The 262,178-nt window shown below is 51.3% G+C and overlaps 4 protein-coding genes and 1 long non-coding RNA gene across 12 annotated transcripts; all 5 read left to right on the plus strand.

Moving 5' to 3' along the window:
- The first annotated feature begins 485 nt into the window (after positions 1 to 485).
- CRYBB3 (crystallin beta B3) lies at positions 486 to 4,551 on the plus strand. 4 transcript variants are annotated; one of them, XM_068911703.1, is made up of 6 exons: positions 486 to 971; positions 1,828 to 1,907; positions 3,571 to 3,689; positions 3,802 to 3,934; positions 4,016 to 4,158; positions 4,237 to 4,551. In XM_068911703.1, the coding sequence occupies exons 2-6, from the start codon at positions 1,833 to 1,835 to the stop codon at positions 4,400 to 4,402; spliced, it is 636 nt and encodes a 211-aa protein (XP_068767804.1). In that variant the 5' UTR covers positions 486 to 971; positions 1,828 to 1,832; the 3' UTR covers positions 4,403 to 4,551. The 4 variants fall into 4 exon arrangements, with proteins under 4 accessions (XP_068767804.1, XP_068767802.1, XP_068767803.1 ...); XM_068911702.1 differs by having other exon boundaries at positions 971 to 1,025; XM_068911701.1 differs by having other exon boundaries at positions 3,802 to 4,158.
- A 2,858-nt stretch (positions 4,552 to 7,409) lies between these two features.
- On the plus strand, positions 7,410 to 13,133 carry CRYBB2 (crystallin beta B2). Of its 5 annotated transcripts, none has more exons than XM_068911706.1 (6): positions 7,410 to 7,475; positions 8,406 to 8,482; positions 9,953 to 10,071; positions 11,573 to 11,747; positions 12,301 to 12,443; positions 12,816 to 13,131. In XM_068911706.1, the coding sequence occupies exons 2-6, from the start codon at positions 8,429 to 8,431 to the stop codon at positions 12,982 to 12,984; spliced, it is 660 nt and encodes a 219-aa protein (XP_068767807.1). In that variant the 5' UTR covers positions 7,410 to 7,475; positions 8,406 to 8,428; the 3' UTR covers positions 12,985 to 13,131. The 5 variants fall into 5 exon arrangements, with proteins under 5 accessions (XP_068767807.1, XP_068767811.1, XP_068767808.1 ...); XM_068911710.1 differs by lacking the exon at positions 7,410 to 7,475 and adding an exon at positions 7,755 to 7,927 and having other exon boundaries at positions 11,573 to 11,705; positions 12,816 to 13,132; XM_068911707.1 differs by lacking the exon at positions 7,410 to 7,475 and adding an exon at positions 7,824 to 7,927.
- Positions 13,134 to 22,104: 8,971 nt separating this feature from the next.
- Positions 22,105 to 27,699, plus strand: LOC138061438 (uncharacterized). The gene is made up of 3 exons (XR_011135195.1): positions 22,105 to 22,192; positions 22,996 to 23,179; positions 26,864 to 27,699. It is a non-coding gene; the product is annotated as an uncharacterized lncRNA (long non-coding RNA).
- Positions 27,700 to 45,061: 17,362 nt separating this feature from the next.
- On the plus strand, positions 45,062 to 124,927 carry GRK3 (G protein-coupled receptor kinase 3). The gene is made up of 21 exons (XM_068911687.1): positions 45,062 to 45,255; positions 63,626 to 63,702; positions 85,290 to 85,363; positions 89,912 to 90,013; positions 91,176 to 91,250; positions 92,972 to 93,033; positions 94,150 to 94,201; positions 94,846 to 94,937; positions 98,040 to 98,139; positions 104,650 to 104,728; positions 105,997 to 106,127; positions 107,021 to 107,115; positions 108,312 to 108,419; positions 110,660 to 110,726; positions 110,961 to 111,061; positions 111,373 to 111,439; positions 111,929 to 112,024; positions 115,224 to 115,386; positions 115,989 to 116,125; positions 117,138 to 117,251; positions 117,809 to 124,927. Exons 1-21 carry the CDS (start codon positions 45,143 to 45,145, stop codon positions 117,968 to 117,970), a joined length of 2,067 nt encoding a protein of 688 aa, XP_068767788.1. The 5' UTR covers positions 45,062 to 45,142; the 3' UTR covers positions 117,971 to 124,927.
- Positions 121,280 to 224,515, plus strand: MYO18B (myosin XVIIIB). The gene is made up of 47 exons (XM_068911514.1): positions 121,280 to 121,365; positions 122,821 to 122,831; positions 123,404 to 123,562; positions 125,065 to 125,121; positions 126,440 to 126,573; positions 130,209 to 130,364; positions 130,957 to 131,595; positions 131,855 to 131,921; positions 132,135 to 132,247; positions 132,371 to 132,547; positions 133,086 to 133,284; positions 133,848 to 133,990; positions 135,409 to 135,509; positions 137,450 to 137,513; positions 142,478 to 142,622; positions 154,685 to 154,855; positions 156,663 to 156,753; positions 159,592 to 159,784; positions 161,408 to 161,488; positions 162,740 to 162,887; positions 163,427 to 163,586; positions 165,120 to 165,303; positions 166,135 to 166,327; positions 166,943 to 167,052; positions 172,219 to 172,284; positions 173,916 to 174,044; positions 174,411 to 174,554; positions 175,754 to 175,843; positions 179,141 to 179,260; positions 179,360 to 179,468; positions 179,714 to 179,838; positions 180,792 to 180,946; positions 182,784 to 182,907; positions 183,636 to 183,836; positions 183,947 to 184,057; positions 186,653 to 186,757; positions 190,296 to 190,448; positions 197,237 to 197,350; positions 197,840 to 197,956; positions 198,694 to 198,777; positions 200,101 to 200,238; positions 201,193 to 201,378; positions 210,922 to 211,055; positions 212,055 to 212,096; positions 212,483 to 212,644; positions 221,411 to 222,726; positions 224,290 to 224,515. Exons 1-46 carry the CDS (start codon positions 121,280 to 121,282, stop codon positions 222,723 to 222,725), a joined length of 7,506 nt encoding a protein of 2,501 aa, XP_068767615.1. The 3' UTR covers position 222,726; positions 224,290 to 224,515.
- The last annotated feature ends 37,663 nt before the right edge of the window (positions 224,516 to 262,178 follow it).

A 262,178-nucleotide genomic window follows, 5' to 3' on the forward strand; every position in this document is an offset into this window, starting at 1 on the left:
CTGCCGCTTTCCACTCAGCCTTCGGTTCCCAGTGAAGCAGCACAGGCAATACTGTGGGCTCAAACTTAAGCCTGCGATTGCGCTTTGCTGAATTGGGTCCTTGTACCTGGTCTGTGAATTCCTCTAATCCAGGGGTGAGGCCTGTTGACTGCAGCTCTTTGGAGATTTGTGTAAGGTTGAACTTAGCTTAGTTTTGCCTGTAGAACAGTGAATTAAGCCTGCTACAAGCAAAGCGAAATGCTATCTCACACTGGAAGGGCTGCCCTTGCTTTATCAGATTGTATATTTTGCCTCTAAAGACAGATCCATCCACGTACGAGGTACTTAGCCCCTGAAAGACACAGTCTCCTTGAACCCAGAGGAACACGCATGGAGGGGTGCTTCCAGCTGAACGCACCAGGGAGGAAGATGACCCGAAGTACCAAGAAGGAAAAGGGGCTCGGTGAGGATGGTGCTCCTGGTAAGGGTCAAAGCTGAGACGAGACCCCAGTCCCCGAGGTGCCCGTCTTGAGCGCTTGCTGTGCCTGAGCCCACCCTGCAGAGCTGCCAGGCAGCTGAGGACAGCCCTGCGTCTCGTGTTGTGTGTTAGCCCAAACAAGCTGTAAATATTTTGCACGGTTTTTTGCTTTGCAGTGTGCTTGGTTTCTAGGTTAAACCCTCCCATTAACTGCTGATGGGAGAGTTTTCCAGAGAATCTGGCAAGAAGTGACGTGAACATGCTGATGTGAATTTTGACGCTAATCTTCTGTAAATCGAGTGGCACATTTTTAAGGGACAGCCGGGAGAAATTTGAATAACATTTCCATAGTACACTGCGAACCCACGCTATTGAAATGAAATCTCATGGATGGAATTCAGTAGACGCAGCTGCTGTATCAGCGTCCAAATAATGTGCTGTTCTGTTCAGAAGCAACCCATAAATAGCACGGACTCCTAAAGCCGGCTATCAGAGCGCAACCACTCCAGACGAGGTAGCAGCAGCGTTGCTGTTCGGGCTGGAAGGGGCTTTAAAGAAGAATTAGCCTGTGTGTCTGAGTTGAGGTCTCTTGCTGTAGTGAATGTTTTGCTAATGTTTTGCAAGAAGTGATGCTGCAGGGTTTTAATTAACATTTTCAAGGATTCTAGTCAAACTCAATTTCTTTATTCGTCTCTTACTAACCTCTTGACAGCCCATTAAATTAGCATGGTGAGAGGCGAAGGGAGGAGGCGCGTTAGCCTGTGGTTTTCTATTCAATTAGGAAAGTGCTTTTATGAGATGCTCTTTGAGAGCAAAGCAGCGGATCTCACCGGTCATCCTAAGATATAAGTGGAGAGTGGTGGAAGGGGCCAGGCATCTCGTGCCACGAGGGGACGGGGGTTGCAGGGGCACGGGAGTGCGGTCGGCCTTTTAAACTCGGGCCGAAAGATGTCAGCAGCTGGAAGCTGAAGCCGGACAAATTCCTGTTGGAAACAAAAGGGCAGGCTTTCAGAAATGAGTTCATTAAACTACTGGGACAGCTTCCCAGCATTAGAGAGGGATCCCTTGTCTCTTGGAAGACGACTTGGTTCAGTCAGAGGCTATTTGGCCCAGCACTGTAAAGACTGGGTGAGGATACAGGGCCCAAAAGGAGGAGGGAGAGGATGAATAGGGGAACGCTTGCTTCTAGCCTAGAAATCCCTGTGGATTTACAGAGCAGAAAACAGCTGTGTTCAGGAAGAGCTGGGCTAACTTTTGCTACCTGTTTTCGTGAAAGCTCGATCACTCTTTTTTTATTAAACATCTTATAATTTAATGACTTCCTCATGTGAAAGTGATGCTGTGCTAACCTACAATTTGGGGTTTTTCAGGCACAATGACTGAGCAGCAAAGTCCCCCCGAGCAGATGGCGACCGGGGAGGGTGCTGGCGAGCGAGGTGGCAATTACAAGGTATCCTGGCAAGGGCCAGTTACGGACCAGCTTTGTGTGTTGTCGTAGGTCACCTTGCACTGGAGCGAATACGTGTAAATCCGTTACTTGTGTCAAACTGCTGCAGTCAGTGTTTGCAAAGGAAGCAGCCTTCAGCTCCGCTGCTGCAGCAGCGCACTAGTGTCACTGCTGTGATAAATGTAGTCCTTGTCCACCCAGCTGAACTTCGTGGTGTCCCTGGGCTGGGGAGAGGCGCTCTGTTGGCGTGATTTACTGCTGCCTGAGAGGAGGAGAAGCTTCTCTGTGCGTCTGTTGCTTCCAAATGATTTTGCCTGGCAGTGCGTAACATGTGCAGCTGCACAGCTTTTTTTAATCCAGGAGATAAAGTATTCTGTCACAGCAGAGACGGACTGCAGGTTAGAGCAGTGATTTTCCCCAAGCAAGCTGCGTTTCCAGGCCCCTTTGTGCTGGGGGTCGCTCCTCTCCCCCGGCAGGGCAGGAAGCTTTCCTGGCCGGCGTTGGACGGAGGGCAACACCTCCTCCGTGCTTTGCGCTCAGTTTGATGCTGCGTTTGCGTTTCCGCGTTGCCCTCCCCGAAGGAGCAGAGCAGCGGTGCTGACCCCGCGGGCGCGGGGCTGGCCGGGAGCGCCGCTGGCGCTCAGCCTGCCGCGCCGCACCGGGGGCTCGTCCAGCGGCTCTGCGGGGCCGTGCTGCACCGCCGCAGGCAAAACGCTACGTGCGCTAGCTTAGAGGCCAGCCCTCTAACGCAGGTCTTAAAGCAGTTATGTATTGTATTTAAAGGCAGTGCTGTTTGCCATGTGACAGCTCTCAGTATGAAATACTGAGCGCCTGGGAGAGCGGGAAATCAGCTATGAGTTTTGCAATGGCCACAGCCCTTCCCGCAGCTGGGAAATGGGGACAAAGCTGCCGGCTCTGGTCTTGGCCAGGGAAGGCTGGAGTGCAGAGCGGATCCTGCAGCCTGGGATACAGAGAGCTTGGTCTGCTCGTTGCTTTGGGCTGCAGAGAAGCTCCCGAGGAGCACGGGTGTCGTCTCCTACCTTTGCTACCCCGGGATGGGGTGACGGTATGTGCAGGAGAGTCCGGCTGTTGTCCTGGGCGCAGGGCTTTCCGGCTGGGTCCCTGGGGCGGGGGCAGGCGAGCTCCCTGGCCGCAGCTGCCCGCGCGGTGCCCGCTCGCCGTGCGCCGGCTCCGCGGAGAGCGGGGCGGCTCTGGGCAACGTTTTGCGGGTGCTGCGCCTGGCCGCCTCTGGGGGGACGTACCGGGGAGCGAGCTTGTTGCACGGGCCAGGCCGGGCCGAGGCGCTGACGGATCTAGAGGGAGCGATGAGGAGGAGACGATCGGCTGCGAACGGGTCCCCGGGGGCCTCTTGGCGCCAACCCTGCCCAGTCTGGATGCTGCTGTTGAACTGGTGAATTCGCTTTCAGCCTCTCGCCGATGAAATATCGGCCGGTTTCACAGAGCGGATGTTCTTTGGTCGACGCGTGGCCGCGAAGCAAAGCGCGGGAGCCGTCCGTGCGGGCGCTGGGCCGCGGCGGTGGCGTGGGGCGGCCGAGCTGGGGGGCGCGGGCGTCCCGAAGCGCCCCCCCCCCCCTCGCCGAGCCTCTGCGCCCCGGGGAGGGGGGGCCGCGTCGGCCGCCCTGCGACGCCGCCTCTCCCCCCTCAGCTCACCATCTACGAGCTGGAGAACTTCCAGGGCAAGCGGTGCGAGCTGACCGAGGAGCTCCCCAACATCGCCGAGAAAGCGCTGGAGAAAGTCGGCTCCATCCAGGTGGAGTCTGGCCCGTAAGTGCGGGGCCGGGCGGCCGCGGGACGAGGCCGGGCGCGGGGCGGCCACCCCGGTGCCACGGGGCTCGTCCGCGCCCCCCCCGTCCGCCCGCCTCGCCTCTCCCCGCAGGTGGCTGGGCTTCGAGCGGCAGGCCTTCGCCGGCGAGCAGTTCGTGCTGGAAAAGGGCGACTACCCGCGCTGGGACTCCTGGTCCAGCAGCCGCAGCAGCGACAGCCTCATGTCCATCCGCCCCCTGCAGATCGTGAGTAGCCCCCCGCCCGGGGCGGGGAGCGGGGCTCGGGGACGCCCCCGCCGCCGCCCCCTGACCCCCGCCTCCCCGCAGGACGGCCCCGACCACAAGATCCACCTCTTTGAGAACGCGGGCTACGCGGGGCGCAAGATGGAGATCGTGGACGACGACGTGCCCAGCCTCTGGGCCCACGGCTTCCAGGACCGGGTGGCCAGCGTCAAGGCCCTCAACGGAACGTAAGGGCGGCCGTCCCCGTCCCGCTCCCCGTCCCCGGCGCGGGCTGCGGCGCCCACGGCCCTCTCTGTCCCGCGCAGGTGGGTGGGCTACGAGTACCCCGGGTACCGGGGCCGCCAGTACGTCTTCGAGAAGGGCGAGTACCGGCACTGGAACGAGTGGGACGCCAGCCAGCCCCTGATCCAGTCCATGCGCCGCATCCGCGACCAGCAGTGGCACCAGCGGGGCACCTTCGGCAACAGCTGAGGGAGGCCCGCGGCCCCCGCCTGCCGCCCGCCGCGGCCAGGAAGCTGCAGTGACCTCGCAGGCTGACACCGTGACCGTGATTTTTTTTTTTCTTTTTTTTTTTTTTTGTGGAAAACCTCAATAAAGCTCTGAGCTAGAGGCTGCCTGGGGCCGTCCTGGTGCTGGGGCCGTGCATGGGTGCGCGGCGGGCCGCCCTGCGGCCCGGGGGCGAGCGCGAAGCCTCCTGGCCTCCCCGTGTCTCCCGCTGAGACGTGAGCAGGGCTGAGACGAGGGTTTAACCCCCGGGGTCTGGGCATCCCGAGCAGGAAAGCGCCTCGGCAGCGGGGCCGCGAGGGGCCGTGCCCCTGCCCCGCGCGGGCGAGGAGGGGTGCCGCGTCGGACCCCCCTCTCTCTGTGCACAGCGTCCCCCGTGCAGAGCAAAGCCCCGCACCCAGCAAGCGCTATGGAAAGGCTGTGTCCGTTAAACCCCCCCCCCCGTGCCTTTGCCTGCTGCGGCTCGGCGCCCCCCCCCCCCCCCCCCCCACCCCGGGCCGCCTGCGCTCCGAGCAGCGGGGAGCCAGGCACCCCGCTGCGGCCGCCCTGCCGGAGGGCGAGTGCTGCGGCAAGCCCTGCAAGGCGGCGGGGGGGGCTGCTTTCCCGAGGCCGCGGACTCCCAGGGCGCAGCACAGCAGTGAGCCGGGCGCTGCTGGGGCTCGGCCTCCGCAACGGGGCAGCGGCAGCGCGGCTCTGCCTGGAGCTGTGGCCCCGTGCGAGACCAGGCCGGCAGCTGGAGGCACCGGGCAGCCGTTCGGCTCCGTCCTGGGATCAGGCCCTCTGCCCAGCGGGGCCGGGCTGTGCCTGGCAGAGCCTTTAAGCAGGAGGCCTGGCTGCTTGGGTGGGTGCTACGTGGCCCGAAACACGTTCCCCCGAGTGCTACGTGGCCCGAAACACGTTCTCTGGAGCGTTTAACCGCTTCCTGCCCGCAGCCACTTTCGCTCGCTCCCTGGGGGCCGCCTGCTCTCCGACGTGCTGGGGTGGCGTTGTGGTTGCAGTCGCGGTGGTTAGAGCAGCCTTGGGGTGGCTCTCGCAGGGACCTGCCACCTGCGCTCGGCCCCCCGAGGCTGCAAAGGCAGCGGCTGCTGCGCCCCAGGGGCAGTGGGGCACGTGCATCGCGCGACCCAGGGCACCGCCGGCACGGGGAGCCCTTGCAGGCTCTTGCTTGCAAACTAAAACTACAAAGAAATGGAAAATTGAGTCTGTAAAATGCTTTCCCCTGGAGCCACGCGCTGGCCTGCAGCGCTGCCAGGCCCCCGTGCGCCGCACCGGCGGACGGCGGCTGGCTGCAAAGCCCTGCCCCGCTGCGCGCCGCCGCCCTCGGGCCCGGCGAGAGAGGCTCCCGTTGGAACAGAGCGGGGCCCGCCGAAATGCGGGCCGCCACGGGGGTCCCCCGCGGCAGGGACCCCGCGCTGCGCCCGGGGCGGAGAAGCAGCCGAAGCCGCCGACCGGCAGCCGGGCTCCCCGGGGCGCTCGCGCCTGCGGCGCCATCCCCAAGCGCGTTGTGTGCCGAAGGAGGCTGGTTTGCGGCGCGTTGCTGCTGTGCGACGCTGGGGCGACAAGCGAGGGCCCCGCTCCGCCGGGGGGGGCGCAGCAGGGGCGTCTCGCGGCCGCCGCCGCTGCCCCCGGGGGGAGTCGCTTTGCTGGGGCAGAAAGGAGGCGCCTGCCGCGCGGAGCAGGCAGCAAGGCGCGAGCGAAGGGGCTGAGGCGCCGCGCTGCGTTTTCAGCGTCTCCCTGGAGCGAGGGTGCTGCTGCCGGCCGGGGAGCGACCCCGGGGGCGCTCGGTGGCCGCCGCGCGCTCCTCGCCTGCGTCCCCTTCGCGGCGGCGCTGGGGCAGGGAGGGGATTGAGCCCCGGACTGCCAACTCCCCGCCCCGGCGAGTCCCCACAGTCTCCGCTTCTTGGCTCGGGGCGCCGCGTCTCCCCTAAGAGCCGGCGTTGGCACCGCGGCGCCTGCCAGGCCCCCGGGGCCGGGAGCCGGACACGCCGCTGTTGATCTTGGCTTTCGTCGCGGCGCTGGCGGGGCCGTCGTGGGGCTCTTTCCCACGGCCGCTGCCTGCGCGGGCGGGCGCTGGGCTCTGCCCCTCTCCAGCCGGACCCCGAGAGGGTGGGGGGCCGCGTGGAGGAGGCGACCGTCACCCGGCGCCTGTCTGGGGACGCTGGGCCCGTGCTGCCGGGCCTGGGCGGTGCCGCGGTGCCGCCGCGCTCCCCGGGCAGGGGCAGCCCCCCAAGCGGGGGCCGAGGCACCCTCCGCCGCGCGGTCCCTCCTCGCCCGGCTCTGCGGCCGGGGAGCCGCGGGGCGGCTGCGGCACGCTTAGCGCAGCCGGGGTCAGGGTCTGCCCTTGCCCTTCCCGACGCCCGGGGCTGGCTGAAGGAAAGCGGAGCGGGACGGGGCTGTGTGTGTTCGTCTGCTCCTTTCTTTCTCCTCGCACCCGGGACCCTTGCAAGCACCCTCGGGTCCTCGCTGCCTCGCGTGCCGGGCAGAGGCGCAGCCGCGCTTGGGCCACGCAGGGTGCGTGTGGCTTCTCTTGCTGTTGGAAGAAAAGACCGGTGTAAACAGACGTTGACCGGGTATTTGAAAGCTCCAGTTTTAATGTGTGCAAAAACAGCCCACTTCAGCAGTTTTTTGTGCATCTAACTGTGGGGCAGTTCGTCAGTTTGTTAGAGGGATAAAGTCTTTGGCTCCAAAAATCCTGAAGCAGGGCTGGCTGGTGCTTTGTTTGAAAGAGATGGTCTGGGTCTTGGCATGCATTCGGCTGATGCATGCAAACTCCAAATCTCCTTGCCAACAAACCCGACAAAGCGGGCAACGCGAATGTGAAAGCTAATGAAATAATTCTACGACTTGGTGTTTAGGGAGACAATGGCTGCTGCAGATCAGCTGACCTTGGTTTTCATTGAGTTTTAATCCAGCATTCTCACTTTGAATCATGCGTTAACTATTTTGTAAATAGTTTTGGCACCGTGCTTCTGCAGCTCAGTATAAATTCTACCTCTCAGCCCCAGCGCTTCACTGGCTCAAGCGGGTACTGGTATTACTGGTAAGAATTTTCTATTTGTTGTCCTCTTTTTTTGGTTTTGGTTTCCACTCCAACCCAGAGCTGAGTAGCTCCCACCCACAGCACAACAAAGAGAAGCGGAGGTGGTATGTAGGTGCGTACGTACAGTAAGGTGAACCAGAGGGGCCCTTGCGTCCTGCAGCTGAAACCTCAGGGCCAACTCCAAAGTGGCTGCCAGCCTGGCCACCGCTTGCTTTTGTTTCCTCAGGAATGACCCATTTTTGCCTGCTCGGGCACCGTGGGTCCGGGGGGCTCGGGGGCGTGCGTGCTGACCGGCGGAGCGGGGCCACCGGCACCCGGGCTCGCTCCCGCTCCGCTGGTGCCGGGCGCGCGCCGGCAGCCAGGCAGGCTCGCGCTGGCCGGGAGCTCCTCTCCCTGGCACGCCGAACGCGCTGCCTGCCCGGGACCGGACACCTCGGGGAGTAACGTCCCGGGTAGGAGCAGTGGGAAAAGTCTCAAACTTCACGGCTTCGGACTGCCGCAGACATCTAGGGGTCTCCCCTGGGCTCGCACGTCCCCTGTGCTGGAGACCCTTGGCTGGTCCCATCCCCTCGCCTCCCCGGCACGAAGCCACCTGACGCCGCAGCCCCCTGCCCGGCCGCTGGGCGTACTGTGCCGGCCTGCAGATGAGTCACAGCGCCGTGTAATCCCGAGTTAGCCCAGACCCAGCACCGGCCGCTCTTCCCCCGGCAGGGGCCGGGCTCGGCCGGTGGGGCCGGCCCCCGGGAAGGGAGAGGTGCCGGTGGCCCGCGCCGCTCCGTGCACCCTTCAGCAAGGAGGGAGCAGAGGGAGCTACCGAGTGCCGGGCGAGGGGTGCGGACACGGGCGCGACCCACGCGCTGCGGGAGCGCGAGCAGGGTCCGCGGTGCCGTCCCCAAAGGCAACTGTTAACCTTCTCAATTTTCTTCCCAGAGAAACAGACCTTCCATCTTACCATGGCCTCCGAACACCAAATGCCAGCCTCGAAGCAGCAGCAAGCCAGCTCCAAGGTGAGCGCGCGGTTTCCGCCCCGGGGCTGCGGGGGCCGGGGGCGGCCGTGCCGGGCTCGCGGCCGGGGGCTCGGCAGCTCCCTCGCGGTCCCCCGCGGCTGTGGCCAGACGTCCCCTCCCCGGAGCATCTCCCCGCGGTGCTGCAGCCTGGACTGCTCCTGTCCTCTAGGCGCTGAAAATACCCCGCGGGACACATAGGGTATTTGGCACTGACTCCTTTTGGGGAAGGGGACGGGCGGGAGGAGGGCGCAGGCAGACCCTGGAAATCGCCCTGGTGTCAGCCAGGTGAGGACGGGCTTAGCAGCGAGCGGGAAAGCGCTTCCCGGGGCTGGGTCTGCGCAGGGGGCCGAGCGGCCGCCCAGAGCGGGGCCGGGCAGCCAGCGCCCGGCCGTGCCGTCGGCAGCCCCGGCCGTGCTGTCCGGTGGGCGGGCGGGCGAGGGACGTCTGGAGGTGAGGAGCAGGGTCAGGGCAGGAAACTCGCAGGAGTTTAGCAGCACTGCCCTGAGCCCTTTCCCGAGGCCGCGGTGCGGAGACCGGGCCAGCCTGCCACACCAGTGCCGGGGCTCTGCTCACCAGGGTCCTGGCCGGCTGTGGGGAGACCGGGGAGAGAAAAACCCTCCGTATCAGGCTCTGACGCCTGGCTGGAGAGCAGGGCTTGCCCGTGCAGCTGCTTCACCCGGCAGGTCCCCTCCGGCCGGGGCTGCCCTTCCCTCAGCCCGAGCTGTTGGTGCCACCCCTTGCCGGGGGTGTCCCAGCGACCTCGTGGGAACAGATCGACTCCTGGATCGACTCCTAATCTCCACAGACACAACACGTTTGCCTCCCACAGCTCTGCTGACCCATGAAATGTGTGCTGAGCTGACAGAGCCCAGCCCTCTGAAGATGCACTAATGCCTTCTGACCACAGCTAAACCCCTGCTTATCTTGCTGGACTTGCAAGGAGCCGGAGTCAGGCTCCTAGCCAACGTGACCAAGAGCTGGGTCTCAAGCAAACAGCCCGGGTTGCTCAGCCACGTTTTGAACCTGTCCTTTGTTCAGGCAGCTCTTTGTGAGTGGCCCCGGGGTGCTGGGCAGGCACTGGGAGGAAAGGCAGAGCAAGTCAGGACTGCGAGCTGATGCCGGCGAGCGGTAAGGGGAGTGGTGGCTGGAAGAAGGACCGTAACATTGGGGCTGGTGCTTACAGTCTGGTTAACAGTGACCGAAGCAGCAGTGCCTGTTTAGGAGGGAGGTGCAAGAGCTGGACCGTAGAAAAGGGAACCTGTGAAGCTCCCAGAGAGGGTGCAGGGACCCACACCAGGCCGAGCGGGCATCTGCAGAGCGCTAGCCTGGACGGCCATCCTGTGGCGGGACGTAGCGTTGGACGCCCATCCCCTCTGGCTTCTCTGCAGAGGAATGGCTGCAAACCCTCCTTTTTTGGCTCTCACCTAGTTGAATCCAACGTGCTGCTCTTCCATCTCTCCTGTGTTTCAGATTGCCATCTTCGAGCAGGAGAATTTCCAAGGCCGTTGCCATGAACTTAACGGTGCCTGCCCCAACCTGAAGGAAGCCGGAGTGGAGAAAGTGGGCTCCATCCTCGTGCACTCGGGACCGTAAGTGTCGGCATTGAGGAAGCCGGGAGGAAGGGGACTGTGTGTGTATGTGGGGCATCATGTGGGAGGGCTGAGCCGAGGCTGGGCAGGCAGGGTCCAAGCTGCTGAAGTGACCCTGCCCCGCTCCCCAGCACCAGCACCCGCACCCCGGATTTCACATGGCTGCTTTCCTGGGTGAGGACAGCCCCCTGCAACAACCCTTAGCCCTTTCAGACAGCGTGAGGCTTCACTCCCCCAACCCCCTGGCTGTGACACGAATCCTTGCTCTAGGGGTGGAGGCTATTTTCCTGCCAATCTCAGGACCGGGGGAAGCACTTGCCTTGCAGGCATTAACAGCTCAGCTGTTTGGAGGCCGGAGGCGGCTGGCTCTCTGCTCCGCCGGGCTGGCTTCAGCCCTGCTGCAGCCATGTGAAGATTGCTCCGTGCTGGGGCTGGCCACCTCTCTGCCCAGCCAGCCCCGCTGCAGCGCTCGTTTCTCACTTCACTCTGTGCCAGGTGCCCCAGTTGTCCCAAATGTGATGTGTGGTGCCACCAGATGTGCAAGTGCAAGCACAGTTTAACTAGGTCTCCTGAGGTCAGCCTGCATCTTCCCAAGCTTTGGGTAGCCTAAGCTAATAAAAACCCCAGTCCCGGTGTTCAGCCCTTCTGGATGCTTTCTGCTGTGACAGTAAGGCCAGTCGTAGCTTGGAAGTTCAGCTTGTCGTGTCCAGGATTTCCTGCGCTGCAGAGTGAATCCTGTGGTGCTCCTACCTCCCCCTTCTTGGTGGAAGAGGAATAGGAAGGCTCTAGCACTAGTGCTATTAATTGTCTCCCCCTCCACCCCCAGTCTGACTTCCTTCCTTTTCCGAGTAGGGATAGGCACAGGCAGTTCCTGCTGCTCCACCGTGCCCAGCTCTGCAGGCGTTGCCTCCTTTCGCTGTTTATCGTTTGACCCCTCTGTGTGCACTCCCAGCAAGGGAATTTGCTCCCTAGAATCGGAGGGTGGCTCTGTGCAGTGAGGAATTCCTTAAAAACAACTCCCAAAGCCCCGGAGCTGATTCCCTCCCCTTGTGACAAGCAGCACTCACCATCCCAAGGAAAGCAGTGGAGCAGCTGCAGGGCATCTCTGGCAGGAGCACAGTGCCCGTCCAGGCTGCGTGGGTGCGGACAGTTGTTCTTCTCGCTATCTTTGCCGATAGACGCCTGGGCCTGGCTGCGTCAGCACGGCTGTCAAACAGGCCCATGTGCGCTGCCGAAGAGGCACTGCTGTGCAGGCAGAGCTGCCAGCTCTCACCTTGGCACCCCTCCAGGCCTCTTGCCAGGGCCACCAGAATGCTCGTTTCCACTTTATAATAGAGAGCAGGGGGCCTGCATGCTGCCAGAAAGGCATGCTCACGGGGCTAACAGCAAGGGCCAGAGGCGAGCGTGTTTCCTGGCCTCCCTGCTGGGAAGCGCAGTGGTTGGGGGTGCTGGTTTCTGCTCCTCTGCCCACATCTGAAGTTCAGTCTCTGTTCTCTTCCAGCTGGGTGGGCTATGAGCAGGCAAGCTGCAAAGGAGAGCAGTTTGTGTTTGAGAAGGGGGAGTACCCCCGCTGGGATTCCTGGACCAACAGCCGGAGAAGCGACAGCATCACTTCCCTGAGACCCATCAAAGTGGTGAGAGCACCCAGACAGCCACTACCCACCGGTCAGGCCAAGGTCTGCAATGAGAAGTCTTCCCCAGCCTTCCCCAGCCTTCCCCAGCCTCACAGGTGGAGGAGCACCAACTCCTTTGCACCATTTGTTTGAGTTCTCCACGGGCTCCCTGCCAGTATCATCCAGGGCACAGATGCGGGCACAGGTCTCCATCGGAGCAACACACATAGCCAGGAGCCTTGGCTTACTGGGGGAACGCACGGGGCAACATCTAGGCTGGGGAAAAGTCTCTGGGTGTAGCTTTCAGAGGGAACTGCAGGGACAGTGGGCAGTGACAGGACAACCTGACAGCAGAGGATGTTTGCTGGTAAGTCTAACAGTGCCCACAGTACCTGTGCACACAGCCAGGTCTTGGAGCTAGAAGGAAGCAGAGTGCCTCTGGCACCAGCAAGAGTCACTGCATGCAGTCCCAGCCTGCCAGGGCCTGCTCTGGGTCCAGTTCCTCACCTCAGTTTCCCCATAACACTAGGCTCGCTGTAAAGTGCTTTGCCTCCCCTCTGCCCAGTCCTAGGTCGTTGCAACCACTGACCCTCTGTTTCTGGTCTCACATCTGCAGGACAGCCAGGAGCACAAGATTGTTCTATATGAAAACCCTGGTTTCACTGGCAAGAAAATTGAAATAATAGATGATGATGTGCCCAGCTTTCACGCTCATGGCTACCAGGAGAAAGTATCATCCGCGCGGGTGCAGAGTGGAACGTAAGCACTTCGGGGTTGAGTCTGCCCTGTGTATTAGGACCTGGGCAACGCGTCTGCTGCTCCCTGCCCCTGTGAGGAGAAAACCTAGGGCAAAACCACAGCTCCACCGGAGGCTAAACAGTCTCAGCTACCTGGTATCCCTGCAGCGGCATCCCTGCTCGGTGGCCAGGCTGCTTCAGGTGGAGCATGAAAGCAGGTAGCTCACCACAGGGAGCCCAGGGACTGCGGTGCCCAGGCGGGTGGCCCTGGGGCCCTGCCATGCTTCGCTGGCTCATTGAAGCCTGGGCCCTGGCTCGGGTTGGTCCTGTAGCAGGGGTTTCTCTGCTGCGCGGTGCCTGCTGGTGTCCAACTCTGCTGTGCTTGCCTTGGCAGGTGGGTGGGCTACCAGTACCCAGGCTACAGAGGTTACCAGTACCTGTTTGAGAAGGGGGATTACAAAGACAGCTCAGAGTTTGGTGCCCAGCACCCCCAGGTCCAGTCGGTCAGGCGCATCCGGGACATGCAGTGGCATCAGCGCGGTGCCTACCACCCCATCAACTAGAGCCGGCCGGACCCCGTGCCCTGCTGAGGAAGGAAGCTGGAATAAGCTTTGGCATCACCTGCTGCTGTTTTCCAATGGCCCCGCGCTCCCACTGTGTGATTAACGCTGCCGCTGAAGCAACTGAATAAAGCTTTGAGTTTCAAACTCTCTGCTCTGGCCCCTTTCTTCCCTGTGGGGAGGGGGAGGAGGGCAGACGCACCGGGCCGCGCTAGCAGGGCGGAGGAGCCGGCAGCCTTTCCCGACCCGCTCTGAGCCCCCCCGCTCCCGGGAGCACAACATTAGCACATGGGGAAGGGCCTTGTCATTGCATCCCCCCGGCCAACGCACCTCGCGCTGACCACCAGCCTCCCTGCAAAACACTCAGCGTCAGCAGCATCCCGGTAGTCACTAGCCACCGCTGACAAAATACGAAACTGCAATGCAAAGAGCTTCTCCCTCGGGAGGGAGCTGAACTGCTGAGGTCAACAGGAGGGGCAAAAGCTGTTCACCTCCTTCACGACCGCTGCACCCTGCCCCCAGGACTGGTGTCCGGCGGGAGGAAGAGGCAGCACGGGGCAAACGCCTCCTCTCCAGCCCGGCGTCCTGCTGCCAGGGCAGGAGGCTCTTTGCAGACGGTGATGGCGTTTGGGGAGCTGGCAAAGATGTCCCCAAACTGCCGTGATGTCTGGGCAGGCGCACTTGCAAGGGCTGGTGGTTTCGCCCTCACAGCCAGGAAGCCTTTCAGTTAAATGAATAATTGCTTTAATTATTATCTGTAAGTTGAGCAAATGAAGCTGTTCCATACCAGCTCTAGCAGAAAAAAGCTCAGCTATTTCCTGAGTTCTTGTGCTTTGTGTAAGACTCATGTTTGCTTATGTCCTGCTGGTATAACAGGCAAGATGAGGCCTTGGTACCCCTTATCTATCTACCACTATGAATTATTTTTACAGCTCTGTCAGGATTTTCAGAGACAGCAGCAACCACCGCGAAGCGGTGCCAGAGCGGGGCGCAGCGCCTCGGGGGCGTAGACGGGCTCCCGTCCCGATGCGGACCTCGGCCGGCTGCAGGATGCTCGCTGCGCTGGCCACCTGCGACGCGCACGTAAGCACGCGGCAGGGGCCGGGAGCGGCCGGGGCGAGCGCGCGGCGGTCGCCCTGAGGGCTGGGCCAGGCTGCCCAGCGGCGCAGGCGGTGGGGCGCCAGTCCCCCCCGCCATGGGTGCAGCCCAGGCGGTGCGTGGCGGCCAGCTCTGCCCGCGCGCGCCGGATCACAGGCAGCCACTGTGTGTCACTGCAGCTTTGCCCAACGCGCGCGGGGAAGCTGCAGCGACGCTTTGCAGCTGCGCGTGGCCGGCGATGCCGGTTGCGGGGGGCAGCGTGGCTCCGCCGGGGGCTCGACCGATGGGAAACGTGGCTGTGGAGGAGGGCAGAGGGTGCTGCTTCCCATCCCCTCCGGGGGGCATACGTTTGCCTTGGGGGATAGGAGGAAGAGGGGGGATGGCACCGCCAGTCGTCCCGCAGCTGTCCCACTGCCGCCCCCCAGCAGCCCGTGTGCAAGGCAGACATGGCGACACGGGGATGGGTGCTGGGGCAGTTACCCGCTGCACATCGCGGCGGCGCTCTCTGTGCCAGCCCGGGTGGTTCCCCTGCACCTCTACATGCCCGCTCGTGGCAAGCGCCCCGGTCACCCACGCCGAGGCCTCGGCTGCAACCTCCCATAAGGGAAGGGCTCGGGTACGTGCCGCTCGCGGGATTTCACCCAGAGCCAGGTGCTGGGGAGGGCAAACCCCCCCCCTCTAGCCGCAAGCCTCAGCGCTTGCCCTGGGGGCCTGTTTTTCTCCGACTGCGTCAGCACATCATTTTCATGAGTGAAAACAAAAGTGCGCTGTAACAGCAGCGGGAGAGCCCCGCTGGGCCTGCTTACTCCCGAACGTCCCGGGGCGGCCGGCAGGAGGCGGGTGGGCAGAGGGTGCGAATGGCGCCCAGCTGCCTGACGCTCGGCTCGGCCCAGACTGGGTGGCTGCCAGGAGCAGACGCAGCCAGCCTGAGGCGAGCTGGCAGCCTTCGGGACATGGGCGAAGGGGGCAGACGTGCCCTCATGCCGGCCCTGGGCCTGTCAGCAGCGGGACAAGATGGCGGCCAGGCAGTTGCCATGGAGACGAGCCCCTGGAGCCAGGCTGTGGGGACAAGATGGCGGCTGGGAGAGCAGCCCAGGTTTGCGAGGGAGGGAGCGCGCGGCCTGCGGCCGGCCGCCGCCGGCAACGGTCCCAAATGCCCGGCTTTTTGCCCCGTGAATTGGCCGCCTTTCGCGGCCCGTGTTCAGAATGACTCTCCCCTGCATAAGTCACCCGTTTTGGGAAGGCCTAACTCGACTGGGTGATGTTCTGAATTAATCATTTGCCAAACGTTATGCTGAAGTGTTAGCTGTTCTTCGAGTCGTGCTTTGGCAGTCCTTTATCGCGCCGGCTTAATGGGACCGGTTTCCGGTGAAAATCTGTCCGTTTTTCTCAAAGGGAAAAAATTCAAAATGCTCTCAGACCTGAAAATCTCTGCCCAAGAATGGCTGTGAAAAATGGGGTTTTAACAAAAATAGCGACACAGCCCTCTCTGCAGATTATAGGAGAACACTACCTCGTCTTGGCTTTTGGGTTGGGATTGGTAGAAAACAGTCTTCTGTGGATGCAAACTGATAAAATAAGAAATATGCCAGAGAGCAGAGACCTGTTGATCTGGAGACTGAAGCAGCTACCAGGAAGACAGGCATGAAGAGCCCTTGTTCGTTATCAGAATAAGAGGATATGAGGGTGAAAAGCAACCAAAGCAGAAGAGGACAATGTCAATGAGCTTAGAGGCAATTCATCTGTACGCTGTCAAAGGCATTTCCTTATCTGCAGGCTCCTTCGCATCCAGGTCGATGCCCTTAGGTCACTTGGAGGTGATGGCAACTGAGACTGGCCCCATGGATGCAACTTGTACTCCGCTGAGTTTGGTTTTTTTCACTGTCCCCTGCTCTCATCCACCCCAACGTGGAGATGAGCCTGTTTTGACATGGCTTCTCTTGGGGCTGAGTGCTTGACCAGCTCGCCGCAGCTACCGTGTGTGCTGTCACAGCCGCCTCTCCCTGCTCCTCCTGAATTATTGAATTGATGACAGTGCTGAGGCACAGCTAATTAGTTGCTAGTTTTTCTGCTGCCAAATGGACCAGGAGTAGTTTGTAATCACAGCAGGTGTCCTTGTTTTTTATTTTTCATTCCAAGCAACGCTTTCTGGGTAGAGTATTCCCCTCCGCCTGGGCGCCCTGGTGCTGATTCCCATTGGCTCCTGTGGGCCTTGCATGTGCTGTCTGCACAGGGTGCTGTTGGGTCAAGCCCAGGCTCTTCATTTCAGCTTGCTACCTCTCCAGCCTGGGCCAGGTGACACCACCTGGGTCAGCCTGCCAGAGTGAAGCTAACAAGTCTCATTCCTGACCCCAGGGAGCTGGGGCAGCAGGGATGGAGAGCTTGAGCAGGGGTGAAGCGATGGATCTCGTTGCAGGCAGCTCCTGGGGCCTTCTCGCAGACATCAGGAATCACCCAAGGTGGGCTGGGATGAGCTATCCCAAGGCACACCAGCAGGCAAGGGGAGTCAGCTATGCCCTGACCCTACCTTGGGACTGAGGGAGGTGTCCTGACTTGTGCCATGCCAAAGCTGGGACTTGGGGATGTACCATCACCTTTTCTGACTGTGAGTCCTGGTCACCGGCCATGAGTTCTTCTGGCCTGAGCCAGAGACAGGAGGAAATGGACCCACTGTGGTGATGGCAGGAGCTCAGCTTCCTTGCCTACTCACAGTGTGGTCCTGCTCTGACCATATCGTATGCTGTTTTGCATCAAGAGGGTGGGCTGTCCTCCACTCGCAGCAGAGTAGAGGGTGGGTACGTCAGTGCTGCAGAGCTGATGGTTTCTGCAGGGGCTGATGTAGGAGGAGATGTGTTTTCCTGACTCTAATTGTAATGCGCTGAGCAAGTGTTTCTGTTATTTTGAAGTTGCTCCTGTTTCGACTCACATTTGCTCATCAGTAACCCTAATCCTTAAACCTGTATTTGCCAAAGGAAGTAAAATGCCATTCTGAGAATCGTGCTGGTGTGTTGTCATCCCTGGCACAGCCCGGCAGGCATGTGCAATGTGGGTGGGGAACCCCCTCTCTCACTGACAATGCCTTTTCTGCTTCCCTGGGCTACATGCCACAGCCTTCCCCTTCCCTGCCTGCACAAAGCCACTCAGATGCACACCTAAGAGCCAGCTGTGCTTGTACCTTCCTCTTCAAGTTTAGAGAATTCAAGTACATTGACTCTACAGCTGTATTTGTGACAGTGGTGGTCTGGCCACGCATCGGTCTGTGGTTTGTAATTGTGTGTTTCTCCCAACACTCAAGGTAACAGATCAAGTCTTTCATTCCCAGCTTGGTCCCTCCAGCCTGTGTTTAATTCTGAATTGCTGCCTTCCAGTTACCTGGTTGCAAGTGAACTTTGAAGAGGAGCAGAAAGACAGGGTATGTTTAAAGTGAGGATAACACCCCAGTAATGAAATCCTCCCTGCTGAGCCGGTTTTTGTGAGATGCGGCATGGTCTCACCACTCTTGACCAGTCTCGCTAGAAAGGATGGGCAGGCGGGCCCCTGCTGCCAAGAAAAGTGCTATGCAGGTACTAGAGCACCATTTTTTTCCCGCTTCCCTGCCTTGTTCCCCTGGAGAAGGCTCAATCTCTGCGGATTGTAGCCAACCTTCTCTCTGTGACTCTCACTTGCCTCACCAGTCACTTCCCCATATCCATGCTGGTGTCAGGTGTTCCAGCTGCCTCTGGAGCAAAGGATGAGGAGCAAAGCCAAGATGTACTGCTCCTTCCAACAAGTCCCCAGCTCTCTTTTCAGGTGGGACTGCCATTATTCCCTGGTCAGTCTTATAGTATCACTGCTGTTTTTGACTTTTATGAGTAAGAATAGCTCCAGAGAGATCCACTTCATCCATCTGGTTGGATTTTTGAGCGGACAAAGATAACAAATGTTAAGCCATCTGCCCTGTAATGCAAGAAACCCAGGCAGAATGGGCAGATCTCCCAGTCTTCCCAGAGGCATAGACTCAGCTGAAAGAGGTAAAATCCAGATCTTCTTGGCTCTGAGAGAGTGGAAAAGGATTCACTACTCTGTGACACTCCTGTCTCTGCACTCTGCAGGTCAGTGGATGACTCCCTAGGGTACCACTGGGCATCCCTCCTCCCTGCCTGCTAATGGTGTCTCTCAGGTATGGACATTTTGCCCATCAGCAACCAGAGTCTCTGACCAACAGCAGAGCCCTGTGATGCAAGAGACTGCAGACAGTCAGGAAGAGGAAATTCCTGTCATCACTGCGGACAGGCTGAATAGAGAAAAGGCACCTGTTTTTTCTCTAGCACTGAAACAAGTCTCTCCCATGAAAACTGGCTGTTCCTTTTTTTCTTTCCATAAAGTACATTACAAAGGTTTCACAGCACACATCTCTGAGGTCCTTTGACCACTCCATCTGTGTTTCCTTTGCAGGGGACAAGTCTGGGCTGAGGAGGAAGGGGAAGGAGGAACAAAATAGCTGTTTTGCTCTGTGGCCCTGTAGCGGTGCACGTTCTCTGGAACCTGGGATTTACAATGTCGCTCTGACTACAGTGCCAGGAGCAAAAAAGACAGTGAGCTTTCTGATCCAGGCTGAAATGAATGCAGACCTCATTTTGTATTGAAGAGATGCATGGAATGCTTTGTGTGGGTCCTGGGGTTGAAGGAGAAGGGTTGGGTAGCACAGGCACCATCTCCATCCTGGATCATCCCTGGGGCAGACCTGAAGGAAGACATGCCAGTGCATGCACTGGAAGTACTGGGACAGTATCTCATTGCCTGAGTCTTCTGCGTAATGTGAAAAACTCGAATGGTTACTAATGATACCCACTTCTTATCAACAGTCCTACGCATGAGCTCACATGAAACCAGTGTCCTTGGAAAGCAAAGAAAGATGCAGTTTTCCAACACTGAACACTCCTCCAGAGTGTATGACGGTGCCTCTCCCAAATTTCTGCTACAGATGGTTCCCTGGATGTCTCTTTGGTGAGCTGTTTTTAAATGTTTTATTTCTGAAGACTATTCTGTGGGTTGTTTGTTAGCTTCTCTCCTTCCCACTTCACATGATGTCCAATCTTTTTACTTCTGCTTGGCAGGGCTGGTCCTGTTGGTTCATTGAGGCCCCACCTTGTTTTTTTGTGCTGTCTGGAGGTTTCTCTTCTGAAGTAGATCACAGGCTTAAAAGGAGATAGTGATCTTTCTTGTTAAAGGCACTAACTGAAAAGGAGCCTCCCTCTCTCGCTGCAGTGTGGTGGCTCCAGCCGGTATGTCTTCTGTCCTGCTGCAAAATGACATTGTTCACAGCCCAGGGCTCCCCTTCTTGGCTCACTGCAGGCTACTAGCTCCTGTTTAGCCGGTGTGCACAACTTGTTTGAATCAAAGGTGCTAGGAACTCATAAAGCACTGGGGGCTGTGTACTGCCTGCGGATGTGTCCAGCACAGGATGGGGCAACTGGATGACTGCATAGGGTTTTTACATCTTTTTTGCTGTTAAGTGCAAAGAAAGGAGTTGTTACAAGTGGATGACTGGTCAGGATCTGTTGGGGCTCTAGCTGTGACCCGGCATGTTCCACTCCTGCTGGAACTAGTCAAAAAACACAGGAGGTGATGGCATGAACAATCACAGCATCCTCTGTGAGCAGTCCCCGGGCTACAGCACCCACCCTCTCCTTCCCCCTCATGGCCAGTAAGAGTTGAAGGGTCCAGAGGACAGACCAGCCCACTAGTCCCTGCCCCCAGCTATAGGGTAGCTGTGCAGTGGGAGCAGGAGATGCCAGGATTCAGCTCTCAAATTAACACTATTGCGGGAAATGCTATTAGCTGCAGAGATCTCCTGCCACTCCTCTTACAACGATTGTTTTTCAGCTGCTTATAACTTTCCCAAACTTTTTGGTCTACTATACAAAGAGCATGGGGATGGAAAAGTAAGCGTGGGCTGTATGTTCTAGTCCTATCTTCCTCTGGGATGCTTTCTCCCTTTGCTCCTCCAGATTCCTGCGTCTCTTTTTCTTTCCGTGAAACTGTAGAAATTTTAGAATCCAGATGGGGAAGAGAAACATGAGACTAGAAGGCTTTTTAATTCAGCAGATGACAAAACAGCAAGAGCCACTGACTGGCAGTTGAAGCTAAACAAACTGAGATGAGAAATAGGTGCTGGGTTTGAATAGTAAAGGTAATTCTTTGGAAAAAAACACCCTCAGCTTCCGATGGATTGCCACCATTGGAACCTTTAGCATCAAACTGAGTGTTTCTCTAAATGGTCTGCTCAAATCCAGCATGACTCACATCAGACAAGCCTATGGACCAGCCTTGCTGATAACTGAACTGTTGCATCTGTACCTTCCGGCCAGAATTGCTGTGTATGAGCATGTGGAAACTAGAAACCTTTCCTATGGCTGGTCCCATTTCCAACACTGAACAAGCTGGAAGGGGATGAGGGGAGCATTGGCATTACTCAACCTATGGGCTCTACGTTAGCTCATTTGGGAGAGTCACGAGGAAGTGACAGGGCAAACCAGCAACTAGGTGGCTGGAGAAGAAATATGTTTCAAACTATGGTCTCCTAGTTGTCAGCTGAAGAAGATGGACAGCACCCCAGGCCACGTAGACAAAAGGTTTGAGGCTGGCAGCTGTCCCATACTATCTGCTTTCGCTTTCACAGCATGGTTAAGTTCCTGTTATTTAGATGTTCTAGAAGCATGGGGAGATGTAGTTATTTGAAAGGAGCAGCTCCTCAGAGCACAGCTGAACAGACACTGTCATTGGGTTGGAGGGAAATGCGTAGGGTTTTTTTGTTTTGAGGGCTTTTTTGGAATTTTTTTCAAAAGCACAAGATCGCCTCCATCCCACACTAGCTGCGAAGGTGCCATCTGGCGCTTTGTTCTCCCTGCCGCTTGCTTCCTGCCTCTCCTCCCCCAGCAAGGATGCCTGCCTTGCAATGGCTTGGGCTAAGATTCTGCTCCATGGATTCTCCAAACTGTGTCTTTTTGACCTTCAACCCTTTCCTCTGCCTATCAGAACATTGCTGACCACCAGCCCCATAGAGCTGTCGTGAGAATAACAAGTGCTCGTCAGTGGTAGTAGCTGGTGATATTTCAGCAATCTCACAGCTCTCCCTGCCAGTGGGTGTTTTTGCTAGTATGCCAATAGACTAGAGAGCTAAAGCTGTTCTCCAGACTGTCAAACTATTCTTTTTACAAGGCAAATAGTATAGGGAGCTACAAACCCAATTGCCATCATCCACAGTTGGTTTCTTCCCCCTCAGACGGCAGCTTCCTCTTCATCTAGCCTTTAAGACTCTTGTGGTCATTTAGGCATGTTCAGTGCTTGCAGAAGCTGCAGATGCTTGTGATGGTGTCATCTCGAGCCGGTGATCCTCCTGTGACCTGCTTCTCCTCTGCAGATTAATTCCAGCTAAATGCCAGGATCCCAGAGTTGTGCCTGAGGGCTGGGATGCAGGAATGGATACTATCAGCCAAAGAAGAAAAGTGCAGCAGTGATTAATCGCAGAGAAATTCATGTAAGAATAAAAATAATGCAAAGCCATGGCTAAATCACATCTGAGATTTAGATGCCTTTTCCTACGGCAGTCGCTCTGTGCCAGAACATCTCTTTTATGTGTCTCAGAGCACTAGGAATCCAATTCTATAAAGAACATTGCCTTGGAGAGCTAGCAGGCCCTGAAATGTGCCTGAAACTAGTGCAACTTTCACTGATACAGAAATCACAATTCTTGAGCTGTAGCACAAAAGGCGAGAAGATGTAACAAAGCCACGCACAGCAAAGTGGAACACATTGCAGCTGCATGTGGAAGAACCCAGTTCCCTGCTTTTCCTATTTTCCCTTACTTGTCAACCTGAGCCCTGGCCATTGCCTGTCCTTGAAATGTGCACGCATGTGGGATAGTATCTGATACAGAGTTGGTTGGCTGTTGGTGAAGGAGCGAGGGTAATGAATAGAAATATGAAAATACCACTGTATTCACATTAGCTTTCATTTGCCTTTCTTTTGTCTCCCACAAACGCAGTGCTGTGCCTACTGAGCCTCAACAAGTGCAGCTGTATGAATCTTCCTTTGTGCCATATTGTGTTAAGGATCTGGGAGACATGCCAAGGTCAGAAAAATAATTGGCTAAAAAACAGTAGTCTTGGAAATATGAAATGTTTACTCTTAACCATAGCGAGGTGATTTTTATCTTATCTGCTGTCTGGATACTTTGGGTATTGAACCTTGCCAACTTTTGGGGTTTTATTACAGGTTGTACAGATTTTGTCTTTTTAAAATTATTTTTATTATTTTTAATTGTCCACCTTCTGGAGCCAAGTGATTACATGAGATTCTTAGCTTTGATTTTTTAAAAAATAATTTGAGCTTCTAGCCTCATGTTTGTGTCTACAAAAGCCCCCAAACCCTAAAGACTTAAGAAACAAACGTACAATAAGAAGAAACACAGCATATATTATTAAAAGCTTGTGACTTGCCAGCCAGCCAGATTTTTGATTTTTTTCAATGCTCAGCTTTGGCAGTATTGGATTAGGTATGTGGAATGGGAAATGTTGTCTCTCACTTCTAATTAATATAAAATCTAGGACAAAAATGAAATAATCTGGTTTTATTTCTCCGGCTCAGGAAGGACCCTCTGTCCACTTCTGAGAGCCTCTGGATTCAAGACGGCACAGGGACTGACATGGAAAAGGTGCTCTGACTGCATGGTGTGGCTCTGAAAAGTGTATTGCCTGTCTGTGCCATGACACCCTCAGAGCTGCAGGCCAATATTTCCAAGATGAAAGAGATGCTTGCTTCCAGGTTATCATCCAAGCGAGATGACGAAACAATTGAGCTGTCTGCTGCCTCCTGAGAACAGAGCAGAGCTGCTTCCTGACTGTTTATTTGCTTGTTTTTCCCTCTGTTGGTTAGAGTAAACAGCTGGGAAGAAAAAGCAACCCCTGAGAACACGGGGGAGAACCTGCTGTGTCGAAGTTCCTGAACAAACAGTCTGACACTATCAGTCAAATGCAACGCTGGTGTTCATGGAAGAATGGAAAGGCAGAAGGAGTGCTGGACATTTGTGACAACCATGACAGAGGACCATGCAGCCCTGGTGAGCAGAAATTCATGTTGGTTTATTTTTATAAAATCATCTTTGTTTATAGCTATAGGTTTTTAATACTCATATGTGAAAAGTGTTTTTTTCAAATAATTTTACCATTTCAGGCTTTGAATGCTGCAGCCAAAACATAAGATTAAAAATGAAAAGGAAATAAGCCGTGACTAATCACTGCTAGACATTGGTACAGAACCTATTAGCTTCTTTGGATTTAGTGCCAGCCCAAAGTATAATTTCTCCTGTCTTACAGGGGGCTGTGCAGGTCATCAGAGGATATCTCTTGTATTTATAGACTGAGGTATTACTAAGTCCTGGCCAGCAGCAGAACTGGTGAGACAAACATGTCTTGACCACACCTTGATACCCATGGCTTTGCTGCTGTGGCAGGAGAGCAGATTACTGGAATTGATGCGTGCTGTAGTCCAGAACGTCAGGCTTTCCTGTGCTTTCTTTCTGCTCATTTTTACTCCTAATATTAGTACAAAGAGGGGGGAAAAAGGAAGAAAAAAATCTTTACTGCTTCCTAGCCTTTTCTTAGCAAATAAAAAAATCCTGTCCAGTTGAAATGCTAATTAAGAAACAACATTTCTTCAAAGGCCAGAATTGGAAACAGCCACATGGAGACATAATGGGATTAAAACGTATCAGGGGATTATAACAGTAGTAAGGATTTAGCAAAGTTGTTCCTGCCCCATGCGCTATCGTCAGTCTTTCAGTATGTTTTTCCCAGGGCTTGATTATACAACAGTCAGGACAAAACCAAAGTGCTTTAGTAGTCTTATAGGCAGTAACCACAAGTAACCACATGGCAACATGGGGTATGCACTGGGAAATAATGAATAGGCTGCGCCCAAACACCTAGCAGTGAAGAGCCTCCTGTGCATGACCTGCAACTGGATGTGCTCAGTCTGCCAAAGAAGGTCACCAGTGCAGCAGCATGCAGAGCCAGGAGCTCCTGTCCCCGCTCAGTCACTGTGGCAGCATGAGGGCCATGCAAAACACACCTCATTCACTGAAGTTCGTGAGGGCCATGGCTGCTGTCAAATGTGACCCTGTCTTTATGCAATGTTGCCAAGGTGTGAATTCATAGGTGTGAATGCAAGGCAGAAAACATCTGCTGCGAGTGGTTGCCTCTAAGGTGTGTCTGCAGTTATGCATGGGGAAGAACCCATTGTGTGAAACTGCCTCCCCTTAGCAGCAAGGAAAAGTGATGCAAAGTTCAATGCTGAAACTTTAGCTGATAAAGGCCTCGTGAGAGCCAGCAGCTGGGAATGCAGCAAAAAAAATCTTCTTCAGTGACAGTAACTGCATGAGGAGTTTAGGAGCACCTGTGGGGCCAACCAACAGATGAAGCCAGTGGGACTGGCTTTGGAGCTGCCCTAGCTGGAAGTGGTGGCTTTGATGCTGGGAGATGAGGAGGAATGCTGCCATTCCCATAAACTTTCTGCAGCTCAGTCCCCATTCCTGGGCTGGCCAGGAGCAGTGGGCATGGTTCCATGGCGCTCCTGACTGGCCTTACCTGTGACATGCTGGGCTGCCTTTGCGTGGCTCAAGGAGCCCAGGTCAGCTGCTGAGAGCTACCCCGGCCTTGTTGTCTGAGTCAAGCTCACGCCAGAGGCCCAGGGACCTGTTGTCCTGTCAGTCCAAGTTCTGGAGGTAGCAGATGGGAATTAAGTCAGGCTGAAGGGCAGGAGTTGTGTCTGAGCTCCCTTGTTGGAAAACTGTTGTTTGTAGCTCACTCTGGGTTTTCAGAGAACCTGGGGATCCAGAGATCAAAACCCAGGAACAGTGGCAGCAAAGTCCTTTAGACTCCTTTGAACAAGGCCACCTTCTGCTGCTGGATGAGGCTTTACATCAAACACCTTTACTCAAACATAAGTGAAAAAAGAAAACATCATCTTTCTCTCTGGGCAAGTAGCCAGGGCAGCATGGATTGCTTCCTTATCCTTCCACGGCAGGCAATTAAACCCTAACTGTCGCCAGCACACTCTGAATGACCTATCCATTGTGCTAAAGCACTCTGACCTGATATTAGCACTGCTGCCTTTGTAGAGAAAATAGTTCGAGGTGGGTAATTGGAATATGAGCAGCCAATACCATTACATAATTTTAGGCTGTAAAAACGAATAGCAGGGTCTCACTTTGAATGTCAGCATGAAAGGCAAAGAAACTATTTTCAGTGATGTAAACTCCTGGGCAGCAGAAGTGCCCATTAAGAAACATCTGTTCCTCATAGTCCAGGAGGACTATAAGTAACCACATGGCAACATAATGGGATTAAAATATATCACTGGATTATGTTAGCACTGCAAAGATCAGCTGCTGTGGATGTTCTTATGAAATCAGTGAGAAAATGAAAAACAAATTTCTCTCTTCAGGATGGACACAGCCCTTTTTTATTTCTTAATTTGTATCTTATGTAACATGCAGAAGCTGGTGCCATACCTTTTCTCCACATGGTTCAATTCCTCTAGAAAGATGGTATGTGCTGAGTTGAATTTAGACAATTTTAGATGAAATTGCCAGGTAAAAAGCTAGCCCCTTCCATACCTTGGGTGCTGTTTGCACAGCCTGTGGTTGAGCAGTAGGCGGTTGCAGCCCTTATAAACTGGCTTTATCTGGGTGTCTGGAGGGTAGTGAAGTGGTGGCTGTCCACCCTGTGCCACATCTGTGCTGCCTCTGCTCATGTTAGTGGGTTTGGAAGGTGCAGCGTGAGCGGAATTTGGGTTGCTGGGGTAAAGCAGTGCCTTTTCCTTCAAGTCGTTAGTCAAACAACCGTGGGGAAGTCTGTGCAGACATACAGGAGGAGGAGGATGTATCTGTGAGTATCAATTCTGTACAGTTTCTCTGGGGGTGGAGTGAGAGCTTTTCTCGCAGGTATTTGTCCTCCATTCTTAAAATTTGGCCTGTAGAAAAGCATTGAGTAAAGCATTAAGAAAGAGGAACTACAAGGCAGGTAGACAAAAATTATCAGAGCAAGAGAGAAACCTGCTTTGTTCAGTCTCCAAATCCCATTTCCCCTGCAAGGCTTTTCTACAGCTCATAATGAGATCATGAGCCAGCCCATCCTGTCCCTCTATGTGGCACTGCCAGCCTGGGACGCTCCTGGGAGTGAGAACTGCCACGAGAGCAGCTTGGCTGATTAATGGTTCTCAGACTGTCCCACACTGCAGCTGACCCACCACAAAATAGTTTTGCACAGCGACAAGCAAAGATTTCTAGTCATCGCATACTGTGAACTGAACAGACAATAGGGACATTCTTCAGAAAACCATACAAACAAAACAGAAATGCACCCTATTTTGGGATGCTCATATGCTCTAAGGCAAATGTCATTTATATGTAACATCCATTTTGGGAGTCTAGTAATGAAGTCGTGCATCATAAGAACGGAACCGTTCGCTTAGCAACCTCCCCATCACATGATGCGTTCCATCTGAGGGACAGGATTTCTCCTCAGACATGCATGAAAACAGAATGCTACTCACTGCTGTCTTAAAAGAAATCCTTAACACATAAGCTCCCACTGCAATCAAATTCTTGATTCTGGCTTGTGCCCTGAGTTAGATCCTACATAACAGACTGGCTACAAGAGCCAGTCTGAGTCCTTATAGCTTCTGATTCACACCAGGAAATATATATACTACCTACTTAAATATTTCCTCTGCTCTTTTACAGATAAAAAGAAGTTGAGGCATAGAGTGCTTTGCATGAGCCCTGGTGTGAAGAAAGAAATGGAGCCCATGCTGACTGACCTCATCTTTCCCCTGCACAATAGTTTGGTTTGTGGCTGCAGTGCCATTTCCCTAGCTTGTAGCTATGCTTTGTCCTGTCATTAACCCTTTCTTAAATGTTTAAATGGCCTTTGATGCCCTAAGCTGACAGAGCTATTGCAAACCACTCTCCCACTGCTCCAGTTCATCCACTAGAAGGGTGCAGAGGGGGCAGAGCAGATGCTAGCAGTCAGGCTAGAGGTGCTGCAGGAGAGCTGCAGCAATTGCCTGAGCCTAGAATAGCACAAGGGGCTTGAGGGCAGTCATGCCGTCAGAAAGGTGGATCAGGGCAAGGTGGATGTAACCAAGGCTTCTCCAGGTCAGGATTTCGGTTCCCTGGTAGAGCTGTGAATGCGCATGTGCATACAGCAGGCCTGGAAGAAAAAAAAGGCCATTGCAGGTCACGCTGGAGGTGCTTTACCTGAGGCTTAGGTTATGTGAATATTGCAGGTTCATGGGCGGTGAGGCCTCAGGTGCTGGCGTGGATTGGGGGCATTGCTCCATATGCTTACACGGACGTGTCCTCGCCCAGATGAAGTGCCCAGCTTCTCATGCTTTGCATTCAGGTAATATTTACAGAAACCAGCTGCTTTGAACTAGAAGAAAGAAAGAAAATGCAAAAGCAATCTCATTTATGTTTCCTGCCTCACATTGTGTTTTCAGCAGGCTCCCACAGTCTGCTTGAAGTAAGTAATGCTTACTTCAAAACTTAAAAATGATTCTGAAAGGTTATTAGAAAAACAGCACTGTGGTGTCAGGGCTCTTCAGGAGAGTATCCCAAGGAGCACAGGAAGCACCACATGTTGGCCATTTGCTACAGAATCTCTATTTGTTTTGGGAACGCTACAAGACTGACAGGGAGAGATGCAATTTCAGTTTATGTTGAGAATCACTAAGACTTTAGTGCAGCTGTCTGACAACATTAAAACAGCTAATGGCAAACTCAACAGCATTGTTGATGGGAAACGCAGCTATAAAATCCTCTTGGCATTTTGTTCATGAAAGAGTCTTCAGAGAAACAGCTTGAAAACTGACCCCTGCTTTCTGGTGACTGTCACTTCTGCAGCTGCATCTTTCAGACGTCTCTGCTAAGCGCTGAGTCCCAGTCCTTGCCTTCTGCCTCCAGCAGTGGCTGCGAGGGTGAGGACGGCAGCTCCTGGAGCGTGCGCAGAGGTGCAGTTGGGTGTGTGCTGGCTGCAGAACCATGGCACAGCTGGCTGAGGACAGTCCTATCACATGAGGAGAGAAGTATTTCTCCTGGCTTACCCTGAAGTTTCCGGATGATAAGCAGTTAAGAGAGAGAGATTTGCAGAAGATGACTAAGTCAGAAGACAAAGTCCATTATCTGACTAGAAGAGCTCCGAAGGAAGAGCCTATACCAAACTGGGGAAGTACGACGTTTTAACTATTAAACTCCCTTTTGAAACAGATCACTGTCTTTGAAGGACGGTGCTCTCCTCCCGCTTGGATGGTGACCCCTGCAAAAACTTCTGCACAGGGACTGTAGCAGGTCTCTGCACTCTCTCTTTTCCCCTTGGCCCCACTACCCTTGCTTGCTCCACTGCCCACAGAGCCGTGAAGCTTGGCATCGCGATAACTCTGCTTTCCCTTCCAGGTTTCTGAGCACGCTGAGGGCCCACCCCACTGGAGGGAAGCAGTAGATGAGGATCACAGACTGACTGGCAGCCAGGCTAAAAAGGGAATTCTCAGTGGTTTGGTTCATTCCTGACTGGTGGGACACGCAGACCCCTCAGGCTAAGCACCAGGACCAGGCACCTTTTCTGCTACTATTTCTGCTATGTATGATGTATCTGGGAGCAGTTCACATTGATTGGAGACCTCTTAAAGCGCCTGAGATTTGCTCCATAATCTGCACCAGAGAATTAGGCAGTTTGCAGTAGTGCTGAGATATCTGGAGGACAGCAGTGGCATTAGGGGAAAGGAATATGAGAGGGCCATGGGAATAGCTTCAGTCTAAGTCTCTGGTTCTGCAAAGTAGGCGACATTACCTTGCCGCTAATTGACATCGTGCAAACATACATGATATAAATGGTGTAACTTCTTGCTGCTGTATCTGAAGACATTTTTAACTTTATCAGCTTCCTTCACAGAGGTCTCAGTCTTCTTTCATCCTGGATCATGCTCCATTCTTTGAACTATGCAGTATTGGCTTTCTTGTACCTGACTTAGGCCTCATTCAGCAAGTCTCATATAACGAACACCCTTGTTGCATGAGAAATGTAAGCATATGTGAGTCAAATGCTTTGTTTAAGACTCTGTGCACCTGTTGTGTGCAGTGTACGCACCACACTGTAGATCTCACACAGAGAAAGCAATACGAAAGGTGTTATGCGTTGAGTTCGTGGCGCATGTGCCTACACAACAGCAGTAATTAATGCCTTGCATTCTCCTGTGTGTGGTTTAGAGGCATTTAGTCCTCCTCTGCCCTACACAACCAGAAAGGAGCATGTTGCTTTTAGTGTTTAATTGAAACAAATACCTTTTCAACAGCCTATCTGGTTTTGATTTGCTCTTAGGATAGTGCGTGGTAATGGTTGCTTCTTTTAGAGGACAAACTATTCCAAATTGTAAAGGAGGTGCTTTTCAACAGCGCCATGGATCAAGTTGAGCTAAAGATGCTAAATCCACATCATGCTCAGTCTGGTCTCAGTATGAGAAGATGCCAAACGCATTTGAGAAGAAAGATGCTTTTGGGGCCAGTGATGGCTTATTCTCTGTGTTTTTTGGAAATGTAAATCTTTCTGTGAATTGTCCCTTTTCTCACAGAGAAGGCTCTCTTTGGGATGCTGCAGCTATCTGTCAGAACGCTCCAAATTAAACCCCATCCACATGATGAGTCCCGCCACTGACTTCCTGTGTGCCCTTGGGCAAGTTGATCTCTTTGGAACTGAGTTTCCTCAGCTGTGAAATGAAGATAATTTACTGGTTTGCTTTACAAGGACACTGTGAGGGTAGATTAATTGTTTGGCATATGGGGAGCCACAGATAGGATTGGTTACGTTCATGTAAATCCTTCTGCTTCATTATTATTCATATTGCAGTAGTAGCACTTCTTACTCCATGGAGATCGCAGGGGCTCCTTACTCCACGTAAGGCCCTGTGTCCTTTAGGTACCTTTTTTGCAATCTCACTACTGCTGAGTGCAGTGTCGTGGATTCAGGTGCCCATCCTGAGTGCCACAGGGGTGACCCCTTAATCCAGATGTGACCTCCTCATGCCAGTATAATTCCTCCCATGACTTCTGACTCTTGACCGTGCATGTTGGAGACAGCTCAGGTGCTGCTCAGCTTTGGAGGCGATCCATTTGAGCAGTACAGCACAGCTGTGGGCTCACAGGGTGGAATCTTCTTGGAGAGGAGATGGTTTAGTTTAGCTACTGAGATTGTTTTTTAAAGAAAGCTCAGGACTGATTTAACTCTCTTCAACATGCTGAAAGACAAGAAACAGAAACAGCATCTCAGGGATGGCACATTAAGTGGATGTGGCTACCTCACAGCTCACCCACAAAGAGGAACACAGCCTCTGGTGTCAGTGTGTGGACTTGTGATGCAGCTGTCACTACCTTGTGGAGGAAGCAGCTGCCAAATATACCTTTGGTGTCTGGATTAAACCTTGCACCTAGACACTGAAAATCTTCTTAAAGGAAAGCTGACATAATTCCGTATGTTTCCAGGACACAAGCTGCAGAGAGCATTCGGATCCCTTAGTGCTGTCTTGGTAAACCAGGCGTGGGTGTCAAGGGCTGTCGACCTGTAAGCTACACGCAGCTAATGAAGAGGGATGCCTCTTAGTACCATCCTATAGCAGATGAGAGAAAATCCTCACTTATGAGATGATTTCAGGAGTCTGCAGACAGGTGACAGATGACCCTGAAATGTCAGCAGGCCAGACTATTTGCAGCCACCGGCCCCTTCTCCCCCTTAGCAGGGAGGTCCCTGGGTGGCTTTGCCTTATTAGTCCCTGATGGATGTGGAAGGGAAAGCCACACCGCAAAATATTTTCACTCCCTGTCAGCTCTTTTTCTTTGATATGCACAATTTCCTAAGCATCCTTTTGCCCCATGAGCAGCATCAGTCCCTTGCCATGCAGAGGCTTGCCTGCAAGGAGTGCCTCCCCTTCACCCTGCCCCTCAGCTTGCTGTTGCACTCCTTCCCCTCACTTCTGGTTAATTCTGGGGATGTTTATTCTAAGATCAGGAAGTCTGGGAGGAAGGAAGCACCTGCCCAAGCGCTGGTGGCTCTCCAGGCATAATGGTACTGTGCATCTCTTCTTGGACCTGGCTGCTACTGACACAGAAGTAAGTTATCACTGTCATCTAACACCAAACTGGAAAAGGCAGTAATTAAGGCTGCTGAGCACACACTTCTTCCCAAATTACCTCATTTATTCAAAGAATCAGATGCCGCAGTCTTTCATGGCTTCTTGCAAGGCTTAGATCTTGTGGGATGTGAGGCTATTAATAGGAACCAATCTTCCCTCTTCTTCTCCTCTAGGCTAAAGGGAGAAGAATTCAAACAAGGGCCCCTTTGATGTAATGAAAATACAAATAAACTAGATGCCATTTTGTTCCCAAGCTGCCAGTGAATTCCTGCAGTCTTTACTCTGTGTTTCTTGCAGGGTTTGCCTGTACAGAGGCGAGGATCCCCGGCACCTGGTGTGCCCTGGAGAATGGGTAATGCAACGGAAGGGGCAGACCTCTGTAACCAGGACATTGCAGCACTTTGAAATGACATGGAAAGCACCAAGTTACATTTCAGAGAGAGAATTAATTTCTTTCACTGAAATAGAGAGTGATGCAGCCAAGTAGAAAAATTATCAGTGTAGTGGCTGGCTCTCTGGCAGACAGAATAGCTTGACTTTCCTCCTTGCTTTGCGAGCAGTTGCAGAGAAAGAACTTTTCCTATGGAAATAACTTTTTAAATACAAAGCCCAGGTAGGAGGAAAGGAAGGCTGTGAAATAGGCAATGAGGGGCAGGAGGCTGTGATAGCGTGGCTTTCCTCCTCTCGTCTTGCTGCCTCTGTCCTCAGTTATTGGAAGTGAGCCTCCTTTCACACCTCTTCAGTTTCTGCAAGCGGTGGCTGGTGCTGAAGTGAAAAGCATTCCCTTTAATTTGACAGGAGGCTCTTTTCTCCAGCAAGACGTCAGTGGTAAAGCAGCGACCAGCTGCTGAGCAGGGACAAGCCAGCATCATCCCGTGGCTGCCTGCGCTCACAGAGGCACCCGGGGATGATGATATACTTCTAACGTCAGCTCTGTCCAGACCAAGACTAAGCTGCCAGGCTAGAGAAAAGATGACATTATTACTGCAGCTCTTAGTGCCACTTTCACTGTGGCACTATAAAAGCCATGAAAAGCATGGAGGCCTAAGGCAGGAGATTCCTCTTTGCAAGTAGCAAAGCCCTGGTAGCAAAACGTGCTGTGACAAAGACCTGCCATAAATCTGCGTGCTGTTTGTACCAACTGGAGTCAGTGCTCCACAGATAAACACCGAGGGCCTGGCTCTTGGTACTTCATTAATTTCTGGATTTCAGAGCTCAGCAGTCCTGCCCAGGTCTCCCCTTAGCACACGAGAGACGCGTCTGCAGGGACAGCTCTGCAGTGGTCTGCCACTGAGCACTGCAATACGCTCTGCATTGCCCTCAGCCTGGACTTTGGCTTCATCTGCTATTTATCTTCTAGCTAATATTGCTCTCATCGGTGGGTCGTATCAGGCATCTAGGGACAGTTCTGGGACCAGATGTGGAATATTGGATTCAGGTGAATAATCAGCCAGGGTGATAAATGCCTATTTGTGTGCAAATAGACTTTGAGTATAAAAAGCCAGGGAAGAGAAATAACTGGAAAGCATGTCACATATAACTGGAATTGTTTCCAAGGAGCATATTTTAAAGGTTTTCTAGTAGGCTGGCTTGGTTGCTGCTGTGCCTCTGAATCCAGGCTTGTCAGAGACAGACGTGCTGGCACTCTGGGAGAATTTCAGTGAACCAGTCCTGGAGCCATGCAGCTGGCTGCCAGCCTGCTCTCCCTGCTCTCCTGGTGTATCCTGCAACTCCTCCAGGCTCTCTTGCCGAGAGAAAGCCCTGTGCCCTCCCACCCGCTGCCCAAGTTAATTGTATCCTTATGATATACTCTTGCAATGGGCAGTAAAATCACCCTAGAGATAATGTCTTTTATTTTCAGCATTGCATGATTTACTGCTCATGAGATGTTGTGACAGAATAGAAATTAACTTGTGCCATTTCAATATCTGCACAATTGTCAGTTTTTCTTCTTCTAACCCTCCAAATTTATAGCTAAATTAGTCAATTATTGATTTTCTTTCTTTATCAAGTTACATTCAAGCCAGACTGTGGAACAGTGAATGCTCTATGGTTCCCTCTTGACATCTGTTTGTCTAATCAGTCTGTACAGTGAAAAAGCTTCTTTAATGCCAGCTGAGGTTAGCTCTCTCATATAGTGCTTAAGGGAGATTTTTTTTTTAGGGTTTTAAGCTTTTGCTGTTAGGGCCCTCGTTGGTTTTATTTGCTTTAAATTGTAACAACATTTTCTGTTGTTTTTAAGTCACACAGTTCTTGAGGGCAGGTCAGTTCTGAGATGAGTAAAGAAATGTAAGAGTGGAGAGGGGACAGCAAGGTTGGTCCTCTGCAACCCCGGCAGGGAGTTTTCTATGACGTGCATTATCACCTCTCTCCTGGCTCTCTTCAGACATGTTTAATGCTGTGGACAGTGGCGTTAAGAAGCCCCCCAGCAAGATCTGAGCAAGATGGTATGTCCGTGCTGTCACAGTGCTGTACAGAGAATGTGGGTGAAGATTTAGGTGTAAAATTGGCTTGAAGTTCTCCCAGGTCTTCTCCTGCCCTGTGATAGTTGGTGCTGGGCAGTCCATCTTGCAGAGGAGCCCAGGGTGGGTGTAACCGGTGCCAGGTGATGCTGCTCAGAGAGCAGAAAGCATGGCTGGGTGTTAACAGAGCAAACAAATTCCTGTGCCAGCCTTTCTCCTGCAGCAGGAACAGTAAGTATTTGTAGGCAGTCGCTGTCATGCCTGTGTCTCAGCTGGTTGCCCTCAGGCCGGGCAGAAGCTCTTTGACGAGGTTAGGCTAGCTCTGCAGACCACATTTGTTCATAGCTGCACCGCACCGGAGACTCCGCTCCTGCTTTTTCCTTTCAAGCTTCCACTGGCCAGGTCAGAGGCGTGTTTCTTTTTTTAGATTTGTGTATGGTGGAGAAGAAAGCTGATTCATCACCATGGTCAGTTTTAGTAACATTCCTGTGTGTATTGCTAAGAGGTTACGTTCAGCTCAGCCTACACGCAGTGAACAGTGTGAGAGCATTGGGCTATGGACTGTAAGGAAACAAAGCAAGACCCAACCTATGGGAAAGAAATGATGGCTTTACACAGCAGTGGGTGCATGTCACAGCTGGGAGGGATTGTCTGGCCTTCATTTTTTTCAAGGAAAACTCTATTTTCTTTGCCATGCATGTGGAGCTGGCAATGGTCATTCAGGTACCAAGAGTGTTTTTACATTTGAACTCTGGGCGGCCTCAACTGAGGGCACCTTTCAGGGCACAAATGTCTGTTAACTCTCATTTTACAATTCAGTTATAAATAAATAGTCTTTAATTACTGTTCTTCCCACTAAATTATGTGGCTTAGCCCATAATGCTTGGATTTTGAACTGATGCTCTTAAACTCTGCACCAGGACTTCTGGTTCTAAATATAGGCAAAGAATCGTGATCTATCGCTGAGGAGAAGGTGGCACATGGAAGTGCTGGGGGCATTAGTCCCTGCGAGTCAGTTTGGCTCCTGGCTCAGATCACGTCACATCCTTTCACTAACAGGTCAATGCCAACCTGCCTCACGACCAGCATCGCATCTTGGGGAAAGCAGAGCCTTCTGTGTTTTTAGAGACAAACCAGAGCTAGCTTTCCCATCCCTTAGACTTTTTAAGATGTTTGATTTTTTTTTCCCCCCATTCAGCTGGAGGACCAAACCAGAATGTGTTGAAGTTATTCACAAAAAAAAAAATCCAAGAGGTATACATACTAGGTTACTAGCTGCTCAGATGTGCCTGGTGTTTTGGTGTTTCTCTGTGTCGTGTTGGAGCTGTTCCACTCTATTTGTTAAGTGGAGGAAGGGCAATTTCATTACTTGGTAACTGAGATACTTGTGTGCGCTGTGGGAAATTGCGTTCTAGTTCCTGATCAGAATTAAATGGAGGAGGAAGCTGAAGTAAAGGCAGGCAAGTAACGATGAGACCAGGTTCCCTCTGTACCACTTTGCTACTGATTTGCACCTGAGCCTGCACAACCCTTCCCGCTCAGTTGGTATACTCCTGCAGGAAAGTTCAGTGTCAAAGAACAGCCATTTCCCATCAATTTTTTTTTGCCTTTAAAAACTCTATATTTTCTTCACAACATTCAGTGTTTGCATTCATGTCTGTGTTCATTCCTTCACTGAAAGGAAGTCAAGAGAAATAAATAGTAGAGATTGTCTTAAAAATCTAGAGTCGTTCCAAAGGAAGGAACAGTATGCTTATTTAAAGAGAGAAAGAGAGAGCCCTTTTTTTTTTTTTTTAAAGTCTCTTTGTAAGTTTGTACTGCTTAAATTTGGCCATTTTGTGTTCAGCCATTTTTCAAAATATCTTAATAATGCAGGAATTCCTGTGTCACATGACAATTTATTTGTGCTTTTCAGAAACCACTGTATGGAGTAAAAGATGGCTGAAAACTTAATTCACTAGGTGTTTTACCTCTTGCCAGCCCTGAGTTGCCCACCAGCTTACTCTGAGATTGGAATTGTTTTATCATTCAAAATTAAGAAATAATTTGCGTACATAGTTTTGGACATGCAGAATAACTACGTGAAATTAATTGTTCAAGGTTCCAACATGTAAGGCTTGAGCTGTAACATTTAGGTGGTTTAGTCCAATTGCCCGGTTAGCCAAAAGCCTGGGCAAAAGTTTCAGCGTGCAATAATTTGAAAGAGAAATTTGCTCTTTATGAAGAGTCCTGAAAACACTGTTTCTGTGAATATCCCTCAAAGCAAAAGTTTTCCCTAAGACGGGGATCACAAAACAACCACAAAAGGCTCACCTCAGCTGTTAAGAGCGTGCAGGATGGTTTCAGTTTGTTTCTATCAAGCTGGGAGAGACTAGACAGAGATGGATGTGAGCGGGATTCCTCGTGGTGTGGGGCGGTTGTGATACGCCTTTGCCTGACAGGCACAGTATGTTACAGTTTTCTAGGGCTCCAGGTACATGCTGAGGAGCCGCAGGTTGTGATAAACGCTGGCACACAAACCGTCAGTGCGGCAGCTTGTCTCCTGTGGGGTGTTTAGACTCAGTCACAAAATAAATGCTTACTGCTGCTAGTAATGACCATTAGTAACTATGACCGACACCAACAGGACCAAACTGTCAGCTCGGCTCATGGGAAGTGACCAGCTCCTTGGCTGCAATTGGGTGGGCTGGGTCTATAGGACACAAATACACTACGAATACACGACATGGGAGAAAGCATCTGGGATTGTGGGAGGCTGGGAGGCCTGAATGTTATGCAGAAATAGCAGGTACTGTCTTTGGGGAGGGTAATAAACATAGGGCCAATGATTTATGAGCAAGCATCGGTTCCCTCTTTAGTGAGAGTGTAAGATTTTAGGAGGCGGCGGTAGTGAAATGAAGAAAGACGGAAGGAGTTTGGAAGAAAAGCCCTTGTTCCTCTGGCATGGGGTTCACCTCGCGGGCTTCGCTGCGGGTAGCTGGGCTAGGGCTGCAGGGTGCACGGGGTGGGCTAACTCCCCCTGCGGCCTCGTCCGCGGGGAGAACGGTCCAACCCACGCAAAGGGCCCAGGATGGCTGACTCGTGTCACCTCTGCGTAATGCCACCGACCGCAGGAGACTTAAGCTTGCATCTTCCTCACACTGAAGAGGGGAATCAAGCTGATGGGTTCAGTGTTGGAGCCTGAAAAGGACTTTCCTTCAGATGTACTAATATTCTCATGCTTACAGTAGTAATAATTCAACGCAACTTTTTTCTGCTTACTAGCAGAGTCTAAATTGTAGCATTTATTACTGTTGGTCTTCCCCGGCTCAAAAGCCAGGCTATCCATCTACAACAGATGTAGAATCTAATACCGTCTTGGACCCTGGACAGTATATGACATTAGTAGCTGGCAGCCTGTTACAGAAGATTATTACTGTAATTAGTGCAGATGGACATAGACCATTCTTTTCAGTGAAAAAAAGAAATTTGCAGGTGATCCTTTCCTGCTCCATTTTATTCCCCAGTGGCTATGCACAGCAATAAATCTGAGCGGTTGTCCCTGGCGTCCAGCTGTGCGTTAGTGTAAGGGCACCCACGAGGGCCCAGCAGAACGCGTGCTGTGCTGGCTGCCTGGAGGAACACACGCCGTTGGCAGCCGCAGAGATGGGCAGTTCAGCAGTTTCAGAAGATATCTTTTACTTTCTGCTGTGTCACTTCATAATTTGGACAAACATGATATATTTGTCTTTTTAGTCCAGTGTTGCACAGAAAATGCTTGCAAGAAACAAAAGCCCTCTGGGGTGGAGCTTAGGTAGGGCAGGGACCTATGTTACTCATGTGAACACAATTTTGGTAAGCCCATGAAAGCCGGGTTGGAGGCTCCCACAGATTTCGAGTCAGATCGGGCCCACAGTAAATCCAGCACAACCCGTCGGATCCTGGACAAGAGTGTTCTTTGCCGTTGGTAGCAAGCCCACTCAAACGGAGCGGCAGGAGCCCCAGGAGGACTGCTAGGGCCAGCTGCCTGGGAGGCGCGCATCGGTATCGGCCCACTAACGCCGACGTAGCTGTATAAATCAACATCTGCTCGGGATTTGGGCCCCAGTTCTTGTAACATGATTTGTACTGGAGAATGTCCTGTGTGGTTGGCAATCTAATTAGCTAGGGGCCAGAAGAATACGTTCTGATGTTGCCATCGTCTGAACTAGATTCATTATTTCTTTAGAGTTTATTTTGATAAAAAAGACTGCTTAAATCATTTCAATCAATTTCAAAAGAACAAATATTTCCTCCTGGAATACTGAGCAAAGCCAGGAGCCCAGCCAGGCGTTGCCACTAAATAAAGCAGGAGGGACTAGATTTCCTGCTGTCCTCAGCAGAGCCTCCATGATTTGCTGCTCCAGGAGGAGACTATTAGACTCTCTTAAATTGCCCCAGTGGGAGTGTTTTGGAGTTTAAAGACCAGACAGCCCAACCACAGGAGAATCCTGGAACGCACCGAGACGCACCTGCCCGGCTGGTGGCAGTGGCTCACCTCCACGTTTCTTCTTGGAGAAAATATCGGCCTCGGCTAACAACCAGCAGCCTGACAGAATTGACTGAGGAAAGATAAAGACAGAAAACAGGACATTTTTATGTGGCATGTCAGTTTAAGAAAATCTGGAGGGGAAAATGTCTGAAAGATGCTTTTATTATAGTAGCAAGAGAAGTGATGTGAAACAGCTGAAAACTGAAGGACCCTTACCTCTCTCCCTTGTGTTTTCTCCCGCAAGATTTCAGAAATTGCATGACTTTCGACTCTGTTCTCATCTCTGTCCCCAGAGGACGTTATTACTAGTCAGACTATTAAAGTACGAATGTTTGATGGTGTATAATATTCTTGATGATTTAATTACCCTTTATTTCCTAATTAAAACTTAGCCTCATCATAATGTCAGCTAGTTTAAGAACAAAAAAAGGAATGTGATGATGATAAATTACATTAAGTGCTTTACCTACGAGAAGTGGTTGAAGTACCTTCATTAAGAGTATTGAGGAGAAAGTTGGATGAATTTGCAGAGATGCAGAGGCGCCCAGTGCCTCTCGAGGAGGACAGACCTGCAGTGCTCATCCCCTCCCGAGATTCAGGGTGCCCAGTGCAACGGCACTGCGACGGCAGAGGCTGTCGTCTGCAGAATTGCTCCTTTTGGAGCAGTCGGTGAATAAAGGCAGCAGCAGCAATGTCCATTAATTATTCTATTTGTTTTCAGTATTGCCTCTCACTACCTATTAGCGTAGCTTGATGAAGTGCATTAAGGGGACTGGATGCAGCCTCGACCTCGGTGCAGACGCTGCTCAGGAACGCCGTTTGCTTGGCCTGGCCGCGCCTCTCGCGCTGGTCCGTGCTCCGTGTGTGTGCGGCGCGGGTGGGGAGAGAGCCACCTCGGCACCCCAGGAAACCCGCCTCCGCTCCTGAAGAGGTGTGGGAAGCTGTTACAAAGTCCTTTTCTCCCAATGGCAAAAAGAATGATCAGAGTTTTGTGCTTATTTAATTCCTAAACAATATCTTCTAGCACACTTTCTAAGCTATACAAGCTGTAATTATTATTAGAAACAACATTACTGAACTGTGTTCACTAAGTTCGTTCCATTAGTGGAACAGAAAAACAAGATGTTCTGTGAGCTGCTAACAAAACTTTTGGTCTTTTGAATCTGTGTCTGATGTCCCCTAAATACTGCTGTCACCCCCTGAGCTGCTTCCTGCTTTCTCAGCCCCGTTTCCCCATTTTCTCGCCACCTGGAGCTCCCCAGCCCTGCCTCCGCAGGGCTGCTGGGCGGCAGCTCTGAGAGGTCTGCAGCAGTGTCGAGCTGGGGCCGATGCTGGCCAGTACGTTAAAAAGGGGTGGTGGGCCAAGGCAAGAGCTTGGAGCAGCCGTGATTCCCTGAGCGCGTTCCCGGAGGAGCCAGGCTGGAAGCGCCCCTCTGCCCGCCGAGCTGGAGGTGCCCTTCTTACCTTTGCTGCAAAGGTCAGAGAAACGTGTTAAACTACAGAGGGCTAATGTTGCCGTACCTCTCTGGTTTGCTAGTGGTGAGCGCGGGGAGAACGCCTTTGTCTTCTAAGTTTCCTATTTTTAGGAAAATTTTAGGATAATTATAAAAATTTATTTTAGGATAAATTATAAATATATATATATAAATATATATATAAATTATTTTAGGATAATTATAAAAACAGTTTGCACTTATTTAGCTCTTACTGTCCTCTGGGCACTTCACCAATGTTAACTAATGAATCCTCCCCCAAACTCACCAAGGAGTGACAACTGCTCTCGTTTTTTCTCAGGGTAATCCCTCGGTAGGAACCGCTTTGAAACACTTTGGAGCGCAGAGCTCGATAAATGTTGTGTGGCGAAAGCAATTCTCCTAGACCACTTTCAGTCATGCGAGCAATTGCACTCCAGATAAGATAATGCTGTCAGAAGTAGAGAGAGCAGCAAAAGGCAAGCTCTTTGCTTGGCTATTACACTGACAAACTGCTGAGAATCAGCACCCATCTGGATCCATCAGGTTTAAATGTATTTTACCTTAACAGCACTGCTGAAAAGAGCCAGGGCTCAAGCAGGTTGCTGGCCATTTGCTTGCTCTCTCTGCAGACAGCAGCACCACATGGAGGTAATCGCTGCCTAATATTCGTAATATTCTAAATCTCAAAACTATGTGTATCTCTGGTAATATTAATATTAGAAATATTTTTAAAAAATTTTAAAATAAAAATATTTTTTAAATATTTATTAATTTTTAACATGACCTTTCCCCTCAAGTGGAATATTGCTAACATCAGGCATACACCGCAGCACAGATTGTGTTTAATATCAGTTTCTCCACAAGTGTAAAGACAGCAGAAAGAATATGTCTCAGTCCTGCTTTGCATCACTATCTTGATGTGACGGTAGTAGTATAGGAAGCACCTACAAATCTACTTTTGACTTGTTACTCTCTGTAAAATCATCTGCAACTCTGTGAAGCAGAGCACCTCCAGTGCAAAATTAAACACTGACATCTTATTCAAATGGTAGGAGAAACTCGTGCTTCCGAAGGCAGGCATACCAGATAGTATTCAGGACTTTTTGGCTCCTACATCGGGTCCGTGCGAAATCCTGCGCTCAAGCCCAGATAGGCGTTGTGACACTTTTTAAATGATTGAACAGTATCGGTCTGCATTCACGGACATGTTGGAAGATGCTTTACTGGATTCTGGCTGTGCAGGAGCGTATCATATTCTAACCACACGCACACAGAGCACCATTTATAACCACAGGCACAGAGAGCACATAGATACTACACACACATACTAAAACCAACATACCATACAAAAAACAACACAAAAATACAGAAACCAACACACAGTGCACACAAACGCTGAAACCAGGATACATATAAATACTACAAAAGACAACAGACTCGTGCTTAGGGAATCTAAGCGCACTGTGGTGGGCTCTAGCACTGCTTTTTATTTCAGCTTTAGAAATATTCAGCTTTATTTCCACTACGTAACAAAAAATGCCCATCCAAGTGACCTTCAAAACCTCTTAATATAAAACTGGTAAAATACACGAGTGTGTTAGCTGCCCTCTAGCAGAAACTTAAAAAGACTTTCCCTGCCTCTTCCCTCCCCCTGCTCTTGAGCAGCATTTCTCCAACTAGTTTAAAAAAGTGTCGTTTGAATTCCGCTAACCAGAAGTGTACTTACCTCACCAGCTGAGGAAGTTGCAAGGTTAAACTACAGATGCTTTTGAAAGAGAGCTAACGGTAATCAGAGATAAGAAATGGATGCAAAATAATAATAAAGGGCTGGTGATGCCCTTGCCTACTTTTTCACCTACAAGAAGGTCTGCATTTATTTCAACGGCCGGGGAAGGGAGCCGCGCGGGCAGGCGCAGCTCGAGCCCACGCGGGGCTCTGCACCGCTGCGAGGCCGCTCCCACGTCGCGCGACGACGCATGGGCACGCCGGGCTCTGCTAATGACATTAATAATACAGAAATGCATGTGAAATCGAAATCATAATTTGCATATTTGGTGCTGTCCTCAACAGAAATAATGTTTATTTACTATTAACCTGCACAAAAATTATTAATTCAATGATGTTCTCAGACTAAATCTTTTTTTTTTTTAAAGCTCAGTATTTAAAAAATATATTCTTCAGAACACAGGCTGAAAAATAACACATTTTGATTTATTGGTCAATTACTGCAAACATCCTTCTACAGTTCTGTTTTTTTATTTTTTCTTAACGTAGATTTTGCTTTGGGGAAATATTTTTGGAGAACAGCATAGGTGCTTTGGGCAAAATATTAACAACTTTGCTCGTGCTACTTCTGTCATCACCGTAACGTCATGGTGTTTGCCCCCTTACCACTGCGCTTCTTTCAACCACAGCTGCTAGTTTCCATGCACCCGCTTAAACGCAGTTCTTGTTAGCTGTGCGTGGTCAGTCTGTATTAGATTAGCCAAGAGGTTTAGGTGATAAGCAGGGTAATTATAACAGTATATAAAGAAAACATTCTCCCTTTCTGTAATCATAAAAGAAAAGCTTTCTTTTTTCTTACTGACCTCTGATAGCATCACAAATACACTTTTTCATCAAAAACCGTGACAAGAACACCATTTCTTGTCACTCAGCACCAGTATTTTGGTCCTAGCTGCTGCTACGTCTGGGCTAGCATCAATAAAAAGCCAAAAGCGTTAAGAAGAGAACAAACTTTTAAAACTAGGTTTTAGTATTAGCCATTATCAAACGTGACTTGCTAGAAAATGTCACTAAGAATCTCTTTGAAGTGTACATTACAATAATATCCAGACGATAATGGTAAAGACCTGGTCCAGAAATAAAAGGTGAACTTATGAATCCGTAGTGGCATTTTCTTGGCCATTATTGCAATCATCGTCATTGTAAAGTCATTTAAATATTTTAGAAAACAAAAGGGCCTTCTTCAAAGAGGCAGTGCTAGGCAGGCATTAATGGGTTTCTGTTTGTTTTTTCCTCCCTCCATGCGATTGCATCGATTGCATCGATTGCATCGTGATTTTGGTGTTTAGCAACACTATCAAGTCAGGTCAGCTATGACAACCACATTGCAGTTCTGTTGCTTCTTTCGCTGACCCCATTTCAGGAAAAGAAATGTTTCTTTCCGTAAAATATCTTTGTGTTTCTTTCTAAATGAACGGTGAACGAGAACAACGGGATTGCAACAGCTACAACTTCAGTATCCCCTCGAAAGAAACAGCAAAATGCATGTGGCTAGTCAAGTAAACAGGTTAAAGAGGTGGTAAGGGTGACGAATGTTTAATCCTGAGTGAAAAAAACCCAGAATATTCCTTACAACAGTGGATCCAGATAGTTTTGGACCCATCATTTGACCATACCAGCCTTTCTCATCAAAACTTAAAAAAAATGCTAAAACTATAAAATAATGGGATTCCATAGATGAGGCACAGACCATTTATTTTTGCCTTAGTCAATAGATTAGTGCTCTGCAGTGAAGCATATCATATATGCTTATATATTTACAAACAGTTAGACAATAATTCTGCAAGCGTGGATGTACACGTGTAACTTTACGTGCATTAATAATTTCATAGAAAACACTAGGACAACAGGAGAACAAGAGGTTAAGTGTCCATCCAGGCTGGGGGAAGAGTGTTCAGCATCTCTCTGGACTGAGCCTTACGGCATACAGATACCGTTAAAAAAATATGGAATAACCATATCCAGGTGTAATGTCTGTCTCATTTTAAGAACTCCAAAAAGGAGAACCACTGTTAAGGACACTGAAATAAACTTTAGACTAGGAGAACTCGGTCTGGACTGAGCTTTGAGCCTGAGGATTTATGGAAACCAGGTTGCAGCCTGCAAGCCAGAGCCCGTTTTCACCGCCAGCTCGATGAATTTATCAACACAACAATTCAGCTTGTGATGTTTTATCTAGATTTAGCGGATCCTTTGAGCAGGAGTGTGTGGGAAACTTTACAGGTTGCTTCCAGCTCTGGATTGCGAGGACTCCAGAGGGGGACGAGGGAAAGACCCTGCCTGGTCTCGCGCGCGGCCAGCGGGACAGACTCGGCCGCGTCCCGCCGCGCGCCCAAGCCGGGCGCTGCGCTGCTCGCGGCGAGCGCTGACTTCACCCTGCAGGTGGGAAGCCTTTCTCAGTTGATACCTTCTGGTGAAAAGTGTTGGTTTCAGCTGACATTTCCAACAAAAAGCAGGTTCCCAGACAGTTCATAATGAGCCTTACAGCAAAATCCTCCCAGCTGTATACTTTACCGAGCTTTAATCAGATCATTAACTTTCACAAAGAAGTAGGAAGGAGGAGTGGCGGCACTTGAAGGGAGCTCAAAACAAGCTGAGTTTGAAACTCCAGACTTGTCACTGACTTAGCCTTTCATTGAGCCAATTATTTATGACATATTTGAAGAAATTCGGGAAAAGACAGACGTTCAAACCCGCGTATCGTCTGCTGGAGCGCAGCGAGGCGGCTGCTGCGCTTCCAACGCCCAACGGGCGCGCGGAGCCCCGCGCAGGCGGCGGCGGGGGCCGGCGCGCGCCAACCGACAGCCCCGCTCTGCGCCGCCCCGCGCAGGCGGGAGGCTCCCCCCCCCCCCCCCCCCGCCAACACCGCGGGAGCCGGCTGATTCCCTCCCCGTTTCTCCCCGCCGCCCCGATCCAAGCCAGGAGGGAGTTAACGGCCAGCAGCCGGCGCCGCTGGGCGCGGAGGGGCCGCGCCGGGTCTCGGGGCAGCGGCGAGGGGGGCGAGTGGCGCCCGCCGCCCCCTCCGCGGCTCCCCCCCCCCCCCAACCGCGGCCCGCTCCGCCCGGCGCGGCGCATCCAGGTCCGGCTTGTCGCGGGAGCCGCGGCCGCTGCCACGGGGGCCGCGCCGGGGCCGCCATGGGCTCGGCGGCGGCGGTGGCCGGGCGCTGAGCGGCGCGGCGCGGCCCCAGGCGCCTCCAGGGCCCCGCGCCGGCAGCGGCGGCGGCGGCGGCGGCCCCGGGGCGGGGGGCGGAGCGGGCGGGCGGCCGGGGGGAGCTGCGGCTCGGCGGAGGCGGCGCTCGGCCGCGCTCGGCCGCGGGGGGGGGGTTTCCCGCCCTCCCGCGCTCCCGCCCGGCGCGGCGCGGCGCGGCGGCCGCGGGGCTGAGGGCGCGCAGGGGCCGGCGGCTGCCGCCAGCCGCGGGCGCTGCGGGCGGGAGGCGGCCGCTGAGCCGGCGCCGCGCCGGGCCGGGCCGGGTCGGGCCAGGCCGGGCCGGGCCGGGCTGGGCCGGGCCGGGCGGCAGCCGGCGGAGGGGGAGCCGCCGGCCGCGCTCGGGGGCGGCTGCCCCCGGCCGAGCCTCCATCTGCAGCCCGGCGGCGGCGGCGGCGGCGGGAACATGGCGGACCTGGAGGCGGTGCTGGCCGATGTCAGCTACCTGATGGCGATGGAGAAGAGCAAGAGCACCCCGGCGGCCAGGGCCAGCAAGAAGATCACCCTGCCCGAGCCCAGGTACCGCCCGCCGCCCCGCGCGGCCGCCGGTAACGCTCCGAGGGGGGCGCGGAGCGGGGCGCGGGGGCAGCCGGCGGCGGCCGGAGCCGGGGGGCCCCCGGGAAGGGGGCCGGCGGCGCCCGTCGAGCGCGGCCTTTGGGCGCGGAGCGGGCGCGTTGTGCTGGGGGCAGGTTGCGCGGGCGTTTTTCGGCGGCGGGGCGCGGGGAGCCGCTCTCGCCCGGCGGAGAGCCCGGCTGCCTGGTTGCTCTGAGGCGCATCCTTCCCCCCAGCGGGTGAGAAACCCGGGTGAGCTTCGCGGTGCAAATGGCAGAAACAAGTTGAGCCGTTCTCAGACTGTGGTGTTCTGCAGAGCTGCTTCTTTTTTTTTTTTTTTTTTTTCCTTTTTCCCTCCCCCCCTCAGTTTATTTATTTATTTTTTTCATGCTTCATGAGATCTGACAGGAGAGCGGTGAGGTTTGGGAAGGGAGGACAGGTTCACCGGAGCGATTCCCGCGAGGAAGCGGCTCGCTGGGCAGAGGTGCTGTGCTGCGATGGAGCGATGCGGCTCCCGGCTGCGCCCGCCGAGGACCACCCGTCACCTGGGCCGGGGCGCTGCCCTTGCTGGAGCCCACCGCTTTGGGCTCAGTGGCAATGCCAGGTTCCCCCCCCTCCCCCCCAGGCGACAGTCCCTCGTTATGCATGCGTTATAAAATGATTTGAGAATTACCCACTCTTCTTATTTATTCCTGAACGGAAAAGTAAGCTTTTCCTCTCTGTTCATGGTGCATGCATATATATATATATATATATATATATATATATACACACACACACATATACGTGTAAAATCAAGATGTAGCCAGCAAACATTGCGTGTGTTGCATTTACAGCAAAATGCATGTAGGTAGTTTGCAAGTCTAATGGTGGCCTAGCTGTCTGCCCTGAATGAAGGATTACTGAAACGTCTGCTCACTCGTTCGCTCCTTTTTCTGTCCTTACCCTTTCCGTTCTCAGCGGCGGCAGGGGAATGCAAAGCAGGGGAAAGCCCGGAGGCGCAGCCAGCCCTGCGCTAACGCCACCGTGCTCGCCGGGGCATTGAAACCTCCGAGTTTGGCTGTGGTGTTGGAAGTCCAGTTAAAGACGGTGTGCTGGGGAGGTGAAAGGGATTCTTTTTATCGTTGTAAGCGTTTACACGTACCAGCTACTCTGTATCCGCAACGTTTAGCCTATGCTTTTACCCCAGACTGCAACGTGCTTTACTCGAGATGCTCGTAGTTGCGTTCGTCTGTGCGTTGGTTCCGTACGGCGTTCTCCGTAGCGTCGGCGATGGGCAGCGGTGCCCCGCGCTCGTAATGCTGACCCGACGCGTCTGGGGACAGGGGAACGTCGGGACGGAGGGTTCCTTGTAACGCCGCTAGAAATCCTGGCAGCGTCGGGGATGGTGGCGGAGCTCGGAAGCGGCCGCCTGGGCCGACGGCCCCTCGCGGGAAGCGCAGCGCAGGCTCGCGCGGAGCGCCAGGCCTCGGCTGCGGCGGCACGTTTCGCCGGGAGCGGGAGGAAGGGCTGGGGGTCGCGTTGCCGAAACACCGCGCTCGCAGAGCGCCGGGCGGGGGAGAAGCGGCTTGCAAATTACGTCAAATATTAAAACGCAGCGAATCGGGCGCGAGCCCCAGCGGAGCATCGTGCTCTGAAGAAGGTGAGACGGGGTAAGCGGGGAGGGAGGCGGCGAGGAGCGGGCTCGGCCGAGCAGGGGAGGAAGCCCGGGCACGGGGGAGAGCAGCCTCACCTAAGCCCGGGACCGCAAACGGCTCTGCGGCGCTCGAAATGACTGCACTTTTGAGTTTTTAACTGAAACCAGGGATTTCCTCACACAGTAGGAAATTGTGACCGTTATTCTGGTGTCAGATGTCTTCGTGTTCGTTTCTGGGGTTTTTTGTTTTTTTTTTTTTCTTCTTCTTCTTTCCTTCCAACCCCTGTCATTAAAACAGGCAGCGGTGCGTTGGGTGTGCTTATACATTGTGTACCACGGGCAAGCTGATTTGTCCAAAAGTGCATAAATCAGCTAGTTAAACATAGGTGGATAGCGCTAATATGACGGTATAGTAACAAATTTAAAAAAAAAAAAAGAAAAAAGAAAAAAAAGGACAGTCTTTCCTCACGTAGTTGTGAGCTCCCGCGCCGGCGAGCGCGGGTCTGCGTCGCCCGGCGTCGCCCCCGCCGCTGCTACACCTGTTGTCGCAACTTTATCTTTCTGAGATAAGTCTGACACCAAACGAAGTAAATGAGTTTGCTGTAATGAACATTGGAGGGGGCTTCCTGTTTATAAGGAAATAACTGTAGTGGAGGCAGAATAAATTCCAAGGCCGCGGGCCAAGGCTTAGCAGCAAATAAACCCTGCGGGTGAAGAGTTTATTGGCCGAGGGTCTGATTATTGCTGAGTTTACATGAAGCGCCCTCAGCCTGCTTTTGTGCTGAAATTGTTAAATATTACAATCTGGAAAGAAGGAGGACAGAAAACACTAAGGAGACAAGTGCTTAAGGAAAAAGCTTGGGGCGTTTTTAAAAGACCAAAACAAAACAACCCTTTCTCCAGCGCCTGTCATCTGCTGGGGCTTCCCTTCTGTTGCCTCCTCTCCTTCCAGAGCGCCTTACTGAGAAGTAGGAAAGCTGCAGTGTTTTTTCACGTTATGTTGTTTCTTGAAAAACTGTTCTGCCCTTAAATTTGTACGGCTGGAGAGGAGTAGGACTCTGGCTGGACAGAAGGACTCACAAAGGCAGAGTGACCTGCAGATTTGGGGCCTAAAATGGGAAGGCAGCCATGCATATATTGAAATATGAACAAACGTGAAACCTTAATCTTTTCTGCAGAGTTACTTTCAAATACTTTAGAGATTTGGGAGAAAGGGAGCAAATCAACCACGCTCTTAACTTTTTAGGCTATTCTGCAGCATTTTGAAGCTTTTCTCTTTTCCTTGTAAATTTTAACTTTCCTTATTTTGGTCAAAGGGAATGAAAAAAAAACAATTACCAACTTTTTTTTATTTGCAAACAGCTACTCAGTTCTGAGTAAAGGATTTGCATAATAAAAGCTGAGAAAATAACTGTGCAAGTGGTCCAAGAAATTGGATAGCTGGAATCAAAAAGGGTACAGGGCTTGCACAGCGCTTCCATGGCGCTGATGTCCTTACATTGGCTGTAACTGTTCCCGTCAGGATAGTTAACATTAAAAGCTTCCTTACTATAAACATCATGTAAGCTTAGGGTGTTGTTGGTGTACAGATACGAAGGGCATGGTAACAAAACATAGCATGCCTCTGTCCAGGGCTTCTTTTTCACATCTCTTGCCACAGTTGTAGATGTTTCTCATCTCATTTTTCCTCCCCAGCCTGCTTATTTCAGTAATTACATCTCTTTCACATTAGTTCTCATTTTTCTCCTAACTCTTCTCCTTGATCTCCTGCCTTCCTCCGAATCCTTCTGCTCAGGGGGGAGAGGAGCATGTTGTAGTCTCTTCTTTCTTAAAGTCACACTTTTGTCATGACGTTTTTGTTCAGGTATCGTCCCATCTCCATTTTATCTCTGGAGGTGTTTTCCACGCTGAAGACCAGTGCAGGGATGCCCCAGGTGCTCCTTGCCTGTGATGCGCTCTGTGCTCTTGTAGCTGATGTTCAAACTCGCTTGGTTAAGGCTCTCAGCACTCCGCTGCCGATCTGAGGCTTGTTGGCTGGTTGAAGTATGTTTTTTCTTTTTTCTTTTCTAATTTCATCCTGAGCTCTTTGCGATTTCCTTTTTTCCTGTTAGGGTGCTGAATACTGCTGAAACCCAAGTGCCATCTCCCACTAAGAGTTGTTACTCTTCCCATTCCTCCTCGATATCTGCTGCATTTTACTCAATTGCTTGTGCTTTTCTTTTTCAATTTTATTCCCTTGGCATTATTATATTCTTTCTCTGATTTTTTTGTTTTTAAGTTGTTTCTCAGCTGCGTCCTTCAGAGTATTTTTCTCATATCTCTTCAAACTTCTGCAACATCTCTAAGTTAGAGGCTAAAACTCTTCTCTGGTCTCTCCATTGTTAATCTTTGACGTGATTTTCTTTGGCTTTGTTAATGCCTTCTGCTGCTGCTTATTCATTTAGCGTGCTGTCTGAAAGAAAATTATCCTGATGCTTGTTGATGTCATTTTGCTGATACTCGCTGCCGTTGTGCCCATGTCAGCCCTTCGTTTGCGTCGTTCTAGCTACTCCTCCTTCTCTGTCACATCCAGGCTAGGATGCCCGTGCCTGGCTTTCAGGGCTCTGCAGGTAGCACTCAGCTTGTCTCACTTCTTACTATCAGGGTATCAGACGCTCCTCCAGCTGACTGCCGAGGCCAGCTTCTGTCATGCACCCGCTTAGTTTAAACCAGGTGCTCCTTACCGCTCTCCATGCTTTTGATCCATCTCCTGAAGGCTCCGGCTTCGAATCCCTCCTTAGAACGTTATTTTGCCTGCAAAATCTGGCAACGATGAATTCGCCTGTGCTTGGTGTGTGGATACTGCTGTTGGGTTTACCGGTGTTGTTTCCGGTCTGTCGCTGTCCATTGGCGCTCTCTTGTCGTAGACGGCGAGCGTGGGACGCGGAGCGTCTCTGCCCTGCTTGGGCTCCGCTGCACAGCGCGGTCTCAGCAGCGACTGAGGGTTGCTGATACCAAAACTCCCGCTTTGTATGCGGTTTGTTTAGAGAATATATTCGTTCCAGGAAGCCATGTGCTTTGCTGTACTTCTTCCTCATTATACAAGGGAAAAAAAAAAACCTTCAAAAACACTATTTCAGAAGAAAGTAGGCCCAGATTTTGCAAAGGTTTGTGCGTTTCCTGAATTTACACAAAAATAGCGCCATTGAATGCAAAATTAAACACGAGATTATGTGGAGGATTAAGGATCTAAAGGCTAATTCCGGTGAATTTGTGTCGCAATAACTTTGCTTGTGTAATGTGGTGTTATTTTACTGAAGCTTGTTCCATCTGCTTATATCAATAACGACTGCAAATCAGTTTAACGTCTTGTATCACAAACTCTATTTAAAGCAGCAGTGGATCCATTGACCCCCTTTTAACATAAGTTTAGTTCTCTAGAATTTTAAAACAGTTCAGATTGTTGTTTAATGTTTACTTTTTTAGTGTAAAATGAGTTTTTTTTCCCTTGGTATTTGTATATCATTTTCATTTGCTTACTAAGCATTGAAAATTTGAAACTGGAGTCAGGAATTAAAAATAGAATTCTGTACACTTGAACTGTTCAAAATAGTTTAATCCACTTCAGCTATAAGCTGATTTATTATTATGAAACTGTATTATATGCCACTGTTTGAATTGAACGTTTACACAAGAAATAAAGGAAAGGGAATGTTGTGAAAGCTGAAGATCTCTGAATAAGTAGCGTATACGAGACAGAAGTATCCTGAGAACTAGGACTAGCTTTGTTTAACCTTAAGTAGGTGTGTACCTGAGGCAAGGAGTACAGATTTGTACTTTTGAAGGTCAGAGTGTCCCAGCTAAACCAAGAGCTCATTTGAGGGTTTCCTGAAACTCATAGTTCACTGCTTAAATGGACACGTTCCATGTCATTGTGCTTTCTAAAGCATCAGATAGATGCAACTAATATTTCTGAAGTGGCGAATGTTGTCTCGCTGCAATCGGGCGGCAATACCTGTGAGAGCGTGAGCGTGTGCCCAGGGGACAGTGCCCTCTCGCTGCTCAGGAGGTACCGGAGAGCGGGTGCAGCGTGGGTGCCGGGATGCTTTCTGCTTGCCCGTTATGCCTGGGTCATATCCCAGCCCATCCCGGTATTTTTCCCTCCTTACTTTCTTAAGGTATTAAATTATTGCCAGCCAAAATCACGATGTTGTGTATTTAGTTCAGTGCAATTCAAAACAGTTGACATGTTTCAAAGATCAGCTCATACATTCGGAAAACAATGAAGCGTGTAGACTGAAGCTTATCTTTCAGCTTATATGGCTTGGGTGAAAAGGCATGCTTGAACCTTCATATAGTAACCCCTTTGAGGAGGGGGGGAAAAACTAATGTTTTTGCTGAACTGGCATTACAAGGAAGATTGAACATTGGTGTTTTTATAGTGGGATAGCTTTTAATCCTGGCTCAGAGTGAGTATAGATGACAGAGCAGTTAAAAACTCAATTTTGTTAACTTTACAAATTCTGCTTCCTTCTAACTTTGCTCTTAGTAGAAGTGATGATGGAGAAGGTAGTAAAAAGATAGCTTTCTTGAAATAGTATATGTAGGGGAAGCTAGAGATGCTAACAAAGCATATTCCCTTTTTATCTGGAGTTAGCTTTGGACTGTAATGCTTTCTTAACGGGAAAAAGCGTGCTTCGGAGTGGGGATGAGCTCTCATGTTATAGCAGCCTGTGCAGAAAGGCGGATTACGACCTCGCTGCATGTCCTGCCCCTGCCGGCGGGACCAGCTGGGTGACACCTCACGCGGGGATTCAGATCACTGCTCGTTACAGCTACGGAGTCTGATATGTTAATAAAAGATGGGGCCTTGCTCTGTGCAATGCAGAAATGCATAGGAAGAAAAAGGTCCTGTTGCAAAGCGCTTGCAGCTTTAATAGACAAGAAATCAGTGTCTAGAAGAAGGGCGCTATTTTTATTTATATTTTGTAGGTCCAAAGCTAAACTGATAAGAAAATAAGTGATGTATTTTTGTTCACATATGGCATGTCTGGCAGATGTAAGAACTGCAGCTTGAATTTCTGAGGTTTAGGTGAATGGTGGAGGCCCTAGACTGTCTTAGTCTGCAGCGTGCAGTATTGGAGTCTCTCTGGGCCTAGGAAAGCATGATCTGGCCTTAAGAGACAAGTCCCAATTAGTACTCCTGTGTGGAGGTTAAAAGGCTGAAGCTTATGGTTTTAAATGTAGACCTTCCCTAGGGCCTTGCTGCCTTAATTAAGAATAAAGGTAAAACCCAAGCGTGAGGATGAGCTGGGAAGAGACCAGTGTTCAGTCTTCTGTTACTGCGCTAAAAACAGAGGAACGGTTATAGAATCCCTTTTCCCAAAATGTCCCTGTAGCATGATCTTATGTTCTCGGTGTAATACATGTGTATGATACTGCGCCTGGGCCGGGCAGGCTGCTGGTGCCCCTGCGCTGTCGGGAACGGGCAGGAGGTGCGACGTGGAGGGGCTGGAGGGAGCTAACCTGGCATGCGGCGCGCCCCAGAAACTGGGTATTGCTAGTGAGAAATATGTGTGGGCAGATTGGTTTTTCAGTGTAATTAACGAACATGATAGGTATAATTACTTTTCAGTGTCTGCGACCTTCCAATATGAGATGCTTTCAACAAAACTGGAACTATGACATCAGGAAATGAACGCATACAGCTCTTGGTTTCTGTTCTGGTGAAGTCATGTGGAATGGTCTACTTTAATCTTCTTTTCCATAATAATGTTGTTTTTTGTAATTAATAAAATTAGAAAAAAGCCTATCAGAAGCAGTCAGATGCAGGTGCCTAAAATGAATCACATAATTTAATTGAACTAAATTGACATAAAAGCAGCAGTTTCTAGCTTTAGAAAATACAGCTGTTTTCCACATAAAGAGCTTTACCCCCTGCTTAACAGTTTTTCCAAGAAAATTGTTCCCGTACTGAATAAACACATAGGCCTTGCATAAATAAATGAATAACACGTTCTAGGAGTGTTGGGAGAAACTGCTTCCATATAGTAGCCCTGCAGTGATGCAGGAATTTGTCCTTTCAGTATCATGTATCATGTCCTGCTGAGAAGGAAACTGGGGAAGGGACAGATCTTTCGGGATCTGGTGGAGAGCTCTGCAAATCGAAGCATTAGTGAAACACTAGTAGTAACATAGTAAAGTTGATGCAGCTTGTATGTGATCCACTGCAGAAGATAAGCACCAGCTGGCAAATCATCAGCTGCCTTTGGACCTCTCTGACCTCTCGCGTTGCCTTGGGTGCTGCTCTGGAGATGGATGGGGTTCTGTACTTGGGAGGAGCTGCTGCCTCTGCCCAAGGGGCAGATAGGGAAAGAGCTTCCAGAGCTGCTGCTACTTCCGAGAAAATTGAAAAGCCTGGGGAAATCCAATAAAGCGCTCGTGCTGCAGCCCTTGCAGGGAGACACCCCTTTTGCAGGGATGGAGAGCCGCCTCCGCGGTGACAGTCCTGTGGATGCTGCCTGGCTGCTCTTCTGTTTGTTGCAGTTCAGTCTTTAAATTAAGAGGTGAGGGCAAGCTCTGTGAAACGCAAGTCTCAGTTACACTGAACTTGAGCTGAAAAGAAGGCAAATGAAAACCTTGATGGGAACTTTACTCTTGAGGTCTGAAGAGCCTGGTAAGACAAGCCTAGCTGCAACAGAAGGCAAGCTGCCCAGCAGGAATGCGGTCCAAGCCGCTCGGGGTTGCCGTCTCGAGCGGCTCGCAGAGCTGCGGGGCGGCGTGGGAGCAGCGTCCCCTGCTCGGGGCCAGCGGTCGGGGCCCGCGGGCTCTTCCCCGCTTGCTTGGTGCCAACCTGCTCCGACCCTGCAGTAAGGACCCTAGCATCTCGTGCGCTCGGTGCTGACTGCCCCGGTGCCTGGTATGCGTCTCCCCGGGGATCACCCCGTGTGATCTGGCCCATTTGCCTGTAGGCCTTCTTAACATCTTTAAAAAAAAAATTACCTCCTTTTCTAATCTTTTGCTTTCCTTCAGTGATAAAGCTTCCTAGAAGTCTTGTTGATACCTTGTAGTTTGGCATAGTGAGTCTGTAACTTTTCAGGCTGTTGGAGTTTTCCACTGCTCTCTGTCCCGCACCCGTTCCACAGTTATTTAGTTATTGTTCCTTCCCCAGCTTCATCCTCTTGGTGCTGCTTTCTTCTGTGTGGCCTCTGAGGTGGTGAGCCTTGGTGCTCCTTCCTGCCTCTCTTTCCTCGTCTTCAGCATTTGCGCTCTCTTGACTCCATTTCCCAGCCCTCAGTATGTTGGGAGGATGTGTGAGTTCGTGCTTCTGAGATAATTTTCCTTTCCGAGCCTTCGCAGTGTTTTCTGTTTTCTTAAACCTCCAGGCTGATTCCTTGCATCTTCCACTTCAAATTCTGTTTTCACATTTAAACCATTCTGTATCTCTCTGCATTGGTTCCCCCCCCCCCCCCCATTTACCCTAGATTTTCCCAATCTTTCCTAATTGTTCAGTTTATCAATTTTCAGTGTTCCTTTATTCACACTGCCCTTATTTTTGGAATCTTAGAATTAATTTCAAGTTTAAAACACACAGTGAAGAGCAAAAAATCAATGGAGTCAGTTTTACACTTTACATACTTGCTGCTGCAGTGTTTTGGATGCAAGGCTATAGAGGGATGCTTATTTGTTTAAAGAGGATTGTTTCCTCTAGAATAAAAAAAAATCTTGGGAACGTTTCTGTTAGTTTTAAAATTAGATTCTCAAAACTTTTTTAAACAAAAGTTAGGACAGATATTTCTTGACAGTTTTCATTTTTTGACATTTGCATGGCTACACCTTTAAAATACACTTCTCTAAGAAATATTATGACTATAACGACTATGCGCCATTCTGCCATTTTTCTGAATTATATTGTGTTGACTCTATTATGCTTTTAGTTTGAAGGCCATTGAGGCAGGATCTTTGGTGCAATTTTAGCAACTTTATGATGGATTTGGCTAGTGCAGGTAAACATTTAAGTCTCTGTAAAATTGCATGCTGAGATTAAAAAAACAAAAAAACAAAACTCCAGTGTAGTATGTTTCAGTGTTTCAGTCAATATTGGCCTTCTTAATTCTTGGTTTCTCAATTAATGTTTATGTTAGCACAATAGCTTTCAAGAATATTCAAGCTGCCCCAATAATTTTCTCTCTCTGTATCTATGGAATGTTTAGAACAATCTTACTTGTTTTTAAAAAAAAAAACCATGGTTGATGAATGACTTATTTGCAGCACGAGTAAAGAAATGTGATTTTTTTTTTCCCTCTCCCTCCCTCTCCCTCCCTCTCCCTCCCTCTCCCTCCCTCTCCCTCCCTCTCCCTCCCTCTCCCTCCCTCTCCCTCCCTCTCCCTCCCTCTCCCTCCCTCTCCCTCCCTCTCCCTCCCTCTCCCTCCCTCTCCCTCCCTCTCCCTCCCTCTCCCTCCCTCTCCCTCCCTCTCCCTCCCTCTCCCTCCCTCTCCCTCCCTCTCCCCTCCTCTTGTAATTTCTCCGTAGTAGCGTTCCAGTGGAAGGGCAAGTCCCTAACATTGCAATTCAGGGTAATTATTCTTGAAAAATTCATGTGCTTAGAAGCTTTTATATTAGTTTCAAGTTTCAGCAATGATAACGCAAGTGATACTCCAGGAACATCAGGGTGATGCATATATTGCAACCAACGTAGCTAGTGCTTTTGGCTCCCTTGTCATAAACTTTCTCCATTAATACTGTTTGCATAAGTGAAGCTGCATGGTCTCTGAGATCAGATACACACGTCAGAGGGGCTTATGGGAAGTGTTGCTATGCTTTAATCCCTTACATTGCAAGCAGGGTTCTTGGATAAAAAAATATATTAATCATCCTTGACACTGGTAAGGGCATTTAGTTCACTGCAGTTTAAATGGGTCAGGAGAAACGTGCTTAGCATAAACTTTAAAAACGAGAGGGTATGTGAAGATGGGATAGAAATGGGGAAAACTGGGACAGAAGATGGCAGAGCCCCATTCTTGTCCTCTGCAACATCTAGTGTGAGCTTAGCTCAGGGTCATTGCATAGGCACATTCTCACCCTAAGTACAGGTAACGTGTGCAGTTTGGGGTATATATGTATGGATATGTACATGAATGTACAATGTGTATCAAAGCAAAATCTAAGTTTAGTTTCACTCATAGCAGTTTTATTTACCAGCTGATGAGAATAAGAGTAAAATGAAGGGGTACGTTAATTTAGTATTAGTGATCACTTTTATTTTTCTATTAAAATAACGAAGTCAACTGGATATTGCATTGCTGTCAGGGTTGCTCTAGTAATAGAGGATGCTCAGAAGTAGCAGAATAAAAGGAACATATACATTTTTTCCATGTTTAGGTATAGTGTTATTTCAGTGGTGTCCAAAAATGTCCCCCTCCCCACCTTTTTTTTTTCCCCCCAAATAAAGAAGTTTACAAATAATAGATAAATAGATCAGACTAGATGGTCTGATGGTCATTTCTGGCTTTATACTCCATTAATTTTCTTTGCCCTATGCATTGCTTGAACAAAAGTCACCATGTAAAATCTTTTGCGGTCTCTAAGAACAAAATCATTTGGAGGAGCATTAACTTGTGCTGATCTTTGAACGAGATAAAAGGTTGAGTGGAAGCAAAGTGAAATGCACTGAGCATTTCTGATATGTCCTCTATTTCTTTTTTGCCCAGTGTCTGCAAGGGAGGATAATTCTTTTTTTTATTGGTTGCATCTAGTGTCTGCCCTTTGCTTTCATCCCCAAGCCGAGCGTTTGGCTGACCTGGGGTTGTGATCTGTGACTCGTTGCAGCTTACAGTGTCGTTCAAGGGGAGTCGTAGTCTTTTGTCCGCCTGGAGAGGTACTTCTTGCCAGTGATGAATATATGACAAGAAAATAATGGAATAAATAGAAATCTATGTGAATGGTTAGTAATAATACTAATAGACTTGGATTTGCTCTTTATATCAGGAAAAGTTTCTTTTCTTCTCCCTGTTTTCTTCTGTCATGTATCTTTTTTCTTTCCTTCTCTGCAAAAACTTGGTAGAAAAATACTTCTAAGGATGAACTGTATCACTGATGACATATGGATAGTACTATACTTCAGACTTTCAGACTTCAGACTTTTCTTGTCACTTGAAATTAGATCTTGGAGGGTTTAGACTGTAAGCAAGCTCAGCTCTTGGTTAGTTTTCTGAGTTACGCTGGCATTTGTGCAGGATGAGAAAGCACAGGAGAAAGTAGAAATGAAAGCTGAATGGGAAGAGGGGACATCATAAATACAGTGAGGAAAGCAGGGTGAGAAAAATATCAGATATATTTGAAAAAGAGAAATAGGTTTTGATCAAGACAAAGAAGGAAGAGGAGAAAGCAGACAAGAAGAAGTGGGAAGTGACTGCGCAGCGTAGGAGGGGAGGCGTGGAAGTGCCGCCAGTGGGAAGGTGTAGGAGACGGTGCAAAGGGCTGGCGTTCAAAGGCAGCAGTTGCTTAGCTCCTTTCCGAATATCTAGCATTTTTTTGAAGTAAATATTAGCATTTTAGTAGTTCCTATGCATGCCATCAGCAATCAGGACCTTTGAGCGCTGGGTACAGGGCACACACGTGGCAGAAAGACAGTACTTGCCCTGAAGAATTCATGTTCTGAACTCACAAAGGGCAGGAAGAAAAGGAAATATTATTTTAATTTACAGACTGGGGAAGTGAGGTAGATAATGGTTGTGACTAGCCCAAGACGATGCAGGAAGTGTTGGTAGATACCAAACTCTACTCTCCTCCGGCTGGTGTCTGCAAAGCTGCCATTTCATTCTTGTTTTGTTTTTCTGTTCTTCTTTTTCCGTTTCAGCTTGTCAGTGAATATATGACTGAGAATAACTGTTCATTCTTAATGTATTTGTGATCCTTTAATGCTGGCAATAAGGCCAAACAGTCAAACCAAATCATTTTATTTTTTTCAAGCTCTGGTGTGCATGTGCGCATCTGTACAATAAATAACCCACAAACGTGAGCTCTTTATGAAAAAATAATGTGCTTCTATCATAAATAATTAAAAACTCCTTTAAGATACAGTAGTAATAAGGCCAACAGTAAGTAGCTGTTTGATCTGGTTCCAGTAGTAGCAGTATGTATGCATTTATATGCATACCATCAAATCTTTCTTTACCCTTTCCATTTCCTAGGTGAGAGATGCTTTCAAGAGAACTACTCTATAATTCAGTATAAAAAATCTACTGGGACAAAATCCATGTCTCGTTGAAATTAATAGCAAAACTTTTAGGAAATGTCAAGACGAATATCGTTTGTTGCAGTCTCCTCCGTAACTTTCAGTTTCTGGATAAGCCGGTGTCGCTGCCGTCATGTCCTGGGCTGTCTCCCTAGCTGCTGCTACCACTGCTGGCAGTCCCGTGGCTTATGCCCTTACAAATACAGAGCCAGCAAGTCACTGTCCTATGGCTTATGCAGTTATACATACAGATGCAGCAGAAGTTGAATTTCTTCTGATAGGCGTGCTTGTATCTGGGGTCACAGAATATAACTGATCTGCCATCGGGGTCCCAAGCAGGAAAAGCTGCTGCTGAGCGCAGTCTGTCCGCAGCCGGGCTCTGCCTCGGAGGCAAACCCCCTCTCCAAAGGGCCTAGGGCTTGGTTTCTTCTGGTGGAGCTGATCTGAGGGGGAGCTTTATGGACATGTGGCACTTTTGCAGTGCACACATTCTTTTTCGTGTTAAAAAGAACTTTTTTTTTTTTTAGTTTTCTGCAATATGTGTCTAAGTAGGTATTTTCCCCTTGTTTCGCTACACTGGCACTGTAATTACTGTCTTTGTGTCTTGTCAAACTGCATGCCATTTTGCATACTTATTGGAAGTGAAAGCTCTTTAATTATAGAAAATATTTTAACCTTGAAGGTTGCTTTTCAGTAGTTTTCTTTGATCAAGTTTGAAAGGCTGGGATGGTGCTCGTTGTCACTAGAGCCCTAAGCTGCAATTTAAAGCTCCTTGCAACAGATTCTGCAGTTTAGTCTTGTTGCCAGTGTGTGGACTGGGGAGGCGAAGATGCTAACCTGGTTAGATTGATGTGTGCACCAAGCTTATAGTTTGGTGCAAAAAGTCCTCTTCCAGCCTGTGTCTGTGATTTACGCCAGCAGAGGTGGTGGTGGTGCACTTGCTGCTGCAAGGCTGGGCAGGTCCTTCACCTTCCTGCCTGCCTGGTCGCTGGGGCAGAGGATCTGTGACTTGTGCTCCAAGGTACCCATTAAATTGGGACAGCTAAAACGATGAAGAAAACTGTAGTTTTCAGTCCTGGATGTTGCAAGGAGGTGTCCAGAGTTCAAGTTGTGTTTTTGCATTTCTCACAGAATTTTAAGCCTGACTTGTGATTTCCCCAAAATACACACATCCTTTTATTTCAGCAATTTGGACAGCAGTCTGAGGATTTCTGAAACGTTTATTGCTTGCTGTTTTCTTCCTCTCCATAATATAAAATATATGGACAAAAGGTTTTGATGCAGTACAGTCGGATATGCTTTTGTTTCTGAAGTCTCCCTGGATTTCATTTTTAGCCGGCTTTTGTTTCTGTTTATTTTGAGAATGGCTATTAAGGTAGATCATGCTGTGAACTGAGATGAACTTATGCAAAAAGTCCGCTTCTAACATGAGCGCATTGTTTGCTCTGAAAGCGTATTTGGATATGGAAAGTAGCTATAAGACTTTTAAGTATTTTTTTTATCTTGTTTTTTAGAAATTGCTAATTTCCTTTGAAATGCAGCCTTTAATCCGGGATTGTTTACATGTTTGGCAAATAATGATTCAATATACAAAAGCAGAGAAAGAACCTTCTTTCCTGTTTGTGGAATGTGCTGGGCTCTATATTAAGATTTTCCATCCATATGAGGACTATATGGAGTCTGCTTCACTTCTCTTGAACTCTGTAGGATTTTTACCTTTAACTGCTGCATAAGAATTGAAAGGCCATTATTTTGGATCGTCGTAATCTGTTCTGCTTAATTTATTCATATTCATTCATGTGGCTAAACAGAAATGATTTTGAGGAGATGATGCCTGTTGTTTACAGCTTGAATACAGCTTGGACTTCTGTCGCCTGTGATCGTTTTACACTTACAAACTTGTTCAGAGTCTTTAGTTGAGAAACCGTTTATTCCCTTTGACGTGTCACCTGTTAGACCAAAAGCAGTTGATAGCAAAGGAGCGAAGGAAGCATTCGGAAGAGTTTTGTTGTTATGCAGATCTTCTTGGTCACTTCAGCAATTTGTTAAACTTTTTCATTTCCTTCTCTAATTGTCTAGACTAAGTTGTTTTTATGTAATTTCTTGGAGTATACTTGCTATAGCAGAGGAAAGCTTCCTTGATGTCACTATTCTTAAAAAGACTTACTACGTTAATAATGATGTGAGGATCAATCGGGCATAGGGCATTGCTGTCGGGTGCCCCGAGTGACCGCGCTATGATAGAAGATGGCCCCGGTGAGTCCCTGCGTCCCGCGGGGAAGGCAGAGGAGAGGCCTGGTCTTCGCTGGGGTGAACCTCACGCTCGTTCCTCCCGCCGCGAGCTGGTGGTCCCGCGGTGCGGGAGGCAGAGGGCCGCTCCGTCAGGGAGCAGGGGCTTGCCTGGAAAGCCGAGGGGAAGGCAGCAGGGAGGAGCACGGAGGGGTGTGGGGACCGGGCAGCGGGGTGGCCGGAAGGGAAGGATGCAGGTGGAGAAGAGGGGAAGAGGCTGTGCCAGCTGGAGGGGACACCTGACGAGTGCGGGGCGGTTAACGAGAGCGCGGAGCGGTTGGTGGTCAGGCAGAGCTGCAGGAATGCACTCGTGTTTCTGGGGACCAAAGGCACGCTTACGGCGGGCGCTGTACGGCGTCCTTAGGGGCGCCTGTTCCTGCGGGTCCTACAGCTCTGCCCTACAACGGTGTGGCTCCAGGAGAAGCTGTATTGCTTTTATCGCCTGTGCTCGCCAGTACATAAAACTGCTGGTACAAGTGGAGGATTTTGCCGCCGTTGTGCTATCGTTTGATGGATTTATGAGAAGAATTAAGTTTTGTGATCACCATTTTTATAAAAGGAGTTAAGTTAGGATGAATGTTAAAAAAAACCTACCCATAGAACAGGCAAAACTTTGTAGTTGTACCAATGAAATTATAAATTTCCTTGTATTACTTTGCTTTTCCTGAGTTCCTCAGGATGTGAACAGGACTTGTTTTCACTTCTTCCTCGTCATTCAAAGTTGCTCTTTCCTTGTGCTGTTAGAGCACCCGGTGGGTAGGCCTAGCTTTTGATGAGCAAACGGAAAGGCTAGTAAAGCCTTCAGCGAATAACTTATGGTCTCAAACCTGATTAACAATGTTTAGCCCTCCCAATTCTGGTGCTTATTAGCTTCTGTAGTTCTTGCTTTGGATCAGAGTTCATGGATTTGTATGTCCTGCAAGGCTTTGAGATGTGCATAAAAAACATTAACAGAAGAATTTCCTACATGGGGGTTTAGGTTCATTTGAGTTCATTGAGTTTCATTGAGTTCATTTCTTGGCTTTTGTTATTGACTTTTTTCTCATCCTTGGTCATGTCACTTAGTCTTCGGGCCTCAGATCCTCATTTGAAGAGGAATACAAATATTTCCCTTCCTCAAAGATGACGGGAAGATGTGTCTGTTGATATTGGTCAGGTTTTTCAGACATGGTGGTGGTGGGGCCTCGTAAGTCATGGCAGAGGATGGTCTCTCCCTTTGCAGAGTCGTGTGTTACATGTGAAACCTTTCCCAGCAGTGTGCTGTTGTGATCGTCGAGCCGAGAGGAGCTCACGTAGTCCTGAAGGCAGGGACCTCAGAGGAGTAGCCACAGATATCTAGTATTTCTCCAGAAAAGGTCCATTAAAATTTCTCCACCAGCATTGGCTTGTTCCACTGCATTGCAGAAGTCAGGGTCTGAGTTTTTTCTTGACACTACATGGTTTAGAGTCTGCATCTTGCAAGGATTAGGTGCTCAGTCTTTCGTCTGCAGGGAGTCAGTGAGTGAGTTTTGACAATCTTGTTTAGGACGTGAGTACTTTATACAAAATATTTGCAGTTATCTTTATATAAATGAATAGTATTTTTTTTTTTTGGTTTGGAAAGAAAGAAAAATTTAGGGTAATTTTGACTTAATACTATGACTTGTTTTAACAAAGCGCAATACTTCTGTGCTGCTGCTTTGATTTTAAAATGTATATACTTACATTGTTGCCTATATGAAATCTTTGAGGGCATTGTTTTAAAATGAATATTGAGGTTACTTGGTAAATAAACAAATTTAATCTTTGTTAAGGCAGTTAAATGAGTGATTCTGCCATTATAAGTTAAGCAAAGGAGATTTTAAGTATACGGCAGCCAAGCTAGTGGCCTAAATGTAGCTTACTTTGTCTAATTTTCTAAATAACATAGTAATTGCAGTTTGAACTGGCTAATATAGCTTTGATATGCTTCTACGTTTGTTTTTTATCTTACATTATATAAGTATTTTGCATTTCATAGCTTTTCTTGAGGAAAAATTGTTCAAAAATCAACTAAAACAATGTAAGAAAGAAGAAATGACGTGAGACTGTCCGCTTGGACAGGGCTCTGGCCTCCCGGACTCGGCTCATTTTCAAGCGAGGGCCAGTTGACGCGTGCTGCCTGATGTGTCCTGCGCGCTTCTCCCTGCGGTCTCATATCTCTGTTTTCAGGGAAGACCACCCAGCGCGTTGGGTGCCGCGGCCCCGATGGCGTTCCAGCGCTGCCGTTCGTTTCGGCTCACCCTGCGCTAACGCCTGCGTGTAGCTTGCAGAGGTGGAGAGAACTGAGAATCGACTCGGCAATCTTATTATAGCACATAAAGAAAAACTGCCCTTATGGCAACGTTCAAATATCTTGCTGGGATAAAAACCTAGTTGGGCAAACCTGGGAAAAGCCTGATAACTTTATCTTGAAACTGCTGTAGTCCCGCTTCTGTAGCGGCACGCAGCAAAAGGAGCCATATGCAGCGACTGATGTTTTTTATTTCCCCCTATGTATGCTCAGTTATGGTATTTTCAAACCTTACTAGAAAAGCATAGATCCTTAAATGGGATTTTTAGCAATCATACTGTTTAGTGTGGGCTGTTGATATGTTAAGCTTGAAGTGTAAAAATATAGTCTCTTCCAGACTGAAAAGGTACCGGTGTTAGTATTTACAGTAAGAAAAGAGATTTTTCGTTTTTGAGTGAGCTCAAACCCCAGGTGCATTTGAAGAGCCTTTAAAGAAGTCCTCGTATTAAGACCATTCATGGCTAATTCCAGGCTGGGAAGGTGGGGCTTAGAATTCATAGATGAGATTAAAATTTCATAAAATCATTTGCAGTGTTGAAATCTGTGAGTTAATAGAGTGAAGTTAGTTTAGTTTCTTCACTGGTCGGTCATCTAAGGAATTCTTTTGTTTCTGATATCCTTTACAATGTTAAGACTGATTGTGGCTGGACTAAAAGCCTGTTCAGTTGATTGCTGCAGTTCTCTGAACTCTCCTGGGCTTTTGCTAAGACCATGGACTTTGCCTGCTGTGGTTTGAGTTGATGGAAGTAAATGGGTAGTGGTATCTCTTTGTGCAGGAATCTGTTACATTGATGTTTCATCGCAGTGATCCTTTTCTCCAAAGTAATCTTTTTTTAAAAAAAATCATTTTCAAGGTTTTGAAGTAATTTTTCTTTCTTTCTTTCAGTATCCGCAGTGTTATGCAGAAATACCTTGAGGAAAGGGGTGAATTAACCTTTGACAAGATTTTCCATCAGAAAATCGGTAAGTCATATTTGAAAAAAATGTTACTCATGTATGTATTTTTAAGATTGGCTTGCCTGCTACTTCTCAGTAAAAGGTGCTGAAGAGCAATATTGTAGGTGGTCTTAAGAGTACTGTAATGTAGGCAGGACTTAATAAAACAAAGGCCTTGAGTAAAATGAAATGTGAAAGGGAAGAAGGAGAAGCCATACAATCTGTCAATTTAACTTCATGTTTTGGAAAACTCTTGGAAAAAATACATTTTTTGGAAACAACTAGGAAAAATTTTATTACTCGGCATGGATTTGTCAACAATAAAACATGTCAGACCAGTCTAATTTCTTCTTTCACAGGGTAATAAGCCTGGTTGATAAGGGAGCAGTAGTGGAAAAGAAACCACATGTGTTGTCTTCACTATCTCACATTGTGTTCTTGCTAGCAACCTAGGGAAACGCGGCCTGGGGGAACCGCTGTATGCAGCGGGCAAAACTGTTTGGAAAATGGATGTGAGGAACAGTTCTCAGGGCTTCAGTGTCAGACATGGAAGGCTGTATCCATTGGGATTCTGCAACAGTGGGCCCAGAGATCAGTCGCTGTGCTGTGTTTTAATTAACAGTGTGGCTATGGGAATGGAGAATGCACACATGCAGCTTGTGTGCTGAGACAGGCTGTAAGCACGCTGAGGGTGAGGTTAGAGTTGCAAAGGATCACGATGAAGTAGAGAAGGGGATGTGAAAAAAATGAGATGGGATGTTCTCAGTAAGAACAAGCACTGTCTTCTACACCTGTGCAGGAGTAATTACTAAAGCAGGAATAATTAGTTACACAAATACAGGATGAAGAACCACTAATCAGATAGGCATTTTTAACAGACTTGGATATTATAGTGAGTTGTAAGCTGTGATGTGTCAACTATTCACATAACTATAGTATAAAGTCAGGATTGTAGCCTGTGAGGCATGTGAAATAATCCTCCTTTGGCAGAATGCTGTGTCCAGTTCTGGCACTGGACTACAAAATATACATGGACCTGCTGGAAACAGTCCAGGAGAGAGCAGCAAGAGCGAGCAGACCTTATTTAGCAGTCTGCTAAATATGACCTACGAGGAAGGATTGAAATAGGGTATTACGTAGGCTATGAAAGAGAAAAGTGAGGTTGAACAGTCTTCAAAAAAGTAAAAAGCTGTTGTGAAAATCATGAAGTTAATCACAAGTCAAGCCTCTGGGAAACAGACGGAAAAAAAAAAAAAAGGTCAAAATAATAGGATGGGTAGCAAAGCAGCCGAACAGTTTTCATGAGGGGGTTGTGAAATCTCTGTCCAGTGGACCTTTAAGAGGGGATCGCCTTATATCTCTTAGGATAGTACAGCTGCTGCTTTCTTGAGACCTGGGGACAAAATCATAAAACAAGGGTTGGAAAGACTTCAAGATGTTGGTGGATCTATTTCTGCCTGAAACATAGAGAGATCATAATTACAGTGGAGCAAACACTCGGGAGTGAAGTGCCCGCTGCGCCCTGACTCCTGGGGATGCTGGTGAAGTGGCAGCATCCCTGGCGGGTTTGCTGGAGGGCCGGTCCCCGCTGCCACCTGCGGCTGGGCTCAGCGTTCCCGGCGGCCGAGAAATGTGCGACCGGGGAGGCGTGAGAATACTGTGTGGTGAGGGATTTGAGTATTGCCTAACTCAATTTAATAATGTTGTTAATTTACAGTATCATAGGTTGCCATTAATAGGATTTGTAGTGTTTTACAAAGGAGGTTGTGGAAACAATGGTCTAAAGTACGTGTACATAAGTCTCATGAAGCTTTCCATTATATTATGGTGATTGAAGAGTAGCCTGTGTCTTTGTGCATAAAAACTGTGCCTTCTTTTATTCTGGCCAAAAGCTTTATACTGTATATTGCATAGATATTTCCTTTGTGCTGACATCTTTTGGTATTTGCCTCAGTTTAGCTCTTTATGCTGAATATTAATATATTGCTACTGCATAGGAGTAACAAAATAAGTAAGTGGAATTCTAAGCAACCAAATAAAGGCTGACTTTAATTGCTTGATTCTGTGTGATGGCAATAAAATGAAGCTTTTTTTTTTTTTTAAAGTCAAACGGACTAGCTTTCATGTAAGGGATGTTTCTATTTATATAATTGAATACTTTTCATTAAGAGTTTGTTCCAAAGAACAGTGAAATATGTTGCAGTTATTTTGATAAGTTACAGCAGTTACAGTTAGGTAACTGTAGTCATGGAAGAAATGAAGGATTTAACCTGTCTCTTCCCCTGCCCTTGTTCACTACCAATATCAGAACCTAGTATTAATTTCATTAGAAGATTGGTCTTTTCCCCAGATCTTGAGATGCATAGTCCAGATGTGCAGAGAGTATTTACTTTGCTTTTTTCTTCTGCGCTTAGCATATTCCTAGCTACAAAAGCTCTTGGTTCCAGGGATATGAGGAGGTTTTCTGTAATCGCTTTGCTGGAGTTTGGCTACTTTTGAAGCTATCTTCTTCTGAAGGAGGCTTTAGAGTGGAGGAAAAAAGATTAAAGATAAATGTGGCTGTTTTTAACAGAAGACTTTCCATTGCATTGAAGATATCGTATTTCCTTACTGTGGTTGTTCATTTAAATTTTATTGCGTTTTCTAGCTTGTTCTTTGCCATTAAGTTAGTTCTGTTTCCAGACATTAGCATAATTGCTTGTGGTAAAGTACCTTCAATTTTAGGCAGGCATTATGCAAAATGCTGTGAAAATAAATACAGTGTGGTAATTAAAAAAAAGTCTAATCACCTTTTTACTCTTATTATCTTTTTGTATCCCAGGGATAGGTAGAGGTTTCATCTAATGTTGGACTTTAACATGCAGGTCTATGGCCAACATATAGAGCAAGATGATAGTTCCTATTTGAAAAAGTTAATCAATTCTTAGTCAAAAGTGTGTCGTCTTATTAGCTGTAAACATTGAGTTCATCTACTCGCTACTGGCTCTTCCTATGCCTTTATTTTATCAGTTAAAGAGCCTTCTAGTACAATACTTTTTCCCTGTATAGTCATTATAAAACTTGATGAAGCTATGTCTTTTGTTCTCTTTGGTAAGTGATGTAGATAAGGACTGTTAATTTTTTTTACAGACCACAAATCTTTCTTACAGCTCCATTTCATTATTTCTCCTGTTTTTCAGTATCCCTCTTTCAAATGTGAAAAACAGGGCTTTGATTAGTTGTCTGATACATGTCTTTCTGAGATCATGTAATGAAGTAACTTTTTTCATTCCTGTTGGATGTTTTTCTCTTAAAGTATCTAGTTACGATGCTAGTCCTTTCAGCTGTTTTTATCCACAGTGAACTGTTAAATCCCTGCAGGATCAGTGCTTTCCAGCTCTGGTCGGCCTTTCCACCGCAACCCTACCCCAGGTACGCCACTGCAGAGGATCTCGAGGGCTTGCAAACCGAAACCTTCAAAACCTTCGTTCTTTCCTTTGGGCTGGAAACAGTGCAGGAAACTCCTTCAGGCTGCAGCATGGCAGTACCCCCGTGGGGGCGATAATGGTCTTGAGACTTCATAGTATTTGCATAAACAACTCTTTGTCCTCTTATTTACGTTTTCTTCGTGAAGGCAAATAAGTTGCTCTCTGCGCTTGAACATAGCATGAATGTTTGCAGGAGCGATTCTCCAGGATGATCCTCCACTCCATTAGAGTCACCTAATGAGTTACAGAGGACGTGGAGACGATGCAGCCAGCCAGAAAGCTGCCATGCCAGCATTTATACCGTAGCCAGCCTGTTGTTCCCAGCATCAGTTGCTTCCTCTGCAGCACTAACTTCATGGGGAAGTACAGCATGTGTCTGAGCGGAATGTGTAACCACCTTAACTAGTTTTCTTTTTACCACATCCTGTTTGCTACAGCACCAGATTATGTGTTTGCTTTAGAAAAAGGACATTTTCTAGCATTCCAATATTTGTTTAGGTATAATTTATATATGGAATCCACTCAGCCACTTACCTCAGTACTGGCTTAAAATTGTATTTGAAGTTCTTTGTGCATTATGTTGCACTGCAGGGAGGGCACGCTTGTAAAAACACTGCTTTTGGAGGGCAGTTTTGTGACCTGTGGCAGTCCGTGGGTGCAGTGGGAGCTGTGCTCGTGTAAGCCCAGCGCAGCCGACGGGGTGTGGGTGGTACCTCTGGGCAGCCAGGGGAGGGTCAGGGTCTTCTGCAGCAAGTATAATTTGTAAGCATTCAAGATAGTGAACTAGATCACAATATTGCTTTAAAATAGGATTACTATAATTATTACAGTTGAATCCTTTGGAGCAAACTTCTTGTCAATTATAGTTCAGTGAGTCTTACGGACTTTCAGGCAAATTGCACCTACCCTGTAGGTGATGAACAATATAACGTTGGCTGAGAACTTCTGGCATTTGATGGTAAAGAATCTTATAACGTCAGGTCATGGCTCCTGTTTGCCCCAGGTTCTCTGGCGACTCGTCAGAAGCTGATGGGACGCGGCAGTTTGTCTGCGCTGTTCTCCGTCTCTTGTTTGTTATAGGGAATTTTGTGTTTGGGCCTTGGTGAAAAGGCCCTGGGTATTTTTTTAGCTGTTTTGGCAACTGGAGGTACTGCTATATATATTTTTCACCTAGTTTAGTAAATAACTTACATTTCTCTCCCCCTCCCTGCAAACCAGATATAATTTCTGTTTTATGTTCTTGAAATGAAATGCTTGTTTAAAAAATGTCATAACAAGTTGTAAACATATATTTTTTTTCCTATTTACTTCATCAACTTTGGTATAGTGAGGAATGTTCTTTCTTGGATGATTCATTTAACTTTCTTTTATATCATCTTAAATCAGCAAACGCCAAGTTGGAGGTCTTCCCAACCCAGGGTGAGCACTTTGCCATCTGTATCTGAGCTTCTTCCTACACACTGATGCCTTGTTAAGGGTTCTCTTGCATTCTAGCTGCTGCCTCTACGCCACTGCAGCTAAGTATAGTTCCTCTGGGTTTTGGTAGCTTTTTAACTGAGTTTTCAGAGCAGATAAGCATTTGATCTGCTTTGTAGTTACTTCTGCACAGAGGGCCTACAGCTGGGGGGAGGGACTTTCCTGTCTGCTCTGCAGTCAGTGGGAAACATGCTCCTGACAGTTTGGGCTGTTGTTTCCTCTAGCTTTGTCAGCGAGCGTTTTCTGCTGAAAAACTAGGGTGAGAACAGCTAAACATTTTTTTTTTTAGGGCAACGTATCATACTTTTTTTGGCTTGTTTTTGTAGTATGGACCCATCATATTTCATTATTTCAAAATCTTGCTGCTAATGGTTAGATAGATCTTGAGTTAAAAATCTATTGAGAAAAACATTCTTGCTCTTCCTCTTTCTGTTGTGCAGTATGGCAGCACAACGCACTGCACTCCCCTAGATACCTAAAAATAACAGCCTTGGAAAAGTACCTCCCTAACACATTATTTAAGCTATTGTTTAATTTAAGCATAAGATCTGTGTGCTATTGGCATTTGAACTAATTAAATAGTCCTCTGAGGAAATAACAGTGAAAGCACTAAAACTTGGTTGGGAGTCAAGAAAAGCACCTGAATTTTTTAGCTATTAAATGAACAGGGAATGACATAAAATTTGTATTAATAGATCTTGTTTCTAGTCATTTCTAGCCACTGGTGATGATTGTGAAGCCAAATGCATGCGTGCATGCGCAACAGGAGAAAGACATGCAAGAAGAGGGAGGGAGCTGGGCAGCCAGTGGTCTCCCCTCCCGTGGTCCAGCTTAGCCTTGTAGGGAGGTCGGGGGCTGCAAGGAGCCGGCGGAGAAGGGCTGGTCCCGGTGTGAGCATGCCTGGAGGGAGACGAGCTGGGGGGCTCTTCTCTTCTGGGAGGGAGAAGGCCAAGAGTGGGAGGGCTGCACAAAACCTGTTCTGAAAAGCATCTTTAAAAACTGAGAGTATTTTTAGAGCAAAAAGTCATTTAGGGGCATGGCATACATTAGCTACTGGTGTAAGACTTGAACGATTGAAAACATCGTGGTCTTGGGAGTTCTTTCTCGACGGTATATGTGAGACTTGTCTCAATGATTGGACTCTATTCCATTTATTGATATTAAATAAGCGTGCAGCCATGTAAGAGGGAAAATAAAAATTTGCTTTGTGAGGTTTTCTCTAAGAGCAAGAAGATTGTTTATTCAGGCGAGTTTATTCTGGGGTTCCGTTTCTGACCTGGAGAAGACAGCCACCACAGAGAAGTAAGACACCATCAGAATTAGGAAGTAACTGCAGTAACGAAAAATGATATTTAAAATACTGTGTTAAGGCTGATCTTCTTCTTTCTCTTCTTACTTCTTATTTTTAGTTCGAGTTCAGACTAAAACCTGGATTGCGGATGGTTTGCAGGAGTCTTTTCTGAATCTGATGGACCCATGCTTCCTTGCACATCTTTAAAGCACGTTTCTTATCAATTAAAAAGCAACACAGAATCCAAACCACAAGTAAATGTCAGAAACTATGTGATTGTAAACTGAAACAGAAACTGTTAATGTAAGACATTTTACCGTGGAGCTGTTCTTTTAAAGTGATTCTCCACTTGTATCGGACTGAAGTATGTACACTGGCAGAGAGAAAATCGGAATACACTTGGAGCTTTCTTACACAAATCAGTCCTTTTACTGTATGCATTTTTTCACAGAATTAGTTTTAAAAACTAGTTTTCATCTCATAATTGTATTGGAAGCTACCTTTCTCACAGCATAATTTTTATTTTGTTCAGAAATAAATGTGATACTTGCATGCATTATATTGCAGATCATTTAAAGAGTTACTGAGAAAGCTGCCTGCTGTAGACTTTATGTGCATTTTACCTGCGGGCAATTTTTAGGTGTCTGTCTGTGTCAGAGGCAAATAGTGTCCAAAGCCAGTATAAAAAAATGTATGCATTCATTTTGGTTTTTCTAATCATGAATAATGGAGTATTTCTTTGTTGGGATACAGTCTGCTATGCTCCCATGCCTTTTTTTTTTTCCCCCTAGAGGAGCTGAAGATATTCCATTGTCTAGTTTCCCAATGGAGTTGCAGATTTTTGTCTAAGCTATAAAATAGGCAAAACATATATCCTGTCACCTAACTTCACATAATGGATAATGTGCACATGCTGATATATATTAGCATTTTTATACAATATAGTTCTTTGAAAATTTTAAATCATAGGGAGAAAATAGTCTTTATCTCAGCAGAGCAGTGTAATTTCACAATTTTTGGGTTAGATACTCAAGAATTCTAAGCAGACTGCAAGCTTTGAACTGCAGAAGTAGGTTATTGTAGGAGAGAAAAGAGCAAGTATAGGTAAGGAATTATAAATTATCTGAAACAATTTCACTTGGATGTTTCTGCTTTTAAATTTTCAGTAAAAAATATGTATTAGACAGTAAAATGCAACCCGGTTGTCTCAGCCTGCAGTACTTTGTATACTTTCCCCCAGGAAGCATAAATGTAAATTCATTCCTTTCAGATTAGTTGGATGCCTAATTATTTGTTCAGTCTTGCAGCTGTCCACCTTATGGCTCCTGTAGCTTCAGCCATGGTCCTCTGCAGCAGAGGGTCTCTTGGCGTTTCCTCCTGGGCCCCTGGGGTGTGGGACGGTTTTTGGGGGCAGCGTGCATGCGAGATTGCCACCTAGCTGTGCTCAGGTACACGGAGCTGAGCTGAGGGGCGATGGCAGTCAGCTACTGGCTCTCTGCCAGTACGGTTCACGGTGAGGGACACAAACAGTTCAGATCGCCAGTAGGCTCACATGCCCTCGGAAAGGTCTTTTTGCAGAGACTGTAAATGGGAGAAGGGTAAAAACGTAGATGCCTAAGTTAGGTGAGCTCTTAGACCTTTGTGACTTGCCAGATCCTGAGACCATCAAAGAGGGTTTATCAGTTTAGAAGGCTTTGAACTCTGTTATAAGCACACCCTGAGTGTATTGCAAAATGATTTCCATACCAAGCATAACGTTTTCTAAATGCCTTGTTTTCTATCTGCTTGCACTTGCTTGAACTCCCGGAGGCCGTCTCTGCTGGAATATCCTCCTTGAGTATACAGGAGTGATACTGTACCGTCTTGATTTTTCCCTCTGTCCTTTCTTAGTCAATCAGAAACAGTTGCACTCCCATGGAGTTTTTCATCTGTGTGTCTTGAAACAATTCACAGATTAACTGAGCATCTGAACACCACTGTGAAACAGGTAAATATTAGTTTTTCACATCTGTAACTTGGCACAATAATAGTTGTAATGAGTACTACTAATAAAACAGACTCTCTAGTCCTGCCAGTGCTACTCATTCATCTCAGCCGGATAACTCAGTAGTAGCAGGAGAAAACCTCAGATCTTTGTGTTACTAAGGAGAATGAGTATAGACTCTGAACTACTGAAGCTCTAAGTCCTTCTAACTTTCAACAGTGGTCTTAAAAGGTACAGCAGGTCATAGAAATTTGCAGAGCTGACAAGCTGGAGAGCTCTAGCTGTCCATTACCTGCAATTACACAAGTTAGCGATGCGGATATTTGCTATGAGCCTTTCAGATGTGTTATGGCACTGTAGGAGTATCGGCCTATGAAGGAGCAATGCACGACTGCGCCTGCAGCCCCCCGAGGACTCGTGCAGCTCTGCCAGGCTCTTGCTGCAGAGCGCCATTCGGTGCACTGGCAGGAGGAGAGTAATGTACAGCACGAGACCTCCGGGCCCTCAGTCTCTGTAGGGGAGCAGAGCAGTGACCTTATAGGGTAGTTGCTTCGCAGTTTCCTGGCCTGTTTCCACTGACAGTGTGCTGTCCAGCCGGTGCCTTTGCAATATTCTGCTCCCAGATGTGTGCGTGTCTGGGCGGTGCTCGGACAGGTAGGGTCCGAAGTATGGAAAACGGTTTATCAATGTTTCTAGATGCTTCACGGACTTCTACTGATAACCTCTTTGAACAGAGGGGAGTGTTTGAAGAGCGCTGGCTGTTTCTGAATCTACAGCCCTCAGCACATAGCAGGCCAGAGAGAGGCTTTAAAATTCACGTGGGAGAATCATCTCTGCCCTATCAGTGCCCTTTCAGTGGTTTTGCTCTTCTTTACCTGACTAAATACTATGTGCATTTACTAACTAAATACTATTGGTTTTGTGTTTCGATATTAGCCACAGTATAACCGTCTGTCTAGGTGCTATTTTAGAACAGTTTGATTCTGCATGGTCGTTATGATACTAAACAGTACTTGCCAAGGGGAGGGCTGACATGAAAGAGCTGTTTAAAATACCCTCCTGTCGTAAACGTGTCCCACGTCAGCATTAAACTATCCTCTCGTCCAGCCTTGCCCCTGTTTCGAAGAAGTCCTTTCTAAGCGGTGGTTGCAGCTTTTGTGTATGTTTTGTTGCCGTGTGCCTGTTCTGCCTTTTTTTCCTTCCTTCTTCCTCCCAGGGTACTGCACTTACGTATTAAATAATTCATAGCAATGATCTGTGCATAGCCTAGAACGCTTCAAAAGAAGTGGCGTGTTTTCCTTTATTAAGGGATATTGACCTACCTCTTCCAAGTCATTTTTAGAAATTATATCCTGAAGAATATTGATTAAGGGGAGAAAAAAAAAGCTCATGTCCTTCGTAGGGACTGAATATTCTTGTGATGTGGGGAAAGAGCGGTTACAACAGCTAACAAAACACTAATGGCATTTTCAGCTGCTGCTATGTGTGTGGTTTGGAGTTTCTTGTATTTCCTTGTGAAGAAAGAATAAAAACTCCAAGTTTTATGTATTTCTTGATGACCTCTAGTGAAAGAATTTAATCATATTCTTTATAGTAACTGGTTGAAACGAAATGCTTCAGATCTAAATATGTAGTTGTTCTTTTAAAAGTTAGCATATTTTTACGTATCTTCGTGTAGCGCTATTAGTCCTAAGCCTTTCAGAGATACTTTTTTCAGTGTAGAACCCCTTTTTCGTTCACCTTTGATATGCTGAATGCCTTTGATATTCAACTGTCGATGTATGTGTAATCTGCTCTAGTCAACTGGAATTCTGCACGTTATGGAGACCAAAGTACGAAAGATGTGCGCTACATGTGGTGCAGAGATAAGCTTTCCCCGTTCTATTCTCTTCATGGCTTTAAAAGGTGATTTATTGTATGTTCAATATTCAGAAGTGCAATTCATGAGGATCTCATTAAGATGATATGTGTTTTTGCACTGAGGCAAAGGCCCAGTGGCAACTGCAGTGGGTGAAGCACAGACATCAAAAAAAATTTTTTAATGATTTACAGCTGCATGTTAAAAATAGAGCACGTTTTCCTTTTCTTTAGAAATCCTTTTATCATTGGAACTGGTATGCCACCATTTGACATCTTGACAGCTGCTGGTCCTGCCCTTTGACAGTGCTAAACTCTCGGCTGCTGTCAGTGGATGTGGAAGGTGGTTTACAGCGTGCCCACATCTGAAATGTGGATTGTGTAATTTACCTTGAGTATTTTGCTCTGAACTGCTCGTCCGGGGTTGAAGTGGAATAAAAATTGAACGCTCTCCATGAGTTGGGTATTAGCTCCTTAAAAGTCTCTGCCTTGCAAGCCAATATTGAAATAGGTTTGACAGGGTCTCAGGATGCTCCTTGGTGTCTGAAGCACGTATTTGGGTTGGATAGAGCCTCTCCAGTGCAGCTTTGTGCTGTTCTCGCGCAGGATTTTTGAAGGCTTGTACAAGTCTAACAATTAGAAAAATGGCTGGCAAAAACGGTTTTAATGAGTGGTTAGTGATTCCATTGTGTGAAAAGCATACTGGACAACATGGTTGGAAATCAGGATTTTCTTTAAAGAAGCTAGAACCTTTCTCTATGTCCATGGTTTATTTTCACGTAATGATTTACGGGAATCACTGAGCGCGCTACCTGGCTCCTTACGGACTCATCTGTGTTCAGTTTGCTTCTGTCCTGGGGAGGTTGTTCTCCTGCAGTCACCAGCGCTTTCTTGTCAAATATATTTCATTCTTTTCCTCTGTTCTTTCTGCACAGGGTTATGTTTTAATTTGTTACGATATAGAATTTTAAGGAAAGGTGAATACGTGTGTGAGGCCCTATTGGAACAATAGGTTAAAGACAAATAACGCATACTGGAAAGAGAAGTAGTGAAATCTGTGGTGCCTTTGGTGCTGCGAGGCTTTTCCTGGCTTTGTGCGCAGACGAAGCTCCGATTCCTATGCAGATGAGTTTCCCTGGTAGTAGCAAGTCTCTTTGTTCCTGAAAAATGAAATTGTTCGTTCTCTTAATTCTGGAGCTTTAGGTGGTCTTAATTACCCTGTGCTATGGCAACTGAGTGCATGTGTGGATACAGAATGAGATTTTGAACTTGACTGGATATTCTGTAACGACTAGAGGCTGGTTTGAATGACTATTTTTATGTGATTTAATAATAATAGACCTTTATTCCTAATTTTATGGATCAAAACCCCAGATCTGTTACTGATATTCATGGTGGGCTTGTTATGTTATTTGAGACAAATGAAATGAAAAGGGATGAAACACTAGATGGTGTATTGGGAGGAATAGTCCTGTAATTTTCCAGCAGAAAAGACAAAGATGATCCCTGTTTTTTATGATGCAGGCTCTCTATTGTGCAAAGGCTACAAACTGCACTGCAGAAGACCTTAAAGTTATTAAACAGCACATCCATATTGTTTCACTGAGATGTTTCACGTGCTTCCAGTTGAAGGTGTTTTCCGATGGTGCAATTCAGTTTAAACATAAATTTATAGTAATTTCTCTATAATACAGTTTTGCTGTTATTACACGCTTAGAGTGGTGCAGTTTCCTTGGGGGCTCGGCACCAGAGCTTGCCGGGGGCCGGGGGCAGGTGCTGGCGCTGCCTGCGTGTCTGCCGGCTCGCCTTCCGCCCGCTCCTTGGTTCTGTTGTCCGAATCCAGCCAGGGAAGAAAGATCAGGGCCCGCGGCCTTAGAGGGAGTCAGGAGAGAGACCTGTCAGCGCTCTGAAGGAGGACGCGGGGCTGCGTTAGGCGGTGGGAAGACGCAGGGGGTCCGTGAGAGGAGCGGCCTGAGCGGCAGTGCCCCCCGCGCGCGCTTCGGCGGATGCTGCTGCGCCGAGAGCCGGAGCCTCTAGCCCTAATCCATAGGGAGCAAGCTCTATCGATTCCCGTGCTGATGTAACTGCTTATTTGTTCTTCGCTCTTCTGTGTTTATGTACAGCACGTTTTGTCAGGGCTTGGAAACAGCTTGATATTTTTGTTTTCTAATTTGCTATTTTGCCTACTAGAAAGAGTCTGCATCAGCATTTTGGACCGAGTTCAGGTCTGCTGTAAATAGACGCAGCTTCCTTTCCATCAGTGCCATTGTGAGTACTTACATCAGGGCTAAACGTGTCTTTTTTTATAGCTGTGCTGTGTCACCTAGTGACTTCTGTTCATCTCTGCTTTAATAAGGTTTTTATTTATTCCTCTTAAAAAGCTATTTGAATCCAATACTCATAAAATCTCATTTGGGAGCGGAGTAGTTTTCTCCGAGATCTGTTTTGTTATCGAATTCCTCATTAAAATATTTTTTGACTGTTCTCTGCCATTAACTAATTGCCGTTCTACTGAAGACCGTGATACGGCAGCATGAATGAAGAGGTAAGCTTGAAGACGTCGGGAGGACAGAATCGGCCCCTGGGGATTAGCGGCGGTTTTACACGCCGACGCAGGAGCACGCCGGAGCTCCCTCCCGGCCCGACGCCCTCCGTCGCCCCCAAACTCTGCTCGCGTCTCCCAAGAGCGTCTAGGAGTAGCGCTCGCTGGCTCTGCCTTCCCCCTTTTCATCTTCCACGTAACAGATGCTTTTCAGCATGTTAAAAATACGTCCTGCTTTAAAAACACTAATAATAGGGCAGGGAAATTATAACTAACTTTGAAACTTCTGAGACTTGTGTAAAACTGGTGTTTGCGGAGGTTTGAATTCAGGACTTTGGAGAGGCAGATGCGTCGCGTTAAATGTATAAATGCGGCTGGCGGGGGCGGCTGGGCAGAGGTCCGCGCCGGTGGGACCAGGCGTAACGGCGGCCGCCCCGGGCCCGCAGGCGCCCGCCGGGAGACCGGCAAGGGCCCCCCATGCCGAGCCACATGGGCTTGTTTGCCTTGCTATAATACAATAATGTCAGCCGTAATCAGCTTGTAAACAGAGCGTCACTGGCCAGGTCAGGTTTAATAGAATTGCACAGGGGAGTTACTAGCTGAATTTCTGTTCTTGGCCCCAGCTACCGATGCCCAGAGCCCGGCAGTAAGAAATACCGAAGGAAATAAAATCCAGGCCTTATTAAATTTAGGGGGAGTCTTGGCATTGACTTAAGAGTCAGGATTTCATGCAAAACTTTGAAATCAAGTTAGAAAAATTTAATTATTTGAGATAAAAATTAAAGTAATTCCTTTATTTATTTATTTACTTTGGTTTTGTTTTTGTTCAGCAGAGATGGATTAACTTTATTCCCTTCCCCTGCCTCCTGCCAGGCTTGCGAAGCTGCCCAGGTCTGGTGGGGGGGACACCATCTGGGAATGGCCCTCTTGAATAGTCCTAGGCTCTCTGCTGGGTCTTCTGGCGCTTAGCTCATCTGGGATAGCTCCTCATCTCTTCTCGAGTGTCCAGTTGAGACTGAGCTACAAAGTTCTAGCTTCTTTCCATATCCCTCCTTGAAAGACATTTTGTCTTGGTTATTGGATTTATGGCAGTTAATGGCATTTGACAAACTAAGCTGTTTAGGATTGTCCAGAAAAACAAAATAGGAAAAAATGATTGTCCAGAGGCTGGAGTATGAGAAGATTATTTTGAAAGTGGAGGCGTGGAGCTAGCTGTTCTCTCACACCCACATGTATTATTGATATGATCCATCACTTTAGTGTTACCAGAAAAAGCTTATAAAAATATATCTTTTTTTTTCTTAACTACTATAGATCCAGTTATTGTATAAATGATATAGAATAGAAGAAGAAATCTTTAAAGCAAAAAGCTGTCAACATCTTTATTTCATAAATAATTGCTGGTTCCTTTTATCTGTTACTTAACGCTATCATTTTTTAAATTCCTGCTTTCTGTTCTTTGTCTTATTTTTCAGGGTGTAGTTAACTGTGCTCTATTGTGCTTTTCATCTGTTCTACCTGAACTTCTCAAAACTACTGTCACTTACTCAATGCTACTTCTGTCAATTAGTTTTGCTATTATCTGAGAGCTGCAGTTCCTGGCTGGTAATTTTTCACTCTATCTAGAGCACCTGTAAGAGAAGAGCTATCCTTAATGCTGCAATAGAAATGCAAAATCCTGTGTTACAACAAAACAGAAATGTTTTTAATACTGAGAGCATTATGGTCTAATTGGAATTGTTGTTTGAATTTAGGGCACGGTGGGAAAAAAGAAGTTTAAGCGTGCTGGTAGCTGATGACATTGATTCTATAAGCAGACCAGCTGTAAATGCAAGAAGAGGAATGAGTAGTATGTTTGCATTTGAAGTTATGCTGTAAAAGAATAATTGGTTTAAGGTTATCATTCAAAATTGATTAAAAAAAAAAAAAAAGCAGGGAAAAAGACTTCTTAAATGAAGAATTCACCCACCAAGTCTTTTGAATTTTTCTTAGTATTTCGATTTTTTAGATTCTTTTGAACCCTACTCTTGATTATACAGTGTCACTTCTGATTCTGTTTTCCTGTATCGTATATTTTTATTGAATTAATTACATGTCACTACAAGCTGTTGATAAACTCATCACTTGGCAATCTGTTTTTGTCTCTCAGCTTCCTCAGTGATTTTTTTTTTTTTTCCTTAACATCACTGTTCTCCAGGCTCCACAGGAGTCATCCTGCCTTTATCAGATATGCCTTTTACAGCCCCCACATCCTTCTTCATTCCTTGTCCCTAAACATCAACCATGTTTCCCAAATCTCTGTTAGCCTCAGATCAGTCCCCCCTTGCGATACATCCTTCCTGCAAACCTCCCCTCTTCCTGGCACCGTCGCAGTAATTTCCCCCACCCCAGCCCTTGGACAGTGTTTGCTGTTGGTCCAGGTCCTGCCGGCACCACCAGCTTCCTGCAGTGTCCCGTTTCCTCTTGCCACCCTGCGTATATCCTGCGCAAACGGTACTTGGCAGCTCCGCACCCAGGCAGGATGAGGGGCTGGCCTCAAGAGAAAATGTCTCAGTTGACACCTTTTCCCCTTGTTTCCATGAAACAGGTTACAAAAAATACGTTAATCCCAAGAGTCCCAATTAATTATAAGGAATTCCAACACTCAGCTTCCCAAAGTACAACCTGTTGAAGAGAAAGATTGAACTGGACTCCCACTGAATTGTTCACAATACGCATGTTGCTAATACCTTTAAAAATGGCAGTCAGGGTTGGGTGATGCTAACCAAGCATTAGGATGCATGTAGAAGCTCTGAAAGAGTATGATTTGTGTCAATCAAATGCAAAATGATCTGTTGTACTCTGGAAGAAGTGAATTTCCCCAGCCGTAATGTAATAAAAAGGCTATCTAAATTCAGACTCTAGCACCTGATCTCACTTTACTGAAGGCAGTTGGCCAAACTCCCATGCAGTATGAGCAATTATGTTGTTAATTTGCGCTACAGAAGTATTAATGAACTCTGCAGCTGCCTATCTAGTTTCGGTTTTAGTGTATTTTTCCAGTGTTGAAGCCACCAGATGGTATTTCTGCCCCTAGTACAGATGCTGTCATATAATAGCAAGAAATGCAATCTTGAAGGTATGCAAAATATGTACTTTCCAGTGGTAAGGTGTGGGTCTTAACTAAAAGTTGCATGGAGAACCTGTGGGGTGAAATAACCTGGTATTTGATTTCAGGGCAGTGCATATGTCTAGTTTTCTAAGCTGTCACTTAGAAAGCTTATGATATACAGTCATATATATATAAAAGATATCCATACCTATATATGATATACAGGATATACTGTCTATATATATGATATACAGCTTATGATAAACTCCTTATGATTTTATTATAATAAATCATTTTTTAAAGAAAGTAGAAACCTTTCTTTCAAAGGAAGTTGGTTTGTGTGAAATGCACCACTTAGGTTCTGGAACAAGATGCCGTGCCTGTTACGTTATCGTCGTACATCCTTGGGAGTTACTGTATTTGGATTAGCAAGTTTGATGCAGTAAAATTCAGCAACCCTCAGTTAGTAAAAATTGTGTCTTAAGGGATACTTTTTTTAATGATTATATAAATTGCATGTTTGTATACAATGACGTGTTTTAATATACGTATATGAATACTCCTAGTCAATAGGTCTTCGGGGGAAGCTTGAAAGGTCTGTTTTTATATCAGCCCAGCTGGTATTAAAGAACATTTCTTATTAGGGGATGTACTCCTCCCCTCCTCCCCCCAAGAAAATAGTGAATGGCTGATACAAGCTGATGCTCTAATTTATGAGTTAAACATTCCCCAAGTATTAGAATATTCTTCTTTTAGGTACTTGGATGTTACTGTCTTTTTTTAAGTGTTTTCAAGTGTTTTTCCATCAGAACCCTTAAAAAAGTGGTCTTAATTATTTCTCTCGCTCTGCAGTGATTTCCATGAGATCTCCTGTGGCAAACACAACTGCGCCCACGTTGGGGAGAGCAGCAGAGCTCGCCCTCGGGGGCCCGAGGCCGAGGCGCTCTCGCCTCCCGTTGTTTCCCCTCCTGCCCCTGTGCTCTTGAAGGTGGTGCTGAGCCTAAAGAATCATCATGTCTTTTTTTCTGCGATAGATTCTCGGATGTCTTATGTATCCTAACAGTGAATAATTCATTAGTGCCTTCACAGAGAAAAGGTGTTGCATGCTGTCGTTGGCTTTACTGCTGTGGTTTTCTCTTTTAAACTATTTTACGTTGCTCTAATATTTCTGCCCGTCTTTAATGGAAACTGTAAAGAATCTGTAAGACTATCTTGCTTCTCCTTGTTTTAGATGTCTCCTGTTTTTGCATAGCAATACAAAAAAAAAAAGACTCAGAAAAGCTCTATATAAAATAGACAGCACAAGGCTATTATTCTTCCTTGTTCACTCTTCTTGTGAACCTTTTCTTCTTCTATGGTAATTAAAAAGCTTGGAAAATTATTATATTGGAATATTAAAGAGGGCTAAAATGTTTGGAATGGCATTGTTAAAAATTTGTGTTGCTATGTTTTCACACTCCTCCCACACTTGCCTTTTGGGGGGGGGGGTTGCGTGTTTTTTGTTGTTGTTGGTAAACAGCCAGTAGCTGGGAATATGCCAGGGATTTTTCTTTGCCTGCATTCGTTTCTGTTTGTGCCACTCTTTAGTCTCTTAATTACACGTCTGCAATCTTTTTTGGTTCATTGTCCAAACAAAAGTTCAGTTAATTCAGCATTATTTTGCTCTGTATTGTTGATGTTTTCGATCCTGTGTAAAATAAGAGTTAACAAATTACTTTTAGTTCCATAAAGGGCGTTGTTGGGCATTTCAGAAGGATGCATTCAAAAGAATTGTTGTTGTTTTTCAGATTCACACCAAAACCTGGTGTCTGCCGTATTTACCAAGCAGACACGTGAATGGAGGAGTTTGCGCTCTCTAGAAATGGTAGTTTACGTGCGTTGCAGGAACGGATTTGGTCGTTCTCTGCAGATAGATGAGGTGTAGCGTTATCGGCTAAGTTTCCAAAGAAGCAACTTCATGCTAGCTGGTGACTTGCCGGGTGTACTTGCTGAAGGTGACTGCTCGTTTCCCCCGCTGCTGTAAGTGGCCGAGTGCTGCGCTGCCGCGCGGCGCCCGGGTGCGAGGCTGCTCGCGCCGCGTGCCGTACCGAGCACGGAGCTTCTCCTGGTAGCTGCTCCTCTCTGCTCCCTAACGACGGGCGGCTTTATTAAGAACATTTTCAGCAAAATATGATCTAATGCAAGCCTTTAAGAAGAAAAAAATCACCATACTTGCAAATTACTTTTAAGGATTGGAGAACACACATATTTTTAAAATACTTGTTTACAGAATATTTCACAGGTGATTTTTTTTGAGAATAGCTGCAAAACTTGGAGAATCTCATAAGAGGAAAAAACCCTTTTGATCTAATTAGATTTCTGTCCTCCTTGGAGAACAAAAGCAGTTTGCATAGTCTTTAGAATATCATCCTAATCAGCTAAAGTAATCAAGCAGAGTATTGAAGATCTCTGGTCAGAATCCCATTTTTTTGCATCCTGATTATGACCAAATAAATCAAAGGGGCCCCAGTGAAACATAGCTCTTACATTAGGAAATTTAACTTGGGATCCAGATGAAGCTATAGAGAGACTCTATCAAGAGGCTGATAAATCACTTCCAGTCACCTGTGAATTAACAGTTTTGTTTGCCTGATTAGTGATGCTTCATCCACTATAGTTAATGGTTTTGCTCGTGAGTAGTTTGCTTTTTTTTTTTTTTCTGTAGGTCTTTGATAAAATAAGACAATAGGGAGTTGAAGGACATGATTTTCATAACTGACAATTAAATGCTTTTCTGTACGCACTACTTCATCTTTTTTAACGTTACACTTGTGGTGTCCTCTGTATCGACCCTTACTCATACTGAAAACATGCGGATCAGTTTGGTATGTTTACTTGATGGTAAATGAGGCAGTATGCGAGAACAGTTTTTCTTCCAAGAAGCATTTCAATCAGTAAACAAAGGAAAATTAAAAAAAAAGTTTTTCCTGTATGTTATGAAGTTGAGATGATTATTTGTAAAAACACAGGATTTTATTTACCTAGGTATAATTTCCTTCCTCCTCTGCAGCATCACAAATGCAACATCCAGTGGGCACTTCAGTTTTTGAAGTATCCTAGCTAGTTGATGAAAGACAATAGAGATGTAAAATATTTACAGAAATATTTTTAATTTCCAAGCAAACAAAGCCACCTTTGCTTGTAGATCCCTGGTATAGATGGCACTTTGCCTTTTGGCTGAAGAAAACTACTGCAATGTAATAGTTTCTGAGTCTATTCCAAAGATTATACTATGTTATAGCAATTCCCAAACTTTTTATATGAGGAACCACATCTTTTATGGACTGAGCTTAAACTATTTCCTTCCTCATCTCTGATTTGCCTGGACATGTTCCTATCCCAAAACGTCATTATGATAGCTGTGTTGTTTACTTACCTAGGCGCGTAAGGTTAGGGAAGTGTTTGCTGTGACAGGGAAGGAGAGTGGGCTGTCCTGCGTGTCACAGAGGCTGGCCATGCTTGGGTTTGTAGGGGCAACAGAGAGTTCCTTGTGCACTGCAAAGGTTTTTAGGAGAAAAGTAATGTAATAATGGAGATATGTGATGGTCATAGAATTTTGTGATGCGTTTACTAGTGATTGAGCACTTATGGAATTACAAGCAGCAGCATATTTAAATGTGAAGGTGTTCTTATTTTTCTGTGCCACTAAAAATTAAATTCAAAGCTGCTAAGACTTGGTGTGCTTGCCAGCTGAATGTCTACGAAGAGGGCAAACCTGGCTTTGCCCTGCAGTGGTGGCTGCAGGTGGAGATACTGGGGCCGCCCTGGCCCCCGGAGGATCCCTGCTGCTTCCCCGTGCACCTTCCCTGGAGCATCCCCACTTTCGCGTTATTGCAGGTGCATGTCACTTGCTTTATTGGATATTTTTTGGTCTACAGATTTTTTTTCCTTCTCAGAATGATGTTATATGGACCATTTAAGTTGAAATTTGACATATCAGAAATTGTAGCTGCTTTATCAATGGTAACGTAAATTGATCGCTTTACGAAATGTGAAAATGCAAAGCTTTTGCATTTTCAGAAGCAGCCAAATTATATTGTCTTAGTTTTTACTTTTCTTGCCTTCTCACAAATAGACATTTTTGTTTGATGCTCTAGCTCATTGACTGTAATACATGGACATCCAATCCATTTGAACACTTTGACATACAAATGTGAAATGTGGGTTACACGTTTATCAGTCAGAGGATAAACTTTCCTCAACACTATTGTTGTAGTTTGATAGCAGAAGCCTAGTATTTGATCTCACTGGAAAATCAGGCTTCTGAGTGTTTTCTGCCTCTTTCAGAAGTATCTCCTTTCTTCTCTGTTGCCCCTTTCTTCCTGGACTAAGGGGAAAATCTGAATATATTAACAGAACTGCAGTTTGATTTTGCTCAGAGTAGGGTGAACCTCGGTAGTGTTTTAGCAGCATTGTTAATTGAATTGCTTGGGCCTTCGGTTCTCAGTGCTACTGTGGATGGTTTTGTTCCATTGAGCTTCATGGGCACAAGAGCTCTTTGGCTTTCATTGGAGTCTTGCACCACAGCAGATTTTCAGTGACAGTAGCTGCTGTGTTTGCCTGTTTGTTGACTCATCTTTTCTTTGAGATATTTTGAACACCCCCCCCACCCAAATTTGCCAAAGAAAGGCAGACAACCAAAGGCCTGATTTGTTTTCTTTTTAATGTTGTGTTTTTATATCTCTTGCATTCTAGTCCTCCTGATAGGCAGGAGGGAGGAGGACATTTGACCCCTTCCAAAGTTGTACCTGGCGTGCAAGGTGAAGTAACGGAGTCCACTGTGCTGTAGAAAGGACTGTTGTTAGCGTGGCCGCCCCGACGTGCGCTGGCCCCGAGTGCACCGGGGCGGCGAGCACAGCACCGCCGGCGCCTGCCTTGTCGTCCGCCTGCTCCCGGCGAGGGCTGCGGCTGATGTGGCGGTGGAGTTGTACCCTCAGCAGCTGAAGGCCTGGCACAACCGCTCCGTCCTCCCCGCGGCAGAGGAGGAGAATGGTTCAGAGCCAGCTCTCCAGAGCCCTGGGATTAACTGCACTGTCTTTTCTTGCTCACTTTGTTATTTTAGTTTACATTTTTATGGTCTTACCTACAAAAGTTGGGTGTGCTTTCAGTAAGTACATAGTAAGCCTAAATAAGGAAACGTATTGCCTGCCAAAATGAGCTGAAAGCGTGTTCATTTACAGCTTTAGAGGACTTGCAGATAACCCAAACAATTAGCTGTGACAACAGACACCCATGTTAAGTAAAGTAAAAGGATGGTTGGGGTTGCAGATAGCAGCTCAGGCATAGGCAAAGGCCCGCTGCCCACGGGAGCAGGCCTGGGCAGAGCGCGGAGCTTAAATGACTTGCAAAGGACCCATAAAGATTGTAATGTAACGTGTCACGCTATAAAAGATATTGGGGGTAACATTAACCAGCACATCTAAAAATCAAAGTGTAAAGGCACTAAGAAAAAAACGTTCTTATCACTAAAAAATGAAGGTAAGTCTATTTCAAATAACAAAATATATGAATTTCTGTGGATATCTATTTTTTACTGTGAAAAAAAACCCTCCAAAACTGGTCAGTGAAGAGAAGTGGAAAATTTCAGTGCATGATGTGAGCATCTTGTAAAGCTTCCAGCAGGTAGAAGTTGGGATATGCTTAACATACCTATAGGAGATGAGTTACGTTTATAATCTTTTTCTGCTGAGAATGCTATAGAGCCGCTCACCATTGTCGTTAAACTTTGGCGACCGAGAACGCTGGCACAGCTGTGAAGTCGGCCAAGCTGCCCGTTTCCTCGTGTCCTTTGTTACAAGTTATTGTCTCAAGGATGCGTTTTTCCTCCTGACAAACGTTTGATTTTGTTTGTTTGTTTGTTTTTTCAGGATTTTTGCTTTTTAAAGACTATTGCCTGAACGAAATCGATGAAGCTGTCCCTCAACTGAAGTTTTACGAAGAGGTAGGGGCCTCGCGGCGGCCGTTGGGGCCGGGGCCGGGGCCGGGGCGGCCGGCGCGCGGGCAGGGGAGGCCCGAGGGAGAGGAGGGACGCGCGAGGCTGCCTTTTGTTCTGGGGCGTTTCGGCTTCCAGTCCTGAACGGTTGATTCATAGGATAAAGTATTTTATGCAGTAGTAATTGCAGCTCAAAGGAAAAAAACTTACCATTTAAACATGTTCGAGAGATTTTTAAAAATGGTCGTATAACTGTGTAATCGAGTTGGTGATTTGGTACAGTACTCTAATAGTGTATATTAGCAGAATTGTATAGATGATATTTTAATCTTATTGGTAATGACTATATATTATAGATTTAGAAAATGGATTAGCAGCAGAAATCTACTTAGCTCAAATTCTAATAGTGCTTTTATTTGCATGTACTGAAACAATGTCTTTTTATTAAACATGAGTTAACAAAGCACTTCAAAAGCTACTGCTACAGTTTTTGCCCTTGAAGAGTGAAGTGTGTTTCATTTTGAGGTATGTATTGGGAAAAAAAAAAAAACAACACTGGAAGAAAGTTCCCCAGGGAAACGCTTAACGCTGTGCTCGTTCGCCACGTTCTCGCATCCAGAGGTAACTTGAACAATGCCCAGAGGACGGTGGGAGAGGGAGAAGCCTAATAGAGATTACAGTATGTTTAGGCTTATTAGTGCTTTGTATCATGTGGTGCGCTCCTTGACTATGGGTCACTTGCAATACTCATAAGAAAGGAGCTCTCAATTAGGCTGATCTCAAGTCTCCGTTTGCTAAATGTCTCTGGTACCTTACAGTTAGGCCAAGATACGTTCTTGAGAAATGGGACGTGTTTTTGGTCTTCACTTGCAAAGATGGTGATAAATCTTATATTCAGCTGCAAATATAGAGATGAAGCTATAGAAAAGTAATTAGCATTTGCTAGCTTTTACTAAACTTGCAGCAGTGGATTCCTTCTTTCAGAAAGACCTGAAAGCAAAACCAGTGGTTTTTTGTTAGAGCCGATGTTTGGCCTGTATTGTCTGTTACGCGTAGTGAAGATCTTTCCTTAAAGGCAGAAAGCCTAAAATAAGGCAAACCCAGCGGACAAACCCATGTCGCCCTGTCCCAAAGCACATAAGCAGAAAACGCAGCGCAGGCGGCTTGTTTGTCACGGGCGTCGCGGATGGCGGTTGCCATGGAAATCGCTGGCAGCTCCGGCTGGGCTCCGTCCTGCGCGGAGGCAGAGGTGTCGCTCCCGTCCCTCCCCTCGCACCCTGCAGGCACCTGGTGATGCTCAGAGCTCCGCTCCTCGCTCTTGCGTGCGTGACACTAAATATAAAATGGTATTTAATCCTATCCGAGGTGTTGCGGTGGCTTAAGACGTCTATAAGCACTTATGCAAGGCAGCCGGGGCTGTTCGGTATCGATGAGAAAAGCCGCCCGAGACCCTTTTGTTTTGCTCCCTGAGCTGGTGACTTCGAAATCTTGTCACTAGCGGGCTAAAAGAACAGAACAGCCTCAGCTGGCGTCAGTCGGAAGGTAAATTCTTAGGAATATACAATTCCCCCACTCACATTAGATGCTCCCTTTTCATAGAGAGGAATCTTTTTCCGTCACTTCCGTCTTTTTCTATATTGAAGGTATCACTGTCATCAATAATCAAAAACGCAAGTTGTAACAGATTGTTTAGCAAGGTATTTATAGCTACCTCGCTACCTCTTTATCTCTGAAACAATTCAAAATTGTATTTTTAGGTTATTAGCAAAGTGTTGCGTAAAAAGATTTTAAATGCTTCGTCATGCACTTTTAGAAAAATCCCATTAAACACATTTAAAGAGCAGTTCATTGCATTTTCTTCTGTGACATACTGGATTCAGAAGGCTTTTTTTTAATATTTGATTTACTTACTGCATTCATTACATGTAGAATAATTTGAGTACACGGTTACATTAAAAATCACTTGATGTAGAAGGGCTCCATACTCCAGGGATTTCATATTATTGCAGCTTAAGTCACGATCAAGCATTTAGCTGGATGAGTGATTCATCCAAATCTGTTTAAAAAAAAAAAAAGGAAAAAAGAAAAAAAAACCTTCTAGCTGCTTGAAAACTAATGCATTCCACTTTCAATTTTTGAAAAGACACTTTGTCAGACACTTTTTAAAGGTGAGCTAAGTTTGCCAGGGAAGTGTTGAAATACCAGATGACATAGTACATTACCTCTGGGTCAGGAGTAGTGCTGAGGAAACTGCTGCTAGCAGAGACAAGTTACATGATAAATGGTGACACTTCCTTAGCTCTGCCCATCGTTGTATTTTCTGGCATGGTACAGTAATGTTCTATTTAATGAATGTGTAAAATTAGTCCATGAATATGTCAGGCATGCATGTTAAATATAATCACAGTAGAGCGTCTCATCGCACCATCTCATAGCCTGCAGTGGGCAAGTGTATTTGAGGGGGTGCGCTACTGGAAAAGGGGGAGGTGAGCGGCGTGGCGCGGCTCGTGGGTTTGCCATGGGGGCCTCTTTGGGCCTTCTGTGGAGGATGGGGTAATTTGGCCAGGTAGGAGAGACTTCAAGTGTCTACTGTCCTTTTCCCCAGACCTTTAGAAAATCTTGACTTGGTTTTAGAGAGTGTTTGAAAGTGCAGAGGACAAAGGGACTTTGCAGTGGTTGAAAAGACAACCGTAAAGGCAGGTTGGAGAGACGCTGACTTGGCGGCAGCGTGGCTGTGGGGAGGTTGCTTCAGGAGACCTCTCACTGCTTTGGGTGCTGGAGTTACGTGGTGTCTGCTCAAAAAATGAAGGAGAGGAGGCTGTGTTCAAGTAAGACGACCATTTTTGAGACACTGCGTTAATTTAAAAAAAGGCTTCTTTGGTGAGATGTTTTGAATCTTTTTAATGAGAAATTGCTAGAAATGGGGAAGTAATCACAGATGGCAAACCATGGTGGAACTGTTGCGTTACTGTAGTCAGCAAGCAAGGGGACTGCAGCTGGAAAGCTCCCCAGTTGGAGAGCGTGGTTAGTTGTGGTGTTCCAGCCCCGTCTGGGTTTGTCACTTCAAGAGGCCTGTTCAAGAGTTATAAAGCACAGCTCGTCCTGCGAAAGGAGCAGCTTCTGAGGGGGGAAGAAGAAAAAGTTATTGTGAAAGGGAGGCAAAACACAAGCTTTTTTCTGCTGTTTATTTTTAAAAGTCTTGAACAACCTGGTTTCTGCTAACCCTCTTGTTGCTCTTGTGGCTTGCTAGGTGGGGTGGCAGGAGCAGGGGGCCATGCCTGTGGTCCCTCGAGGCCCGTCACCGTGATTGCTCTGCTTTAGAAGGAGATGCTCTGCTGCATCGCGCGTGCAGTTTGTCCTGTAGGCTGAGAGTACAGGCAGCTCCAGTACGGCCTGTTCCTTCCTAGGCAGGCGCGGATGAAATCCAGCTGAGCCTCAGCATGCTTTGATTTCCCTGACTTGGTGCAGGGAGGCAGAGCGTGTCTGCATGCTTCAGGTGCCCCTTGGATCCCGGGAGGTCACAGCCTGGCGCCCGCGCGTGCATCAGAACCAAGACTCTGCTCCAAAGCGCTTGTGCTTTTCGCTTTCTTCTTCCTCCTGTCTGTCCTAGAAGAACTTTTTCCCTAAATGCAGTCGAAAGGACTCTTGAACTGATGTTTTTTTTTCCCAGGAAGGCTACCGTTGTGAGAAGTGTGACAGTCTTCCAGTAGTTTTATTCTGTAACGTTAACCATGTGGGTTGACTGTTAACTCACGTGGAACATGCTGACTTCCTATATCAAACCTGCAGAAACCCGATAGATTGTATGAAGCTGTCTTTCTAGCGGCATCTAGGACTTAAAACCAACATTTACCTGAGCTGTGTGAACATTTTGAAGAACGCCTCACATTCTTACGTGACCTTCTTTACCCAGTGTGCTGTACGTGCTCCTAATCAGGACGCTCCAGTTGTGTGCTCAGAGCTGGGGCCGGTCACTGAGTGATGCTCGTGCCATGTGCATAATGCCGCAACCCTTGCGCGGGGAGCGCTGAGGACGCTGGGGCACTGCCTGTGTCCCAGGGTGTCCAGTGAGAGCAGGGATTGACGTTCCTGCCTGCGGCAGGAACAGCGTCCGTGTTCTCCGTCTCTGAACAGAGCAGAGAGGAGAAAACCTCCAAACACCTTGTGTGGGTCGGCTTGCCCGGCTTTCCCTGCCTGGTCTGGTCCCAGCACTCAGTTACCTTCCAGCTTCCTATGGAGATCCGTAGCATGGCAAATGGTAAAACAATCAAAACACGCCTCTTTTGCGCAGTCCTTTTTCAAAATTTTAGGAAAAAAAACTTGGTAGCCATGTTAAGCAAATAAATGGGTTTCTTTGCATAAAAATTCTAATATAGAAGGAAAATCTAATGTCGACTTTAGGTGTGGAATTGCAGGCAGCTCTTCTTTAAGAGTCTTGAGTAAGAGAATAATAAAGCAAAACAGAACTTCAGCCAAAGCAAAGTCCTGTTTTTACCTAATGAGTGAAAAGTATTAAAAATGGCTTGGTCTGAGTGATCCTTCTCTTTTATGTTGCAGATAAAAGAATATGAGAAACTGGATTCTGAGGATGAGCGTCTTAGCAGAAGTCGGCAGATTTATGACACATATATAATGAAAGAACTCCTGTCTTGTTCACATGTGTGTATCATCTGAATGTCACCCTCTTCTTTTCATTACTTTGAGTAGCTTGGAAGCTGTGGTAATTTAAAATAAGTGATATTTATTCAGAGAGCAATTAAAACTACTGCTGAAGAAATTGTTTCTGCAAATATTTGCAGTGCTGTGGATTTCAATGTGAAATCCATGGGACTGGGTTTGTCTGAATTCAGCTCTTTTTTCCAGGAATAAAGTGTAAAGATCCAATTTTTATTAAATTTGGTGATATGCAAAGGAAATATTTGGAGAATTTATCTATTTGATATGATTTCTTTAAACTAAGTCTATATTTGAAGATGAGATAAAATGAGTGCAGACACTTTGTGTATCTAATTTGTGCGTGCGTGTGCATGCACACAAATATGTACGTATGTCAATAAATAAGTAGAAAACCCAGCTGTCCCCCTTCCCAAACCCTGCAGTAGCCCTGCCCTGTCCCCCTAAAGGCACCCTGAAAGCTTAGAGTAAAAGTTGAGAGTTTTGTCTAAAGCTTGTCCCATAAAGATTTTTTTTTTGGAATTTATTTGCTAGCAAGCAATCTTTCTTACTGTGCTAGAGATAATAGGCTTTTTAGCTGCGATATGATAACTTGAAGATGTGAGACTGCATCATGGCAGATACAACTTTGTTAAAGTCAACGAAAGCACACATTTCCTGCAGCTGAAGTTTTGGCTCCTTGATGTACAGTTAACACTGTTTAATTTGATTTTTGTTTTGTTTTAAGAACAATTTGCAGAGTGTTTTACCCTGGTTGTATCAATTCTTTTGAGGGAGGAGTTGAGCAATTCTTTAAGCATGCATTATTGTCTCTTTAACGGTAAAAAGTCCATGTCCACTTCTGTATCTGTAGTTGTCCCCATGCATGGTTCTTTTCACAAATTGGATGAAGGAGCATTGTCTTGCCCTTTTATCTTCACCTTTTTCCTCCTCTTCTTCCTCTCTCCCTGCCTTCCAGCTTTAGAATAATGGGATTGATATTGCATTCAGCACACTTTACAGTAATATACTTAGTGAAGGCTTTATTGCATTCATTCTGAAATACGTTTATTTTTCATATGATTAAAAGCATGACAGTGCTGGGGACCTTAAATGAAACTTTTAACATTTCCAAATGCTTGAAGTGTTTCTTTTTGTTTTTCAAAAGCCTTTCTCAAAACAAGCTGTAGATCACGTGCAAACGCATTTAGCCAAGAAACAAGTGCCAGCCAGCCTTTTTCAGGTAGGTTTCCCTCACTTATTTGACCATGAGTGACTTTGTACATATTATTTAAGGAGATAGAAATAAAAAAATTGGTAAATATTCCTCTAGGTAATAAAAAACATTCCAATGTCATTGTCTTAAGTTGAATACAAATGATAAATTACTGTTTTTCTTTTCCAGATCATTTTTAAACATATTTAAGAAAAAAATTCATACCTATTTCTATTCATACCTTGGTATATGAATAGAAATAGTTTTTCAATTTATGTAATTTTAAGCCTTTAAATGGTTTAGAATAAATAACTTTACATCAGGAAGTTGCACTTCCTGTCAGCATAAACCAAATCACAACGTGGAGAATTTGCCTTAGCGTTTAAGTAATGTTAAATCTTTGAAAGCAGTGAGAATTAACGTAACTACAGGTCATGTACTTTTTCTTCTTTCTTTTAATTCTCAGGTATATTAATTCGTAGTTGATGATGTTGAGGAATTTGTCATTTGTACCATTTTATGTGTTTTTCTACCTGTCCAAGAGGCAAAATCCAGTCCAGACGTTACCTTTTGAAATAGCAGTTTCTGCCCCATTGAAATTTGAGTGCTTTTTTTTTGTAACTTTCTTTTAAACAATTAGAATTTTAGAAACTATAGGCTTTGCATATGCTCCATTTAAATAGAAAAATAAATAACATCCTTCCTCATTTACTGAATTATTCATCTTTTAATTTTCTTTAGAAAATAAAGAAATGAGAAATTAAATATTTATTGTATTGCTGCAGTTCTAATACAGCTTGATATAAGATTAGAAATTCAGATTCATGCGAACTTTTACAGTTCAGATGCATTAAACTGGTGTGTTTTTGCAGATATGAACCTCATCAGTCATGGGAGTGTCTACAGGCTTAAATTCCTTTGCAATACATTTTAAGTATTTGTATACATTGTAAAAATGTGAATATTGCCCCTGCTTGATTTTTCTTACTGTTCAGTGAACTGTGTTTAACGTTGCAATTAGGAGAACTGACAAACTGATAACAACATTGCTTGAGTTGGATCTCACTGCTAATTGGGTTGGGATTTGAAATCACTGCATGCCATAACACATCAAGAAAAACTATTTCTCTATCGAATAAGTCACTTATGGGTTGAAGGTACTGATACCTTACTAGGGACAGAGAGGAGAGAAGCGCAAACAAGATTAAATGTAGCGGCAGCTCTGGGATGTATAGACTCCAAAAGAGTGAACGTGTATTAATTCACATTAAATACATGTGAAAGAAAAGAAACTTCCAGTTGGGTGCTGTGATTCTTCACTATTTGCTTCCTCTTGCTGTCCACAGATAGGTATAATACACAGGTTTTATACAACCCCCACAAGGAAAACATTTAAGGTTTTCTAGCTCATGAAAGCACTGTATGTTTCAGCGGAACTGCTCGGGTTCCAAAAGCTAAATGAAGCTTAAATGCTTCAATGAGCCTAATTCAAGGAAATCACAGTAAATACTATGGTTACATAGGGCTAATGTACAGTGTGCGGAGTGAATTCTCAACGCCTTGCAGAATTAGGGTCATTGCAGATTTTCAAATGACTGGACATTGGCTTGTAATATTTAATGGTAGCCTGAGCTTCTAATGGCTGCAAATTCTGGAACCTTAACACGTGAATTATATTTAATGGATTGTATTGCGTAACAAGTTTATTATGTGCTTAAATGTTAAATGTGTTTCTTATTCCTTTTTAGCCATATATAGAAGAAATTTGTGATAGTCTCCGAGGAAAAATATTTCAAAAATTTATGGAAAGGTATGAACATAATGTATTGCATGAACTTTCTTCCTCATCTAGGAGGTAGTCAGGTCCCTTAAGTGTTGCTGTAAAATAAGGCTAAAAATGTGTAGTAAACTTCATTTAATGATTCATTAGTATATTATGAGCAAGCTTCTCCGAATGACTAGCTTTGTATATATCATGATAAATGTCTGGCTGTATCAGTGACAAAATTCCAAGGGTAAGAGGAGTTCGTTCTTTGCTCCGGGAAGCAGTAAAAACGGGCTGCTTACAATTTGATCTTAAAAGTTTTAAAAATCTCAGACTATATTTTTGTGGGATATTCTCATGAATAACCATCACTTCTGTGTGGCTGACACCTTTCAGTAGAGCAGAAAAGGCCTGGTAAAGAATATAAGGCAAGGAACTAGTTCAAATGAATAGCCCTCTTAACCTAAATGGAGCTATTCTTGTGTGCAGGGTCAGTAAAATTTGGCCCTGTCCACCTACTGCCAACTCTACCGTATAAAATGGTATGGTGGTGTTCTACGGAGAAATTGAAATAGTTGTAAAAAATATCTCCATAGAGCTATTATTTCTTACTTTGAAAACAAATATTTAGTAATTTATTTTGAAATAGGAAAACATTTTTTGTCAACAGCTTCTCATAATGCGGATGTTCTTCCTATTTTGAGATAAAATGAGTTTAAAATGTTCCTTCAGGTATACTATGGTTCGTTAACATACATTGATCTGCCTCTGTTTTCTTAAAATTTTCTTTTTCTTCATGTAAATTAAATATTTATTAGTTCCAAAGTTAGTTTGTTAGTTGCTTTAAAAAAATTAAAAACAGAGTCTGAAAGAAGTAAGGTAATGTCAAGCACTTACAGTTGCAGGGATAATCACATCTGATATCTTTCTCTTAAAAGGATGTGAAGTATTAAGTATACACTATTGAGTGTATACTCAATAATTAATTGAATAATTAACTCAATTAAGGGGAGAGATTACAGTTGTTTAAAAAGAAAGTTATTGATTACTAAACATCACAATCACCCTATGGTCAATGTTATTTTCAGTACCAGATTGTTTACATTTCCTATAAACTTGAAATAGTAGTCTCAGATAACTTTCAAACTTTTTTTCCTGCAGTGACAAGTTTACTAGATTTTGTCAATGGAAAAATGTAGAACTAAATATTCATGTAAGTACTTACAAGCATATTTATCTTGTCAAAGGCTGATACGGGAAAGAAAACGTTCAATTTTGAATACTGCTTCTTAAAAGGCCTTATTAAGAAGCACAGTGAATGTTGCTGATCTGCTGTTCTATTCTTAGATGTTCAGTTTTAACAGTTCCTTTCTGGACATCCTTTCTGCCTGTCTTGAGTTAATAGCCTTGTGATTTTATGATAGCTGAAAGAAATTGAAGTGCTAGAAGTGCTTCTCTTTAGCAACCCCACACCATCCTCTCTTCTTTTTGCCATTACAGTTCAGATGTTGTCTCCAGTATTCTTAAACTTCGCTTCTGCTTTTGTCCCTACGTACACCTCTCGTGCAGCTTCTTTGTATGTAAAAATAGCCATCCTCTTCTGCAGACTTCATAGTGAATGAGACTGTGTCATTGACTTTGCTAACAACAGTCTCACTTTTGTCTTACTGTTTTTTGTTACTCATTAGTGCTTGCAAGTACATTGAAAAATAAACATTACGGTTCTCCTTTTTCCAAAACAATGAATACTATATGAATCACAATAGCTAAGCTTCTTAATACGTTCGTAGACGTAAAGATTTTTCACAGTGAAGTTTTGTAATATTGAAAAATCAAGTCTATTTTTTGCACTTACAGCTGACCATGAATGATTTTAGTGTACATAGAATAATTGGAAGAGGGGGATTTGGTGAAGTGTATGGCTGCAGAAAAGCGGATACTGGAAAAATGTGAGTATATATATGCACTATATTTTAAAGATAATTGTAAACGCTGAACTATGTAAGAAATCCTTCCAGTAATTCCTTAACAAAATCACTGCAAAGCAGTGTTACATTACTGTTTACTTCATTGGAATTAAATTTTATGCCAAGAGGTTGTGATTTCTGGATCATCTTTAAGTTTCATTTGATATTTGATCCTGTTATGTGCCAGGCAGTGAGGCTCCAATCTAGCAGAACTCTGGAGCACGTCCTTCGTTTAAATGGTCTTGTCCAGATTAATGGAGACTGCATGTGTTTAAAATTAAGTATGTGCTTAAATGATTTTCTGGATCAGAGCCTAACAGTGCAGAACAAGGTTCTTTTGGAAACTGGTGACTCTGTGAGGTGTTATCCCTCATCTGCTGAAGGTTGCTGTTCTCACCATGAGAAGTATCGCATAGCTGGTGCTTCCCCTTCTCCTTGGGGTGAAGTTTTCCAGCTCAATTTGAACTGCCTCCGTTGAGGAGGTAGATGGTAACCTCGCAGAACGGAGGTGCTGAGCAGGTAGGAAAAGAGCCATCATCAGGTAGGCTTAAAAGATGATCTGGAATATATGACCCCAGTGCTTTTCAATTTGTAGGAGCGTGCCTGGGCAGATTCTGAATAGAGCATTCTAGATTTGTGTAAATTAATAAGTTTTTGCCCTCATGAACACACGTTTCGGTGGCACAAGTAGTGATGCTTGCTTCCATTCGGAAGAATGTAGTTCCAGTGTTGAACTTACGTTAAATAGAGCTCTCAGGGGGAACTCAAGATCAACCCCTGCTTGTATTTTGTTTTCTGTTTTCTCCTGGTGTCATCATTCACAAACCTCTCCTAATCAACAGATTTCAAGTTTTAGGCATAGTTGTCCCACTGTGTTGTTTTTTGAACATCTAGGCACTGATTTGCCAAACTGTTCTTGATGGGGTTTTTTTTTTCCATCTTGCTTTTCTCCTAACAATTTTAGTCCAAGGACCATCCTTACGTGTGTCTCTTCTGTATGAGCACAGCCTGTTTGAAGAGCCGAGTCTCTGCAGTTACAGCTGGCTTCACTGGCAATTGTGTGTGCTTATCGTTCTTGATAATAATAAAATTCTGAGCTATTAATAAGTGGAAGACCTCTTAAAGTTACTTTCATTCTCAATATTTTTGCAGTGACCTCAAGAATACATCCTACTACTACTACTAACAATGCTGTCTTTATTCTTGCTTTGATATTTTTGTCCATGTGCAGTTCATTAGTTTGTCCATGTACAAAACCAAACATTTTATTTAGCTTGAGCAACACTAAATAGACTTCTGCCCTGAAGAGGTAGCTCTAAGCTTCCCAGTCATTCTGATGTCTGACTTTTGCCGTGGCAGGAGGTGGATAACCTTGGGACTAGGAGGGCAAGCAAAGGACAGTTTTTCTCAGGTATAAATAGAGTAAAGGGAAGTGAAATGCAGGAAAGCCAAATTTTTCAAACTTGAAGTGAAACTTTAGATTAGGCTCAGTTTCTGGGTAGAGGTTTGGTTTATTTCTTTCTTAATCCAAACCTGTTTACCCATCCCTAATCCAGATCCCGTCCACTCTAGATGGCTGCCTCTGCTGCACTTACTGTCTGCAAGGAGCTTGGGAAGCCGCCCCTCTAAGGTAAATGCCATCGGTGTTGCACTAACCCACAAAAATACACCTGAGGCTTCTTTCACATTACCTCCTTCAAGGACATATAAATAGGGGCAAGAAATGCAATTCAGAAAGCAGTCTAAAGGGAGAGGGATAGAGTGCATTTTTCAGCACATAATTTGATATAAGAATGACTGAGATACTTGATTTCGATCAGCCTTAAATATCCCCAGTCATTCACTTTGATCAGTAACGTCAGCATAAGTAAAGGCTAGCTTGTAAAATGCTATTTATAGTTGTTGTTTACAGACTTCTCGGCAAGAAGCCATGATGTGACTATATTCCTGGTTTTTGGAAACTTATAATTCCATATGTTCACTCTAACTTTTCCCCTGCTCACAGCACATGCACGGCAAGCAATGCCGTTGCTCACGTAGGGAGCGCTAGTGGTGACGTGCAAAGAGAAGGCGACACGAGGCCTTGTTTCTGTGCAGAGCTGCCACGGTGTGCAGTCAGTGTGCACCGATGTCGTGCTGTAACGTAGTGTTTTCCACCGAATATTTTGAAATGAATGGCCCTGTCCTAAAAATCCATGGCTGCCCACGTCTAAAAGTCTCCTGTGGAAGGAAGTAGATGTCATTCTCTGCTGTTGCCTAACAGTAGGCTCACGTCCCCTTTTGAAAAAATATCCGCAGACCATGTTATATCCTACTCTTGTTGATGATCGTTAGGCTAACGTTCTTTTTCAAGCAAAGCTTTATTACTTTGTAAACCTATACCTTTATTATTCCAACTACAGTACTTTACTTAAAAATTTGATGTACAAAATTCCTGTAATCTTTGGCCTCGCCTCTGTGGAGCGGGCAGCCCCTGGCTGTCTGCGAGGAAGGTATCAAAAGCAGTGAGGCACTGATGATTATTCTTGTGGATCTCCTCAAAGGTATTTTGTAATAGCCACTCATTCATTTTGTGTAATACAGAGGGTAGAAGAAGATTAAAAAGCTTTCTTGAGTATATCTGACTGTCTTTTGGGAGTAGAACGCAAACTTCAGGCAAAAATTAAAAAACTTAGTGTGTGCTCAGGGTACTACTTTCCTGGTAGGGTGGAAAGTATTAGAATTAAATGGAATTATAATGGGATCTGTATTAATTCAAACTGCAAATCCTTGCTTAAAGGTATTGAAGAATGGACCTATGGTACATAATTCCCATATCGCTAGGGTATATTTCTGCTGGACTCGGAACTATTTGTTTAAGCATCTTTCTTTGTTGGGAGGCTTCTGCTGAAAATTGTTTTCTGTCTGTGAGATTTTTGGAGGCTTTTTTGTTCAGTCATGTAATGATATTTCTGATATCATGTATAAGTCTTTAAAGAGGCTGCGTAGGGCTACTGTAAGTATACATTGCATTACTGCTTGTAAAAAGTACTGCACATATGAGGAAACTTGCCGATGCTTTTTCTAAATGGTTAATATTTTCAGGTATGCAATGAAATGTTTAGATAAGAAGAGAATCAAGATGAAGCAAGGAGAAACATTAGCCTTAAATGAAAGAATTATGCTGTCTCTTGTCAGTACAGGAGTAAGTATCATTGATTTGTTTTTCTTCATTTGTTTGCATATAATATAAAAATGGTTAGATATGCAACATATTCCATTAATTCAGTTGTGTGATATGCAAAAATACTCCCCCCCCCCCCCCCCCCCCCAACAGGTTCTAGCAATATGTCTAAAGTAAGGATGGAAAAATAAGCTTTTCAGGTTGGGTGATTGTAGAAATTAGCATCTCGGATAAAAAGGCTTGAAGAGGTACCCGTTCCTTAGCCAGTTCTCTTCTTTTTTTTACCATCTGAATTTAAAAAAAATTCCTTTTAAACGTATCTGTATTTGAAACTTTTCAAAAATGTTATTCTGTCTGGAAAAGAAAATTTTATTTTCTGGTATAGTTATGTAACATTCTTGTAGGGTTTTTTCTGAAATAGCATCTTATATTCTTAAAGTTACTGGTTCTTCCACCTCCTCCTATGACCGTGACATTAGCTTATCTAATTTTTCCTTTTTTTTAATGCTTTTAATCTACTTTGACCGAGTAGCTATCAGTATGTACAAAGTGAGCATGTCTAGGTACCATGCAAGTTAGAAGCATCACAGACATGCGTAAAAAGCAACCCAGCTGTCTCGGTTCCACCAGACGGTGTCTTGTTGCGTATAAAAGAGAAGTTCAGTGGTGTCCACAACATGTTACTCTCAGACAGCTTCGAAGCAGACTTTGAGTGCCGGAACCTGCTGGGTACGCTGACCTCATTAAACAAAACTTGAAATTAGCTCTTATCACCATGGTTACATGGGAGGCTGGTAAAAAGGTTAATTTTGCTCATGACTGTTATGGTATTCAAATGAAATGTTGCTTTTGCCACCCAGGGTAAGCACGTCCCCTTATCCCAGCCCAGTTAAAGCGTGGGAAGGAATTGCTCACGGTGTTGTGGTAGACCGTTATTGTAGCAAGCGTGCGGGCACCATCTACCTCTTCTGCAGGAATGCAGCTGGTTTTGCTTGCAAGACTGCAGGGAGTAACTATTGTGCTTTTCTCTCAAAGACGAGAGCCGTTACCTTGTGCAGACTACAGAAATCCGAACTTTGGTTCTGCGTTGTCCAGATGGATTAGTAAATGCTAATTTCTTTTTTTGGAAATTTCATTTGTCATGTATTTAGTGTCATTTTGGCCTTTAAGTGCATGCTCAGCGTCCTTGCTGTCTTCTGTTGATCAGGGGACCCATCAATCATGTGGCTTTGAGATGGGCCGCTTTCCTCCAGCAGATAGTCTGAAACTTGGCACTGTGTTGCTCCCAGGCCTCCTTACAGAGTGAGCTTCCCACGGTGCGGCAGCCCCTTGTCTTCTGAGATGGAGCCGTGTTTCTCTGGGCTTACATATAAGTACAGAATTTCAATTGCTAAGTAATGCCCTTTTATTGACAAACAAAACCATTATGGATCTGAGCACACTTGTTACTTTCTAGCCTCATTGTAGGCATGCGTTTTTGTGCAAATTGACAGAACAATGAAGCTGTTTGCAGTTTGTCCCTCTTTGAGCAGCTCTTGAGCTTCTGCTCTGTTCTGCTCAGATGAGGTGTTTTTTCTCTGTTGTCGGAAATACCCCGGTAAGGTAAATTCTACAACAGAAGTTAGGGAAGCCATGCATCAAGGTTTCACCATAAGGTTTAATTTTTTTCTTATTGGAAAGCCTCTAAGGAAGGAGGCACTTTCAAAGACAAGGCAGTTGGTGTGTTTCTTGTGCCTTTCTTTAGAAACTGTCACACCCCTCCTCTGCCGCAGCCTTTCTCTGGAGAGAGGTAGGCCTGCACTGGTGTTAAAAGTCAATATATTTCCTTTAACACAGAATTGCATCCACATTTAGCTTGAAAATGAAACTGGAAAAATGATGGAAAAATATTCCGTTGTTCTTTTATCTGTGAATTTAGCAGTTGGAACAGTTTAGCAAGAGTTGTATTGGATTTATCAATTAGCCTTTTGAATCAAGTTTTTTTTTTTTTTTTCTTCCAGCAAATATAAGTTCTAGCTTATCCAGAAGTGTCAGGATACGTGAAGGGCAATTGGGTAAAAATTGCAGACGAGGCAAGAAATCAGACAAATTAGTGATAATTGTCTGTTTAATTTGTGATTCTTCGTTCAGTTCTGAACATGAATTGTCATGTCTAATGGTTCAAAAAAAATTCTTTTCAAGGCTGCTAGTGATTGGAGCTAGTGTTCTGATATGGCAGAGCATAGCTAGTTATTTAGCAGCAGATAAAGCAAACCTTTCTTCCCTTGGTTTTTGTTTTGTGTTGTTTTGTTAAGGGCTATCAGCTCATTATGGTGTCGCTTCTGTTAGGTTCTCAGAAGTCTGAAAAAGAGTTTGAAAAAGACAGACTGCCCGTCCCTGCCATTTCCTCCCAGTTTCCTCCTTAATTTTTCTGATGTGAAAAGAGATTTTGTACAAAATGCTAGTAATTCAGGTTGGATGCACCTGTCGTCGCATCATAGTCTGGAGTATTTTGCATATGCAGAATTAAACGGATTTTGAAAATGGTAGAATAAGGTAATTCATTTCAGAGTTGTGACTATGAGCTATCAGAGCTGCGTGGCGCTGGCCTTCCCCGGCAGCAGGACTCACGTGCTAGGCAGAGCAGCAGCGGACCTGGGAGGTTCATCTTGGTACGCTTAGTCATCTAACTGGGAATCCAGCTGTCTTTACAAAACACGTAATAGCAGCTGTGCAGATTACGCAGACGTTTGTGTAATCATTTTTGGTTAACCCACCTAACATTTTGGCGTTCGCAAGTGCTTCTTGAATAGGGAGCTCCCGCATCTGAGTACGTTGGGGTGGCTTTACCGGAGCAGCTTTTTCCCAGCGGCGCTGGGGCTCGGCACCGCTCGGGAGCGGGACCCGGCGGCTCGAAGCCCCGGAGGCGGCCGGGCCGGCGTGGCCGCGCGGGCCCAGGGTGGCTGTGCCTGGCGGGGCCCGGCGCAGGCGCTGGCTTGTGCTGCCACGTGGACAAACCGCTCCCCAGGTGCGTGGATCCCCTTCTGTAGGACACAGACCCCGTCTTCCTGCGTGGGAGAGGTGTTCAGGCTGGAAGCGCCTTTTGAAACTCACAGAAGATAGGATAGCAAGGAAAATATTTTATTTCTGTTAAAAAAATATTTATTTTCTCCAATGCACAATATTTGCCCTATCTCTCAGAACCGGTAACGTTGAAATCAACCAGAAGGTCACTGCTGATGGACTGTACAAAATCAGTCTGCCAAAATGTACGGTTTGAAGATGGTCGTTATTAAATAACAACCTTTCCTAGAGGGTAGCGGGTGGTCGGGCAGCCCGCGCGGGGGCCGGATCAGCAGCCTTGCGGGGCTGTGGCTCCACGCTGCTCTCTCTCCTTGTTTTCTGGTTCTGAGAAAAGTAGACGGTTAAGCCATTCATCTCTTTCAGAAAATTTGCCTAAAGGGAGACTGGATTCAAGTTTCCCCCAGGGGAGGATCAGGTACTACTAGCAAAAGTGGACAAACTGAACAATAAAACATCTGAGATCAGTGGTCAAATGCAGTTTTCGTGTTGGGTTGGTGGGATTTTTTTTCTGTTTTCTGGGAAGAACAGGCACTTTGTTTTCGTATGTGCCAAGATTTGTAGGAGTCTTGAGTTCAAAGGAAAAATGGAATCTACCCCCAGATTTTTGTAGTGACTTCAGGGACCATCTGTTGAAATGGTGGATAAAATCTCCACATTGTAGAAGCATCAACTTCCCCATCTTTCTAAAAAAAGACTTGTCAGGACAGAGCTACTGTTAAGTTAAGGATGGTACGCAGGTGCTTTACACTGTGAACATGGGTTTTGCCTGGTTTTGCTGTCCTTTCTGCAGTCATGCTCTGAAGTTGGATGTTTAGGTATTTACAAGAAAAGTCAGAATCAAAAGGTTTCCGTCTGAAGTCTTTTTTAATACAGCAACATCTTTAAAACATTACACTCCTACAGTTTATGACAGATACTCTCATTTTTCTCCTTCCACATGGTGTATTACTAAAAACTTGGGTTCTACCATTTATTTTGGATTTAATGCAGAATTGTTTAGATGTAATGAACTGCAGGAGCTTAACTAAAACATAGTATTAGAAATATTATTGTCCTGGGAAATTTGCTTTATTGCCTTATCTTTCATTTAAAATATATGTACTTCATTTAAGGTAAATGCGTTTTGTATTTTTTTATTTTGATGCTGGAAAATACTCTCTTTTTGACATACAAGCCACTGCAAAATATGTTACGGAACCATTACAAATCTCTTCTCTCTGTTAAACAATGAAGAGGTAATGATTACATTAGGGAGGTTTACAGTAAAATGAATTGTTCATCACGTTTACGCTTGCAGATTTCTTTTCTTTGAAAAATTGAATTCCATTAAAATCTAGGCACTTTGTGTTCTGGGATGGAAACACTATTTTATTTTTCTGTGTTACGATGTTTAAATTCTAATCCTTCTAGATGATTTGATTGCTCCGAGGTTTTAGGATGCTTGCTTGGGAGATTTTTGAATTATCCAGTTGATTCAGAAAATCAACTTAAATAGTCCTACTGGAGCTTTCGTTCTGAAGTTGAGTGGTAACCATGATGGCTTGCAGTTATTAGCAATACAAAGTTTATAGGGAAAGTAATGTATCTTATTAGATCCCATATTGCCTTGTCTATATATTGCATATAGTCTTGTCTTTGCTTATTTCCAGGACATTCAGCAGCTAGGCATTTATCTCACACATGTTTTTACAGAGCGTTTCAAACGTGTGCCTACGTTCTGTCGCGTTTCCTCGGAACTCGTATTTGCACAATAAACAATCGGAAACCAGTTAGGTGTGAACAGTACTGCAGGATCAGTCCAAGAAATCCGAGAATCATCTATAATTAAAGATGAGCATTTCAAGCTTTATGTATGAGCCTTACTTGATTTTTTTTCCTTATGGAAGGATGAACTGAATTGAACCGACCTGGACTGGCAGTGAATATTATGTGACCATTTCCTTCTATTTCCTATTTTGTTGAAAATCAGTGAGCTGCCAGCCCCAGGACCGGGGAGGGGTCCTGCAGACCTTGCTGCATAGCTGCTGTCATCTTGTCCAAGGTCATCGTGTTTTGCTGTTTCTAAATTGGGAAGGAAACGAGTTCCTGTTGCAGATTCCCAGAGCTTTCACTATCAATACTATAATAATTAAGACATTGTTTAAATTATGTTAGGTCGTATTCTTGCTTCCTGCATGGCATACTGGCTTGTCAGCAATTAAGCTTCTCTTCCTGTCAGCTTCTGAGGTTTTGGTTCAGGCCTTCGCATATCAGTATTTACAGTTCAGGCAAACGTGTTTTGATAGCGCAACCGTTCTTTAAGTTCTTGTTGTGGACTAACAGAACAGCCGGAGTTTCCTGCGGCTCCAGAGCCGGGCTCGGTGGTGCAATAGCCACCTCCTGCTAACGGGCCGCTTGCATCAAGTGCAGGCCGAAGGAAGAGGAGACCTAGCAAAGGTCTGCTGTCTTTCCCTCATGGCTTTCTTTAATATATGTGCGTTATAGATGTATCAGCACAATGAACAGGTGATAAGCATTAAAGAGCTGTTCTCCCAGCTGTATTTTTTTTTTTCTTTACAGCTACTTGTCATAAACATCTCTGTAAATTAAGGTTAACTGTATTAAGAGGCAGAAACATAATCCATCCCGGGGAGTGGCTTCTCCTCAGTGACGTCCTTAAATCTGCAACTGAGCCTCGCTTTATTTCTAGGTTTTGCATCATCCAGCCCTTACTGTTCTTGCTTCCCACGCGTCATATAGGGGATAGGCTTGTGGTTTCCTTTCTGGTGCATATATGTTCCTCCTAAACATCTACTGCAAATGCTGCTAGAGAGCTGAAACGTGGGGTTAAGTGAGCGGCGGAGGATGGCAGAACTCTTGGCTGTCACGTTTGTATAGCTTTGTAAGCAAAGTGCAGCTGAGTGGGCAGTGTGTTATCAGTGTACCTGTGTTAAATGTGTAGACAAGGATAGAAATGCCTTCCCTTTGGCACTGCCTTTGGAATTTCCTATATTACATGACTCAGATTCTTGATCAGTGTTCCAACAGCTGAACGTTTTCCCTGCAATTGGGGAAATCATGCGTATCCTTTACGCTTCATGGGAACAGGATTCTTTTTTCTGAGCTGACACAAAGCTTGCTGTTTTTCTGTATCTTTCACTTAAGTCTAGTACAAACTCAGGTAAATATTTATAGAATATCTTATCTTCTGCAGTTGGAAATCTTTAGAAGATAGTTACGCTACCTGCGTTTAATTTTTTAGTCTTTGATTTCTTGTTTTTTATTTTCAAACTTAAACCTCATAGCAAATTTAAGATCTCTAAACTGTACGTGAAACATCGAGCATGTAGCTTAGTAAAAAGCTTGTTTTAATGAATTATTATGAATATTGGCAAATATCATAGGAAAAATATAACATATGTTTTTAGGTTCTGTAAATAGTACTCTGTTTATCATTTGGTATAAACTGTTTGCTCATTCCCTTCCTAGGACTGTCCTTTTATAGTGTGTATGACCTATGCCTTCCACACCCCAGACAAACTCTGCTTCATTCTGGACCTGATGAATGGTAAGCAAGGCTAGTGAAAGGAAGGTGATGATAGCGTTACAGAAACCATGGCAAGAGGACTTGCTGAGTTCAGGAGCAGAATTGGGGGGGGGGGGGGGGGAACTGAGGCATCCGAAAACGCCCACCTGAGAGCAGGAGAGGGAAATGGACCTAAACAAAGGAATGTTTAGAACGGGCTGAAAAATCTCCATTTCTGTATAACATTAGCATATCAAAATGAAGATGAGAGGGTCTATTAGGCTAGAAGCTTAAGGAAACAACGGTCACGTGGAAAAAAGTATGAGGAGATTGGGTAGTAGAATTTTCAGAAACAAAAGTGAAGGGCTCATATAAAGAGCCTGCAAAGATAGATGAGGGAAGCATTCCTCAAAGGAAAGAACTGATTTCCAGAAGCCTTAGCATAACTCTTCGGAGAAGGCACAGAAAGAGTTTTGGGCAGTGCCGAGAGAGGGATCCTGCAGCTCTGTTGCTGCAGGGGATGCTCAGTGCTTGTGGGACTCTGGCTTGAACCCTGACTGTGGTCCTGCAGTGAGCACCTAAGGATGTTGGAGTACATTTACACATCCCATGTTGCAAAGCGAGAAATTTGACGGAGAAATAGGGCTCAGATCCTGTAAGTAATTGAGACTGGCTTTGATGTTTTGCACGTGAGGAATTCATTAAAATCTAAACAGTAGGTCAAATTCAAATAATTGGTTGATCATTTTAAATTCCTAGCTTGATCAGAAACTGTGTTCCTGGAATATTCACTATTCATTGTGTTGATGGTTTGGATTAGCTGGTAGAGTGACATTGTATTGTGTCTATACTTTGATTTTAAAAGTGTGAAAACATCCCCAGCATGAATATTTGTATATGCTAATTTATTCAGTTCTACAGAAACTTGTATATATGACTGCAGTTTTCTTGCTGTGAAAATCCCTTCCATTAAGACTCAGTTGCTGGTTCGTTCACTGAATACAAACGTGGACGAAGTAAACGTACTTTTTAAGTGGAGTCCCAAATTGTTTTCATCTTTTCTTTATTAACTTCCTCAGATATTTTGTCAGCATGTATACTTGCAGAGCGTACTTGCCCACGGTTGAGTGTGCAAGTACTTGAATCCAACACTGGAATCCCCTCCTGCTCAGTTATTAGAACCTGTAGTTGCTACGCTTCCCCTACCCCACACCTGCCCCTTCCTGTCCCCCCCCCCACTATCTTGCCATCTCTCAATGCAGTAAGATTTTATTCTTCTTTTAATTGTGTCCCAATTCTTCTAATTTTAGGAGGAGATTTGCACTACCACCTCTCCCAGCATGGAGTGTTTTCTGAAAAAGAAATGCGGTTTTATGCTACTGAAATCATCCTGGGCTTAGAACACATGCACAATCGCTTTGTTGTGTACAGAGACTTAAAGGTAATCATTAACATAGGGGCTGCATTTGCATAGATTGTTATTAGATAGCAACAAACAATGCAGAAATACTGATAAATTAAAGGAAGTTCTTATATACACCCAGTATCTTAGCTGAAACCTGTTCTTGGGAAGGATATATAGATTGATTGTTTACCTTTCTGTCTGAATTTCTAGTAATTGTTCAACGTAGTTCTGATTTGTTATTACCCAGTTAAACAGGCCTGGGAGATGCTTCATTGGTTGTTTTACAATAAATCCCGTTCAGTACATTCACTGCATTGAATGTCCTATCCTTGACCATCCTAATGATGTTGTTAATTTAAAGAGTGTACTAGACTTTGAAAACGCTGAGAGGGGAGTGTGTTTGATGGGAGACTGACAGGACGGCAGTAGCCCAAGAGCGTGTTTCACTGGCAGTTGGGAAGTTGAGAACTGTCCTAAGGCAGGAGGACGTGAGGCAGATGACCAACAAAGGGGGAAAAGACTCTGCATGGAGAAAGCGAGCAAGGGGTGTAAGCTGCACATGCAGAGCCCACTGTGAAAGAGCCGCAAGGAGTGGGGACCTGAGGCCAGATTGGTTGGGTTCTTCCGTGTGCCTCAAGTTTCAAGCCTTGTCTGTTTTTCTTTTCTGTTACTTTTCAGATTTTCATTATCTTTGCATGGAATTGAATGGTATCGCTCTGCTAAAATGTTGTAGATATTATCTATAAAGTATCTGTTGTATTGACTTTGAAAGTTGTGATTTTGTTGTTGTTGTTGTGTTTTTTTTTTTAATAAAAGTAGCAAGCCAGAGGGTACTGATGTTTGAGACTGTTACTATGCTTTGGGGATTTGTACCATCAATCAGCTGAAAAATACTGAGCAGTACTCTTTCTCTGTTTACGCACCGCTAGCCTGCAAATATCCTGTTGGATGAACATGGGCATGTAAGAATATCGGATCTTGGGCTGGCCTGTGATTTTTCCAAAAAGAAGCCACACGCTAGCGTGTAAGTATTATGTGAGCCCTGTTGCACGTATAATTATTGCTAAATACATTCTTTACATGGTTGTTAATATTTAACTTTGCCTAAAGAAAAATAATGCTTGTGTGGCATAGACTTTCTCTGTAATAGGGCTCTGGTGGATACACTAATAAGGTTTGTCCGTCTCCCTTTTCTGTTTTCCTGCACAGTTGTAGCAGCTGCTGTGTAGGCATGGCTGGAAGATGACACGTTATTTCAAGATGATTCATTGTTCAGAGAAGATAAGAACTTGACTAAGTTAAAGTTCACGTTTATTTTAATTGTCCTAAATGGATAATTAAATATTCTGAAACTGACTGAAAAATGGGATTTATTGTATCTTTCTTTTTCTGGATTTTTCTGGAACTTCAGGCAAATTGTGTTCTTTTTCTGTCTCTCGACATCAGATTGTAACTGGAACTGAGTTTTGTGTATCGCGTGTGGATTCCATAGCTTATCTGGCATGTTATATTCTTAGGTCCTCATTTGCCCCGATTTAGTCTCAGAATGTATGCAGTAAGGAAAGCTTGAGCCTGTCATATTTTAAAAGATTTGCAATACAGTAGCTTCTGGAAAAAGTTTAAACTTTCAGAATAAGTAGAGGGTAAAAGCAATACATGGTAACTTCATTCCTGTGGGTGGCCAGCGCTCGAGGAGATGTTCTCTCGGCTACTTCTGTTTGTTAAAACTGGTATATAGGCTGAAAGAGATGCGTGTGAAATAGGTGTCAGAGAGCATAAGCCAGGCCTGCTAGCCCTGTGTCTGGGGTTGTGGATAAGAGCAGGTCTTAGTCTCACAGGGCCCAGGGCTGGAGCAGTTTAGCCTAAAAGGTCAGGAGCCCTGGCTGCCTCCTACTGTCTGTCTTTCCCGTAAGCCCGGTGGACAGGATATACCATTTTTCTAGCCCTTGCCTAGTCCACTCTCAGATAGAAGGTTACTTACTGACTTTTCTTCCAGTTCTGTTAAATCTCACTGTACGTGCTACAGTTTGTCTAATTTTTCCTCTTGTTTCTGTTTTAAGGGATTGCATTGCCTCTGTAGATTTATAGGAACAGAAAACGTAAATAAGCACGTGTGGCCAAAGTAAAAGCAAAAGAACAATGTCATTTTAAGAAGATACAGGATTTTTTTACGATGATAACTTTGATCGTAATCAAGGTTTATTGCTTTTCACTTGGCAGAGGTACCCACGGATACATGGCTCCAGAGGTGCTCCAGAAGGGAACGGCGTACGACAGCAGTGCCGACTGGTTCTCTTTGGGCTGCATGCTTTTCAAACTGCTGAGAGGGTGAGTCAAGTCTCGTCACCTGCTTTGTTTGTTAGTTTTTAACATATGCCTGAAACTCATATCACATCTGCACATGAGACAAAAATAAGCTTGTTTTGCTTCCAAAACAAACAATTAAACAAAGCCCGAGCCCTGCTTCCTTTAGTAGGCACACGTACGGGGCAGTGAGGAAGGCTGAAGCTCCCGTCCACTCTTTAGGCATGTTATTTCTCATGACTTCTACTGATAGGCAATCCGCTCATCTTTTGGCAATAGTTCAGTGTTTTAGATGATGTGATGTGATTCATTGCTTAAATGTACTAGCAGCCCTTTTAAATTATAGACTTCATTTTATACTTGGGACCTTTTCTTATGGTGCAAAGACTTTGCTGCATTATTCCCTTTTTAGCATGATACTTGGTCTTTCCTTCCATAGTTTTTGGGTAAATTGTAACGTGTGGATGCTTCCAGTTACAGAATTTGGCCTGTAAACATATTGCTGTGCAAAAGTATAATAACCACAGCTCTGTCAACTGTTATCTCGTCAATAAACTTACAAGCCTATGTAGAATTTACTAAGACTAACAGATTTATCTGAACAGTCAATACATGGTGGTTGGCAAGCGTTTCTTGAAAATAGCTTCCTCAGTGTTACTGGCAAAACAGAAATAATCTTTTAAGCTTTTCAGAGTGTTTCTCTGTGCATATTGGTCATCAGTTAGATTTTCCCGTGTCCTTAGCAGTGAAACTTGGACTTGCGGGAAAGGGAGGTTGCAGACTGCTTCTTCCTGACAGAGGTGTGTGGGGAGGGTAGAAGGCAGAGCGTTATTCGTTGTGGATAGCCTTCCTAGTCTGTTTGGAAGTCGATTGAACAACTGGGATTGCAAAACAAGGTTAGGGCACATAGTGCCCTTTCTTGGTGTTTAATAAATTTAGATGGTCGTAAAATCCTGTCAGTAAGTCTGCAGTCAATCATTTGGCTTTCCTGATCTACTCGGAGCCTCATTGTCAAAGTATCTGAGACCATATTTTAGTAGTTTACTCTTGCCTCTGTACCTATCGTGCTTTCAAACAGAAAAATTAAGTCCTGATCTGTCCATCGGATCTATTCTGCAGAAGCAATTTGAGGATAAATAGGAAATAACTCCAGAGTAGCCGGTCACCAGTAAAACAGGCCAGTACATACTGCCATGTGATAACACAAAATGCATTATAATAGGTAATTAGTGCACTAATAGATAAAAAACACTTTAATTTCGAAAAATAGCGTTCCTTCAAGGTTTTGAAGATGATAGGAAACAGGGAATACATCTTAAATTTAATTTAAAAACCCCACTTCATAATACAAAGTTTCCACTTTATTTTATGCTGCTGTTTAAATATTGCATGGTAAATCTGTAATATTCAAAGGTCTTCTGTAGTTAAAAGAAAAAAATCAAACTCACAGAAACAGAAATATTAAGCAGGAAAGGGATAGAAGATGCAAATTAACCAGATGTCATCAGATACCTTCCTGGTCACTAATCCTGTGGTGTCCATGAGGATGTTATGTTTCCTCTGTGTACTTTAAGATCTTGCTTCATTCTTCCTGTATAGATGAGTGGTAAGTTCTGAAGGATGTTTTCAGTTTCTATGTACAGATCAATGTTTTTACATATTTATTGCAATTGCTGTTGAGAATTCTCTTGTTAGATGGAGCTATTTATTTTAGAGGAGATGTAGATGTAATTGGTAAGGAGCTTGCAGTGCAGTGTTTCAGTACTGGTCCGGGTCATTTAAGAATACACTGACCCACTGCAGGCCTTTGCATGGAGTAACTAGATCAGGTTTCCCTGAGTTTAGATTTCTCTGTGAGGATTGTTATAGGTTGTCTGTAAAGGAGTTGAAAGGCTGCTTTTCTCGGTGTTTGTTTTTCATGTCCACCATATGCAATCATGCTGAAAACGGGAAGGATGTACTTTTTTGCAAAGTGGCACAGCTTTCTGTAATAAGAAAATGAAGTGCTAAGAACTCAAATATTGGTATTTTTAAGGTGTGACTAGCAGTCACAGTGTTTAACTGTATGCTAATGTGAAAAGTCTAATTTTTCATTGTAAATGCTAAGTGTTTCACTACTTGTGTTAATGTTCTGCAGGACAGGATTGATGAGGTGGAAGAAGGGGACTAAAAGGATGCTACACTCTTTCCTGGGGTTGCCACCGCTGAAATAACTTGATATGTTATGGCTTTACATTTATTAGTGCATTTTCTTATTTCTACAGTCACAGTCCTTTCAGACAGCACAAAACCAAAGATAAGCATGAGATCGACCGGATGACGCTCACCGTGGTAAGGATCTTGGTGACAGTTGCAGTCCCATTCTTCTGGCTTACTAAACTGCATTTTCTCTAAAAAGTACATCAACTAATTCATAACCTGCTTTCTGAGAAAGAGCTGTATTTACACATGCAACAGTAATATTTACAAACACTCTGAAAGAAAAGCTACTTTCCTATGTGGTGAAAGCAGATCAAACTACGTTTATAATGTAATGCCTTTTTTGATACCGCTTTTTTTTCACAGAACGTGGAGTTACCAGATTCATTTTCTCCTGAACTAAAGTCCCTTTTGGAAGGGCTTCTGCAGAGGGATGTTAGCAAGAGACTTGGCTGCCAAGGGAGAAGGTAGATGTTGTCATCTCCTTGGTCCTAGGACTTCAAAAACTTCCACTTTTTCTTTTTAAAATGAATGACTTGTTATTTGAGGTAATGGTTTATCATAGAAAAACAAGCGTGATTGTTTCCCAGACCTACAGCACTATTTAGAGTCTTTCCATAGTCTTTTCTTCTGCTGTTTATGTCAATTTTTTTTGAAAAACAAAGCATTTTACTGGTGTTTTGGGCATGTAAATGCTTGACCTTTGAAAGCTTTAAGTTTCTCAAATGTATTTGAAAAGTCCCTTCCTTTTGTTGACTTCACTTAATTTATTTTGCAGTGCACAAGAAGTAAAAGAGCATCCTTTCTTCAAAGGGATTGATTGGCAGCAAGTCTATTTGCAAAAGGTAAAGGATTAAAATAATAACTTTAGCTCCCATGGTAAAGCAGTAAAAATAAAGAAGTCTGGATAAATAGCAGATAGAAAACTTGGGGGTTCCTGTCCCCAGCACAGGTACTCACTTGCACCAGTAAATGGAAGATGGTTGATTAAAAACTGCTCTCTCTTTATTAGTACAAGTCTTCTTCTTCTATAGCACTGAATTCTTTCCTTTTTTTTTTTTTTTTTCCCCCCAACATCAAGTGACTGCATGGTTTCTTCTGCATGACTGTCTATAAACTAGGGTTTCTTCCCTTTAAAAAAAAAGAAAAAAAAAAAAGGAATACCTTTTACTAAAAGAATGGAGACCTTTTTGTACTGAAATTTAATTTCAAGTGCCATACTGTTATACAGTCATGTGTAATGTGTACAAAAATTAGAAGGCCATATGTATCTACAGAATGGATTTAAATAACGTACATTAATTTGTCTGTAACTATGCTACCTTTATTTCCAGTATCCTCCACCATTGATTCCTCCCCGGGGAGAAGTAAATGCAGCAGATGCTTTTGATATTGGGTCCTTTGATGAAGAGGACACTAAAGGCATTAAGGTACACAACTTTAAATGCTAGGTAAAGGATGATATTTTGACTGCTATGCTCAACTTTCACGTGTGCATGCCATTTCTTTGCTTTGGGGGCTACTGAGAAGGATCAATTAAATGCCCAAGGGATTGTTTTTGAGTTTGGAACCTTAATCATAACTAATCTAGAGCATGCTGTTGTGAAATGGTAGCTTGGGCTGGTTTGTTGGTTTGTTTTTTTTGCTTGCCAAGTCTGTATCTCTTGTTTATGTTTTAGACTGACTGAAATCTACCTTCCTATCAAGAGATTTATATGATAAAGCAAATATATCAGATGATCAGGCAACTTTAGGGAAATCTTCAGGTTTTCAAGAATAATTAATGTTTTGCAGTTTTAAAAATTGTAATTAGTTCCTGCCATGTGGGGGCAAAAAACATTTACATTCCTAAAACATTGATTGATTTAAATGCACATTTCAGTACTAATCTTTAAAAAAAAAAATTGCTATTTCTTACATATTTAGGATGGAATCTTTTTGGCTTTGGTAATCACAGTAACATTTTCGTTGTCAGTGCAGTTCTTCACTGGGTTAGCTACATGTACATCCCGGATATCAGTGACAAACAAGTGTAGCAAATGAAGGCAGAATGGGCAGCACAGACCTCCTGCCGTGGTTTAAGGAAAACAATTATTCTTCTCATCCATGTTACAGTTTAACCCTCCTGTTGCTTATTTCAACTACAGAGCATGTAAGCAACATGAATGGTTTTGATGTTGCTAAGGAGCTCATTACACCACCTCCCCACAGGGGAAAATGCGGTGGATAATTTTAGAATCGTCTAAGATTTTGTATAAATTATTTTCAGAAAAGGAGTTTACCTTTCATTCTGTAAATACAATGTTTTGAACAGGTTCCTGTAAGGACTGCAGTGAAACCTTGTACGTTAGTATCTGCAGTACTGTGTGCTGTAAGGACGCTCAGTCGTCTGAGAACCTATTCTGGAGAACGAATACAGGCTCGTGAAAGCTTGGATAAATTGAACTCAGCCTTATTTTAATAGTATTACCTCATGCTCAGAGATAGGTTGGAAAAGTGATATAAGTAGCTTTCAGGTTCTGATACTTCAATCTTGTGAAAACAGCTTAAAGGAAAAAATTCTGGAGTTGAAGCTGCTGGCCCATTCTGTCTTGCGTGCAGCTAGCGTGACATACCCTGCGTCTGTTCTGAATTGTCTTTGGTACTTGGAGGCAATAGGTGAATCAATGATTGTCTTGGGTATATCCCGTTCGTTATTTTTGTCATACCTTTCTTCAATAGATCCAACTTTATTCTTGTTACTAGAGAAATGAGTCAGGAGAGAAAGTAACTGCTCCAAGCTTTATAAGCGAAAACATATTAACTCCTCACTGTGCGTAAAAAAAGGAACTTATCTGTCAGTGTCACCTGCTGTGATTACAGAAGTTGGCATAAAAAAGTTTTACGTGTTCAAAGAGAAATGCAAAGAACCCAAGATGTTCTTTGTCCCAGGAAACTCTGCCGCTTCAGTGTTAGCCTAACCAGATTTCAGTGTCTGCAGTGCTGGAACGCTCTAATTCCGAGGACCGTTTTGCCAGGAGAAGCTAGGTTTGCCTTTCATGTATTTAGGGGGTCATAGATTCTCAGCAAGGCACAGACCCATAAATCATATAGCCAAATTGCCTCTGGGTATTCTTTGTTCAGGCTGCCTGTAAGATTTATTCATAGTCATGAGTCAATGCGGGATGTCACGTACCGCTGCTTTGCTTTACTCTTTGGCTGCGACATCATAGTCCTGTAGAAGGGACTGAGTAATGCCTGAGCTCCGGTTAACCGCAGCGGGAGTGCGCGCTCGCGTGGCGGTAGCTGTCTCAGCTGGTGAGCTGTCAGCTGTGAGCGCCGTGCTCTCAACTCCGCTGCCTCGCGGGAACATATTTATCCTGCTGTGTATCCCAGGACGCCTAGAGGAAACATGTTTTTTGAGGTTGCGAACTAAGAAGACAACAGCCGGCACCCCTGACTGTCGCTGGTTACGGTGTAAATGTCTCACCCTGTGTACGGAGTCCTCGAAAGCCGTTTTCTTAGAATTTCAACAGTCCCCTGGCTCCAGCTCCCATGAACCCAAAGAGCGTGTTCCTGGTGTGGTCTGGCCCTGGTTCGTCGAAAGCGATGAGGATATTTGCTCGGGGCCGAGGCGAGAATACCTGCGCCGCGGGCCGGAGGGACTCTGGCCTGGCCCTGCCGTGCTCTGCTTTGCCCGGGGTCTCCCCGAGCAGCCCCGTCCCTGGTCGGACAGTGCAGTCTAGCGGGCTCGCCGTGTACTTCAGGAGGCAAAATGCGCAATTCGTCTTGCTTCTCTCAAAAATCATGTTTCTCTACTGATTAACCAACGTGGCAGCAATTGAGGAAAGGCTGTGGAGAATTTGAAGTCATCCCCAGATTAAAACCTCTGATAATCTTACAGGGAAAACACTGGTCGCTTTTTGTAGTGCATCAAAGTGCCCGATGGCTAAACCCAAAATATGGCTGTATAACAGCACAAACAGCCCTTACTGGGGATCCAGTAACTCTAGGTACCTTCAGTGCAGTTCAGGTACTGTAGCTAAATGTGGGAGGAGAAGAGAAGCCATCTAACACAGAAATTTTGAGATCTGCAGGATGCATTGGTGAATTTTGAAGGTGAATTTTTAATGGGGTAAAATTAAGCTGGGGAAGCATGGAAAGTTTCTTTGTGTAAAAGATCCCTTTTCATGTTAGAGTACTAGTACCATAATCGCTATTTTTACTTATTTTTTTCATATTGTAGTTTTTCTGCTGAAGAAGTTTTTAACACAGTTTGGCATTCTGTTAACACTGATTATGCAACAAAGTTAAGAATGCAACAGTTAGAAATGTAGCTGTTTACATTTTGAATAATTATTTAAACGTAATGACTGCAGAACAGGATGGGACAATGTTGGGTAAGGCTTTTAAAGCTATTACACCAAGCAATTTTTGAACAGGTGGCCTATTCTCTGTGTATAAATTAATATCTTTGTTTAAGTTAATATCTCTGCTTTCTAATGGTTGCACCTATTTGTTCTGGTAAGATTACGGTTCAATGCATCTTTTAAAACAGTACTGTTATATGGGAAACCATTGACTGTTGTGGTTAAGAGTAGTTGAACTTACTAAAATGTTGTTTTTTTCTGTTGTTTTTTCTATTACAAGTTGCTTGATAGCGACCAGGAATTATACAAGAACTTTCCTCTGGTAATATCGGAGCGCTGGCAGCAAGAAGTAGCAGAAACGGTTTATGATGCAGTAAATGCAGACACAGATAAAATTGAGGCCAGAAAAAGGGCTAAAAATAAGCAGCTCGGCCATGAGGAAGGTAATCTGTCAAATACACTTCTTTTCATCTTTTACTGCTGGATAATAATTCATGTATTTGAAATTCCAAACGACAGACTCTCGTATTACTCTCATTCAGCAGCAATAGAATTCATTTAGTCCGTATCATGTTTCTTAATGTTTTGAAACGTTATATGATGACATAACGTTTTGGAAAATCCATAGCACAGTCTTTAAAGATTATTGTGTACAGCCCTTGATTGCTTTTGTGCATGACACATGCTCAGAAAAGAGTATTCAGGGTTTGATTTCATGGCAAAGAGGACTGGAAAACTTTATGGAAAACTTCCCGTCTTTGCATGAGGATGCCACATAGCAGATTCTGACCTTTGGATAGCACTGTACAACTCTTTTGACAGTAAATCAGATACTTTTTTTAAAGAACCAAGTTCTGTTTGTGGTTACTCCATTGCAGTTTCACTAACTGAGGCAGAATTGGCTCTGTTGCCCGTGGAAGCAGTATTGAAAATCTAGTGGTAGCACCTTGGACCCATTATATTGCAGAGTACATCCTCTCTGAATATCTGCGGAATGCTTGAGGCGGTCCTGTATTTTGCATACTGATGTTTCCTGTTGTTGTAGATTATGCCCTTGGGAAGGACTGCATTATGCACGGATACATGCTGAAATTGGGGAATCCGTTCCTGACTCAGTGGCAGCGTCGTTACTTTTACCTCTTCCCAAACCGACTTGAATGGCGAGGAGAAGGGGAATCACGGGTAAGTGAGGTTGCTTCTTCAGGCCAACAGGCCTGAAAGAGAGGTGGGTGTTGAGGCAGAGCTGAGCTCCCATACTCAAACATCTCTCCCATGAGAATGAGGGAATTCTCCCATGAGAATTTGGCCTGAGTAAATGACCAGTGGAATTGAGTAACTAGTCAAGGTAACCTATCCTGAGTTTTGCTTTAGTTGATGGGAAGTTACATTGCACTGAAGAATCATAAAGTTGACTTGAGAAATCTGTTACTTTTGTTTTGTTTGTGTTTTTAAAGGAATTTGGTAGTTCATGGTGTTGTTTTTCATTTAGGACTTCTGGACTATTTATACAAAAAAACATAAGCTGGTAAGGTAATAAATGCTATAGCATTTTCTTTGAAATAAAATGCTATAGCAACTTTAGTTTAGTCCAGCTGTGATCATGTGCTAGGCGGATCGTTTGTATATTTAGTTATGTAAAGTTTGGGGATTTTCAGAATGTTGTTTTAATGTTGCAGTGTATGGGGAAAGCTTTTCTGCGAACTGTTTTCTATGTTTTCTTCTTTGTAAGTATATAGTGCTCAAGTATTCACTTTCAGCCCTTGGATACGGTTAGGAGGATTGTCCAGTTGTTGTTGTTGTTGTTGTTGTTTTTTGCAGCAGTGATACTTGGAAAATACATACAATTATACACAACTCTCTTGAGGGAAAATAGTGCATATTTTGTTTGCAGACACACCCATTTGTAGATTCCTATTTCATACTGTCATTACTGTCTCTTCTGGCTTATATTTCATTTTTTCTGTTTAACCAACCAAGCCCCTTGCTAAATATCTCTCTTACCTTATAATCTATTTTTAGTTCGTGAATCAGTCTGCAGAAACAAAGAAACGTTTGTGTAATGCTCGTTCACGTTCATAACCTCATTCGTGTGTAGTCCGAAAAAATGAGATATTCGCTTCATTTGATGAGCAGCGGTATTCCTCCCCCCGAATCATATCTCTGCTGTCTGTTTGTTTCTTTGCAAATACTATAGCAAAATCTACTGACAATGGAACAAATAGTATCTGTTGAAGAAACGCAAATTAAAGATAAGAAATGCATCTTACTGAGAATTAAAGGAGGAAAACAGTTTGTCCTGCAGTGTGAGGTGAGATACTTGTTTTTTAGTAATTGCGGATCAGATGTTTTGCATGTGATGAAATGATAAAAAGCAGTTTTTGCGGTCCTCCCATTATATATTGACTATGTAGCAAATCTAAGTCTAAGCAAAACTAGGGAAGTTCTTACCATGCTTTATTTTGAAAGTAGGAAACCTGCAGCTATATCAGTTTGTCATCGCTAAAAATACAGATTTCAGCATTGCTTGCACCAAAATGGATTTAGTTTTTGAAGCTTTTAGCTATTTATTACTTTTCACCTTGGCAGGCTTCTAAGTCACCGTGTTGACACAGGTGACTAATTGCAGTTAGTTTATGGCAACTAACGTGTCTGTAAGGGATAAAGTAGGCAAGTCTTGAAACGTTTTGACCAGCTTTGGTTGCTGCTGACTTGCCTTGACAGAAGCAAACGGCTGTGTATTTTCAATATCCAAAGGTACTCACTTCCTCCAAAAATTAGAATAAGTTGCTTGAAGCGCTATACAAAAGAGAAGACAGTATTGGCAGTTTATTACGAAGTGCCAAACTACTTCTGTATCTCTTTCAGAGTGACCCAGAGTTTGTTCAGTGGAAAAAAGAGCTGACAGAAGCTTTTACTGAGGCACAGAGGTTGCTGCGTCGGGCTCCAAAGTTTCTCAATAAATCTCGCTCAACTGTTGTAGAGCTTTCAAAACCACCCCTCAGCCACAGGAATAGCAATGGTCTGTAGAAGAAGTAGAGAACAAAGTTCACATAGGGAAAGCTACTTTGTGAACGTGTCGAGTTTCCCTCGACGTCATTGTTAATGAATTACTTTGTACAATCCTGGAAGCAGGATGTACTTAGGAGACGAAGAATTAGATGTTTACAGCATGGGATAATGTCAGAACTCGGTACCTGGCGGCTGTGAAGACGGAAACGATGGCAAGTGAGTTCGTACCCCGGCAGTGGTGGGAGTTCCCAGAGGTAGAGGCTGCATGTTGCTCCCATGCGTTCCTGCACCCCGGTGGTGTTTAAAAATGGTCCGTTACTCTTGAACTACTGATGGAAGGACAATACCGTTTTCTCTGCAATACCTTTGTTTGGTTTATACCAAGCCTGGAAGCTGAAATGGTTACTGCTGGTTAGGATGTTCACTTCTGTGTCTGATACCGACAAATCCCTCAACTCTGGAAGGAGCTGCAGACTTGCCGTGTTGGAGAGCATTTAATCTGTCGTGTTGCCATGTTCTTTCCAACCGTTACTGCTGACTTTACTATAACTTTTCTCCATACTGCTGATAATCAACAGTGTGACTCTTATGCACTTCAAAGTACTGAATTCTAACTGTCCTGTGGTTTAAGTGTTATTGCTACTTCATGGAAACATTGAAGTCAAATTATTCACTTGGTTTGTTGTACTCACTAATAGTAGCTACCACCGTTTTGCTTCTTCTACGTATATGCAGTACTATAACTGACACAATAGAGTAATAATTGGTGAAGAGGAATTTATGGTAGCTTCATCTAGTGCTCTGTTGTATACATTGACTATTTTAGCACAGTTTTTAAAGAGCAGATTCCTTTTGACAAGTTTACAGTGAACATAAAGACAGTTCTTTTCCATTTCAGGTCAACTGCACTTTTTAAAAATTAAAAAGAAATTATTCAAATCCAATGCATTCTAGTGCATGTCCTGGGTTAAAAAGTATGGGTACCTTGGTACGTATTCTGGATCACTCTTCAGTTACGGGACTTGTGGATTCTTCTGTTTTACACAAAAACATAAGCGAGTGTGTTCTCATAGCATAACTATCCCAGCCTTTCATGGTAGCCGAGCTCAGAAGAGTCGTGTGTACATCATAGGGCTCGGCTTGCAGGAGGATTTTTAATTTTCTTTTCTAGAGAATTCAAAATGTCCACATTGAAAACAGTCGGAGAATACTAAGAATGGAACTGACAGAATCAGCTGATCAAATGCCAGAGCTATATTAACTTTACTTAAGACATCAGTCATGTCACGTGGAAACTGTTATTTTGCAAAAGAAAAGATATACTCTCTAGTTGTTAGACAGCTTTACGCATGTCACGTCAGCCTTTCCCTGGTTGTTGCGATGTTTTATGAGAGAGAAAAGTCAGGGCTGAGTTTAAGCGTTCTTCTGACTCTGTAGACACCTTCAGAACGTTTTCTGCCCGGTTGCAGTGGTACAGGTCTCTTAGTCCCTCAGTGTAGCGGGAATTGCGTCTCTGTAAATGGGAGCAGGAGTTAACACCGACAACCTACCCTGTTTGTCTCTTCTGCACAGTTTATGTCCAGCTTGTGCTGCTAGCAGGTCACCAGGGAGTTTCAGACCGTTTCCTTCAAAATATAAATTGGCAAAAATACAAGATTTATCTTGGAAGGATTTGCTTATCCTGAACACACTTGTAATAAAATTAGATATATTTGCTTTTAAAAGTGGGAGTGGCCAAACTCTTTGCATAGTGCTTTGACAGCTGTGCAAATTCTTTGTTATAATCTGGCGGAGCATAAGAGTTGAAAAATGCCTTTTAGAAAATACCCCGTGTCTATTGGATAACATTTTTAATGATATTCTCCGTTTATTTTTTAATTACTTGGTAAAAAGAGTACCAAGCTATGTGTCCTTCTCACCGGTAAGTGATGTTTAGTGTCTAAGCATCCTCTGTAAGGAATAGTTGTGGTGTTTACTGAAGTTTGGAATAGACAATATCTCATTTTATTGGCACTGACTGTGTATTGGATATTTTAAAGTTTTTTCTACAATGCCATGCGACGCTCTTGTTTGTGTTGATTGGAAAAGAAAACTCAGATTTTGATAAAACCCGCTCTTAGTTCTCATGTAACTTGTTATTTTGCTCATGTTTTCTGAGTTCAATATCTGCTCCATGTTTCTCTTCTAGTTATTTTCCGTAGCTGCTTTTTATGGTAAAATCATTTGGAACAGTTGCTGGGTTCCAGATACACCGTACCATAGATTGGGGCTGCTGCTATCTGTGAGTAGGGGAGAGAGATGTCTGCTATTGAGAAACTGTGCCTCAAAAATACAGGTGTCATATGAAACCAAGGCTGTGTATTGACTTACAGAAGTATGTTTATTTTGAAGTGCAATGGAGTTGGGATGGCCCTAGAACATGTTCGTTACTTTGACCTTTATCGCCTCATTTGTTTAAGTGGCGATTTGAAGCGGAGCTGTGCTGTCAGTCAGCTCTCTGCAGGATAATGTCAGGTGACAGTGGACTAGTAAGAGAAATGTAACATTTGTTTTTCTTTAGTAATCTGACTTATGACAATTTATAAAAAGTTTCTTACTTATGACTCACGTACAACTGTGCTTTTGTAAGAGAGAGAGAGAGAGAGAGAGAGAGAGAGAGAGGTTACCTTGGCAAAAAACTCAGGTATACATTGGTAAAATTACTCTCCCAGTAACAAGTGGATTTCTTTGTGGAAAGAATTGGATCCTCCGATGTAGAGAGAGCTTTGAAATTCAGCCATTCAAAAGAGAATATTTGATACTGCTTTTAACTAGTAGTTCCTATTTTAGATACCAAATTCTGTAAAGTTATTTTTTTCTTTTTTTTCCCCCTTTCTTTCACTTAGACAAACATTCCTGGTAATGTTATTTTTCACGAGGGTCATGAGCGTTGCCTCTTGCGTTCCGCAGGCAAAGTTGTAGCTGTGGCGCCGTGCCGGGTTGGGGTGCGCGTGGTCGCTGCGGTGCAGCTTTCCCTGCCCGCCGCGAGCGGGCTGCCCTGTCCCATCACTGCAGGCATCAGTTAGGCCCGTTTTCTTATTTAAATTCGTGCAGTACTTGTGTTGCAAGTCCACGAAACTGTTACAGGAACATTTGTTAATGTTTCCTCAAATCCTTCCTCTAAGTACAAGCTATTCACATTTCTAAATTGAAAGGCTTCTTCATATAAGTGTGCTCTACCTTTATGTTGCTGTCACTGGTCCAGTAACATCTAAGGCTACAATTTCATAAGTTACTTCTCATAATACTGCTTTGAAATAAGTCCTGTTGTTGTAAATCCTGGAGTCGATGCCGCTGTCATTGACGTTACTGGCATTACACCACCCTGTTAGACTTCGAAACCAGACTCTGAGCATGCTAGCTACAGTTGGATGGTGAATGGGGAGGTCTGGCATGTACGGACAATACTGCGCTCTCCTGTGCGAGATTGGCTCTGCACACAGATCCCTGCAATATACCTCAATTCAGTCAGGTTTAATTTTTCTTTAATTTCAACAGCTGTCCTTTAGCGAAGTGGCGGAAGTTTTGCTTCTCCTACTTTTGCTGGAAAGAAAAGTAAATAGGATCATCAGATTGGTTTTGTTTAATATAAGTGCAGGTGTTTGCAGTCCAGTAAGTAGGTAATAGGAAATATTGTGTATTTGGTGCTAAAAAAAAAAAAAATGTTTTGTCTAAGTTGTGAGCCTGTAAAAATGGATGCTGTTAATGTCCAAAAGAACTGCTTCGGGTGTTAATCCTGTGCTGCTGGAGTCAACGGGAGCATTGCCATCAACTTAAGCAAAAGTAGGATGAAGCCTTGTATGCATATGGTTACTTGTGTACTAATATTTTTTAGGTTTACAATCTGAGATGATAGAAAATTTGCTCATGAGAAGAGAACTCACACTGGAGCTCTGTGAGTGTTGCTGTTGCTCTTTTCCTGGCAGCTGATCAGTTTAAGTACTAAATTCTTCTTTAATATCACTTACATATTTACATACTGTAGATGTTCACAAATTTCATACTTCTTTTACTGTTCCCTACACAGCAAATGTCAATGATGCGGTTACTTTAACTATGAAATGTTCACGCTCTAAATATATATGGAGGAAGGACTATTTTGAACTGTACAGTAGAAAGTAAATAGTACTAGTTATGTTGATTCATAAAAGAAATGAGTCAAATCTACAAATTAAAAAATCTGAAAAACATATTTTGAAAGAGCATAGTATTAATTTTAATATTGTAAAAAATGGAAAAATATCTAAAATATACAGAGAACATATGTATATCCAAACGTCTGAGGAATTTCAAGATGATCTACTTCTGTTTTCTGTTCATTTCTATTCCATGGTGTACATATTGTGTGGACTGAACATTGGCTGTTTTAATACTATTGTTAAATTGAATTTTTATTTTGTGTTAAACTAATCATCACAGACTCAGCTTTATTTTGTTTATGTAAAGGTTGCTATGCTATGTAGGTATAAAACCAAGAATTCTATTTTAACAAAAAAAAAAAAACATTTTATATTATTTATTAAATACATGTTTCTCCAACTTCTGACATTCCATAGAATTTCTGCTCCTTATATGTATAGCATATTTGAAGAAATGGCAGTTCCTTTCAAATAGGATCAGTCAGCTTTATTCTGTTTTTCGTAATAAGGTCAAACTAGTTTCAGTCAGTCTGTCCAGTTTACCATTTCATTATAAGCACATTGACTTTAATGCATTATTAAGACCATCTCTAAGTGCAATGGCCTATGAATGCAGAAATATCTAAAAAGTTATTGCTAATAAAACCCACTGTTTGGCTGATACTTATAAATTTCCCCTTTATTCCTCAGCATTCCAGCAAGTGAGTTTTTATTGACAAGATGTTCTCTGAGTCTGTGCTGGACTGAATGGGAAGTAATGACCTTAAACTGGGGCAAGGAAAAGTCAGCTCAGATATTTAAAAGAAGCTCTTTAGTTAGAAGGATAATGCAGTAATGGAACAGATTTGCCTAGAGAGGTGGTAGAGTTTCCTACACTGGAGCAGACCAGGTGAACGTCAGTTTGGAGCAGTTTAGGGAGAGCTCCTCCTGCTTCAGGGCAGAGCCCTGGACTAGCTGGCCTCTGCCACAGATGAGCACAAACGTGCGTTTCTACTGGAAATGATCTTTGCCCCTTTAGACTAATTACTTTTTCACAGAAAAGAGATGAATAGTCCTTAAAAATAAAAATTACGGTTTGTGAAGACAGGAGGCTGTCCGGCAGGCGACGTCTGGGGTCATCTCACCTAACTAGATGTCCGGCAGCCGCGCCAGACTGAGCTCGTCCCGCTCCTTCCCCCCGTGGTTAAGGAGGGCGAAGAGGCACCTGCTCCCGCCTTGCACAGCGGTTCCTGTCCAAACGCGGGTGTCCGAAATGTCTCTTCCTCTAAAGTAGCCGAATCCCTGGAAACAGTGTCCCGAGCCGGACATCGGTGCAGCGAGTGGCCGGTGCCCTCTCAGGGCCGCGAGTTTAACTCGCTGCCGTCCTCGTGGGAGCGGGGTCTGCGGCGCTCGCCCCGGGAGCCGGTCCGTCCGCGGCACGCACTTAGCCCAAGTACCGACCAGCCTGTGCCTGCAAAAAGCCTTTGCTGGCGGGCTCGCCGCTACCAGGCGGGTCTGTAGATGACACCGAGACCTCCTGCCCAAGCAAGGTACGAAAATAGCATTAAATTCATCAGATAACTCATTTGCTAAAAATAATTCCAGCGCTACTCACGGCCTCTGCAACTGGAGGAATACACCAAAGCGTTAAGTATGTGCTTTCAGCTCCCCCGTTGTGGAGCCTCAAGCATGCACTCTTTAGGATTTCACTAAGTGACATCTTAAGGGTGAAATGTCGTTTTGCCGGCCGTGCTGATTACGCCGCCTCCTCTTGTTGACGTGCTGCCCGCGATGCCCCGGAGCAGACCGGGGACAGCCCCGCAGGAGGAGGGCGGCTCGCTTCTGCCTGCGGCAGTTCTTTCCTTGTTTGCCGTTTCCCCGTTCTTATACTTGCCTGCCCCTATTTTATTTCTGTGGTGGAAAAGTGAACTGTAGCGTTGACCCGTTCTGCCCAAGAGCACCCAGAGAGCGGCAGAGAGGAGACCGAAATAAAACAGAGCTGTTGCCAAAGACTGGAGAGTCACTGGCAAAACGTTGCCGTGAGCTGGGCGACGGTGCTGGTTCCAGTGTTGCTAACCCGCTTCCCTAGCGCCTCTGGGACCGGAGCGCAGAAAGCGGGTTTTATGCCTAAAATTAGGATTTGCTCTATTCGCTTGCAGTATGGCTAGGCGGAGGCAGGAGGCAGATGCAGGCTGCAGCTCGGGGCTCCCCCGGGTCCCGCGCAAGGCGTCGCCTTGTTCAGGGACGGGAGAGGTCGGCGAGCAGCTGAGATGAAGTGGGACAAATAAAAAAATGAGTCTGAAAAACAGAATAAAGTAAGAATATCCTTGGAGAGGCATTTTTATGAGCACTGTTTAAGTGACTAAATATGGTCCTTCAAAAAAAAAAAAAAAAAAAAACTTGGGAGGAGCAGATTCACATGAATAGCTACTAGTGATTTTAAAAAAATATATATTGAAAGAGAACCTGTTTTCAATGTGTAATTTAATGGTAAGAAAAGCCAGTATCTGTAAATAACTTTAGATATTGTATCTATGAGAGTCATTATTTGTTTTATGTACTTTGCTCTTTTCATATTTATTGTGCAGAAGAGGGGTTTGTTCCTTGCCAATATATACTACTGCACGTTGGAGGTAGTACTTTTCACAGAGACTATGTTCAGAGTTTACAGTCCTCAGCAATTTGTGATGTGCCACACTTAGTTAATTCTGCCATTATTTTTTTAAAGAATTATTTTGGAAGAGCTAAGCTGCTTCTGTGTGTTGGTCAACTGCTCTCATACCAAGAGAATTCCAATAAAAAAAATCATTTGAGTGTGCGATGCCGTTTGGTTCTTTCCAGCCGCACGTCCCCGCCGCCCCTTTTCCATAGCCGAGACGGCTCTGGCTCTCCTGGTGCCGTTGCTGCCTTGCGGGGGACAGGTAAGCTGAACTAAGGCCATCTCGATTCTTCCAGACAAATGCTTTGTGGGGCAGAAAAAGATGGAAGAACTTTGGAAGCAAAAAATCTTTGGTGAGAACCTTTGGCAAAAAGTTGGGAACTGAAGTGAAATGAAGTTTCTTTCTGCTTTGGGTCGATGGCTGCCGTAGCCGCCCGGGCGTCGCTTCCTCCCTTCTCGCTCCCGTGCCGGGGGCCGTACGGTAGCTCCCTGCGCGCCTTGCCGGGGGCGAGAGGAGCCGGGCGCGCGCCCGGGCCAGGCGAGCGCTGCCCTCCGCCGCGGAGCCGGCCCCCGCTCGCCGCCTCTGCTGCCGCCTTCCCGACGGAGGGATTCACGTGCCCGAGTCGACGGCCGCAGAAGCTCGGCTCGCGCCACGGGCGGCTCCGGGGCCGGGGCGCTTCCATCTCCCGCCGCGTTTCCTCGTCCCCTGCCTGGTGCCGGTAAGTCGGGTCCCTTCCTGGCCCCGCTGCCGCGGCCTCGGGAAGGGCCGGGGGCCGGCAGGGGAGCAGAGGGCCCGGCCTGGCGCTCGGGGCGCTGCTCGGGGCTGCTGCCGCTTTCTGCTCGCCGGGGGAGTCGGGACGGGGGACGCCCTCGCTCGGGTGCTGCCCGCGGGGGACGCGGGCTCCCGGCGCTGCTGCGCGCCGGCTGTCTGCGCCGGGGGACGCCGCTGTGGGGAAGCAGCAGAAGAGTCACAGTGGATGCAACGAGCTCTCTGCAGCCTCAGCCCTTCTCCCGGGGCTGCTGCGCGCCCGAGCTGCCGGAGCGACCGGCTGCAACCGCGGCCGTCATCACCGCTGCGGTCGCAGGGGGCTTCCTCCTCCGTGTGCCGCGGCCTGCGGGGCGCCCCCGGGCCGAGCGCCAGCCTTTGGCTCTGCGTCCTCGCGGGCGCTGCCCCGTTGGTTCCTCCCGCGGGAAAGGGGCTCGGCTGCCGCTCGGCCGCGATGCCCCGGCCCCGCGGGCGCCCGTCGGGGCCAGCTCGGTCGTGCCGCAGCTCAGCGGCCCCCGGCTCAGCGCCGCCTGAACGCGTTCCCTCGCCTTGTCCGTTCTGCAGGTGCGAAGCGGAAGAGGCGCCTGGGCTGAGGGGAGCGACCGCGGACGCGGGGGGCTCCTGGCCGGGGGGTCCCGCGGCGCCGGGGTGGAGAGGGCAGCCGGGTGCACCGAGCCCCGGAGCGCAGCCCCGCGGCACCTGGGTGCATGCGGCAAATCCAGCTGCCCGCTCGCCGGCCGCCGGCACCCCGGGCCGGGGCTCTTCTGGAATCGCGCGTCCTCGGGCCGCTCTCCTCGAGTGGAAACGGGATGTATTTTTATCAAGTGTCGGTGAGATGCTCTGAGTAACCGTCAGTCCCATATTAGGTAACTCGAGCCTAATATTCCCATCTCCTTTTTTAACAGAGCTTTTCGAACGGTTGGCGCTGGCGTCCTGGGACCCGGAGGAGCGCTTTGCAGCGGGATTTCACGCGGCAGCAGGTAGGTTTCGTTTCTGCGGGTGCGCTTGGCTGAATCCAGTATCCCGCAGCCCTGGTGCGGTACGTGACGCACTCGTGCGCGGGGCTGGAAACACGCAGGCCGTTCCCGCACCTGGCGCCGACCGCACGGGGAAAACGCCGGCGAGGAAGGGCCGGAGCAGGAGGGGTGCGGGAGGGACGCGGGGCCTGCTGGTTCCTGGGGAGCAAAGCCGGCGGCTCCTCCTCCTTCCGCCCCGTCCCGGCTGGGCCGGCTGCCCCCAGGGCCGCGAAACGCTTTGGCGTCAGAGCCGAGGTGACTTTTTCTTTCCGTTGGTGAGAGGCTATTTTGGGCGCTGCTCTCAGGTCACTTCCCCGGCTCGGCGGCTGATCTCACGGCTGCGCGGGGGCCGTTGGCGGGAGAGGATGGGGAGGACTGCGGCGGGCTCGGGCCTGGCCCGGGGTCCCCGCTCGCAGCAGGCCTGGCTCTCGTGGGACCCCAGCGGGTCCCACCTGCTGCTGCGCCGGGGCTGGAGGCCTCCCCAGGGGTTGGATGACTCCCTGGGGTTTGGTATCTCCCCATGGTTTGATATCTCCCTGGGGGTTGGATGACTCCCAAGGGTTGGACATCTCCCCAGGGTTTGATATCTCCCAGGGGTTTGACGTCTCCCCAGGGCTGGACATCTCCCCATGGTTTGATGTCTCCCCATGGTTTGATGTCTCCCCAGGGTTTGGCGTTTCCCTGGGGGTTGGATGTCTCCCCAAGGTTTGGTGTCTCCTCGGGGTTGGACATCTCCCCGAGGTTGGACATCCCTCGGCCTCCTGGGACACCGGAGCTGCCCACGGTGGGGACAGCGCAGTCCTAAAACAGCCCCTTGGGCCTCCGCACGGCCGCGGGCGGCGCGCAGCAAGCAGCCCCCTGGTCGCCGCCGCTGCTCTTGCTGCGCGCTCTCCCGGCGCTGCCCCGAGGAGGAGGCCGGGTGGGCGACGCGGGGCGCGAGCGCGACGTGGGGCGGCGCAGGCCTGCGCCGGGCCGCGCCGCCCTCCCTCGCCGAGGCCCCGCGCCGCCGGCCGCCTCGCGGGGCCGCGGGTATTTTTAGCAGTGACATGTGTCACCTCAGCTGCCGCGGTGGCAGGGCAGGGGAGGGAGGGCGCTCGGCCGCCTGCCGCCTTCGCCGCCGCTGTCCCTGCTCCGGAGGGTCCCTTCGCCGGCGCTCGGCCGCGGGCGCCGACCCCCTGCGCCCGCCCAGGTACCTGCCCACGCTGCCGGGCCCTGGGGCGCGCGTTGGGGTGGGGGTCCCGCACGGGGTCCGCAGGGGCCCTTTTGGGTGCGCTGGCGGCCAGGCCGGGGGCTCCTCGGCAGCGAGGGCTATTTTTAGGCGGGGACGACGGGCTCCTGGTTTTGCAGAGCGTTTCCAGCGGCCGGTTTCTCCCTGGCGGGGAGGGCTGGCGGGTGCCGGGAGCTCCCGGCGCATCCCGCGCTCCCGGGGAGCGAGGTGCGGGCAGGACGGCGTTCCCGGCCCGGTGCCGGCAGGGAGCAGGCGGGGGGCCGGGGCCGGGGCCGGGGCTGGGGCCTGGGGGGGCCCAACCCGCTGGTGCTGCTCCCTTCTCCTCCGCCCTCGCCGGGGATCGAGCAGGGCGGATGGACGGCTGGAGCACCGGGACACCCCCCCTTCCCGCACTGGGTGCTCGGTCGAGGTGTGTCCCCCTCCGTGCCTCAGTTTCCCCTTGCGCGGAGCAGGGCAGGCGACCCGCTGTGCCTCGCTCCTGAGCTCGGCGGCTCGAGGGCGAGGGTTCGGGCGCCGGTAGGGCGCCGCGGCCCCCGGGTCTGTGCGCTGGGGCCGGCTGCCCCCCACGGCCGCGCTCGCCGGGGCCGGCAGACCCCGCTCGGGGGGGGGCCCGAGCGCCGGCAGGGCCCCGTAGGGCAGGTGAGAGCCAGGGCACGCGGCGCCCGGGGCCTTCGCCCAAGAAGGCAAGTGACATTCGTCAGCTGGGGCTCCGGGGCCGTTCCCGGCACTCCTGCCCTTTACTGTACATGGAAATACCGTGCGCTTCGCTGCTGCGGTACCGGGCCAAAGCGACGGCTGCGCAGAGGCCGGGAGCGATGAGCCCCGACCTGCTCGGCGCATGAATGATCTGGACAGGTGAATCGGGGGCAGGCCAGGCGCCACCCGCCCGGCCTGCCCCGAGCTCCCTGCCGGGGGCCGCCGGCTCCCAGCGCGCCTGGAGCTGAGCCGCCCCGGCCACCGCCGCCTCCAGCTGCGCCGTCCCCTCCCCGGCGCTGTAAAACGACCCGTCCGGCTGCCGCCGCGGCGCCAGCCGTGAGCTCAGCTGGCCGAGAGGGCAGCCCGCGGCATCGCCCCGGCCCCCAGGGCTGCAGGGCCCCGCTCCGGGAGGAGCCGCGGGGGCTCCCTCCCTCCCTCGCCCTGCCCCGGGCGCTGCGTCCGCAGGGATGGACGCCGGCACGGCGCGGCGGAGGCCCCCCCAGGCCCCCCGGCGCGCTAACGCTGTCCTCTCTCTTCTCTCCCTCTCTGCGGACCCGCGCGCGCACGGTGCCCGTCTCTCCCTTGTCTCCGCCAGCGCCCCTCGTGCCGCCCCGAGGCATCGCCGTCCCGCCACGCTGCCCGCCGCCGGCATGGCCATCTCCTCGCGCCTCGCGCTCTGGGAGCAGAAGGGAAGTGTCTGTCGGCGCCGGCGCGGCGGGAGGGGGGCCGGGGGGCCGCTCCGGTGCCGCCGGCGAGCCTGCCTCGCGCCTCCGGGCCCGCGCGCGCCCCGCCGGCTCGGCGTCGCCCCTCGCCGCCCTGCCTGCTCCTCCTTCCCCCGCGTCCCTCCCGCCGCTTCCGTGCCGCCTGGCTCTGGGCCACAGCGGGGCCCTCCGGCTCTCGCGCTTTGCTTTTGAGCGATTTCTGCGCTCTCGGGGGCGGGCAAAGGCTCGGTCCCTGCCGCTGGCGTCGGTCGGCGCATCAGGACAGCAAACGGCCTGAAAAGCGCCTTGCTGGGAGATTTTGGGGGATCGAGCTCCGCAGCCTGGAGGAAGGAGGGGAGAGGGGCTGCGAAGGCCCTGTGTCTTCCCTGGGACGCGGCCCGGGGCCGGCCCAGCGCCCGGGCGCGGGATGGACCTCACCAGCCCTTGGCAGCGCCTGCGCGCGACTTGGAGCAAAGGCACGAGCGGCTCCTTAACCAGCTGCAGCGGACGGTTCCTCCCGCTCCCCCGGGGCGGCCGGCCCCACGCCGCGGCCCGCGGGAAGCTGTCGGGTGCAGAGGGGCCCCGAGCGCTGCGCCCCTCCGGCCGGCTGCCCGGGACCTGGCAGCACCGTGGGCTCCCCTGCAGCCCCGCGCGAGCTTGCAGGAACCTCCCGTGCTTCTCTATAGGGCGTTTTTTCTTAATGCTTTTCCTCCTTGCGCTCGCGGAGGCATCCTCGTGCCAGCCTGGTTGCCGCGAGTGGCCAGCGGCTTGCTCCCGCTGCGCCTGCGCGGGGCTGGCCGTGCCCGGCCCGCTGCAGCCTCTGCGTGCCGCTGGCCTTGCCGTCCCGCCGGGCGCTTGGCAGAGCTGGGGCCTCGGCGGGGGCGCGGGGCTCAGCCTTGGGGCACGCGCGGCCAGCGTCTCCGCGGGCTCGTTTTGCAGAGGTGCTGGCGGGCTCGGGACAGGGGTCCGCCTGGGTCGTGGCGGCATCGCTGCGTCCTGCCCCCCGTAACGCCGCTTCTGCTCCTGCGAACAGATCCGGGAAGAGGACCGGAGCCCGCCCCCGTCCTCCCCCCCACTGCTTTTCTCTGTCATTCCCGGAGGGTTCATCAAGCAGCTCGTCCGGGAGACCGAGAAGGAATCCAAGGAAGCAAAACTGAAAAAGAAACCTAAGGAGAACGTGAAAGAGGACGTAAGTAGCAAATAAATCACACCTGAGCCCTGCGCTGCCATACGCGGCGGCGCTCGTGCGCCCGGGCCGGTCCGGACGGCGTCGCGGCCTGGGCGCTGACGAAGCTGCTGCTTTCGCCTGGGGCGTCCCCTCCGTCCCCAGCTCCTTGAACCGGGGCCGCGTCTGATCGTGCTAACCGAAAGGCCCCGGGGGCGCCAGGGGCCGGCAGCAAGGCAGGGTTAGACCTAAGGGGCCGTGTTTGCAGCGTGTCGCGCGCTGCGGCAGACTCCAGGCCCCTCCGCTGACCCGGTGAGCTGCCAGGCTTAAACGCTTGGGAGCTTGTGGCTTCATTAGCACGTGTTGCCACTCTTGATTTGCTTAATTGCAAGGCTAGTAATTAAGCGGAGTGAAACGTTCTCCGGTTCACTTCATTAGACAAGAGAGGTGAGTGCGTGGGGCTTCCCCGGTCAGGGCACCGAGGCAGCGAACCCGCCGTGCGGCAGGAGGGCGACGCGCGCCGCCTCCCTGGGTGGTGTGCCAAGGGGCCGCGGTCCTTCGCGGTGCCCCAGCCCGCTGCGCCGCCGGGCTCAGGCTCCTCTGCTGTGCTCGGCAGCCTCCGGGGACGGACAGCGCGGCCCGGGACGGGGCCGTGCCGCGTGCCGAGCTCCTGCAGAACGGCCTGAGCGCAGAGAAGCAGGGAGGCGCCGCCGCCGCCCAGGCCCCTCCGCGGCAGCCGCTGCCGGCCAGGCGGGCCGCCCCGAGGACCGTCCCCAGCAAAGCCGCGGCCCCGGCAGCGGCAGCCCCCGAGCCAGCAGATACCCCTCGCCCGGAGGCGCCCAAGGCTGCCGAGCGCCCCTGCCCCGAGAGGAGCCCCGAGGGCCCCCCGGCACCCGGCCAGGGGCCCCCGCGCTCCAGCCAAGGCCAGGAGGTGAAGGAGGGAGACGCGCCCAAGAGAAGAGGCCCTGAAAGCGCCAAGAAGGAGAAAGCGGCACCCAAGAGCCACAAGGAGCCCCCAGCCAAGGCCAGGGCCAAGAAGGAGCCGGAGAAAATGAAGAAAGAAGTAGGAGGAGGCAAGAAGGAGCCAGGGGAAGTCAAAGAGCCCGGAAAAGCTAAGAACGAGTCGGAGGGATCCAAGGGGAAGCCAGGAGGGATCCAGGAAAAGCCAGGAGACGTGGTGAAGGAGGCGGGGAAGGTTAAGGAAGAGGCTGGAGAAAGGAAAGAGGAGCCTGGAGAAAGCACAGACCAAGACCAGGTAACGGTGGCCGCAGAAGCGCCCTGCTGCTCTCTCGTGTGGGTGCTGATAAATTTTTTCCGGTATCATGCAGCTCTTCACATCTGCATGCCCTCGCCTGGCATTTCTGGGCCAGCTTTCCTGCCAGGGCAGGCCTGGAGGGGCAGAGTACAGGGTGTTCGGGTGGCTGGAGGCATTTCTGCAGCTGGGTGTTTTCCCAGACCGCGGTATGGGGCTCTGCCGCCTCTTTCTGCCAGACTCCGCTCTGCTCTCTCCGCAGGCTCCGAGCGACACGTGGTACGAAGCTGAGAAAGTCTGGCTCGTCCAGCAAGACGGATTTACGCTTGGTAACTTCCCTTCCTCCGCCTTCGCTCGCCGGTGCCTGGGATAAGGGGCGTCTTCGGCCTGGTTTGTGGGCTGTCGGGCTGCCGCAAGGCCGAAACGCCGGGAACGGCCGAGCTGATACCGGCGCGAGCCGGGAGCCTCTCCGCCAGCCTGGGAGCCGGGGGCCGCGGCGGGCCGCCCCCCGGGCCGGGGCTCACCCCGCGCTTCCCTTGCAGCCACGCAGCTGAAGCCGGACGTGGGGACGCCCGAGCTGCCGGCCGGCCGGGTGAGAGTCCGCCTGGAAGCGGACGGCAGCGTCACCGAGGTGGACGAGGACAGCGTGCACCGGGTGAGCGCCCCGCCGCCGAGGGGAGCGCGGGTCCCAGCGGCCGGGGGGGGGCCCTCCGGGGCCCCCCTGCCTGCCCTGCGGGCGGGCGGCTCTTGGAGGGTGCCCTCCTGCTCTGCCCCGCAGACCAACCCGCCCAGCCTGGACTACGCCGAGGACCTCGCCGCGCTGATCAGCCTCAACGAGTCCAGCGCCGTGAACACGCTGCAGCACCGCTACCGCGCCCGGCTCCGCTGCACCTACGCCGGGCCCAGCCTGGTGGCCATCCGGGCCAGCGCCGCTGCCGGCGGCCCCTCGGCGAAGGTGAGCCGTGGGCTCGGCGGTTGCCCAGCGTCCTCCGGCGCGAGCGGGGCCGAGGAGGGACCCCCTTCCCCCCAGCCTCGCAGGTCTTGCTCTGGGCCCCGCAGCCTGCGCCGGGCCCGGCGGCCATGCCGGGGAGGGGGGGCGGTTGCCGGCCTTCCCCGGCTCGGGGGGCCGCGGAGGGCTCCTCGGCGCTCCTGGCGCCGGCAGGTGGCACCCTGCGACTGTCACAGCGGCGCGACGTGGCCGGGGACGCTGGTGGCGGGAGATGCCCGCGGCCGGGGACGCGGGGGCTCCCCCGGCCCACGCGGTGGCCCGAGCGCGGCGGCCCCCGGCAGCATCCCCCGCGCGGGTCTGACTTCGCCGTGGCCAAACCACCCCCGTGCCCTCGGCCGTCTAGCAGAAAGCGCGCGCTTAAAAATCCTGCAAGCGCAGGCGTTTCCAGGGTTTTGCCCGCGAGAAGCCTTGGCGGGGCGGCCGGGCGGGGAGTCGGGTCTCGGTTCGGTGACGGCGGCCCGTCCGGCCCTCTCCCTGGCTGCAGGCCTTCCAGGGGAAGCGGGACGGCGCGCCGCCCCACGTCTGCGCGGTGGCGCACCGAGCCTACAGGACCCTGCTGCTGCAGCGGCAGGACCAGGCCGTCGTGGCCCTGGGGCGCGCCGGCGCCGGGAAGACCGCCTGCTGCCGCAGCGCGCTGGAGTACCTGGCGGCCACGGCCGGCAGCGTGGACGGCGCCGTCTCAGGTACGGGCCCGCGCGGTGAGGCCGGCGGAGCCGGGAGGGCGCGCAGGGGCTGCGGCGATGCTGTTCCCCGTCTGCCAGCCCCGCCTGGCCCCTTCCAGGGCAGGTCCCTGACGCCTTTGGGCCGTCCTGATGGCTGGGCCCGGTGGGGCAGTGCAGGCGCGGGGGGCTGCGAGGTGCCCTTCGCGCCCTGCCCGGCCCAGCCCGGACTCGCCTTTTGGATTAATACCAAAGCCATCACCGAAAGGAAGTTACTTGCCCACCTTCGCTCATCCGAGCGAGTTCAGTGATGTGCAAGAGCACGCTGTTAAGCAAGCAGGAGTTTAGAGGTCAGGTTTGCGTTTTGGAGGACTGGGCGAATTTTGGGTTTTGCGAAGGGCTGATGAGCCGCCTGGAGGCGGGTGAGCAGGTCGGCTGGCACACCCCGTCTCCTGGCAGAGCGCTAGCGCTCTCGTGGTGGGGACGAGCGACGGGGCAGCGCTGGGCGCAGCCGCCGCGGCGAGCGGCGCGGGGCTGCATCCGCTGCAAGCCTGGCGGCACACGGTCTGTTTGTGCTGGTTTTGCAGTGGAGAAGATCCAGGCCATGTTTACGGTCCTCGGAGCCTTTGGGTCGGTGACCACCAGCCACAGCAGCAGCTCCACGCGTTTCTCCATGGTCCTGTCATTGGATTTCAGCGCCACTGGCCGAATAACTGCTGCTCACCTCCAGGTACCCCCGAGGTGCCGTGACTGGCGAGACGGGAGGGCTGCAGCCGAAACCTGCTGTGGGTCTTTGCTGACGGGGGCACAAAGATCCCCTGCCCTGCACCCACGCCCCATGGCAAGCCCAGGCTGAAGAGCTGCACCGGGTGCTGTGGAGGGCAAGAGGAGCAGCATCCTCTGCTTTGCAATGAAACAGGCTACATGCCTGCCTGGATGCATGCAGGGAAGGATTGGTTATAACCGAGAACCAGGGTGTACAGCAATGCTTACAGATTTCCCAGTGGAGAGTCCAGATCGCCAATCATTTTCTGCACCCTTCAGTGGGTGGGCACAGGAACCCTTTTTTCCTAGGAGAAAACAGATTTTACTCATCTGTCTCCCATCCTTCCTGCTGGACCAAAGTCCACCAAATTGCAGCTGAGCAGAAGCTCTGTTAGTGGTGTAGCTGGGTCCCCCAGCAGCCAGTCAGTGGCCACCCCTCCACTGGAAGGGAGTGCAGAACAGCACTAAAATGAAATATTTATGAGGAAATGCATAATTCAGCATTTCATTAGCAGCACCTTGCATGTCAGCCTTGGAATTAAACAGAAGCCTCTGGGGGCTTTTGTCACCATCACCACACAATTATACAAAGGCATTTTAATCGAAGACCTGCCCATGCTACCTGGGCCTGAGTTAGAGGAGCGGGAGGCTTGAGCCAGTGTCTGCTAGTGGAGAACCTCAAGGATTTCCCATTTCTGCCCCATATTCACCCCATTCCTTGGCAAGGAGAAGCTTGAAGGCCTTGCTCAGGAGTGGGAATGTGCCCTGGGAGTCTTTGCCAGGTCCCTCTCCTCGCCATTGGCAGCTTCCTGGGATGCTCCTGGGAGGACAGGACAGCCAGGGAGCTTGCAGCTCATTCCTTGGGTCGGGGCCAGCAGCGAGCTAGCCTGAGGCAGGAGGAGTCTGATCTAAGGCTTGCCTCAAGCCCTGGCAATGGTTTATCCATTGCAGGGACACAGACCACGTAGCCTCTTTATTGTCGACCTCATATTGCCCAGCGCTCCTTCGGGGTGGAGGAACTATGGGATACTGCATGTGTGTGGCTGAAATTTTACCCCGTGATGCATGCCTGGGGCAGATTCTGCTCTTGCTTGTGTGATCTGCCGGGTGCAGATCCGACTGCCCTAATGCAAGAGGAGCAGTCTCCAGACATGACTCCTCCAAAGTTTGGTCTTGGCCGTGCAAGTTAAAATCCAGGTCCCTCCTCAACAGCTCCCGCTGTTGTCCCCTTGTTTGTGGGTGCTGCTGTCCCCTCTTGTCCCTGGGTGTGTGACTCTGCTTGGCTGCCACAGCCAGCCCACCACCCTCCCCACGCCGTGGGGATGGCGCTCACACCCACAGCGCGGGGCCTCTGCTCACGCCTGTCTCTGCTCCTTCCACCAGACCATGCTGCTGGAGAGGGTTCGTGTTGCCCAGCAGCCCCAGGGTGAGAGCAACTTCAACGTCTTTCCGCTGATGCTGGCAGGTCTGGACGTGGCTCAGAGGTAAGCGTATGGCCGCGGGGGACAGGTGCACCTGGCACCCTCCAGCGGGGCTGTGGGAGATGCTGGGTGCAGGCAGCCATCCAGGAACAGCCAAAGAGCTGCTTACAGCCCTGGGCTCCTCACTTCATCGCATGGCTACAGGGTCCCCCACCGCCAAGGGCGTTCCCTCATTATTTACATTCAGAAACGTGGGGTCTGAATCTTCTGTGATAAGAAAGGAGTACAGAGCAAAATGGATTGGTGCACAGGGCACAGATCACTGGGGTACGACTTCACACATACATCGCTTCTGTGCTGATAAGGAAGGTAGAAGAAAAAAATCAGCTGAGGCCGAGAAGCCTATTGTTCACAAGGATATTTAAGACAGCTGCTGTGGCCTTGGTGGGCCAGGGCTGTGCTGGGTGAGGTGGGACCGGCGGCAGGGATGAGCAGAGGAGGTGGTGATGTTTGGGGATGGCTGGATGAGGGTCCTTCCCGGCTGGGGAAGTGGGGTGTCTCCGGGAGCAGCACCAGTTTTGGAGTGGGATTCTGGCTCAGCCGGGGAATTTGGGCTTGGGGTGCCCAGAGAACAGGAACAGGGCCCTGCATGGCCGGCAGGCTGCATCTGCCTCTCTTAATCGGTGGTGAAGGGGCAGATTTCAGAGGGTTTTTGTTTTAGATCCCCAAAGGATCGCTAATTGCCAAGGTAATCACTTTAGTGACATGGCAGGTATTTTAGACGTTCATATTTTAGAGATTTTTTCCAAAAAATGAGTATTTTCTGATGCTTTTTTTTCCTCTTCACTAAAACCAAAATTGGGCTAATCAGCAAAAATCAGACATAAACGTAGTTTAAAAATAGGAACACGGTAAGCGCATATACATTCACAGAACTCCTTTGGACGCCGGCACTGGTGGCGTCTCGTGTTATGTGGTTTCCCCTGGGATCCTGGGCTAATTTGTGCTGCAGCTCTGCCGTCGCAATGCCCGCTACAGAAATAGCCTGTCAGCTGCGGGCTCAGCTGGCAGGGACCAGCTCCCCTCCAGCCTCTGAGCTCCCGGCCCGCTCTTTGCAGTACAGCAGTGACGACTGCCCTGAAACCAGCAGGCCAGACTGAGTCTCTGTTTATTCTGGCTTTGCCCCCAAGCCACGTGTCCCTGGACTGCCCTGGGCGAAAGGTCCTGGACTGTTTCTGGTGCCAGGCTCTGTCTCTTGCTGCTGCGCAGAACTGTGGGAGCTTTTTGCAGGAAGGAAATGAATGCTTCCCCTGAAAGCTGCAGTTGTGATAAAGAGTTTGGTGTTGGACCGATCCTTGCGCTCCTGTAGTAAATGCACAGGGTGGTGAAGTGGCTTGCTAAGGCACAGAGAGCGCTGTGTTGTCTCCTGGGGTAAGGCCTGAGGGATAAGTCAGCTTGTGCTTTGGGGCATTTACTGACTGCCTCCTTCCCCCAATCGGCCCCTCACTATAAAGGCGAAGGGGTTCTGCAGGCTTTAGGGCCCAGAGAGGATGTAAGAGGTGTCCCCGAGGACAGGGCAGATGGAATTTGGGGAGTGCTGGGGTGCAGGAGGGGAGGGAAATCCCTTTAGCTGATGGTCTGGGAGCTACTGCCAGAGAGGTGCTTTTCTGAGCATTACCTGACATTCCCTTTGGCTCAGCAAGCTCTGAGGCCTGAGAGGCCGTGTTTTGAAGCGTGGTGCTTTGGAGAGGTTTTGGGAGTCCTTTTGGGAGCCTTAAGCAAAGAAAAAAATTCAAATCCTTCCGAATGGTGGTGGTGTGGGTGCCTCTCCTGGCAAAGAAACTGCTTTATCGAAGCTCCTTTGCTGGTGCTGAACTCCACGCGGTGCTGTGGATTTTGGTATCGTTTTCAGGCACCAGCGCCTCTTCCCTTTCAAAAGCAATAAGCCCTATCATGTTGCAGTGAGGTGTAGCTTCATTTTCATTTTTCATAACTACTTTCAGGACAATGCTGCATTTGCACCAGATGGCTGAGAGCAACTCCTTTGGAATCAAGCCGTTTGCAAAGGTAGGGATAGACAAACCCGCTGCATTAACTCCTGCTTCGCTTGTTTGATTTCCTCTGTGCTGAGCAGCCTTATTCAGCGTGCACGCTCTGTCTGCACATGCCAGTTGGCAAGGGCCCTGCAGTTTTCCTATGGCTTCCTTCGGCAACATATCAGCTGTGGAACAGCCTGAAAATAGCTTTTGGCTGAAATATTAGCCCAACCTTACCAAATCCTTCCTGCAGAGTTTCTCAGAGGCTTAGCTGTATGAGTCCCAGGTCATAAGCAGAGCGCATGGGACTTGGGTCTTCCTTGCGCTGGCTGAAGGTGAAGTGACTGCACATTAAAACTCTGTGAATGTTGAGGACGGATCTGTCCAAAACCTGCTGAATTACACCTGTAATTTCCCTCTTGTTGACCTTGGGATGGGCAGTTTCCTCTGAAGCCCTGCTGCTGGCTGTGGGATGCTCGGTGCCGAGGTGAGCAGGGTGTGCGAAAGGCCTGGCTCCCGCAGAGGTGCAGAGGCTCTGCGCCGCACGTCCCGGCTGCCCAGCCTCGCAGCCCGAGCCCTGTGCCAGCGCTGCCGGGAGCTGAGCAGGCAGCCGAGCTGCTGCTGCCTGGCGTCTGCGTTAGATTAATCCACTTCCCTCCTGGAAGTGAGTTTGTCTTACAGCATTTCAGAACGAGACACACAGAGCTGCTCACCAGGGGAAACGCATGGGTTTCTAATATCACCCTTTCAGCTCAGAGACAGAACGTACTGCTCTAAGTGTGAATAATTTCTGATATTTCCCTGCGACAGTGGCTCTTGGAGAGGTGAGCGCCTACTTCAGAGAGTACAGAATGCTATTTTTAGGGACTGAAAATACTGCATTTGATTTCCAGCAACAGCTCCTTATTAGTCTGAGCCGTTTGCAAGGATTAGGCAGATTGCCAATGAGCCAAAGCACTGGAATGAATTGCAGCAATTTGCAGTTACATCACCTTTTGGTGAATTCAATATTCAATCTTCATTACGTAGCCACTGCTCAAAGCTAACGGCCAAACAAATTTAGCTGTTTGAACAGTTGCTCCCATGCCCGTGGCCTGGATGAGGTTTCCAGTTATTGCTCCCTGCTCCCAGCTGATGCCTGGTGCCGCCAGGCTCGCTGCAGAGCTGATCCGCTCCCCCAGGACGCGGCGCTGCTCCGCGGCAGTGACTGTCCCCCGTGCCGCACATGCTCCAGGCAGAAGAGAGGGACCTGATGCTCAGGTGACTCTGCCTGGTGGCGGAGGCAAGTGGCATGACGGGCTGGGTCTGCACACTGCGGGAGCCTGCGAGCAAGGCAATGCCGTGGTTGTTGTGAGAATGACCTGCTTGGAGGCAGCCTGCTTAATGTCGTGGCTGCCCCCCCGGTGCGTGCCTGGGCACCCATGTGTGGGCCTGGGCGCCCACCTTTCTCTATTCTTACTCTGGCAGCAAGGTGACTAGGCAGGAGCAGGGGGGAGCTCCCTGGAGGTGCAGGCAGAGTTTTGCCAGCCCCTGGCACAACGTTTCCATGGAGCCCGTTGGCCTCTGGAGAGTCTGAATGCAACCAGTGTGTTTGCCAGCTTGTGCTCTTGGGACGTTTAATCCATGGATTAAAGGCTTCCTAGTGATCAAAGACGCACCTGGGTCTAACCTGGGCACTGCATATCTGAGCAGTGTCTTGGTCCGCTGTGCGCCTCAGCAGGAAAAGCAGCAGACAGGTTTCCCCGTCTCGAATGCGCAGGGTTAGCCCTGCCTGGGGAACACCATCCCTTCCTGCATGGGTCTAATCTCCGCCAGCGGCGCAGCTCTGACCACCACCCAGGGGCTGCCGGGGGCATAAGTAGGTGCTGAAAGTGCAGAGCTGCGGCTGGGGTGGTTTGGGGCTTTGATGCTCTCCACAGCCAGTCAGCCATGCTGGGAGAGGGTCAGGAGGAACAGAACAAATGGTTCCAAAGTTGGCAAGAAGCAAATTGCTGTTTCTGCTCCATCAATCCAAGTTTCCTGGAAAGAGGTGAGGTGGAGATCCTGGGTCTGTTGCCAGCAGCCTGATGGGACCCGCTAATGGGGATGACAGTCTCATTTTGCAACAAGCAAAGGGCGGGGAAGAGGGTCCCTTGACTCCCACCACCATGCAGCATGGGAGGGAGGTGTTTCAGCTCGTCTTGTGCGGCTCTGTGGGGTTGTTAAGCACCTCGGGGTACCAGCCTGCCCTTGCAGAGGTGTTGAGGTGCTGGAGTTGAAGCTGAGGGGGACTGTGCAAACAGCAGGCATGCTCAGGGCCTCGGGTTGGAGCTGCAGCAGTGACCTCCACACTGCCGGCTGCCTGACAGCCATGCCACAGCGTCCTGTGGCCGTCCTGGCACCTCTGCAGCCGTGGAGGCAGAGCACGGCGCTGTGTGTGGCTCTCTGCTTGTAAGGGTGCCTGCAAAAGGGCTGGCGTGCCTTTCCGAAGGACGTGAGCCAGGCACCTCTTGAATCCAGGAAACGTTTCCCCCTTCCTCCCCATTATGATCCCTGTGCTTGGCTGGATGCATCATTGCTATGGTTACAGCTGGGATTTATTTTATTTAGTCTCTTTATGTAGCACCACAGGTACGTGCGGTGAGCGTGGGTGTCCTCTGCCAGGCACAAGGCATTGGCGGACTGTTGGGTCCAGCAGGAAATGCGATTCTGGGCCGGACAGGCGCAGGGCATTAATCCAGGCTGGCAGAAGTGACCACAGGATGAGCACAGCTCTCCTCTGCCCGTCTGTCCGTGCTACAGGAGCATTAATATTGTCTGCGATCTCCACTAACTGGCAGATGGGTTGGAACAAGGACCCGTCCTCAGAAATGGGTGTCACCGCCATGATTTTTTCGTCCTTCCCAGTGGTGCCAGGGATGTTCCCTGCACACACAAGTGTCCCTTGAAAGCCCGATTCAAACGTTCAGCTTGGAGAGGGCTCCAAGAGCATCCCACGCCAAGCATTAGCAGATGGCCCATTTGATCCGCCTGGTTGAGAGCTGTGTGTCTTCCTAAGGCAATGTCACCTGGCGTGTGCCAGTGAGGCCATGCATCCTCTCCCTGCTGCCGAAGGGGTCATCTGGGGACTGCACCAGGACTCAATGGGGAAAAAGGAACATGAGAGGTCAAAAAGCTGTTTCCCTGCCAGAGATGAACATGTTCTTGGCACTGGAAAGGCACTGTTACTGCAAGCTCTTATTCCAGGGATGCTCCTCGTTGGGATGAAACCGTGCATGGCCTTTCTGGACATAAGGGTGACACCTTGATAACACAGCCACTTGTATGTATTTAAAGTAGCTGAGGAGGAAAGCAAAAATGTGCAAAATTGTGTTGTGCTTTGTTTTGTTTTAATTTAGGAATCTGGGGAAATTTATTGTTTTTTTTTTTTTTTTTGACACAAAACCTGGGATATTTCCCTTTCAGTATAACGCTCCGGGTTTTCAGACTGAAATTCTAATTGGTGGCTTCCTAGTCTTGGACCTGCTAGTGTGTGCGAATGACTCCCCACTGCCTGATCGCCTGCTGTGACACTGCAGTCACAAATGTTTGGGGTGCTTGAGTCTGGAGAAATTGCAGATTTCAGCTGTGTTTTCTCATTAGTAGCTGCCTCGTAGGCCTTTGTAGGAGCAGAAATCCTTTAGATCATGCAGGCTGTTTGCTGCCAAGACAAGGATGCCGCCTGTCGAAGCCCCGTGTGCCATGTCTAGCCTCAGGGCTGCATGTGTCTGGATTGAAAATCCTCAGTTCAGGAGAAAAACTAATCTTGCTGTGGGGCTGCATTTGCAAAAAAAATTCCAGGGCTCATCGGATGGGATGAGGGAGCTCCTCAGCCCTGCCCGGAGGCAGATCCTGGGTTTAATGGGCTTTCCTTGACTTGCCCTGCTTTGGGACCACATACTTCACTGCTTGGATGGTGGGACCACATACTTCACTGCTTGGATGGTGGAATGGGCTTAAAAGAAGGGAGAGTAGACCATGATTTCTGAAAAGGACTGGCCAGCCCTGCCTTCCTATTGCACTTGGACTCTTTGCTGGTGTTTGATTTTGATTTCTTCCCCCTTTCTCCCTGGGGAAGGAGCACTCCCGGGAGCATGGAGCTGGCACGTCTGGCTCTTCTGTTTGTGTAGCAGAAACCAGCTCTTCTAAAACTTGCTGGGAACTGCCTGTTCATCCTACCAAAGCAGCCAGGGTAGGTTTCTTCAGCAGGTGCTATTTTTCTGTAATCTAGCCAGAATAACTCGATGACGGATGAGAACAAGCTAAATTTCCCTTTCCTGTCCTGGTCCTGGCATGCAGCTCACACAGACACAGCCACAAGCTGTGCTTTTCCTTACAGTGCACTGTGGGGCACTTGAGTTTTTGCTATTTATTATGTCAGAAGTATAAAAACGCAACTTTTCCTGGGGTTCTGACATTTGGCTGTTCCCTAGTGCATGACACAGACGGCTCCTGCTAGGATTAAGCTCCTGGAATAGCAAATGGCAAGTGAGAGTTGTTATTTGGTACTATCACACCACATATGTGTTACTGCTTTTGAGGTCTGCAAGGCACATAGCATATTGAAGGTGACTAGACAAGGTCCTGATGGATGGCTTGCAGTTGTTTAGCTATCCCTAATGTGCCTGTAGGCTAGTGTATTTAGCAAGAAGTGGAAAAAAATCTAAAATGTCTAACTTTAGTAGCTACTATTTAACATCCTTTGCAGACACTTCTGAAGTGAGAAGTATGCCTTGTCGTAAGATAAGAAGGGATAGCCAGGCCTGCTGCTACTACCAGGCTCTTGATGAACTTGTCAGTGGATTCTCCCATTGCAACCTAAACTATTCTTAGGGTCCCTTTGTCTTTCTCCTTCTTGGCCATGTTTTTCATTTGCCCTTTTGCTTTCCCTTTGTGTGCCCTCTCCCCCTTCAAAGAGCCCCGTAACGCTCCCAGGGAGACAGTTATATTCATCCTGATGCGTCTTTCTTCTTCCAGCCCGAAGAGAAGCAGAAGGCCTCTGCAACGTTTGCCCAGCTCCAGGCTGCCATGGGCACACTGGGAATCACAGCGGAGGAGCAGCAAGCCATCTGGCGAGTGTTAGCAGGCATCTACCACCTTGGCGCTGCTGGGGCTTGTAAAGGTAAACGAGAGCTCGTGTCCCTCATTTTCTTATAACTGTTATTTGCTGCCACTGGGGCCAGGGCTTAAAGAGGAGGAGAGAGAGAAAGCACATCGGCAGCAATGTTGGGTGAAGGAGGCAGAACATCCCTGCGCCGTCTCCCGTGTGTTGCCATACCGGGGAAGTGTTTTGAGGAGTGATGTCGGCCTGGAGGTGGCTGCTGTGGTTTGTCAATCCGAGTCCTTCACCTAGCACGTGGGAGCTGTGCTTTGAGCTGCAGGTGACGGGTGCAAGCGTGCGTGTCCGTCCACCAGCCGTGGGCCGAGACAGGGAGCGTGGACCCAGGCAGCCATGGCCAGGTGGGGAGGGCTCAGCGGTGTGGCTGTTCCCACGGGTGCAGGGACCCCCGCGTGGGCTGTCCTCTGAGCGTGGCCTCGCTGGTGCAGTGGCACCTCACTGCTCACTCCTGCCTCTGCAGTGCTTGGCATCGTACTGGCTTATTCAAAAGGACCAGGAAGGGCAGCTCATTTGTTACCGCTTTTGGTTTACACTCCTGGTTTACAGCATCCCCAGTGACTGTGCAAAGGCGCAGTTTCAGGTAGCAATAATTTTCTCTTCTCTTGAGTGTCTCATACAGTAACTGAATTATAATAGGATGAGTCTGGGTAAAGATTGTATTTATAAAGACCTTATTAATACAGGCATGTCGAAATTGCCTTATCCCTTATAAATTATTTTAAGATGTGCTCTCACCCTTTTTAGAGACAGCCACATTGATTTACACCCTTCAATTTATGAGGGCTACATAAAGCCTGCTATAAACTAAGGCACAGACATTTATAAATGTCTCTGCAACATGTCATAACACATCTTATGGTAATTTATGCCATTAATCATTTATTAATTATTTTAAAAGGATGAATGCTATCCTCACTTGAAGTGTGTTCCCTCTTTCTCCCTCTGTCTGGCTTTTTTTTCCTCCATCCCTATCTCCCCTAATGCCCTTCCAACTGTTTAAAAGAAGTTCCTGCTATCTCACATTCAAGCGTTGTGAGAAGGTTCTTGTTTAAAAAAAAGGAAGTCGTTCTGCCTCAAGAATTTTTAGGAGAGCGAATTTGGGAGCCATTTCTTTTAAAATTAAGTAACCTATGCACAGGGATGCATGCGCAGGAAGTTGCTGTGTTGGCCGAGGAAGGGTTCCCGGCTGCACCCTCCCACGGCATCACCTGGCCGGCGGCTGCCCAGCCCCAGGAAGCGCGGGGTCCCGCACCAGCCCGGGCCGCCCAGGGTGAGCTCAGCCTGTCGTGGCCTCGCGTCGTGGCAGCGCAAGGCAGGGGAGCGTCGCTGTTTGCTCGCAGTTGCAAAGGCCCTCTCCGGCCTGGCCGTATTAGGATGCTCTCAACTTGGCACAAACCCAGAGTGGCTTTTTCTCCCCTGTCCCTGAGCACATGCACTCTCTGTGCATGGTAGCCAGGCTGTGCAGAGCAGACCTACTTTATTAAAGATGAGGAAGGCTTTTAAATTTACTCGTATAATAACCTGAGCTGATTTACTCAAACTTACTGAACTTTCAGCAGGGCCTTTCTGTCCCAAGCACCCTGTAAGTCAGTCTAAGGTCAATTGACTGCTATATTCGAAAAGTCTTGTAGCAATTATTTCAGCATGAATAGGAATATTAAGTAATGGGCCCAAGCAGGGCTTGTGACTTCAGAGCTGACTTGGGTGCAGGATTAACAATCAGAGCATGTCTCGGCAGCGCTCACTCGCGTATTGATTCCCCCATCATGTGTCAACAAAAGGGGAGAAATGAAAGGAAGTGCAGATGAAAAATGGATCAAAGGTGGATGGAGCAAAAGTCCTGGTGGGGGCGATGACTCTTTTAATGTGGTTAAACCTATCTCCCGATAGCCATCTCTTCCCTTCCCCTTTTATAAACTTTGAAGTTCAAAATTCTCTCCTTGAAATCTCACCAAAGAAAGCTTCCGCACTATTTTTTTCACTTGCATTCAAGAGCACAGCCAGAGCCTGCAGCCAGCATCTCAGCCACCGCCGCTGTAATCCGAGCAACAAAGGCACCCAGCCCATGGCACGCTCTGGCTTTGGAGGCCCCGAGTGCAATTTAAATGTATATTTTTTTCTTCTGCTGATTGCTATCATCTTGTCACATACTCTGTTTGCCTCGGAATAAAGCAGGAGGGACTTGCACCATCTCTCTCTGGCTGAGCATCGAAAACAAGTTTGTAGTGAGAAAAACAAGAAAAAAAGGTTGAATTTCAAAAGCCTGCTCTGTTCTGGTGTCAGCATTTCTCCTTGCCTTTGAAATGTGTTAAAGCAGTTCTTTTTGTGAGAAAGCAGCCTGACGTCCAGAGGCCAGCAGGGCATCTTAGGTACCCATTCACCTAAGTGCTTTCAGTCCTTTTGTGTGCTGCAGAATATTACATATTTTCATTTACTCATTAGCTCTTTAACTGGGAAGGAGGTTTCAGGCACAGCCGGAGGTCAGCATTCAGCTCACTCTCAAGCTGTCTGTTTTGCTGACTGTTACAAAAATAAAGCGCCGCAGCTCCATGCTTTCTCTCGGCTTCCCACCGCGCAGCTTTAATAGAGGTGACGGTGTTTCTAGTGGCTGCAAGTCACTGAAATGTTCCTGCTGCGGCCGGCTGGCATACGCGGCCGGCTCCCCGAGCAGCCCGGCTGCCGCCGCCGTCCCTCTCCCGGGAGGCAGAGTTGCCCTGCGAGCGGTGCCGCTCCGCGGGGCCCGTCCCTGTGCACCGGCACAGCCTGGGGCAGCATCGTGCCGAGCTAGCCAGCACGCCAGCAGCGGTCTGGTTGCATTACTGGATCGTAATGCTGGTTGCATGCCTTGTATTTAGCCCTGCATTGACAGGGAATGAGAGGCAGGGCTTACCACTCGGGCGCTGGAGCTGCTGTTGGTGATGAGGTGCGTGGTTAGTTTTTCGTTGCAATATTTTTGCCTTTGAAGGGTCACAAAGCTTCAAACTCTTTCAGAGCCATATCGGGGGGACGAAGCTGGGGGACCCTGCATCCCTCGCTCCCCTCTCCCACATCGGTAGTGCTATGCCTTGCCGTTCTCCTACTCAGGGCAGGAGCCTGGTGGGGCCAGGCCTGCCCGGGGCATGCTCCCATTCGGGGGGTGTCTGTCCCAGCAGTGAAGCATCCTCCAGGCGCTGCAGGGTGATGCGGGTTTGGCTGCCTGTCCAGCTGGTTCAGTATTTCAGAGGCTGCTATAAGGTCAGTGGCCAGAACCTTTTGGATGGAGGAAAATGGGGAAAGCAGAAGAGCAAAACATGCAGCAGAGACGGAGCTCCTGCTGCTGGTCAGAGTGAGAGACCCTGAGCACCTCACAGGACCCCTCTGGGCAGCATCCTGCTTCTGCTCGCCCTCCCTGCGTCATGGCATGGCTGATCCTCTGCTGAGGAGCTGGGAGAACTCCAGTCCCAGCTTCAAGTGGAGAGACTGAGGCATGGAGCAGGAGCACCGCACTGGCACAGCCTGGGATCACACAGGGAGCCGGAGGTGGGGGCTGGCCCTGGCGCTCCCGAGGGTCTTGCTGTGCCAGTGCGCAGCGGCATGACGCTGCTTCTCTGCTGCCCATAGGCAGATGTGGCTGGTGGGGGACGTGAGAGATGAAACCCTCTTGAACATCCCTTTAGCTTTCTAAACTGGAAAGTTTCCAGAAGGGCTAGAAGCCGTTTAGCCAAGTACAGTAATGGGGACATCCATCAAAATGTAAAAGGGAGAGCACCTGGCAGGATCCGGCAGGCACTAATTACCCAGGTCCTGCGAGCATAGGTGCCAGTCAAGAATGGGCCGCAGTGACTTACTGCATCCTCAGTGGAGCTGAGAAAAATCCGTAAGCCCGCATTAAAGCTGCTGTTTTACAGCCTCTGAGATGTAGTGACCTTTCAGTAACTGATATGGAAATGACACTTTGTTCTTAATTCCACCAGAGCTCAGTGCCCAAATTTATTCTAATTTTTTCATTAAAGCCTGTTGCTAAAAGGATGAGGGAACGGCGTATCCATAATTAGCACTGACTCAGAGTTTCCCTTTTATGACAAATATATCTGTCCCTGGGGTGGTCACTGTTGCAGGGGGAAAAATAACCTGATACACTTCGGCGTGGTATGTAGGATGTAACTGCATTATTATTTTCAGTGCAGCCCAGGCCTGGTGCAGTCTGGCACGGGTGCGTGGGCTGCGAACCCTGACAGCAGAGAGGAGCACAGGGGATGACAGGCGGAAGGCCTTCAGCTTAAAGTAACACCACGGAGCTTCATGCAGGGATCGTTCCTCTCCCTTTTCCTCCTCCCTCCCGTCCTCCCCCAGCACCTTCACCTTGCAATGTTTTGAAATGCATGCTTGCGTAATTTAACTCTTTAGAGTTTGCTTATAGACGTATCTGTGCTTGGGGAGGCCAATAGCAGGCCCCTCCTCTCCCCTGGGATTCAGTAGGAGAAAAAGTCACAGATTTGCAAGGAAATCTTGGTAGTAATCTCTCGTGTTTGCTGGGACTTGGAACCACTTGCATGTTCCTCAGCACCAGCTGCTAGAGCTGCTCTGGGGTCCGAGGTGAATAGGGCAGATGTTGGTTTAGGTCTGGGGAGCCCAATCTGCAGCTTCGGTTCTTCGTCAGATCCAGGCACAGATGATGGCAGAAAGTTTGTGATCAGATAGCTGATAGATGACTTTTGCCATGCGGAGCCCAGATCTGTTCTAAAAGACACCTTTAAGGCTCCTCCATCCCTGCCCGCAGCGGCTCACGCCAGTCCCGGCTCTGAGCCTCTGGCCGGCTGCCAGGAGGAGGGCGGGCGGCAGCGTTGCAGTCCCCGCCATGGTCGTGGCCACGCTGCAGGCTCGGGCAGGTGTCCCAGCCCGTCCTCGGCTGAGCAAACGCCCCAGCGGTGGAAACACAGGGCTTGTCATGCAGACAGAGAGGGGGTTGTTAGTGAGACAGACAAGCTTGCGTGTGCATGCCTGCTTGTGTTTCTTCTTTTAAAGGGGCTTATATGAGGATACCCCGTATCCCCATGCGTTCCCACCTGGGTGTCATGAGCGTGCCAGGAGCAGGGCGTGAGGGAGAGGTGGGTCCCCGTGGGAGCAGAGCAGTGCCCTGCTGACATCTGCTAATGGCACCAGAGCAGCTCCTGTGACATGTGCAAAGTGTTTTCTCTTACCCAAGTGTGAGGGTTTGCACTCCTCATTAATCCCTCGTAAAAACAATGCTACGGCTGCAAACTGCTCTTTGCACAAGCTGGCGGCGTAAAGGCCTGCCAGGGCCCAACCCCGGCTCTGCTGCTGCTGCGCTGCCCACGGTGCCGTGCTCTGCCTCGGCGGCCGGCGAGGGACTGAGCTGCGGATCTATTCACGGCTGGTGACTGTAAGGAGAGTGCATAACTGTGGGCTTTCTGGTGTGTGTAGCTGCCATCTGTGCAGACCTGTCTGAGCAGCCAGGAGCTGGAAGGGAGCCTACGAAAGGGACCCTTCCGACAGTCCTGGACAACGGAGGGGGAGAGGGCTGTGTTCTCCCTTGCTTGCACCAGTCTGGCACTGGCCTTATTCAGATTGCGCTCTGGCGTAAGGAACCGCATTTCCTGATGCAGAGAGCCTCTGCCTCCTGTTTTAGGAGATTTCTTTTTCCTTTGTAGAGCTGGCCATCCTGGGGCAGATAGCAGAATGGTAACATTTGGATTCACTAAATCACAGGCTTTTCTGTACCTCTGTACCACTGCAGACACAGTGAAAGGCTATCTAGCTCTCCTGCTGGGGAGGGCTCCCCTGCTTCCTTGCGCCATTCATCAAAATGAGTCTAGGAGAAGACTGCATGAGGCCTTGGCCTCTGAATCTCTTGCTATTTGTTCTCTCTGTGTTAAAGCCTTTTGCACTTCAGCACCCAGTTTTCTTGCTGCACAGGGACGTGCAGCTGATTTTGCGCCTTCTGTTTTGAGTACTCTGTATTTATTTCATGAGTTGCAGCCATCAAGGGCAATAATTGTGCCATGATGGAACCATGCAGGCTTCAAGGGAAAGGTCTTAAAGAAGGTGATATAGTCTCCAGGGGATGAGCGTTAGTGTAGTAGCCACCCTGCTGCAAGCCTGGAGGAGGTGTCTCTTGGCTGTCTCCCAGCAGAACAGAGAGTGTGGCCACTACTGCTAGAGCTGGAGATGTTTCATGCGGTCGTGCGTACCAGCACTGAGGTTGGAGCTGCCTCCTAGCAGGGTTTACCAAAGGGTACTTGCTCTGTGAGGGCATTTTGCAGACATCTGGTCAGGCCCTGCTGCGTTGGTTGGAGTGGTAGAAGCTGATGTGCCGCCCACAGGCTCAGGGCAGCCTTTTTATCCTTGGAGAATCACAGTTGGGCTTAATGAAGTCATGAACAAGATGTTATGTTTTTGTCCTCTTTTGCTAACAGGTATTTGTCTGTCTTAGAAAGGCCAGGAGACTAGGAAAAGCCTGCAGCGTGGGGCAGAGACTGCCGGGTGGTTTGGCAGAGATGTCCTAGGCTATGTCCGAGCGGAGCGAGCCCTGTGCTCCCTGAGGCAGGAGGACTCTGGGTTCGAGCGCAGACCAGGCAGAGCTCTGCGATCTGCTGTCTGGGTCCATGAAACAATCAGAAATGAGGAGTTTTGTTGGAATTTGTGCTTTGAGCAACTTAATCGCCCGGGGCGGGAAGTGGAAGGAATTCCAGCCCCAAGAGTGGGAGCCGTGGGGAGAGCCACAGGTGCTGCGTGGTGCTGTGCTGGGAACGGGCTGTTGTGCAGATCAGCGGCTCTGCACCCCGGTTCCCACCTCGCCTCGGCATGGGAGTTAGTTTTCCTCCGCGTCCTGGGGTTTTGACCCAGGAGAGCAGCGGCCTGCCTGCTCTTGCTGCTGACTTATGGGTGGCATGAGGGGTCCAGCTCTGGGGGCCTGTTACGGCTGACATTGATTCTCCTTCACATGGATTTTTATTATTGTTGCCACGGCTCCTCAGGCTGGACGGGCTGTCTCCACGCGCATGGAGTTATGGCGCTCTCTGTTCAGCGCTCTGACATCTTTATTACAGACAGTTGGGGAAATGCAGCCAGAATGGCAGATTTCTTTAATCATGCTATTACACAGCTCTTCGCTTTGTTATATATAGGCTTTAATATGTCATACATCAGACAATGGGTCAACAGAGAATAGACTGGAGAATTTAGTGCAAGACAAATAAATTAACCATTCAAGCCAGAGGGAACCTCCTCTCTTTCCCCTTCCCCACCCAGGGTAATAAAGAGGGACAAATGGCTTTTTTATTTGTCCCATTAGCAGTGAAAAGGCTTTAATGACAAAAGAAGTGAAAGAAAAAGGACGAGCCAGGTGCCCAGAGCTGGGGGACTGGGACGGCAGGTAAGCAGGGGCAGGTGGACTGCGTGAGCATCACGCGCAGGGGTCCGAATGGGATGGCTGCTGGTGACAGAGGTCCATAAAAGATTAATTAGTTCCCATCCCCGGTGGCCAGCTCCTCTTCTTCCCGTTTAGCTGGTAAAATGTCTCCCCATCAGCATGGGGCAGAGCAGGGCCAGATTCCTCCGGGGTCTGGTCCCACCGGCAGCAGATGGAACCGCTCCGGGCAGTTCCCTTAGCAGGGGGCCGAGGTCCCCCGGGCTCTCTGAGCGTCGGGGCTTGCTCACCCGCGCTGCGTCTCTCCTCCTAGGCAAGCCAGGTGGTGGGTTTCCATGGCACGTTCAGCCTCCCGTAATTGCCTCCCCCGTGCACTGACGAGAGTGGAAACATGAGGCACATCCGCAACGAGCATCGCATGTCTCGGGGCTCCTAATTAACGGTTGTTAAGTCAGTACGGTGTTGTAAGCGAGCGGCGCAGGTGCGGGGGCGGCGAGGCTGGCGGGCCGCGGTGGTGGGGAGCTGCGCGGCCTCCCTGAGCCGGCCCGCTCCTGCGCTTGTCCTCTGCTGCCTGGGCTGCACCGCTTACGGCTTGGAAATGCCGGTGCGTGGCTGGTGGGGCAGTCTGGCCCCGCGGGAGCCTCGGGGCCTCCCTGCTGCCCCCCGTTTTCTCGGGGGTGTCCCGATCCCGTGGCACGCTGAATCGAGATCCTCCAGCTGCAAGGGCAGAGTGTGAGAAAGCCTCGTGCTGACACTGTATTTTCATACTGCTTCTCTTAAATATTAAATGTGCCAAAGTAATTACCTTTTAGGTGTTAAAGTTGGCATGTTTTACAATGGTCAGATTACGCCCTGGATGGCTGCACACTGCTGCTGCTATTTATATTTTATGAAGTGTGAAATGCTGCTTGGCCTCTCTCCTGCCGGCTGGGGTGGGAGGACAGTGGCAGATGCCGCATCTGGGAGAGTCACGAGCAAGTGAGGAGGTCCCGGAGACGGGTCCGCGCCTGTCCCTGGGCTGATTCTGTGCACACCAGCAGTTTACAGCTGAGGTGCAACTCAAGGAATGTCTAAGTGCAAAACCCACAGCACGATGAGCATTTCAGAACTATTTACCGCTCAGTTAGATACGCTCAAATAGAGAATTCAGTGTGCAGAGCCAAGCAGCTGGGATATATCGATACGCTAAGCATGCTGCCATGCTAGCTGCAGACAACACGTGCCTGGTTCAATAGCCGCTCTTCTTCTGAAGCTCTGAAACGTAACGTTATAGCCCTTTGCTAGGGGTAGCCAGAAGGTCTTCCATGATGAAGTAGAGAAAGTCAGGAAGTAGGAAGATCTTGCTGTGCTCCTTGGAAACGTCTGTGTCGAGGGAGGCAGATTGTGCTGATGTGCCCCCTCGCCCCGGGCCGTCAGAGCGGGCGGCGTGGGAGGCTCGGTAGGACCCGTCCCGCCGGGGCCGGGGCAGGCTGGGCTGCCGTGGGGGGCTCGGGGCAGCACCGCTGCACGCGGGCAGAGGGCTCGGAGCCGCGCCGGGCCGGGCCCGCCGCAGGGTCTCCCCAGATCCCCTCTGGCCTTCGGGCAGGGCTGTGCTGTGCTGTGAAGCCGCGTGCAGAGGTCTTTGCGTTGGTGAAGAAGCCACTGTCCAACAAGTAGAGTAAAACTAAAACAAGTGAAAACAAAACAAACCAAAGCCTTGATTGCTGAGGCAGTTTCTCTGTCTGCTCCAGCACAGCTCTTGATGTTCAAGGCTTTCAGTCAGAATAAAGAATAATGGGAAAAGATCAAAGGGGAGAGGAAAGGAGGGGGTGATTCCCCCGAGGGCGCAGACAAGCGAGACACCAGGTCTGCAGGCAGCCCTTGCAGCGGGGACGAGACCTGGCCGCCCTCGCCCGTACCCGCCGCCTGGCAGCGGGCTCCCGAGAGCATCTCCTGTGCGCGAACGGGAGCCCGGGCGCAGCACCTCACCCGAAAAGGGTGCCCAGGGGTCCAGCGCTGGTAGCTAGCAAGCACCGAGGGTGCAGCACGTGGCTGTCTCCCGCTCTCCCGCACAAACACTTTCCTTCGCTGGCGGCTACTTGCTTTATTTTAAGGGCTCGTCTTCGTTGTAAGATCCAGGGCTGACTCCTCATTAATCACCGTCTAAAAACGCTATCCAGAGGTCTCTGGACGACTTTGCTTGTCTGCTCCCATTTCTGCTCACTGCACTCCCATGTTTCTGATTTCGTGCCAGCTGGCTGGCTCCGCAGCATCTTTCATTCCTAGAACTGTAAGAGGATTTATCCTGCAGGTTGTCTCCCTATTGATTTTAATCATTAAGCTGGAATAACTATGCTGGATATAAATAATTTCCTTTGAAAGTGCATGTCAGCTCTGTTTGCTGATGGAGCTGAGAGGAGTGCTGCTCTCTGGGCTACAGGGACCGCAAACATTGTTGGCTGTGAGTAAGGTGATCCTGGATTTTGAGGGATTGAGTCATAATCCCATCAGCTTCCATAAACACACCTGCTAGTTCGGTCCACTGAAGCTTTTAAAATACTCAGAAAAAGTTATTCATGCCTTCTAACAGCAGCAGACTAGGTAGGGTTCCCCTATCCACCTGGTTTCTCACTCACTCCCAGTTTCCTCAAAATGAGTCCCTGGAGCCAGTCGTGGCCTCTGCTGGGGCTCGCTGCGCCGGGGCGGCCTGGGGGGGCTGAGCCCGCGGTGAACGCCGGGCACGGGGAGCCCCCGGGACCTGCGCGCCGGCAAGGAGCCACCGCGCGCCTGGGAGCGGGGAGCAAGCGCAGCGCTCTCCTGGGGGGAGAAGCTGTTGTAGGAGGGCTGAAAGCACTGGTCTGAGATCCTTAACATTTGCCACCATCTCCTGACAAAAAAAAAGAAAGAAAGAAAGAAAGAAAGAAAGAGTCCTTCTACACCAAACAATTGCCCAAGGGCCAAATCTGTCAACCTTGCTTGAATCATCCAGCCTTCCATTAATACAACAGATACCTTGCAAAGCTGAGAACGTTGCTACGGCCCTTGTGAGTGATGGCATTTGTGTGCAGAGGTCTAAGCCAAAAGCATCTCTTTCTGACACGTTGTGAGCCACGGGGAGAGGGGGCCGGTGCGGCCGGAGCCCGGCAGGGCAGGGCTGGCTGCCGCCGCCTGCGCAGCGCTGGGGAGATTGCCCCCCGGGAGGAGGATTTCGGGCAGAGGTGGACGGACTTTAAGAAGGAAAGCGCTTTTCAGTTCAGTTAGAGCTGTTACTCAGAAGGGGAGTCTGAGCCCTCCGAGTGAGGTAAGCATCCAGCCACATCCGCTTTAATTGAAAATTAGAAGGGCAGACAATAATGAACTGCATAAAGCAGTAATACCGCAATAAAGGGAATTAGAAAGACGTATATGGTTGCTGACTTACTAGTGCACATGGGCTGCCGTCACGGATAGCTGTTAAACCGGCCGTAGGTGTTAGAAGAGCAAACCGGAGTTTTCACGAGCGTGCGTATTGCTGGAGGTTACGTTTAGCAGCCGCAGACCCGGGCTCTCCCGCGCGGCGCTGGGAGCTGCGCTCGCAGCCGGCTGGGACGCCGCGGCCGCTGGCCCGCGGTGGGCGCCCAGGCCGTGCGGGAGCCGAGCGCCCCGCGCCCGCCGCCTCTCCCGGCTCCTCCGGGTCTGCGCCCGCGGCCGCCCGGCCTCCGCGAGCGCTCCCCTGAGCTGAGCCCTCCCTTAGTTGTTCGCGAGCTCTGACGGTTTATTTGCCGTTAACAAGCGTCAGCGCGCGCGCTGTGATTTCTGATCAAGGGTGATGTGATTAAAACCGTCCGAACGAGCCGGTAGTTGATAGCTCCGCTCTGGGCAGGGTCTCCCCGGCTAGCGGCCTGCCACGGCGCCCGGGGCGGCCCCGCTCCCCGGCAGCGTCTCCGGAGCCGCGGGAAGCCCAGGCCGGAGGGCTGGGAGCGGGCTGCGAGCCGCGGGGCGCACCGCGGCGGGGAGGCTCGCTGTGCTCTCCGCGAAAGGGCTCTGCCCTGTCCTAACCGTTGAGCTCTGCACATCGCGGGCGCCGCTACCTCGGGGTCACGAGGAAAATCCCTAGAGCTGCTGTCGGCAAGCGGTGCCTGCCGCTGTGGCATCTGTGCCGGTCTCTCTGCTGGAGACAGGGAATATAAGGCAGCATAAATGCTAAAATTCTTAGCAGGAACTGGGCTTTCTGGGTAGAAACCGTATTTTGATACTGGTTGCCTTGCTGCCCTTTTTCGTGTCCTTGTCTGTGCCAGGGGTCCCAAGTGGTGCTGGGAGGCAGCAGGCTCTGCTCCGCTGCCCGCCGCTGCCGCTCCGGCCCGGTTTTGCCCCAGCTGATTCATCTTTCCAGGGGCACGTTTAGGCTGTGGTCATGTAGGCTTTTTGCTCCGAGGAGGTCAGCAAGCGTGTGGTTTGAAAACTGCCCGTTAAGGATGTGAAGGCAGGTCTGATCCAGCAGCCTTTCCTCGGCAGAGGGAAAGCAGCTGGGGTTCGCTGGTGCAAGGCTCCCTCCCACCCCATCCCACGCTGCAAGCAGCAGTCATCTTTGTTTTGCTTATTTTGTTTTTCGTTCCGGGCTGGATGTGGCAGCGGGGCAGGGAAGCGTGCCGGCGGCGGCGAGCGCGTGCCTGCTGCGCTCAGGCGTGCTTGCGGGATCCCGTCTGTACGTGCTACCTCCTCTCTCCCCTCTCGGCAGTTGGCAGGAAGCAGTTCATGAAGTTCGAGTGGGCAAATAAAGCTGCAGATGTTCTGGGCTGCGACTTCGAGGAGCTCACCACTGCCGTCTTCAAACACCACCTCAAGCAGATCATAGAGCAGGTTGCGGCTCGGGGCAGTCGGCTGCCCTTGGAAGAGGAGACTCCTTCAGGTATCAGAGTTTTATAGTCCATTTTTCTTTATTTATAGTTGATGCAGAAGTACTGTGCTCTGCACTGTTCCTGACTGGGCACTGGGAGAAGATGGATGGAGTGCTTGGTGCTGTAGGGAAAGGCAATGCACCCTTCTCTTTTCAGGCAGTAAGATCCATTTCAATACATTCATATTAAATGGACTGTTAAATGTGCTCAGTCAGGTGGCGATCCTGAGCTTTCCAGCAAACCTGAGCTTTAAAGTTGACTCCACCTGTTGCCTCTTAAGGACACCTGAAGGTCCAGTGACTTCCGATAGTGTCAGCGGAAGATAAGCGATATGGCATAAAGATCAGGTTATTTGCCAAGAGACCTCACGGTTTCTGAGAGGCCCATCGCCAAGTGAGGTCTTGTAGAAATACAGACAGCACAAGCGTTGCAGCCTCTTCTCTCCCCTTGTAAACTGGAGTGGTGCTTGTCCCTCTGCCCATGCTGCCGGAGGGCTGGATGCTGCCAGGCAGCAGCGACCTTGGGCCCGGACAGCCAAACCTTGCCTAGCGCTGTCGTTTCAGCCCCTTGCGTTTAGAAATATGGGCTTCCGAGTGCTCATCTTGGTTTCAGTACAACACAGAACTGCTACAAAATGCTTCGCTTGTCCCATGAACAACAAGAGAAGCAGCAAAGATGCGGCAGCTTGCTGCTCTCAGGGAGGCTGTCAGTCCACCGGGGAGCACGGATCCCTCTGACAGGACTCCTCTGCTCCGTCCTGTTCAGGAGGTGAGGTTTGCAGCGTAGAAAAGAAAGTGCGAGTGCTACATGCCTGTGGAAACTGCGGAGAGGGAGGGAAAGGGCAAGCAGCATCAACAAGCAGCTATGTTAACTGTAAATATCAGACACTTTTAAGTGGAAAGCAGAGGTAATTTGGTTTAGGCCACAAGAGCCTGCTGACATCTGGGCACTGAGAAAAATTCACAGTCAGCACCAACCTAATTCCAATGCGCATGTGGTTTTTTTTCCTCTTTCACGCAAATTCTTCTTCCCCTCCCCGTGTTTATAGCCAGGGCTTGTGGCTCTCCAACAATTGCTGCAAAAAGGACTATTGTGTTTGCCGAGGTGCAAGGAGGTTGCCTGTTCCCTAGCAACCAGCTGGATTCCAGGGTTAAAGAAAGACCATGAAATGCTTTAAGAGCTCCCCCAGAAAAGGAAGAGGAAGAGATAAAAGAAAAAAAATAGCAAAAGGGCAGCTGGCAGGGAGCTTCCTTCCGCCATGCTCAAAAATGAAGCAGCGCTGGTGCTTTGCTGCATGTGCCTGTATGGTTCAAGGAGAGCTGGATAGTGTGCAGTACAATATGCCACTGCTTAACAAACCATTGCTGAACTAGTATAAACTTCAAATTAATGCATAGACCTAATTTGCAGAGGCAGATCCAGCACACACATGTGGGGGAGTATGAGATATCGCCCAGCTTTAAGGTCAGCCTTTCCCTGCCAGACTAGTCTTCAGTGACTGAATTACAGCCAGGCTGCTGCAGGCTGTGCCGATAGAAGCAAGAACTTGCAGCGCTGGCCCTTAATATGGTGATGGTTTTATTTCTTAAATATAAATTAGACTAGAAGCACTAGAGGAACCGAAAGTACACACCTGGATATTTATTGCTGGTGTAACCGGAGTTATGTAGTGTCTGCCAGACAGAAATTAGGAGCGACACAGGTTATCTTACCCAGAGAGCAAGGGAAATGCCTGCTACTGGTTGTGTCTCATGCAGGTTGGACTCAGCAGGAACTAAATGATGTGTCTCTGCCTGCTCTCCTCTTTGTGTGCACTAGGGCCGAAGATGACTGGTGTGGAGTGCGTGGAGGGGATGGCTGCGGGTCTCTACGAGGAGCTCTTTGCTGCTGTCGTCTCCCTAATCAACAGGTATGGGTGCTGCCAGGGCCTGTGCCAGTGAAGCTTCCGTGCACCCGGAAACAAGGCACGTTCATGACATTCGCTGCTAACATGTCCTCCTGGCACTAGTGAAGAGCAGCCTTTACTGGGAGCTCTCTGGAGAGCTGCATGTAGTAGGCAACCGTTGCCTGCTGCAGAAAGGTTATCGGAAAATATCTGTATCAGAGAGTCTGTTGGCAGATTGGGATTTTCTGTGGGCTCCTGGCCCCTGGTCCTGACAATGTGAACCAGAAGTCCTCAGAGAACAGCAGTTAGGTGCTCAGCCCATCCAGGTGTTGCATGGGTGGTTGTGTGCCTCCTGTCTCTCCTCCTTGCTCTTTGCCTTCTGGCTCTGGCAAGGGTTGCCCACATGCCAGGCTCTTTCTTCTCTCCTGAGTGCCTTTGTGGTGGGAAGAAGTGTTGAACCATTAGTAGTGTGTGGAGCTGGGCCCAGCGCTCTGATGCCTGTCTCTTGATGCAGTGGTATGGCACTGCGTCCCGGACCACCAGCCACTTTCAGCTACCCTGCTTCGCTCCCAAGTGCAGGTCCGACGTTTCTGAAGGTGGAGGCTTATGCTGCAGCAAGGCATTTCTTCTGCTGGTGGTGTGCAACCACAGCAACCTTACTGCCTTGCTCGTGCCTGCTCTTGGCTCAGAGCCTTCCCGGCACCTCGGGAGCTGAAACCTCCCTGGCCATGGGATGCCAATGGCATTGGCAGCCGATTAGCACATTTTCTACTGCAGCACACACCCCTATCAGATGCTCCTGTTCTGGAGACACTTCCACTAATCTCATTTCCCAGTAGGCAGCACAGTAAGTGTAAATACCGAGCAGCTAAAATCAGAGCATTGCAGCGCTGAGAGATGCAGCTTGTTTACTTATTAATAATAGATGTGACTTTGCAGATTGAAATCAAGGTTGCCAGTATGTACAGAGCAATAAACCGGTCGGGGAATCCCACAGTGAGCCATGCAGATGCTTGCTAGGAATTGCTTCTTAGTAAAAGCTTGATTGCAAGAGAGGATCAAAATATCAAAAATTAGAAGGTCTGGCACCAGAGGTGCTTCATCAGTCCATGTTTCATCTGTGCCCTGTTGTCTGGGGACTGGTAAAGCTAAGCAAGTCCCCTGTTTCCCTGGGATCACAGCAGCGTGTCCTTAGTCTCCTTTCCATCTCAAGAGCCAGGACGGGAAGGATATCCTCTGCGGTCTGATATCTACTTCTTCAACTGGTGTAAATCTGAAATGATCTACACAAATGCAGTAATCTAATAGTGGGGTACGAGCAGAATCAGGCCCCCAAACCATTTAGATTTCTTAACTCTGTTTTGCAACTCAATTCCTCAACGTCAGCATCCACATCAAATCTGATAATTGAAAATACTCTGTATCGTTGTCACAGGTTTATTTTAACCTGCAGTTGAATATTTTTATTTTAACTTATAGCAACCAAATTTCAAAGGGAAACTGCTGAAAGGTCTTAGCATCGGCGGCAGCATCAGAAGAGCAAAATATTGCTGATTTTCTTGAATAACAGCATTAGCTCAGATGTGTCCCAAGTCCTGTCTTCCCTTTAAAGCTAGCTTTGCTTTTCCTAATTTTATTTTCCAAACCAGCCTACCAAATCCTTTTAAACTGTTGCAACAAAGATCGAGGTCCAAGTGAAAACATATGTCTCAGTGCAGTCAGGAAAATGTTGTTTTCCTCAGTGAGCTGATAAAAATTGTGAACATGAATCCTTTTCAAGTTCTGCAGGGCCAGAACATAGCACACGCTGGTGTTGCTGCAGGAAGGTGCTGACATGAAATTCTTTAAGCAGTTCCTAAATATATTTTTGTTTCTTCATTCAACCTTGTACTTTCATCGAGGTGCAGGAACCCTCAGTGGCCTGTGTCATGTAGAAGTGCATCTTCTTAAATGTCACTCAAGCGCACCACAGAGGGCTGCCTGCCGGTGAGCTGCCTGCAGGAGGAGGTGATGGGAAAGGCCGTGAAGCTCTGCAGCCAGTGAAGTGCAGAGTAACACAATGTGATGGCTTTTTCAGAAGTGTGCGTTAAAAACAATCCCAGAGGTTTCTCAGCAGCTCCCCTGCTGTTCTCATCTGAAACGTTGGGAAAGGCTGCGAGCAACATTTTAAGAAGTTGTAAACAGTGTCTCTCTTTCTCCCAAGAGCCAACTTGATGCCTGTTCCTCAGATCATGCATGTTACTGCCTGCATTTCCAATTATAGATTTCATCAAGAACTAAAAATTCAGTCTTCTCCTGTACAAACACCATATACGTCATGGTCCTACAATCCGTGTTTTGGAAACTCACCTTGTCATCAATGTTGGCTTCACGTGTCAGTTTAGCCATTTTTCAAATCATCTGTGTCATCAAATCTAATATATTTGAATTCAGACTTAGTACTTTAAATAAGTAGAGTGTCAGGACAGGAACAAGTGTGGAAGGGGACGCATCTCATCCTGTCATTAACAAAGCCAGGTCGTTAAGCCAGGTCAGGAATAGCCCATGCCAGATGGCTGCATCTAGGCTGGGAGAAGCTACTCTGCTTGAATAGATCAAAGGAGATGTGGGTGAAACTCAGGCTGTAAGGGACAAGAAAAGAAAATGTGCTGTGTTGCTGTTAGTGCTCCCTGACCTGAGACGCAGGCAGTGGTGTCTGACCGGGCGGCTGGACAGCAGAAAGTGCTGGTACTTGAGTGTTGCTTGGAGCAGTGCTAATGAAGGGATACACATGCTGGGGAGGAAAGGGTGTCTCTATGAAAGCCAGCCTCAGGTGTGCGTCTGTGTGTAAAACCCCCGTGCTGTGTACGACTGTTTCCCCAGGTCCTTTTCGTCCCACCACCTCTCCATGGCATCAATCGCAGTGGTGGACACGCCTGGCTTTCACAACCCGCGGCATCAGAGGAGAGAGCGAGCGGCCACTTTTGAAGAACTTTGTCACAACTACGTGCACGAGCGGCTGCAGGCCCTCTTCTACGAGAAAACGTTCCTCTCTGAAATGGAGAGGTACAAAGAGGTGAGACCCGAGGGATAGGTTGCCCTAGGAGTTGAGGTCGCGCTCCCGGCTGCACGTCAGCCAGAGAGCCCCTCTTAGCCCCGGGGGCATGAGCTTTGCACTTGGCTCCATGGGTCCTTGTCCCCTGCTGTGGTGTGGCTCAGTAACTCCATTAAGCGGCTTGAATGGGAGGCGTTTTGCAGAGGTGTTGGGGGTCTGAACGGGACGGGGGGGGGGGGGGGGTACGCCTGGAGCCAAGTGTTTCTCATTCCCTTGCTGCCCCAGGCCTCTTAGATCATCATGTATTTCTTACCTGCTAGAAATGCCAGACTGTCTTGGGCATCTATTTGGGCAAGTTTTTTCCAGCTGAGAAAGCTCTGAACCGTTCTATTGATGCAACTGTGTTTTTGCTAAATTTCCTCAGGTGCTGGATAGAGAATAAAAAGGAAAATGGTAAATTAATGCAGAAATAAACTGCTGTAAAAATCTGTAAGCAGAGGTGAACGTATTAGGCATTATTAGGCATACTTTAAAACCTCTAGCTTTGGAAAAATAGTTGAATTCCCATGGCTTAATACTCACACATCACTTGAGCCAAGTAAGTATATACATATATATATGCTCTTCAGTAGCAATGAATATGTAGTCACTGACCAAGCTTGAAATGAAAGCGGGTTCCACAAGGCTGCATTGCCTTGCATTTGTTGTTGGCTGAGGACGGCTGCCCAGGCTGCTGCAATGAGTTTATCTGTCAGCCATGCTAGTGCGGCTTTGAGCCTGAGCCCCAAATGACCTGCGTTACTCACAGAGCTAAGTCACAAATGGAGGTGATAAAGGCATGTGCCCTTGGTAGAAGTGAAATTCAGGTCTAGCTGCTGATTTCTGCTTCACCTGTGTGTACAGGCTGCAGATATGAATCCCTGAGCAAAACCTCTCTATGTTACTGCGGAAAGAGATTAAAGCTTTGGATTTTGCTGCACATCCCCCGTTTGTATGTGAGCAAGGATCCACTTACCTCGCCGCTGCCCTTGGCAAAGGTGGATCCGTTATCTGCATGTGGGGAGAGCGTGGTTGTGGAAGGATGCTCTCCGAGGAGCTGTGCCTCTTGTCGAGAGCAGCGAATGCTCGGGGCCAGGCACAGGGACCAGCACCAGGAGCGAGGGCAAGATTTAACGTCACTCGTGGGGAAGGTGTGGTGAACACCTGCAGCACCTAGAGCTGGGCAGCATGGGGCTCAACCTGAAGTTCTCCATTTAGAAAGGGAAATTTAATAAAAACAGTGGTGAGCCTCCAAGCTGCAAATTAAATAATTGATTATTTTCTTGATGCTTTCTTGTTAAGTCTTCAACTTTTTTTTCATATGCATTATTTATGCAACTTGTCTGACGCTCACAGAAGTGCTGCAGAAGCTCTTTGAGCGCAGTGGTCCTGACAGCCCATCCCGTGATGGCAAGCGCAGCTGTGCCACTGCCATCACTTCAAAGATGTCTCACCAGGAGTGCTGCTCAGCCAGCATCAGATCGCGCAAAGCAGAGCGAGACGGGAGCAGGCACCTTCTTCTTTCCGCTTCTTGCAAGTGCATCTCCTCTTGGATTTCAAATGTCAAATCATGACTGAAATGAACTTTTAAATAATGTTTTCCAGGAAAATGTTGAGGTGTCTTTTGATCTTCCAGAGCTCTCTCCAAAGGCCACGCTATCCATCATCGATCTGAACCCGTCACAGGTAATCTGTCCCAATAACCAGAGTGGTAATTTATTGCTCTGTCCATGCTTGAAGCTGGCTGCCGGTCTGGCACTAACACAAACCCCTGTCTGCCTCCCAGAGGAGTGAGGATTTCCTGAGGCAGAGGGAGACGTCATGATGTCTCGTGATCCCTCGTGATATGGTTGGCACAAGTAGAACAGCTCCTAGGGTGTTACAGGGAAGGGTACAGCGTTGGTATCTTTTTGGTGTTTGAAAACACACATTTTAGTGCTGGTGGAGGCACAGTGATAGTCCCTGGAATGAGGTCTATTTGTCCTGGTGTGTACAGCCAAGTCACCCCAGTGGCTGCTGCCCCAGCCCGTTTCTCCTGCACACCGTTCAGCCTGGCAGGAGATAGTGGGCTTGCGGCACAGTCCAGCACCTCTTCTCCTTGCTGCCTGGGCCAGTGCTCAGTGCCAGGGAGATGTCAACGATGTTTGATGTGATGGGTTTCAGCTGGCTACCCTGTCCCGACTTGTCTTCTATAGGTGGCTAAACAGCCATTGCTGAATTGTTATATACGCACCTGGGTCAGGCTCGAATTGATGACCTGGAAATGAACAATTCTGTATCTCAGTCACCGATGCCCTGATTCAGCAGCTCCCCATGCCTCGGGAGCTGGCTGTTAGTTGTCGTGCGCAGTTCTGGGACAAGGCTCAGCGTGCATAATGGTGACCATGCCAGCAGAGCGCAGGCCACATCTGTTGGCCAGGACCAAGAGAGAGGAAGGGGCTGCTCATATGCAGGGCCCCTCACAGGTGTGCTTTAGCAATAGGCTTCCCAAGAGGTCAGCCCTGCAAGTGGACTGCAGCTGGTGGTTAGTCTGCTGGTCATAGGGTCAATTGTCTGTCAGGAAGGCAGTTTGGCCTGTCTCACTGCTTCTGCAAGGTGCTCTCTGTTGCTTATTTATATGCCCTTTTTGGTCAAACCCAGGCAGGCAGTCCTCCATCCTGGGCACCCTTTCCAGCCTGGCTGCAGAGCTGGGGCTGACTTGGCTCTGCAAGAAACAGCGTTCTGCAGAGGGTTTCATGGGTGATGTCCAGAGCTGGAGCAGGCCAGGAGGCTTTCCTGAGCCTGGTCTGGCTTGTCTGAGGCAGGAGAGACACCTGGGCAGAGGCTGCTTCCCTTCCTGCACTGGGCAGAGCTGGCATGCGCGTGGGCTGGAGTTGCCTGCTGCTGGCTGCCCTCCGGCGTCTTTCTCCGAGCCCTGAGGGGCTTTTTCTTTGCTAGCCGCAGGCGCTGCCCGGAGGCTCGGCGGCTGGTCCCCGGGGGCTGCTGTGGATCCTGGACGAGGAGGTGCTGATTCAGGGCTCTGGGGACGGTGCTGCCTTTGACCGCCTGTGCTCCTACTTTGCCAAGACAGGAGCTGACCAGGACGGTAAGGAACACGCGCGGCGGTTTGGCAGCTCCCCAGGCCTCCTGGCTGCCTTGACTTTGGCATCACCATGCAGCTTTGGAAATTTAAGAAATTATCCAGTAAATTAAATGCCTCACTGGGCTTTTTCCTCTTGGGTGATTCTGATTTCCTAAGAAACACAGCCCTGAGCTTTCACCAACCAGCAAGATATGCGTGGGCTTCCCATACTCACTCCTGGGACTTTGCCTCGACTGGGGCTGACAGGCCTTTCTGCCTCTGCGGCTGCTCGGGTGGCAGCTGCCAATGGAAACTCCTGGTCGGGATCCTGGCTTGTACATGAGGGAGCTGACGCCTCGGTGCACGGTGCTGCAGGGTGATCACTGCACCTTCAACTGGCCGAGGCTGCAGGAGCTGTTCCCAGATGAGGTCACCTTGGAGCAGGGCCAGGAGAACCAAGCCCAGGAAACCCCTTTTCATGCAACCTCTGCAGACCTTTCTGAGCATGCAGCCACGTGGCTACTGCCTAATAACCTCCCCTTGCTGTTGTGTTGCTCTTACAGAGGAACGCTACATGCGCAAGTGTGAGCAGGTGCTGCAGTTCGAGATCTTCCACCAGCTGGGCACAGACCCTGTTCGCTACGACCTCACGGGTTGGGTCAGCAAAGCCAAGCTCAACTTGTCAGCGCAAAACGCCATCCAGGTCCTGCAGCAGTCCAAGATGTAAGTATTAGGGTGGGCACCAGGCTCGAGGATGTTTAAAACACGCTATGAGGCTTGAGGGTCTCGCTCACTGCTGCACCAGTGATGATCACCTTGCCAAGGAGAGTGGCTTGGGGAATAACCTCCCATAGTGAGATAAAGAGCTTTAGCTGCGTCTGGAACTTGCAAAACCTTCCGCAGGTCTGCAAGGAAGTTAATGGTGGGGAAAGTGGGGGGGTTTTGCGGGACAGCCCAAAGCAGAGGAGAGGACCTGGAGCCTGGCCAAAGTCAAAGGAGCTGCAAAGAGCTAGGGCAGGCGGTCCCACTGTGAGGCACTTCTTGCCAAGGGGGTTTTCTCCAGCTAGCATCGGCCAGTGTGGGGAAGGCGTGTGCTGTTGCTCCCTTTGGGCTTATCAGGGACAGCAACAGAGAAGTGTCGCTGCTACACCTCATGGCTGGAATCCAGCTCAACTCTGGAAAAAAAAAAAAAGAAAAAAAAAAGAAAACCAGAAAAGAAAGGCCCCTTTTCACCTCAGCTTTGCAGAAATCCTAGGAGTTTAGTTAAGGTGGTGGAAGCAGATGCCAAGTGATTTGAGTTTCAGCCGTCTTTTGTTTGCAGTAACTTCAACCCCTCCAGCCTGGTTGACAGCCAGATCTACACATTTTGATTGCGGCAGGCACTAAACAGAGAGCTGGTGAATAATGCCACAATTGCACAGCTTTCCATCAAAACTGTCTGATTTCTTCCAATCAGCAGATCCATTCCATTGACATTTTCAATGGAAACTCCCCTTCCTGGCACGCTGCGTCAGCGTGAGAGGCAGAGCGGTGGTGCGTGCTTGTGCCCTGCGGCTGCTGGGGCCATTGCTGGGGCAATGCTGCGGCAGCCTCGGTGCCTGCTGTGAGCTAAGGGAAACCCCCTTTGGCTGCGGGAGCACATTCTCACTGCCTCTTCCCGAGCCAGAGGGGCCAACATCAGGGTTGGCCTGAGCCACGCAGGGTCTGGCCTGTGCCCGGCCAGGGAACACGGGCATCAGCACGCAGCTTCATCCGGCAGCGAGACAACACCTAACAAGGCTGACTTCCCTGCAGCAACCACTCGAGTTTTCATTGCTGCATCTAGATACCTTGTAAACTAAATTGGAATTGAAATGTAATCAAGCTGTTACAGATGTTTCCACATACATGATAAATTTAACCTTCTGTTTAAAGATGTTCAGCTCATTTTGTTTGGGCTTCAATTCAGGAAGGTTTTAATAGCTGTGAACAGCTCAGTACCCGAGCCAGGGATAAACGACAGATGGAAAGGTGCCTCCGCTCCCTCCTCTCTTCCTCGTCACTGGCTCTCAGCAAACCCTCGCAGGAGCGTTAGTGCAGGGGGGCACTGCCAGGCCCTGCTGCCAGCGTTGCATGGAGCGAGATAATGCACAGTCGCCCTTTCTCTTCCCCTTCCAGAAGGGGAAGAGAACTCATTGCAAAGGCAGTTTCCCCTGCGCCGTAGGCCAGCATCTCTGCAGCTCTGTCATCCTTGTCTCACTGCTTCACTCCCGACAGAAGTGCTCTGAAGGACCTGTTCCTGCCTCGCTCCAAAATGCCCCTGATTTGCCGCTCTGTGGCAGGTCTGGAGGGATATTCCCAACCAGTTTTGCAGCGAATTGGCTGCGTGAGGAAGACCTTCACCAACAGCTTTGCTGCCGTGAAGAGGAAATCCGTGTGTGCTCAGCTCAAGCTGCAGACGGTGAGTGTGGGCACGGGGACACGGGTGCTGTGCTGGGCCTTCAGGGCAGGCGTCAGCGCGTTTGTGATGCTCCGCATTCAGCGCAGGGGCAGCGGCAGCCCCTGGCTCTCCGGGACGCTCGGGGCAGGTATCTCCCACTTCAGCAGGCGCCGGACTACGGCCGCTGGTGCTGCTCTACCTGCTGTCAGTCCCACGTCCCCGAGATGCTGCTCTGGCAGCCGGTGGCCAAAGAGCCTCTTGGAAACCTCTGTCGCTATGCGAAAGCGTTCCAGGAAAACAGACCACAAAGCAGATTACATGTGCACCTGGCTGTGCCGGTGTTTAATCCTCTTAAGCACTCAGAAGACTAGCCCACCGTGCTAGTTATGTGCCAAACTCCTGTTGATCTTAATGGCAATTAGGTGCCTAAATTCTCTTGAGGAGACGAGCCTTAGTCTCTGTAGACTCGTCTGCCAGCGCTCCTTGTGATCTTGGATCTCGCTGGCAGAGCTCATGGGCAAATGCCTGCCTAGCAAGTCTAAACCTCTGCAGGAATAAGCCCATTTGTTAGCTTTTTCTAACCCACTGACCTGTCAACGGAAAGCCTAGGACATCTGGAGAAAAGGTACTGCTCAGCATTTGTGACTTGCATCTCAGCCCCACACGTGGGGCAGAAGCTGCTGTTCCTAATTACACTGACGAATTTCCAGAGCTCTGAGAATAACTCCTTTAAGTGCCCATTAAACCCCGAGGTGGGTGGAAAGGGAGTATTTGCCCATCCTACCTCATGTGCTACCCCATTCCCTGCTCCCTCCAGCCCTGATGCCTTTGCTATCTCTGGTTATTTGGCAGGACGCGCTCACAAACCTGCTCAAAAGATCCCAGCTGCACTTCATCCACTGCCTTGTTCCACGAGCGGGCGCGGACGGCACGGGCTCTCAGCCCCCCGCGCCACCCGAGGGAGACCTGCAGCTGGACGTGCCGGTCCTGCGAGCCCAACTGGCGGGTGCCCAGCTCCTGGACGCCGTGCGCCTCTACCGCACTGGTGAGCCTCCTGCGCGCCGAGGCGGGTGGGCTCACCGGTGTGGGTCCATGTGCGAGCAGCGCGGTCCTGCCAGTGGCTCAGCCATTCCTGCACTCGCTGGCCGTTTGCCTCTCGGCAGTCCCACCTTCGCTGAAGCCCCCAGTGCATTTTTGCCATTGTGGGCTTGCAGGGGCTCCCGGCTCCCCTCCCGCCACAGCCCGTGGTGCTCCTGGGACTGCTACGTCCGTGCAGCCTAAGCTTGGCTTCTTACGCCCCGTCTGGCCGCCCCAGGAGGGGACTGACATGTTGTGCACGGTCAGGCAGGACTCGACATTGACCTGCAGTCACGGGGCTCCCGGGCTGTTTGGAAGGAGAGGGACCTCGTGCAGGAGGCTCCCCAGCGTTTCCTACCCAAAGCAAGGCAGGGAGCAGCGTCCTGCCTTCCTGGGCATGTCCATGCCTAGTGCTTCTCCAGCTGCTCTCTGCTTGTGCTCTTTGCAGGGGTCCTCTCCCCGTAAGGGGTAGCACCTGTGTTCCCTGCTAACCGCATGACTTCCCAGTATTTCCACACAAGGCCTGGGCCCCCGGGGCGTGCAGCCCCTCTGAATCGTGCCTGTCCTCCTCCCTGTCCCCCAGGTTATGCGGATCGCCTGCCCCTGACACAGTTCCGGCGCCGCTTCCAGGTGCTGGCTCCGGAGGTGATGAAGAAATACACGTCTGCCTACGAGGTGCCGGACGAGAGCAAGGTGCGTCCAGGGCAGGGGCCGGCACAGCGCGGCAGCACAGCGCTGGCCTCGAGAAGGCGTGCTGTGAGCTAAGAGCCCCTCTGGGGCTCTGCCAGCCTCTGAGCTTTTTGTGCCCTGCCTATACAATCAAGACTTTCAGTGCAATTAGGAGCAATTACTGGAGCTCCCTTGTGACAGACAGTCCCTGCTCTGGCAGTCATTGCAGCCCACATGTGCATGACGCAGGTTGTCCTCTCTCTCCAAACGGCTGGGCTGGGCCAGCATCTGCCTGCGCTGCTGGTTAGGAACTGCTTCCCCCCTCCCAGTCTTATCTATTCATTTGGTGAGATAAAAGTAGAGAGGTCGATATTGTTCCTTACATGACTGGTGGGGCTTAGAGCCCATGCCTGGGGGTCTGTGAGCCCGTGGAGCTCGGTGTCTCCTGACAGCTGTGGACAATGCTCCCTACCTCCGAGCCCGCCTGGGCTGCAGGGCTGCTGTGGGTAAGGGCACACATCTGGACAGCTGTGGATGAGGGTGCCCACCTGCAGAGCTGTGGCAACAGCGTTAGGCATGCAGGCCCCAGGGGTTCTTAAGTGCATGACTGTTTTCAGGAACTGGGAGTGAAGGAGAAAAAATACGTTCAGTGAGGCTCGGGCTAGCTTGCCAGAATTGGCAGGGCTACAGAGAAATGACAATTAGGTCCAGAAATGTGCAGAGTCAGCCTATCCGTAAAGGCACTGAGCTGTCAGCGCTCAGTGGTAATGAACAGGAGCTTCAGATCTTATGGGGCCAGCAATGGGCCTCTCACTGCATTGCTACTGACTTTGAAACGCAGTGGGCTCAGCCATGTAGCAACCATGATGTATCTTTGATTTTCCCTCTGAGGTCATGCAATACAGCCATTTAATTCATTGCCAATGTATAAAGTGTCCTCACTTCCTCCCTGTAGATCTCATCTAAAGTAAGGGATTAATCACTAGGAGAAGAGTGACTCGGTGGGTGCTGCTTTAACGCACCTTCCTCCAGATGCTCTGCTGGAGTCGCGGTCAAGGTGCGCTTGACAAGCCCCAGCGCACAGCTGAGGGAGGCTCTGGGTTGCAGGGGGACCTTTACATCCTGCTCATCCTCACCTGTCCCGTGTGGGACTGAAAACAGAGTCCTCTAGCAAGCTGCTAGGCTGTTCCTGGAATAGTAGCAAAGCTCTGCTTTTAGTCTCCCTCAGGACTGTGTTTTTGCAAATGCAGTAAACGTTCCTAGCGTGGGCTGCATTTGCCAGTGTTATTGCACCATGGAGAGGACTTTGAGAAATCAGCCTGGAAATGAAGCCTGCTATTACTTCTTTTTAATATTCAAGAACAAACTGCTTTGAAGTTTGTGCTTGCTCAGAACTGGCTGGTGGCACGGCTCTTTGGTGCTCTGGCCACCAGCCTTGCAGGGTTGATTTTGCAGGGCAGAGTTACACGCGCCGTGGCATAAAGACACATGTGGAGAGGAAAATGTGCTTTCCTTTTGCCAGCGTGGCCAGGCCCGTCGCTCGCCCTGGCAGAGCGCAGCCAGCACCGACTGCCCCAGTGCTTCCACTCCTGGAGTCGGGGTTCCTCCCCATGGCTGGGCTTTTGGGCTCCCCCAAAAGCAGATGGCTGCAGACAGGCCAAGCACTGTTTGCAGAAGACGATGGGGATAATTTAAACATTGGCTTTGGTTTTAATCTGTTTCCCTCTGCGCCCCTGGCGGATCCCATGATCGTTAGGTGTTTGAGGGCTGCTCCAGGATGGAGCAGAGCTCTCCATGGCTAGGGCTGGAGCGAAGTGGAAGAGCTGCGGTAGAGGCGGTCCGGGATGGCATGTGCCACAGGGGCAGGATCCCCAGGGAGCCAACAGAGCCAGGATTGCTCAGTGATTCCTGCAGATCAGCCCTCACGTGTCCGCAGGGGCCTGCAGAGACAGCGGCCCGAGGTGGCTCCTTGTCTCATGCTAAGCCTGCAAGTTGATGGAGCTCAGGAATGAGGGCGAAGATTTTATTTACTTGCCAGTTTTGTTTATTTCATAATAAGTTTGTAGTGAAAACTGGGGAGGCCTGCCCCCGTCCCCTGGAACGACCTCTGAAGAAGCTGCTGAGCGTTCAGGGTAGGAAGAGCCGAGAGGAGATGAATTAAACATGAACACGTGTGCTGTTGTGCAAACTGCCAGAGAATGTGTGCAAATTCAGTTAAGACCTCAGGATTTAATAAGACAAGTTTGGCAGTTGGAAAAGGTCAATATTGTTATTAAACGTGGTAAGAAGGCAGAGGGTGCCTTGTCAGCAGCGTGTAAGCAGGAGATTTGAAAAATCCCATCCTCCCTGGAGCTTGTTGTCATGAGATGTTGTTAGCAGAAGAATGCTTTTCCGTAAGCCGCATTAACCCAGCGGCTGGAGCACACGGCGGGTTTGTCTTTAGCGTGAGCGTCGCAGGGTGGTGATGAAGGCTCAGGCATGGGGTGCCCGGCTCAGTCCGGCAGCGCCCGCAGGGGTCCATGCACCAAGGAGTCGCGCCCCCGGGGGCTCACGCGTGCCGTCCTCCCCTCGCCCCGTGCGTGCGGCTCGCGGGGCCGTGGGTGCTGCTGGTCCTGCAGGCTGGGATGCTCCCACGCTGGTGGGAGCGCATGCTGGGAATGTCTCCCTTGGCTGCTTCATGTGCGTGAAAAGCGATGGCACTTACAGGAGCCTGTGATACGTCTGACAGGTCTCTTCCTAATTATTGCTCAGAGGTTTTTCAGTGATGCAAGAGAATCTTTTTCCCTTTCTTTTTCGCTGCCCACCAGGTTGGAGAAGCGCCAGGGAGCCACGGCACGTGTTCACCAGGGCCGCGGGCAGTGACGCGGCAGAGTGCTCCTAGGGAGAGTCTGGGAGCTGGAAAAGCCCCCACATAGGGTTATCCCAGGGCTCTGCTTTTCTGAGCTCTTTGGCTTTGTGAATATCCATGGGTGCTAGAGTGTTTATATTTCAGATTAACTGCATCCATTAAGGTCCAGCTCCTAGTATAAGATTTTATCTTCCTTCTAGCCCAAGCTGAACGCCCACCTTTGGTAGGTGCCATCGCTTGTACTCTGAAGTATCCAAGAAGTGCTTTTTTGCTAGTTTTAACGCCAGATGCATGTGCCAGCAGCCCCTGCTTGCATCACTCAGAGCCAAGTGCCTTGGAAATGTTTCCCAGGCGGGTTGGGCCTTTGGGAAAGGGTGGCATGAGCGGGAAGTGCAAGGCAACCTGGGGACTTTGTGCGAAGTGAAGCATTAGTGGAGGATTTTTGTTACGGTTTCTGTAGCTATAGGGTTTTCAAAACCTCTATTTGCCCAGAGAGCGTTCAGTGCCTTGAGGAAATGTGCGATATTTCTGGCTGTTGCTTCTACCACTGCTTTCACATGTTGGTCCAAAGCTCAAGGTAATTGAATTCAAGCTTCTCCTAAGATTCAGGAATAATCTTACATTTACCTCCCTGCTGGAGGGCTTGGCTCTGCACTAGCAGGCTGCTTCCTTGGACAGGATTTGGGATAAAAGCGCAGCTTTCCTTCCTGCCTCTCTCTCCAAGAATGGAGGCTTTCAGTAATGTAGCGGGACGGAAGCATCCTTGGGGCTTCTGGCTCCGAGGTGTGCTGAGATCCACTGGTGCGGCTGCACCCTCCAGGCTGTGGCCGCCTGGAGCTGGCGGCCGGCACGCGGTATCTGTCCAGACTGGAGGCGGCTGGGACGGGCGAGGGGAGCTTTCCTACAGCTGCAGGTCCCCTGCCTCATCCCCTCCAAAGCCCGCTCAGCAGACAGCCCTTTCCGACTGGCATTGCTGCTGAGAAGCTGTTTCGGAGGCTCCTCTTCTGCGCTGGGCTCCTGGCCTGCATGTAAGCCACGGATGCAACCAGCCATTTATTTTCATTTTGTGCTCTAAAAATCTTTGATTTGGAGAAGTCGTCTACAACAGCTTGCTGGGAACTGAATTGTGTCCTTTTATTCCACATTTAGGTAACAACTGTCTTGGGAATGTATGAAGTAGTCGGATGTACTTGTCAGTGTAACATTTTTTGAAAAAAATGGTAGCTTCTGGATGCTGGTTTAATATTTTGTTTACTAGCGTGTCTCATGAGATCTACCAATATCTTTTAAGGGTTCTCGATGATATTTCTGTAAAAAAAAATCCCAGACTGGAGAAATGCACATGGACTGAGGTTTCATTGCAAACCTGAACAAGAGCAAGTTTAATGAAAGACTTTTTTAGGTGCAGGATCCTGAGCAAATTTGGGGCCTGTTTTTTAAGAAATAATAAGCCCATATAGATAGAGCTGCAGTTACTGTTGTTGGAAATCAAGTCAGTAGAGTCTGAGCTGAAAGCAGTGAAGGATATTTTTGGTTGGTCTGTATTTTCTGTAGGGATGATATAGTTGCTCACACTCCCAAATTAAATAGAAACTTAGAACAAAGTTTCTTTTGAAATTTCCCTAATCTAATCTGTGCTGTTTGGCAAGTATCACCTTCCGTGCATTTTTGCTGGCTGCGCAGCGCGGCGAGGGCTGGAGGGGGAGAGGCAAGCGCACGAGAGTTACAGCGGGGCCGGGGGGCCCCAATGTGCCTACGATGCCCAGGGAATATTGCTAATGAACGTGCTTGACGTGTCTCGTGAGCAAACTCACAGTGGGGCTGACAGGCTGAAATCTGTCTGCTGGGAGATCATGCTGCGTTTTTTCTCCAGGAACTAACAATTATTTTTCTGCCTGCTTCGATTTTAAAAGAAAAGTAATGTTAAATGTTTAATAGAGACCGAGGGGAGGGTGTCCTTTTGCATGGGGGGAGGAGACGAGGGTGCAGGTATGAAGAATCACTGCAGACTCCAGAAGTGAGGTGGTCTTTGCTGCTGATGTGCTTTGGTGCGTGGGGGTGCTGGGCATGGCGAGGGACCTCTTTGGTCGCTAGGACAGGATGTTACCCCACTGCGGACAGCGGACACCGAAGCAAGCTGCTGGTGGTGCTGAGCCTGGGGGCAGCTCTGCATGTGGGTTTCAAGCGGGGTGCACCCTGGCCTGGTTCCCGTACGCACCAGCGGGTCCCTATCCCTGCGTGTCTGCAGGCTCTGCCTTGGCTCTGGCACGCACAGACCACGTCTGAGCCCCGCGCACGAGTGGAGGGTCTGGGTAACGCCTTGATGTGCTCCTTCTCCACAGGCGATAGAAGAGCTCTTCCAGGTGCTCGACCTAGAGAAGAAAAGTGTCGCAGTAGGGCGCAGCCAGGTATGGTGGCTAAAATCTCTGTTTCTCCCCGGGTATCGATGTGTATGAGCATTCCCATTTCCAGCCAGGCACTGTCAGTTATCCTGAGCTTTCCAAAATGAGGAAAAGCATCTCCTCTACTTCTTGCTGCAAAGCTTCCCAGAGTGCCTGGCTGGGTGATGGACCAAAGCCTCTGTGAAAACTGAGGAGGAAGGCTCCCAATTCCCATTTGAAAGCATTACCCCAGGTAAACAAGGTACCTAATCATTGAAATCCAGCTCCTAGTGGCATTTAAGTACCTAATTACCTTTGATTTCCCACTGAAATAAATGGGGCTTAGGAAGCTCGTGGTCTGTGAGGGATTGAGGTTAAAAGGCTGCTGAATTGGGCAGCTGCAGATGCAATAGTTGTCACAGCAACAAAATCTGAACTTGAAGCTGATAATCTCAAAGACAAATTAATTTTGTATGCAGGCTTTTAGCCCTCGGAGTCTATAAAGAAAGAATTCATGGAGCAGTTCTGTGAAGCAACATAACTTTCTTTCATCCTGCGTACTGCAGTTTGCAATTATCTCTTCTGTGAAACTCTTGTACTTAATCAATAGCGTGATAGCAGCTGCAGTCACATCTTGTTATATAGGAGTTAGTTTTGCCGTCACTTTGAGCATTGATTTTGTACTAGCTTCTAAAACTCACTGGCTTGTGAAGTTAATACAGACATTAATGAGACAATCAAATAGGTGGTGAAGCAATCATAGCATTATCTCAAGAAAGTGAGTTTCCTTGGAATTGTGCTTTGATTCAATTTGCCATCTTTAAAATGCAGCTCTTTAAGTATGCCACGAGGTTCACAAATGTAGCTGATTTTTTATTAAAATGGAATTATGCAAATGGTGCACAGTATTTGGAAGCCATTGGTCCACATCCCAACAGCTTCAGCAGACAGTGGCTGAGAGATATCTTATATTCTGAAAGATCAATAGTGGGTTAAATTCAACGGCATTAGCAGATCTGTATTGTTTTTGACATCTTTATGGCAAGTTCAGATGAAGAAGATGATGTGGCTAATTTTGTTTTTCCCATTGTAAACTAGCATCTATTTTCTGTTGCTATTATCAGTGTGTGGTCAGTGTGTGTGTGTGTGTGTGTTATTGGAAATGCCTTTTCCAGCAGAGGTGCCAACATTGTCTTTGCAGAGGGCAGGAAATGTGCAGTGACCCATGGAAAAAGTTCTAAGGATTTACAACTTCTTGTAAATGGTTGATGCTTATGTCAAAAAGGAAGAAGAGAGAGGAGGACAGTGAAGTGCCTGGGGAGGGTGTTTAGCACTGAAGTCGCTGTGAAACTGAGGGAGACAGGGCAGCTGGCACCTCTACGGGGCCGCGTTTGACCCTGTGATAGTGACTCAGGGTGTTGGAGAGGGCTGGAGGTGGAGGAGGGGGTGTGAGGGAGACACAGTTGGCCAGGGGGCTCGGCAGGAGGCGGATGGAGCCTGTCTGAGGACCTTGGGTATCTGACAGAGCTTGGGGAGGCTGCCTTACGCTGGCCAGCAATATGGACCATCGGTAGTGGGCAGGTTTCGTTTCTTGGCTGGATGGATGCTGGTGATAGACCCTATTCTAGGGGAGAGTAACTGCCTCTGCTTGCTGCCAGGTTTTCCTGAAGCCGGGGGTCATCTCCAGGCTGGAGAAGCAGCGCAACAAGCTGATATCCCAGAAAATGATCCTCCTTCAGGCGGCTTGCAAGGGCTTCCTCAGCCGGCAGAAATTCAAGAGGTTGAAGGTACCTTGGTCATGAATACCCTGTGTACACCACAGCATGGGGTTGGGCCACTGCAGAGGGTTCAGAGCTGCTGTGACATGGCCAAGTGCCCCTCATGGGACTGGGTACAGCCCCTCTGGGCTGAGCGCGCTGCTCCTTTGAACAGTAGTGCAGAGCCCCATGCACCACCGGGAGTGGCCTGCTGGTGGCTGCGGCGTGTCGTGCTGCCTGTCCCCTCCTAAGCTGAGCTGCTCCGTCTGCTTGCTGCTCGGTCCAGCACATCCCTTCCCCACCCGGTGCCGGCTGAGCGGCCCAGCCCGGCCCTTCCTGGCAGCAGACCCAGGTCGTGGCTGGACGGGTGCCACTGCAGGCCATGTCTCCTTGCAGATTCAGCACCTCGCCATTCGGTGCATCCAGAAGAACCTGGTGGTCTTCCAGGCTGTGAGGCACTGGCCCTGGTGGCAGCTGATGAGCCGTGTGCGGCCCTTGCTCAGCATCAATGTTGCAGAAGATCAGCTCCGTGCCAAAGAAGTATGTACCATGCAAAGGGACAGGATGGCGTGGGATGGGATGAGATGTTTTAGGGGTACTGCTTAGTGGGCTTGTCGAATTGGAGGTACCTTCTGCCATGGAGACAGGTTATGATGGCTATCCAGAAGTGTTTATGTTCTTAGCACTGCATTTTTTGCCCTGAGTAATGTGTCACGTAGAGCTATGGAAGAAGAAATAACCCTCCTCCTTCCTTGGAGGGACAGTTGCAGGTGCACAGATGTCCCACAGTCCAAACCCTGTTCCAGGCGCATGGCTGTCCATGTGCCCTCCCGACTCGCCAGGGCTATGCCGGGTCCCTCGAGCTCTGGACCCTGAGCCCCTTGCCAGCTGGCACCCCACATCAGTCTCTGGGATGACAGAGGAGATGAGAGATGAGCAAGCAAAATCCATCCTTGACATAAGGGACTCTGCTCTGTAATGTCACTAGAGTTGTGCTTGCTTCCACCAGAGCTGAAATTGGTGGTGGGAGACTATTTAATAGATATTTGCTGACCCAGGAAAGCCACCTTTCAGCCTTTCTCACAGTGTGCAACCTGTGCTAAATTCCTAGTCTGGCTTTCCTGCTCCTCTTCTTGCCTTAGTGAAGTTTTAACAAGATGTTTTTAGGCTGGGTCAGACGAAATAAAAGCTGGCCAAGTGTGCGTTTCCCTCTCAAGACTTGCCTGGGTTCCACCAGGCCCCACCACCCATTGGCCTCTATTTTTATCACATTTCTGCACATTTCTGCCTCTGTTCACCACTGGACATCAAAGCAGGACAACCCTGCAACCAGAAGCTCTTTTTGCAGTTATAGTGAGCCTGCCTGAAAGAGAATCACACAAACCCATGTTCCTTTGCAGCTGCTCTCTGATAGCCTGCCAGGTTTGCAAGGAACACTTGATGAGCAAAATTCAGACGTTTGGATGCTCATCCCAAGCTTTTGAGGTTTGCTTCTTTCTCATAAAATGTGCTCTGTGCATACGCCAAAGCTGACATTCCCTCCAACAAAATTCACGTCAGGAGTTATAGTGCTAGCAATTTGCAGTGAGCGGCCTTCAAATTTGGCTGGTAAATTTTCTTAATAAGGCAGTTATGTCTCTCCCAGTTATTTTTAACAGAAAACAGTGTATTCATAAATAAACTGGGGATGTTGGAGCTCTCAAAATCATTTTTTTTCTTTTTTTTGTAATTTTACCTAGAAGGAGCTGGCAGCACTAAGAAGAAAGCTGGAAAAATCAGAGCAGTCATGCAACGAGCTCAGGCAGAACTCAGAAAAGCTGGAAAGTAAGGTAAAGCCTGAGAAATGTCTCTGTGCACACCCGTGGATCCTCACGTGGGTCCCATTAGAAATTGAGCTGCATCATGGTAATTATGGACAGCAATACAAGGAGTCGAATGGGAATGTCGCCTTGTCACATGCTGGGTGCAAGAAGGACTGGGCTAAGGCCGTTTGCACCCATGTCACTGCCTTGCAATCTGTATAGAGCAAATGCTGCAGTTTGGGTTTTCTAGCACCGGGTTTCTACCAGTGCCTCCCCAGCCTTGACTGGTGTCAGACCAGCGAGGCTGGGGAGCTGTTGCTGTGCTAGTATTTGCACATGCCTCCACACTCCTTGAAGAGCTGGGTTTTTTTGTTTTTAATTGCCCAAGAAGGTTACCTAGTGATTAATTTTAACAGGTCACAGGCATGAAATGTTCCGCTTTGTCTCTGTGTGGGAAGCCAGCAGCTCTTTACTGCTATCTGCCTGGAGATCTGAGCTGAGAGGGCTGTTTCTCGGGGAGCAATCATTGTTTGCTGCTTGCTGCTGTTTAAGTTGCTCAGCAGTTGTTTCTTTTTAAGGCCTTTTATGTCAAGGTCCTGCAGCCAGTGCCTGATGAGAGATCTCGCGCCTGCTGTACTGTGTGATTGTGCTCGGAGGAAGCAGTGATTAGCAAAGGGGTGGGAAAGAGGGAGCTGCAGGAGTCTGAGTTGCCGGCTAAATCAGTGCAGCTAGAGGTTGATTCTGCAGGACCCAGGTGGGCTGCGAGGCCTGACCCCCCGGGGCCAGCATCCCTGCACGGCACCCGATGGGGCCCTGGCTTGCCAGAGCAGAGGACCACGGCAAGCGAGTTGGCGTCTCCAGAGAGAACCTCATCTCTCGTCTCCACAAATCTCCTCTGGCTTTGACACTCCATGCATCTGCCCTTGTTCCCCGGCCGTGGTCCCCTCGGCTGTCCCCGGTCCCGGCCCCGTGCTCCTGGCCGCGTCCCCGGGCAGGGCTGCTGCCGCGTCCCGGCTAGTGCTCTCCCGACGCAGCGAGGAGGTGCGGGGAGGGAGCGCTGTCGCCTCGCGCTGCCATGGCTTGCCACGGACGCAGAGCATTAGAGTGCTGAAAAATGGCAGTGCAAATGTAATCCGTTCTCCTGACAAAGACTATAATGAGAATAGGAAATTATATACAAATGTATCATATTCTCATTACACTCTCCAGATTGCAATCTTGGCGACCTCCGCAGACACCAGCAGTAGCTTAGTTTAATGTAACGAATGTAATAATGAGGAGAAAGCACGTAGTGAAAATACCCTGCCTTTCCCCGGCTTTCCGCGTGACCCGCGTGAGCGGCGGTAGCGCAACAGCAGCCGCGTTGGGTTCCTCTCCGGGAGGCAGCTGCTCTGCTGCCTAATTGCTCGCTGTCAGCAAGGCAGGCACGGAGGCTTGTGCGGGGCCGCCGTGCCCGTGCTCGGGGCCACCCTCAGATGCCCGGGCTTGTGCGTGACCCCGGGGAAGGAAAACCAAGAGACGGTTTCGGTTAGCAGCAGGAGGAGAGGCTCTGAGGCTGCGGTGAGCACCCTGGGGTGTGAGGCTGTTGCCCCACCAGGAGCAGCCGAGCCAGGTGGTGGCACCGTGCCCCGGCTGGGGTCGGACACCCTTGTCCCGCAGCCTCCTCTGAGATTACACGGCAGCGAGCGGTAGTGCCTGGGATGCCTCGGCGTTAGCCGTCGTCAGGCGTGCTGGCTTCTCTGGTCCTGCATGGAGCGCTCGGCGTCTGTCCTTGTGCTACACTACTGCTCTGGTTAACAATATCCTCCATCCGCCCGCCTCCGTTGGAGATGGGATCGCGCCGTGAGCTTGGCGGCTACGAAGGGCTAACATGGCTACAGAGGGCTGATGCTTTACGACAGAGCTAGAATACCTGCTCCCTTGGGAAAGAAAAGCCTATTGAGTTTGCTTACCTGAGTTACGCTTGTTGGACCTCCAGAAGAGGCTGCGTAGCCTTCCTGCGACGTGTGAAGTGCTTTAGAAAGCCACCATAATGCTGTCAGAGGGAGGAGAAAGACCATTTTGTGTCTCTTGTGCTGGTTTCCTGGGTGTTTTGTAGGTGAAAAGGGCGGTTCAGAGATGCTGGTCCGGTGGCCTCTGCGGCCCCTCATGGGCACGGACCAGCTCAGCCAGATTAAAGGGATCACGTCTGCTTGGCAAAAAGTAGAATTAATTCTCCAGATTAATAATTTACTTCTTCATTCACGTGCTTTTTGTTTCAAATGAGATTTAATGCTAATCAGCCAGGAGAGTGCAGAAATCTCGTTAGTCCTGATTGCAGCACGCTGCAGGGAGCAAGCCACGGGCTGCACGGCGCTGGCGGGTGCGCCGCAGCCGCGTGAGCGGGCGGTCGAGGCGTTCAGTGGGTCAGTGGCCTGCCGCTCTCGGTGCTGCGATGGGAAGGTGGAAGGGGCAGCAGGTGCCGGAGAAGGCAGGTCCCCGCGGCCCGTCCCCGTCCCCGGGCACGTGTCGCGCTCTGGCAGCTGCAATGACTTGGCTCCAGAAGGCAAAGCAGACCTGCAGGGCGAATCCCGTCCTTTGTAAAGTCAGGGAACTTTTCATCCGAACTTGCCAGTTCTCGTATACGGAGGGCTGACCGCAGCCCCACATGAGCGCCGTCATGCTCGTGGGAGAGGAAACTTGAGAGGCCTGATGTATCACTGGGTTCACTGACCTTTATCTTAGTTTTTAATTTAGCAGAGTAGCAGAGATCAGGATTATAGCAGAGTCCAAGGGCAGACGTGTGAGTCCGGTGAAGCGTGGCACGCGCTGCCATGCTGAGTGTGCACCAGAAAGTAGGTCGACTCTTGCAAGCTTTCAAAAACATTTGATCTTTAAATGCATGTCAAGCAAAAGCCTGTGTGCGCTGCAGCCCCTCGGGGGTACTGGGACAGTCTTCCTGCCCTTGCAACAGGGAAATCCCCCATCGCTTTGATGAGGCTTCTAGCTTTAGCAAAGTATTCGAGTCTCACAATAAGTTTCACCTCTTCCTTGTTTTGTTAAAAAACGGGCAACGATGAGTGCATATTTGGAGGCTTTCCCGTGAGTGATGTATCACCCGTGCACGGGGGTGCCTATCCATCTCTGCACAAACCCCGCAGCCCACCGCGACGGGCGCCGACCCCGGGGCAGACGCGCCCACGTGGCGGCGCCTGGCTCAGCTGGGACGTCCCCGCGGGCGCCCTGCCGGTTCCCCCAGGCTTGGGAACCAGCAGGTCGTGCCGCGGGCCGGCGGCCGGGGGCAGCTCCGGCGCAGCCCGGCCTCACCCGCGGCGCCTCTGCCAGATCATCGACCTGACGACGGAGCTCGCGGACGAGCGCTACAAGGGCGACGCCGCCTGCCAGGCCCTGGACGCGGAGCGGGCCGAGAGGCTGCGGGCCGGGCGCCAGCTGCAGGAGCTGCAGGTAGGGCAGCGCCGGGCACGGGGCCACGTGCCCTCGGGGAGCTCCGGCATCGCGAGGAGCTGGGAGAGCTGCTCCCGTTCCTTCTTGGGTGTTTTCCAGAGCAAACACGACCAAGTGCAGAAGAAGCTGGAGTCAGTGGAAAAGCAGCTGGAAGAAGCCCAGCAGCTGGTTCAGCTGCGTGAGATGAAGCTCAGCGGCTCTGGAGGAGGTAGGGGCATCTCCAGGGTGCTTAAGGTCCGTTTTGTGCTCTAACATGATGAGGAGGCTGCTAGGGTGGTGGGGAGGGAAGGTTCCACTCCCGCAGCCGCGGACACGGGGAGGGAGGCGACGGGACGGGGCCAGCGGCCAGTGGATAGCGGGGGCGCGAGGGCCGGTCCTGCCCCGGCACGGCTGCTCGGACGGCGTGCGCGCCTGAGCCCGCGCGCCCGGGTCTCCGGGCCCCTGCGTTCACAGAGGGCGAGTGGCAAGTGCGATTCGACTGCGCTCAGACGGAGATCGGGTTTCTGCGGAAGCGGCTGGCCCAGCTGGAGGAGCGGCTGGAGGCCGAGCTGAGCGCGAGGACGCAGCTGGAGCAGAAGGTGAGCGGGGCTGCGGCGCGCTGGGCTCGCGCGGCCCGCCGCCCAGGGAGCTGGTCGCGGGCAGACCCCTGGCCTGGCCCGGCGCCCTGCGGCCGGCAGCGAGGAAGCCAGCGTGCTGCCCTGAGCAAGGCCTCCGAGTCAGGTCACATCCCCTAAGAGTAACATAAAGAAAGGCGTATTACTATTCATGGTACATTAACGAGTGATGAAAAAGCAACCTATTCTTAGGAGCTTGGGTAATGCAAAACAGCCCATTTGCTTTCAGATAGTTAGTTTGGAATTACAGACTTCATTAACGATTTCGCCTATTTAAAGACTTTCCCTAATGACTCTGTTCCCTGGCTTGTGAGAGCTCTGCGCATCTCTGTGCCCAGATGCGCAGATGCAAATGTGCTGCAGATCCTTGGAGGAAATCCTTTCCACCTTGTTCCCTGGGTGCTCCCTTTCGCACAGAAAAGAGATCAGATGTTCTCGGCTCTCAGCCTTGCTGAGCCAGGCGTGAGGGCACTGGCACACAGCCGGGTACAGGCGAGATACGTGGAGCGTCAGAGGTTAAGGCACGTGGGTGGGTTTGTTCTTGTTCAGCAGAAGGTCTCAAGGTGCAACGACCTGGAGCTCGAGCAGGAGCGGGACTGGGCAGCCCCTGGCCCCGTGCGTGGCTGTGCAGCCTGCCCGCGCCTCGGGAGCTGCGTTGCCCCCGCGCGCCCCGTGCCCTCTCTGCGGGGAGCATTCGGCTTTGGAAAAGCCTGGCCAGGAGGGTTGCACCTGAAGGGCAAAGGCCTGGCCCCATCCCCTGCTGTTCCCGGCCTCGAGCCTGGTCCAGCCGCCACTGCTCGCGGGAAGCCCCGAGGCCGAGCCGGGCTGAGCGTGCTGCGACCCTCGCCGGAGGTGCCGCTGGGCGCGCGTGCCGCAGCAGCGATGCCTGCACCGCTCACAGCCGCGTCGCCCCGCAGCTCGGCGAGGTGCAGGCTGCTTACGACGCTGCCAAGAAGGCGGCCCAGCAGATGCGGAGGAAGTGCAAGCGGCTGGCCTGCGACCTGGAGGACACGCGGGTGCTCACGGAGAGCCAGCAGAGCCGCAGCCACGAGCTGGAGAAGAAGCAGAAGAAGTAAGGCTGGGATGTGGGCAGGGAGGGAAGTGCTGCGGAAGAGCTGCGGCTGCAGCAGGGCCGGGCGGAGGGGCCAGGATGCTCGGCCCCGATTGCCTTTACTTGTCTTTGTTATTCGCTGTTACTGCGTCACCCAGGAGCGAGCAGCCCTGCTCCGTGCTGCTGGGTGCTCCCTGGCCACCCCCGGGAAGGCAGGGCGGCCGCTCCAGACGCAGCATGTGCGTGCCGGCACACATCGGCACACACCTGCACACGCCTGCGCATGCCTGCACATGCCTGCATGCATCTGCACACGCTGGCACACGCTGGCACACACCTGCACATGCCGACCTGCGTCTTGGTGCAGGGCAGGCGAGCGCCCGCCCTTGGATGGCGGGAGGTTGTTCAAGCAAGGCACCGAGAGGAGGTGCTTGGCTGCGGGGAGCAACCCACTTCCCTCTTTGGGCGCCAGCTCATCGTGCAGGGCTTGTGCCCTCCTAGCCTCCTGTGCCTCAGCGTGCGAGTGACATGCGAGCTTGCCTTTAGCCGCAGGCTGCTGCTAACATGAAACTGAGAACAGCTTCCCGTCCTAAAGGGGAGCCCCCGTGGCAGGCGGAGCTGTTAGGATTCCTCCGCTGCCCGGCATTTGAACACGCTCGCCTGCAACAGGCACCGGCGCGGAGCCTGCAGCCAGCAAGCCCTGCCCTGGCTTTCCTTTTGGTGCTGAGTTCGCGGAGGGTCTGTTATTTTTATCTACTCCTGAAAATGTACCAAATGGGAAGGTTATTTTACATCCTATTGCTGTGTGACTGTAACACATTTCCATAAGAAAAATCACTCCATAATGAAATGTGCTGTGGCATCACGCAGCGGGACTGCTTACTGCTCGGACAGCACAGGCAGGAGGAGGACACGGCACAGGCGGGCGGGTTTGCGAGGAAACCGGGCCGACTCGTGTTCCCCTGGGAGCAGAGTCGGCCCTCGTGATGGGTGTACCTGGCTTCGATGCGCTCTGGCTGCGGACGCCCCGTGATGGGAGCACAGTTAGCAAATTATACACCTTGTTTGGGGAAAGGGAGCCCAGAGTTTGTGTTCCCAGCCTGGCAGCCAAGAAACAGTCCCCAGCATTTTAGTGCGGCTCTTAGGTACCGGTGAAAGGAATAGGTTTTCTGCCCAGAAACAGCAGACCCAAACCAAACTGGCATGGAAAACATGGGAAATTACCAACCTCCTCCTTTACTGTCTCTTTTAATTCACATTTCATTGCTAGCATTCCTTGCTTTTCTGTTCCGAGACGCTGACTCCAGGCTGGGGTTTGAGTCTGACCCAGTGACAGAGCTTTCATAGACAGAGTGATAGAGGGATAGAAGAGCTTTTAGATGCTCTAAGAAATACTGCTCTGAACTGACAAGGCTTCCCAAGCTGCGCACACACGCTAAGCACGGCACTGAGTCCCCGAGCGGCTGCCTGCAGCGGGTGCTGGTGTGGCAGGAGCGTGGCCTGCGCCTGGGCATGTTTAAAGGTATTTTGGGTGAGTGACGGCCACTCACAGCAGTTCTTGCTTTTGGGCCACCGCTGTCAGTGCATGCGTGGAGGGCTTGGCATGTATTGCTGCTGCTCCACAGCGTCCATCTCCTGCCACCAGCCCTTAGATGAAGTAATTAGTGATTCACCAAATGACCACAGCACTTTGCAGACAAGAGGGTTTTTTTGTCATCTCAGAAGCACCTGGAAAGCCCGGTGCCAGGAGAAGCTGGTTGTCCTTGTCTGCCTTGGGGCAGCTCTCTGGCTTCGGGGCGACTTCGCTCCCACGCTTGGCGTGCTTGGTAAGAGGGTGAGGCATCCTTTCCCTGTGCAGGTTTGACTTGCAGTTGGCCCAGGCCCTGGGGGAGTCTGCTTTTGAGAAGAGCCTCCGTGAAAAAGTGACACAGGAAAACACCAGCATCAGATGGGAGATGGCCAAACTTCAGCAGAGCTTAGAGGTAAGAGGAAAATACCTGTTTTGCTGCACGCTCTCCAGTTTCCAGAGCAGCTATCAGGACAAAGCCATTATCTTTGCAATTATAGCAGGGGCAATCAGTTATAACCAGGCAACTTCATTCTCATTTCTTTTAGCACAGTTCTGGGATGTGCCTGGTGTATTTAAATAGCAGTATCCTCTTCTAGAAGGAAACTATCACATTTTACAAGTAGAGCCCTAATCTCATGGTTGAAGTTCTTAGGCACTCCCTGATTTTCCTTGAAGTCCCTTGTCCTCTTGTTGGTGCCTCTACCTGCAATCTCGCCTGCAGCACACTGCAGAGCTGCACCCTCAGTGCATGACCCGAGGGATCTGGGGGCGAGAGTCCACACTGGTAAATGATAATATAGCTCTAAATGATAATATGCATTGCTTGTTGGCTTGGTGCATCCGCTCTAGTGCTCGGTGTGGCGATGGGGACTGTGTTGCACCAGTGTCCATGGAGCAAGGGCAAGGGGAGAGGGGCCAGGCGTGCCGAGGGCTGGGGCTGGAAGAAGGAAGGCGGCCGTAAGAGGATGTCAGGCAGCGGGACAAAGTGGGGACACGCGTGGGGTGCAAAAAGAGAAGATGGGAGCAAGTGAGCAGCACCGAGAGGGGAAGCGGGGGTGAAGGATGCCCAGCAGGCGGGCAGCTTTGGAGCCCTCTCCTTGGGCTGCAGTGCTGACTCACGCCTGGCCCTTCCCTGAGCAGCAGAAGGAGGCAGAAGCCTGCGGGCTGGCGCAGCGGGTGGCCCAGCTGGCCAGCCGCGTGGAGGAGCTCAGCACGCCCTGCGCCCGTGACACCCGTGCCGTGCCTGCCCTGAAGAAGCAGCTCTGGGAGCTGGAGGCCAGCGCCGCCGAGCAGCAGAAGGAGCTGGTGCGGCAGACAGCTGCCGTGGATCACCTGGAGCAGGTAGCGCAGCCTTGGCCCCGTCGCGAGCCTGCCCCGGGCAGACCCTCCCTGTCCCTGGTCCCCCGGTGCCACATTTGCCTGAACAATGCTCTCCTCTTCATGTCTTTCAGCTCCACCAGCGGCTCGAGCTGGAGATCGAGCGGATGAAGCAGATTCACCAGAAAGAGCTGGAGGACAAGGATGAAGAGCTGGAGGATGTGCGGCAGTCCTGCCAGCGGCGGGTAGGGCAGTGCTTGGGATGGGACTGGGGCTCCCCAGCTGCGCAGGAGGTGGGAACGGGAGCCGGAATGGCATGGGGGCCTTAGTGGCCGGGATGGAGACCCTGGGGACGGTGACCCCATGGATGCTGCCCCCAGGCTTGGTGGCGCTGGCGTCTGCACCTCCCTCCTCTCCCCATAGCTCTGCCAGTCACCAAGGGGAAACATCATGCTGGAGAAGTGCATGCCTATTGGAAAAATTTTGATGTTTTTGGGGGTATAGCATGGCTGTTAGAGACAGGGAGGAGGTGCCAGAGCTCCCTGCACCCTGCCGGCATTGGGCCCAGTGATCGCTGCAGGCAGGGCGGCTCCTGGCCGACACCACGGTCCCTTTCAGCCCTGGGCTCATTCCACTAACAAATATGTTAAATTGGAGAAGGATTTCCCTGGGCTCCCTCTGTCCATGGTGGAGGAGAAGAGAGAACTCTCAGGAGTGATTGTTCCTCTCCCGAGCGCTGAGGCGCCGGTGGCCACCACTTTCCTCCCTCCGGGCACTGCACAATCCAAGGTCTCAGGCAGGTGTCAATTCCTGCTGCTCCAGAGAGGCTGTAGGGGAGATCCTGTGCTAGAGCCATTTGCAGCCCAGTGCACCATGGGCACGATGTTTCCAAAGAGTAAAACCAGAGTCAGGCCAAGGGCACCGACTCCAGATGGCCAGGGCTCTGTTTTCAGTGATAATGAACAGAAATTACCCTTTCGACAAGGTTTTGAGAAGGTTGTGAGGTTGGTGGCTTGCAAACATGAATTCCAATTTCCCTGAAGTCCCTGGGGTATTCGATTCAGAGCTGCGGTGCTGCTTTGTAGCAGCCGGTTTCTATTAGGCCTGCGGCATGCCTGGCTGTCAATAGTGAATTAGCATTGCTGAGGCTTAATGAATGAGTCCATGGGGCTTTGCATGTGCTATTTTAGGAAGGCAGGACAAAAGGGAAGGCAAACGAGGCGATGTCTGTTCCCCCTGCTCCTAGGAACATGCAGTCACGTCCTGTGAGCTTGGGTTACCTGGGGGCCGTGACCCAGGGCATCCGCCACCGTTTCCCACCCTGCTGCCTTCCCACAGTGCTGCTGTTCCCACTGGACTGTGGAGCAACAGTTGGTTCAGTGCTTTTTCCTCCTTCCCTTTGCTTGCCTGGTTCTGCTGAAGCTCCAGGCCTGTTGCTAGCTGTGCATCGCTCAGCACTCCCCTCCAGGGTCCTCTCTGCATTTCCCCTGGCTGCGTCTCTCTGTCTTTTTAATTGCCCTATACAGAAGGGCAAGATATCGCCGGTGTCATTAAAGGCGGTGCAGTGCCTTTGAGGCCGCTCTAAGCCAACAGGGTGTCATTCATCCTTTCTCTCCCTTGCCCTGCACGGCCTGAGTTTTTTTTCCAAATGAGTAAATGGCAGAGGTTCTCCAGAGATCAATCGGTATTTACCAGCCTGCTCGTGTTCCCCTTTTAAACATGGTTTATGAGCAGCTTCGCAGAGGTGTAGGAGGCTCGGGGTAGAGAGGCCTCCAGAGAGCTCTGCCAGCTGCCGGCAGGTTCACAGCCCAGAGCCTTCTCGGCGCGTCCGCTGCTGCCGGCAAGGCCTTGCAGCTGCCTGCGAGGAGGAGGAACGGGTGGTGAAATAAGCTGCTCTGGTTCGTCAACCCTTTTTCCTCCCTGCACATTTCAGCTGGACTTGCTGGACCTTTTAGAGCTGCACAGCCGAGCTCTGCGGTGCTGGGCCAGGTCTGCTTCTCTTCTGCAAAGCGCTTTGTGTTGTCTCGGCCCTGAGGGATGAACGACGTTTGAATAGAGGCCGGATTAGGGAGGGATACAGAGTTCCTGCCCTCAGCGCTCGCTCCGAGGCCCCCTTTGCTCCGAGGAGCAGTACAGATCCTGCCTTCATGGCACCTTTGCCCCTGCAAGGCTGCCGCCGCCATCTGCATTTCACCGGAGGGGAGCCGCAGCGAGGACGCTCCACACCTGGCCCGGGGTCACAGGATGCTTTTACAAAACCTGGAAGGATTGGAGTTGACCTCTCTTCTGCCGTGGCTAACGGCCCCGGGTTCATGATCCAAACCTGCCGAGGCAACGCGCTGGTTGGCTCGCCCCGCACGTGGCAGCCCCGGAAAAAATCTTGTAGACTCCTAGACTGCTTCCCTTTCGTCATCCTGGCCCGGGTCAGCGCGTTACCCAGGGCATGGCGAGCACGTCTGCCGGCACGGCAGGCTCTAGAGCGCGCGCGCGGGCCCCCGGCCCTGCTCGCTGCGGTGCCGGGAGGTTTCAGCGTCTCCCGGGGGTGCGCGGCCGCGTCCCTGCCGCTGCTGGGCCCCAGGGGCATGCTGCATGGGTTTCACTGGGGACACCATGTTATACACAAGCTGAGAGTTTCCCAGCTGCAGTGAGAAGCCAGGGCTGTGCCAGGCTGCACATTTTAAAAGTGAAGGCAGTCACCTGCAAGCTGTTCCCCTTGTGGTGCTGGCTCCTGGAAGGAGGGCGCAAAGCGGGGGCGAGGGGAAGGCGCGAGGCTGGAGCCGGCTCCCGGGGGCTGGCGCGGCTGTGCTCTCAGCATATCTGTGCTTGTCTCCCGCACGCAGCTCCGTCAGCTGGAGATGCAGTTGGAGCAAGAGTACGAGGAGAAGCAGATGGTGTTGCATGAGAAACAGGATCTGGAAGGGCTCATTGGCACCCTGTGCGAGCAGGTAAGAGGATGGAGCCCGCCCACGCTCCCTTCCAGCAGCCCAGGGCGAGTCTGGCGAGCTGCTGGCCAGGGAGACGCACGCTTCGCGCTCATCCTTGCTGTTAGCTCTCAGAAGCAAACCTGCTTCGCTAGCTGTGCCCTGCTCAAAATGCTGACTGTGAGAAAAGGAGCGTGACTATGTGTGTGTGCGTGCGGACAGGGTGATAACTTGCTTATTCAAACAAATGTAGCCGTCATGGAACAAATGATGCCCTCTGTCTAGCTTGCCTCCTTGCAAACTACCCTGCCAATATGACTTGCCGGTCAGGGCGATAGCACGTGTCCCAGCAATTACTGCGGTGCCAGGAGAGTTTTGGGACTGCAGGCATCATGTTGGAGCTGGGAGTCAGTCCCATCAATGCCCTTGGAGGGGAGGTTGTTCACTTTTCTTCAGGAAAGTTATCCGGATAGCTGATAATCAGAGAGGCATCCGCTTTTTAATGTTATTTTCCTAAAAGAGTGAACCTAAACAGAACTAACGCTGGAGCAGCTCCATCTGCCCAGAAAAGCAGTTTATCAGATTCTGTTATTTGCTGTGGAATTTTGTCCCAGACACATTTGTTGAACAAATCCTTTTTCACTGTCTAATGTGTATATGGCAGTGATTGAAGTGCATATAATAGGAAAAGCACACACAGCTGCTCCGTGTTAAATTAGAAGGCAAGGGGCTGAATGCAGCTTCGTTGAACAGCATTTATCAGATTGGGCATCACTTAACGTCGCAGAGCAGCCAAGTCTGCAAGCCATCTCACGCACCAGCTCCTGCAAAAGGAGCGCTCGTCACCAAGCGAGGGCGTGCAGAGTCCGTACCCGTGCCCGGGCCGGGCCGTGCTGTCAGGGCTGCGGGCAGCAGCGGGCATGCGGCATTGCCGGCTCATTGCTCCTGCACCCAGAGGCGGCCTGATGCCGCGCAGTAGTTGAGCAAGGCTGGTTTTTTTTGCTAATGTCTCCAAACTGCCTTTGCGCAGTCCGCTATTACATTGCAATTCAGGTTGCATGTGCAAAAGAGGAGGAGCTAATTATCTGGAGTTACAGTAATTAAACACCACCTCCCCTGATCATTGGCACAAGCTGACAGGATTTCACGGGGTCTGGCAATTGTATGTGCTCATTAAATTGGATGAATCTGGGAGCTTTGCAACACTGAAATGGTGGGCATATTTCAAGTAGACACGAAATGGTCTAATGAGGCCTATCCATAATGTCCCATCAGTTCTGAGCTTATAAAATGTTTTGGGAACTGTCAAAATAAATCTTGCTGTATAAAAGCAAGGTATTATTATTACTGCTTTTCAGTCCAACCCGTTTCTCCTGTTCAATAGAGGAGGTAAACTAAGATGGATGAGTGGGAACTGGGAGGTGCGCAGAGGAGCGCTGGGCGAAGGCGGGCGGCCGTGTTACGGGCTCCCCGGGAAAGGCACTTCCTTCTTCGCAGGCTTGTCCGGAGGAGCTGCCGGGCAGCCTCTCTGCCCGGCCCTGCAAGGCCCGAGCGGGCTCGTGAGGGCAAGGGGACGAAGAGGAAGAAATCTGCGTACAGCTATAATATGTACGCAATATACCTGGAGCTTTGAAAGGCAACTGTTCAATTAAATCTCTGCTTTGTAACTGAAAAAGCACTGGACTGTAGTTGTGGAAGGAACAGGCAAAGGCTGGAATACCCACTGTTCCCATTTGTGATACAAAATTCGTCGTCTGCTACGACAAATACTGAGCTATACAGCAAGCGGTACTGAGCAGTGTCCAGCATATAGTCTATAGGGATGGCAGGGATGAAAGCAAATCTGCTCTGCTCTGCTGTAGTGTGATTATAAATACAGTCTGATTTACGGTGGATAGTACGCTCCAGACCAGTTTATTAAAAAAGAAAAAAAAGTCAATTCAGAAAACTAATTAAGGAAATGGAGATGCCAACAATTTCAGGTTTCAGCAAATGCCAGCTAGCTCTAAAACAGGCTACAAGGTCAAATCTGCACAGTTAATTTTAACCAGTGAACAGAACATAGGAGAACAAGTCTGAAGCTAAAAGAGCTGTGGAAATGGGACTAGATGGAAAGTGCCCTCACACTTCAATTAGGTTGAAATTAAGCACTGAAACTATGTCCTTGTTTATTTGGTGTTTTTCTAGTTCTTTTAGCCCTGTAACCATGGTTGCTCTCAGTTTGAGGGGGTAGTATAGAGGTTTTTTTTTTTTTAACGTGCTTCCTACCTTCCTTCTTGAAAAGGCTTCAGCGCAGTGTAGTGACGCCCCATTGCCAGGTGATGAGCCTCCAAAATAACACAGCAGTTATTTTCTGCCAGCATGGCTGGAGACTCACGAATGAGAAATCCTTGCCTCCCCCACCAAGGGCCGTAGCTTTGCTTACGTACCTCCGCGGCTGACGAAGACTCCAGATGCTTTGCTCTAGAGATGTGTAAATAATTCCTAATTAAGCTTTTTCATCAGTTTTGCATTATTTTTCCTTTGGGCTGATTTCCTCATGCCGTTGGCACTATTTTTCCAACCTGTGATTTCCCCCAGTAAGTTGCAGAGGTTTCAGTCTTCCTTCTTCCGTGCCTCAGAAACGTGCAATAAATTTTAATTTCCACTCCCGGTGCTTTAACCCGGAGGCACGGGAGACGAGGCCCTGCGCCGCCGGCTCTGCGCCGCGCCGGCGCCGCACCAGCGCGGTGCCCCCGGCTCTCGCCCTGCAGCGCGCCCGGGCCGAAGAGGGATGCTGCTGCGGTGGCTTTTCTGTATTAAAAGCCCTGGTGTCGATGCTTGGGGGTGGCGAGGACAGGATGCTGTCGCGTTAGCAACCTGCTTGGTGCAGCATCGGTCCAGGACGTGCCCAAGCATCCGAGCACCCAGCTGTGAAACATCTGGTGGCACCTGTGCGCTCCTGCCAGGTGACAGCAGTGGAAGGGAGGTCTCGGAAGGGTGCGAGGAGGCTGAACAGAGCTGGGATGAGCCGAGGGTTTCCGCAGGCGCTGCCTGTAACGGATGTCACAGGCCGCGGGCACTGCCGTCTCCAGGCTCGCTTGGGCTCCGCGGTCGCGCGGGGAGCTTCGTCGCCGCCCCAGTTCTGGGCGCAGCAGAGCGAGGGCGCTGCGAACGGGAGCGCGGGAAGGCAAACGTGTTTGGGGAACAGCTTCCCGGTGGGAAACAAAGTGCAGCTGTGTCGCAGTCGGAGCATTTCAGTGTCATCTGCTGGGTTGGATGTTTGCATAATTCACTTTTTTCTTTTCATTTAAATATTGAATAGTTTTTATTTGATAAAATTATAATTTTTACACGTAGGCTTTATATCTTCTTGCACGATTTCAGCCTAACCAAAATACTTTCCTCTCATTGAATCAGTGTGTTTTCGAAGTCTTTAGAAGTTTAACTGCGTGGGCAGCGGCCGCCGTTGAGTTCAGCTCAGCACGAGCATCCGCGGTTTCCCGGGATGCCGTTGCAGGGGACTGCCCCGAGCGCCGGGATTGCCCATCGGGGCTCACGCCGGCTCCTCTCCCCTCCCCAGATCGGCCACCGGGACTTTGACGTGGAGAAGCGGCTCCGGCGGGACCTGAGGAGGACGCACGCGCTGCTGGCGGACGTGCAGCTCCTGCTGGCGGCCGCCGCCGAGCCCGGCGCCTCGGCCGGCAAGGAGGAGCTGGAGAGAGCGCGCAGGCAGGTAGGAGCTGCGCTTTAAAACGCCTTTGAGCGCGCAGGCTTCTTCCGTTCGCCCCGGCGCCCCCGCTCTCGGGGGAGAGAAAGCGGCGCTCGTGCAGTGTCCTCGGAGCGTGGCCACCCCGAGCCGCCAGCGCTGCTCCGGGGCTCGGCGCCCGCGGCGGCCGGGGAGCCCGGCACTGCACGCCGGGGCGTCTGCAGCCCGCGGGACCCCGCACACCTCACCTGGCGCGTGCCGTCCTCGGCCAGGTCGGCCTTGGGGGCCGGGGGGTTTCGGAGGGGTCCCAAGCGCCGCGCGAGCTCTCTGAAAGGACAGCAAGCGCCCGGCCTGAGCGCCGCGCGGCGCCTGCAGCGGAGGCCGGTGGGCGTCCACCGCTGTCCGCCGTGCCGGGGCAGCGAGGCGGCCGGGCCTCTCCGGCGGCAGCGCCTCTGCCCCGACCGCGGCGAAGCTGCCGCAGGCGCTGGCGGATCCGAGCCGCGTGCCAGGCGAGCGGCGCCTCGTGCGCCGCTGTGCGAACGTGGCGGCTCAGGCCAGCGCTCAAAGTGCCTCTTGTGCTGAGGAGGGCGTCCTTGCAAGAACTGCTGCTTTTAATTAAGGCAAGAGCGGTTAAGTGTTTGTTCTGTTCTTCATGCAGCCCATGTTAATTACCTCCTGCTCAGCCCGTTTTCTATCTTTCTAATGACGAAATCCAGAGGCCTCGTTTGCAGCGCGCGTTGTCATAGGAATGGTTGTAGGTGCTGGGGGCCGCGGCGCGGCCTGAGCAAGGCGCAGCGCCAATTTGCCGCGGTTTGGGCGCAGGTACGCCGGGGCTGGGGCCGGGGCCGGGGCTGGGGCCGGGGCCGGGGCTGGGGCCGGCTGGGCGGCTGCACCCACGCACCCATGCGCCGGGGCTGGGTCCGGGGCTGGGGCCGGGGCTGGGGCCGGCCGGGCGGCTGCACCCACGCACCCATGCGCCGGGGCTGGGTCCGGGGCTGGGTCCGGGGCTGGGGCCGGCCGGGCGGCTGCACCCACGCACCCATGCGCCGGGGCTGGGTCCGGGGCTGGGGCCGGGGCTGGGGCCGGCCGGGCGGCTGCACCCACGCACCCATGCGCCGGGGCTGGGTCCGGGGCTGGGGCCGGGGCTGGGGCCGGCCGGGCGGCTGCACCCACGCACCCATGCGCCGGGGCTGGGCCCGGGCTGGGGCCGGCCGGGCGGCTGCACCCACGCACCCATGCGCCGGGGCCGGGGCCGCGGCTCGTGCAGCAGTCCCGCGGGGCTGTGCGGGGGCTGCCTGCGCCCCGGGGCTGATCACAGCGCGGTAGCACCGAGGTGTCGTGGAGCCGTGGCCTCAGCGGCTGTGTCTGTCAGGTGCCCAGCACCATCCTGCCCCAGCAAAGCGCCAGCCAGTATCCTCTGTGCTTCTCCGATTCCCCTGCCTGCAGCTTTGCGCGCTGGGAGGTGACGGTGTCCGCGTGGGCCCCCCTGCCACCCTGGGGCTCCCAGAGCCCTTGCAGAGGGGCAGACGGGGCAAGGCTGGAGAGGAGCCTCCTCCTCCCAGAAGCCCTTGGCCAGCTCCCACGTTCCCGGTGCCCGAGCGCCGGAGCCGCGGCGGGCAGCGCGGGGAGCGCCGCCCCGGCGGCGGAGGGAACGAGCAGCGTAACGAAGCCCCCGCCTTCTGCGGCGCGTGCACGGGAACGGCGCGCGGGGGCCCTCGTTGCCGCTCCGCAGGGCCGGCGGCGCGGTGCGGCGCGGGACCCGCGGCGGTGGCAGCGGGTGCCGCGGTGCTCCCGTCCCCGGGCCGGCCGCGCGCGGGTGCCCGGGACCGCGGCGTGTCCGGCAGGCGAGCCCAGGGCGAGGTGACGGTGCCGAGGTTTGGAAACCCGTCAGTAATTAATCCACGTTGTACCTTTCCCCGGGAAACCAACTGATCTGGAGGCATAAACAATTCCAACGACACGCATATGTAATTGGGATAATAGTTCTGCATAAATAACATCTGTGAGCTGCAGCTGGTCCAGCTGTGCGGCGGGAGCCGTGGGAGGCGAGCCCGGCCCGGGGCCGCCGCGGCCGAGGAGGGGAGGAGGGGGCAGGAGACGGCTGACAGATCGCAGGGTGAACGCTCTGGGGGTTTGGGGTTTTTTTTTTGCTGGAATATAAAGGCGCCGTGCAGGTTCCCGCAGGGCAGACAGCGGGCTTGCGAGCGGCCCGGCGCTGCGCTTCGCTGCTGCTGCCGGCGCTGGAAGGGGCGCGCGGTGCTCTGGGGCGGCCGGGCGCTCTCGGGCCTTGGGCTTTCCAAAGGCTCTGTGCCGGCCGGCCCCCGTGCCGCTGCGGCCGCCCGTGCCGGTTAGCAGCGGTGCTGGAAACCTGCCGTGCTGGCGTGCACGCCCGCGGGCTGCCCTCCTGCACGGCCCCGGCGCCCGACCCCGCCACGCCGCAGGAGATGGCTTGCGAGCGCCGTTTTCGTGGCCTGGTGGCCGAGGCCCGACCCCGCAGCCTGTGTTTTGAGAGTGAACTTGCTCTTCCCTATTTTCACTGGTGCCCCTTTTTTCAACCCACGAGTTTTCCCTGAGACGTTATTCAGCTCTCGCCTGGCACAACACTACAGTTTTGAATTAATCTCTCAGTATTTCTTGAATCCTACTTCAGGGCTAGAGACGATGCACAGTCCCTGTCTTGCTCTTCCCCCAGCCTCCAGTGCTCTTAATTGGGCGATTTATCGCTGTTTGGCAAGGCCTTACGCTCGGCGGTACAGAAATTGCATTGCAGCAAGCTGGTGCTTAGGGGACCCTTCTACATGCTGATCCGAAGGAATAAGCAGCGGTGCAAAAGTGTGCATTGCTGGCAGTCACCAGGACTTTAGTATCCCCTTAACTCTTCAGGTGAAAAAAAAAAAAAAAAAGCAGTTATGCACAAATTCGTGGCTCACGTTTTGCACTGACTGCCTCTCAGGTCAGATATAAACATGAGCAGCAGTGCGTAAATCCAGGATCTTTCTTCAAAATCATCTCAAACAAATAACGCCCGTCAAGAACACCAGCAAGCTGGGGTGATGTTCAGCAGCTCTACGGCTGTCTCCGAGCTGAAGAGCACCCGCTACTCTCACACCCTTGCAGCGAGTCCCTGAGCTTTCCGTGCTCGGGCGGGAGAGGGGCTCGGCGGGCTCGGCCCGCGTCCTGCTGAGCGGCAGAGGGGTCGTCCCGGGCCGCAGCGGCAATGCCGGCGCCTCGGCACTCTGCTCGCACGTGGGCACCAAGCAAACGGGAACGTGAGTGTGGCCATGTCCCTGCTGTCCCGCCACGTCTTGTTGCGGAAAAAGGTCTTGTGCTCCGAATGTGTGTGGTCCCTGGAGAAGAGGGAGGTTCGCGTGTGATGTTTCTTGCATTTGTTGATTACTGTTTTGCCTTCTGGGCCATCCGCTGTCTTGTGCTGGGTGACATCTGCCTGGTGCTTTTGGGAAGAGTAGAGAAAAGCCTTGATATTGTGAATATCGAGTTTTTATTACGCTGCCAACACTGAGACTCTGCATGCATTAGAAGTGCCTCACGATTATGCCATCCCTTAAACTGAAACAATTTCTGATGGCATTCATGATGCGGTTCTCAAAATCCAGTACGTTCTAGCACCACCAGCCCACAAATCACTGCAAGAATAAAAACTTTGCTAAAATGTTACATTTTTGTTAATCAAAATCCATATGGTCTTGAAGTATAGTATTGTTTCTTAATACGTCTGAAGCATCCATTTTATGCAGGTATTTAACAGATGGTGTAGCGCAGCAAACTAATGTTGTTCATCAGTTCATACATTATGCATTTTTTTAGGGTGGGAATTTCAATTTATTCTTCCCAAGTGGGAAAATTCCATTACGTAAAGTGAAAGGGAAGCTGGTATTTACTGAGAGGTGCTGGAGATACAGTTATCTCTGGGTTAAACTATCGGGAATTACCACGTACTCATGGACGGGGAAAGAACAATCCCGGAGTCTGTTCACGGACGTGGCCACTGCTGGCCGGGCCGGAGGCTGGGCCGGTGCCGAGGCTCCGGGGGGTGCCGAGCGGCGCCCGGGGGAAGGAGCCCGAGGGAGTTGGGGGGATAGTGGAAAAAATCCCGTATGCCTTGTTGGAGCAAACAAGGAAATAATTCTGCCCGAGGGAACGGAGGGATTGCCGCATGCTGTTCATAGTGAGGCATTCCTTAAAAAAAGCAAAAGGAGAGCGAGGCGTCTCGCGGCCGGCATCCTTGCGAGGGTGCCCCGGGGCTCGGCGGCGGGATGGGCGCCCCGGGCTGAGCCAGGCCGGACGGCGGCCGGTCCCCGCGCACGAGGCACCGCGACAGACAAGAGGAAACAAGCTCCTTAGTCAAAGATGCGGCATTTCCCTGCTGGGAGCCACAGAGCCGAGAGCTGGGCAGTTTTAACAAAAATCTGTAGTAGGGTTTATCTCGGGTTGTTTCAGGAGCAGAGACATGAGGCGTAAAACAGGGGCGATGTGTTTTGCATGCCACAGGGGTGGCTGAGACGGGAAGGACCATAACCCGGGGCAGGGCTTTACGTACGCTGCAGTGTGCTTGCAATCCCGGCACGGCCGAGCGAGCGGCCCGTGTGTCCCAGTGCATGTCGCACGTGGCACGGTTTCAGCTGTTTCTGCTTTGCAAGGCAGGCAGTGCAGCAACATCGCTGCCTGGGGCAGAGAACGGTATCCTGGATGCGTGTGTGTGTGCATGTGTGACATGTACGTCTGACACCATGGAAAACAAATGCCTTTAGAAGAGAACTCGGGAAAGGCTCTGTTATGGTCCTCTGGACCATACCAGAGGACCATACTACAAAAGGAGTACGAGCAATAATTCAGATTGGAAATCTATGACCTTTAGCGTCTCCCAGATGCTATCACTTCGGTAATTTTGGTAACGGCTTCCCGAGCTTTATGCAAGTTGTAAAGGCTATTTTTCAGCTTGTGGAAGACAGTGGAATACATTGTGTGTCATTGCAAAAGTGGCTCTGCAGATATATGAATAGATTGACTAGATAATTCATCCAAACAGGCTGAGTTTGGACACAGGAATAAAATTTTATACAAGTTTTACCGGTTTTGAACTGCGAAGTGTGTCTATGCCAGACCTTCAGGTTTCACACGGTGACCAGCATCCAGCTGGCACTACGTCTGGAGACAGACCCAGAGATGTTTGGGGTTATTTCTTCCCTTTGGTTTTTTGGTTTGTACAGGGGTGACACAAATGCCACGATGGAGCGAGGCTGACGGCGTGAGACACGTTTGCTTGCGAAGCTTTGCAGTGTCTCCCCATGGCACGAGGCGTTTCCCCGTGCTTGGGATGAAAAATGCAGCTTCCTGACCAGTGCGGGAGCTCATCGGCAGGCAGGTCTCGCGCGCCGCATTTATCATTCCAGCTTCTGTCCCATGGGCAGCGTTCGGAAGAAGCTATTATAATCCCAGGCTGGCACCAGGAGCGGCCCTGCGATAGCGGAGCCGCGCCGGCCTGTTCGCCGCCAGCTGAACAACACGCGACCCATCCATCTTCCCGTGCTGCGGCGGTTCAGAGATCTTGCTAGTGCTAGTTATATAAAAAGAATCATTGACTTTAAGGGAAAAATGACTTCAATTTCCTCTGCAGATTAGACACCAAGGAAGCAAATTACCTACTTAACTTTTCCAAGTATGTCTCAGTCACCCCAAACAGTTGAGGGGAACGAACTGCGGATTGCTCTACTCGTGGTACTTCATAATCCCCCTTTTTTGAGGGAGGGAGTAAAACGAGACGATTGCAACATCCCCTGCAACATCCCCTGAGAGAACAGTCTAAAAAGATCAAGATTTGGAGTCTCGCTGCGGTGCGCGGCAGCTCCCGTTGCCCTCGGGTGTGCAGACAGCCCTTCCCATCAGCCAGACGTGAGCTCTCCCTCCTTACGAGCTGGAGCAACGCCGCAGGGAAAGCAGGAGGCAGGCGGAGCGGAAGGACAAGCCGGGGAGGGTCGGGGCGAGCAGGGAGCGGGCGCAGGAATGAGCAGCAAGTGGAAGGTTTTAGTTTTGTTTTCTGAAAGGAAAGAAAGAAACCCAAGTGAGCAAGGCAAGGACTGGAGCTTACTGTTAAGGCAGAGACTGTGCACCTCCTCTGGCACTGCCTGCGTGATGTTTTTGGGATCGTGCTGCATCTCCCAGGTAGTCTGTAGCCTGCTTAAGATCATTGTAGTTTTGATGGCTGAGCTATAAAAATCAAGAGCAAATTAGCATTTATAAACGTGATATTTCATGTGTATTTGCAAATGCAATTTATGCTACATGAAAAGCCCATTTGCAAACTCTGAATCATGAATTGCTCTAATCAGGAGTTACATGTAATTCACATAATTTTGCAAATTAATGATCCCAGCTCTACCTCACCACAGCAGTGCCAAGGCAGAGTGGATTTGCGTTTTGAGGCACTAACTTCAATGCTCGGCAAGACGGTCATTTGCTTTCGGCTTCCTGCGTAGGCGTGCGGGGAGCTGGGCCGCCGCCGCAGGACACCAGCTGCCAGCGGAAGCCCTGCACACCCTTCCCACTGGAGGCTTATTTCACAGCACCGTGGCCACTGGGAAGGGAAAAGTTTTGTCTGTAAATCAGAAGCAGACAGTCTGAAGAGCAGCACAGCTTTTTAAAAGGTCGAGTTTCAGTGTACGCTAGCTGGGGAAAGTGCTCTGGGAGTAAAATGTAAATAGATGTGGCTGCACAGCAAGGGGAGCGGCATAATCAGTACACGATCTCTGCAGATGCTGAGCGCTCGTGTAATTAGGATCTCCCTCAATTTCTCACAGCGGGAAGAGAGTGAAGCGAAATGTGCGGAGGCCCAGGCGTCTCAGAAGACGATGGCCCTGGAGCTGGAGAACTTGCACACGGAGCTGGAGACCCTCAGCCGAAACAAGAACCTGGTACGTGCGCAGAGAGGCGGCCACGGCGGAGGACGGGCGACACCAGCTTCCTCCCATCCCTCATGGCAGCCTGGGGTTTGATCACCGCAATCAGCGTATTTAGGTTACAGGATGTGGAGGGAGAAATCTGTCCAGTATTTTTCAACTAAATCACCCAGCCGCTTTGGAGAACACAGCCCCTGGGTGGCTTAATGCAGGGATACAATTGCTCAAAAGGCGCAGCATCCCTTAGTCTCGCTCTGCAGATACGTGAGACACAACACACGGGTTCCATTTGTCTCTCCCTGGTTGACATGATATGCAAGCACAGAGCTAGAAATGGAAAAAACCCAGAGAAACACAGAGCAAGGCTATCAGCTGCAAATGCATCTGTGCCTGGGCAGAGGGTCCCCGCAGCCCCGGCTGAGCTCGCAGCCCCGCGGGTGCTGTGGGCAGTAGTAGGTGCCCCGGTGCTGTCCGTGAGTGGCAGCCCCCGTTTCTCCCTGGCAGGTTGAGGAGCAGCTCTACCAGCTCCAGCACGAGAGAGCAGATCTGCTGAGACGCATCGATGAGGACCAGGAGGATCTGAACGAACTCATGGAAAAGCACAAGGCTCTGATCGCCCAGGTAGGACCCGGCACGCTGGAAGGCTGTGTAGCATCCCCCTCCTAGGGAGGATGCTTGGGAAACACCCGGAGCCGAACCAAGACGGTCCCTCTCAGTGTTTAGGGGACTTTCACACTATAGGGCAGAGGCCTTGATGGGAGAAGGTGATGTCTAACTTCAAGAGGTATCTTGATCGTGTTTTTAATAGCTAGGAAATCCTATAGCATCCCCATCTGGATTCTTTTCAGTTCTTTCTTTCACTGTTTTCCCAGGCAGAGCTCAAAAAGTGCTGACAGGCAGCCCTGTGGCTCCCTGCATAATGTCCAAACTCAGACAGGCTCTCCCAAAGGACTGGAAGTGGAGCTGAGAGACTCCAAGGTTTCCAGCGGAGCAGCCGTTGGCCTGGGGTAGGCCAATGAGGCTGTAAAAATCCACAGCGTGGTACCCATTGCAAGGTGTTATGGACCTGGAACATGTATTTGGAATGACCTTCAGGAGAGAAATGACCTTTAAAAGGGGGTTTCCGACCTGCTGTGCAAATATTGGTTTCAGAAGTCAGGAGAGGAGCGTTCAGTCAGTAGAACTGAGCTCATTCAGTCCAGTGCAGGAGCAGCTTGCTATTTAGATACGTAGGAAGTGCCACCCCCTGCCTCAAAATCGACCTGAGCAAGCCTTCAAAACTGCACCACTTTGTGGCGTTTGCACTCTGCTCCAAGTTCTTGGCTTTGCTTCCGCTGCTGAAGTTTCTATTTCCTCAGTCTGCAACAGATATCGCTCAGATTCAGGAGCTACAGACCCAGGTGGAGGAAGCAAAGAAAGAAAAACAAAGTCTCCAAGAGAAAGTAAGTCCTTCCCTCCCCATAAGGCACTGAGCTCAGAATGGAAAACAATCCGTGCAGGAGGATTGTTGCCTGGAAGATTTCTGTGCCACGGTGTGTCTCAGGGCACCAGTCACGTGAATGCCGCGTTCCTGTTTGAAGTCAGATCAATTCCCTACCCAGATATTACAAAGAAATTTCTCCTTTGTAAAACAGTGAGGTTCCTCTTCTCTTCCTAACCCACTGTGCATGCACATGAGAGCGGCCCGACGAGCGCGGACGCCACAGCCGCGTCTCCCTGCGTACATCTGCCCAGGCGCGGGGAGGGCAGAGGGCCAAGAGCGAGCCGCCTCGTCAGCAAAGCTGCGCCGCTCTGCCAGCAAACGGTCCTGCGGCTGAAAAGAGTTTCCCCTGCAAGGCTCTCGGGACTGACGTTCCCCATTATCCCCCCATTTCCGAGCTGCTGGTGCTGTCGTCTCTGCAAGGCAGGACCCAGTCCTGCACTGCCAGATGAGGACTGATGGGTTTGAGCTCGGGGCTGGCCCTTGAGCAGTCTCAGTCAGGCATTGCTCTTCATCGCTTGTGCAGCTGCGGTGGCAGTCCTGGAGTGCATGTATTTAATTTTAAACACATGAGTAATCCCATTAACTTAAGTGCTTTATTGGAGCGTAGCTAAGCTGCCCAAGAATCAGGAGTAGGACTTGCCCACACCAAGGCACAATGGATGGTGCTTTAGAGATAGGCCAGATAAAAGAAGAAAAATTCCCATAGTGCTACGTCAAATACAAAATATGAACCAGACTTGTACTGGGACTGATGAAAAGGCAGTCTGCTTTGGAGGTCTCACTGTAACAGCTGGAGAAAAGACTCAGCTACAGGCAGGTCTGCACACAAAGATAAACTGTGAATTTTTACGTGTGCTGGCCTCAGAGGATTTGCTGAGAAGAGAAAAGTGAGAGACCTAAACAGGTACCATCTCACTGGAATATTTTCCCTTCAAAAATACACGTAGGTGTCATGCATTTATTGCACAGTGTTACCACAAATGAGTCCTTTAGGAAGCTTAAGGCAATATTTTCCCACAGTGCCTGGCAGCCTAACGCAGGTCTTGTACGCTCGTTTTGTTTTTAGAGGGGAGTGTAGAAAGTCCTGTCACCTCAGTGGAGTTTGTGTGGCCATGAGAGGTCCTCAGTGCACATAGTACCAAGGAGAGAGATTAGTAGGAGAGCTGGGAGCACAGAATTAAAGGGACCTGAAGCCTGCTTGCGCGGTTCGGAAACGGCAAGCTGCAGGGCTGAGAAAGTTGCTGGTGCATCGTGCCCTCACGCGCTGTCTCTCGCGGAGCAGCTGCAGGCGGCCGAGGCGAGACTGGCCCAGCTGGGGCGGTCGACGGTGGAGCGCGCCGTCGTCAGCCGGCAGGAAGCGCGCGTCTGCGACCTGCAGAACAGGCTGGAGTTTCAGAGCGTGCAGATCAAGCGCTTCGAGGTACCTACCGCTCGCGGTGAACCCGCGCCCGCGCCGCGGGTGCCGGGAGCCGGAGCCTTCCTGCGAACGGCGCGGACAGCGGCGCGGGGCCCCGGGCTCTGCTCGGCGGGAGGATGGAGCGGGCGGGTGGGGAGGGACGGGGCGACTCGCCGCAGGGAGTCTTAGCTCTGCTCTCCCGCCGCCGGCCGCCGTGCTGGTGGAGAGTCCCCGTGCGTCACGCCGCTGTAATTAGTTATTTATGCTTTACTGCTGCGTTTACTGAATGCCAATAGTGGGTCCAGTGCTACAAAGGCACAGAGTAAAATACAGTCCCTGCCTCTCGGCCCAGAGCACTGTATTTATTTAGTGCCTCGCGCATTCATCACAGCACCTTGCAGACAGTCATCCCGCTGCTCTGAGCGTCCTCCAGAAACGCGGACATCAGAGTCCATCAAAATACTTCACTGTACCCATTAATCAGCATGTGCGCTGAGCCCCGCAGTATGTTTTGGCTGTCATCTTCCCCCAGTCCTGCTGCCTTGATGAGCCCAGGTGAGGAGGAGGAGGAGGAAGGAAAACGTCCTCATGCCTCCGAAGCAGCAGCAGCTCCCTGAGGCCGGCCGGCTGCCCTGGGGCTGCGGCACGCCGCACTGGGGCAGCGCCGTCCTGGGGGAAAGGGGCCCCCGCGCTCCCCCCAGCCTCGCCTGGCCACGGCTGCCATCACTTTGGGACGTTCCCATCACCCCCTCACTGTCCCTGCCGCCCGGGGACCGCAGCCACTTGCCAGGTCTCAGGGCAGGGTTTGATGCAGTAATAAGTGTAAATGAACCTTCAGGGCATCGATCTGCAGCAGGGGTCAGCGAGGGAGTGCTCTCTACACGACTTCATAATCTCAGGGAGCTGGGAAACGATGCTTCTTGTAATTCTTCGTGCAGTCTCCCGCTTCAGCTCGTGCTGTCCTCGCTGCCCCTCCAGGTGCTGGTGCTGCGCTTGCGGGACAGCATCATCAAGATGGGCGAGGAGCTGGAGAAGGCAGCTGAGTCGGAAGCGCGGGAGAAGGAGAACACCAAGTACTACCAGATGAGGATGGAGGAGATGAAGGCAGATATGAACGAGCTGGTTCAGAGGGAGCTGGAGTCCAGCCGCCGGCGCATGGAGCTGGTAAGAGGCTGCTGCCACCATGGGCCCACCGGGTCTGAGGCCAACAGACTCCCCTCTGTAATGGGGTGAGGGTTTTTGGGTGTTGACACCTCCGTGATGCACCCCAGGTTTTTCAGGCAGCTACATCTGCTTTGCAGACCCTCATCATGCACAACTCAGCCCCTGGGCCCAGCCACAGGACTGGGCTCGTTGGAGATCTGTGCTGTCTTCTCTCTTGGTTGGGGTAAAGACTGTGGAGCATGTTTTTGGCAAGTAGAAACCCCAGCTGTGCACAGTGCCATGTCCTAGCGAGAAACCAGCAGCCTTTTGGCCAGGGTGGTGCTCTACCAGGAACCCTAGCAGCTGCGTCAATGACGGACGCTGGGAGAGCGCAGAGTAAATCGGGCCCGAAGGTGGGCTGCTGGCGTGGCTTGGCTGTTGCCCCTGGCCAGGCGGGCTGCGAGGCGCCAGGAAAGCTCCCAGAGCCTCCTGCGATCTGTCGCATCAAACTTGCTCTGCGGAAACCTCCCGTAACCTGCAGATTGGCCTGAGGGTCCCAGAACAACAAGTAATTTTCTGCTTGATGCTTTGTGCACTCTCTGGTTGGAGACGGATCTAGCGCATATGTTGTTAGCAGGCCCCTGGGCAGGAAAGGAGGGTTTCACGGGCTGCTTCCTCGGCAGTTTGTCCTGGGTTTGTTCACGTCAGCGTGCTGGGCTCAGCTGTGACGAGCAGAGCCGGGAGAGCTCTCCGAGCAGCTCTTTGAAGGTGCTGTGAATTGCTTCTCTTCCCTTCTTGGCCCCAAGTCACTTAATCACGGCTTTTACTGTGGCTCCTACCTCTCGCTTGCCTGCAGCCGGGCTGGCCTGACTGGGCAGTGCCTCTGCGCCGTGTTTTGTTCCAAGAAGGAAACTGCTTTGTCCACTCAGTTCTAGTAAACGCTGAGCAGTTATTTGGGTTGTGCCTGGCCACCTTCTTGGCAAAGCTCATGCTGCATTCGAGGCCATCAGGCTCTTTGTGCGCTGGAAGCGCAAGCCCCCTCCGCAGCTCGTATCTCGCGGCGAGCTCGGCTCCCTGGGGCTTTTGCTGCTTTTCTCAGGGACGGGCAGAACTGCAGCAGCGGCTCTGCCCGAGCAGCAGAGCTCCAGGCCCCATCGGCGCGGCAGAAACGCCCCCGTCTTCGCGCTGAACGGCCATCCGCTGGCCCCGTGCCTCAGGCTCAGCCCACGCGGCCAGGTCCTTGCAAGGCCCCTTCGCCCGCCCGGCCAAGCGCAGCAGGAGGCCGACGCGAGAGCGCCTGCCGCCGAGCCGCTGTGCCAGACAGCTACCCTGCTCTGCGTGCGCAGAGCCCAGACAGATCGGGAGTAAGGCAAAAATAGACTCACTTTCATTTTACAGCCTTCTGCGAGCGTTTCTTTTCACGGTGGGTTTATTTTAGTAAATGAAAGGGAAGTGTTACTTCCAAGCAGTAATTGAAAGATTACGGCCATGCTAGAAGCAGTTATTTTATTAATAATCTTGTATTTACCAATCAAGTAGATTTCACCATTTATTTTGCCCTGAGGCTGCCAGCCTTTCTAAAGGGAATGGTGGTTTAGTGTCTGTTGTTTCCCGTCTTCTGAGTATGCTGCATGCATGCTTTGTCCTTGCTGCGCCCCTCGAGTCCTACGTGCTCGGTTGTAGCGCTCGCTGCAGGAGGGACCCTTCTCGCCCAGGCGAGAAATGAAACCTGCCGCTAGGTCTGAGGCTGTGCAGCCATCAACGCTCTCCAAAGCGCTAAGATTTTAAAATAAGAAGCTTTACTTGATGAGCCCCTGTTGTTCCTGGTGAGGCTGGGAAGGCGCCGGGCTGCTCCCGGGCTCCGGGCTGGGTGCAGCGCCGGCCGCGTCGCCCGGCGGCAGGCAAGCCCGGTGCTGGGATTCCTGCGGCGTTCTCTGCTGGCACCGGGAGCGAAACACGACTTCAGTTGCTATGAAAACTGTATATTTATTGCAGCTTTGTTAGAAGCGCAATGTTTTGAAACACAGATGTGCTGTCTGTTAGGATATGGATGGATTCTTTTGACTGCTTTTTTGTATTTGAGCATATATTTTTAGAAGCTTTTGGAATGTTTCATATAGAAATGTAAATCACGGGTATAGCAAGATACTTGGTCTTCTTATCATGCTTCTGTTCTCACAATTGATGTTTTCCAAGAAATTTGAAAGGGATTTTAGAGACGCCTCCCTGGAACAAGGGATAAAAGCCCATAAAAAGACAAGCTCATAAGCAAATACTAAAGGGCACCTGGCTTTATCCAAACACCCAGATATTTGGGCTTATCTGACATCTGCTGTAGCCAGATGCAGGAGGAAACGGTTAAGGAAACCCTGCTGTAGATGAGTTTGCACAGAAAACCCAGTCATGTCCGAGGCCCTTCCCGGGTCCTGCCCCGCGGGTCGGCTCCTGCTGGCCCGAGTGCTTCGCGCCACGGGAATCAGGGAGCCTTTTGAGCAAACGGTGACAGAGGCATGTAGTGGGCCCGGGGCTGCCTCGCAGAGGAGGATAACGCTCCCTGAAAGCAGAGGCATTCCTCCAGACTGTGTGTACTCTTAGTGATGCTTAAATAAAACATCGCAGGAGAGCTGTGATCTCAGAGCCCAGCCATGCTTGTCAAGTGGCGGGCTGAGAGCATAAATAGTTAATAGAAAGCCACTTACAGCTCTGCTCCTGTTAAATCTCACATCAATTATAAATACTGCATGAATTATTCACTTAACATTACTTAAGTCATGGTCTGCACCTAACAGTTTTATTTATTTATTTATTTATTTATTTAAATAAACAGTTGTGAGGTCCTGGGCTTGCCATGGACTGTGTAGATTTAAGAAATACATTGAAGGGACATATTCGTTGTACAGATTGGGGTTCAAAGTTCAATCTTCTTTCCTGGGGTCCTAAGACTTGATAGCTGTATGTAAGGATTGATGCCTGATATGTGCGATGGTCCCAGCCCTTATCTACCAGCAGTGGAGGCACTTGAAAACCCTTTACCACTACAGGAGATTGATATTCCACCGTCCCAGCCCTTCAGCCAGGCACCAGACAGCCGTCTCCATCTCTCCCTCCTTTTTGGACCTGGCTTTGGGCAGTTGGGAGGCAGAAGCTTCCTCACCCCCATGACATTCACACAAAGCAGGGAAGATGTAGAAAAAGGATGGGAGCCTGGAGAGCTGGCTGCCGGGCAGATGGCTGTGCCTTATGAATTTTCTAAGAAGAATGAGTTTTGAATGCTTTCCAGGCCTGGTGCCACCACACCGAGGGATGTATGTTTTCTATTGGAGGTAGTAGTACTTGGTCTCGCTTCCCTCTGTCTTTGCTTCAGTCTCATGTACAAGATATCTTCCATGGAGCTGTAGCTCCTCTTCCTACAAAATCTGGATCTCAGCCTGTGACAGGCCCTTGTTCCTCAGCTGCTGGGCTGACACTGAGAGCATGAAAGGCTAGACCCAGCTGCCTGCTCTCCTTGGGCCATTGCACAAGCTGAATTACAGTGAGAATGGAGAGATGGATTTCCAAGCTAGAATAAATCCTCAGGAGCCTAAAAGCAAGCCCTGTTCTCTTATCTCATCATGTATACACATGCATTCATGCTTGTCCTGATACAAGAACTACTTGCAGATGCTGCCTGCCTTATGTTGTACAGGGAAGGCCAGAGCAGAGGTTAGGACCATGCATGCTCCAGACATGTAGGGTGAAACCCTGCTGAGAGGAGCTGCCCTCGCTGCAGCAGTGCCAATACCCTCCAGCTGGGATTTTCCCTCCTTAGGTGGCTGTGAGGGCCGGGTGCCCCAGGGTGCTGGGCATGGCCAGGCTCTGGGGCTACGTTGGGGATGGGTAGACGGTCTGGCACGGGCCTCAGGGAAATGGTGGTGTGTTTTCAACGTGTGTCACCTCAGGCAGGCTGTCTGGACAGGATCGCTTTGAGGTGCCCGCAGCATGTGAAAACCCTGGGCAGGGCACGGACACCTCGTGGCACCCTGCAACATTTCTTGTCTTGAGCTCCTGGGAGAGCGTTCCCCTCCTTACCTGCAGGGTTTCTAGAGCAGAGGTGGGACATGCAAACTACCCACAGCTCGAGATGGACTAAGTCCACCTTTTCGATATTAATTCTTCCAGTTACATGCAGTTAGCCACCTGGATTTCGAGAGAGAGCAGGAAAGGGCTGCCGGAGTGGGGTGGAGGGTGTGCAGGCCCCCGCCTTGGGGCTCAGGAGTGCTCAGGGGATTTCTCTTCCCTTGGACACGTGGCAGTTTGGTGCCTCTCCCCGTGCCCCAGGCTGGGCTCGAGCCTTTTCGTGTGATGCCCAGGGAGAGGCAGGGGCCTGTTCCTTCTGAGAATAACCCCAAGTGTGCAGAGGTCCATGCTGGGAAGTCAGCCAACCTTGCTGCCTTCCAGAAACCATAGTGCCCCGGGGGGACACTGGAGGATGGCACCAGGCTCCGCTGGGATGGGGGGACCGAAGCCTCCAGGCTGCAGCCCGCCCCGGTGCGACGACAGGACCCGACCCGGCGCTGGGGAGGGCCACCTGCCTCCGACAGGTCTCCCTGGGGTTTCTGCACGTTCAGTAGGACACGAGTGGTGGCTCTGATCTCTGTTAATGCAAAGCTGAGACTGAGCACAGCTCTTCCCACTTTCCTTTATTAAGGCAGAGAGGATAGGCTGACCTTTGAAGTCAGAGTGTACGTACTTCATCTTAAAAATCAGATTTCTTTAATGAAGCTGTGGAGTTTGTAAGCATAAGAAATAACTTTTTACTGAAAATTGAAGTGCAGGTGTTAAAGTATTCTTCATACGGGAATTTTTCTAAGGTGAGAGTCATAGTGTAAATAACCTTTTTTATGGTTCTTATGATAGAAGATTTCCTTCATAATTACAGTCATGTTATTGCCATGCAATCCAGGATGGTGTAGCATATTATAGCCTGATATTTATGAACATTTTTTTCATTTGCAAGCTTTAAAGGTTTCAGTGAACATGACAAAAGAAATACGAGCTGTTTATGCTTCTAGCCAAGAGTGCTGCACTCCCACCCAGAGAAAGCAAAGGCTCTCACCAGGGCCTTGAATAAATCCTCTGATCTCTCTGCAACCCTCATCTCCAGCATTTCTCAGCTTTGGTCTTTAGGAGCTGCTCTTTTTTTTTTTAAAAAAACGCTAATGGCTTTGGTTAAATGTAACTACAATTATTATCAAAGGAAGTCAGTCCTTAGAGGTGAGAAGGGGTGACAGAGAATCTGTTAGTGAAGACTCCACCTCTGCACTAATTAGCGCCGTTGTACAGAAGGTGTGTGATTTCTGTTTTGCCATTAAAGAAGTAAATTCTTCAGGAAATCATCAGCACTTGTGGATGCTAACACCAATTACAGTAATGCCAGCGTTTGCAAGAGGAGACAGAGATACTAACCTCGTCTCACTTGAGACTTCCACTGCAGAAATTTTGTCACTTCAAACTTTCTGAAAACCTGAAAGTTAATTACTTAATTAAAAATAATAATGATTGATGAATACTGCAGCTGTATGCTAAATTATTCAAATAGAGGCAATCCAAATTGGGCTAATTAGATTACACTTCACTTCAGGTGGATGCGAGCTTGCACAGGTTATGTTGTGACAGCAGAACCACAAACAGAAATAAAAGACAGCGGTGAGGACCTGACGCTCTCTGGTGCCTGACTTGGCATCCTTTATAGTCCCATAAATTATTTCACTATGCTTTTTACTTACCTCTTTTTAACTTATCTTCAAATACTTCCAGGGCAAAATTAGATGAAACAAAAATTCTTAAGAAAATAGGTTTTTATAAATCCTTTTCCAGAGAAGAAATGAAAGGCAAGCCTAGGACGTGAAGAGGAGGGGGTAAGACAAGTGGCAGGAGGCAAGTGGGTGGGAGCTGGGTGTCCCCCATCCTCTTATTTCTAGTAGGAACTGGCAACAGCAGAGGCCGTGGTCTTTTTTGGTTAATGGTTGAGGGGCGGAAAGGGTCCAAACCCTCCTGGTCTGCAGCAGCCTGCTCTCTTCTGGCACACGGTACCGCCTGGAAGAAGGTTGAACAGATGAGTGTTAAACAACATCTTTTTTCCCGCAGGGGGAACCCAGCGGGCTGCGATCTCTGGCGTGATTTAGGGAATGAGGTTTTACCTCTCCGCTGACCTGCAGTCTGCCACCAAGGGGTGCAGAAAGCCCGGCCCGAAGCTGTCACATCGGGCAGGTTTGCTCCCGTCGGCACGCCGCTAAGTCCGCTCTGTCCTCTCCTTGCCTTGTGCGGAGGCCACGCTTGTCTTAACCTCTTTCACTCGGGTGCTTGCTGCCTCCTGGGTGACAGTTTTGCTGATGTGCTATGAAATGCTGCTACCAAAGCTAAGCGGGGTGTTAAGTGCCCCGAGCGGTGCAGTCTTCTGGGTAGTTGCTATGTAGCAGCAATGCTTTTCCTGTGCGGTAAATCTCCTCCTTTGTAACGCGCTGTGATAAAAGCTGATAGCTTCGGGAGAGGGACGGTGACGGAGTCACGGTGGCCCCCGGGAGCGCGGGCAGGACTCGTGCGGAGAGGTTATGCGAAATAAAGGGAAAGCCCGCTGCCCGGCCAGATCTGCCGGGGGGACGCGCTGACGAGCGCGTGGCTCCGACGCTTGCATGAGGAATTCATTTTTTTGCTGTCTGCGTAACTCGTGTTGGCAGGATCCTGCCAGCGGTGAGTTGCGTCTGTCCCCAGCTGCTGCGAGGGTGACGGCCCCAGCGTCGCGGAGAGCAGGCACGCGCGGGGCAACACGTTCTCCTCCCCGTTACCTCGAGGAGCTTTTAACTCGCGTTGCCTGCCAGGCAGCGTTAACCTCAGCTTGCCAGGGGCTGAATCACCAGGTGACCAAAGCCGTCGGGGATTTGACAGTGCCATACTTATGGCAGTTCATCCACTGAAACACTCGGAAATGGGAAGACCTAATGTGGAAATGTATGCAAAAACGGACAGAAAATCTATTGTATTTAATTAGCAGGAGTTCCTGAGTGGGTCAGGACGGGTCCAGCTCCTTGGCCTGATCACCTGGTTTGGCCAAAGGGCTCAGGTCTGCCGGAACCCAGAGTCTGCCAACGTAGGAGGGCTTTGCCATAACCCTCTGCAAAGCACAAAAGAAATTATTGGAGCTTTCAGTGAAAAACAACAATAGATGCAAAGCAAAGAGCCAGTAGCTGTGGTCGGTGGGAACAGCTGTAGCCTGCCATCGGGAGCGCGTCGGCTTTTCCAGGGCTCCCGACTGATGTGTGCTGCTTTGCAAAGGAGAAGGCAGTAATCTTTTTGCTCCTCTTCCGGAGCAGGAAGGAGCATGTTTTCAAGGGCTGATGTGACAAACTGATGTAGAAATCTTTGGGAATTGTAGTCCTACGTCTCAGACTCTTCCAGGCCACTAGCTCCCGAGTTGTCTCCTCGAGTGACAACTGCTGTAGTTTCCGCTGGGAGGGAACGGCCTTGCGTTTCAGCGCCGTGTGCTGTCCGGGCAGTCAGCCCACTGGGTGCCCCGTGCTCCCCTTGGCGCCTGGGGTTGGCCGCCCCGTGCCCGTCCTCGACCTCCAGCCCCAGCAGCCTGCCTTTCCGCCTCGCCCAGGACTTCTCACGCGCAGCGAAGGGCGCTGCCAAGCTGCCTGCAGCTGCACGGAGGTGGCTACGGTGTGCAGGAGCAGCAGGGAGGTGGGAGCGGGGGCAAAGGAGGCTCCTCCGGGCGCCGGTGAGGCAGCGACGGGCAGCCTCCTTCGTGCCTTGGAGGAAGAGGATGGTCCTCAAGAAGGTGGGGTGGCCCAGCAGTGCCGTAAGGTGGTGACGCTGCCCCGGCTGGCTGATCTCGGTGCCACCGCACGGCCCGTCCTCGTGCGCCCGCGGGCGGGCGGGCGGCGAGGGCCGAGCGTGGGAACGGGCAGCAGCCCCGCGGTGCAAACCGCGCTCGCCTCCGCGGAGCCGTCCTCTCTCGGGCAACGCCAGCGTTTCCTTAGAGCCCCGTGAGCCGGCAGCTGATGATTTTTCTCAATAAATGCACTCCCCCTTTTTATTTTCTTCCCTCCGCTGTTCAGAGGAAACAGGACGCCGGCAGCGCTCTGCAGTTCATCCTCAGAGAGGATGTTAACATTCAGACCAGTTGCTGTGTTAAAAGAAAAACGCTTCTTGCATTTACATTTAGATTGAAACAACACGTGTCAAAGGTGTCTAACAGCTAGCTGGGAGAGCAGTGGCCTGGTGCTGGGGTGTTTACTGTCAGTTTATATTACGAAGATGGTTTTTTTGCATTTGAAATTAATAACTATGTTGATGTAATTATTCCTTTCCATGAGAAAACGGTGTAGTACAGATACATTATGCTTGAATTTAAGAGGAAAGAGCAAAACCGAGAAAGAGGTCCTTCTCCTGCAGCCGTAAGTTATGCTGACACCAGCTGAAAGCAGAGGAGCCCCCGAGGGGCGAGCGCTGCCAAGCGCCCCGAGGCGCGGGCAGGGCAGGGCCGTCCCTCGCGGCGCCCTTCGGGCAGCCCGCGGGCCCCCCCCGGGCCGGGATGCGGCGGGAGCGAGGCGGCTGGGCGGCGGCGGCGGCGTTCCCGTGCTGCGGGGGCTCCGTGGGAGCGCGGGCCGGCACGCGGGGCGCTCCCCGAGCCGCTCGGCGCTGCTCGCTCCCGATTCAGCCGGATAAAATGCCCGGGGGCTTCTGTGTGCCGGCCCGCTGAGGAAGCGGGGAGGGGGCCGCCGAGAGGCGGCTGCGGCCCCTCGTGGGCCAGGCCGCCTCCTCGCCAGGCGCTGTCAGGTTAATAAGAGCAGAACAGAGGGGAAAATTAAATGCAACCGGTGAAGTGTATTTGATGCGTGCCCTGTCCGGGAGCTGAGGAGTTAGTTCGGTGGAGACAGTTGTCAGCGCGTTGGAAGGTTTGGGCTTTTTACCTGGCGGCTGCTTTGCTTTTGGGGTCTGCGGTCACGCACAGCCGGTTTAGCTGTGCGCGTCCCCGGCGGCCCTCCCGCTTCGTCCCCGAGGCATCGCCACGCAGAAAGCCGTCCTGCCTGCCCTTCGGGTTGTGCCCTAGCAGGGAGGGAGGCGGAGGACTTGGAGCGCTGGAGCGGAGCTGTTAGCCGCGCCGGCGCGTTGCCAGAAGCCGGCGGCACGCTGTGCGTCCCTCGCTGGGCTCCTTCCCTGCCTGCTCGCGGGAGCCGGAGGGCTCTTCCCCGCCTGCGCCCCTCGCAGCCCGCGCCCCTAATCCGCTCTCGCCTTGTCACCGCCGAGGCGGCGCTTTCACAGCTGGCAGCTTCGGCCGCCTGCGCGCGCGCTCTCCTCCTGGCTCCGCTTCCCTCCGCCGCGCGACGGCTCCCAAAGCGAATTGAAACGGCGGCGTCCGGCGGAGAGGGGCGCCGCGAGCCGAGCGGCCGGGCAGGGGACGGGGAGCCCTCGTCCCGCTGTCCCCCCCTGCCCTTCGAGTGATAAAGGGAGGTGCCGGCCTTCGCCCGCGGCGGCGGCGGCCTGGCCGGGCCGGGCCGGGCGCTGACGACGGCCCCCTCGCAGGAGCAGCGGCTGGACGAGCTGGCGGCGGCGCGGCAGGCCCTGCAGGCCGACCTGGAGACCTCCATCCGGCGCGTCGCGGACCTGCAGGCGGCCCTGGAGGAGGTGCAGAGCGGCGGCGAGAGCGACGCCGACAGGTAGGGCCCGGCGGGCGCGCGGGGCTGGCGGCTCCCCCTCTGCGCCGCCGCGGGCGGAAAACCCTGCGCCTCCGGCAACCGCCGGCCTGGCGGGAGCGCAGGGCTCCGTGGAGCAGATCCCTCCTGACCGCGAAGGGGGTTTTAACCGGGAAAAAATGGGCAAAAATCCTTGCAATGATTTTTATGGATTCTGTGGATTCTTTTCCCTCGGAGTTTTCAGCTGTTGTTCCTCAAACCTCCCGTTTTATCCTCTGTCAGGCTGCTAAAGACCATTGTGACAAATGGAGAAAAAAAGATATAAATACATAAATAATGGAGAGATGTGTTTGTCACTGCGGCGTGAAAAGAGATTTTTCTTGATGTTGTGATTAAACCAGGGGCAGATAAGGTAGAAACTGTGAGCTCAGAAAATCACTCTTTCATTTAAAAAAAAAAAAAATTGATTTGAAATGCAATTGGCACATTACCGGGAGGCGAGAAGTGCTTCGCGGCAGGGCCGGCCTCGGCTGCGGCGTTCGGAGGAACGGTGCTGCACCGCCGCTCGCCCGGCCCGGTAACGCGCCCGGCGCCGCTGCCGCCGTCCGCCTCCGCGCGACGAGGCCACTGGGTGCGGAGCGGCGCCGCCAGTCCCCAACTGGCGCACGTGCGCAAGCCGCCGCAGACACGCCGATTTCTGGCCGCGCTGCGTTACAGCCCCCGGGCCTGAGCCGTGCCGCGAGCAGGCTGAGAGATGTTTGGCCGTGCAACGTGCTGGCACGGACCCTGCAGCTACGGCCCCGGGGCCTCGCGCGCCTCTGCTCGGCGATTTGTGGCAATGTTCGGCTTTGCTCGGGTGAAGCCCTTTTCGTTCTGCTCCAAGCAGCAAGACGTGTTACGGTTAATCTGAGAAGTTTTCCAGCCCCTCAGGCCAAGCTGACGCGCTGGCTTCGGCGGCGGCTTAGCCCGGGCAGCGCAAGCCATGGGCACGTGTAACGCTCGACTCTTCTTCCTTCGTTGCAGCGTGCAGACGGCCGGGGAGTCGCTCTGTTCGAGGAGAGAGACGTAAGTGAGGCCTAAGGAGCGCTGGCCAGTTAAAGGTTTGGAGCTTGGTGTGATTACGAAGTGGGTTATTGACTCGCGGCTGCCCGGAGCGTGTTTGCCGAGGGCCGGGGGCGCGCGGAGGCTGTGCAGCCCCGTGCACCCGCAGCGCAGCTGCAGCATCGCAGGCGCTCCTCTCCCATGCGCTGCAAGTGCATCCGTCGCCTGCAATCTCTCTATTAAACCAGGGCAGATGCCCTCATTTTTCCCTTACCGGGCTGTAATTTGAGAACATTAAACTATTCTGTGGCTCTAAGGGATCCTGGGGGAGCTCATGCTGCGCTGCGGCTGTGAGGGTGCTCCAGGGAAGCGGCAGGGCCTGCGCTAACGGGGCCGTGTCCTGCCCGCAGGGAGGCCTGCTCCAGCCTGGGCTCCACGCTGAGCCTGGAGCCGGAAGAGAGCATCCGATCCTGGCTGGGGTCGATGACGGGCTGGTCCTCCCCGGCGGGGACCAGCGTGGCGGGGAGCCTCTCGGCGCAGTCTGTCGGCAGCCGCAGCGCCCGGAGCCGCAGGTAAGAGCCTTCCCGGTGTCCCCGGGCGCGGTTGCGGTGCGGCGGTGGCAGACCCTCCGGACTGCCGCCAGCGTCCCGGCAGCTTTCCTCCCAGGGAAGTTGTAGGCACTCGATGCTAGCTCTGGTACCTTGAAGATGCACAGCGGGAGGGAAAGCATCCTTCTGCAAGAGCTAGGGTTGCAGCAGCCACCAGAGAGTTATTATTTAAACCCCTTTGTATTTTTTGATTTTGTGCAATATTTAAAAAAAAAAAAAACAACCAAACAAAGCAGGCAGGAGTGCGCTGCAGGCACCCCGGGTTTGCACCGCACCAGGCCAGAGCTGTGGCAGAGCCGGCCGCAGGCAGCCTTGTTGGGCTGTGACAGCACGCCGAGAGCTGTTGTCCTGTAATAACCAGCTTTGCCCTGGCCAGGCCTCTGCAGCGACACCTTTGGGTGCAGCCCGCTCTCCGAGCAGCTGTTGCTTTGCTGTGGTTGCTCCCTGCCTTTTCAAACACGGTGCCCGCATTTAGCTGGCTGGGAATGAGCCCTGCGCGCCAGCACCAACTTCAGCGTCCAAACACTTGTGGCTTTCGCTGCTCTTTAGGTGATTCCCTCTCTATCATACCATATCCTCTCACGTGCTCTCTTCGATTTTTATTTTCCTGTGAAAAAAATCAAAAAAGTCACCATGTCAACCAAATTTAGAAAATGTAAAATGTATGAAAACTGGCTAAATTTCACAGACCTCCAAGCGGAGACTGGTTTTTGAGGCCAGGCCTGGGGCAGGGTGCTCTAGGGTAGTCCCCGCTGCCCTTGCCTTGGCCTCCCGGACGCCTAAGGCTGCTCACAAATGAACATCAGGAGACAGAATAGGAGAGAGAAAGTAGCTCTGAGGCCACCTGCTGCAACTGTCCCCCCGGTGCCCGCGACTGTCCCTGCGGTGCAGCCGGTGCCGAGCTGCGGGCACCAGCCCTGCCGTGTCCGACCCGGCGTGCGGCACGTGCAGTCGCTGGGAAGGCAACCTGGGGGCCTGGCTGGTGCGGCACTGATTTCATTTCTCAGTAGACATTGCAGTCACACACATTTGGTGGCGCCTATTGATTTAAGTGTTAGTTTTCTTTCAAGCTAATATATCTTTGAGAATGCTGAGGAAAAAATCTATTTACAGGTGCTGCTAGTGGAATAACCCAAATAGTTTAAAGCAGAGTTTCTTAGTTAGTTTGTTAATACTTGCTCTGTAATGAAAAATACATGCAATCTCCTATTTTGCCTGGTATGTATGTGTTCAGATCACTTCCGACTAAAGAAGTATTTTAGTTGGCTTAGGGGCTTGCAGGTCTCCACTAACAACATTTGCAAGGCTGTATGTTTTGCTTGGAGGGGAGCAAAGGACACGCTGAAGACAGAGCACAGGCAAGTGTTAAAGATATGCTGTGATCCCGCCCCAGCACAGGCGCTGCCGGGCGTTACAGGGACCGGGGCATCAGTCCTTCGCGCTGCAGGTGTCCTGCCGTGGCAGGTCGGTGAGGAGCAGGGGAAAGAGAGGAAATCATGCGATTTGGACCGCGGCGTTGCAGCAGAGCGGGGAGGAGCGCCACGGCAGCAACGCGCTGCGCTGCTGATGCGCGGGAAAGGGAAGCCCCAGGAGCGAGTGGGGTCGGGTCCTGCAGAGCAGACCTGGAGACTACAAACGTTTTGGGCTGGGTGCTTTTCAACACTTGCTGAAAGGAGCTCAGTGGGAGAAAGTGGTATTTAAGGTCAAAACCTCAAATCAAGGAAGGTAGTTGCTGCCACGCCAGGATCAGTGGAACGTTAGATGAAAGTCACTACATCAAAAACATGCTTCAAGCAGTAGAACGTCCCTTGATGTATTCTCTAGGGATAATTTAAAGAGACAATGCAGTCTATGTGAGGATTTGTACGCCATATGCTTGCTTTTTCACTGCTGAAGAAGCATTTATACACTCTAATAGCAAGTATGCTAATTTTTGACGGAGATGCTAATGGGGTGTAAGCGAGCTGGAGAGCAGCCAACGCGCTCGCATGGCCGAACTGCCTGGGCTCAGCTCACAGCTGAGCGGGACTCGGGTTGCTCAGCAAAACCTCCAGGCCAGAGCTCAGCTCGTGCGCAGCACCCGGTGCCCCGGCCGGCACGGGGCTGCGGGGCGCTCTCGCCCGCACGGCTGCTGTTTCTGGCAGAAGTGGACATCTGCAACGGAGACTCTCGCCGTTTCACAGACTCCCCGGGTACTACAGGGGTTGTCAAACTGTTTTGTTTTATTTCATGTATGAAGCAATTGCACAGGTTGAATTTTCAAAAGCTGATAAATCAAGTTCTGGTGACTTCATCTCAAAAAGGAGATAATAGGCCACAGGGAAAGGCATCAGGCATCGCTGCGAGCAGAGCTGGGGAGTGCTGAGCTCTGCAGGCGCGAGGTGGGCTGCAGGGGGAGCAGGCGGTGCGAGTGGCCGTGGGAGCATGGGCTGCGGGGAGGGAAGGATCCTTCCCTCTTTTGCAAGCAGAGATCTGCAAAGTGGCAGGCTTATAAAAAACAAAATAAAGTATTTTTGCATAATACATAACCTGTGGGATTTCCTGCCACAGGATTTTATGGAAGCCAGAAGTGTGCAGGCAATGAAAGAACGACCGGCCAAACACGCGGAGGGCAGGGCCAGAGGAGGCCACCAACCTGCGGTCTGTGGCTTGGGACATCCCTCGTGCTCGCGTTTCCAAGCATGGTGTATCGGGGCAGCATTTGTCCTGCTTTTCTTTTTTTCCTGGGGTCCTGGCCGGTGCTCGGTGCAGGGAGCTGCTTGCTCCTCGCAGCGCTGTTCCCTTCGGCTAGGCAGGACAGGCCGTCTCCAGCTCCCACGAAGGAGATGTTGGGAGGGTGGAGGCTGCTCAGCAGCAGACCCCAGGCCGGCGCGGTGTCCGGGGGCTGCAGAGGCGCGCCGCTGGCAGCAGCGTCCCTGCGCCCTCCCCGCTTCTTGCTTGCCACAGCGCCCCGTGCACACCCACTGTCAGAGCACGCAAGGAGACTGGAGGTGGCAGGAGTCACTGCAAAGGCTTTTGGGCGTCCATGAAGCATTCGTCTGCTCCATATTTATGTGCAGTTTCATAAATAGATGCTCTGAGCTTATATGGTTTCCAAGACTCCCGTTTCGTTGAAAACATTAGCGTTAAGCTCCCTGTTTGTATTCTGTAGAGATCTGTCCTCACCAAGTTCAGTTGCTTTGCATAGTAGCATCACTAAGTATTACCAGGATTAATTTCCTGAAGAGCGAGTCCCCTGGCAGCTGATACCCTGGATCAGCTGGAATACGCTGGAGCAGTTTGAAATAGTCCATTGCTTGCCAGGCAGAGCTGGGTCCCGCGCGTGGGTGATGGTGGGAGTCCTGGCAGCAGCCCACCGAAGCGGCCGGGGTGCTGTGCTCTATCACAGCATCCCGTTAGGAAAGGTCTGTCTCTAGCCCAAAGTACCTCTCTGGGGGTCTTGGTCCAAATGATCTAACTCTAATCATAACTGAATGGCAGTAAATCAGAAGTTATGGCCAACATCATATTACTGAGCTGAAATACACTGGATTTATAGTAAAAGGGCAGATATGCAGGCTTGGGGATTAATAACAAGAACTTACTGCACCAACCATGGCTGCTCTGACAGGACATTTATACCCAGACCTGGAAATAATGTGACAATCTGGCTCTGCCCTGAGGTTCATGAAAAGGCAAATTGCAAATCCCAGGGTTGTAGCTGCATTTCGCTTCAGCTAATCTAGGATGGAAATATTAGAGAGGAGGCTATATGAAATGCAAACAAACAGAAGGATGAGTCTGGGAAGGTAATAAAAAGGAGCTCAGCGAATACGAGCTCTTCCTTATTAACGTTCCTTTGTCTTACACAAGCACCCAGTAATGAAAAATGAATCTTCCTAGCATTCACTTCTCAGTACTACATATGGGATATTTCCTGAACAAACAGCTGTCAAAAGCTAGAGGAAAGAATATAAGGCTATTATCTGCGGTGTAGCGCATAGAAATGAGAGATTTGATTAACGTGTTCTTTAATTCTCTGCTATTTAAATGCTTGGTATAAAATGTTGGGCAGCAAGGCTAAATCTCAATAAATATGACACATCGCAGCGTTGGAATAAACAATCAATTTTTTACTAGGAAGCAAATTCAGAAGTTCATGCATTTATTCTGCCTTGGGCCAAGCGGGTCACTGTTGCGTTACCTAATCCCGCAGAGCAGGCGAGGGACGTGCAGGGGCCCAGCAGCATCCCGCTCCTGCGGCGTCCCACACCTCCTGGGTTTGCAGGCACAAACGTTGCTTGTCCTGCGTGCGGCGGGCTGTGCGGTGCCGGGGTGGCGTGGCGCCTCGGGCCCCTGGGGCCGTGACGGCCCCGGCCCCGACGTGACCCGCAGGCTCCAGCTCCCTGCTGCCCGTGGCTGGTTTTACCCGGGGCGAGACGGGAGGAGCCGGGCTCCGCTCTGCTCTCGGGCCCGGGGGAGACGGGAACGTCCCTGGCCGTCCCCTGCCGTTCATCTCGGTGCTTGAAAGCAGAGCCCCGGGCACTGCGGCTGGTGGGGAATCTGCCACATTTATTTTGAAACATGATTGTGTCAGAAGCAAATCATTTATATTGAAACCTGGGAGCTCTTCTGTAGGATGATGGCTTGGCAAGAAAATGCTCTTCTGACAGAAATTAGGCCAATTTCTTTTCTCTCTCTGAAATGGAGTTGTCTTGGCTTTATTTATGAGCTACGAGGAAAAGCATCTGAGGCACGCTTTCTATCCCTGGTCATGTGCTGCAATGCATGTGTGGATTTTATTGTATAAATTATTTCAACTAGCATAATTGTAATCATGTTAATTGCTGTGTAATCTTCACTAATTATTGTTGTATGTCATTTGCTTTGGTGTGAATGGCGTATTACAGAGCTGTTTGGCTTACAAATGCCTTTGGAGTTCTGCGTTAAGTCCTATTTTTGTCCCTGACTTGGGAAAGCCGTGTGCTGTGAAGGTTAGGCAGCGAGCGGTGCGTGGCCTTGCAGCGGTGACACGCTGATGCTCTTGCAGCATCACCCAGGGCGCTAGTGAAGGGACCCGGAGCACCCCGCCACCGAGCTCGAGCACCGCGGCGGGAGGCGGCTGAGGGCAGAGCCGGCAGCGGCCGCGGCCGGGGGCGTTTTGAGAAGCACTTCCTGCTGGCCTCCTCCCTCGCGGCTGTCGCCCCTGCCAAAACCCTTCAAAACCATTCCAGCGCTCCCGCTCTCCCGGAGACGAAGAGCTGTTTTGGAGAGCAAGTCTTCACGCAGGTGCAGCGGAGCGGGGCTCGGGATGCTGCCTCGCTTCCAGAGTTTGTCGTCTCAGCTTAGGAAAGCAGCAGAACCGGTGGCTTTGGTGCTGCTGAGCAGCCCCGAGGCTGGCGCGGGCCCCTTGGACCTGGTGCGTTGCAGTGGCACAGCCCGGCTCGATGCACTGGTGAGGGGCCCCTGGGAACCTTCCCCACGCCGTATCAGCCTGGCCGTGAGAAGCTTGTTGCATGGGAGCTGTTAGCTCGTGGTCTTCGGGCTCCTTTTGCAGGGAGTAATTAGTTGGAAGTGAGGTTTGATTTGGGCACGTCTGTGGGTCGGGAGCAGGGGCTGCAGCCCCGCAAGCAGTGGCTGCGTGCAGGCGGCGGGTGCTGCATCCCCCATCTCGGAGTGAGCCTCTGCGCCAAATCTTCCAGCGCTGGGTGGCAACACGGAGCTGGAGCGGTTTCGCTGCAGGGAAGTTCTCCGAAGTGCCGAAGGGTCTCCGGGGAGCGCAACGCTGAGGAACCGCTTCCAAAAGGCACATCAGCTTCTTCCACGTTTTCCCTGAGATAAAATATAATGTCCTAAGCTCAGATACAGACCTTATTAGGTGATGGCCTCGTGAGATAAAAAGCGCTATCATGCCGTGGGAGAGGACGCGTTCCCCTGCCGTCTCCGAGCTCGGGCGCCCTTGGCGGCAGGCAGCGTAATCGGTCCGGGCTGAATTCCCGACCCGTCCGGGACGCAGCCGACGGCCGAGGAGCTGCAGCAGCAGTCAGCACCTGAGCAGGGCAGGAGCTGAGGTTTAAACTGGTCTCGCAGTGTCTGGAAAAAACCTATACCCGGGATCGTGGGGGAGCTTTGTCGCGTCAGAAAGCCCAGGCTGACCGAGCCTCGTCTCAGGCGCCGACCGGCCCAGCCGCGACCTGCCACGTCCAGGGTTTAGCAGGGAGTAAAACGCACCGGTGAGAAGCCCCAGCCCCGGCGGGGACACGGCACTTCCCAGCCGGCCGCATTAAACGCGGATGCGCTGCTGAGCTGCAGCAGGGCTTGGGGCTGGCTCAGCGTTTCCTCCGTGGAACGGTTTTGTCTTCTCACCAGTTTTACCCCCCCCTCGCTCCGTCCCGCCGCGAGGCGAGCGCGGAGGCGCCTGCGGGGCGGCCGCACGCTCCCGGGGATGGAGGACCCGTCTCGCTGCTGGCCAGGCTCAGCTGCGAGCCTCTCCTGTGTTTGCGGTTTTCCCTCCGTTTCAGGCTCTGAACGTTTTCATAAAAACAGTAACTGTCCATCGTGCTGCACAGGACAATAAATAGCAGCTGCTAAAGCTTCCATCTTCACGGGCTGTTGGTGTTTCTTACCTTTTCAGCTCACTTTTATCTCAGTCTTAAACCTCAAAGAAAAATATAGAATCTGGCTGTTTAATTTATGAAAACCGATCATGCAGCAGTCAGTTTACAGTATTATTTGGAAATATGGAGAGTGAGTGGAACAATTTCCGTACAAATTGTCCTGGAAGATTACACCAGCTATTTAGATGGGATACAGTTTAGGATCCTAAAAACCAGCATTAGCGAAATGTGTCAAACCATTAATCAGCCGTGAGACTTGATCAGCGTTAGGTCAGTCCGGGAGGCTACTGCGTCCAGGCAGGTTAAATTTGGGGTTAATTCATTCCGTGCCGAACAGCAATGCGGTTTGGGGGGCCAGCGGGCCGCGGGGCCGTTGCGCAGGTGCCGGGGCGCCCGGCCCCGCGCTCCCGCCGGGGAGCCCTCGGGATGCTCCCGGCCCTCCGACTCCTGCAAGTGCTGCCGCCCCCCGGCCGCTGCGTTTGCCATCGGCCCGTCTCAGCGTGTAAACGGTTTCACGGGTCAGCGGAGCCCAGTCGGAGCTCGTCCCGCACGTTTGCCGCGATTATCCGCTATCGCCGCATTCCCATGGCAACTCGGGCGCTCGAGCTCCTGCTCCGCGTGCTTTGCCGCTGCCGATGTAAAACTCGACCACTGCTTCTGCACCTCGCAAGCCTGCAGGCCTAGCAGAGATTTATTTATATTTTGGCCCTGCTGGTTTGCTCTGTCCTTCCCTCTCTTTTTCTCTCCACCTCTTCTGTTGTTAGTGAAATTCAAATCCGGGGAGCTTTTTCACTGAAGCAAGTTGCAGGTCCCCCTGCGTGCTTTCAGACGGAGCAACGCAGGGCAAAACCACCGCTGTGCTCGCAAATTCGGGGACTCTTTTCCATTGGTGTCAACAGGCTCCAAACACTGAAAGCAGCCTTTGTCGAAACGGATTGCCTGGGGACGCCTACGCTCCTCCGTGCACCAGCAAGCGGCTGGGAAGGAGCAGCCTATAGATAGTAACTGGCTATCATTGATCTAAAATTATATACCATGAAGAAACACGCAGTAATGCTGCAGCATGTCAGCTTTGTTTCAGATGTGTCCTGGCAAAGAGGCCCTTTGGCTTCATTTGAAATGGAACAAGGAGAAAATAGGTTTCCAGCCTGCCGAGGCAGCCCACGCGACTGCGGGCTGCGCGGCTGCAGCCCGCCGCCGGGGCTGTGTCGCCGGTGGCCCCGCGGCCCCGCGCAGCGGCCGTGCCGCGGGGGCTGGCTCGGCGTGGGAAAGCCCTCGGCGCCAGCCGCCCTCGTTGAGCTCAGCCGCTGTTTGCAGCTTGAGTTTCCGTCCCCGGCCGTGTGGTCTGAGAGGCCTTTGCAAGGTTCCACTCGCTTCCATCAGTCGCTTTCTAATGAGCAGATTTTTCCCCACGCTGCAGTTATTTAGAACGGAAATCAATGATATTAGGTGCAGGAAAGTCTATTAACTCCCCTTGCTGCGTACTGTCGTTTGCAGTTAGTAGTCATGCTCCGGTGAGTCCCTGTCCCCTGGAAGCTGGCTCTGGCAGGCCCTTCTCAGCCTGCGCCCCTTCTCAAAGCCTGCCTTCGCAAGGGCAAATCCTGCCTTCTCCCTGAGCACGAGCAGCTTGTCCCCTAGCACACGCTGGCTGTGTTAGGCCCGCGGCCATACATTTATTGTGCTTTTGCAGTTCCTAATTATTTTTCCCTCCCAGAGGGAGCATTGGTGAACCATATCCTGTGCTGATACTAAGATGTATTTGGGGTGCTCTGTGAGTGGGTTTTATAAAATTTCCCAGAATAGCCTTTAGTTTTGACAGAAATAAAATAATTCTTGTGTATCGCTATAATCTGTCAAGAGAAAAGGACATTTTTGAGGTATGTGGTAGTTTGGCAGAGTAAAAACAGATCGTGCCACACACTTTATGCCATAGATTTAACCTGGTTAGTTTACATAGCGTTATTTAAGATAAAAATGTTGAGCATTGCTGAATTTATTAATGTGGCAGCTAGAGTTTATTCTGAGATTACCATGCAAATATCGGCTTTGCAGTGCTCAGACTTGTCCTTTCTGAATGACATTATGGTTACTGGAAATTATGCAACTTAAGCTAACGTGAATATCTATTGTTTAGGATGAACAAAGATGTCAAAGAACCAGAAATGAACCGTCCGGCTTCATCCCTCAGTGCCGGAAGGTCTGTTGATGCTGCGGATGCTGGAAAGATTGCAAGTCCTTTGCTTGGTGCTAGAAGACGGGAATATGGAAAACCTCCAGCAGACAAAGAAGAACTTGAGAGTCAGCAAAGACCAGCAGAGAGCCGAGGAGTGACTTCTCCCTCTGTGGCGAGGAGATGGACCTCTCCTTCCCCAGAGGGGAGGTTTCCCAGCCCGCTGTCTCCAACTGTGATGAGAAGGAAACTGTCTTCTGCAGCAGAAGACAAGTTCCCCAGCTCTTCATTTGCACTTTCTGAGTACGTAGAGGAGCTGAGGAGGAAAAGGGCAACAGAAAAAGAGCAGGGAGCGCTGGGATTAGATGACGCATCTCCCCTACCAATTTACCAAACGACTGGTGCTTCAACCCTCAGACGATGCAGGACTTTCAGAGAGGCTGATGATTTCCCAGTGAAGTTTGAAGTGAATGAGCCAAGAGAAAGCGAAGGAGCACCTGGAAGCCCTGGCCTCATACGTTCCTCTAGCCTCAAGTGTATGGCCTCAGAGAAGATGGAGCCAGCACGCTCTCCAGTGCTAAAACGAGTATCAAAGTTTGGCTCCTATGACTCACTTCTACAAAATATTGATAATTCCTTCCCCCAGCTGAGCTCATCTGCTGTGGGGGCAGATGCACTCAATACTTTGAGACTTAAATCATGGAGAAGTTGTCTTGAGCCATCGTTAGAGGAAGGAGGTGACATTGATGTGGGAAAGGATCCTCTGGTGTTTCAGAGCAAGCGGTTCAGCCCCAGCCCGGGTGAAGGGAAGGAGACTGACCCCTTCAGCTGGAAAATACCAACCCTCAACTACGAGAGGAGAACAAATATCGATTTTGATGACTTCCTTCCGGCTATTCGGAAATCACGCTCGACAAGCAGCCTGGCGAAACCTGGGAAGGACAGAAAGGATGGCCAGAGGCCACTGACGGTTCGGTTTGAAGATCAGGCCACAGCAGACAGTTGGGCCTCCTCCGAGATAAAGCCCACGTCGAAGCAAAGCTCAGCTGCCAAGGTGGACTCTGGAAACCTCTCAGACTCCTCCTCGTCCTCCGGCTCAGCTCGCTCCTTTCGGAGCGCTGACAGCATCAAGCGCCGGCCCCGACCCCAGAGACCCGACGGGGAAGGGTGCAGCAGCAGCATCTCCGCGGAGAGCCCCAGGGAGCCCAGGAGATCGGAGGCCGAGGGCAAGGAAGATGATGTAAATAGTATTATGAAGAAATATCTGGGAAAAGACTAAGGTAAACCTGCTGAAACACCCCCCCCCCCCCACCCCGTGCTGAGCCCCACCAGTGTGATTAATTCAGGAAGAGCAGATTTGCCCTGGCAGTGCTGTGTAAGAGCCTGCCCAGCCTTTCCCTGAGTTGGTCGGCTACGGCCGTGTCCGGGTTAATGGGTGCACCTCCGCAGAGGGGTGGGCTGCTGCTACTGCGGTGGGGCAGTGCTGGCACCACCAGCACCGGGGCGCTGCAGAGCGGCCTGGGGAGCAGGTCCACGTCACCTGTAGGTGCTCAGCTGCCCGCTTCCCTGAGGAGGTAGCATTCCCTCGCCCCTACCACCTTACCCCATAGCCGCATTCACCAGAGCGCTTCCGAGAGCTCATCCTTGTGACTGGGCTTGTTTGTCTAATCTGAAATTTGCTTTGGCTGGACACTGAAGGTCACCCCCTCCAGAGAAGGTAGGTCCTGCCCGGAGTCATGCTTGCTTCTTGTAGTTAGCAATTGCCTCTGACAACCGCTTGGATCCAGTGTTCATATTGCAACTGACACTTTGAGAATTAGGATTTATTACTGCAATCCAGGTTTAAAAGCAAAGTCCCTAATGAATACGCCACAACTGTAATTAAGTGTTTAAAATAGATTAGAGAAACGTTTTGTAAAACCATTGCCTTTAGACTAACTTACTGGATGTCAAGCTGTGACCAAATTGACTAAGCCAACACAAGAAAGGAGCATGTGTTAATAAAACATTTCTTTCTGGGAAGCAAAATTTGCATAGTGAAATGTCCCACTTTCTCCTAGACTTTATTTCAATAAACTGTAGTAACTGGCCTCTGTAATCTATGGAAGTGAGGGACTGCAACCGTACAAAATACTTTAGCGTTCTTGTGGAAGAGCATCTGATAGGGAACGTGGTGTAATTTAAACAGAGATCGGAAGTAGCTCCCCAAAAGTTTTACAAATGCTGAGACTCTTTGGTGTTTTTAGACATCCTTTGGTTTCTTTATGGTCCTGTTCTGTGCTTCACACAATTGCAGATGTACTCAGGGTCACCTGCGGGGGCTGAGGACTTGCTCGTTCTCTTGCAGTCACTTGACTTCAGGAGTTGGTGCTTTAAGTAAAAAGCTCAATGGTTTTCATAAAAAGCCAAGCTGGTGTCTTCAGTTCTGTTGGCCAGGGGAAGGGCACACTGTAAAGAGCTGGAGAAAGACCAAACCTCATTTCTTTAACCTCAGAATGTGCAGCCCAATCGGCAGGCCTTGCGAGGCTGCACCCGTTAGCCTCAGCAGAGCCAGTCCTGCAGAAAGCTGGCGTGGAAGCGCCAGGTCCTCTGCGAGCTGCAGCACTGCGCTGGTCTCCCCGGGTCATCGCGGAGCTTTCTGCCTCGATCCCCGCTGGCGGCTGCCAGCAGCCGCTCCGAGGAGCTGTCTCGGCCCCCTGCGGCTCTGCTCGAAGACGAGTCCCCGTGCAATGCAGCAACGCTGCAGTAACGCGGGGAACGGGCAGGGGGGTCGGGCTTTACTGAGCTGTGGCTTGAGAAGCACGTTGAGGATTATCTCTGTACATTTATCTTCTTTATTTTAGTTTCCGGAAGCTGAGACCCTGTCTGAGGCTTTTATAATTTCACAGCTGTTTGAAGACAGATATGTACGAGGTTTTGACTGCCTGTGACCACCCTGGGACATCTTACTTTTCCTGGACACATCACACTGGCATGAAAGACAGAGATGCGGTGTACGCTGCCATGGGAGGCTGTATGCTGATGTCTGCTTGGTTTTTACAAAATAAAATATTTGCTTCTTTGACATAAGCCTCTTCTTGTCTTTCCGTTCCCTGCAGTGAGAACAGGTATGTGGAAGCAGAAGGGCTTCGATGCTGCCGAGCACTGCTCGCGGCTGCAGGGATGTGTCAGGGGCACTTTCCCGTAGAAGAGAGGCACAGTCCGGGAGACTTTTCATGCGAAAGCGTCTGCCTCTCCTGTCTCTCATGAAACCCTCTTTTTCCAGTCACAGTCCTCTTCCACAAGAGAGACTGAAACTTGACCATTTGCCTTTACTCTGCCTTACCGGCTGCCTGTAGATGTTTCTGGCAAAATTATACGGGTACGTGAAAAATCTCTCCCCTTTTTTATCAGTCTTTTCTAAGTATTTTGCCCGACTAGAAAATTTGCAGCACGTTACACAATCTCATTTGACCTTCCAAAGCAGACTCACTGGGTCGGCGCTTTGCAAAGGCAAATGGGACAGTTTTCAGCATTTTGTTTTGCTTTTTGGATTCTTCACATTCATTCCTGATTTAAACCAAACCATTGCAGCAAGAAGCATTTTCCTTGTCACAGATGAATGCAACCCTTCATATCTGGGTTCACATCAGCAGTTTACTTAGGCTTTTGTACACTGCAAGCAGTTTCTCTCTCCAAACTAGCTCTGCAATACCAACTAGCCGGGAGGCAGAAGGCATCTGAAGCGTCTCTGCAGCTCTGCACGCACGATGGCACTTCCCAAGTGCTGGGGTCTCTCTTTTGTGACATATGAGTTATGGAAGATGACAGAATGAAGAAAATGAAGAAAAATAGCTCTAATTAGCCTAAAATAGGCCTTTCTAATGATTCTGGTATTTCCAGAGACAAAACAAATGCATTTGGTAGGTCTTTCATGTACCAAACCTGTGACTGCTGGGTGGAAATAAGAAAGGCAACATGCAGCAGCAGCCCCAGGTGTGTGCCGCTGGAGATGCCGTTCTCGAGGCTGGACTGCGGTGGCTGCTGCCACGTCCTTGCCCAAAAAACTGCTGGTTAACAAATTTGGCTGCCGGCCCAGCTGGCTGCAGATCACAGTGGAGACGCGGTGCTCGCGGGAGAGGCGGCCGGAGGGCGCGCGGCACTGGCTGTGGGGACCGTGGCCGAGCCGCCCAGCGCTGGCGCCTGCTCCCATGCCGTGGGTGTTGCTCCCCGGTGAGACTGCTTGCTCCTTCGGACAGGGACATCTCTTGCGGGTGTCATTTGGTCCTCAGGCACGCTCTCCGGCAATACTGAGGGCAATAGCAAGAAAAACAATGTCCATTGGGCTCCCTTGCGGCCAGGCTGTCGGGACCGCGGTTTACATGTCTTCTTGGACTTTTCTGAACGTTAAGTAGCTCTCAGGGTAAGAAGGTGTTGTGGATGCACAGTTAAGATTATTTCAGAGGTTTATCAGGATGTGCATTTCCTTTGGAAAGCAAGGCTCTAGCTTTTGAAACCGAAACACGTTTGCAGTGGTCCCTGTGGAGTTCTTCATTAAAAGTGTTTTCTATGGGCATATTAAATTCTCTGAGCTCTCAGTGTGCAACCCTATTAAGAAACCACACGTTTGGGTTTTTTTAAATCTTTCTTTCCCTTGATGCTGACGGGATGGATCATCACTGCAGTGCGCGGTGTACATGGCGCGTTGCGCTGCTCACGCCGCCGAGCCGTGGGGCTCGGAGCCGCCCATCTCCCCCCTCGCGCCGCCCTCGGGAACGATCCGCGTGCAGAATCCGCCCCGCTGCCTGGGAGCCCGGGGCAAGGGGCGATCCCGCGGGAACCGGCCCTGAAAGCCAGCGCTTGGACCGGTCAGCGGCTCCGGACTGAGCCGGGGCTCCTGGAGCCTCCGGAGAAACGAAACCCCCGGAGAACAGCAATGCAGCAAGACGCTTCTGCCGCGCTCGGGGCTGGAGCCGGCTGCTGTGCCGCCGTGCCGCCGGGGCTCGACGCCTGGCTGCGGCCCCGGCGAAGGCAGCCGAGGGGGCGAACTGTGCACGTCCCCCCCCCCCCCCCCCCCAACCTCGCCCGACCGACCTTCAGCTGGGCCAGCATCACCTGGTTAAGCTTTCAGGCGTCGGCGCCGATCCTGGTAGGTGCCAGCGGCAGGGGAGGGCATGGCAAGAGGTGCCCGTGCCCTTCGCAGCGAGAGGAGAAACACGCCATGCAGGCGCCTAAGATGCAAAACAGGAGAGCGATGCTGCAGCGGAGGCCGAGGGGACGAGGGACGAGCCCTGCTTAGTGCAATCACCGTGTCCGGTTTTGAAGTCTGACCTAGGGACATTGGTGGGATGAGGTGTGAGTTTACAGTTCATTTTAAATCTGAATTTACCACATGCAAATAGCTGAATAATCTCAAAATGCTACATAAATTGCTTATTATTTGGTGTCTGTAGCAAAGATGATTCCTTTGACACTGAGCTTTTTATTTGGAATAAATACAGCGTGCTGCTGTGGTGGGTTTGCTCAATGTTAGCTGTTAATATTTAAACTTGCAAAAGATGATAGGCAGATTTGTGCATAATATACTGGCTTTTTTTTTTTTTTTCCTTTTGCTTTGCAGGACACAGAGGAAATTGCTCTGTGGCTTGAAATGGCTTTGCACATCCTTTAAGGACAAACCAGGGAAAAAATGATGTTTGCGCTGGAACGCCGGAGGATTGTTTGCCCTTGAAATACCTGGAGCGTGAGAGGAGAGCAACGCTCACGGGTCTGCGAGCGCCGGCGATCAGTCAGCTCCGGCTGGCAGTAAATCCCGTGCTTGCACAGCGCAGCGTATAGAGCTGCCCTGTTACCTGCACTCTCGCCGCCGCGCCAGAGACGCTAACCGATGGCCGGAGCAGCCAAGTTTCGGGCAGCGGCAGTTTGTAGCCAGGAGTGGGAGGATGAGAGTTAGTCCCTTTGCGCCTGTGTTTTAGCTACATTTACCAGCTTTCTCCACGAGAGCGTTTCCTAGTTTGTGGCTACCCGGGATGGCATTCGGGGAAGTGCTGCTGGGTAACATGCTCCGAGGCCCTGGGAGCTGGGCGCTTCCCGGGCGCTCGTGCCCCTGCGCCCCGTGGCTGCCGGTAGCTGCAGGTGCCGCATGGAGCAGGGTTTTTTGACTTTTGGTTTTTTTTTTTTGTTTTTTTTTTTGCTGCCTATATTTAAAGGCTGTCAGTTCTGCTTGGGGCTCCTGCCTACTCTATGGGCCCTCGAGAACGCGGCCCTTTGCTTTGGGGACTTCCCATGTTTCGCCATGGGGAGACGTCCCCCTTTGAGTGTTCGGGAGGGGAAATGTCCCCACGTCACACTGCAAAGTGCCAAGCGATGGCCTGCCAAGTTTCTAATTAGCATAATTAAAGCATGCTCTTTTTTCCAGTGGATGTGCCTTCTGAGAGCATTCATGAGGGGAACGAGCCCGCTGAGGAGCTCTGTGATACCGTCCACCCCGTCCCGCCTGAGACCCCAGCCGTCAATGGCTCCCGGATCCGGTTGCTCCTCGGCCTTTTCCTGCCAGAGACGCTGTCTGCAGCCCCACGCAGGTGCTACGTCACAGCCGTAACTGATTAATAGTCCAACTCTGCAGCCGGCAAACGGCTCTGCTGATGGGCGATGCACGTTGCTGCCGCCGTCCTGTGCACGTGATGGGGAGCTGGCACTGATGGCGTGACTGGGGCCACCAGCACAGCGTGCATGGTGTGCGTGGCTTGCACGGCGTGCACGGCTTGCATGGCAAGCTGGCAAACGCCTCGGGGCCAGCTGTGCTGCCTGGTCCAGCCTCCTGCCTCTGTGTGGCGGATGCCGTGTGCCAAGGAAGACGCTTGCAAGGTCTCGAGGGGAGTCCCGGGACCTACGTTGGAAACGCTTCCAAGCGTGTTAGCTGGGTACGTAAGCCTCTTTCCAAGTAACTCGGCCGGTTTTCCCTGCGTGCCACTCGCCTCTGGAAACACCCTGCTTTGTGTTCGCAGCGGCATCAAGCAGCGCTGCAAACCGAAGCGCTGCAGGTCCCGGCCGCTGGCGCCGCTCGGCCCCCTTGCCCCGGCCGCCAGCCCTGCCAAGGCACCCGAGGCGGGAGAGGAGCTTTCCCCCCCCGCCTGCCCGCATGGGAGAGGGCCGGCGGCGGCGCTGGCCAGGGGCAGGAGCGTTCCCCACCGACAGCGAAGCTCCGGGCAGGCTTGGGCCAAAGCAGCGCGCGCCGGCGCATCTCCGCAGTCGCACGTGCCGGTGCAAAGCCCCGCGGCGGGAGTGGGCCGGTGCGCGGGACCCCGCTGCCCCTGCTCCCGATGCCCGCCCCGATGCCGGGGTGAGGGCCAGCGGAGCCCGTCCCCCCGGGGGGCGTTGGGAGGCGATTAGCTCAGCGGTCTGGGAAGCGGCAGGATTTATGCTTTTTGTGCGGCTCCCTATTGCTAGTGTCTCTGCACAGATCGGGGCTGAGCTACTGGCAGATTTAGGGCCATCTGTCAGCCTTGGGTATTTTTTTTTTTTGGTCCTATCAGGCTGAAGGCTGAATTTTATCCTTCCTGAAGCCCTGCTGTGTTTTCACCCCGGCGCGAGGCGGCCTGGCCCCAGCGCCCGCGTGCCGCCACCCTGCGCGTGCCGGACGGGCGGCTCGGGGGCCGGGGCCGGGAGGACGCCCGTCCCCGGCGCCGCGCTCCCAGCTCCTGCTGCCTCCCCGCCGGCCCCGGCGCGACTCGGCGGCACCGGGACAAGCTCCGTGCGTTAGAGACGAGCTTGGTAAGTCATCAGATAACTGTTGCTTTAGGGAAGAAAGTATAATCAGCTTCATTCTCTTTTCCGGTTCTCACTGAAGGGACTTCTGTGGGAACTATGTTAATTTATTATAATTCATTTCTGTTTTTTTTTCTTTTTAAAGCGCAGCCCCGTGCAGGACTTCCCCACGTGTCGCCGGAGAGCGAGCTTTTACCGTACGCCCGCTGCTGTCGCCCCTGCTCGTCGAGCCACGTTGCTGCAGGCTGCAGAACGACCCCGCACCGCTCGTCCCTCTCCCTGGACCCTCAGCGATGGGTTTCTGCTCGGTTCTCCAGCACTAACCCCCCGGTCCCAGCTCCTTCCCCGCCGTGCGGCGCGGCGGGCGCGCGGCGCGGTCCCGCAGGCGCTGCCCCGTCCGGCCCCGCGCGGGGCCAGCGAGCCTCGCCGTGCACGCTGGTGTGCGCTGAGGGGCTAAACGGACTTCGTTTATGTTATGCTCGTTCCCCCAGAGCCCGAGTTAACGCTGCCCGCGGGTGCCGGGTTTGGGCTCTGCATTACTCGGCCAAACAGGGACCTTTCCGCGAGGTGCCGCTGACCACGGGCTGCCTTGTGCCAACGCGAAGGACCGGCAGTCGCAGCACATTGGCCGCGGCTCTGATGGAAAAGGGTTTTTTTTTTTTTTCTCCACTCGTCACAGTCAAGCTGCTCATCTGACTTGAAAGAGATGAATTTCTTTGAATTCAAGTCCTGAAAGAACAGCGAGAGCTTAATTACAGCAAAAGGTCCTTGTGTTTCTGCAGCACATTGCAGACCAGCTGGTGAGAAAAGTTTCTACCACAGGAACCTTTCCAGAGTAACATACTGGCGTTACGGGACCCTGGAAAAGACAGAGATTCCTAAAGGGAAAAAAATAGGCAGAAGAAAATAACTAGTCTGAAGTTCATTTGCATTCCTATTGCAGAGCTCCGGCGTTGGCGATACAGAGTCAATGCGCCCAGACGTCACTCGTACGAACAACTGCAATCCAAAACTGGGGCAGGCTCCTGAGGCTGCAACGCTCTGAGCAGGGCTGCTGGGCTGGAGGCCTTGGGAAGCGGGGACCGCCGGGGCCGTGGTGGTCGGCGGCGCTGTCAGAGGGCGCGACAGAGCCACGCTTACGCCGTTTTTGTCCTGACGCATTAAAAATAGCTCCAGTCTCTGTTATTTTTAAGATGATCATCATGGTTTTTTGGTACATGTGCGTTTTAATTATTTTTCAAAAATGTAATCCTTCTTGTCGCGCCAGCCCAAAATGCTCGGGCAACGCAGCCGCCGGCCCACCAGCCCCAGCCGCCGTGACGCGAGTGGGCAAGGGCGCAGGTAGGGACGGGGGAATGCGCTTTGCTTTGCAAAACGGTCCCAGCGCTTCCTGTGCAAACGTGCAATTGCGCTAGGCGCTGGCACGCGCGCTGCTTCGGCAAACCAACGGCGCGTGCAAGGCGGCTCCCGCTCGTTCCCGGCTGGAGCGCGGCGCCGGCGCGGCGCGCTGCCCGAGGGCCCCCGGCGGCCCCGCGTCCCGGCCCCGGGAGCAGAGCGCGGTGCTGCCAACGGGAGCGTGTGCTCCGCGGAAAGTGCCAAGAAAGCAACATTTGGAGGTTAAGAAACGGCAGAAAACAGACAGATTCAGTGAGATGATGCCTGAGAGTTTCACGGTGTGCAAGCTGTGCGGCCGTGGCAATTAATTCATATTGGCAGAGGGCTTTGGGGGGGTCTTCCCTCCCGGAGGGGCTGAGAGCGCTGCGCCCTCAAAATGCCTTTTTCGAGTTGATGTTGCCAGTTGCAGCTTTGAGCCCCAAGCAGCTAGCAGGTTCGAGTATTTATTTGCATGAAATGTGCTTACAGTTGCAAGAGATTCACGTAATTGAAAGTGCGGCTAGCATTTTAATAAAACTATAAAAGGGTGAAACGTGCGTAAATGGAAGAAAAGTGTTTAATCTCAAAGCGCTTGCTTGGTGTTAGTGGATGCAGTCAGCTCCCGACGTTTCTAAGCAAATAAAGCAGAGAGCCCGTGAGCAAGGAGATATCTTTATCCCGTTGTACAAGCGCCGGATATAAGTTTGACATTATGATTGTGACTCACGTTAGTTCACTGCCAGAGCCGCGGCGGCTGGCTCGCCGGGGGCAGGCGGGCGCCCAGGCACGGGGGCGAACGGGGTGCGAGCAGCCCGGGGCCGGCGCACGGCCCAGGAACGCAGCCGCAGCGCGCCGGAGCCGGGCACAGCCGCCCTGATCCGCCAGGAGCAAGGGGAAGCGGCGAGAGCAACTTAAAATAAACCTCCCGCTCTTCAGGGCAGGGAAACTCGTTTCGGTGTCTCTTTCAACCGACAAGGAGCCGCCTTCTGCCGTGGGCAGAGCCTGCGGGGCGCCGATCCCGCGGGAACGCCGCGCCGGGCCGGGGCTGGGGCGCTCGCCATCCCCGGTGAGACCGGCGGCTGCGGCCGGGGCAGGACCCTTCTCCGCAGAGGACTGGTATAGTCCTTCCTCTCCCGGAGCCTGCTCCTCCAGGGGAGGAGGGAGGAAAGCCATTATTTCCACGCTAATTTGTTGTGTGGGCTCTCCTGCAATACAGGAAGAGTGTGGAGGTGTAGACGGAATTGCTTGTTATTTAATCACGGAGCAATTACGGGAACGGCTTTGGGGAACGGCTCCGTGCTCGACGTCGCTGCCCCGCGCGGCTCCGGCGCGCGCGGTGCCCCGAGCTGTCCAGGCTTTGTGCCCGAAGCCGCTCCGCCAGGCAGCCCGCGCCGCTGCCGGCGGGACGCCCGAAAAGCCCGGGGGTGAGGCTTGGCTTTCGGGATGACCTTGCACCCATGTCCCATCCCAGAGACGGCTGCGGTCCCGCCACCTGGAGAAGATGCCCCAGGACCTCGTCCAGCACCGTGGGTGTGGAAGAATTATTTTTCCATAGGCACCGTTTTGGAAAAGGCAGAGAAGAGGCACTGCAGGTGCAAAGCGTAAAAGCAGGGACACTGGGCAGGATCAGGAATAAAAGGATGCTCTGTGAAGCTCAAAACGCTCCTCCCTGCCGGCGGCGGGGAAGAACTGGGTTTTGCGGGAGCATGCTCCCCTTTTCCTGGACTCCTGCCCCGGGAGGAGAGGCCGGCGCACTGCTGCTTCGTTAGGGTGCTCGCTGCTTCGTTAGGGTGCGGGAAAGCAGAGAGAACTGCCTCGTCTTTTACAATGCAGGGCAATTAGTTCAACAGTGCTTGGCCTTGCAACTTCAGCCGGTCTCATCAAAACATGCTTGCACCATTTTGAGGCTGGAGGGACTTTGCACGGTCTGGCCTGACCTGCCAGCGCAGGCAATTAAATTCCTTCAGTCACTGCTGGACTGAGCCCAGTAATTTGTGTTCGAGTAAAGCTTCTTCGTGAAAAAAACATCCCGTCTTAATTTGAAAACTTCAAGAGATGGAGAAAGCACCACTTCCCCTTGATAATTTGTTCCAGTGGTTAATTACCCTCACTGTTAAAAATGTGTCCTTTGTTCTAGTTTAAATGCGTCTGGCTTCAGCTTCCAGTCATTAGTTCTTGTTATGCTTTTCTCTGTTAGATTAAAGGGCCCTTTCATAGCCACTGCTTTATCCCTGGGAAGGTTTTTGCACAGCGGAGCCGAGGCGCCTCTGGATCCTCTTTTTGCTAAACTGAACAGACCGAGCTCCCGCTCACTCCTTTCAGAGGCGTTTTTCCAGCGCTCAGAGAATTTTCCTAGTTCTTTCATTCACCCTCTCCATGTCATCCCGCCCCCTTTATTAGCACCCACCGTTACGGGAGCTGCCTGGAGCATTCCAGCGCGGAGCTCTCCAAGGCCGCGGGACAGCGGGACGCAGGACCCGGCCGGCCCCGCGGCCGTGGCCGAACCCGCGCTCACGGCCGGTTTTCTACAGCCTCTAGGTTATTTTCAGATCCGGTGTTTTCGGGACACGGCCTCCCAGTTGGCAAGCAGGGTCTACACTTGCATCTCTCGATTATGGCTTTGCCTTGAGCTGTATTAAAATGCATTTTTCCCGGATGGCGCTTAATTTACCGAGTCACCCACATGGGTGAAATCCGATTCACCCGCGGTCACCGAGCCACGGGGCCAGGGAGAGGCTGCGGGACGCGCGGGGCTCGCTGGGCGCTGGCCTCGGCGGCTCTTCCCTCGGGGCATCCGCCGCTCCCGGCGTCGCGCTCTCCGTTCCCATGCCCTTGGGCGTGCTGGGCCCGCCGTCGGTGAATCGGGCAATCTCCAGCCCCCTGACGGCTTTGACATTTGCCGGCGTTCGCAGGAGGATGATTTCCAGGTCAGGGGACGCCGGCAGAGACGTCGCTTGGGATTACTCAGGACTCGCGCGGGTGGCCGCGTACAGGCACGGCCTCGTTCCTGCTTCCTGGCTGGGTGACAAACTCTGCGTCTTGGCGAGCGAACAGGACGAGACGGTGCAGCACCGACCGCGACACACATAAAGACATGGATGTGGAGGGGAGATGGTGGCATTTCTTTGGCAATAAGGAAAACCCTGCTAGTTTCCTTGATAAGCCCCTATACCTCTGCTGCTGGGCATCGCCAACATCTTCGTAAGCCGGCTGTAACACGGGCGAGCTCTGCCCTGCCCGGCTCTCAGCTCATACCGTCCCCTGCACAGTTTCTTCCAGTCTGCTGGGAATCACCACGCTTTTCGCGGTCTTCGGGAGACTCCAGCGAGAGGGAGGCTGGTTTTCTCCGTTGACGAGACCGACGCATCCTCGGCTGCGCTGCAGCCTGGGAACTCTGTCCCCAGGAACGGAGCTCCTGGGGGATGTCGGAAATCGCTGATGACTTGCTCGGCCCTCTTCTCACCAGGTAGTTTCACTGTGGAAGCGCTCCGGGACTCTGTGGACTTCTGAGGACGTATTGTATACCGGTATCAAGAAATCTTCAAGTAAATAAAGATAGGGCTCCTCCCCAGTGCTGCCCGTGGGAATCATCACCGGCTGGAACAAGGCGATCAAAGGAAAATCATGACAGCAAGCAACACTGCCAAAGCTAACAGGATTTATTAGCTGTTGGTCCTGGTAGATGCATGTGTTTGGTGAGACTGGCCACCCTCGAGAGCCCGAGGAGGCCAAACCAAAGAAATAAAGCAGAGAAGTAGAATTAACCAAGGGCAGAGCTGGCGCCAGGGACAGCAGCGGGACCCGCACCCAGAGTCACAGGGAGGGTTCACTCACACGTCTCACTACAGCCAAAAAGTGTCCTGTTTTCCTAAACCTCTGCGTCTCCATTAAAAAAAGAGAGACCCTGGCTCCCACCCCGTAGGCTCTGCCGGCCATGCCGTGCTGCCAGACCCCCAGCACGAGAAGCCTTTGCCAGACGTCTGCACCGAGTGCAAAACCCACTAAATTAACCATGGCTTTCTGCAGCCTTTGCAGAATCTTTCAGCTTGTCTTTTATGCTGCTAAGGCATTTGCACACGGGGAGAAGCACCGGTGAAAGAGCACCCCCAGCTAAGGTGAGGCTGGCAGGACGTGCAGCAGGAGAAACCAAGCGTGTGCAGCAGAAAAGTGATCCTCCCGCCCCCGGAGGAGATGGGTTGCTGCTCCTGCTCCAGCCGCGGAGCCCAACGGCGGCAGAGCAGGGCTCCAGCAACGCGGCTCGCTCTCGACACGCGCAAGAGCCCTCCGTTAATCACGGCTGTGCGACGGTGCCGGGAGAAGCTCAGAGCGAGGGGCCGGCAAAGCAGCCGCAGCCCCGGCAGCATCAGCCTGGGGCCGGGCTGGAGGGCTGCAACGCAGCGTTACGGGGCAAGGAGAAAAGGGCTCCCCGGAGCGCCGGGCCACGGCGCTGGGGCTGCTCTGGGGGCCCCCTGCAAACCTGGGCGGCTGCTGATGGATACCGGCTGCTGCCCGCAGCAGGACCTGGCTCCTCAGGCTAAGGGAAAGGAAAGGGCGAATGTGGCAGGAGATAGCTGCAGCAGAGCTCGGCCAGTGCCAGCACGGAGGGGAAAGCAGCAGCGCCGAGCTGGGGACGGGCGAGCGCAGAGAGGGGCAGCGCCCGGCTGCCTCGCGCAGCAGCGGCGGCCGCGGAGAGGGGCCGCGTCTGCTCCCTCCGCTGGGCGCTGCAGGACGCCTTCCGCGCCCACCGCTGCCGCGTGCTCTGCCCAGGCGGTCCAAAACCCCTTCTTATTTACAAACAGCTATGCTCCAGGAAAAACTGCCATGCATTTTTAGTCTTCTGTATTTTTAATTAAAAATGAGAATATAATTATTTCTTCCATCCCTGCTCTGTGCACCTTGCTCTAGCAAAGCGGGCTGCTGCTGTGGCCTGGGCTCAAGCTCCTCCTAGACTAGATGGGCTCTGACCACCAGCCTGAGCTGGTCATCAGCCCCATCTGCGAACAGTAGACCCAAGGCTCGGCTCTTCCAGTTCACTTCTTTTTGGGAATATTAGGCCAACCTGGGCATGCTTTAGGAGTGCACAAATACACCCACTGCAGCAGGACCTCCCCTTAGCCCATCCCCAGCGTGTTGGCTCTGCCTGGCCAGTCCCCTCCACAGAAGTGTCCTGCTCCGACTCCTCGGTGGCTGCTTTTAAAGCTGTCCTTACGAAGGAGCCCTCCTGCTGGTGCGAGTTTGGTGGCTGCGGTAGCAGATGCTGGGAGCGAGAGCCGGGTGCACGCGCAGCCCTCGGCTGCATTGGGAACCAGCCAACAGCCACCACTCGCACCGCTCGCGGGGCACACGTGCTGCAGCAATACTGATGTTTGTTCTTTACCAGGAGCTGAAATAAATTGCAGCTATACAATGAAGAGTCACTTTATTGCTAAGGCATTAGGCAAAGCTAATGTAATCTGAACCGATACTGAATACAAATCCTTGACTGTGAGTCACCCTGCTTTTACATTGTGTTCTGTCGCGGTAGAACAGCATGCCACCAGAAAGCTAGGCATTAGGGGAAAAAAAGGAAAAAAAGAATGTGCTTTTCTCTTTCCCTATGAAAGACATCTATAATGATGGCCAAATCACCCAATCATTGCATTAATTAATAAGTATTTGGAGCCTCCTGAGATTGATTGGATCATTATAATACCAAGTGAAGCCTGAAGAAAGAATTCCTGGGGGAAGGCAGAGTCCTGATTTGATTTTTCACTTTGGCTCTGCTCCCTTGCAGGAAGGCGTGTCAAAAATCAAAGCAGCTCGGGAGCCCATGGAAGGGAAGGATCTTGCAATTTTCCTGGCTAATCCATTCCAGCAAAGGGCACAAGACTTTGCAACCGGCTCCTGTTCTTCCCAGCTTAAGGGTAACATGGAGCGGAGGCGCTCTGCCGCAGACGGACGCTGCTGCGTCGTGATGACCTTGCAGGCGTAGGGACAGCTGGGAAATGCCTTTCAGGCATCTGTCACAACCCCCTACCTTCTCCTACGGGGGTGAGCCAGTGCATCCTCCCCCCTTGCAGGCCGCTCGCCCCCGTGCCGAGGGATTCCCAGCCCAGGCGCAGCCTGATGTTGTACGTGCACAGAGGGACCTAGAGGAACTGGGCATCAGTAAAAGGAATAATTTGGATAAGGGCCTAACCCCCAGCTTCTGCCTTTCTCCTCCTCCAAAGCAGCACTGAAACCACATCTTCTGGGCAGCTTTATAGTCACCCAAGGCATTTCTCCTCCTTCCCTGCGAGATGTGAGCCAGGCCCCTCTCCCTCACTCTGAGGCCAGAGCAGGCGCAGGCAGTGACCGACTCTCAGGAGCAGTGGATGGAGGTGACACCTGGAGTTCACCCAGTCCAACTGCACCAAGCTGCAAGGCACCCAGCAGATGGACAGAGTCAGCCAGCCTTGGAGAGCAACACCATACTGCACACCATGAAGCCAGGGAAGGAACCGATTGCCCTTCTGTCAGAGCAGGTAACTGGGGAGGGAAGAGTCATGCAATGACAGAGGAGAGTCAACCTCCGTTTGTGGTCGTTTGACTTGAGCTCTGCAGTGCCAGGCAGGTCAGGTGTGCTCAGATCGTATGCTAAAACCTACATCTAGGCACCTCTGGGGACAGCCTGCTTCTCCTACAGACCTCTATAACAAGTTCTTCAAAAGTGTCAAGAAAATAAACTTGAGCTCAGACAGGAAAAAAAAAATCAAAATACCTCCTACGCATATGCTGGATCACCACCTTATCAGCTATCCACACTGAGCAGATGAGTATGAAATAACCATGAGTGTGCTAGAGTATGGAGCTGGCTTTCCAGCACGATGGGGTGTCATTAAATCACCCCACCGTGGCGTGCAGCCTGTGCAGCACTCTGGCGCAATTTGAGTCCATACCCGCCTCCCCGCTGCCCTCTCGAGCTGCAATTGCAACGTGAGCCGTCGTTTCAGCATTATGTCTGAAATGGCACCAAAAGTGCCCTTTTGGCTCATCCTGAAGGTGCTGCTGCTCACACAGCTCTCGCAGCTTAAGGCATTGGTCAGCTATTCCCAGGTAGGCCATTCTCCTTCCCTTTCTGTGCGTCAGCTTCCTTTTCTCCTACTCCATGTAAGGAGGATCTACCAATGACAGAGATGAGGAAAATGCAAGGATTTTGCTTTGAGACAGGACAAAACTATATTACCCCAGAAGTGTCCTTTCCAGCCCTCCCCTCTGCTCTTCCAAGTCCATGCAGGAGGAGATGGGAGCACAGTGGCCACCTGCCTCCATTGCAGGAATCACATCAAAGGTAGAAACAAATGACTAGTTTAAGCCTGGCCAAGGCTCGTGGTGCCAAACAGCACTTATCACACACACTTGGTGCCTTGTGAACGCAGCAATGGATCAATAGGGATCATCCAAAACTGGATGATCTCTCTAGCACTTGCTGGGCATCAGAAGGGGAACTAAAGCAGTGCTGTCGCTCACGGCTGCAGCAGACCAGCTGGACATGGTGGGATAAGCTCTCCAGGAGACACTCCCAGCATGGCTCTGCATCCCAGCTTCTGCCAGGCTTCTCCTGGGATACCCGACATGCGCCCATGCCAGCAGCGTCCACAAGCCACCTGCATTCCCAGTGCTCCTGCTACTTCCCCTTGCTTTTGGGGAAGAGCAAACGAACCGTGCCTCATACTCTCAGAAAAGCCTCTGGCAAAGGCAGTGAGTCATGTGCTCCTCTGCCTTGCAGTGCACCCCTGTTTAATGAGACTATCCATCACCTTTTTTTTTTTAAGCTATCAGCATGGTTCAGGGTGAAAGACTCAGCCATTAGTCATGGGATCCGTGAGTGCCTGAGCAGTGAGAGCAGACACCAACAGCTTCCCAGGGCCCAGAGAGGAGTCCAAGCTCAGTCCAGCCACCCCCACCATGCTTATCTGTCCATAAGTAAACACAACTGGTTTGATTTCCTCTGCTCTGATATATTATTCAGGCCTCTCAAATGCTGTATGCTCACAGCTCTGCAGCTAAGGACGTACCTGCCCCAGCACTCGCCATGCACGGAGGTGAACCTGCTGCCTAGCGCCTGACCAGTCGAGAAAAGCAAAGCCAGACCTGTCACCCGCAAACTGCCAGCGGGAGAGAAGAGAAAGACAACAGGGCTCCAGGGAGGGTGGGAAGAAAAAGAGCGCAGGGGGTACCAAAAGGGGAAGGCGGCTAGTCCTTGCTCTTTGCAGCTATGCCCTGACTGCTCAGGACTTTGTGAATAGAGTCTGTTAATGCAGACCCCAGGAGAAGTCCTAATTCCTTGCTGTCCCAATGCAGTGCAGTACAGCTGCAGTCTGGGAAGGGCTGTATGCAGTGAAAGGCAGCCTCTGCCAGGAAAGCTTAATGCTGAATACTGAAAAGGTCAGGCTGACATGGTGCAGTCTCCTGGCACATCATCCCCAAGCCCCGCAAGTGGTACCAGCTCAGCACCACCTTCCAGCTAGTTCATTTTCTGCCTTGAAAGGCATGGGGGGAGGCAGGAAAGCACCCCTGAAACAAGAAGCATCAGGGCAGTGGGATGAAGGCAGACAGCAAAATTTGGAAAGCTAAGTACCTGAAAGACTGGAACTGCAGAGGATTGGTCTAGTACCTGAGTAAGTGCGTTCACTACAGTGCTGCACGCCATGCGGGTAGCCAGGGGCTGGTTTCTAACTTGGCAAAGAGGCCCCACAGCCCACTCTCAGGACAAGCATTTCTGCTGGGAACCAGCATTTGCTCTGCCAGGAATCCTTCCTAGGTCTCGCTAATCCACCTCCCTCATCAACACCCACGTCTCGCAATTGGAATTAGAGCGGTCATGAGTAAATTTAGACTTTTTCTGGCATGGAAAAAAGCTAATGAAAGTGAGAAAATGCCAGGAATGACTTATTTTTAATGAGGTGGAGAGGACAGGGCTGAGCACCGAGGGGGAGACTTGGTTGCCAACCCTGCTCCACACACATGGCTCTGCAGCGGGGAGCAGAGGTTGTCCGGTGCGACCGCCCTAAGGAAAACAGCCCGGGGACCATGCACCTCTATAAATTCTTGGTAAATAGTAACTTATGACCGTATACAAAATTCACCTACTTCCTTGAGATGCAGGCACAGTAATCTCAGAAGAGATTTGACCGACAAGTGCTGAGTTTTGCGGAGTGCAGAAACATGCAAACAGCCTTGCCCAGGGCCCGGAAAGCTCCCGCGTGCTCCCCGCCACAGCCGGGGCCAGCCTTTGCTGGTAAAGGCTCCTTAAAGAGTTGTGCAGCCCAGCTTGCACCGCACAGCCTGTCTGCGGTCAGCTCAAACGCAGGGGAACAGGAGCAACGAACACAGATCATTGCAGAAGAACGTTATGTCCTGAAGCACCACGATGTCCTTCACATCTAGGCATACAGGAGAGTCACCAGGGCCACCACGTAAGGGTGGCACACAGATGTCTTGGCACAGCTGTGCCAAGACAGCCACAAAAACATCTAATCAAAGGCTGTCTGCACCCCAGGCAAACAGCAGCCATCACCACCTCCTCCTGCCTTCACAGCCCCTGCAGCACCGCACCACGGCCGGGGACCAACCTGACACCTCCCCTCTCACCAGCTGGAGCACAACTCCTGGACATCCATCCCACAGGTGACACCCAGGACCAGAAGCTGCATGCAGCAGCTGTGAGCTGCAGGGCAGAGCTCGGGCCCAGCTTGAGCCAACACGTTCCCTGAGGTCCAAGGGTCCCGTGCAGCCCATTTAGCCAGAAGCCAGGCTTTCCAGCTCCTCCTGAGATGCTCTTCCAGGGCTGGGGCAGGCAGGAGCCTTTGCAAGCAAGGGGAGCGCAGCCAAAAGGGAAGCAAGACAGTGCCCGGGCGGAGGGCAGCAGAGCGGGCAGGCGCGAGGACACGCTGCCCGCTCCCGCTCTGGGCGTTCAGGAGGCAGGCGAGCAGCAGGGACAGGCCCTGGCTGCAGGTTTACCTGGGGCAGAGAGGCTCTGGCGGGACACGGGAGCATGTCGCAGCAGGCGCAGAGGGCTCTGCAGGTGCAGCCCAGCTGCAGGGGCTCACACTCTGCACACATCTACCACCACACATACAGAGGAGGGAGCAAACACGAGGGCTTTACCAACATGCTTCATTTCTGGAGAGCAGTAAGAAAAGCCCCTGTCTGCAGCTGCAGAAGCTGCATTATTGATGTTGTACCCTGGTTCCAGGTGCAAAGCCTTATAAAACTCACTCTCTCCCTGTTCCCACACCCAGGTGTAAGAACTCAGCTGGGGAAGGTCACTGTGATTCACAGCTCAGCACTGCCCTGTGATCGGCCCCGTCGCTCATTCGCTCGCGTACATGGAGCAAACGCAGCCCAGGGGGACAGGCCCTGCGAGCAGGTCGGGACATTGCATGAGTTCATGCTTGCTGGCAACACACGTGCGTGCCTCTGTTCACACACCAGACAGAGGCACATCACCCACCGCTTACAGCCTTGCACACACCTGACCGATGCCTCTGCTTCTTCCGCTGCCTAACAGCTTCTGCCAGAGCACACCCAGCTCCAGGAGAAAATCCCACTAAAGTGAAAACCAGAGTCCTTACTACTAATTAACAGAAAATCATTGCAATCTGGAGTCCTCCAAACAAGAGAGAGCACACTTTGCACTGGGTCAGCAACAGATTTACCCCACACAGGAGCCTCCCAGTATGCATGCCCCACTCAGCCCCCTCCAGACCCCCCAGCCCATCACAGCAAGGTCAAACCAGCAGCAGGCCAAGCAGCCATCACCACCCCACAGGGCCACCAGCACCAGCCCCCAGGACTCATCCCAGGGCCACCAGCCTCCTTCCTCTGCCCCACACTGCACAGCTCCCCTTCCCTGCCACAGGCTGTACCACTCTGGCTGCAGGTTCATGCTCTTATAAGCAATCACACTCGTTAAAGCAAAAATCACAGCTGCATTTCATAGCAGAGCATGTGAAGTCGAATCTCAAACACAGCGAAGCCCCGCTGGCAGCTGCCTCCCTTTCGGGCCCCGGGAGAGGCACGAGCCCACTGGCGTCCCAGAGCCCCGAGCGAGCCCGGGGTGCACGCACACCCAGGCGAGACGTTGGTGCAAAACCTTGCTCTTATGGCAGGGGGCTCAGACCGCTGCAAGCGGGCCACGGGCTTTCCCGTCCCCTTCCCCAGATCTCCAACCAGTCTTTTCCCCGGGGATGCAAGATCCTTAGGGAGAGCAACCGCTCATCCCTTCTCTTACGGGAGGGATCTGACCTGGCGAAGACGGGGCCCTCGCCGGGCCGGGCAGGCGGCGAGCTCCTCGGGCTGGCGGCTCGGGGAGGCGATGGGGGCCGCGAGAGCAGAACCCTTCCAAGGGCTGGAGCAAGGCTATTTTTAGAAATAAAAGAGAGGTTTAAGACAACTGCAGCTGCGGTTGAGAACAATCCGTTTGCTGGAGTAATTAAACAGATAACACGGGGCAGGATGCTCTCGGCGGTCCGCAGGGAGCGGTGGAGGTTGCCTCGCCGGTGCCGTGCCACGCGCCGCGGCCCCCGCGCACCCTGGCTACGACGGCTCCGCCACCGAGCCGTTGGCCTGCCCCGTCCCAGCCCCGGTGCTTTCCGGGGCTGCCGGAAAATGTTTGGAAATGTTTGCAGCTCGGGGCTGCGCGGCCCGGGAGCACCCGCGGCTCCGGGTGGCCGCCGGCCGCGCTGCCCGCGGGTTCGTTCCCCGGTGAAGCCGGCGGTGCTGAGCGCTGACCGTGGCCAGGCTGGGCCGAGGGGGCAGGATTGCCCTGAACTCTGACCGGGCAGGTTTCTGCAGCACCAAAAATCCAAGTGAACAAAAAAGCCAACAAAAATCCCAACTTTTCACTTCCTTCCTGGGAAAAAGGCCAGGGACGTGACTTGCTCTCTCCAGCATTCCTCCGCCTCTCGCACACGAGCCGCTCGCACGCTGGCCATGACCTCACGCTCCCGCCTTCCCCAGCGACCTGACAGCCGAAGTAGGTGGCGAGGAAACGTCTCACCGCGCCTCGCGGCAGAGGTTAGGGGCAGGTGTCTGCTGCCGCGTCCCCGGCCGAGGTCCCTCCACGGCCACCCTTCCTGCTCCCTGCGGAAAGGCTGGCTCTCACGCAGGGCCCTGCTGATGGCGCTGGCGCTCCCGCTGCCACCCTGCTGCGAGATCACCCAGCACGGCACAGCACGGCACAGTGCAGCATGGCACGGCACAACACAGCACGGCATAGCATGGCACGTTGCAGCATGGCATGGCATGGCACAGTGCAGCATGGCATGGCATGGGGCGGTATGGCATGCCACAGCACAGCACAGCATGGCACAGTGCAGCATGGCATGGTATGGCATAGTGCGGCATGGCACGTTGCAGCATGGCATGGCATGGCATGGTGCAGTATGGCATGGCACAGTGCAGCATGGCATGGCACAGCATGATGCAGCATAGTATGGCACAACATGGCATGGCTTGGCACGGCACAGCATGGCACACTCTCCTCCCCTCCGGTGCCAGGGTTGCGCCAGGCCCCACGGCCGCCTCACCGCTCGGGGCCGTGTCTCGGGAGAGGGGTTATTGATCTGCGGCATGTTGCGCTGCCACTAAGGCCAGCTGCAAAGTTTAATTATTTGATCAGTAAGTGCTCAGAGATCCCCGATGAAAGAGCTCAGTAATTACGACGTATCATCCTGCGACACTCAGAGTAATTGCAGCAACTGCTGCTCGGCGTTAGCTCTCGCAGGCGCAATTACCTCTGTGCTGAACGTCGTCCTCCAGGGACAGGTGACATTCTCCTTGCTCCCTGGGAGCGAAACCCCTCGCGGCATCCCCCAGGCTGCCGGTGTTCCCGGGAGCGGCAGCAGCCCGAGGGTGCCCGGACGGGGAGGCGGGTGCCGCTGCTGTCTCCGACTCTCCAGACCCCACGCGAGCGGTGCCGAGGCCGGGGGGCCGAGCGCCGCAGCGGCGGCCCCGCGCCGGGCTGCCCGTGCCTCCTCCACGGCCACCGCGGCAGGCCCAGCAGTGAGGGCACAGCACGGAGACCCGGAGAGGCTCGCTCGGAGGCGGCTGGGTTTAAGCCGGGGGGAGCAGCAGGCGGCTGCTCCTGCGCAGAGCGGCCTCGGGCCGAGGACTGCTCTCTCGCCCGGCTGCGGCGGGCTGACGCGGCGGAGCGTAGCTTCAGCGCCGAGTGCTCGCTTTACTTTCTACAGCCAGCTTGTCCTTTTGTGGGACGTGCATATAAGGGAGCGAGAGAAAAAAAATCTCTTTCCGGTTGCAGTCGCCACCGTCATCAATGTTACAAGTGCAGCTGCGTGTCTGAAAAGACCTTTCTGCTCTGGGGCTTGTCCGTGTCGAGGGTTAAAACCAAGCCTGCAGCCATGAAACCCCCTTCCATGGCAACTGTTTCTCCCTGCCAAGCATCTTAGGGCCTGGCCAAGAGCATCATCTGAAAACACGTGCCTTCACGCTAGCTGTAATTGAGGCACCAGGGGACTTAACTGTTTCTAGCCAGCAGAGCACCAGGCCAGGGAGTCCTTTGGCTCTCCCTCTGTGGCCAGCTGACTGCGGTCCTGCTCAAAGCAGCAGGCTGCAGGTGTGTGTGCGCATGCAGGCTGCAGGCATGTGCTCCCACCTATGCACGCTCCGCTCTGTGCATGCAGGCTGCAGACAGGCGCTCCCATTGCTGCGTGCGGGCTGCAGGCGTGAGCTCCCATCGCTGCGTGTGGGCTGCAGGTGTGTGCTCCCATCGCTACATGCGGGCTGCAGGCGTGGGCTCCCATCGCTGCGTGCGGGCTGCAGGCGTGGGCTCCCATCGCTACATGTGGGCTGCAGGCGTGTGCTCCCATCGCTGCATGCGGGCTGCAGGTGTGTGCTCCCATCGCTGCATGCAGGCTGCAGGTGTGTGCTCGCATCGCTGCGTGCGGGCTGCAGGTGTGTGCTCCCATTGCTGCGTGCGGGCTGCAGGTGTGTGCTCCCATCGCTGCGTGCAGGCTGCAGGTGTGTGCTCCCATCACTGCACGCAGGCTGCAGGTGTGTGCTCGCATCGCTACATGTGGGCTGCAGGTGTGTGCTCCCATCGCTGCGTGCAGGCTGCAGGTGTGTGCTCCCATCGCTACATGTGGGCTGCAGGTGTGTGCTCCCATCGCTGCGTGCAGGCTGCAGGTGTGTGCTCCCATCACTGCACGCAGGCTGCAGGTGTGTGCTCGCATCGCTGCGTGCAGGCTGCAGGCGTGGGCTCCCATCGCTGCGTGCGGGCTGCAGGCGTGCGCTCCCATCGCTGCGTGCGGGCTGCGGGTGTGCGCTCCCATCGCTGCGTGCGGGCTGCAGGCATGTGCTCCCATCGCTGCGTGTGGGCTGCAGGCGGGTGCTCCCATCGCTGCGTGCGGGCTGCGGGTGTGCGCTCCCATCGCTGCGTGCGGGCTGCAGGCGGGTGCTCCCATCGCTGCGTGTGGGCTGCAGGCGGGTGCTCCCATCGCTGCATGCGGGCTGCGGGTGTGCGCTCCCATCGTTGGGCACAGGCTGCGGGTGTGCGCTCCCATCGCTGCGTGCGGGCTGCAGGCGTGCGCTCCCATCGCTGCGTGCAGGCTGCAGGCGGGTGCTCCCATCGCTGCGTGCGGGCTGCAGGTGTGTGCTCGCATCGCTGCGTGCGGGCTGCAGGCGGGTGCTCCCATCGCTGCGTGCGGGCTGCAGGTGTGTGCTCCCATCGCTGCGTGCGGGCTGCGGGTGTGCGCTCCCATCGTTGGGCACAGGCTGCGGGTGGGCACTCCTGCCTGCATGCGCTCCACTCTGTGCGCGCAGGCTGCGGGCGTGCAGCGACGAGGTTGGCGTCACAGCCAAGGGCTCTGTGAACATGTGAAGCGGTTGCTGCGAAGAGGCACCGAGAGCAGATCCTTTCCGCCAGGCGCACGCTCTGCTCGCAGCACGCCAGAGCTGTAGGAAACGCATCGGGTGCTTTCAGCTGAGGGACCATTTCCCTACACAAACATTTACCCAAAGCCTCCTGCCTCCCTTCCCTCCCCTCCACCAGCAGGCAGAGCGCGGGGGTTAATGGTAACATTACACAGTAAACTAGGCATAAAGATTTGCATTTGCTGGAGAGAGTTCCTTACTAGATGGGTTGTGTTTGCAGAACATTAGCTAATCTCATTTCAGCTTGCGTTACATCTCCTGTCGTGCGAATGCACGCGTGCACGTGCTGCAGCGCTGAAGCCCTGCCAGGCCCCGCGCACCGGCTCCAGGCTGCCTGCTCCTCCTGCCTCCAAAACTGCCTTCCTCGTCTCGCAGGCGTGCCAGGACCCCCTGCAGGTGCTGGTGCCCTCTGCAAACACGGATGGAGGGTCTCCAGGCACGGGGAGCTGCAGCACAAAAACCCGTGGCAAAACCCTTTTAGTAGGGCTCTAAACAGGTGCTGGAGAGCTAAAATACTGTTATTTCAGCAGAGACATTTATACAGCAGCACTTAGTGAGTGCTGGTAGCTTTATCACCAGCCCCTCATCATAGTGACACACCGAGCAGCGCAAAGTTAGACCAAGCCTTGATAATAGCTCTGCACGAGTGAAATGTTATTGTTTTGCTAAAATCCCTGGTAATAAATAGAACTGTGTCCGTGCGATGTTATAGCGCCTTAGCGTAACTGCGACGGTCCGTGCAGATGCCGCACGGGGGGCAATCGGAGCCGGCCGGCAAAGCCCAGCCAGCGGCGCTGCCGGAGCCGCGTCGGGCCTCTGGCGGGCGCGCGGCGGGGCGCCCGGGCGAGCTGAGCAGCGTGCGTCCTGCCGCTGCCTGCGTCGCTGGCTTTGCTGTTGAAGCAGCTGAAGAGCATCCTGTCCGGAAGAGCGCTTTGTGGGCAGCGCGGGCGAAGCCGGAGGCAGTTAAATGGCTTTGCAACGCTCTCCCCCCCCCCCCCCACCCTGGCGGCATGGTCTCTGCCCCCGGCGCTCCCAGGAGAACCAGTTAAACCATCGGGGCTCGGAGGACAGGTAGTGTCAGACCCATGTGAGACACTCCCAGCTGCACCCTGCCGCAAAAACGGGCACCTGCGGCCGTGCGAGTCCCTGCAGTGGGCACGCCGGGGGTGCAACCGCTCCGGCACCGCGAGGAGCAACCCGCGACCTGCAGGCTGCCGCGCTGGGGCAGCGCTGCCAGGGCCGGGTGCTCGCTCGGTGCCCAGGCGCTGCCCTGCCAGGACCTGCTGCGTCAAGGCAGCCGGAGCCTCTTTGCAGCGCTGGGGTTCAAGCGGGTGGCGCGCTGCTCCTGGCTCCCCTTGGAGGAAAGGAGCATTTCAGCACCCGCCGGATGCTGAGCTGCCGCCTGACAGAGGCTGCATTACCCTTGCTAATGTCGTGTGAGAGACGTCACAAGCGCTGCCCTCTCTCTACCTTGCTAATTTATTTTCTGGAATAAGTAACTCCAGGCCTCTCTGCAGGTGATGGAACGGGTCTAGACCCTTGCAGCAGGCTGAAACCCTGCAAAACGTTCACATTGCGGTTAACTGGGAAAGGAAAAGCCTCAGGAACTTGCCGAAACACTCGAGCACAGGGGAAGTGAAGGGGCGCACAGCTTGCGGCTGTAAAGCCAGCGTGATGCCGGGTACACACTTTGGGTTCAATCTGAACGCTTTCCTGACCTGAGCGATGGTGATTACCTTTTGCCATTGCAATGGGGACTTCAGATCTGTCAGCCCTGTCAGTCCATTTCAGTGCTTTTCAGAGCACATTTCTCCCATACAGAAGCCCTTTATTTCTTGGCATAATTTTTTTCATTTGACAGTTTAAAATACATTTTTTTGAATAATTCATCCTGCGCTGTGATGCAGGTTATGCTCTGTGACTGTACAGCTCAACACGAGTTGCTGCTCTGCTAATCTCCCACTTGTAAATTTAATCACTAGCGATTTTATATTTACCTGCAGCTCATAAGTGAAAATGTGAAGCAGTAACAGAGCTAAGTACCAGTCCTTAAAGGATTCATTAATAATTCCTCCATTTGAAGATAAGTCCTCATTGCTAACTGTTTCTGAGATCTGAAATAAGCCCGTTCTTAACCCTCGAAGATGCCCTGTACTGCTGCTTCGTGAGAGTGCTGCTCGGTACTACGCCACATCGTTTATGAAACTCTGTAACAGCTATTCAGGTAACTTTCTCCATCAAATTTATAATCTCTTCAAAGATTGCAATCAGCTTGCTTGACAAAAATCTGTTTTTCATAAAACCATGGTTACTGGTGCTAATTGTAATCTGTTCTTTCTTCCTTTTCCCTATTTCTCCTATTTTACTATTTCTCCTAGTTTACACATTAGTTAGCCTATGTTGCCCAAGTCTTTCTGCTTGCCTACTTTGAATATCGGTGCTTGTCTGAATCCCTCCAGTTTCCTTGGTATTCCAGGGTTTATTCAAAACCTAGAGACTTGCCCAGAGAGAGCTTTTAACATTCTTGTGAGCAAATTATTTGGGCCAACTGGCTTAAAAATATTTACCTCTGTTGAGTGTTCAAGGCGGTGCTTTCCTGCCTAGGGCCGGGGTATCCAGAAAGGCTTGGAGAGACACTGGTAGAAGTGAAAAATCCAGGACATCTTCTTAGAGAAAATAATAGCTAAATTACAGTAAATGCAGAGTAATGCAGAGGCAAGGAAATTGCTCAGCTCGTTCAGACCGGGAGGGTATCCGTAAAGACGTGTGGTGCTTTGCCTCACTGTTAAAAACTTTTAACAAAACTTCTTCTTTTTAAGGAAAAATTATTAGATAGGACAATACAAGTTCTGTGCACTCATGAATTTACAAATTCAGTTTTATATATCAGTATCTGGTGCAATTCTCCTGCAATTTATATGGGATGCAATAAGTAAATGCCAGCAGTGTCCTGGTTTGAATACCAATTTTGAAATAAATACAGAGACTGGAGGCACTAATAGGAAAACCTTAACAGAGCAAGTAGCAACGGACACTGAGCACTGTGTGGAGAGAAGTTTTCTTCACGCACCTGCGGAGAAAGTCAGTATTTGGCTGGCCTGCTTTTGTCAGCGGATAAAAGTGCTGCAAAGCTGCCTGTCCCTGCAAAGGTGCAGCTGGGCAGCTCTGCAGCTCTGCAGCTCTCAGCCTAAGGGACCGGCAAGCCTTGCTCTGCTGGCTGATAAAAGGCTTTGTCTTGCTGGGGAGGAACGTGGGGGTTGAAGCTGGCTGGAATAACAAGAAAACTGGGTCTAAAATGAATGCACAATATTGGTGCAAAAGCATACTGTGAGCTCTTTAAAAGCAGAAAGGGAAGAGTTGAGGTGTGGAGCCCCTGGGCGAGCAGACTGCTCCTCCCCGCTTGCCTTGATGCAGATCTTGCCGGAAGAGAAAACTGAAAAATCACAACCGAAAGGTCTGTAAAAACTTGTGGGCAATGGTGCACAGTGAGTTATGGCTCCGGGAACCGGAACAGCCCCATTCCCTTGGGAGAGAGCCCATAAACGCTCCGTGGGCCCGTTTTACAGCTGGGGAGGCCGAGGCGCCGCGGACGCAAGCGAGCGCTGCCGGCTTGCCCACGGCTCGCCCTGAGCGCCGCGGCCGCGAGGGCAGGAGCTCCCGGAGAGGGGCCGCCCGCGCCCCGCGCACGCTTCCCGCGGAGCTCGTCCCTCCCGCTCGGCAGGGACGCGGCGGCCTCGCAACCCCGCAGCGGGCTCGTTTCGCTCAGCCCCCTGCCAGCCCCGGTGGGCAATAACAGAGGCTATTTTTGAGCTGTGCAAAGTCGTCTTCTGTTGACAGGGAACAAGGACTTCCCTCCTGAAAAGGGCCCCCCAGCTGTGCTCGGGCACGGGCTAAAAGGGGCTGGAACGGCGCCTGGCCGAGGCTCAAACCCCGCATTCAGCGCTGGTGTTTATACGGCGAAGCAGGGTGCAGCCCGCGCTGGCAGCCAAGCGCCGGGGCGGCTCTGCCGGTCCCGGAGCACAAAAGGCCTTTTCTGCCCCGGCACAATATTGCCACTCAGCAGAGATGCTCCCTGCTCGGCAAAGCCCGGGGACCGTTCCTCAGAGCTGCGATTCAGCGTCGCCGCGGACGCCGCCAGCTTCCAGCTCTGCAGCTGAGGTTGCTTTTTGCACTTCCCCTCGCCATTGAAGCCTCCCTCCCGGCTGGAGGAGGCGGAAGTTTCCCAGGAAAGCCGCCGGCAGAAGGCTGGCGGCCGCGGGCAGGCGGGCTGCCGGGGGCTGGGGCGAGGAGCGGCGGCGGGAGCCCTCGCTGCGCCCCGCGGAGGCGCTGGCGCGGGCAGAGGCGCACGGCAGCGTGCCGGGGTGCAGCGGGCTGCGCTCGCAGGGCGCCCTCCGGGCCCAGGGCTGCGTCGCCCTCCATAAGACCACGGAGGGTGGCCGAGGGCTTCCAGCCTACTAGCTGAAACGCAGCGCCTGGCAGCGAGCGAGGCAGCTCGTTAGCGCTTCTCCCGGCTGGGCAGTCCGGGGGACGTACGGCCACGCGCGGTGCGGAGCGCGGCACGAACCCCGCTGGGCTTCTGCCAGCAGCCGGAGGGCGAGCGGCTGGCAGGTACGGCCGCGCCGCGCTGCTGCCGCCGGCGGGTCCCGCTCCACCTGCGCGGCAGCCAGCGCCGGGATGCGCTGTCGGGCTCCGGCCCTGCTGCGCGGTGGATGCTGCTGGGCTGCAGAGAGCTGCCCGCAAGGCGGACGTGTCCGAAGGCTCCTTGCGTGATACGCAGGCTCGGCGGAGTAAAGCCTGCATTCGGCTGGCGCTGCTCCGGCCCCGTACGGTACAGAGAGCCGAGAGCGGATTGCAATCAATAGATGTAACTGCAGAGCAAATGCGGCATCACCAAAGTGTTGCATCACCATCATGAAAATAAATGAGAGATTGATTTTCTGAGTGGTTTGGCATCTGTGCTGCTTGCATAGATTTTGCCAGCTGGGACAACCAGAGCTCAGGCATCACCAAAGCCGTGGGGCTGAGAGCTCCCCGTGCCCACGTTTGCCAGGGAGAGGAAGCTGTGGGATGGCTGGAGACTTAGCTGCCCTGAAATGGGGGCAAAGAAGGTCACAGAGGCCGTATGCTCTTGTTCGCAGGCGAGGGACAGAGCTTGGGCAGGGAGCCAGGTAGTCTGGGGACGGCGCCGGAGGACGGGGACGGCACCAGCCCCCCCTTGATGCAGCTAACGCTCAGGGCGCTGTGCTCGGAGGCGGAGGCGGAGGCGGATGCGGGGAGCCCGCGCAGGGAAGACCTCCGTGTGGTTCGGCCAAGCCAAGGGGGCTGGGGGGCACCTGACGACGGAGAGCGGCAGCTCAGACAGCGGGAGGAAGGGTTCGAGGCCCGTTTGCCCCGCGGAGCGCAGGGCCTGCCGGCTCCTCACCACTGCATCCCCGGACCTCGCCGAGCAGCCTCGGCGCCTCACCAGAACTGCACCATCTTTCTCCTAACGCCTTGTCTTCAAACTGCTCCTGCTAAGACACATCTGACTTAATTATGGTAATTAAGATTGACGTTAATACAAGTCTAAAACGCGAAATTAAAATTAGCTGTGAAACTTATCTGAATTTTCAGTGTGCTTATTGATTTTCTTCACTGTTAATCAAAGGTCTGAGGTAAATGCCAATTAATGCAGTGTTAATTAGAGCAATGCCCACTAAAATAGCCTCAGGGGATGCAACTCGCTATTTCTTTTAAAATACACCGGTTTTCCAACCATTAAAACGTTTCTGGCCCTGAGCTTCCTGCCAAAGGAGCAATAACCATCTTTCCTCTCCTGGCAGGCACCTCCGGCGGAGCAGGAGCGCGGCGGCAGCCCGGCACGAGCCCGCTCCGCGGCTGCCCCGCCGCTCCCGTCCCCGGCGCTTCCCCGGCTGAAATTTCACAGGCCATTAGGCCTCCGCGCCGGCTGACTGCCGTGCCGGGAGAGCGCCGGCGAAAAATTATTCAAATGACCCTGTTATATAACAGTGATGGGGAAGGGATGCTGCGGGTGCTATGGGGCTCTCCCAGCCCGGTGTCACCCCCTCGGCGCTCGCCTGCCCCCCGCGCTCGCTACAGCCCTGACGAAGCAGCGGGTCGAGCGCTGCCGCGGGATGGCCCAGCCCGCGCGGAGCAGCGCCGGCCGCCTCCGCCCGCCGGGAGCCGATGCTGCGAGTCCATCGGGGAATCCGCCCCACGGCCCTGCTCCGGCTCTCGTGCAAGGCACCCGCCAAACTCCCTTCGACTCCCGACGCGACGCACGGGGCGCGTGCCGAGCTGTGCCAGTTCCCAGCCGTGCTGAGCCCCGTCGGCCTTGTTTTCTGTAATTACTAATCCAGGTTGACTAGCTGAGGTTGGAGCTTAACTGTTCTGTCTCCACCGCTAACAACTTTTGCCATTTTTGTGGGCATTTTTGCATTACAAATACACCATTTGTTCTTTTTTTTCTGCCTGTTACCATGGCAGTGATGTTGTTATCTGGATATCTTAGGAGTTTACTACAATGCAAATGAACACAATAAAAATCACTCAGAGAAAACTGCTAAACGAGAGGCAACTTTCGTCTCTAACAACTGCAGGTCGGAAGGGAAGGCAGGGAAGGAACAGAACGGGAGCCGCGCAGGCTGCGCTGACTTCGCTAGTGGCAGCTTTGTTATACCAAATTAAACCTCTGGGCAAGTGAATCCCGCCTTGTATATGAAAATGACAGTGTTAAAATACATCCTGAACCTCTTGGTGATTTCTTTCCCTTTCTTATTTTGTCCTTCTCTCGCCTGCTGTCCAACTACTCCCGGCTGGCATCAGCTAGGAGCGACACAGAGAATGCAAATAACCCTGCTATCCACACAGGCTGCTTCGCACTCCTAAAAATACCAGGGCTGCTCCTTCTCCTGCTTGCACCAGAGTCAGGTGAAGTAACTCTGCAGAAGCCGGCAGGGAAAAAGACAGCAGGATCAGTCCCAGTGTTTGGACTGTTTCTGGACTTGATGTGCTCTGCGTGGTGGCATTTGTAGTGATACCATATTGTGATTATTGTTGCTGAGGTAACCAAAGCAGTATAACTGCTTTCTAAGAGGTAGTAGGGACTTATCACATGGCCGCCTCAACAAACGAGGCATCTGGGGGGGACGCTGGCCTTGATCCTGTGGTGTTTGACACTTGTGTCATGTTTCATGGCATTGCTCTGGCTATTGGGTTTGACAGGCAGAAGGGGCAGGGAGGGTCAGGCAGTGCTCACTGGGAGATGAGTTACAGTAAACATTTCAGGGCTGGTGTTTGTGGTTTCAAGAGAACGAAGCTTCCATTTCTGTTCTTATCAAAGTCAGGGTAATTTCACCATTAGCTCTGATGGGCTCCAGAGGGGCCTGCTGAACTCCTCAGCTCTTACAGCCGGTGATGGCCAGGCAGGGTGGACTGGCAGGATCCGACCGGGGCAGTGGGTTCCCCGGAGCAGTCAGGCCCACGGTCCTCCCCGTAAGCGAGGCGGCTGGGCAGCCAGGAAGGCAGAGCCCCCCAGATCCCAGAGCCCCGGAAAGCTGGCGCTGCTCCAGGAGGCAGCGGTCTGCAGGGACGGAGGGAAGCGCCAGCCCCTGGGGAGGCCGGGGAGGGAGAAGGCGCCAGGAGACGGAGGGGAACCTGTGGCAGGAAGGCGCAGAAGGCGCAGGGTGCAGGGCTCCCCAAGCAGCCGGGGCAAACGGGCAGGCAGGTGTGGGAGGGCAGAGGGGGATCGGGAGCAGCCGATGGACCTGGGGGCAGCGCACAGGCAGGGCAGCCTGAGTCCCTGGCGGGATGGTGGTTCAGGTGGGGGCTGCTGGGTCTGGGGCAGGGGTCCAGAGCAGGGACTTTCTGTGGGTCATGATTCTTTTGTTCCAGGGCTGAAGAGACTCTAGTGTTCACTCGTGGCCCACAGTGCCAGCCCTGCATTATTGGGGTCCTGCAGGGCTTTCACAGACAGCAAATCCTCACCCTTACCTGTGTCCGGAGCCGGCTGCCCTGCCACGACTGTTCAGGTCGCAGTGGGCAGCACCCTTCCAGCCTGGCTTTGCTGGCTCCAGCGGCAGAACCAGATCTTGACACCTCCGGGCGGGGCTGAGAGCCCCCTCTGATCCCACGGGGGCATCAGGGCTCGTATCAGCTCCATCCTTCCTCCCCAGTAGCACCACTGCCCTCTCCACAGCCTGCATGTGGGGACGCAGAGCAGAGGGGAAGGGCAGGCCGGAGCAGGGAGACAGAAGGCGTTGGGGTGCTGAGAGGGGCGGGGGGTGAGAAGGGTTGGGGGACGCAGGGCTGCGTGAGGATGCAGGGGAGCGGGGGCAGGCTGGGCAGGGGCTGGGGGGCGCCGGGCTCCTGCGGCCGGGGGGAGCCGGAGGGAGACCCGGAGAGCTGTGGGACTGGGGCAGCAAGGGAGAGAGCCGGGGGGAGCCGCGGGTGCGGGCGGAGCAGTGCGGCCGCGGGGCTGGGGGAGCCGGGGGCTGGGGAGAGCGGGGGGAGGCGCGGGCGGGGCCGGAGCGCACGGCGCTGCGCGGGGGCCGGGGCTGCCGCCGGCGCCCTCCCCCGCCGCGCCGCTCCGCGCCGCTCCGCTCCTGCCGCCGCCACCGCGCTCGCTCCCCGGCTCCGGCTCCGGCGGCAGCCCCGGCCCAGCCCGGCCCGGCCCCCGCCTCCGCCCCCGGCCCGGCCCCCCGGCCCGGCCCCGCTCCGCTCCGCTCCGCTCGGCTCGCAGGCACCGCGGAGGCACCGCCGCCGCCGCACCATGCCGGGGCCCCGCGGGCTCTGCCTGCTCGCCCTGCTGCTGGGCAGCCCCGCGGCCCCGCGGCCAGGTAAGCGGGGCGGAGCGGGGCGGAGCGGGCCGGGGCTGCGGCGCGGGGCTGCGCGGGGCTCCCGCGGGCGCGGCCGCCGCCGACCGGGGCCCGGGGCCTGCGCGTCCCCGGCTGCGGGGGGGCGGGAGGGGGGGCGGCCTGGCCGGGGAGGGGGGAGCCGGCCCGGGGTGGCGGTGGCCGGGGGTGGGGGGCTGCTGGAAGCGGCCGTGCCGGCGCCCGACGACCCCCGCCCGGTGCCCCGGGGGTCCCCGCCCGCCTCTCCTGCTCCCCGGGCCGGGCTGAAACTTCTGGCGTTGCTGGGAGCGCACCGCGCCCGGCCAGCGCCGCCGCACCGGCACCGGCACCGGCAGCGGCAGCGGCACCGGCAGCGGCAGCGGCACCGGCAGCGGCAGCGGCAGCGGCACCGGCACCTGCGGGACGGCGGCGGCTCAGCACCGCGGGGCGGACAGCTCCCGGCGGGGAGCCGCGCCCGGCCGAGGCCGCTCCGCCGCCGTCCCGAGCAGCCGCCCCCCCCCCCCCCCCCGGGAGCCGTGAGCCCCTCGGGAGCCGTGACTTCCCCCCGGGAGCCGTGACCCCCCCCTCCGGGAACCGTGACCCCCTCGGGAGCCGTGACCCCCCCCTCCGGGAACCGTGACCCCCTCGTGAGCCGTGACCCCCCCCGGGAGCCATGACTCCCTTGGGAGCTGTGACCCCCCCCCTGGGAGCCGTGACCCACCCCCAGGAACTGTGACCCCCTCGGGAGCCGTGCCCCCCGGGAACAGTGACCCCCTTGGGAGCCGTGCCCCCCTCCAGGAGCCGTGCCCCCCCGGGAGTCGTCTGGGGTGCGTGGGACGCAGCGCCGGGGCGGTCGGGTCTAAGGGGGTGGAGGGTCACTCTGGAGCGGGCTCAGGGGCGCAGCAGCGCAGCGGGATGTGCGGGGACCCCCTTCGCGCCTCCACCTGCCTTCCCGCAGGGAGGGCACCCGGCTCCGTCCAGGCCCGGGCCCGCGGAGCCAGGCCCCAGCCATCCCCACGACGCCCGGCGGACGTTTCCGCTCCCCTGGCTCGGGCACTGGAGATGGACATGCAGTCGTTGCAATTTACTGAGAGGCTGCATGTTAATTCCATGTGTTTCACATTTCAACACAGATCCGCTCCCTCTTCCTTTCCCACCACCATGATGATAGAGATAAGAATAGGTTTCAGGACTCATTTAAGGGTGACTTGACAAAGTCATTGCAAACGAGCATGGTACTAAAAGATCGCTAACCCGGTGTCTACCCTTGGTCTCCTGTAATTGGAAGGCTGCATGGACAAGGCAGTCGGGTGTCGGTGTGTTGATGGCTCTGCTGGTAGAAACGCAGACTGGTCAGAGAAAGAACTGGAGAGGACAGTATTTGTTTGTGCTGCAGTATTTGTACAGGGCCTGGGAGACTGACCTCCAGGACTGATTTTGTGTTTTGAGCAAAGATTAACAGCTACTGATGTCAGGAGCGCTGTGCAATGCTTCCTGCTGTGCTTTGGCTTCTGTTCTTGTGTCCAGACTGCATTAAAGCACTTTGACATTTTGGTCTTATATCCAGCTCTTCATACATAGGTTGTTTTAGAGAAGCTAGCCTTCTTTCTGGGTAATAAATCAAAATAGTCATAGAGAGATTATGGCATTTTCTCTCCCATATGCATATGTTTGTATTCTGTATGTGAACATATATGTAGATAACAAGGAATCAAACTTGAAGTCTCTATTTACAAATGATGACATCCAGTTTCAGCATCACAACAAACAGGAAGATCTATTTCTCCACCGTATTATACAAATGCACTCTCGTCCAGGCTGCTGCTCAGCTGCGATACGAGACACGAGTGCACCGTGCTATTCCCCGTGCCGCTGTGGGGGGCTGGGGGAGCCGGGCAGTGTAAACCAGGTGAAGCTCAGGGCTCACTGCGGGGCTCACAGCTCTGCTGCTGCTTCTTGGCTGGGAGGACGAAGGACCCCTCCTGGCCCTGGCACCTGTTGGGAGCGCTAGCCCCATTTCTCAAGAACAGGATTTGGCCCTCATGGCACGCACAATCTGTAATAAATCTCAGGATATGAGAACACAGTGTACTGAACTCCCTTTTTGTTGGCAGAGAGGGAGCTGATAAATAGTTGACCCTTTACAACACTCAGTGAATTATTGCTGTAAAATCTTGAAGTTCTGGACACGCAGCCCGGGCGCTAGCGGCAGTGCGGCCGTTTTCAGCGTGCCTTGAGGGAGGCTTACCACTCTGCTAGCAGGAGGTCGCAGTGCTCAGATCAGCAATCCCTTCTGCTCTTACACTGCGGGGGGGGGAGAGGGGAAGCAGGATCAGACCGTGCAGAGAGACGATTTCTCGTGCTCTGCCAGCCTGATCTTTTAGCTCGTTGTTTGAAGAATCACAGATTTCACATCACTTGCACCAGTCGGTTGCTCTGCTGGTGACTCTCTGGTGCTTTGCACTTGTGGAGTCATTTAGATCAACAGAGAGGAGGTGTGAAAGTCTACCCTGCTTAGCATCATTTTACACCCACCTACCAGCATAAAGAACAGCAGCAGGACTAAGCAACAGCGGTACGTCCCTTTGCAAGAAAACTTGTGCAAGAAAACTCCTGCCACCAGAATGCACGTAGCACATTTATCAGAATAGTTTTTTTCTCTTTTTTTTAGTACCACGTGAATCTAGCGTTCAAATAACGGGGAAGGGGACCGCTGGCAGACCGTGACCGCCCTGGCAGGGCTCAGGCAGCAGCAGTAGCCGGGCCGTCGCTGCCGGCAGGGCTGCCGGGTGCCTGCCTCCTGCTGCTGCCGCCGCTGCTCGTACGGAGGCGCAGAGCGAGCCCAGAGTGAGACAGAAACCTCACAAAGCGCCGTGCGCCGTCGGTGTCCCCCTCAGCCCCCCCCTCAGCCCCAAGGGGCACAGCACCTCAAAAGCGTCCGGCCCGGGGAGATCAGGGCTTTCTAAGTATATCACGTTTCAAGTGATCGTGGTGATGTGGACTTTTGTCCACTAGAGGTTGTGATGAGACCAGTAAATCCGTCTTGCAGCTCTGGTGTCTGGAGTAGAAACGCAAATCGGGGTGTTTCTGAGCATCTGACTCCTCAATAGCCCCTGTGCTTGAACTCTGCTTTGTTTCCTTCAATTCGTTTGTATTGTCCAGGCTAGTTCTCGCAGTCGAATACAAAGCCAGTGATTCGTCTTGCCTTGTGGTGAACATAGCACTTAGGAGAATTTTTCCAGAAAATCAGGTGTGTCCAGCAGAAAGAAAAAGCGAGTGCGAACTAAGCAAGGTCTGCAACAAGTTACCAGCGTGGTCTCTTTGCAATCAGCAGCACCCCAAGCGGTATCATCTCAAGAAATGAGATAATAGCTACATTCAGACTGCCAGCAGGCTGCAGGGCCCGAGATAACAGTGGAAGGAATTTGTCTGATCAGGAGGTATCAGAGGCCATAATAAATATCTGGGTTTTTTCCTACTTTTCTTAATAGAAAGAGCTAATAAAGTCTAGATCAATAGCAATAAAATGAAATTAATATCTCCTAGCCCCATACTTCTCCTGTATTTTTGCCATGATTAATATATAAAGATGCTATTTAAAATGTACATTTTGCAGATGCTAAATTGTCGCAAATGCTTATTTCTATATGATATTTCAGTGAGGAAATTGGTGGAAATGTCTGGGTCAGAAGATGCCATCTGTAGACTAATTCAGCTACATGTGCTCATCTGGCATAGAGAACATCACATGTCTTATAAAGGCAAACGTTGTAAAAACAGAAGCACAGAACATGCCAGTGCGTTACCCAGCCATTGTAGCAGCAAGTCAGCTTCTGCTGGGCTCAGAAAATTAATGGATATTAGGTTACAGATGAGCCAGTATATACAAGAGAGCGGCAGGGCATCACTGTATGTACATATAGGCATTAAAAATGTCTGGTGTGACAATGGCGTGTTCTTCTGCAGGGCTGGGATTACGCATGTGGGTATTCAGGGTCAGAGTCAAGCTGTGCACATCACTTTTTATCCCATTTTATACAAACAGCTTTTTTTTTTTAATGAAATGTGAGCTGTATGATTAGCACGGCACGGTTTTTGATCTAGAATACATGCAGCCTCGGAAAGGAGCATATTTTACATCCTGTGTCATGGCAATGAGTATTATCAGTTCCACTGGGCTTTAGGAAAAAAAAAGCCTTCCATGAGCAATCCCAAAGTTATTTACTTGATGTGATTTTATTTTTCAAATATTTGAGAACGATTACTGAACAGTAAAATACGCTTCAAGGAAATCCTGTTACAAAACACGGGCTATATTTTAATTAGCATAATATGTGGTTACATGGCTGGAGCTGGAGCCTGCCAATAAATACATCTTTCGAGAATTCAGATAAATGCCTATAGAAAAGAAAAACACAGTGTGAGCAGCGGTTTTCCAATTTTCCAGTCTATCAGGACAGATTCACGCTCTTGTCAAGAGTAAGAAATTGTTGATTTCAGTGGTGAAATATTTCCATGTCCTACTTCAATGACAAGACACGGGGTGCTCCATAGGTCGCAAGCACAGCCCTGACGGGAGCTTTGGACCAGAGCGGGGCTGGTCCGTCAATAACCGTCAGCCCCAGCAGCAGGATGCGCGTAGGCATGCGGACGAGCGCGCCGGCCGTCGACCTCGCTTTAGCGCATCAGTGAGGCGAGTGCTGTCGGGAGCGCATCAGAGGAGCGGTAAAATGTGCCTATCGGGTGCAGGGCACGGGGCGAGCCCCGGGGCCCGGCGCTGCCGCGGTGCCCGCCTGACCGCCGCCGGGCCACGGCCCTTCGTTAGCAGCGCTGCGCTCAGGGTCAGAGCTGAAGTTCCCTAAAAGCTTCGGCTTGTGCAGAGGAGCCCGGGGGGCAGCCAGCACCGAGACCCGCGCGGGGGCATCAACCCCGACCCGGCGTGGTGGTGGGATGCAGCGGGAGCGGATGCGCCGTGAGGATGTTTCAGGTCTGCTGGGGTGGTAGGACAGGCAGGATGGCAAACGAGAAGAGCGCCAAAGTCTTTGCGTTGGCCCCTGCTGGGCCAGGATTAAGGTCCCTCAGGGACCCCACAGACCAAGGCTGCTGAAGCTGCTTTTCCCTTGCTGTTTTCGCGCGCGTGCGACCGAAGGAGCTGCAAAAAACGTCCATCCGAGACCTGTCAATGAGGTGCAAAAGGCATCGAGCCCTGCTGCCGGTGGCGTCAGGCACGTGGCAGCCCAGCTTTCCCTCTGCCGCCTGGAGGCGAAGGGGTGTTATGCCCTTAGCTCCCTTCCCATCCGCCCGACCCCCTAGCCCTTGCTAACGGGAAAGACCCCTCTGTTTTCCCCTGCCGGAGCCCGACAAGGAGCCGCGTGGTCACCGCAGTGCAGAGGGGTAAGGGCCCAGCCCCGGCCCCAGGTTTGGCACCAGAGGTCCTGGAGAGGGCCTGGGGCCATCCCACCACACCAGCCTGCTCTCCGCGCTCCTCTTGACCAGCTGGGGCCTGACTCCTCCTTCCATTTTTAGCACCACTTCACAGTTTTGTTTTTAAATCATGGGTACCCAGCTTTCCCCACTGAAGTAGCGTTTATCTGTCAGTAATAGTGCATTGCCATGGGGAGCAGTGTTCTCCGCCTGGGGAAATGGCCTGGAGAGCTGGTGGAGCTGGAAGGATCTTGCAAAGTGGTTCTGATGGGCACCTGGTGGCACAGAGGGCTTGTTCATTCACTGCAGAGCTGATGAGAAGGAAAAAATGATGGGTCAAATGGTTTAGAGAGGCTAGAGGGGAGCAAGGGAGCATTTTAAATCATCCTCACTCCGGTTCCTGCAGTTCAGCTGCCAGGTGAAACCATCTCACATGGCTTTCCAGAGCCCTTCTCAAAAGGGCCTGCTCCACAGAGTCATTTTTCGTGCAGATGAGCTGTGCACAGATGGGATGCACCAGGGCAATGTGTGGCACGGCAGCTCAGCTGCTCCCAGTGCCATCCTGAGCCCAGCTCAGCAGCCGGTAACTCAGTTTGCAAGAGCCAGAATAAAACAAGGGAGAAATGCTTTCCAGAAAGTAACCCTTTTCCACTGACATGCTGAAGTGCCCTTTATTTCAGAGGAGAGGCCACCAGCTGTCTGTCTGTCTCTCTCTTTGCAGCTTGTTAATAAACGAGTTGTTAAGGATGTTCTTGCCAAGCCTCCCAGGGCTGGTTGGTTCAGATGGGCCTCCCGCAGCCTTGCTGTGAGCGGGAGGAGAGCTCAGGGCAGGCTGCCTCCGGCTCCAGCAGCTGCTGCACCTCAGTGCCGAGCCCATGCATTTCGGGGGCTTTTGCTGAGAAAGCAGAGCTGTCCCCGTCAGGAGAGCTGCTCACCTGCTGCCATTTCTCTGGAGGGATTGCCACAGAAACTGCGCTGCTGGGACAATGAGGAAGGGGAAGAAATAATTTTCTGATACTTGGAGCAACCGCTTTGCATCCCTGCATCTCTGTTATCTCTCACACCATTCATAAAGGCTTTGGATTCACAGAGGAGCAGAAGAGCAGGCCAGAGCCTGCAAGAAAGAGGAGCTGCCACAGCTGCCGGGGCTTTGTATTGTGCAGCAACAGCATCGCCTGCCTCGGCAAAGCCTAAAGGTGCTGCTGCCAAGGGCCTGATCCTGCCTTCCTGCCGACTGGCTGAGAACTTGGGAATTCAGCACTTGTGCAATCTGCCCTTCACATTGCAAAGTTGTTGAAATGGTGCTGGAGGATGGGGACCCCCCTCAGAGCCTCCTGGGGTGGTGCTCAGTGCCACCAGAGCTTGCCAGAAGGTCCCTGGGGGGGGGGGGGTTTCGTGTTCGCTGAGGGATGCTGGCAGACGCTCTGAGCTTCCCTGCATGGCCATGCAGCCAGTGTCGCTGCTGCAGGATGTTGCTGACAGGCGTTTCCAAAAGAGCCAGGCTTCAAGGGGAGACGTGCTCAGCACTGGATGGAGGCTCCCATCCCATCGCGGGCAACAGTTACGCGGAGTCCCAGTCCCATTGGAAATTATGATACTTCAGCGTCCACTTTCAGCCTGAAGTGAAAATGTCAAAGCACCTGCTCTGCACACCCATTGCCACCAGCACCTTCCCCGCAGGGGAGGCTGGAGACCACGGCGGGATGGGGCAAGGGATGGACACGACTACTGGGAGGCAGCTCCGCTGCAGGTGATGCAGTGATCAGGGCGCAGTCGATAGATATGCCTCCACAGCTGCCGTGCAAATTTGGATATCCTGTATTTTCCCCAAGAAAATAACCTTGACTCTGGGGCAATCTCCCTTCTGCCCAGGAAGCATCCTAGCTGTAACTTTTCAGTCGACCGTTCATCTCTCCTTTGGAGAGAAGGTGGGACGTCTGGGCAAGGACCTGGGCAAGGAGCACGGGAACGTACAGAAGGAGGTGGCAAACCGGGAGACAGCTAGAGGAAGGGCAGGCTAACTTTTCACAGCAGAGCGAAGCGTTGCAGGTTTCCAGAAGAGCCTATGGCACGGGCTTGATAAGCAAGCACAAGCCTTGCTATCTTTGACTGGAATCGATAGCCGTGTTCTCTGAGGTCGTTCGGCTGCTTGAGCAGTCGTGTGCAGTGTCTATGATCCTCATAAATTGCCCAGTGGAGCATTTTCAGTCTCTCGCACCAAGACAAACGCCTCCCGCTTGCTGCAGGAGACGGCATCCCTCACCCTCCTCCTGCCGACCGGCTTTTGCCCTGCCACAGTCATTCCAGCTTTGCACGGTCTCCCAACAGCGCTCGGTCTGCCGCGTGCTCCGGCAAGCTCAGGACCACCGGAAAATGCGAATAGGGTGATAAGCAAGACACTGTCAGAAAACTTAAAGTGTTGGAGGCTGCAAAGAGGGGCGTTC

The sequence above is a fragment of the Struthio camelus genome, chromosome 17, assembly GCF_040807025.1.
Source record: "Struthio camelus isolate bStrCam1 chromosome 17, bStrCam1.hap1, whole genome shotgun sequence".
In the NCBI taxonomy this organism is placed as follows: domain Eukaryota; kingdom Metazoa; phylum Chordata; class Aves; order Struthioniformes; family Struthionidae; genus Struthio; species Struthio camelus.

Bases quoted from the DNA above. Each gene is read 5' to 3' on its own strand.
- GRK3 (XM_068911687.1), top strand. From the start codon at position 45,143: ATGGCGGACCTGGAGGCGGTGCTGGCCGATGTCAGCTACCTGATGGCG. The intron at 91,251-92,971 runs GTAGGTTTCCCT...ATTCCTTTTTAG, and splicing joins TGCCAGCCAGCCTTTTTCAG to CCATATATAGAAGAAATTTG. The intron at 94,938-98,039 runs GTGAGTATATAT...TAATATTTTCAG, and splicing joins AAAGCGGATACTGGAAAAAT to GTATGCAATGAAATGTTTAG.
- CRYBB3 (XM_068911700.1), top strand. From the start codon at position 2,758: ATGAGTTTTGCAATGGCCACAGCCCTTCCCGCAGCTGGGAAATGGGGA. The intron at 2,971-3,570 runs GTATGTGCAGGA...CTCCCCCCTCAG, and splicing joins TACCCCGGGATGGGGTGACG to CTCACCATCTACGAGCTGGA. The intron at 3,690-3,801 runs GTAAGTGCGGGG...CTCTCCCCGCAG, and splicing joins ATCCAGGTGGAGTCTGGCCC to GTGGCTGGGCTTCGAGCGGC.
- MYO18B (XM_068911514.1), top strand. From the start codon at position 121,280: ATGCCGCTGTCATTGACGTTACTGGCATTACACCACCCTGTTAGACTT. The intron at 154,856-156,662 runs GTATCAGAGTTT...TGTGTGCACTAG, and splicing joins GGAAGAGGAGACTCCTTCAG to GGCCGAAGATGACTGGTGTG. The intron at 159,785-161,407 runs GTGAGACCCGAG...AATGTTTTCCAG, and splicing joins AAATGGAGAGGTACAAAGAG to GAAAATGTTGAGGTGTCTTT.
- CRYBB2 (XM_068911706.1), top strand. From the start codon at position 8,429: ATGGCCTCCGAACACCAAATGCCAGCCTCGAAGCAGCAGCAAGCCAGC. The intron at 11,748-12,300 runs GTCTGCAATGAG...TCACATCTGCAG, and splicing joins TACCCACCGGTCAGGCCAAG to GACAGCCAGGAGCACAAGAT. The intron at 12,444-12,815 runs GTAAGCACTTCG...TTGCCTTGGCAG, and splicing joins GCGCGGGTGCAGAGTGGAAC to GTGGGTGGGCTACCAGTACC.